General features: G+C 44.5%; 2 protein-coding genes, 2 non-coding genes and 1 pseudogene across 8 annotated transcripts; 2 read left to right on the forward strand and 3 right to left on the reverse strand.

Annotated features, from left to right (window-relative positions):
- The first annotated feature begins 13,370 nt into the window (after window positions 1-13,370).
- Window positions 13,371-174,053, forward strand: MPP6 (membrane palmitoylated protein 6). 5 transcript variants are annotated; one of them, XM_038760398.1, is made up of 13 exons: window positions 13,371-13,474; window positions 32,719-32,785; window positions 153,266-153,418; window positions 154,211-154,363; window positions 157,087-157,314; window positions 158,975-159,016; window positions 161,496-161,627; window positions 163,500-163,599; window positions 164,092-164,160; window positions 165,445-165,606; window positions 168,120-168,322; window positions 168,894-169,022; window positions 172,731-174,053. In XM_038760398.1, the coding sequence occupies exons 2-13, from the start codon at window positions 32,726-32,728 to the stop codon at window positions 172,905-172,907; spliced, it is 1,608 nt and encodes a 535-aa protein (XP_038616326.1). In that variant the 5' UTR covers window positions 13,371-13,474; window positions 32,719-32,725; the 3' UTR covers window positions 172,908-174,053. The 5 variants fall into 5 exon arrangements, with proteins under 5 accessions (XP_038616326.1, XP_038616302.1, XP_038616309.1 ...); XM_038760374.1 differs by lacking the exons at window positions 13,371-13,474; window positions 32,719-32,785 and adding exons at window positions 93,083-93,128; window positions 142,321-142,445; XM_038760381.1 differs by lacking the exons at window positions 13,371-13,474; window positions 32,719-32,785 and adding exons at window positions 93,083-93,128; window positions 142,321-142,427.
- Window positions 15,900-16,037, reverse strand: LOC119923876. The gene has a single exon (XR_005448994.1). It is a non-coding gene; the product is annotated as a small nucleolar RNA SNORA7 (small nucleolar RNA).
- Window positions 19,414-19,532, forward strand: LOC119924670 (annotated as a pseudogene).
- An 8,323-nt stretch (window positions 174,054-182,376) lies between the features above and the next one.
- On the reverse strand, window positions 182,377-217,509 carry GSDME (gasdermin E). Its single transcript, XM_038760421.1, is given in 10 exon segments — window positions 182,377-182,716; window positions 185,032-185,105; window positions 187,988-188,195; window positions 190,542-190,669; window positions 191,930-192,118; window positions 200,118-200,238; window positions 201,925-202,037; window positions 202,040-202,095; window positions 215,521-215,713; window positions 217,275-217,509. Coding segments are annotated over 10 exon segments (1,548 nt in total). The 5' UTR covers window positions 217,486-217,509; the 3' UTR covers window positions 182,377-182,461.
- A 16,551-nt stretch (window positions 217,510-234,060) lies between these two features.
- On the reverse strand, window positions 234,061-234,198 carry LOC119924494. Its single transcript, XR_005449205.1, has one exon. It is a non-coding gene; the product is annotated as a small nucleolar RNA SNORA7 (small nucleolar RNA).
- Between the last annotated feature and the right edge of the window lie 19,566 nt (window positions 234,199-253,764).

The following is a 253,764-nucleotide window of genomic DNA, read 5'->3' on the forward strand; positions in this document are numbered from 1 at the left end:
CTCAGTTACCTCATCTGTAAAATGGGGATTAATAATAATAATAATAATAGTAATAATAATAATGGTATTTGTTAAATGCTTACTATGTGCCAAGCACTGTTCTAAGCGCTGGGGGAAATACAAGGTTATCAGGTGGGACAGGGACTGTGTCAAACCTGATTACCTTGTATCAACCTCAGCACCTAGAATAGTGTTTGGCACAAAGTAAGCGCTTAACAAATACCATAATAATTATTATTATATATGTATATACATGTATAAGTAACTATAAACTATAAGCATGCTGTGGGCAGGGAGTGTGTCTCATATTGTTATTTTGTACCCTCCCAAGTGTTTAGTACAATGCTCTATATACCGTAAATACTCAATAAATACGATTGACTGAAAAAATACAAATCTCAGAGTTTTCTCCAACACAATGATCCTCAACAGGGTCGACTTCAGGCAGTGAATGAATGAAGCGTTTGGTTCAAGCGTCCACCATCAGGGGACCGTGGCAGAGGGGCAGAAAGCTCCCATAGATCAGAATTGGCGCCTTTGTGAACAGGGACCTGAGAGGGAGAACGCGATAATTCTGGAGCAGGGAGGGGAGAGTCACATATCCATCTTGGAGAAACACTCTATACGTTAGGGAGCTCCAACAGACTTCCAAAAGACATCATTCCTTCTATTTACACAGTAGTCAGTCAGTCGTATTTATTGAGCGCTTACTGTGTGCGTAGCACTGTACTAAGCCCTTGGGAGAGTACAATAGAAGAATATAACAGAAATATTCCCTGCCCACAACGAGCTTACAGTCTAGAGGGAGTTTATACTCTGGAGTCCATCTTCCATTCTAGACTTTTACCTGTGTGGGCAGGGAACGTGTCTACCAACTTTGGTGCATTGTATTCTCCCAAGCGCTTAGTACAGTGCTCTGCATGCACACAGTAAGCATTCAAAGTCTGTCTGTGTTTGGAAAAGTCTTTTTTTGTTTGGAAAAAGTCTTTCTATGTTTGGAAAGATATGTCTCTCTCTTCAAATCTACTCCTGCAGGAAAGAGCCTCAGGTGCCTCCTACTTTGACTGTGAGCCCCATGTGAGACAGGGACTGTGTCCAATCTAATTAACTTGTGTTTACCCCGATGTTTACAACACTGCTGGACACATAGCAGGCCCTTAACAAATACCATTAAAAAAACATTAAAAAGGCCACTGATTAATTGATTATAATGGGAGCAGAACACTTACATGCACATGTCACTCAATGGCATTTTGAAGAGTGCTGTTATCCTTCGACGGCATTACCAGCCTCCCCGTCTCACAAGCCTCAACCTTGGTGTCATCTTTGATTCTGCTCTCTCATTCACCCCACACATCCAATCCGTCACCAAAATCTGCCGCTCTCACCTCCACAACATCACAAAGATCCACCCTTTCCTCTCCATCCAAACCACTTCCTTGTTAGTACAATCACTCATCTTATCCCGACTGGATTACTGCATCTGCATCCTTGCTGATCTCCCAACCTCCTGTCTCACCCCCACTTCAGTCTATACTTCACTCTGCTGCCTGGATTATCTTTCTACAGAAACCCTGTGGACATGTCACCCCCCTCCTCAAAAATTTCCAGTAGTTTCCTATCAACCTTTGTATGAAGCAAAAACTCCTCACTATTGGTTTCAAAGCTCTCCATCACCTTGCTCCCTCCTACTTCACCTCCCTTCTCTTCTTCTACAGCTCAGCCCTCACACTCCACTCGTCTGCCACTAACCTCCTCACTGTGCCTCATTCTACCCTGTTTCGCCGTCAATCCCTGGCCCATGACCTACCTCTGGCCTGGAATGCCCTCCCTCCTCATATCCCCCAAACTAGCTCTCTTCCCCCCTTCAAAAGCCCTCCTGAAAGCTCACCTCCTCCAGGAGGCCTTCCCAGACTGAGCCCCCATTTTCCTCCCCTTCCCACTGCCCCGATTCCCTCCTTCTGTCTACCCCCTCCCAGCCCCATAGCACTTGTGTATAGATGTACGTATTTATTATTCTATTTATTTTATTAATGGTATGTATATATATAATTCTATTTATCTATTTTGATGCCTACCTGTTTTGTTTTGTTGTCTGTCTCCCCCTTCTATACTGTGAGCCCGTTGTTGGGTAGGGATTGTCTCTATCTGTTGCTGAATTGTACTTTCCAAGCACTTAGTACAGTGCTGTGCTCACAGTTAAGTGCTCAATAAATATGATTTAATGAATGAAACAGGAGGCAGTGAAATTTTCCTGCCTCAAGGCAGTCCAGTGCCTGAATCCAGACCTGCCCCTTAAGAAGTCAGTCAGTAGAATTTATCGAGCACTTACTGTGTGCAGAGCACTGTACTAAGTGCTTGGGAGAGTACAATAAAGCAGCCACATTCCCTGCCCACAAAGAGCTTACAGTTTAGAGGGGGCACAAGTTAGTTATTTCACCCCAATACTTTTTCTTAACAAGCTTCAGGTGGCACATAAGTGAAGAAGGGCTTCCTTCTTTCCCCTCACAAATATATAATCAATGGTGCAGCCTTTGCTCTGTTTTTTAAACCGCTTCCCTCTTGCACAATGAAACCGTGAAGAATTGTATTGCACGGTGCTGAATTTTGTGACTTAGATGTTTAAATGACCAAGATGCTGTTGCATTGAAACATATTGCGAAAATTAGCTGGCCATGTTAGGCTGTAACACATACCAGCAAATGAGCTCAGTGGTACACTTTAAAGTAGACTTTATTTTTCAGAGATGGAAGAGAAGAAACCTGAAGAAATTTAACTGTGGGAGCTGATGAAAACAAAAGAGGACTCATCTTAACGGAGAGAGGTAGTGGGGTGGGAGAGAGCACTCAATACAAGATGTTGAATTCACTGTACTTCTATAGACCTGAAATACTCTCTTGCTCACAGAGCTCTGAGTGCTTTTTATCCACTCTACTGAACAGCAAATTTTTGAATTATTTACTAGAACAGAATTAGGCATTTTAAGGGCCTCTGATCAGGAAGTCAGATCTCTGTTTTGTGGTTATTAGGCTTATAAATTGGCTCAACATATTTTTAGCCCCTAAAATGGCAATTGGCAGAAGTGTAAAAAAAAAAAAAACAGGGTGCTTTGAAACCAAGTCTAACTGAAGAGTCTGGAGTGAAGAGAAAGGCCAGAAACAATCCAGACCTTATAAACACAAAAGGTATTTAAATTCTTCTTGCAATCTTCACTTCTCAAAAGTAAAAGGATATTTGTGCCTGTTTTTTCAGCTCTCTGGTATTCTGGATAAAATTTTCTTGTTTCATAGCTGAACATAGTTCAGTGAGGACAAAATTGGTTTGGTAAATTACTGTCTCTCCTACCTTCCCACCCATAATCCCTACCTTCTTAATCTTCCCATCCTTTTGAAATTCAGTATTAACCTCCCAAATACCAGGCTTCCTGGATTTCTATTAGGTTTTTTTTTGAAAATATCTTCCTGCCTGTGCTTAACAATAATCACATACTCCTAACCCTTTTATATTCAAATGCATACATATTTGGCTGTCAAAGGGAGCTGGTCCATAGATGGTTACCACACAGTCAGGAGGCAGGGTAGCCCAGTGGGAAGGACACACAAGACTGGGTGTAAAGTGACCCCAGTTCAAGTTCCTGTTCTGTCAGTACCCTGCTCTGTGACCCTAGGCAAGTCACTTAACCTATCTGAGCCTGTTTCTTCATCTGTAAAACTGGGATAAAATAAGATTGAGAAGCAGTATGGTGTAATGGATAGAGCATAGGCCTGGAAATCAGAAGGTCATAGGTTCTAATCCTACTTATCTGGTATGTGGCCTCGGGCAAGTCACTTCACTTCTCTGTGCCTCGGTTACCTCATCTGTAAAATGGGGATTAAGACTGTGAGCCCCATATGGGGCAGGGACTATGTCCAACCCTATTTGCGTGTATCCACCCCAGTGTTTAGTACAGGCTGCGGTGCATAGTAAGTACTTAACAAATATCACAATTATTATCATGATCATTATATGTTTTGGACTTCCGTGGGGTAAGGGTTGTGTCCTATCTCTTAACTTTGTTGCTTGTTCCTACTGTACAGAGCTTAGTACAGTGTATGGCACATAGTAAGCGCTTAGCAAATACCATCATTATTATTATTATGTACTACTTCGAGAAGCAGCGTGGCTCAGTGGAAAGAACACGGCTTGGGAGTCAGAGGTTGTGGGTTCTAATCCTGACTCCACTACTTATCAGCTGTGTGACAAGTCACAACTTCTCTGGGCCTTAGTTACCTCATCTGTAAAATGGGGATTAAGACTATGAGCCCCACGTGGGACAACCTGATTAGCTTGTATCTCCCTCAGTGCTTAGAACAGTGCTTGGCACATAGTAAGCACTTAACAAATACCAAAATTATTATTATTATTACTAAATGCTTAATTAACCCCATAACTATTATTATTATAAAATAAAATGAATTGTAGCTTTAAGAGTTATTATTAAAAGTGTATTTAGAGTACCCTTACCTCAGACAGTTTTGAAGTCCCGTATAGTATCAGGAATATTGTTTATTGGCAATAATGAAGATAGCACAAAATGTACAATTTCACTTGTAGATTGGTGTTTGCTGTTCTGGGAGTCTCAACCATATAATTTTTAGAGGGCATGTGTTAAATTTCTCAGAACTAATTTGCTCATTACAATTGCACTAGTTTCATCTTTAGACTAATTTTCACCTATTTGAAATGTTCCTCAGAGAGTGGAATTTCCTATTGGCCTATGTATTTTTCTAAAAAGTACTAAATTGCACTATTGCCTGAGGCGGGATTTTGAGTAGGCTCCATGTAAGGGGATGGAAGTAGTAGACTGAGCCTCTTCAGAGCTGCAAAACCTTTAATGCAGAAAGAAGAGTGGAATTTCTCCTCCTCATTTCTGTTTTTATCTAAGTACTGTGATAAGTGCTGTAGAGTAGATGTAAAAGCTTGATTGATTAGTTTCTGTAACTACTCTTATTGAACGGGGGCTTCGTGACCATTTTGAAATTTCTCCTTTGTCCAGAAGAATGAGAGTAAATGTAAAAGACCCGTATAGAATTTATAACTACTGCATAGAGAGATTTTCTTGAATACAGAAAAGAAGCCAGATTCCCTCAAAGGTGTTAATTCCACCTCAAATCTTGTACGTGAATGTCTTGGCCATTTCTGCTCACGAAACCATTTCTGAGGGAATTTTTCTGGGGAAAATAATGAGTCAGAAGCAGTACAGGACAAACCAATGGTAAGAAATAATAATGACTGTGGCATTTGTCAAGTGCTTACAGTGTGCCAAGCACTGTACTAAGTGCTGGAGGGGGAATGCGAGCAAATCAGGTTGGACACATTCCCTGTCCCAAATCGGGTTCACAGTCTTAATCCTCATTTTACAGATGATGTAAGTGAGGCACAGAGAAGTAAAGTGACTTGCCCGAGGTCACACAGCAGACAAGCGATGGAGTCTGGATTAGAACCCATGACCGTCTGACTCTCGGACCTGAGCTCAGTGCCTTGCTGCCAAGGCTAACGTGTTTGAAACTTTAGATAATAGTATTTATTGAGTACTCACGGGGTTCAGTATACTACGCAAAGTCGTATGTTGTTGACAGGCAGCATTTTGTGCTTTCTGTCTCCAAACCCTCTCTTTATCACACTTTTCCCCAGAGAATCAATCGATCAATCAATCATATTTATTGAGCAGTTACTAGGTGCAGAGCACTGTACTAAGCACTTGGAAGAGTACAATATAACAGAGTTGGTAGACATGTTCCCTGTGCACAACAAACTTACAGTTTGGAGGGAGAAATCAACCGTGTCCAGAGCTAGACAAAATCTTAAGGATTTTCATCTGGGTCACCTACTCATGGTACTCAACATCAAATGGCCAGACAGGATCGCTAACACTAAGGTACTGGAATGCAGTCAGCTCATCAGCATGAAACTGTATTCTGGGCAAAACGGCTTCATTGTGTGGGATAAGTGAGAAGAGAGGGTGACAGGAGGAAAGGCAAATCTGTTGCCACATGGTAAACTGTAATGGGGCTACCTGGTAGGAGAGAACAAATCCTGTAATGGCACAGTCTCACAATGATTCCCAAATCTACCTCACCTGCCTCTCTCCAGCTAAACCATCTCACATTTCCTCTTGTCTGTAGGACAGCTCCTTATGGATGTGCCACAAGTGCTTCCAACTTGGCATATCTAAAATTAAGCAACTTATCTTCCGTCCTGCACCTGCTCCTCCTCCTAACTTACCCATCTCTGTCGACAGCACCATAATAATAACAATAATGATATTTATTAAGTGCTTACTATGTGCAAAGCACTGTTCTAAGCACTGGGGAGGATACAAGGTGATCAGGTTGTCCCACGTGGGGCTACCAGTCTTAATCCGCATTTCACAGATGTGGTAACTGAGGCACAGAGAAGTGAAATGACTTGCCCAAAGTCACACAGCTGACAAGCATCCTCCTTTCCCCGAAGCCTTGGAGTCAATTTTGACTCCTTGCTATCTTTTAGCTCTCACATTCCTGGTTTCTAATCCCTACTGGGTCTTTCCCTACATCATTTTCCAGACAAAACCCTTCCATGTGACCCAAACTGCCAAGACCCAGGTTCAAGCCAGTGTCATCTCGTGTCAAGGCTACTGAATCAGTCTCCATCCAGGTCTCTAAGCCTTCGGTCGATCCTTCTTGCTGCTGCTTCCTAATTGTGAGCCCCATGTGAGACAGGGACTGTGTCCTACCTGATTGGCTTGTATAATAATAATAATAAAAATAATGGCATTTGTTAAGCACTTACTATGTGCAAAAACTGTTCTAAGAGCTGGGGAGGATACAAGGTGATCAGGTTGTCCCATGTGGGTCTTATAGTCTTAATCCCCATTTTACAAATGAGGTAACTGAGGCACAGAGAAGTTAAGTGACTTCCCCAAAGTCACACAGCTGACAATTGGTGGAGTCAGGATTTGAACCCATGACCTCTGACTCCCAAGCCTGTGCTCTTTCTATTGAGCCACGCTGCTTCTGTATCTCCGGAGCGTAGTACAGTGTCGGTATATAGTAAGAACTTAACAAACACCTTTAAAAAAAATGGGGACTGAGGATGGTCTTGTATCTCTCCCAGTAGTTTGCGCGGTCCTTAATAAATACCATTATTATTATTATTTATTAATATTCAAACCCAGTTTAATCAGACTGCCGTGACCAAGTCCAGTCAGAAAGTTTATATTTGCATCGGTTAGGAGGCAGGGAGTTGATGTCATGGCCTGCTCAACCAGACTTGCTGCAATGAGATTATATTCAGGAAACTTGCAATTAGGAACCAGACTACCACGCTTAAGGAATTTGGGTCCTTGGTGCCTCAGGCTTTTGAGATCCAGGGCAAAGCCTGTCATTATATGGGAAGCAATGTTAAGAAACACAGGAAATTTCCCTGTACTAAGTGCAGAGTAAGGGTCATGGCTCCTTGGTCACCTTGTTTATCATCATCAATCGTATTTATTGAGCGCTTACTATGTGCAGAGCACATTGTTTACACATATTTTGCTTCCAGAGTGATTGACAGCTCTTGCTCAGTCCAGGCTGCTTCAAGCAACTGTCCCTAAATGATTAAACCAGGCATCAAGATACATCTCGAGCTTTTCCTAGGTGAGACAAGTACCTACAAAACTAATCTACCTGTGTTAATCCTTTTTGCACAGGAGTGTTGATTTCCGGGGCTGAATATCAATGCGGACCCTAGGACTAATATCACATTAACAGGACACCTTTGAACTGAAGGATAATCTGAACTTCATTCCTTCAAAAATATACACTATTCCTATCCAAATATACACCATTCCTGAACAAATAGACACGTATGTGGTATAACTGATCCACCTGTAACAATCTTGGCAGTGGACTCTAATCTTGTTTTCCTAAATTTGCAATTTCCCTACCAAGAAAACCCCTGCTCATTGTTAATTGTAGGCAGGTCTTCTGAGGGGGGTTATCTACTCAATCTTGACCTGCTGCTAGAAACCTAGCTTCCTGTCACTTCAGGAGAAGAATCAGGAAGAGTTTTTGAAAGAAAAGGAATCACCTTCATTTTAGCAAAGGTTTAATACCTTTCCAGATAACAACTATCAGTTTTTAAAGGATTAAGGATATGTGTGTTTACCCAAGTATCACTTTACAGATTAATGGAGAGGAGGGAAATACCATTATCCCCATTTTACAGATAAGGAAAGCACCAAAAGGTTTATAGCTGAAGTTGTAAATCTGACCCTGAATGGAGCTAGGAACTAGAAGACTGTGGACTGGAAATTCTGAGGGCGATTTTATCTCCAGATCTGCTTTTAAACAGCCGGGTATGAGTTCTTGGGGACCTGACAAGTCACTGCTTCTCCACTGCAAAAACACTCTGGGAGGTCCAATTTTGAGGCAGGGAGGAGAGAACAGAACTAAGGAGGTGGGAGAATACATATCCGGGATGCTTTCTGCATCCGTTTCCTGCCTTGAATATGCCACTTTCCAACTCAAAAATTCAGGGGCAGTGGGGAGGGGAAGGCCCACTCAGTCCCTGAGAGGAAGGAGAAACAAGATGCTGTTTGCAGAGGCATCTTTTTCTCCCTTTCATGCTAACTTCTCCCTTGCTGGGCTAACAACGCCCCTGAAAACACATAATCAGGGCCAAGCCAGAGACAATAAAAAAACTCTAGGCACAGCTCCAGGCGCCTGATCTAAATTCTTAATTCCTTAAAGCACCTCACGGGGCTTCAGTAAATATAGGAGCCAAGTAAAACATTGGTGCTATAAAGCTGTAGTGTAGTCTAATGGTTAGAACTTGGGCCTGGAAGTCCTGGGTTCTAGTCCCAGCTCTGCTGCTTGTCTGCTATGTGGCCTTAGGTAAGTCACGATGTTTCTCTGTGCCTCAGTTACCTCCTCTGGAAAGTGGGGATTAAGACTGCGAGCCCCGCGTGGGATGTGGACTGTATCTAATAACAATAATGATAGCATTTATTAAGCACTTACTGTGTGCAAAGCAATCAATCAATCAATCGTATTTATTGAGCGCTTACTGTGTGCGGAGCACTGTACTAAGCGCTTGGGAAGTACAAGTCGGCAATACATAGAGACAGTCCCTACCCACCAGTGGGCTCACAGTCTAGAAAGCACTGTTCTAAGCGCTGGGGAGGTTACAAGGTGATCAGGTTGTCCCACGGGGGGCTCACAGTCTTCATCCCCATTTTACAGATGAGGGAGCTGAGGCCCAGAGAAGTGAAGTGACTTGCCCAAAGTCACACAGCTGGCAATTGGCAGAGCTGGGATTTGAACCTATGACCTCGGACTCCAAAGCCCATGCTCTTTCCACTGAGCCACGCTGCTTCTCTATCTAATCAGATTAACTCAAATCTACCCCAGTGCTTAGTACAGTGCCTGGCACATAGTATACACCTAACATATGCCATTGTTTAAAAAACAAAACAAATCACCCCCAAATCGCTATTCAGGTCTTGGTACTTCCATAACTTTGGCAGAGGGTTATTATAGTAGATTTTAAGAAGAGCGTCTTTCTGTGTTCTAACTGCCTCACCCAGCTGGGGTTGAGCAAGTCACTCGGGCTCCCCAGTTTAAAGCATCTTCATCCATAGAAAGACAAAGATAAAACATTCCCGCCTCAGAGGGACACCAGCAGGACAAAAGCACTTGGCACATATTAATAGTAGCAACTCTGAAATTCCCAGCTCAGGATCGTAACTAGAGAGTTTCCAGTACTCTACCAGTCTCCGCTATGGGAGGGAAAGTCAAGCAGATGCATACTATTCCATTCTTAGCTTGGGCAGTGGCTAGCGAGTGGAAGGCAATCTGCTATAAATCAAAACACACCTGCGCTGGGCAGCAGCAACATAGAGAGTCGAGGGTGGAGACTAAGGTTTACAGAGCAGAAGAAGGCAATGGTAAACCACTTCTGTATTTTTAACAAGAAAATTCTGTGGACACATTTCCAGAAAGAATACAGATGGAGGAGGAGCATTCGGGGAGAGATTTGTCCATGGAGTCGCTATGGGTCGGACACGACTCGACAGCATAAGACGAGACAAGACTCTGAAATTAAACAATGAACTGAGTAGCTATTCAAAGTAGGTGCATTTCAGATTCCAGTCATTACTCCTGCTTTATCTTGAAATTCTAGCAGGCTCTATGACCCAGCACCAGGGACATGGAAGCATCGGTTCAGCTGAAATAGCAAATACAGCTTGTCATTCATACATTCTGGGTGTATTCCATTTTATTTCCCCATAAAAGCATCATTCTGAACAGGAGTCACTGGAAATGGGAGATTTATAAGGATTAATCAATCAGTGGTATTTCAATCCCCCTTCTAGACTGCGAGCCCACTGTTGGTCTCTATATGTTACCAACCTGTAATTCCCAAGCGCTTAGTACAGTGCTCTGCACACAGTAAGCGCTCAATAAATATGATTGAATGAATGAATGAATCAATGTATTTAATGAGTTTTTGCTGTAAGCAGAATACTATCCTATGCATTGGTAGAAACGTTCCCTGCCTACAAGGAGCTCACAATCTAGAGGGTCTTGAAACTTTGCTGAAACAAACATATTTTCTCTGGTGGACTGCCATACCTTTCTGGCAACCTTTAGAGAATTTGTAATTACTTAAATAAGAACTAATAACTGGATTGCACATGAATTTACCGCTACTCGAATGCTTTAAATTAGATTTGCTGGAAATTTGCTTTTCTTTACCAAAAATAACAGAGTTTAAACATTGATCTGAAATTGGAGAGAGTTGCCCATTAAACGAAGTACCTCAAATTTTCCACTTGGACTCTGAGGCAGAACTATTAGTAAGATTGCACCTTGATGAAAATGTAGCCAAACGTGTCTTTACCTCTTCAATTACATTGAAACCGTTGAACGTGATACTACCCTACAAGGGTGTCCAATTAGTTGGTACAATCCTACTGCTAGAAGATCACATTTTAAAGGATGGTTTTTCCTCCAGGAGATCCAAAGGCAGACGAGACCTAAGAAGGTAGGTGAGGGAAGTGAGTCGCCTGGGGTCCCTCAGCTGACAAATGGTGGAGCCGAAATTAGAACACAGGTCATCTAACTCCCGGGCTTGTGCTCTTTCACTAGGCCACACTGCTTCCCTAAGGGATGAGAAGGTGGTTATCCAGCATGGCTCGGTGTAAAGAGCCCGGGCTTTGGAGTCAGAGGTCATGGGTTCAAATCCCAGCTCCGCCAACTGTCAGCTGTGTGACTTCGGGCACTTAACTTCTCCATGCCTTAGTTACCTCATCTGTAAAATGGGGATTAAAACTGTGAGCCTCCCGTGGGACAACCTCATCACCTTGTAACCTCCCCAGTGCTTAGAACAGTGCTCTGCACATAGTAAGCGCTTAACAAATGCCATTATTATTATTATTATTATTATTATTATTATTATTATTATTATCCTGATGAGGAATATAGATTTTGATATCAGTGCATCTCCTGGGAAAAGGACCAGCAAAAACAGATGTACTGGTAAATATGTTGCTCTCATTTTAAAGGCTGTATTAGGCGCAAATGAAGTAAAATCTCCCTGTATTCTCTGAAGTAATATTATCTTTGAATTAAGAGGAATTTGAGGGCAGAAAGAACATTAGAGAGGGGTGTTTGTGTCTGTAGGTGAGCTCATCAAGTAGAATGATGACCTCTAGTCAATCAGCCCAGTTTGGCAGTTGGAGTTGAGATGGCTATGACATGTGGTCAAATGAGTGGGGAAGAAGACATGGGAAAGCCATGGATTTTTAAGGTGAAGAAAATAGCTTTGCTTAAAGCACTATTGATAATGGAATGGACTACTTCTTGAGTGGGTCCTTTTTTCCACCCTTCATTGTTTTATGTTATTTTGTAAGCAATTACTACTGTCCATGACTCTTCTTAGTGCTAGTGGCAGATATAGGTTTATCAAGTTGGACACAGTCCCTATTCCACATAGGGCTCATAATCTAAGATGGAGGTAGGAGGATTTAATCTCCATTTTGCCAATGAGGTAATTGAGGCATTGAGACATTAAGTGACTTACCCAAGGTCACACAGCAAACAATCTCAGTTCTGCCAATTGCTTGCTGTGTGACCATGGCCAAGTTACTTAACTTCTCTGTGTCTCAGTTTCTTCAACTGTAAAATGGGGATTAAATAACTGTTCTCCCTCCTTCTTAGACTGTGAGCCCCATGTGGGACAGGGCCTGCATCTAACTTAATTAACCTGTACCTACCTCAGCACTTAAAACAGTGTTTGACACAGAATAAGTGCTTAATGAATACCATAAAAAAAAAAGGTGATGGGGCTGGATTTAGAACCAGGTCTTCTTCCTTCTCCTTTCAGAGGCAAGTGATGGTAGGAGAAGCAGCATGGTGCAGTGGATAGAGCCTGGGTGATGATGGCATTTATTAAGCGCTTACTCTGTGCAAAGCACTGTTCTAAGTGCTGGGGAGGTTACACGGTGATCAGGTTGTCCCACGTGGGGCTCACAGTCTTCATCCCTATTTTACAGATGAGGGAACTGAGGCACAGGGAAGTTAAGTGACTTGCCCAAAGTCACACAGCTGACAAGTGGCGGAGCCAGGATTTGAACCCATGACCTCTGACTCCAAAGCCCGGGCTTTTTCCACTGAGCCACGTTGCTTCCCCAGTGTGGGTTCTAACCCCAGCTCTGCCACGTGTCTGCTGTGTGACCTTGGATATGTCACTTCACTTCCCTGGGCCTCAGTGACCTCATCATCATCATCAATCGTATTTATTGAGTGCTTACTATGTGCAGAGCACTGTACTAAGTGCTTGGAAAGTACAAATTGGCAACATATAAAATGTAAAATGGGGATTGAGACTGTGAGCCCCACATGGGACAGCAACTGTGTCCAACCCGATTTGCTTATATCCACCCCAGAACTTGGTACAGTGCTTAGCACATAGTAAGCACTAACCAATATTATTATTATTAAATGAAGAGAGGACTGCTTGCCTGCCAAATGCCACTGGAGTGATTTCCTGGCTCTGGGACCAAATTTCGAGGTTTAGCCAAATTTCGTTGGCCAAGACGCCCATACCCAAGCACATGATGTAGCATGATGACATCACAAACTCTTACCGCCATCACAGTGTGCTCACAACTGCCTCTCAACCAAAGATCCGTGGCAACTTGGCCCCTGTATCCTTGATTTATGCCCCACTAACGGGTCTCCATCATCTCCATCATGCCAATTTGTACTTCCCAAGCGCTTAGTACAGTGCTCTGCACATAGTAAGCGCTCAATAAATACGATTGATTGATTGATTGATTGATCCTGCCACCATTTTGGGAAGGGCAATTTTGCCTCCATCTTTGAGAAAAACTGCATCATCTTTGAAAGGTCTTGTACAGCTGTCCCCACTGCTCTGCTCCCTGAGGTGAAGGCTCTCCTCACCATCTGTAAGGCAAGAATCAGTCATATTTATTGAGTGCTTACCATGTACAGAGCCCTGTACTAAGCCCTTGAGCGAGTATAATATAATAGAGTCGGTAGACATGTTTCCGGCCCATGGCAAGCTTACGGTCTCGAGAAAATTACATCAAACGTACCCCTGCCCCTCAACTCTCTGTGCTTGGCAGTTGGTAACTGCTTCGTAATTAAGAATACCAGAATTACATGGGATGCCATTTATTTTATCTTTTTTAAAATCAAAATGTTTTTATTCCATTCCCGTTTTGTTTGGTTTAATTAAAAGGCAGTAGACATAAAAATTCCATGAATGTCTCATAATTCGGTTAAATATCATTCAGTTTCTCACTATTACGATGATGCATTTTCTTATGGCAGAATAGCCACGCAACTATGGTAACTGTACAGTTCTTGAACAAGCTTTGAAAATATCTTTGGAAATGAATGGCTTAATTTTAGTGTGCTCTTGAAGTTACAATGGTCAGAAAAGGAATGACAAGAGGCATTGTTATAACAAATGCTAACAAAAAATTCAGGATTGGCATTTGAGAATAGAGCTGTAGTCCGGGCAGTTGTCAACTTTAAGATGTTTTGACTCGCGATAAATGGCACTTACAGGATTTCTAAATGTATCCCCCTGTTTCAGCTTTACAACACATTAGTAATCTCTCAAGCACTTAGTAGTTGTCTGAACACAGTAAGAGCTCAATAAAAAGAAGCAGTGTGGACAAGTGGATAGGGCCTGAGACTCCGAAAGACCTGGATTTTAGCCATGACTTTGCCACTTGACTGCTGTGTGACCTTGGACAAGTCACTTCCCTTCTCTGTGTCTCAGTTCCCTCATCTGTAAAATGGGGATTAAGACTATGAGCCCCATGTGGGACATGGACTATGTCCAACCTGATTAGCTTGTATCTACCCCGGTGCTTAGTACAGTGCCTGGCATATAGTAAGCGCTTAAGAAATACCATAAAAAATAAAATAAAAACAATTGATTGATGAGTTTTAAATGACAGAGGCTCCTTAATGTTGGTCATTACAGGGGTGAGGGTGTTGAAGGGGTGAACAAGAGTGACGGGGAAATGATTTTAATAGCAACAGGGAGTGGGGAGGAAGTGGAAAGAGGGCAGGGGTGAGTGGAATGGAAGAAGCTGGGTTGTTAAGAGGAATTAATCAATCAATGGTATTGAGTGTTTACTTTGTGCAGAGCTCTGTACTAAGCACTTGGGAGAGTATAAAACCACAGAGTTAGCAGTCTCAACTTCCCATGATAAGCTTTCATTCTGGAGGAAGTTTACATTCTAGAGGCTTGTATCTACCCCAGCGTTTAGTACAGTGCCTGGCACTAGTAAGCTCATTGTGGATAGGGAATGTGTCTGTTATATTGTTATATCATACTCTCCTGAGTGCTTAATTCAGTGCTTTGCACATAGTAGCATGGCTTAATGGAAAGAGAACAAGCTTGGGAGACAGAGGACATGGGTTCTAACCCAGGCTCTGCCACTTGTCTGCTGTGTGACCTTGGGCAAGCCACTTAACTTCCCTGGACCTCAGTTACCTCATCTGGAAAATGGAGATTAAGACCGTGAGCCCCAAATTTGACAACCTGATTACTTTCTATCTACCCAGGCACTTAGAACTGTACTTGGCACATAGTAAGCGCTTAACAAATGCCATAATTATGAATATTACTAATTATTGTAGTAAGTGCTCAGTAATATGATTGACTGACTCACCGGCTTAATAAATGCTATAAAAAAAACAGAATTATCATCAATCGTATTTATTGAGCGCTTACTGTGTGCAGAGCACTGTACTAAGCGCTTAGTAAGCGCATGTCCCCTGTCCCTAAGGAGCTTGCAGTCTAGAATCACCAGGGAGAGGTGGGGGAAGGTGTCAGGAGTGGAAAGCAGATATTGCAGTCTAGAATCACCAAGGGAGGTGGTGAAGGTGGTAGTACTGAGCTGGAATTGTGCAGTGGGGAGGAGATGGGGGAATTCCCACAAACACACACACCAGGGGAAGTGATGCTGGCATCACTTCCACTGCATCATGGAATGGTGCCTTTTGGGACAATCTTATGATGTCTTTCGAAGAACTCAATCAAGTCCTTCGTCTTGTCTTATCCTGTCAAGTTGTCACCGACCCATAGCAACTCCATTGACACATTTCTCCCAGAAAGCCCCACCTCCATCTGCAATCGTTCTGATAGTGGGGTTTTTTTGGTAAAAATACAAAAGTGGTTGACCACTACCTTCTTCTGTCCAGTAAGCAATCGTTCTGTTAGTGTATCCATAGAGTTTTCTTGGTAAAAATACAAAAGTGGTTGACCACTACCTTCTTCTGTCCAGTACACTTGAGTCTCCACCCTCAACTCTCTCCCATATTGCTGCTGCTCAGCACAGGGGAGTTTTGACTTGTAACAGATTGCCTTCCACTTGCTAGCCACTGGCCAAGCTAGGAAGGGAATAGATATGCCTCTGCTTGACTCTCCCTCCCATAGCCGAGACTGGTAGAGTACTGGAAACGCTCCAGGTGCCATCCTGAGAGGGGAAGCAAGTCCCTACCCCAGTTCTAAACAGCCAGAGACACTGAGCCTAACTTTAGGATACCAATTATCAAAGGTGCTGAAAAGGGTTCTGCTTGTATTTCACAACTTCTATCCAATTGGGCATTAAATAACACTTTCTCAACATCTCAATTGTAATACAATTGAGGTTACTACACCTGGAAAAATAAATTGTTATTCATCATCATCATCATCAATCGCATTTATTGAGCGCTTACTATGTGCAGAGCACTGTACTAAGTGCTTGGGAAGTACAAATTGGCAACATATAGAGACAGTCCCTACCCAACAGTGGGCTCACAGTATAAAAGGGGGAGGGTAATTCTCAAGCACTGTGTGTCAGTTACCAAGATAATTGGGTTGGACACAATCCCTGTCCCACATAGGACTCAAGGTCTTAATCCCCATTTTACAGATGAAGTAACTGAGGCACAGAGATGTTAAGTGACTTGCCCAAGGTCACAGAGCAAAGTGGTAGAACTGATATCAGAGCCCAGGTCCTTCTGATGCCATACTCTTTCCATTAGGCCACACTGCTTCTAGACCTTGAGCATTGAAAACAATATCTTTGACAAGGAGTCTAAAATTTTCAGATAAAAATGCGGTTTGGAAACTTACAAGATTTCTCTGTTCTATAAATATAAAAGAACAATTGTCTGCAGAGCAGCTTTCTCTTTAGATTCTACTACCTAAAAGTCAAGGAGCTACCAAATGCTTTCTTTCACTGGCATCAAGAATGATACATTTCACATCTCTAGGGAATGCTAAAGAATAAATGGGGCTAATTTGTGTTACTCAAATTGATGAAAAGCAATCCCGGAGAAGAGCCTTAGGAGCAAACGATGAGAGAAAATTCACTAATTTGTGGCGAAGCATCTCCTCATCATCTGGCAACAATCAATCAATCTTATTTATTGAGCACTTACTGTATGTAGAGCACTGTATTAAGCCCTGGGGAAAGTACAACATAATGGAGTTGGCAGCCACAGGCATTAATATAAATAAATAAATGTATTTATGCTTATGGTGCTTATGGGTGCTTATGGAAGGGCCAAAGTGGGTTATTTTTATGGGATACTTGAGACCTGCAGTTCAGTTAACAGTCTTTCTAGTTATAACCTGTTTTTCCATTGTACTTTCCAAGAGTTTAAGGCATAGAAGCCTAGGTAAATCATGGCTTCCAGTATGTTGTTTTAAAACTTCAGAGCTGCTCAGGAAATGCATTTAATACATTTTTAACTTCCTAAGTGATTGGTATGATGTTTAGTCATCAACGGCGCATGACTCCACACTTTTACTACTGGTTCTTCCCCTGACTGGCAGGATGATTCCACAGACTCGTGTAGCCTTCTGGGTTTCAGTCAGCTGGTCTGCGAAATTAAGCAATTAAATATCGCCTGGTCTCAGAGAAGTGCAGTGAAGGTAGACGAAGGGTTGGAAAAGGTTTAATGGTATGCAAATGCCAAGAGTTGTTATACTATAAATAGTCAAGAAATGAAAACATTCTCATCTCTTTAATCGGTAGTTTCTAATATTGTGACAGTGTGGACTTTAGATTTACCTACCGCCTTTTGCCACACGACAGAAGTACTTTACAGCACATTAATTAATTCGTACAACCTCCCTGTGGGAAGGAGGTAGTTTTACAAATGGAGAAACAGAGTTAAGTGATGTGCCACGGGGAAGTCAATGAGTCTGTGGCAGAAATCAGACTGAGACCTAATTCCAGCTTTCTCCTCCTCACTACTTACCCCATCCTCTCCTGCTACAACTCAGCTTGCATGCTCCACTCCTCTCAGTTGAGAAGCAATGTGAACTAGCAGAAAGAGCTCAGGTCTGGGTGTCAGAAGACCTATGTTTTAATCCCAACTCTGCCAATTGTTTGCTGTGTGACCTTGGACAAGTCACTTAACTTCTCTGTACCTCAGTTACTTCATCTGTAAATGGGGACTGAAAATAGGGGGACACGGACTATGTCCAACCTGACTAACTTGTATCCACCCCAGTGCTTAGTAAAATAACAATAACAATAATAATAATAATGGTACTTGTTAAGCATTTATTAACATGCCAAGCACTGCTCTAAGCACTGGGTAGGAAGCCAGTGATGTCTGGCCCAAAGTAAGCCCTGACAAAAAGCATTAAAAAATTTTGCTATCTTACTCATTTTACCCATTTTCAGCTCTTTCTTGCTCTCCGCCAACCTTTGGCTCCCACCTACTTAGAATCCCCTCCCCACTCTCATTCATTCATTCATTCAATCATATTTATTGAGCGCTTACAGTGTGCAGAGCACTGTACAAAGCGCTTGGGAAGTCTCCTGTCCATCTGACCACTACTCTTCCCTGATCTTTTAGACTGTGAGCCCACTGTTGGGTAGGGACTTTCTCTATATGTTGCCAACTTGTACTTCCCAAGCGCTTAGTACAGTGCTCTGCACACAGTAAGCACTCAATAAATATGATTGATTGATTGATTGATTGATCTTCAAAGCCTCCTCCAGAAAATCTTGCTTAAGCAATCTCTTACCTCCCCAACATGTTCCCACATCACCTGTATAACCTCTCCTCAACCTCACCCTCTTAAGCTTTTACGTACTCAATCAATCAAATTTATTGAGCACTTACTGTGTGCGGAGCACCATACTAAGTACTTGGGACCTTTTAGACTGTGAGCCCACTGTTGGGTAGGGACCGTCTCTATATGTTGCCAACTTGTACTTCCCAAGCGCTTAGTACAGTGCTCTGCACACAGTAAGCGCTCAATAAATACGATTGATTGATTGATTGATTGGGAGAGTACAGTATAACAGAGTTGGCAGATGCGTAGTTGAGAAGCAGTGTGGCTTAGTGGAAAGATCACGGGCTTGGATGCCTGAGGATGTGGGTTCTAATCCCAGTTCTGCCACTTGTCTGCTGTGAGACCATGGCCAAGCACTTCATTTCTCTATGCCTCAGTTACCTCATCTGTAAAATGGGGATTAAGACTGTGAGCCCCATGTGGGACAACCTGATTACCTTGTATCTACCCCAGTGCTAAGAACAGTGCTTGGCACATAGTAAGCGCTTAACAAATACCATAATCACAGTAACCCTGTCCGCAATAAGGCTAGCATTCACTCTCCGTTTGCCCTCCCATAGCACTGATGCACATTATCTTTAAACTCAGTAGCTTTCCCCTAATTGTAATTTATTTTAGACTCTGTCTTCCTGGCTAGATTATAAGATTCTCGAGGGTAGGGATTGAATCTACTATCTCTAGTGTTAAATGGGGTGAGGAGAGTGCTTTAAAGCAGTGGTTGGAGGAGAGATTGGGAAGAGGCCCGATTGAGGGTTTTAGAGCCGATGGTCAGGAGTTTTTGTGTTGTATGAAAGGAGAGGAGGTTAGCACTTCCCTTGAGAAGGATGGAAGAGGTCCTAGTGGCCTTTACAACACATATATATGTGTATATGTATATATGTTTGTACATATTTTTTTACTCTATTTATTTATTTATTTATTTAATTTATTTGTACATATCTATTCTATTTATTTTATTTTGTTAGTATGTTTGGTCTCTGTCTCCCCCTTTTAGACTGTGAGCCCACTGTTGGGTAGGGACTGTCTCTATATGTTGCCAATTTGTACTTCCCAAGCGCTTAGTACAGTGCTCTGCACATAGTAAGCGCTCAATAAATACGATGATGATGATGATGATATATTTTAAAGCGTTGCCACCTACTTCGTGGCATCTAACCAAGTTTTTTTATTGTTGTTGTTTTTTTAAAGAAGCAGCGTGGCTCTGTGGAAAGAGCACGGGCTTGGGAGCCAGAGGTCATGTGTTCAAATCCCGGCTCCACCAATTGTCAGCTGTGTGACTTTGGGCAAGTCACTTAACTTCTCTGTGCCTCAGTTACCTCATCTGTAAAATGGTGATTGAGACTGTGAGCCCCACGTGGGACAACCTGATCACCTTGTATCCTCCCCAGTGCTTAGAACAGTGCTTTGCACATAGTAAGCGCTTAACAAATGCTATTATTATTATTATTATTTTTACTTGATATGGAGAGGAATGGGTGACCACTGGAAGTGTCTAAGCTGTGGATAAATGTGTGCAGAATCATGTTTTTTAGAAAAAATAATTCACTAGAGAGAGGAGAGGATGGTTCAGTAGTCCAGTCAGTTTATGGCAAGTGCCTCGATCTGGGTGGTGGCTGGCTGGTTGGAGAGGAAAAGGTGAAGGCCGGAAATGTCGTGGAAGAAAAACCCACAGGATTTAGCCTCAGTCTGAACATAAGAGTTGAGAAGTCAATGATCATGCCATGATTGTAGTTTTCAGAGACAAGGAGGGTAGTGGAACTGTGACCTGTGATGGGAAAATTTGGTGGAGGAGTGGATTTGCGAGGGAAGATGAGGATTTCAGTTTTAGACCTACTAGAATTTAGGTCCTATCGCCTTGCCTCTACTACCACTATGTCATGAGCACCGCCTCCTAAAACAACACTGAACCCTATCTATTCTAAATTATCTAACGCAACCCCTTTGAACTGTCCTCTTCAGACATTGTTCCTGTGGCTGTTTGTTGAAAATCTATAGATTTGCCACATCTCTGTTAGAAGGCAAAAATCCCATCCAGGCACAAAAAAAGGTCAAACTAATGATGTAGTGAGACAAAACAATTATTTCCTGGCTCATGTCTGACTTCCCCCTGTTAATGCATTCCATCTTCATGTTTGCTTTAAAAATGCAGCTGTGAGTCATTCACCTTTTGTTCATTATGACCTTCTGGATCTTTTCCTACTGTAACCATTCCTAACCTCTATTCCCCATTCTACATCTGTGTGTTTATTTTGGCTCCTGAGTCTGTATGAGAAAGTTGGGTTGTTTTTCCTTTTTTCTTTAAATCATGCGACTATGTGTTCTATTCTTCTGATAGGAATACATACCCTTCTTTCCCACAGCCATACATTTTAAGGTCTTTGTGGACAGGAATCATGTCTACTAACTCTACTGCATTGTAATAATAATAATAATAATAATGGCATTTATTAAGTGCTTACTATGTGCAAAGCACTGTTCTATGCGCTGGGGAGGCTACAAGGTAATCAGGTTGTCCCATGTGGGGCTCACAATCTTAATCCCCATTTTACAGATGAGGTAACTGAGGCACAGAGAAGTTAAGTGACTTGCCCAAAGTCACACAGCTGACAAGTGGAGCAGCATGGCTTAGTGGAAAGAGCACAGGCTTTGGAGTCAGAGATCATGGGTTCAAATCCTGACTCTGCCAATTGTCAACCGCTGTGTGACTTTGGGCAAGTCACTTAGCTTCTCTGTGCCTCAGTTCCCTCATCTGTAAAATGGGGATTAAGACTGTGAGCCCCCTGTGGGACAGCTTGATCACCTTGTAACCTCCCCAGTGCTTAGAACAGTGCCCTGCACATAGTAAGCACTTAATAAATGCCATCATCATTAAGTGGTGGAGCCGGGATTTGAACTGTGATTGTAGCTTCCCAGGCACTTAGTACAATCCTCTACTTGCAGAAAACACTCAGTAAATGCCATTGATTGATCAGCTGATGGATTTTAGTGTTAGCTTGGAAACGGTCCCTATCCTACTTGGGCTCACAGTCTCAATCCCCATTTTACAGTTGAGGTTACTGAGCCACAAAGGAGTTGTGACTTGCCCAAAGTCACACAGCAGACAAGTGACGGAGTTGGGATTATTCAATCAATTCATTCAATCAATCGTACTTATTGAGCGCTTACTGTGTTCAGAGCACTGTGCTAAGCATTTGGGAGACTACAGTGTAAGAATAAACAGGCACATTCCCTGCTCACAATGAGCTTAAAGTCTAAAGGGAGATTAGAAGCCAGGTCCTTCTGACTCTCGGGCCCGTGCGCTTTCCATTAGGCCATGCTGCTTCTCTCGCTGTACTAGCAAGCTTTTTCCAATTTGTTCAGTTGTCCTGAGCTGGGCGGTATTCTAAAAACAGTTAGGGTGATGGTGCGTGTCTGAGGAGGTAGTGTGGGAAGTGGCTCACACACATCAGTCTAAGCACCCTCTCCCCCAGGATATTCGGCCATTTGGGGGGACTTTGTAAAGTGAATTGCACTTTTTGTGCTTTCCAATGTCAAGGGACTGTAGTCCTCTTATCTACTCTTAACCCTGCCTTCTAGTGATGTCACCACCCCCCAGAGGTACTAAGCGCTTACTATGTGCCAGGCACTGTACTAAGTGCTGGGGTGGAAACAAGTAAATCAGGCTGGACACAGTCCTTGACCCACAATGGGACTCACAGTCTTAACCTCTATTTTACAGATAAGGTAACTGAGGCACAGAGAAGTGAAGCGACTTGCCCAAAGTCACAGAGCACACAAGCTGGGATTAGAATCTGTGACCTTCTGACTCCCAAGCCTGTGCTCTTGACACTACGCCATGTTTAAAGATGAGCAGAGTGGTGATCTGTGGATACGAAGGGGGAGAGAATTCCGGGCCAGAGGAGGACAGGAGAAAGGAGTTGACAATATGAGATACAAGGCTAAGGTACAGTGAGTGGGTTGGTATTAAAAAAGCAAAGTATGCCGGTGAATTGTAGTGAGAAGTGATTGAGGCTAATTATCAAGAGCCCTGATTGAGTGCCTTAAATCCAATGGAAAGAATTTCTGTTTGATGAGAGATGGATGGACAACCACTAATGGGGGTGGGGGGTGGGGAGAGGATTTTAGAGGTGGCGAGATGTACCCTGAACAATTTTTTAGAAAATGATCCATGCAACAGAGTGAAGTATGGACTGAAATAGGGAGAGATTGGAGGTAGGGAGATGAGGGAGGAGGGTTGATGTGATAGACGAAGTGTGATATTAGTGCTTGGATTTGCTAATTTGGTAGCAGTTTGGTAGCAGTTCGGATGGAGAAGAAGGGCCTGATTCTAGAGATACTGTGAAGTAGAATCAACAGGATTTCATGACAGATTGAATGTGTGAATTAAATGAGAGATGATTTGAGGATGATGCCATGGTTATGGGCTTGTGAGATAGGGAAGGTGGTGGTGCAGTCTACAGTGATGGGAAAGTCTTGAAGGGAGAAAGCGTTTTGATCAGAGGATGAGGGATTCTGTTTTGGACTTCTCTCATTCAACTCACATATTTAATCTGTCACCAATCCTGTCAGTTCAACCTTCCCAAAATTGCAGAAATCCACTCTCTCCTCTCCATCTGAACTGCTATCACATCAGTCCAAGCACTTATCCAATCCCACCATGATTGCTGCATCAGCCTCCTTGCTGACCTCTCTGCATCCTGTCTCTCCCTACTCCCGTCCATACTTCACTCTACTGCCCAGATCATTTTTTGAAAAAACGGTTCAGTCCATGTTTCCCCACTCCTCAAGAACATCCAGTGGTTGCTCAACCTCCTCAGCACCAAACCGAAATTCCTTAACATAGGCTTTAAAACCCTCAATCACCCTGCCCCTCCTACCTTATCTCCCTATTACAACCCAGTCCTCAGATTTCGTTCCTCTAGTGCCAACCTACTCATTTTACCTCAAACTGGTCTATCTTTCTACCAACCTCTCGCCTACATCCTGCCTCATGCCTGAAAACACTCCCCCTTCATATCTGACAGACGATCACTTTCCCCACCTTCAAAGCCTTATTGAAGTCACATCTCCTCCAAGAGGCCTCATTTCCTCAAATCCCTCATTTCCTCTTCTCTTGCTCCCCTCTTTCACCCTTGTACTTTGATTTGCAACCTTTATCCCCCCACCCTTTAGTCCCATAGCACTTTTGTACTTATCTGTAATTTATTTATTGATATTCATGTCTGTATCCCCCTCTAGACCATAAGCTCGCTGTGGGCAGGGAACGTGTTTACTGACTCTATTATACTTAGTGCTTAGTATAGTGCGTGGCACTCAGTAAACTGGGAGCTGAGATCTCACCTCCTCCAAGAGGCCTTCCCAGACTTAGCCCCCTTTTTCCTCTCCTCCTCCCCATCCCCCCAGCCCTACCTCCTTACCCTCCCCACAGCACTTGTATATATATTTGTACAGATTTATTACTCTATTTATTTTACTTGTACATATTTACTATTTTATTTATTTAGTTAATGATGTGCATTTAGCTTTAATTCTATTTGTTCTGATGACTTGACACCTGTCCACATGTTTTGTTTTGTTGTCTGTTTCCCCCTTCTAGACTGTGAGCCTGTTGTTGGGTAGCGACCGTCTCTACATGTTGCCAGCTTGTACTTCCCAAGCGCTTAGTACAGTGCTCTGCACAAAGTAAGTGCTCAATAAATACATTTGAATGAATGAATGAATGAGTAAACAAAATGGCTTGATTGATTGATTTTGCACATGTTAAGTTGGAAGTGTTGGTAGGCTATTCAAGTAGCGATGCTCTGAAGGCAGGAAGAAAGGCAAAACTGCAGAGAAGGAGAGTCATTCATTCATTCATTCATTCAATCGTATTTATTGAGCACTTACCATGTGCAGAGCACTGTACTAAGCGCTTGGGAAGTACAAGTTGGCAACATATAGAGACGGTCCCTACCCAACAGTAAGCTCACAGTCTAGAAGGGGGAGACAGAGAACAAAACAAAACATGTTAACAAAATAAAATAAATAGAATAAATATGTACAAATAAATAAATAAATAGAGTAATAAATATGTACAAACATATATACATATATAAAGGTGCTGTGGGGAGGGGAAGGAGGTAAGGCGGGGGGGTGGGGAGGGGGAGGAGGGGGAGAGGAAGGAGGGGGTTCAGTGTGGGAAGGCCTCCTGGAGGAGGTGAGCTCTCAGTAGGGCTTCGAAGGGAGGAAGAGAGCCAGCCTGGCGGATGTGCAGAGGGAGGGCATTCCAGGCCAGGGGGATGATGTGGGCTGGGGGTCGACAGCGGGACAGGCGAGAGTGAGGCACGGTGAGGAGATTGGGCCTGGAGAAGTAGATTTGGGAGTCAGCCTCCTGAAGATGGTATTTGGAGCCATGAGAGGGAATGAGTTCTCTTCGGACTTTCCTGCCACCAACCTGTCAGTCTGCTCTAGACTCTAGACTGTAAGCCCCTGTGGGTCAGGGATTGTGTCCTACCTGATTATCATGTATCTACCCCACAACGTAGTACAGTGCTTGGTACATAGTAAGCGCTTAACAAATGCCACAACTATTACAATTATTATTGTTATTATTATAATGCTCACCCCCTCCAGCCCAGGAGACTCTGGAGAATAAAATTCCAAGAGCTCAAATAATCCAAAAAGGCATTTTTTTATATAAAGGAAATAAAATATCATATAAAATAGGTATTAACCTCTTCTAGGATGGGCATACAGTTAAAAAAAACTTTGGTGTAAGGAGAAAAAGGAAACTGATTAAGGATTAGCAATAAAAACGGTATTGGAGCTCCTTCCAGAAATGTGATATTGCTCTCTCTACTCAGAACAAGTGTTTAAAAACTTAATGAACAAGGACAATCATAGAGATTAGACAGCACAGAAAATGGGCAGTAGATTATTTCTTTTCTGGGTCACCATTTGAGTCCTGGCAAAGTGATTTGGAGACTAGAGCTTTCTATATACCCCCAGGTAGACCAAAAACAGGGAAGGGGGGAAATAATGAGGAAAGTAATTGACAATAGACTCTGAGAAAATAATTGAATGAGCACAAAAATGGGAATTATGTTTCTTCCCTATAAGTGGCCCCTCTTTGTCTGTATTGTAGGGGGATCAGTTGTTCAGTTTTACAATATGCAGTGCAGTTTTCAACTGATCCATTCCTGCCCAATACTGTTATGACACTGGACATTATGTCTGCTTTTTAACTATTTCAGCCCTGATGCTCCCTCCCTGTGGCTCCAGTGAGTTCTGTGGATCCAGTGGCTAAGTTCATATGGGCCTGGGAGAGGTACGCATAAACTGTGGATCAAATGCAGGGTTTGTCAGAGGTCAACATCTCCTGAAGAGAAATTGGTGCACTTCCTCAGATTAGCACGTGACATCACGTCATGTTGCGTGCCCAGTATACTGTGGCCGATGTCACAGGGGTCTCCTTATCCCATATCTTCAAGGGGCATCAGTCGCCAACCTATTGGGCTGTGGCAAATTTCCTGCATTTGCCTCATGGAAAGCTACTGGTAGCAACAATAGCTAATATTTATAATCAACTTCCTGTTAACAATCCCCTCCCTTGGGGCACATTTCCTCACACCAGTGATACGGTGGGGGGTCAGTGCTATCAAATTTCCCTTTCATAAAGGGTGTAGAAGTGCACTTCCTCCTCAGCGGGGATGGAGGAGTGGGAGCAAATGCTTCTAGCTAAGCCACGGAGACGAAAGAGCGATGAAAGGAGGGATGGTCAGTTCAGCCATTCACAGTCTTCTTCTCCATCTCCATACCCACTACTGCTGTGCCAACAGCAGAGGAGGGCAGCCCGTTTGTCACCAGGGCACAGGGTGAGGCGGGAGGAGAATGGGAAGTGGCCAGGCAATACGACATACAGACTCGTGCACTGACAAACTCCCAGGGCCATCCCACCCCAATATCTGAGACAGCCTTAGACCCTACGGGTGCCAACTCTATGGGGCTAATAGTGAAATCTGGGGCCTCCTCAGGTTTCCAGCTGAGGGGCAAAGCTATTGTTTGTGCCCACGCCACATTTTCAATCAATCGTATTTGTTGAGCGCTTACTGTGTGCAGAGCACTGAACTAAGCACTTGGGAGGGTACAGTATAATAGAGTTGGTAGACACATTCCCTGCCCACAGTCTTGGGCTGGAATCCCAGGCCTACCAAACTCTGTTGGATTGTACTCTCCCAAGTGCTTAGTACAGTGCTCTGCGCACAGTATAGTCTCAGTAAAATATCATCGATGTTGATGATGAGAATAAGAGCCAAGAGCTTCTGAGTGGGTTTGAAAATGACAAGAGTTTCTGATCAATCAATCAATTGAATTTACTTAGACTGCGAGCCCTAGAAGCAGTGTGGCTTAGTGGAAAGAGCACGGATTTGGGAGTCAGGGGTCGTGGGTTCTAATCCCGTCTCTGCCACTTGTTAGCTCTGTGACTTTGGGCAAGTCACTTCACTTCTCCGGGCCTCAGTTATCTCATCTGTAAAATGGGGATTAAAACTGTAAGACTCATGTGGTACAACTTGATTACCTTGTATCTCCCTCTGCGCTTAGAACAGTGCTTGGCACACAGTAAGCGCTTAACAAATGCCATCATCATCATTATAATTATTATATATATATCCCAGCACTTAGTGCTTGACACATAGTAAGTGCTTGACATAGTGAGTGGTTAACAAATAAGACAATTATTATTATTGAGCGGTAAACTACGGGTAGAGCATTGTATTAAGCAACTGGGACAGGACAATATAACAGATTTGGTCAACATGTTCACTGCCCCCAGTGAGCTTACAGGCTAGAGGGGAGGATGGTATGTTAGTTTGGATGGACAGGAGAGAGCAGATTTTAGTGATATGAAGGTAGAGCCAACAGGATTTGATGCCTACGTGGGTTGAATAAGAGAGATGAGTTTGGGATATTGTCAAGGTTAGCTTGTGAAACAGGAAGAATGCTAGTATTGACTGCAGTGATGGGAAGGACAGAGTTTGGGGGGGAAAGAAGGGCAGTTCCATTGTTACCATTTACAGGCCTTAATATTAAATGGCCAAGCAAGATTACCAACAGTGAAGTTCTGGAAAATAGTCTCCCAAGCAGAAACTAAGGTTAACATAATCCAGCTACACTGGCTGGGACAGCACGGCACAAGCGCTGTATGGAAAGCTGAAATCAGGAAACCGAAATCAAGGAGAGAAGAGGAAACATTTTAAGGACACAGTAAAACAAAGCTTCAGATAATGCCACGTTCCACATAAAAACTGGGAACCGAGGCTGAAGAGGAATCAGAATGGTGTACAGCTATCAGGAAAGGAATGGCTCTTTCAAGCAAACAGTTCATGAGGAACAAGAGACAAGGAGGCAAAAAAGAAAACACCTGCAGGTGCTGTGGGGATTAGACATAACACCACCAGGGACAGCCTTTTTTGTGCACATTGTGGTTGGGACTGTAGATAATAATAATTATTATTATTATGGTATTTGTTAAATACTTACTATGTGCCAGGCACTGTTCTAAGCTTTGGGGTAGATACAAGATAATCGGGTTGGACACAGTTTCTAGGGCTCACACTCTTAATTTCCATTTTACAGAAGAGGGAACTGAAGCACAGAGAAGCTAAGTGACTTGCCCAAGGTCACACAGCAGACAAGTGGCAGAGCCAGGATTAGAACCCATGACCTTCTGATTCCCAGGCCCGTGCTCTATCCACTAGTCCCCATGTCTCCCCACTTCTAAACTATGAGCCTGTTGGGTACGGATTGTCTCTATTTGTTGCCTAATTGTACTTTCCAAGTGCTTAGTACAATGCTCTGCACAACGTAAGCGCTCAGTAAATGCGATTGAATGAATGAATGAATGAATGAATGAATGCTGCTTCTTCAGCAGGCCTTTTCAACCACACATGCACATGAACCTTACCATCGGTGGATCCCCTTTATCCCCTACTCCTTTACACCCTCTCAGTTCCCCTTCCTCTCACAGATTGTCAATGGTTTCCCGGGCTTTTGTTTTTTAATGATATCTGTGAAGCACTTACTATGTTCCAGCCACTATACTAAGAGCTGGAGTAGATACAAAATAATCAGGTTGGACGCAGTCCATGCCCCGCATGGGGCTCACAGTCTTAATCCCCTTTTTATAGATGAGGTAACTGAGGCACAGAGGAATTAAGTGACTTGACCAAGGTCACACTGAGGACAATTGGCAGGATTAGGAGTCCCCTCACTCCTAGGCCCATGCTCTTTTTACAAGACCAGGCTGCAGGGTTCCACCCCTTGCATGCTTCCCATCTCCTCTCATCTTCATTTAATTTCAACTTCAGGAAAAATAGCAATAATCCTGCATTTTAAAGCATTTCTCACTGAATTTTATAGATATCAACTGCAAAAAATTGGATTATCCTCATTTTACAAAGGGGACCCAAACAAGTTAAATGTTTCCCGCTCAGGCACAAGGCAGAAACAAACCCAGGATTTTGCACAATCAGATACCATCTCTCCTGTCCATTAGACTACCCTGTCCCTGGCTGAGAACCTTTTTCTCTTAATCTGTCCATAAGGCATTTTGGGTTGAGCCCTATTCAGTCGGTCCTTGCTTTTCCAATCCAGGGGGGCCGTGTGACAGAAGCAGTGTGGCCTAGTGGATGGAGCATGGGCCTGGAACTCAGAAGGATCTGGGTTCTAATTCCAACTCCACCACTTGTCTGCTGTGTGATGTTGGGCATGTTGCTTCACTTCTCTGTATCTCAGTTACCTCATCTGAAAAATAGGGATTAAGACTGTGGGACAAGGATTGGGTCTGACCTGATTAATCGTATCTACCCCAGCACTTAGTACAGTGCCTGGCACATACTAGGTGCTTAACAAATACCACCAAAAAGAAAAGAAAAGAAAGAGAGGCCGAGAAAGGGGCTCTCGGCATCCTCCTCTGTTTCAACTGAGCTTTCACTGGGAGTTTTACGTAGCTTCACTGGATAACTCCTTTCAGGCTGAAGCTTAACAGGGTATCAGTGGGAAAATCCTTCAAGATGCTCACTCAGATAGTTCTCTAAGCAATAAACCCACATAAAGAAGTCCTTCCGGCTCCCTGCTTGTTCAGGTTCCTTGCTCTTTGTTATTCTCATTAGATTAAAAAAATGGAGGGGTAGAAAAATGATCATTTGGCCATTGGGGGGGATAAAAAAGACTCCAACACTGATTAAAAAACACACCGTTGGAACATTAGGGACGCCCTTTTAAGAGGAATTCATTCAATAGTATTTATTAATAATAATAATAACAATAATGGCATTTGTTAGGTGCTTACTATGTGCAAGGCACTGCTCTAAGCACTGGGGGGGGGGGGGGGGGATACGAGGTGATCAGGTTGTCCCATTTGGGGCTCACAGTCTTAATCCCCATTTTACAGATGAGGTAACTGAGGCTCAGAGAAGTTAAGTGACTTGCCCAAAGTCACACAGCTGACAAGTGGCGGAGCCGGAATTTGAACCCACAGCTTCTGAATCCCAAGCCCGGGCTCTTTCCACTGAGCCACACTGCTTCTCGAACACCTTTCGAACATTTACTGAACACTTACTGTGTGCAGAGCACTGTACTAAGTGCTTGGGAGAGTACAACAATAAACAGACACATTCTGACCACAGTGAGCTTAATCTAGAGATGGAGACAGGCATTAATATAACTGGGAATCAGGTGTGCCCTCCCCTTCCCTGCCAAACCCCCGATGCTTAATTTCTCCAGGGGAGCAGTACAAATTTCAGAATAAGATTCTCTGGTTTCTAATACATTCTTGGATCTTACACAAACAAAGCCTAAGACCCTCCTCCTCCACTGGCCGTTGTACACACGATATGTTTGGACTGGGATGTCTGCATTCCAAAGCTATCGGCTGCCCACGAAGCACGTCTTATTACAGTATTTGGAAACAAATCCGCTTCCCTGCTGCAGTCCCTACTTTATTTCTCTTCTCTTGTTCTTCCTGACAAAGAGCATTGGTATGAAAACAGGATATTAGTTACTTAAGCATACTTTTGCTTCATCGGTACAGCAAAGAATTCTGGCTGAGTTAAAGCAAAAAAGACTAAGTTGTATTGATAAAGAGGTACAGAGGATGCAGTTGTGTGTACAAATGAACCTACTGCTCTTTAGGTTGCAGCAATATTTTCGAGTCACTAGCACTTCCTGGGACTGCCAGAGCAACAATCCTTTAGTGAATCTGCAGAGGCCAGGACCTTGGAAAATGTTGAAAAAATTGGCAATAAAACAAAACCGTTAACACACACTAGTCCAGTGGGCCTGCATCTTAGCTCACATGCAGACTTTCATATACTGCAGGGGTCATTTTCTTTTGGTGAAAAATGTTTTGAAAGGTTTTTCACCAGCACTGTTTCGTGGTTCCTAGCAGGTGAAGAAATTCAATGGATATTGTGATGGGCGGACAAGAGTAGAATTTTAATAACTACCCTGATATTGTAATATCTAAACGGGCTACAAGAAAGCAGAGAGGCTCATTTTAGAAGTCTGATTTACTGGTTGAGAATCACGCCCAAAATGGGGTCAAAGGGAGGTTAGGACGACACCTCCCTCTCTCCCTTCCCCAGGCTGTTTGTCTGCTAGAGGAATGTGATGCAAAACCTCTTGAACTATGGGCTGGAGACCTGCATTCAGAATTCTTCACTTAATGTTAGAAGTGCTGCTGATTATTAAAGATGTTAACCTTTAGCAAGAGGCAGCCAAAACAGTACTTTCATAAAATAGAACACATAGGGGAAAGGGCGAAGAAAACCTGGTTTTGCAAAGCTTTGGGGGCTTTATGAGACTTGTAGGCCGAGATAAGTGATATAACCAGAGTAAATTGGCCTGGCTTGATTAAGAACATTTGTTCGTAGCCTGCCGAGGTTGTAGAGTTCGGTAAAATGGCATAGGCTTCAAATAGCATTTTTTTTAAAAAAAAAACAATCTCAAGTGGCAGGATTGAGCAAAAACAGGCTGAAAAAGCACTTCGATGGCTTTCAAAGAATGAGCTCAAAATGAACCCTCTAGTGACTGCTCTATACTGAATGACAATCAGGTACTTCAGAGACAACTACCTCTGTACATATATATAATGTATATATATGTATATATATTGCTACAGCCAAACCCAATGTGCTTGAATTAAAAAAACAAAGAAGAAAAGGGCCTATAAAAAAAGGGCTCCAATTACAAGCTTTGGGGAAAAAAAGCACCATTAAGTCAACACAGGTGATATTTTGTGATCCAGTCTGCTAAACATGATTCTCACTGAAATGGTAAGAGATGGAGATGGATGGAATTCAGAGGTGGGCAGGGAGAGTGATTAGTGAAAGCTGGACTCCGTCATCACCTTCAGAAAGCAAATGTCAGGGCATTTGTCTCTGCTTTGTGTTTATACAACTTGGCTCTGGGCATATTGATTACTTTGTGGATGCACCAAGTGATTCAGTAAACTCAAAATCTAAGCAGCACAAAAATCACCTTCTGGGTGAAATACTCCAGACTGCAAAAACCAATTGGTTTGAGAGAAGCTAAATCAGAATCAAATAATTATCTCATGATAGTGAAGGTGTCTCCCCAGCTGGCTTACCTCACTCAACTAATAAATCTTACAGCTGGCAAGGCTGAAGAAATCTTTAGGTTGTTTGTATAGCACAGTGCAGCAGACTGCAGCCTGTTGTGGAAATTCAGCATGGTATATTTCCAAGCACTGAGAAACGAAGGGTATGGACCATGTGTCCTCAGTGGATCCATTGAGCTGAAGTGCAATAATCTCTCCTCCAATTTGAACCCTATTCAAGGAGTGGGAAATATTTCAACCTGCTATTCAAGTTTCCCCAGACAAACACTGAACTGTTCCTCTCTCAGAATATTTGAGACCTTAAAAACTCCAAGACTAAAATTGGTGCTTCCCTATTCTGGATTCTGCTCAGATGTAGTGAGTTGTGAAGTGTCAAGACTTCTTTGCCTGTCAATAGAAAAGAAAAACCAATTTGCCTGGGTAATAAAGAGCCACTGACATAACTCTCTTTTTTCTTAATTTGTCAGGCACTTGATGACCCAATGTGATGAAAATGAAGCATGCATCACCATTTTGAGGAGGAAGGAATCTATGGTCGTAGAGCTCCTTTTTATTTTCCTTTTGCTTGAAAATGTCCAATTTTTTGTTTTGACCTTCAAAAAATAGTTCTAAGGGAAGGTACATGCATTGGAAGTCTCCAAACCAAATAGTTGCATATCAATCATATTTATTGAGAGCTTACTGTGTGCAGAGCACTGTACTAAGCACTTGGGAGAGAACAGTATAGCAGACAGATTCCCTGCACATAACAAGCTTACAGTGTAGAGGGGAAGACAGACATCAATATAAATAATTAAAATTACAGATATGTACATAAGTGTTCTGTGGCTGGGAGGGGGAATGAATAAAGGGAGCAAGTCAAGGTGGCTCAGGAGAGAGTGGGAGAAGAGGAAAGGAGTCTGTCAGTCAAACATTTATTGAGCTCTTACTGTGCGCAGAGCACTGTACTAAGCGCTCAAGAGAGAACAATATAACAGACACACTCCCTGTCCACAATAGGCTTAGTCAGGGAAGGCTATAACCTTGTCTTAAAGGAAAAATCTTTTGGGGGTGAGGTTTCTATCTTGCATCAGCCACTGTGATGTAGGGTTCGCAGTTCTAAATTCGAAGGTAAAAACCATGACAAATTATCTAACACAAATCTAAAAAATGCTTGGCAGTAAATTACTGAGGTAATGTAGACCCATATATATATATATATATATATATATATATATATATATATAATTAGGCCTCAGATGGATAATTTGTGTGTGTTGACTGCTGGTTTAAGATTAAATCCAGTCCCTCATTAGTTGGTTTGGGCTAAGTCACTTAAACCTCTATATGGCATTGTAGTTTCATTTACTGGAACCAGCGCTTACTAGCACTTAGAACAGTTCTCGGCACATAGTAAGTGCTTTACAAATGCCATAATTATTATTTACTAGATAAAAATAGTCACAAAACCTGAAGAAAGCTAGTGAGAAGCAGCAAGCGCACTGGGTTGTGATCCCAGGGAGCTGGTTCTAGCCTAACTCGCTTAGGGAATTCACCTCAGGAAATACGAAATCGAATTATTCCCAGCTGCATATTTCTGAGGACTTTTCAATTTTAGCCCATCATGTTAAAAAGGGAAAACCTGAACCCCTTCATCAGTCTCCTCACACAACTCTCTGTGAGCTGGAGAAAGGAAGGCCTTTGAGCCTACTCCAGACCCCCTGACATCCACACATCACTTTGGCTTGACAGAGGGCAATGGGGAACTTCTCCAGTTCTACATCCTTTGTGTCTCAGACCTGCTGCCATCCGGGTAGCCTCAGGGCAGTTCCCAGAAGGCTGACAAGCATGAAGAGAGGAAGAGGCAAGAGCTGCCAGTACAAACTGAACCTAAGTTTTTAATTCTGTATCATCAGGGAAGGCACACAAGGAGGCTCACACCATAGACCTGCTCCCTTGAATCTGCATACGTCCCACCTGCCACTACCTGCTGAAATATGACAAATAACATTGCTTATCAGTCCCGCTCTGTTTAGGTTGAAAATGAGAAAGGGCTCAAAATATCTATTAAGCAATATGGGGTGGGCTTTCAGATTCTTCCTTTTCTTTTTTTGCCTCCCTCTTTGGGGTGGACATAGCAACCGTGATATTGGACAGCTCACCCCTCTGTAACTCAGTTTCCTTCCTGCTAAAATGGGTGCAGCCCACTGTCTCTCTGCCTCCTACCACAATTAGGTGGGATAAATGCCGGAATTTAATGGAAGTGCGGTAAGTTTCTCTCCGAGTGCCTTTTTCCTTGGCAGTTTGATTGTTCTAAGAGCTTTCCCACCCAATTGTCTGACTCTGCTTTTTCTTAGGAGAATGCAGCTTGAAGTGAAGTGGCTTAGAGCCGAGGCCAAAGATAGCCTCACCTGATTTTCCTTTTCTGTTGAGTAAACTGACATTTAACACTTTAAAAATGTCAGTGGTGAAGCATCTTGCTGCTCTCATTGTCGACTGCCTCTTACCTTCTGAATTAGTATGCCTCGAAGTAGCGCACTCCTGTCAGTCACTTTTAGTGCCATGAGAGCATAAACTATATTGTCCTAGTGAGAATCAGGCAGCATCACAGATGACTGAAAGGCCCTTTTTTCTCAGTAATCATGATGATGAGTAAACAGATATCAAGTTCTATTGAGCTGAGTATCAAAATTTATTGGCCAAAAAGTTCACTCTAAGGCAAAGCCAAGGTCAATATTTGAAACTGATGGAAAATCAGCCCAGGCAAAAAGCCCAAACAAGAAATTAAGATGCTAACCCACCTATATTTTACTCTTTTCCCAGTGGCTTTTTCAAGTCTCTGAATGCCTCTCCATTTAAATATGTTTTAATTGTATAATTTTTGTTCCACTGGAAGTAATATTCTGAAGACAATTCAAAGACCTATGACTAGAGCTTGAGAATAAAATTGCTTAGCCCCTGTAAGGGTTTGTTATATGTAAGCCAATCTGATTTCATTGATTTGCATGAAAAATGTAGTTGATATCTCTCTACTGAACTTTTATAAAGCCAATAATAAAAACTTTATAACTCAGAAGCAGAACTTTAATTGAGGCAAAAATTCTATAATGACATTTTAGCACAATACCTTGAGCCCTTTGTATTTGGGTCTTAAGTACCATATATCATTTTTTAAAATGAGCTGAACCACTCTTCATTACACGATAGTTGGGAAAATCTTGGGTCGAATTGTTTCTCATGTAGGTAAATGTTTCTTTGTTTACTTAGGCAGTACAGGTCCCATCTGAATAATCCATTTTAAAAATGTATTTCAAGCAAATCACCTTGCTGCAGGAAAACAAATCATTCATATTCAATTTGCTTCCAAAAAACACAAACTGAGTCTCCTTTCTATGCCAATGGGCTTTATCCATTCCAAGCAGATCCTTGTAAAATACTTTGTTTCATTACTCTTAGATGGCTTATGACCAGAGTCTGGGAACCGTAGATTGGCTCAATGTCATTGTCAAACCCACCTGTCTGTGTAAAGTTCAGCCCTGTTGCTTATTTGTAAAAAAATTTGCTCTTCCCTAAAAAAATTTGACAATGCCCTCTAATTACCCAGTTGTTGTGATCTTGTCAGACACTGATATCATTGTGGGTACTTCAGTGACAACCCAACAAGTCTAGCTGGGCCCATTTCCTAAAATGAGTACACTTACACAAAGGAGTTCAAAACTGGAGGAAACGAGCATCAGGCATTTAATTGGACCATTTGTCGCTAGCCATTTTTCGACACACCATCTTTTATAGCTGTCACATTTCATGTGGTTGATTTTTCTCTTCTGTAATATTTTCCTAAATTGGCATTTATTTACACATGAAATGGTTTAGATTAAACATTGTTTATGTTGGCTAAAGAAAACGGTCAAGAAGAAAATCTAAATTACAGTGATGGAAAAAATAACTTTGTCAACTTTCTGGAATCCTAAACAGACCCAATATCTAAGTTAACTATTGGAAATTAATAACTGAGTGAATTTGTAAATTTGTTCCAGCGATGATGAAGCTTTTATTTGCCCAGAAGCAGATATTGAGAAATTCTCCCAGGAGAATTTTCAATTTAATGAAGTATAAGAGCAAATCAACCACTAATTAACTGCAAGTGTTAGTAACTTCCTCAAAGCAGGCTGGGTAATTCCCATGATGCCAGACCATTGGGTGGAGCTTCCAGAAGTGTGACATTTTCAGGGATTAGGCTTCCTTAGTCATTATTTATTGAGTGTTCACTGTGGGCAGAAAATATTAGATGGTTGGGAGCATTCTACAAAAATAGGAGACCTGGTCTCTTGCTCTTGATATATTTCCAATCCATTAATGGTATTTATTGAGCACTTACTTTGTGGAGAGCACTGTACTAAGGGCTTGGGAGAATACAATTCTGCAGAGTTGGTAAACATGTTTCCTGTCCACAAGGCATTTACAGACTAGAGGGAGAATTAGACTTCAAAATACATTGCAAACTTTTGAGAAGCAGCATGGTGTAGTGGATAGAGCAATGGTGTTGGAGTCAAAAGGTCATGGGTTCTAATCCTGGCTCCACAATTTGTCTGCTGTGTGACCTTGGGCAAGTCATTTCACTTCTCTGGGCCTCAGCTACCTCATCTGTCAAATGGGGATTGAGACCGTGACTAACCCTAATTGCCAGTATCCACCCCAGCACTTAGTACAGTACCTGGCACACAGTAAGTGCTTAATAAATACCACAATTATTATTATTAATACAGCCCCCAGGTTCCACCTGGGCATTCTTAAAGGCACAAGAAGGAAAGGGTTCCCCTTTTATCCTTTAAAACTGTTTAAATACATTTTGTAAAGTAGTCTGTTAAACGTTTTTCAACAAAGGTAAGTAAAATGCAGTTAGGCATTTGCCACTGTGGTAACAAAGTGAAGAGCATATTAGTAAAAATAAAACTAGAACAGGAATTAAAGACACTTCCTTTGCAGTTTGAAGGCAAGCACTTTATCCATTAGTTCAAAAGACGGGAATTTCAAGGTACTTTTGCCACCAGAGGTAACCTTATTATTTTACTAAGATGTGAGATTTAAGTGTTAAAAATTAAATTGAAGGAAGATGGTCTTCCCAGTTCAGATGGGAAGGTGTGATTTCTGCTCGCTGAGCATTTGACATCAACTTTGGATGTCTTGTTAGAGGGTGCAGGCCAGAGATGGAGGTACAGTGAGTAGGTTGGCAGGAAATCAGGGAGGTAAGGAAGGAGAGGGCAAGGTAATTGAGTGCTTCAGAGCTGAGCGTAAGGGGTTTGTGTTTGTTAAGGAGGTAGATGGACAACCACTGGAGGTTGTTGAGGAGTGGGTAAATATGGACTGAATGTTTTTATAGAAAAATGATCCAGTATGCACTGGAGTAGGGTGAAACAGGAGGCAGGGAGTTTAGCAAGGAGGCTGAGGCAGCAATCAAGATAGGATAGGATAAACTGACCCCTAGCTCACATCCTGCCTATGGCCTGGAACACCCTCCCTCCTCAAATTCTCCAGAAAATTACTCTGCCCAACTTCAAGGCCCAACTCACTCACGAGACCTTCGCAGACTAAGCCCCACTTTTCCTCATCTCCCACTCCTTCTGCATCACCCCGACTTGCTCTCTTTGTTCTCCACCCTTCTCCCCACCTCACAGCACTTACGAAAATATCTGTAATTATTTATATTGATGTCTGTCTCCCCCGCCTCGCAGACTGTGAGCTCCTTGTGGTCAGGGATCATCACTCTTTATTGCTGTATTGTACTTTCCCAAGTGCTCAGTACAGTGCTCTGCAGACAATAAACACTTAAATACAATTGAATGAATGAATGAAATGCTTGGATTAACATGGTAGCAGTTTAAATGGAAAGGAAAGTAATTTTATGAAGGTTGAACTGACAGGAATTGGATTTGACCACACTGAATATGTGGGTCAAATGTGAGAGGTGAGTTGAGGATAACCTCAAGGTTTTTTTGTTTGTTTTGGGGGGTTTTTTGGCGGTATTTAAGAGTTTATTATTTTCCAGGCACTGTACTAAGTCCTGGGATAGATACAAGGTAATTGAGTTGAACACAGTCCATGTTCTACTTATGGTTCACAGTCTTAATCCCCTTTTTACAAATAAGGTAACTGAGGCACAGAGAAGTTAAGTGATTTGCCCAAGGTCACATGGCAGACAGGTGGTGGAGCCGTTATCAGCTTGTGACAGGGAGGATGGTGATGATGTCTACAGTGACAGGAAAGTCATGGTGAGGTCAGGGTTTGAGTGGGAAGATAAGGAGTTCTGTTTCGGATAGTTAAGTAAAATCTCCTCTTCCCCAGGAGGTTTTCCTGGATTAACTTCTAATCTCTCCACCTTTATTTTCCCAATTTCAGTTTCTAGGCCATTTAAGCACTTAAATACTCACAATCCCCTCTGGCCCTTAAGTGCAAATCTTATACTCTATGACTTTTTCCTATCTGTAATTTAATTATCTTTCTCCTCCACTAGATGATAAAAACTCCTTGAGCACAGGGATCATGTATATTAACTCCATTGTACTCTTTCAAGTGCTTAGTACATTTTTTTTGCACACACTAAATGCTCTGTAAATACTATTGATTGATTGCTGACCTTCATTCAGAAGATATAGCCTTTGGATACTTATCACATAATCAGCAAACTTTCCCCAACAAAATCCCTGCCCATAGTATTAAAATGCAAAAGGTAAAAATAAGCAGAGGAACAATAATGAATACAAATAAATTCTTGTTTAAATGAACTTCGGGGTTACAACTCTGTTACATTGTATTCACCCAAATCTCCTGTACAGTGCTCTGCATGCAGTAAATGGTCAATAAATATGACTGATTGATAGCTTGCTACTCTGAAATTTAATACTGAAACTTCCTTAGCTCATCTTTGATCCCCTGTGGCCAAACACCCTTGGTAGGATGTTTAGAAAAATGAGGTGCCAGTTAAATCAGAGTGGAAATTGGGCTTTTCCTTTAAGTGGTATTTTTTAAGTGTTTACTAAGTGTCAAAACACTCTTCTAAGTGCTGGGGAAGGAAGAACAATGAGCCCTTACACATAGGGCTGTCTAAGCAGGAAGGAGTACAGGTATCTCCATTTTACAGTTGAGGAAACTGAGGCCCAGAGAAGTTAAATGACTGGTCCAAGGTCACACAGCAGACAAGTGATGGAGCCAGATTTAGAGCCCAGATCCTCTGACTCTCAGGCCTGAGTTCTCTCCACTAAGCCATGCTGCTTCTTTTAAGTGAGAGAGGAGACTGTGACTGAGCCATCACTGGATGAAAAAACATCTCAGGTGTGTGTAGTCTTTGGCACTGGAGGGGATGATTAGAGACTCAAAGTTCTGCCATTAATCTCTTCCCAGGCTTTCCCATTGATTCTGTGCAGTGGCCAGGCTCACATTCGAAGCACACTGCCACTGCTGATGACTTACTGGACATCCCTGTAGCCCCAACACTCACAACTTTTTTTTATGGAAATTGTTCAGTGCTTATCATTTGCTGGCACTGTACTTAACGCCAATCAGGTTGGTCACCGTCCCTGTCCTACTCAATCTCCATTTTGCAGATGAGGTAACTGAAGCACAGAGAAGTGAAGTGACTTGCCCAAGGTCACACAGGAGACAAGTAATGGACCTGGAATTAGAACCCAGGTCATTCTACTCCCAGAACCTTGCTCTATTCCCTAAGCCACACAGCTTCTCTTGCCCTATAGTGTCCACACAATCAACAGCCCTGATTGGACTACCAACAACATCCATATGGGGATTCAGCATGTTTTTCATTCATTCATTCATTCAATCATATTTATTGAGCGCTTATTGTGTGCAGAGCACTGTACTAAGCGCTTGCACTGTACAAGCACTTACCTTAAGCTCACTGTGGGCAGGGAACATGTCTGTTATATTGTTGCACTGTACTCTCTCAAGTGCTTAGTACAGTGCTCTGCACACAGGAAACACAATATATATGTTGACTGACTGACATTTAGCCATTTTTAAAATGGTGTTTGTTAAGCGCTTACTAAGTGTCAAGAGCTGGGGTAGATATAAATTAAATAGTCCAGGTACTGTCTTTGTACCTCATGGTCTAATTAAGAGGAAGAACAACATGACCTAGTAGATAAAGCATGGGCCTGGAGTCAGAAGGACCTGGGTTCTAATCCTGGCTTTGCCACTTGAATCCCCATTTTGCAGTTGAGGAAACCAAGGCCCAGAGAAGTTAAGCGATTTGCACAAGGTCACCCAGCGGGCAAGTAGCAGAGGCAGGATTAGAAACCAGTCTTCTGGCTCCCAAGACCGTGCTGTATCCTCTAGACCAGTTCTGGTCTAATCACTCCTAGAACTGCATCAAGCATAGAGCTCCTTGTTCTAATAAAGCAATGATGGGTTGGAGGGCAAGGAGAAGGAAAGCTAAATCTGAAGCACAATTCTGTGGCTCCTCTCAAAGTCCTTGTGGCAAAGATGGTGATTTCCATTCTGCAAATGGAGAAGCTTCATAAAGGAGGAACGTGACTTGAAAAGATCCACAAAGGCAAGCAGGGAGAGAGCAGGGACTTGAAATATCCAGGCCTCTCACCTCTGAGGTCACTGTTCTACCCAGCGGATTGCATCCCCTCTTATGGATTAGTTTCTTAATCACAGGAAGATTTGAAATTGTGAGTGGAGTATGTCTAATTGCCCATCAAGATGGACCTTACAATAGATGGAATGGAACTGTTTTGGAATTCTGCTGGTAGTCAAAATCCTCTTCAGTCATTATGGCAGACCCTTTTTCTTGGGTGCGGTTTTGAATTCTAAATGGAAAACAACATGGCTTAGTGGATAGAACACAGGTCTGGGAGGTTTAAGGACCTGGGTTCTAATCTCAGCTCTGCCACTTGCTTGCCGTGTGACCTTGGGCAAGTCACTTAAGTTCTCTGTATCTTAGTTGCCTCACCTATAAAATGGGGATTAATACTGTGAGCCCCACGTGGGACATGAAGTGTGTCCAACTTGCCTGGCACTTATTAAGCACTTAACAAATACCATTAAAAATATATATATATATGTTTCTGAGCTCCTCGGCGTGGAATGATACCACTGATGGATATCTATAGTCCAGTTCCAAGAAATCTTTTGTCTCTTTCCACTTTAAGTGAAAATAACATTCCTTTCTTTGCTAAGAATTAATCTCTGCTCCTGAGAAGATTCTGGGAAAGTTGGCATCAGTGGGGAAAGGAAAAGGAAAGCAGTTCCGATTTCTTCGTTGTTTTCCACCATCCGTACTCCAAGGCACATTGTTCTGATTTCTCATCATCATCATCATCATCAATCGTATTTATTGAGCGCTTACTATGTGCAGAGCACTGTACTAAGCGCTTGGGAAGTACAAATTGGCAACATATAGAGACAGTCCCTACCCAACAGTGGGCTCACAGTCTATAAGGCTAATGTTTATCAGCGGGGCCACATCACAAATCCACCTCTTCCTTGCTGTAAGTGTTTCCAACACGGCTCCTGTTCATTTCATTCCAGCGAATACTAGCCCTTTGCCTACTCCCCTTCCTACTCTCTCTTGGCCGAAGCAAAAAGAGGAAAAAAAGGAGGTGTGTTTGTGAGACATACTAGATCTCTGAACTCTTCTAGTTCCAGGAGAACAAAATCAATCAATCCATTAATCACATTTATTAAGTGTTTACTGTGTGCAGAGAACTCTACTAAGCACTTGGGAGAGTACAATTGATTGATAGACATGTTCCCTTCCCACAATGAGATTAGTCAGTAAATTGTATTTATTGAGTGCTTACTATGTGCAGAGCACTTCCTAAGTGCTTTAAAGAGAAGCAGCGTGGCTCAGTGGAAAGAGCACGGGCTTTGGAGTCAGAGGTCATGCGTTCAAATCCCAGCTCCGCCAATTGTCAGCTGTGTGACTTTGGGCAGGTCACTTCACTTCTCTGTGCCTCAATTACCTCACCTGTAAAATGGGGATGAAGACTGTGAGCCTCCCGTGGGACAACATGATCACCTTGTAACATCCCAACACTTAGAACAGTGCTTGGCGCATAATAAGCGCTTAACAAATACCAACATTATTATATGGTGTTTAACGGCAATCAGTCAGTGATATTGAGTGCTTGTGTATACAGCTACTATTCTAAACACTTGGAAGAGTACAATACGACTAAGTTGGCAGGCATGTTCGCTGCCCACATGGAGTTTGCAGTTGTAGAAGAAAAACTTTACAGACTCTGCGTTGTGTTCAGAAAAAGGTATGTCAGAGACAAGTTTTATTAACTATTAGCGCTTCATCAGGGACTAGTAGGGAGAGGCACTGAGCAGCAGAGCTTTCCCCTGTTAGGCAAGGCCAGCCCCACTTCAAGCAATACAGAGATTCTTTATATACCATTAGTACAGCATTCATAATATTCAGAACAGTACAATGGGAGAAATACTTTAGGATAGAAAGCAGCGAGTCCCTGGGGCGTTTTCTGTTTAGTCCAGGACCTCCTTTGATAAGGTGGTAAGTAGGGCCAGGGGCTTGATCATCATCATCATCAATCGCATTTATTGAGCGCTTACTGTGTGCAGAGCACTGTACTAAGTGCTTGGGAAGTACAAGTTGGCAACATATAGAGACAGTCCCTACCCAACAGTGGGCTCACAGTCTAAAAGACATTCAAAGTTCAAAGGCTTGGTTTTACCATGTTGTAGTGTGTTTGTTGGAGATGGAGCTGGGCTACTCAGTTTGAGGCCAGATTTTAGCAATATTGGGAAGGTAGAACCTACAGGATTTGGTGACACTGAATATGTGGATTGAACGAGAGAGATGATGTCACAGTTACAGGCTTGTGAATCAGGGTGGATGGTGGTGCTGTCTATAGTGGGAAAGTCAGGGGAAGACAAGGTTTTTAGGACAGGGTTTTACAGATTGAGAAAATGGGCACAAAGAAGTTAAATGATGATTATTTGGCTGGACTATGTCATTATTTGTCCCTACTAGTTAGGAAGGGGGTTTAGTCTGTGGGAGGGGTTTAGGAGACCTCAAGCCCTGATCCATGTCCATAACCATGGGATGTGAAAGGGGAGCCCTCTATCATTGTTCCGCTCCCATAGCCCAAACTAAAAAAACAAACCCAACTCAAATGAGAGGTAAGAGAGAGCAGAGATTTTGTGATTTGGCAGTGGGGTTCCTGCTTGGTCTCTGATATCCCACCACAACTCCATGTAGAGATTAGAAATGTCCCCAATTCAAAGTTTTGTTTGTTTTATAATAATAATAATAATAATGGTATTTGTTAAGCACTTACTATGTGCCAAGCACTGTTCTAAGAGCTGGGATAGATACAAGATTATCAGGTTGCCCCACATGGGGCTCACAGTCTTAATCCCCATTTTACAGATGAGATAACTGAGTCACAGAGAAGTTAAGTGACTGGTCCAAAGTCACACAACTGACAAGTGGCAGAGCTGGGATTAGAACCCATGACCTCTGACTTCGAAGCCCATGCTCCTTCCACTAAGCCATGCTGCTTCTCTAAAATCATTAAATTATCTTAAATGGTATTTGTTAAATGCTTACTATGTGCTAGGCACAGTACTAGACATTGGGGTCTTATCTCATTTTATGCTGTTGAGTCATCTCCAACCCACAGTGATGCCATGGACACATTTTTCCCAGAACACCACACCTCCATCTGCAATCGTTCTGGTAGTGGATCCATAAAGTTGGATGGAAGCTAATCAGGTTGGACACAGTCACTGTCCCACACGGGGCTCACAGCCTAAATCCCCATTTTACAGATGAGGTAACAGAGGATCAGAGGAGTTAAGTGACTTGCCCAAGGTCACACTGCAAAATTCAAAGTTTGGGAATCATACCCTTTGTCTCCCCCACAGCTATTAGAAGGGTCCAGACAGCCAGACAAGGATTTCACTGGTGGGGGCAGGGGAGGGTGCCCAGAAGCCATGGTCCCTTGCCTTGATCCTTAGTGAATGAGTTATTTGCAAATGCTGTGAATATCTCCTCTGAACAAGTTCACTGATATCCCAGCAACGTGATTTCTGTTCCCTTTCCTGTTTTCATAAATCTGGGCCAAGAAATGTGCTCAAAATTTCAAGATTTTATGACTTTCCTTCACATTGTGTGAAAGAAGACTAGCGAAAGGAAAGAAGGGGTCATTTTTCTTCATATGAAGGAATTTTTCCCTCATTTCATATTTAAATTTTAATCACTAAATGCTTTAGAAGCCATAATCAGAGTTGACTACAGGGCTAAAATTAAAGAACAAAAAATGCCACTGAGTTGCCAATGACATCTGTTACTGAAAATCTGAAATGTAAATTTGAAAGTGAAGCAGAAGTGATTTACAAGCCCTTCGATCTCAGGGAGAGCAGAGTGTGAATTAGAAAACATGTCACCGGGGTTTTGACAGTAGAATACTGGAAGTTTGCCTCAGTGTTAATGCCCAATCAGTACGGCAGCACGGTATCCAAAAGTATCAAGGTGTTATTTTTAAAATAAAAGCAAAAAAAATCTAGGCCTTGAATGTTTAGTTATAAGATACTGTTTAGCATTTTTGGGAAAGACAAAAATATTCCCCTTATTATTAGTAGGATACTATCTCTTGGATCATAAAATTTTTCAGGTCACTTTAAAAGGACGTTAGAGCCAATTTTCCCCAATTTTTATTCCAGATTTGCATATAGTTTGCAGCTGATTTTACAAGCTGCACATTTTCTCTAATCTCAGTGCACTTTACCAAAGTCATGGACATTATTTAGCTGATGTCAGTCAACCAAGCAGTCAATGGTATTTTTTTGATAGTATTTGTTAAGCGCTTACTATGTGCCAGGCACTGTACTAAGCAGTAACGTAGATAGCTAATCAGGTTAGACATAGTCCATGTCCCCCATGGAGCTCACAGTACTAATCCCCATTTTACAGAGGAGGTATCTGAGGCACAGAGAAGTGAAGCGACTTGCCCAAGGTCACACAGCAGACAAGTGGCAGAGCTGGGACTAGAATCCAGGTTCTTTTGACACCTAGGCCAGTGCTCTATCCATTAGGCCACCTCTCACTGTGTGCAGAGCACTCTACTAAGCACTAGCGTGGGAGAGTACAGTACAATTGAGTTAGTAGGCATAATCCATGCCCTCAAGAAGCTACAGAGTAGAGGGGGAGATGACATTAAAATAAATTACAAATAGGAACTTGGGGTTGGGATAAGTAAGGGGTAAAAACCCAAGTACATAGGTGATGCAGAAGGGAGGGTGAATTGGTTTGCCAGGGGAAGACTTCTTGGAGGAGATATAATTTTAGTAGGGCTTTGAAAAGGGGGAGAGCGGGGGTCTATCCGATATAAAGGGGGAAGGGAGTCCCAGACCAGATGGAGGACATTGGCAAGAAGTTGGTGGAGAGGTAGAGGAGACTGAGGTACAGTGAGTAGGTTGGTGCTAGAGGAGCAAAGTTTACAAGCTGAATTGTAGATAAGTGAGGTAAGGTAGAAGGGGGAAAACTGATTGAGTGTCCTAAAGCCGATGGCAAGGAGCTTCTGTTTGATGCAGAGATAGATGGGGAACCATTGGAGGTTTTTGAGGAGAGGGGAGACATGGACTGAATGTTTTTCTAGGAAAAAGATCCATGCAACAGAGGGAAGTATGGACTGGAGTGGTGAGAGAGAGGAGGCAGGGGTATCAGTGAGGAGGCCGATGAGTAATCTAAGTGGGATATGATAAGTTCTTAAACCAGAGTGTTTACAGTTTGGTTGGAGAGGAAGATATTATGAAGGTAGAACTGTCAGGATTTGATGATAGACTGAGGTTGAATGAGAGATAAATTGAGGATAATGCCAAGATTATGGGTTATTGAGACAGGGAGGTTAGTGGTGTTGTCTAGGTTAGGGGGAAAGTTGTGGGTCGGACAAGATTTGGGTGGGAAGACAAGGAGATCTGTTTTGGATGTCAGGGAATACCAGTTTCACTAGTTCTGGGTCATATATAATATTCAGTTTTGTTCAAATTCTTTCCCACCAGAGATCCACTTTTTTCTCAGCCCCCCTTAATTTCATTTAGGCCCAGGGCTTCTGTGCTAACTGGCAGAAATGTTTTATTCTAATCTGTTAGCTCACAGAGCCCTGTTAGGGCAGGTATTCCCAGCCATAATTACTCGGGTAAATTAGGATGCTGAGATGGGAGGCGAACCACCTAGGAGTTGTTTGCTTTCCAAGAGAAGATGAAACAATCCCAGAATAGAAACTATGTATCAAAAGGAGAGGAGGGTGCTGTGAAACTGCATATAACTTATTATCATCATTATTCAGCAGTACTTTGAGTAAAACAGCACTCGAGACAGCTGTTTATGGCTTTGTCACTTTAAATGCAAGTCTTAAATAGGAAAACATTTAATGCCCTGGATTTATTATTTACAGTGAGAAATGAAAATCAAAAATGACCCAACTCCACATAAAATTTTCATGCAAGGCAAAGCGGGTTCTACCCCATCAATGATTTCCTCTCCAGGTGGAAGCCTTTGCCCAGCAGCTGTATCTTTCCATAACTTCCTCCCATGACCATTCATCCGGCTCTTAACTTTGACTTTTCATTAGAAGAATCACAGCTCAGAAATTAAATTAGAACCTCCAAGCCCCAAATGAAATTTAAATTTCTTAAAAGACGCGAAAGTCTAGAAGCTGGGCTAAGTTTGCAAAATGCCTTGTAAAATCACACTGCACGGTGGTGAGATGGGGAGTGTTTGGCTCTTGGCATCTAGAACTGAAGAAGAGAACCTGAAAAAAAAGAAATCCAGGTTTTATGTGACACGGCTAGGAAAATCAGAAGCGAAAAGCATTTTATTACAAGACTCCAATTCCTCCCCAGGTTTATACCTGGGGAGGAATTGGAGTCTTGTAATAAAATATGTAATAATGTAATAATAATAAGAGTAACCCTGATTCTCTCCCTCTTCAATGGAGTGGTACTCTCCTCGAAGGGTCAACTGAGAGAAATGTGGCCCACAAGTATGGTAATTTTTAACCATACTTTTTAAATGCTTACTACATTCTAGGCCTGTGTTCCTGTCCTATATAGGGCTCGCAGTCTTAATTCCGATTTTACAGATGAGGTAACTGAGGCTCAGAGAAGCTAAGTGACCTGCCCAAGGTCACACAGCGGTCAAGTGGCCAAGTCAGAATTAGAACCCCGGTCCTCACTCCCAGGCCCATGCTCTTTCCACTAGGCCTTGCTGCTTCTCCAATTATTATTATTACAATAATTCATTCATTCATTCAATCGTATTTTTTGAGCACTTACCGTGTGTAGAGCACTGTACTAAGCGCTTGGGAAGTACAAGTTGGCAACATATAGAGACGGTCCCTACCCAACAACGGGCTCAAAATCTAGAAATAATTATTCCATTCCCTTTCCTAAGGAGAACAGGGAATGTTTTGAAAGCCATTTCCAAACAGGGTATTATGCCCCTTTTATAGATGAAAAAACTGAGGTATAAAATGTTGGAACCGTGTTCCATTGACTGGAGATAAAGCCAGATCATGTGCCGCAGGTCAAAGTTCTGCCTGGCTCTTGATGTTCCACTATTTTTTATAGGTTATTGAAAATGAAAACCATATCTTCAACCTATTTAGTTCTGATTTCATAATTAAGCACAGTACAGAGAAACGTGACTTTTTCCTTTGTCAGTTTAGCCTGTTAGAGCGTTTGAGCTTCTCAAGTCCAGTCATGAAGTGTCTTAAAATGCCTTATGTCTGAATTATTTTCTCACCAACTTTTTCCTTCTTTGTAACTTGGTTTCTCATGCACCTGTCTAGGGAGTAGTGGTCTGTAAAGGTTTTTTTTTTTTTTCAAATAATGTTTGCTGTAAAGATATCTCACAGCAGACACTTGTCTTCTCTGACACATCTAGTAGATTCTGGATTTAGTGCTAATGAATGTCAAGTCCTTATGTGAACTTTAAATTTGTTCGAGTGAGAGGTGAGGTTGAATTACACAAGCAGTGACCTCCGCATTACAGATGGAGACAGTCCCAAAGGTTAATATTGAACTATCTTGAATTGATGAAGCCTCTTTTGCCATCGCAGCTTGAACTCAGCTTGTCAGACTCAGTCCTGTGTCTCGGTTTCTTCTGCGGTTACCCACTCAAACGTGGGCTACATTTTTAAAAGGACAAAAATCATGACTAAGTTATTTGGTAAAATAATTAGCCGCTTGATGTGTTATTATTAAATAGAACAAAAACAAATGCAATCAACATTGTTCTATTTATCATTTTCTTGCTGAGAGCATTAGCAGGTAAGGTCAACTGTTCAAGATTTAGGGGGAGAAAGCTGCAGGAGAGAAATTTAGAAAGATGAGAGGGAAACAGTGTGGCTTAGTGGAAAGAGCACAGGCCTGGAGTCCGAGGACCTTGGTTCTATCAGTCAATCAGTTAATCAATCAGTGATAATTGTTAAGTACTTACTATGTGCAGAGCACTCTACTAAGCACTTGGGAGAGTACAGTACAGAATTAGCAGACACGTTCCCTGCCCATAAATGAATTTACAGTCTAATCCTAGCTCTGCCACTTGTCTGCTCTGTGACCTCAGGCCAGTCACTTAACTTCGCTGTGCCTCAATTTCCTCATCCGTAAAATGGGAATTCAATACCTGTTCTCCTTCTTACTTAGACTGGGATCCCCAGTGGGACCTGATTGTCTTGTATCTACCCCAGCGCTTAGTACAGTGCTTGGCACATAGTAAGTGCTTAAACGTTATTATTAGTAGTATTATTATTACTCCCATTTAGAAAGTGAGCCTCACGTGGGTCAGGGACTGCATCCAACGTGATTATCTTGCATCTACCCTAGTGCTTACTACAGTGCACGGCATAGTAAACACTTAATGAGAGACAGCATGGCCTAGTGGATAGAATACGAGTCTGGGGGTCAGAAGGACCTGGGTTCTAATCCTGGCTCCTCCGCTCGTCTGTAGTGTGACCTCGGGCAAGTCACTTCACTCCTCTGTGCCTCAGTTATCTTATTTGTAAAATAGGGCTTAAGTCTGTGAGCCCCATGTGGGACAGGGACTGTGTCCGACCTGATTAGCTTGTACCTACCCCAGTGCTTAGAACAGTGCTTGACACATAGTAAGTGCTTAATGAATACCATTATTATTATTATGATTATTATTATTGCTACCACAGTTATTATTACTATTGTGAGAGGGGCAGAAAAGAGAGACACATGCTCACACATTACCTTCTTCGGTAACCTATTGGTAGCAGTTTATTTGAATGAAAATTACACATATGTACATAAGTGTTATGGGGACAGAAAGGGGTGAATAGCAAGTGCTTAAAGACTACAGATCCAGGTGCCTAGGTGACATAGAAGGGAGAGGAGATAGGGGAGGTGAAGGGAAGGCCTCTTGGAGGAGGTGTGATTTCAGCATGGTTTTGAGGGTTGGGAGAGTGGTGTTCTGTAGGATTTGAACCAGGAGAGAGTTTCAGGCCAGAGGGAGGTTATGGGCAAAGGGGTGATGGCAAGACAGATGAGATCGAGATACAGTGAGTAGGTTGGCATTAGAAGGGCAAAGTATGTGTGCTGGCTTGTAGTAGGAAATCAGCGAGGTAATCGGTCAATCAATTGTATTTATTGAGGGCTTACTATGTGCAGAACACTGTGCTAAGCTCTTGGGAGCGCACAATACAACGCAGCCACATTCCCTGCCTGCGACGAGTTTACAGTCTGGAGGGGGAGTAGAGAGAAAGTGCGTTGCCTGGGTAGGGCGGGGAGGTGGGTGAGGAGTGGGGAAAGCTGAGAGATGATGGGGAAAGACATCAAGGAGGCATTTGGTCCATGGTGAGAAGCAGCGTGGCTCAGTGGAAAGAGCCCGGGCTTTGGAGTCAGAGATCGTGGGTTCAAATCCCGGCTCCTCCAATTGTCAGCTGTGTGACTTTGGGCAAGTCACTTAACTTCTCTGTGTCTCAGTTACCTCATCTGTAAAATGGAGATTGACTGTGAGCCCCCCATGGGACAACCTGATCACCTTGTAACCTTCCCAGCGCTTAGAACAGTGCTTTGCACATAGTAAGCGCTTAATAAATGCAATCATTATTATTACTATTATCAGGCTGGGAAACAGGTAGTGCTAAGAGGAAACCCCATGGGTTAAGGCTAGGGGAGCTGGTTCCGATTAAAGAGTAGATGCCACAACCGGAGGAGGCTGAAATGAGGTCTCAGTCGGGGCTGGGAGTTGGTACCTGGTAGTTGAGAGATTCACACTGGAGAGGCTGGGGGAGGCCCTGCAGAAGGACTCTATCTGCACTGGGGCTCAGACCCCTTCCGTCAGGGGTCTCTGCCCTGTCCTTCCGTGCGTCTGCTGACCAGAGCCTGGTGTATGACCTGTTTGAAAACTTTAATAAAGCCAATGATAAGAAGTTTCTGTTTGATACAGGGGTACATGGGCAACCACTTACTATACACACCCTTATTCTCTGTCTGTCATTTCCCATCTTGTCTTATGCTATCGAGGCATCTCCGACTCATTGCGACGCCATAGACATTCTCCCAGAACACCCCACCTCCATCTGCAATCGTGCTGGTAGTGTACCCATTGAGTTTTCTTTGGAAAAATATGGAAGTGGTTGACTACTGCCTCCTTCCGCGTGGTCGACTTGAGTCTCCTCTCTCGACTCTCTCCTGTGCCGCTGCTGCCCAGCACCGGTGAGCTTTGACTTGTAGCAGATTGCCTGCCGCTCACTAGCCACTAACCAAGCTAGGAATGGAATGGATATGCCTCTGCTTGACTCTCCCTCCCATAATCAAGACCGGTAGGATACTGGAAGCTTTCCGGGTGCGACCTTGAGAGGGGGTCAATTCCCATATCTGTAATTTATTTTAATATTTGTCTCCCCCTCTACTGTAAGCTCCTTGTGGGAAGGATCATAGCTCCTAACTCCATCACATTGTACTCTCCCAAGCATTTAGTACAGTACTATGCTATTTGATTGATTGATAGGTTAGGGTCACCTTTTTCCTATGATTTTTCTTTATTTAAAACTTTGTTCTTGCCATGTATCCTCACCTGAATAGTGAAACTGGAGTAAGGTGGGAGTGGGACTCACTGGAAAGAAAGTGCCTGTTTGTATCTTTTTTTTAATGGTATTTGTTAAGAGCTGACTATAATAATAATAATGATGATGATGGCATTTATTAAGTGCTTACAATGTGCAAAGCACTGTTCTAAGCGCTGGGGAGGTTACAAGGTGATCAGGTTGGCCCACGGAGGGGCTCACAGTCTTAATCCCCATTTTACAGATGAGGTAACTGAGGCACAGAGAAGTTAAGTGACTTGCCCAAAGTCACACAGCTGACAACTGGCAGAGCGGGGATTTGAACCCATGACCTCTGCCTCCAAAGCCCATGCTCTTTCTACTGAGCCATGCTGCCACTATGTGCCAGGCACTGTACTAAGTGCTGGGGTAGATTCATTCATTCAATCATATTTATTGAGTGCTCACTGTGTGCAGAGCACTGTACTAAGCGCTTGGGAAGTACAAATTGGCAACATATAGAGACGGTCCCTACCCAACAATGGGCTCACAGTCTAGAAGGGGGAGACAGACAACAAAAAAAAAACATATTAAGAAAATAAAATAAATAGAATAGTAAATATGTACCAGTAAAATAAATAGAGTAATAAATCTATACAAACATATATACAGGTGCTATGGGGAGAGGAAGGAGGTAGAGCAGGGGGGATGGGGAGGGGGAGAGGAATGGGGGAGCTCAGTCAGGGAAGGTCTCCTGGAGGAGGTGAGCTCTCAGTAGGGCTTTGAAGGGAGGAAGAGAGCGGATGTGCAGAGGAAGGGCATTCCAGGCCAGGGGGAGGACGTGGGCCGGGGGTCAATGGCGGGACAGGTGAGAACGAGGCACAGTGAGGAGGTTAGCGGCAGAGGAGCGGAGGGTGCGGGCTGGGCTGGAGAAGGAGAGAAGGGAGGTGAGGTAGGAGGGGGCGAGATGATGGACCGCCTTGAAGCCGAGAGTGAGTTTTTGCCTGATGCGTAGGTTGATTGTTAGCCACTGGAGATTTCTGAGGAGGGGAGTAACATGCCCAGAGCGTTTCTGCTCAAAGACGATCAGGGCAGCAGCGGAAGTATGAAGTAGGGTAGTTATAACCTAATCAGGCTGGACACCGTCTATGATCCATTGGGGGCTCACAGTCTTATCATTTTACTGATGTGGTAACTGAGTCTAGGGAAGTGAAATGAATTACCCAAGGTCGCAAAGTAGACAAGTGGCAGAGCTGGGATTAGAACCCAGGTCCTTCTTACTCCCAGTCCTGTGCTCCTTCCACTAGGCCATGCTGTTTCTCCAGTACCTGAAAATATTCTCAACCCTCTCTGAAGAGCTCACTGTAGAGGTAGGACCCTACAGGGGAGATATGAATGGAGCTGAGTGTGTGCTCCGGTGGAAGAATTTCTTCAGTTATGTTTCTGTCCTAAAGTAGGATTGGGGTGACCCCTCTGACTTTTGCTTTGTGTCTTTTTGTGATACAAACTCTCTCCCACTTGGAATCGGGCTGAATTCATCAACCCATTCAAGGCAAAACAACAGGCCAACAGTGAATCTTAATACCACGACACCCACAAACTCAGCTATCTTCTACCCACCCTTCACTTCTCGAGCTCTTGAGTAGGTTTCTCTGTACTCTGGTTGATTTTATGACATATAGCCTGAAAACCAGAAAAGTTTCTTTGTTCTTATTTGTTTACTGACTTTCTGATTTCGGTTGTTAGGAATGAGGAAAACACTGCTAAGGAAAGAATGTTATTGCTCTCTGTCACCAAATTCTAGAAAGATTGAATGGGGTTAGAGAACTGGGATTCATCATTCTCCTACTTTCAGGTGTAGAGAGGTCAACCGTTTTGTGGGGAGGGGCAAGAAGGTTCCACAGAGAGAATACAAGATCTTCAGATGCTTGACAGAGTCTCAAAGAAGACAATAAAATAGACCTGCCAGATTTGAGCCAAAAGGTTTATCCATTTGAGAGGGGAATGGTACAAGCAGGGACTGAAGATATTTGGAAGTGGAGAAAGAAGTTTCAGACACTGAGGAATATTGAAAACAAGGAGCTGTGGGATATTATTCAGAGAAAAGGAAGTTGGGAACAGAGTTGATGGTTGGTGAAGACTTAGGGATAGAGCCAGAGACAACTAAGGGGTTTGGTTGCAGACAAATCTATTAAGTGTAGTTGCAAAGGTAATTTGTAAGAGAAGGAAATTTAACAAGACCTTTTTATGATCCAGCAGCATCAGTGTAAGTTCTTTATCATAGGAAATTTAGTTTTGTGTGCAAGTGAAGAAATCTGCATCTAAAATGAGAATGGCTAGATGACCTCATTCTTCTCTGGATGGTATTGGTTAGGAGCAATAGTTTAATATTTTACTGAATAGGTCTGGAGGCTTCTGACTTAAAATTTTAAAATCTGAATTTAAAAATCCTTCTCGAGGCAATCATTATTCAACTCTGCACTTCTGTGCTTTAGAAGAGGAAGGAACTGGGAAGGGCCTCCACGGATTTTAAAATTGGTTTTTTTTTTTTGAGTGTATGATCCTTTTGTATGCTCTGAACATGTCATTATTTAAACAGTGGGAAAGCACGGACAACAGCTCAAAATGTATGCCAAGTCTCACAGATTTCAACTTCATTTTTAATCAGTTTCAAAGGGCATCCTGTTTGGGCAGTGAAGGCAGTTGCAGTACATCCCTGTCAGTCGGAGATTTCAGATCTCATTCCAGATCACTGCACCTTGGGAGCTAGCATCAAAAAGCCAGGGGTGGAATGAGGTGGATGGAATTGCAATAAATCCCTGCAAAGTCACTTAGCCTTCTAGGCTTTATTATCTTCGCAAACTATCACACCCCTGCAACTTAGTTGACTACCAGCAGGCGAGACTTACTAGCTGGGAAAAAAAAGTCATCATTCTCTTTCTCTTGTGTCACTTCAAGCATGCCAGTGATTAGATTTTAAAAATGAAAAGAATCATAGATTATGAGATGATTTTAATCTCATTAAGGTGACAAGAGGTCATTTTTCTAAAAACGAGGCCTCTGCTTTGGAAAGGAAGTCACTGCCTGCAAATCTTTACTCCATTTTCAAGACAGTTCATTAATGTTCACCTCCCTCATCACACCTTCCTTAGCCTGTCTTCCCCAGGATTTGCAAATCCTTAAGTGTGGTTTTTTTTTTAAAATGGCATTTGTTAAGGGCTCACTATGTGCCGAACACTGTTCTAAACACTGAGTTGGATACCATTGACTCAGGTTGGACACAGTCCCTGTCCACCATGGGGTCAAGGTCTAAAGAGGAGGGAGAAAAGGAGAACTGAGGCACAGAGAAGTTAAATGACTTGCCCAGGGTCACACAACAAGCAAATGGTAGATCTGGAATTAGAACCCAGGTCCTCTGACTCCCAGTCACTAGGCCATGCTGTTTCTCCACCTGTTTATTCTACTGCATCTATTTCATCAATTGTCTGTATCTTCTATTGCTTGCACTTAGCTATCGTAAGTCAACTCGGTCTGCTCTGCTTCTCCTAACAGATTGTAAGCTTCTTCAAGATGTTTTAGGTTTCTTCTGTATCTCCTCACTCCCAAACACAACATACAATCACACACAATAAATACCATTTATCATAAGGAACTTCATATAATTAATTTCAATCCATCAGTGGTATTTACAGAGCACTGTACTAAGCTGGGGAGAATATAATGCAAAAAGAGTATGTACAGAGGATCTCTGATCAAAAGAAGTTTATAGACTAGAGGGAGAGACAGACTATTAAAATAAATTACTGATGGAGACTTACTGTGGGGCTGGGGGAGGGGTGAATATCAAAGCGCTTAAGGTGACAAACCCAAATGCATAGGTGATTTGACACCTTTTCCAATTGAATTGTTGTTATAGGCTTCCCAGTGTCTTCTCTGTTCACACTTCTCAGTCCTACCTTCATGATCTATGTTCTTTAACTTTAGATTCGAGCAATCACAAAAGAAAAAAAACTAACAGATACTAAACTCTATGGTTCTAATCCTTGCTCTGCCACTTCACTTGTCTGCTGTGTGACCTTGGGCAAGACACTTAACTTCTCTGGGTCTCAGTTAACGCATCCGTAAAGTGGGGATTTAGAGTATCAGCTCCCTGTGGTTCATTCATTCATTCAATTGTACTTATTGAGCACTTACTATGTGAAGAGCATGAGAAGCAGTGTGGCTCAGTGGAAAGAGCCCGGGCTTTGGAGTCGGAGGACATGGGTTCAAATCCCTCCTCTCCTCCCACTCCCCATTACCCCTACTCCCTCCCTCCCTGCATTATAAATGCTACTGATGCCTGTTTACTTGTTTTGATGTCTGTCTCCCCCCTTCTAAACTGTGAGCCCATTGGGCGGGGATTATCTTTATTTGTTGCTGAATTGTACTTTCCAAGAGCTTAGCACAGTGCTCTGCACACACAAAGTGCTCAGTAAATACAATTGAATTGAATTGAATCTACCTCCATGCTTAGAACCGTGCCTGGCACAGAGTAAGAGCTTAACAAATGCCATGAAAAAGTCTAACTTTCCACCAGGACAGTATAAAGGCTCTCTTACTGAACCTATAATGTAGTTAACTCTTAATTATTCATTAAGGGGCAGAACATCAGGAATTAAAGTGGGGAGAGATGGGAGGTTGGGAGATCAGAAAGGATGCTGATGCAGTTATCCAGTTGGGATATAATGAGTGATTGTACACAAATATATATAGGTGCTATGGGGTGCGGAGAGGGGGGAAGAGAAAGGGGAGAGAGCCATGATGATGTGGAAGGGAGTGGGAGAATTAAACAACAAGGGCTGTTTTAGTGTATTTTTAAGAACAGGAAAGTTCCAGAGACCCAAAAAGTGTTGTTGAAGCCTGTACAACAGGAGAAAAACACAAGCAGCGTGGCCTAGTTGACAAAGCACAGGCTTGAGAGTCAGAAAGACCTGGGTTCTAATCCTGCCTCTGCCACTGGTCTGCTGTGAAACCTTGGGCAAATCACTTACCTTTTCCATGTCTCAGCTCATCTGTGAAATGGGGATTAAGAATGTGAGCCCCACTTGGGAAATGGGTGCTTTAATGAAGTGCCTGACACATAGTAAGCCCTTAACAAACACCGTTAAAAAATGCATGAGAGAGTCTCACTTATACATAATTATTTGTTTAATAAAACACAGTGACTGGATTAATTACCAGTGAAAATACACAACACGGTTTGAGAAGTAAAATGGAAAACATAATGCAATTGGGTCAGTGAAAAAAAGATCCCTATTTAGAGATGGAACAGCGAAAGCTAATTAACTTAAAATTGACTGTAAATGTTCCTTATGAATGGAAATATTTTATGCAGTAGTTCAGCTTGTTCCTGTGAGCAAGCGAGCTAAATGTGAAAGAGAATTCTCAAAAGAGTGCAGTATTCCAAAACGCAGCAGAGGATGGAGTGTTCTCATTTAATAGCTTTAATATCTCACCCCCTGAAAAGAATAACTAGAATCACTATAACCTGGTAACTAGAGCTGAAGCATCTTTACTGCTGTTTACCAAAGGTAATGACAGATGGAAGAAATGTTCAAACCATGTTATTCCACTCCTCAAGAAACTCCAGTGGTGGCCCATCCACGCCGCATCAAGCAAAAACTCCTCGCTGTTGGCTTTAAAGCATTTAATCACCTTGCCCCCTCTTACCTCACGTCACTACTTTCCCACTACATCCCAGCCCACACACTTCATTCCTCTGCTGCTAACCTTCTCACTGTACTTCGATCTCATCTATCTCAATATGGACCTCTTGCCCACATCCTACCTCTGCCCTGGAATGCCCTCCCTCCTCATACCAGACAGATAATTGCTCTCCCCCACGTCAAAACCTTATTGAAGACTCATCTCCTCCAAGAAGCCTTCCCTGACTGAACCCTCCTCTCCTCTTCTCCCACTCCCTTCTGTGCCACTCTTACTTGTTCCTTCATTCATCTTCCCTCCCATCCCCACAGCACATATGTATATATCTGGGTTTACCTGTAATATTTATTTATAATAATAATAATAATGATGGTATTTGTTAAGCGCTTACTATGTGCAAAGCACTGTCCTAAGCGCTGGGGAGGTTACAAGGTGATCAGGTTGTCCCATGGGGTGGATCACAGTTTCAATCCCCATTTTACAGATGAGATAACTGAGGCACAGAGAAGACCTTGGCTTCACAGACTCCGTCCTCTCCTGGTTCTCCTCTTATCTCTCCGGTCGTTCTTTCTCAGTCTCTTTTGCAGGCTCCTCCTCCCCCTCCCATCCTGTTATGGTGGGGGTTCCCCAAGGTTCAGTGCTTGGTCCCCTTCTGTTCTCAATATACACTCACTCCCTTGGTGACCTCATTCGCTCCCACGGCTTCAACTATCATCTCTACGCTGATGACACCCAGATCTACATCTCTGCCCCTGCTCTCTCCCCCTCCCTCCAGGCTCGCATCTCCTCCTGCCTTCAGGACATCTCCATCTGGATGTCCGCCCGCCACCTAAAGCTCAACATGTCGAAGACTGAGCTCCTTGTCTTCCCTCCCAAACCTTGTCCTCTCCCTGACTTTCCCATCTCTGTTGACGGCACTACCATCCTTCCCGTCTCACAAGCCCGCAACCTTGGTGTCATCCTCGACTCTGCTCTCTCATTCACCCCTCACATCCAAGCCGTCACCAAAACCTGCCGGTCTCAGCTCCGCAACATTGCCAAGATCCGCCCTTTCCTCTCCATCCAAACTGCTACCCTGCTCATTCAAGCTCTCATCCTATCCCGTCTGGACTACTGCACTAGCCTTCTCTCTGATCTCCCATCCTCGTGTCTCTCTCCACTTCAATCCATACTTCATGCTGCTGCCCGGATTATCTTTGTCCAGAAACGCTCTGGACATATTACTCCCCTCCTCAAAAACCTCCAGTGGCTACCGATCAATCTGCGCATCAGGCAGAAACTCCTCACCCTGGGCTTCAAGGCTGTCCATCACCTCGCCCCCTCCTACCTCACCTCCCTTCTCTCCTTCTACTGCCCAGCCCGCACCCTCTGCTCCTCCACCACTAATCTCCTCACTGTACCTCGCTCTCGCCTGTCCCGCCGTCGACCCCCGGCCCACGTCCTCCCCCGGGCCTGGAATGTCCTCCCTCTGCCCATCCGCCAAGCTAGCTCTCTTCCTCCCTTCAAGGCCCTGCTGAGAGCTCACCTCCTCCAGGAGGCCTTCCCAGACTGAACCCCTTCTTTCCTCTCCCCCTCGTCCCCCTCTCCATCCCCCCGTCTTACCTCCTTCCCTTCCCCACAGCACCTGTATATATGGTTGTACATATTTATTACTCTATTTATTTATTTATTTATTTATTTTACTTGTACATTTCTATCCTACTTATTTTATTTTGTTGGTATGTTTGGTTCTGTTCTCTGTCTCCCCCTTTTAGACTGTGAGCCCACTGTTGGGTAGGGACTGTCTCTATGTGATGCCAATTTGTACTTCCCAAGCGCTTAGTACAGTGCTCTGCACATAGTAAGCGCTCAATAAATACGATTGATTGATTGATTGATTAAGTGACTTGCCCAAAGTCACACAGCTGACAGTTGGTGGAGCCGGGATTTGAACCCATGATGTGTGACTCCAAAGCCCGTGCTATTTCCACTGAGCCACACTGCTTCTCAATATTTATCTATTTATTTATTTATTTCTAGACTGTGAGCCCGCTGTTGGGTAGGGACCGTCTCTATATGTTGCCAACTTGTGCTTCCCAAGCACTTAGTACAGTGCTCTGCACACAGTAAGCGTTCAATTCATTCATTCATTCATTCAATCGTATTTATTGAGCCCTTACTGTGTGCACAGCACTGTACTAAGCATTTGGGAAGTACAAGTCGGCAACATATAGAGACAGTCACTACCCAACAACGGGCTCACAATCTAGAAGGGGGAGACAGACAACAAAACATATAGAAAAGTGTCAAAATCATCAGAACAAATAGAATTAAATGATCTGTGTCCAACCTGATGAGCTTGTATCTATCCCAGTATTTAGTACAGTACCCGGCACATAGTAAGTACTTAACAAAAACCATAAAAAAAAAAAGAAGGGTAGGGGTGGATGGGATTCAGAAAGAACACCCTGGGTGAGAGTAAATGTCCTCAGTATCTAAATGCTTAGCAGTTCAATAAATACGATTGATTGAATAAATGAATGAATTTATTTATATTAATGTCTGTCTCCCCCTCTAGACTGTGAGCTTGTTGTGGACTAGAATGTGCCTGTCTGTTTTTCTGGCTCAGCAGAAAGAGCATGGGCTTTGGAGTCTGAGGTCATGGTTCAAATCCTGGCTCCATCACTTGTCAGCTGTGTGACTTTGGGTAAGTCACTTAACTTCTCTGGGTCTCAGTTCCCTCATCTGTAAAATGGGGATTAAGACTGTGAGCACCCCGGGGGACAACCTGATCACCTTGTAACCTGCCGAGCGCTTAGAACAGTGCTTTGCACATAGTAAGTGCTTAATAAATGCTATCATTATTATTACTGTACTCTCCCAAGAGCTTAGTACAGTGCTGTTCATACAGTAAATGCTCAACAAATACAACTGAATAAATGAATGAATGAAGATGTTTCATATAGGATGCATGTAAAAAATGTCATTTAGTAACCTAACGGTCCTGAAGGATTTTGAATCTGTTAGCAGATCTTTTAGCTTGAGAGCTCCCTGAGTGACAGGGATCATGTCTAATCCCTACCTCCATATTCTCTCAGCATTTAGTAGAGTATCTTGCACACAATAAGCACTTAATAAACGCTGCTACTATTACAGATCAAATAGTGATAACATAAAACTGTGGCAAAACCTTCTGAAAAATATAGTGATCAAAGATGACAGGAACCCTGAACACTTTGCAATTGAAAAGACAAGGCAGTTGTCAAATTATAAGGACAGATCAATCCATCAAGCAGTGGTATTGATTGAGTGATTACTTGGCGCAGAGCACTGTACTAAGTACTGTTGTACACTACAACATGGGTAGGCATGATCCCTGCCCGCGAGGAGCTTACAGTCTAGAGGGGGAGACAGACATTAAAACAAATAAATTGATTATGGATATTCATAAAATGCCGAGGGTGGGATAAATATCAAGTGCTTTGAGGGTACAGACCTAAGTATGTAGGTGATAAAGAAGGGAGAGGGAGTTGGGGAAAAGAGGGCTTAATTGGGGAAGTCTTCTTGAAGGAGAAGTGATTTTAATAAGGCTTTGACAGTGGAGAGATAATGATTTATCATATATGTAGGGGAAGAGCGTTCCACGCCGAAGAGAAACTTGGGCAAGGAGTTGGCTGCGAAATAGACAAGATTGCAGAACAGTGAGTAAAATGCTGTTAGTGGAGCGAAATGTGCCGATTGGATTGTGGTAGGAAATTGGAGAGGGGAGGTAGGAGGGGGCAAGCTGATTGAGTGCTTTAAAGCTCATAGTAAGGGATTTCTGTTTGATGAGAAGGTGGATGGCAACCACTGGAGGTTTTAGGAGTGAGGGGATGTGGACTGAACTTTTTTAGAAAAATATGAGAACAATTGGAAACAAAATAAATTGGACTACATACCCCCAATACTAAATGGAATCTTTATTAAACATGGATACCCGAGAACATACCCTATCACAAAAAGTTCAAAATTGTGTGACTGCTCAGATGTAATATTCAGGTGATACATCAGAGATACTAAAACCTAACTGGAATATTAATGCACCAACTCAATGTAAAGATAAGATTGAAATTGTTCAAAGTATTTTTGCTTAGGGGAATAGTGTAACAATTTTGAGATTAGAAAATGTGGTTGGTGCTTGTGGTATTTAAAAGAGTATATTGCCACAGGAGGTTAGTGGAAGTGCTGAAGATGGATATCAAGAGTTATTTGAAGGCATGGGGAGTTATACCTCAGCTATTAAATTAAATTTAAAGGATACTGTATTCCTTTAACATGTTAACTTTAAGCAGAATAAAGGAAAAGTCAAGTAATCCCACAGAAATTAGACAGAAGAACTGCAAATATTTAAAAGGTATATGTTTCCATTAGTAGAAGAGATTGGTTGGTCAAATTTTATGGGGAAAAAGTCTTCTTCTCTAGAAGTATCTTCAGGCTTCCAGCAAATGCACCCCATTCTCCTATAACATGAAATGTGCATTCTCACAGAACTCTGCATTAAGAGAAATGTGTATTGTAGTCTATGTCCGACACTGCATACATGTACACAACTGTGTAGCAGAAGCAGCGGGGCCTAGTGGATAGAGTCTGTCCTGGGAGTCAGAAGGATTTAGGCTCTAATCCCAAATCTAGCATTTGTCAACTGTGTGACCTTGAGCAAGTCACTTAACTTCTCTGTGCCTCAGTTACCTCATCTGTAAAACCTTGAGGTCCATGTGGGACATGGATTGTGTCCAGCCTGATTAGCTTGTATATATCCCAATGCTTAGTAAGTGCTTGGCACATAATAAGTGCTTAACAAATACCATAAAAATAAAGCAAAACAAAAAAACCCCTGTTTCTTCTTAGGAGCCCAAACCCAGTGCAGATAGGAAGCCTTGGGGATATGTTGCAGACCACAGGACTTACAGAGGCACCGTGCGAAAATCTGATCTGTGACCATCACAGGCTAGTGCTCTCTGGAAATTTACAAGTTTTGCCATCTCTCCCCACCTCTAGACTGTAAGCCCGTTGTGGGCAGGGATTGTCTCTCTTTCTTGCTGTATTGTACTTCTCAAGTGCTTCGTACAGTGCTCTGCACACAGTAAGCGCTCAATAAATACGATTGAATGAATGAATGAATCAAAGGGGTAGACTGTAAGCTAATCATTCAGTCATTCAATCATATTTATTGAGCACTACTGTGTGCAGAACACTGTACTAAGCACTTGGGAAGTACAAATCGGCAACATATAGAGACGGTTCCTACCCAACAATGGGCTCACAGTCTAGAAGACGGGCTATTATGGGCGGGGAATGTGTCTTCCAATTCTATTGTACTCTCCCAAGCACTTAGTACAGTGCTCTTCACATAGTAAGTGCTTAATAAATACCATTAATTGATGGGCTGTTATAGCCCAGAAGATGTTGCAACCTGAAAGCAATTTAGGAGGCCTTCAATTCAGGATGGGCGGGCTGCAAACCATTCTTAACATAACTTTCAGGATAACACCTGTGAGATCCTGAGACATTCTCTTTAGGCAGCCCCAAATCAAGCAGACTAAAGTCCGGAAGCAGATGCCAGTCAGATTGAAGCATTTTATTTTAGGAAGTGAATGTGCCCATCACCGCTAACCCATCTGTCCGTATCACAGTATCTTGGGAGGAAAAACTGGGATGAAAATGTGCACATTCACCAGTTTCCATTTCCCTTGTCTGTCTGTGGCTTGTAGGAATCATTCGGTGTAATGACCAAAATAAATAATGCCCTTTACACATTCACACTTAATGAAAACTGCAGAATAGAATTACATTCCAAAGGCAGGTGGCAGAGCAGGCTCCCTGGAACCAAAAAAAAAAAAAATGAACTGGGGGTATGTTGAATCACGCAAAACTGGCTTCAAGGCTGTCCATAACCTCACCCCCTCCTACCTCACCTCCCTTCTCTCCTTCTCCAGCCCAGCCCGCACCCTCCACTCCTCTGCAACCGCTAACCTCCTCACTGGGCCTCGTTCTCTCCTGTCCCGCCGTCGACCCCCGGCCCACGTCCTTCCCCTGGCCTGGAATGCCCTCCCTCCACACATCCACCAAACTAGCTCTCTTCCTCCCTTCAAAGCCCTACTGAGAGCTCACCTCCTCCAGGAGGCCTTCCCAGACTGAGCCCCCTTTTTCCACTCCTCCTCCCCATCCCCCCCGCCCTACCTCCTTCCCCTCCCCACAGCACTTGTGTATATTTGTACAGATTTACTACTCTATTTATTTTACTTGTACATATTTACTATTCTATTTATTGTGTTAATGATGCACATATAGCTATAATTCTATTTATTCTGACTGTTTTGACACCTGTCTACATGTTTTGTTTTGTTGTCTGTCTCCCCCTTCTAGACTGTGAGCCCGTTGTTGGGTAGGGACCGTCTCTATATGTTGCCAACTTGTACTTCCCAAGCGCTTAGTACAGTGCTCTGCACTGTATGATTGAATGAATGAATGAATGAATGCAGTTGGGTCCACACCAAAGAGTGACTTGAGGTAAATCTCTGCTCCCAGCTCGGCCTAGTGGCTAGAACAAGGGCCTAGGAGCCAGGAGCACCTGGGTTCTAATTCCGGTTTGGACACTTGTCTATTGTGTGACCTTGATCAAATCTCTTCATATATCTGTGCTTCAGTTACCTCATCTGTCAAATGGGCTTTAAGTCTGTTAGTCCCATTGGAGACACGGACTGTGTCCAACCTGATTACCTTGTATCTATCCCAGCACTTAGAAAAGTCCCTGGAAAGTGTGTAACAAATACCATTAAAAAACAAAAAATGATTGAGGGACCATGGTGGAAACGGTCCGCAACCACCCACCTCATTTTATGTGAATCCACCCCTTGGGAGCATGGATTTAGAATCTGCCTCCTTGAGGTTTGTTAGCCACTTCCATTCAATCATTTAATCGTATTTATTGAGCGCATACTGTGTGCAAAGCACTGTACTAAGCATTTGGGTGAGTACAGTACGACAACAGACACAGTCCTGCCCACAGTGAGCTCAGTCTAGAGGGAGCCACACCTATGAACACAATTACTCCTCGAGTTTTAACCCCAGTGTGTTCCAGACCATCTGAGGGCTGTCTGCTCTAATTGTTTCTGTTTACAAGTGGTCCCTGATGTCCCCAAGTTTAACGGTACTCTCATTCCTAATTAAACATATGAAATTTACAGGCATTTAATACTTAGCTGGAAATTGAAAATCTGATTCATTGAGAGCCTGTCATTAAAAGAAAAATATCAAGCAGTATGGAGTCAGGGGACTGGGTTCTAAACCCAGTTCTACCACTTGTTTGCTGTGGGACCTTGGACAAATCACTTAATTTCTTAATTATTTAATCATTAGAGAAGCAGTATGGATTAATGGAAAGAGCACAGGCTTGGGAGTCAGAGGATGTGCGTTCTAAGCCCAGCTCCGCCACTTGTCTGCTGTGTGACCTTGGGTAAATCACTTATCTTCTCTGTGCCTCAGTTACCTCAACTGTAAAATGGGGATTCAGATTGAGAGCCCCAGGTGGGACAACCCGATTACCTTGTACCTACTCCAGTGCTTAGAACAGTGCTTGGCACATAATAAGCGCTTAACAAATGCCATATTTTTTCCCTCTGTGCCTCAGTTACCTCATCTATAAAATGGGGATAAAGTCTGTGAGCCCCACGTGGGACAACCCGATTACCTTGTACCTACCCCAATGCTTAGAACAGTGCTTGGCACATAACAAGTGCTTAACAAATACCATCATCATCATCATTTAACTTCTCGGTGCCTCAGTTTCCTCAGATGTAAAATGATTAAATCCTATTCCCTCTTAATCACGCTGTGAGCCCCATGTGGTGCAGGATCTATGTTAAATCTGATTATCTTATATCTACCCCAGCATTTAGGACAGTATTTGGTCCAGAGTTAGTGTCTAACAAGTATTATTATTATAATTATTATTATTCAGCAGCACCTGTTTCCTCTCGATTCTCCTTCGTGTAGGATGGCAAATGAACAAACTGTCATCTACACATTTGGATCTGAGATCTTTGGCCATTTGATTTTCACCCCCCCTTAAGCCCCAGAGCGAGAAGCAGCGTGGCTCAGTGGAAAGAGCACGGGCTTTGGAGTCAGAGCTCATGGGTTCAAATCCCAGCTCCGCCAATTGTCAGCTCTGTGACTTTGGGCAAGTCACTTAACTTCTCTGTGCCTCAGTTCCGTCATCTGTAAAGTGGGGATGAAGACTGTGAGCCCCCCGTGGGACAACCTGATCACCTTGTAACCTCCCCAGTGCTTAGAACAGTGCTTTGCACATAGTAATTGCTTAATAAATGCCATTGTTATTATTATTATTATATCCGTAATGCATCTTCCCGAAATAAACTTGTGTTTCCAGCTCATCATACCCTTAATGCACATCAGCTTCTCCAGGCACCATCCCACTTCCAGTCTCTTCCCTTCTCTAGTCTCCTCCCCTCTCTAGTTTCTTCACCTCTTTTGTCTCTTCCTTTCTCCTGTCCCTTCTTCCTCTCACTAGTTTCTTCCGCTCCCTAATGCCTTCTTCTCTCTAGTCTCTTCCCCTCTCCAGCCCATATTTCTCTCACCTCCCTGGATCATTTTCATAAAACTTTATGCAGCGTGTGACTTTCCACTCTTCAGAAACCTTCATTGGTTGTCCACTCCTCTCCAACCGAAGCAGAAGCTCCTGAACATTTGCTTTAAGGCATTCAGTCAGCTCCTCCCTCTACTTTTCATTGCTTTTCTCCCACTGCACTCCAGCTGGCAGGCTTCATTCCTCTCCTGCCAACCTACTTACTCACTATTTATTGCCTTTTCTGTCTCATCTTTGACTTCTTGCTCACAGCCTCCCATCTGTCTGGAACTCCCTCTCGCTTCATATCTAGCAGACCGATGCCCCTCTCATCTTCAAGGCCCTTCTGAAGTCACATCTCCAGGAGGTTTTCCCTCGGTCAATCCATAGTATTTATTGATCACTTACTGGCTGCAGAGCACTGTATTAAAGTGCTTGGGAAAGCACAATGCAATCGAATTGGTAGGTACAATTCCCGCCCAGAAGGAGGGGGCAAGGTGGCACAGTGGGGAAAGCATGGGCCTGGAAGTTGAAAAACAACTGGTTGAAGATCTGACTGAGCTCACCTCCTCCAGGAGTCCTTCCCAGACTGAGCCCCTTCCTTCCTCTCCCCCTCGTCCCCCTCTCCATTCCCCCATCTTACCTCCCTCCCTTCCCCACAGCACCTGTATATATGTATATATGTTTGTACATATTTTTTTACTCTATTTATTTATTTAATTCATTTGTACATATCTATTCTATTTATTTTATTTTGTTAGTATGTTTGGTTTTGTTCTCTGTCTCCCCCTTTTAGACTGTGAGCCCACTGTTGGGTAGGGACTGTCTCTATATGTTGCCAATTTGTACTTCCCAAGCACTTAGTACAGTGCTCTGCACATAGTAAGCGCTCAATAAATACGATTGATGATGATGATGAGCCCCCCTTTTCCTCTGCTGCTCCTCCTCTCCCCATCACCCCTACTCCCTCCCTCGGCTCTATCCCCTTCCCTGCCCCACAGCACTTGCGTATATTTGTACATAGTTATCGCTCTATTTATTTTATTAATGATGTGCATATATCTATAATTCCATTTATCTATTGTTGATGCTATTAATGCTTGTCTAGTTGTTTTGTTTTGCTGTCTGTCGCCCCCTTTCATTCATTCATTCATTCAATCGTATTTATTGAGCGCTTAGTGTGTGCAGAGCATTGTACTAAGTGCTGTGGGACTGAGGGAAGGGTGAATAAAGGGTGCAATAAAGTGTCCTCCATTAGCACTTCCTTGTCACCTAGTCAGGTAGACACTAACACACATAGATACACACTCCATTGTATATACATACATGTACATGTACATGCCTTTACACTCTATTGCTTCCCCCATGCCTGCAATTTATTTTAGTGTTTGTCTCTTCTCTTCCCACCGCACCCTAGACTATTCATTCATTCAGTCGTATTTATTGAGCGCTTACTGTGTGCAGAGCACTGGACTAAGCGCTTAACCTTTTGAGTGCAGGGATCCTGTCTATTAACTCCATTGTACTCTCCCAAGGGCTTAGTATTGTGCTCTGAGAGAGCAAGTGCTCAATCTATTTACAGATTGATTGGCTGAGAAGAGTTTGGCCTAGTGGATAGTGCTTAGTACACTCAAGCGCTTAGTACAGTGCTCTGCACACAGTAAGCGCTCAGTAAAAACGATTGATGATGATGGAGCATAGGCCTGGAAGTAAGAAGGATCTGGGTTCTAACTCTGGCTTCCCCAATTGTGCGCTGTGTGACCTTGGGCAAGTCACTTAACTTCTCTGTGCTTCAGTTACCTCATCTGTAAAATGGGGATTAAGACTGTCCAGCCTTGTATCAACCACAGTGCTTAATATAGTTCCAGGCACATAGTAAACGCTTAACAAATACCATAAAAAAAGAGCTGATCAGCAGAAAAAGAGGTAAAATGCTCCTCCTATAGCTGGTGAAAGGAAATCTTCTACAACTGGATCAAGCAGTAGCAAAGGCATTCTTAATAATACTACTACGAATAGTAAGAATAGTAATAACTGTGGCATTTGCTAAGCACTCACTATGTGCCAGGCACTGTATTAAGTGCTGGGGTGGCTGCAAGCAAATTGGGTTGAACAAAGTCCTTGTCCCATGTGGGGTTCACAGTCTCAATCCCCATTTTGCAGAGGAGGTAACTGAGGCCCAGAGAAGTGAGGTAATATGCCCAAGGTCACACAGGAGATGTGTGGCAGAGGCGGAATTAGAACCCATGACCTTCAGACTCCTAGGCCTGTTCTCTATCCACTATGCTATGCTGCTTTGCCTCCTGACGCCTACTGGAAGTTGGAAAATTTGGAAGAGAGGGAGGGAGCAATGAGTCCTCACAAGTCTCCTTTAGACGGAGCTATTTTGGAGGCCAAAGACTACTTGCTGTTTTGGGAATCGGCAGCGACAGCAGCATTTGAAGAGATTTTCTCCCTGACATTTAGCAATGCTGTTCTGTAGTGCCGAGCAGGGGAAGTGATTTAAGAGAGCCTTAGCAAATGATAAACCTAAATGTAGGGCGTTAAAAATGGTAGAGGGCAAGTAGACCGAGAATATGAGGTTTCTGTCAGATTGCACTATTAGTTTATTTAGTATATTATACTGTTTCCAGCAAAATTCACTAGCTAGCTATTTCAGAAAATGCTTGCAACTCCTCACCCCACTCACAGCACATTTAGACAGTATCATAGTGTTCACATTCTAGAGAGGTTCTCTCCTGACCCCCTAAGGCTATCATCTTGCGCTCTGATGCATGAGATTTGATTATTTTATTATTGTAGTTTACAAAGCCGCAAATGTTCCTAGCAGCTGCAAAATAACTCAACCCATTCTTACCAAATCTGGCCATAGCATTTGCCACAGTGAATTGTAGCAGCGAACTCCACAGGTTGATCTTTTTTCCCCCCAGGAAGCAGTACATATTTCTCATTTTTGTTCTGAGTGTTTGTCATTTGCACCTTGAAAGTGTCTTCCTTTGCGTTCTTATCAAGTGGGAAAATGTAGGTCTGTATTGTTCAATCCAAGCCTTCTCTTTTCCAGAACAGTTAGACCTGGTTCAGCAATTAGAGTTCTACATCGATGATTCCTGCCGTTTCATAGCTTTCATTTCAGAGTCTACATACCTTCCAGTTATTATAGTATTATTATTCCATCCTGCAACCCTGTAAGGCAGGTAACTGTAATCTAGTTGTGGGCAGGGCAGTGTGTCTGTTTATTGTTATATTGTATTCCCCTAAGCACTTAATACAGTGTTCTGCACACAATAAGCACTCAGGAATACAATGAAAGGAATGAATGAAGTAGAATTTCCTTAGCACTAGGAAAGAACTTGAAGTGTAGTTGTCTTGGTGAGACTGCCAGTTTCCTTTAACTTGCCAAACCCTCAGACTTTAAATTAACCTCAAAAGAGTCCTGTTTGCTTCTTTATGACCCAACACAATCCTCTTACTCCCCTGTTCAACTGATCAAATTCCATCCTATATCGCAGATACACAGGAGCAGAATACAAAATGTATGCAAAATCCCACTGCCCCAAATCCAGGATCACACATGCTTTAATCCAACAGTGCATTGATTTTAGAATACATTGATCTAGCTATTTCGATTTTTCTTTCAGAGGATCCTGCTGAATGATCAATCAATGGTATTTATTGAGCACTTACCCTGTGCAGAGTGCTGTGTTCTTCAAGTTTAAGACTAAGGGTTAAGGTAACGAAATTCTCTGAAAAGTTTCTAAGAATGGAGAAGCAGGGTTGCCTAGTGTTGGAACACAGGCCTAGGAGTCAGAAGGACCTGGTTCTAATCCCAGCTCTTCCACTGGTCTGCTGTGTGACCTTGGGCAAGTCACTTCACTTCTCTGTGCCTCAGTTATTTTTTTTTAATGGTATGTGTAAAGTGTTTACTATATGCCAGGTACTGTTCTAAGCGCTGGGGTAGATCCCAGGTAATCAGGTTGGACACAGTCCCTGTTCCATATAATAATAATAATATTTTGGTATTTGTTAAGCATTTACTAAGTGTAAAGCACTGTTCTTAAGCGCTGGGGAGGATACAAGGTGATCAGGTTGTCCCATGTGGGGCTCACAATCTTAATCTCCATTTTGCAGATGAGGTAACTGAGGCACAGAGAAGTGAAGTGACTTGCCCAAAGTCACACATCTGACAAGTGGCAGAGCCGGGATTTGAACCCATGACCTCTGACTCCCAAGCCCATACTCTTTCCACTGAGCTATGCTGCTTCTCTAGGGCATATTCATTCATTCATTCATTCATTCAATCGTATTTATTGAGCGCTTACTGTGTGCACAGCACTGTACTAAGCGCTTGGGAAGTACAAGTTGAGAACATATAGAGACGGTCCCTACCCAACAGTGGGCTCACAGTCTAGAAGGGGGAGACAGAGAACAAAACAAAACATATTGACAAAATAAAATAGAATAAATATGTGCAAATAAAATAAATAAATAAATCATCCCCCTGGCCTGGAATGCCCTCCCTCCGCACATCCACCAAGCTAGCTCTCTGCCTCCCTTCAAGGCCCTACTGAGAGCTCATCTCCTCCAGGAGGCCTTCCAGACTCAGCCCCTTCCTTCCTCTCCCCCTCCTCCCCCTCTCCATCCCCCCCCGCCTTACTTACCTCCTTCCCTTCCCCACAGCACCTGTATATATGTTTGTATGGATTTATTACTCTATTTATTCATTTCACTTGTACATATCTATTCTATTTATTTTATTTTCTTAATATGTTTTGTCTTGTTCTCTGTCTCCTCCTTCTAGACTGCGAGCCCACTGTTGGGTAGAGACCGTCTCTATATGTTGCCAACTTGGACTTCCCAAGCACTTAGTGCAGTGCTCTGCACACAGTAAGTGCTCAATAAATATGATTGATTGATTAATAGAGTAATAAATACATACAAACATATATACATATATACAGGTGCTGTGGGGAAGAGAAGGAGGTAAGACGGGGGGATGGAGAGGGGGACGATGGAGAGGAAGGAGGGGGCTCAGTCTGGGAAGGCCTCCTGGAGGAGGTGAGCTCTCAGTAGGGCCTTGAAGGGAGGAAGAGAGCTAGCTTGGCGGATGTGCGGAGGGAGGGCATTCCAGGCCAGGGGGAGGACGTGGGCCGGGGGTCGACGACGGGACAGGTGAGAACGAGGCCTAACGGTGAAGAGATTAGAGGCAGAAGAGTGGAGGGTGCGGGCTGGGCTGGAGAAGGAGAGAAGGGAGGTGAGGTAGGAGGGGGCGAGGTGATGGACAGCCTTGAAGCCGAGGGTGAGGAGTTTCTGCCTGATGCCTGATTGGTAGCCACTGGAGATTTTTGAGAAGGGGAGTAACATGTCCAGAGCTTTTCAGGACAAAGACAATCAGGGCAGCGGCGTGAAGTTTGTATTGAAGAGGGGAGAGACAGGAGGATGGGAGATCGGAGAGGAGGCTGATACAGTAATCCAGACAGGATAGGATGAGAGCTTGAGCGAGCAGGGTAGTGGTTTGGATGGAGAGGAAAGGGCGGATCTTGGCAACGTTGCGGAGGTGAGACCGGCAGGTTTTGGTGACGGCTTGGATGTGAGTGACGGCTTGGATGTGAAGCTTGGACGGCTTAGATGGCTTGGCATAGGGCTCACAGTCATAATGATGTAACTGTAACCTTGTAAACACCCCAGCACTTAGTACAGTGACTGGCACATGGAAAGTGCCTAACAAATACCACAGAAAAAAAAATTGGATGAGAATCGATTTCCCATAGGATCCCACCTTCATCCAGGGTCTGTGCATAAGGGGAGTTTCCAGCCCAGTCATATTTCTACCCGTCCCTAGGATCAGACCGCTCAGACAAGACAGCTTCAGGGGTCACTGACATTTGGTATGTAGGTGATGCCAGAAGAGGATGGCAGTTTTGGTTGAACTGGTTGACTTCGGGCTGATTGTAATGGTAGTGGCAGTACCGGTGTCTCAGTCCAGAATGGGCCAATTTATCCAGGGTCCCCCCTTCTAGACTGTGATCCCGCTGTTGGGTAGGGACCGTCTCTCTATGTTGCCAACTTGTACTTCTCAAGTGCTTAGAACAGTGCTCTGCACACAGTAAGCGCTCAATAAATATGATTGAATGAATGAATGAATATTGCCTTCTGCCAATGCCACATCCTGGAGAAAGTTAAAGGGATTCTGGTACTTCCTAGGATGCTGTGCTGGACTGGTATGGCCCCCACTGTTTCCATCTGCATTTCCTCACCTCTTTCTGTTCCTTTTTTCTCCCTTTCATTCTCTCCCTCTTTCTTTCTCCTCTCTGTCCTCTCTCTCTCACTTCCAAATCAATCAATCAATGCTAATAATGATAATATTAATGATTGTGGTATTTTTAAGCACTCACTGTGTGCCAGGCATTGTACTAATCGCTGGGGTGGATACAAGCAAATCGGGTTGGACACAGTCCCTGTCCCACATGGGATTTGCAGTTCCAATCCCCATTTTGCAGATGAAGTAACTGAGACACAGTGGCTTGCCCCAGGTCACACAGCAGACAAGTGGCGGAGCCAGGTTTAGAAACCGTGTCCTCTGACTCCCAATCCCTTGTTCTTTCTACTTAGCCGTGCTGCTTCTCTATCCATGAATGCTTACTGCTTGCAGGGCACTGTACTAAGCACTTGGGAGAGCACGATATTCTCACCTCCAGGGAGGCCCCACCCTTCTTCATACTAAACTGACTAGAAATATAGTCCTCTTACCTGACCTACTCATATGAGAGTTGGGACTGGAAGGGGGAAACCATATGAAGAGTGAAATTGCGAATCAGCAACTTGGGCTGAAACCGTGAGATGGGACTTAAAGCTTGTTATTTTTGCTCTACATTTGTCTTTCCCCTTAGTTTACAAACTTGTTGAGGGCATAAGTAATGTCAGATTCATTACTTGCATTTTTCCCAAGTGCCTATTGCACACCATAGAGACTCAGTCATAATTAATGACATCTCATTTTGTATTTGGATAATTTTTCTCCCTAACCTTCTACTCTTGGTTTTTCTTAAAGGATTCTCTCTACTGAATGCTTACTGCTTGCAGAGCACTGTACTAAGCGCTTGGGAGAGCACGATATTCTCACCTCCAGGGAGGTCCCACCCTTCTTCATACTAAACTAAACTGACTAGTCCTCTTACCTGACCTACTCATATGAGAGTTGGGACTGGAAGGGGGAAAACACATGAAGAGTGAAATTGCGAATCAGCAACTTGGGCTGAAACCGTGAGATGGGACTTAAAGCTTGTTATTTTTGCTCTACATTTGTCTTTCCCCTTAGCTTACAAACTTGTTGAGGGCATAAGTAATGTCAGATTCATTACTTGCATTTTTCTCAAGTGCCTATTGCACACCGTAGAGACTCAGTCATAATTAATGACATCTCCTTTTGTATTTGGATAATTTTTCTCCCTAACCTTCTACTCTTGGTTTTTCTTAAAGGATTCTCTCTACTGAATGCTTACTGCTTGCAGAGCACTGTACTAAGCGCTTGGGAGAGCACGATATTCTCACCTCCAGGGAGGCCCCACCCTTCTTCATACTAAACTGACCAGAAATATATTCCTCTTACCTGACCTACTCATATGAGAGTTGGGACTGGAAGGGGGAAACCATATGAAGAGTGAAATTGCGAATCAGCAACTTGGGCTGAAACCGTGAGATGGGACTTAAAGCTTGTTATTTTTGCTCTACATTTGTCTTTCCCCTTAGCTTACAAACTTGTTGAGGGCATAAGTAATGTCAGATTCATTACTTGCATTTTTCCCAAGTGCCTATTGCACACCATAGAGACTCAGTCATAATTAATGACATCTCATTTTGTATTTGGATAATTTTTCTCCCTAACCTTCTACTCATGGTTTTTCTTAAAGGATTCTCTCAGTTTCAGGCTCCTATGTTTTTTTTTAAATTGAATTGAACCCACTTTTTTTCTGACCACTTAATAAGCTTTTGATGAAAATACTGCTTTGTAAGTCTGTCAGCTATGACCCATTATGAATCTTTTTTTGGGTCCTCAGATCCCAAAACTAGAAAGGGGCTTTTTATTAGGAAATAAACAAGACTCCTACGTCTGGATTTCATGTTTGGTTTCCAAATGACATCATATTTAGTTGGAGAGGGTGATTATGCATAGAGAATGTGTTCCTTTATCCCTGATTACAGTTCAATCTATATGTAATCATTCATAGTCAGTTGAATCCCAAAGGCCTTTTCTTGTGTAAATCTATAATTCGTATAAAGGGAGACAATGGCAAAAATAAATCTTTAAAATTACCTCCATTTCTTTAAACTTTTATTATCAAAAGATATTAAGATGTAAGGATATCAAAAGCATCAAGCCCATAATCATATGTAAATTATAATGATCTAAACAGTCATGTTTGCTGACATGAAGCCCATGATTGAAAATGTTTCACAGAGTAACAGACTATGTACCGTAATGCATTCTACATTATTACCAGTATTTATTTCTGCATTTATCTGTGGAAAGCATTTATCTGTGCTGACAAAGTACCATACAGAGCCAGTTTAAGAGTCTCAATCCCATTCCTCTAGGAGTTTAACCATCATATTTATTACTTAATACCGTGTTAATGATGCTTTTAATTATATTTTTTTGCAGTTATTCCCCTAGAAATGCAATATGCTGCTATAAAATACAGAAAGGCCTGCAATCTGATTAAAGGCATTGTTCTAGATGGATGATAACTGCTTCATACATTATGGGTCACGCTGATCGTGGTAAGGAGTCTGAGGAGTTCTCTCATAACTCTGGGTTTGTGTTCTTGAACTCTAAGAAAAACTCACACTGTGGTACAGACACACACACAACCATTTTGACTGATGCCGTGTTGTGGTCTACCCAGACAAGCACGAGTTGTCAGACAAACATGTTCCCTAATTCCTCAACAGCGTTCTATCTGAAATGTTCAATGAGAAACAAACACTGTGAAATAACTCACTGTATTTAATTTGTACTGGGAAAGCACAAATTCCCCCCCCCCCCCCCCCCCCCCCCCGCTAGGCTGTAAGCTCCTTGTGGACAGGGAACATGTCTGCTGGCACTATTTTGTGTTTTACTCTCCCAAGCACTCAGTACAGTGCTATGCGAACAGTAAGCACCCATTAAATGGCATTCATTGATTGATTGATTGATTTCTTCCAGTCTCCATTAAAGAGGGCTGGAGCGGGAAGTAAGCTAGACTGTAAGCTCGTTGTGGGCAGGGAATGCATCTATTTTATTGTATTCTCCCGAGTGCTTAGTACAGTGCTCTGCAAATGGTAAACGCTCAATAAATATGGTTGACTGATGGATGGAAGTTTGGGGCTGGGGAGTGAAGCTCCTCAACTTCTGGCTCTCAAATGCAGCAAATTGTCCCAAATTTTCAATCTTTCTTACAGTGTCAGGAGTGTCCCAGACTGAGCTCCTTCCTTCCTCTCCCCCTCGTCCCCCTCTCCATCCCCCCCATCTTACCTCCTTCCCTTCCCCACAGCACCTGTATATATGTATATATGTTTGTACATATTTATTACTCTATTTATTTATTTATTTATTTATTTTACTTGTACATATCTATCCTATTTATTTTATTTTGTTAGTATGTTTGGTTTTGTTCTCTGTCTCCCCCTTTTAGACTGTGAGCCCACTGTTGGGTAGGGACTGTCTCTATATGTTGCCAATTTGTACTTCCCAAGCTCTTAGTACAGTGCTCTGCACATAGTAAGTGCTCAATAAATACGATTGATGATGATGATGATGATGAGTGTGGGAAGGTGGGTGGGGGGAGGATCCTACCCACAAGTTCCAGGGTGGTGTCAAGGAAGACCTAGAATAAATTTAGGCTGGTGTCTGGCCCCTGCAGTCTGCATCAGTATCATCATTATCAACAATTAATGCTGGTGGGCGTTTAATCAATCGGGTGATTGAAATGGAAGATTGCGCTGATCTACTGTCATTCAGTAAAGTGGTTGAGACGGGTTTGAGGCTGTAACCACACATCTTATTAACATTGAGTTTGCATTAAATCGTGGAGAATTTCACTGTTGGCTTAGAGCTAAGTGAATCAAAACTCCTTCTTCACCTCAGTCCCCCAAATTTGATTTAATTTTCATTCATATAATTCTAAACCAGTAGTTTAATTCCAAGGGAAGACTGGAAAATGTACACATAAATATTTCTGGCTTTGGGAGGAATCATGTGGTTGGGGCCTCTCTGGGGTCAGGAATAAATATTTGAGGGAATAACAAGAGCAGCTTGTTCTGTCGTGTAGAGGGAAGTGTTAGAGCAACATTTTTTTTGCTACAGTGTAAAGCATAAGGTAGACACTCAAATACTACTGACTAATTTGCTTTATTGTGATGCTTTATAACTGGCACAAAGTTAGCTATTATTATTATTATTTTGTTAAAGCAATTTCCTTGTGTGTCAAGCACTGTTCTAAGGGATGGGGTAGATACAAGTTAATCATATCAGACACAGTATTAGTCCCATATCGTCTAAATAGGAGGGAGAAAAGGTATTTCTTTCCCATTTTACAGTTGAGGAAACTGAGGCACAAAGTAGTTAAGTGACTTGCCCATGGCCACACAGCCAGCAAGTGACGGATATAGGATTAGAACCTAGATCCTCTCATTCCCGGGCCCAGGCTATTTCCCCTGGATCATGCTGCTTAAAAAATTAACAGTTGGTTGAATTCTCCTCTGCTGTAGACCAGCTTTGCTGTTCACAGAGAAATCAATGCAGAGAGCGACTGGCATTTTCCTTGTACAATACAAACAATGGCGTAAGCTGCCCTGGGTGATTTGTACTTCCCAAGCGCTTAGTACAGTGCTCTGCACACAGTAAGCGCTCAATAAATATGATTGATTGATTGCTGCTTTTGATTCTGTAGCTATTGGAGAAGCAGTGTGGCCTAGTGGAAATAATATAATCCTGGGAGTCAGAGGACCTGGATTCTAATCCCCACTTCCTTGGGCAAGTCACTTCACTTCTCTGAGCCTCAATTACCTCATCTGTAAAATGGGGATTAAGACTACGAGCCCCAAATGGGGCATGGGCTATCAATCTGATTAGCTTGTATCTGTCCCAGCACTTAGTACAGTGCCTGCCATATAGTAAGTGCTTAACAAATACCATTAAAAACGGTAAGTGGCGAAGCTGGATTTAGAATCTAGGTTGCTTGACTCCCAGACACAGGCTCTTTCCACTAGGCCATGCTGCTTCTGTAGTAGACACGATCCCAGCCCTCAGGGAGCTTCCCATCTAGTGGGAGACTTCTCTAGTAGCCTTGGGGTGTGAAACCCCTTCCTGGACTCCTCCGGGCCTTTCCAAAGCTGACAGAACACAATAACACCATGTGGTGGGGGGGAAGGAATGAAAGGAGGAAGGGAGGCGAGGGAGAGATGGGGAAAGGAAGGAAGGAAGGAGGGAGGAAAGAAGGGAGGGAGGGAGGAAGGAAGGAACTCCCTGAGGAAGGCCTGACCAGCCTGGATTGGACTCTCTGAGGTGACTAGGGCCTATAGTGAATCCACTGGATTGTCCTGGTCTTGATCCACAGTAGCTGGGTTGGTCCCAGAAACTCCCTAAAATGTTGCGACCTGAGACCTAATTTCAGGTGCTTTGTAATGGGCTACACAGTGGTTAGCAGGAAGACCTCTCCCCGGTTGGTGGCCTGAAGGAAGCAGCACCAACCAAGGGTCCTGCGCTGAGCTCCAGATAGAACATCAGAAAATTATTCATTTAATCATATTTATTGAGCACTTACTGTGTGCAAAACGCTATACTGAGCGCTTGGGAGAGTACAATACAACAGACACATCCCCTGCCCACAATGCGCTTACAGTCTAGAGAGGATCGTACAGGCTAGACCCTGGCCTTTTAGAAACTCAGATTTTAGGGAGAAAAGAGGCCTAATACATACTTTTTTTCCCCTGAAAATTTCAAAACAGCTCACTGTAACAGGCCTAATGGAAAGAGACCGGACCTGGGTTTTAATCCCAAATCAGCCTGCTGTGTGAACTTGGGCAAGCCACTTAGCCTCCCACTGTTACAGGGAGGCCCAACTTTGTGGAACTCCCACCCCATCACTAGGGCCTCTGGGTCGGGGGGTGGGTAAGGGGGGACGGATGTGGCGATACGGCCAGTGGGATGGCCAAACAAAGACAAAGTGAATCACTTGCCTAAAGGATTGCTCCAGAAAAACAGGAAATTTGTAGCAGATGGTGAAAAAGAGAATCCCAAGATAGCCTCAGATGGCTAGAAGAAAACTTGAAACAGAGGACCAGTGAGACTAACCAGTCCAGCTCTCTGCCGGTCCCCATCCCTCATGGGGCTCACAGTCTTAATCCCCATTTCACAGATGAGGTAACTGAGGCCCAGAGAAGTTAAGTGATTGCCCACGGTCACACAGAAGGTAAGTGGTGGAGCTCTTTCCACGAAGCCAAGATGCTTCTCGTACCTTTGGTGTGGTGGTTGATGTGTCTCAGGAAAAATGATTTTCAGATATGGAAAAATTGCGGGCTCTCCTTCCTCTGACACCTCCCTCAAACTGTTCCCCCGGAACTCCTTCATCCCACCAAAACTGGCAGACTACAGCTCTCCCCATCCTCAAAGTCCTCTTAAAACCTAACCACCTCCCACAGACCTTCCTTGTTGCCTCAACACAACAGCGATCTCTAGCACTTGAAAAGCAGCAGGGCTTACGGGAAGCCAAATGGCCTGAAAGCACGGGCCTGAGATTCAGAGAACCTGGGTTCTAATCCTGGCTTCTCCTGTTGCTTCCGGGGCGACCTTGGGTAAATCACTTAACTGCTCTGTGCTTCAGTTTCCTCATTTGTAAAATGGAGATTCAATACCTGTTCTCCCTCCTACTTAGACTGTGAGCTGTATATGGGACAGGGACTGCGTCCAGTCTGATACACCTGTATCTCCCCCAGCACTTAGAACAGTGCTGGACACATAGCACTTAACGAATACCATAATTATTATTATTACTTGTGATTTACATCCTTCCTTAACACTTGTGTATAGATGTATATTCAACTGTACAGTCAATTATTAATTGTGATATCTCTATTTATAAATATTTAATGCCCACCTCCCCATTAGAGTGCAGCTACCTGTGAGTAGGGAATGTGCCTTGTGTTTCTACTATACTTTCTCAACTAATCAGTATGGTGTATTGCAGCCAGTGGGTGCTCAATAAATAACATCATTACATTATTAGAATGGTGATGGTCTGAGACAAATATTGCAGATCAATTTTACTGTTTTTGAGCCTGCAATGCCTTGAAGAGTTTAAGAGAGGTAGAGTAGCTGAGGGATAGATTAAAATGGAAGTATGAATTATGTGGTATTGACAGGGGAACCATTAATGCCGACAGGCCTGAAGGGAAGCATTGAGAAGGTACATGTTTGATCAAAGACGTTTGTCCCTAAGGATGAGAAGCTGGGTTGGCAAAAGTCACATAGTAGCGGCAGGCTTCATCGAAGAGCAGACTTGGGGATTAAAAGCATTTCTCCCCAGCTTAATAATAATAATGGTATTTGTTAAGTGCTTACTATGTGCAAAGCACTGTTCTAAGCGCTGGGGAGGTTACAAGTTGATTAGGCTGTCCCACGGGGGCTCGTAGTTTTAATCCCCATTTTACAGATGAAGTAACTGAGGCACAGAGAAGTTAAGTATCCAAGTTCAGTTGTCTTGAGAAGCAGCATGGTGTAGTGGGTGGAGCCCGGCCCTGGGAGTCAGAAAGTCATGGGTTCTAATGCCAGCTCTGCCACTTGTCTGCTATATTGTGGGGCAAGTCACTTCACTTTCTCTCCGCCTCAGCTATCTCATCTGTAAAATGGGGACGGAGACTGTGAGTCCCATGTGGGACAGGAACTGTGTCCAACCTGATGACCTTGTATCTACCCCAGAGCTTAGAATAGTGCCTGGCATGTAGTAAGCATTAACTTAGAGAAGCAGCGTGGCTTCCTGGAAAGAGCCTGGACTTTGGAGTCAGAGGTCATGGGTTCAAATCCCGGCTCCACCACTTGTCAGCTGTATGACTTTGGGCAAGTCACTTAACTTCTCTGTGCCTGTTACTTCATCTGTAAAATGGGGATTACGACTGTGAGCCCCACATGGGACAACCTGACCACCTTGTAACCTCCCCAGCGCTTAGAACAGTGCTTTGCACATAGTAAGCGCTTAATAAATGCCATTATTATTATTATTATTATTAAGTGACTTGCCCAAAGTCACACAGCTGACAGTTGGTGGAGCCAGGATTTGAACCCATGACCTCTGACTCCAAAGCCCGGGCTCTTTCCACTGAGCCATGCTAGCTTGTTACTTCTCCCTAAAGATGGGAAATATACAACCACAGAAGTGGGTATATATATATATATATATATATGCATGGGTGCTAACCTCTCTCCATCTTGACAAGTCCAGAAAAATGGTTGAAACTTAGTGAAAAGAACACAGGCCTGGAAGCAAGAGGACCTGGGTTCTAATTCAGACTCTGCCTCTTGCTTGCTGTGTGACGTAGGGCTAGTCACTTGAATTCTCTGTGCTTCGGTGTCTTCATCTCCCAGGTGTTTACTACAGTGCTCTGCACACAGTAAATGTTCAATAAATATGATTGCTTGATTCATCTGTGAAAAGAAGATTTAATACCTATCCTCCTGCCCCCTTAGATTGTGAGCTCCAAAGGGGACAAGTACTGAATCTGCCCTGATTATCTTGTATCTACACTCACGCTTGATCCATAGTAAATTCTCAACAAATATCATCATTATTATTATATTTAGGGAAGCAGCTTGATCTAGTGGAAAGAGCACGGGCCTGAGAGTTAGAGGACCTGGGTTCTAATACCAGTTTGGTCAATTGTCTGCTGTGTGACCTTGGGCAATCCACTTTACTTCTCTGTGCCTCAGTTGCCCCATCTGTAAAATGGGGATTAAATCCAACTCCCTCCTACCAAGACTGAGCATCAGTTTGACATGGATTGTGTCCAACCTGATCTTGTATCAACCCCAGTGCTTGACACATAGTAAGTACTTAACAAGCTTTATTATTGTTATTATTGTTATCATTAGCCAAGCTTGCATGAGGCAAAACCAATTCTTATTCTTCCCCAAATCCAGAACTCATGTGCTTAGAATTTGTACAACAATTTCCATCTTCCTTTGCAGGCCACTGTGGGTAGGGAATGTGTCATATTGTTACATGGTACTCCTCCAAGCACTTAGTACACTGTTCTGCACATTGTAAGTGCTCAATAAATATGATTGACTGAATGACTGAATCGTTAGACTGTGAGCCCACTGTTGGATAGGGACTGTCTCTATATGATACCAATTTGTACTTCCCAAGCGCTTAGTACAGTGCTCTGCACATAGTAAGCGCTCAATAAATACGATTGATGATGATGATGAATCAGGCAATCCAATATACTCTTTGCCATTTTGGAAGTAGGTTAAAGTTGTTGGTTTCAGGCTGGGCAGACTGGATTTCAGGCCATATGATGACAGCTTCCCTCGTGATTGCTCTTTGGCCGGGGGATCCGGCTGACTGCTGCTCCCTGACCATGTGGGCAGCTCTGCGCTGGTGTCAGTCTGCCTGGCTTTGGATGGTAAGGTTATCTCAGTCGGGGGAAGAAAGAAGGTTTCGGCTCAAAATGATGTCGATTAATCAGATGGATCGATGTGGATTGCACAGTGCTCTTCCCACAAGAGTTGGTTCAGCACTGAAGGTTAGATTGTCTTCCTGTAAATTCGAGCCCAACAAGAATTTTCCTTTCAGAAACTACGTCTTGGCCTGTCCAGACCCGACCTTAGTGCCTGCCCACTTCCCACCTTAGGTTCATTCATTCATTCAATCGTATTTATTGAGCGCTTACTGTGTGCAGAGCACTGTACTAAGCCCTTGGGAAGTACAAGTTGGAAGCATATAGAGACGGTCCCTACCCAACAACGAGCTCACGGTCTAGAGGGGGAGACAGACATTAATACAAATAGATAAAACATTGAATTACAGATAGATACATAGGTGCTGTGGGGAGTCATTCATTCCATCGTATTTATTGAGCGCTTACTGTGTGCAGGGCACTGTACTAAGCGCTTGGGTAGTACAAGTTCTTCTCATCCCCGCTTTCCAGGCGAGGAACTGAGGCAGGGAGAAGTGAAGTGACTTGTCCGAGGTCACAGGGCAGAGCGTCCCCCCCAGCCACCCGCCCCTCACGGAACTCCACAGGGCCCCTAGTTCCCCAGAAGGGCAGTTTTCCCATTTTGGGAATGGAAGCAAAAGAGATTTTGAAGCATAATTAATACCTTGCTCTTGGGGCCTAAGTTTCTGGGTGTATGGTGGGGAGGCAGGAATGTGTGTGTGTGTATATATGTGTATAATCAATAAATACAATTCGTGGCTCAGTGGAAACAGCACGGGCTTTGGAGTCAGAGGTCATGGGTTCAAATCCCGGCTCCACCACTTGTCAGCTGTGTGACTTTAGGCAAATCACTTAACTTCTCTGTGCCTCAGTTACCTCATCTGTAAAATGGGGATTAAGACTGTGAGCCCCCCGGGGGACAACCTGATCACCTTCCTCCCCAGTGCTTAGAACAGTGTTTAGCACATAATAAGCACTTAATAAATGCCATCATTATTATTGTTATCATTATTATTATGTGTGTGTGTGCGGGCGCACTGTGCCCTCTGAACTTTGATAATATTGCTTATATTATTGTTTTCCATGAAGATTCATTCATTCATTCAATCGTATTTATTGAGCACTTACTGTGTGCAGAGCACTGTACTAAGCACCTGGGAAGTACAAGTTGGCAACATATAGAGACGGTCCCTACCCAACAACAGTCTAGAAGGGGGAGACAGACAACAAAACAAAACATACAGACAGGTGTCAAAATTGTCAGAACAAATAGAATTAAAGCTATATGTACATCATTAACAAAATAAATAGAATAGTAAATATGTACAAGTAAAATAAATAGAGTAATAAATCTGTACAAATGTATACAAGTGCTGTGGGGAAGGGAAGGAGGTGGGGGGGGGGATGGGGAGGAGGAGAGGAAAAAGGGGGCTCAGTCTGGGAAGGCCTCCTGGAGGAGGTGAGCTCTCAGTAGGGCTTTGAAGGGAGGCAGAGGGCCAGCTTGGCGGATGTGGGGAGGGAGGGCATTCCAGGCCAGGGGAAGGACGTGGGCCGGGGGTCGACGGCGGGACAGGAGAGAACGAGGCCCAGTGAGGAGGTTAGCAGTGGCAGAGGAGCAGAGGGTGCGGGCTGGGCTGGAGAAGGAGAGAAGGGAGGTGAGGTAGGAGGGGGCGAGGGGATGGAAAGCCTTGAAGCCCAGGGTGAGGAGTTTCTGCCCGATGCGTAGGTTGATTGGTAGCCACTGGAGAATTTTGAGGAGGGGAGTAACATGCCCAGAGCGTTTCTGGACAAAGACAATCCAGGCAGCAGCGTGAAGTATGAATTGAAGAGGGGAGAGACAGGAGGATGGGAGATCGGAGAGGAGGCTGATGCAGTTATCCAGTCGGGATAGGATAAGAGATTGAACCAGCAGGGTAGGGGTTTGGATGGAGAGGAAAGGGCGGATCTTGGCAATGTTGCGGAGGTGAGACCGGTGGGTTTTGGTGATGGATTGGATGTGTGGGGTGAATGAGAGAGCAGAGTCGAAGATGACACCAAGGTTGCGGGCTTGTGAGACGGGAAGGATGGTTGTGCCGTCTACAGTGACGGGAAAGTCAGGGAGAGGGCAGGGTTTGGGAGGGAAGATAAGGAGTTCGGTCTTGGACATATTGAGTTTTAGATGGCAGGCAGACATCCAGATGGAGATGTCCTGAAGAGGGAGGGAGAGAGAGCAGGGGCAGAGATGTAGATTTGGTTGTCATCAGCGTAGAGGTGATAGTTGAAGCCGTGGGAGCGAATGAGTTCACCAAGGGAGTGAGTGTAGATAGAGAACTGAAGGGGACCAAGAACTGACCCTTGAGGAATACCTACAGTGAGGGGATGGGAGGAGGAGGAGGAGGAGGAGCCCGCAAAGGAGACTGAGAATGAATGGCCGGAGAGATGAGGAGAACCAGGAGAGGATGGAGTCTGTGAAGTCAAAGTTGGATAGCGTGTTGAGGAGAAGGGGTGATCCGCAGTGTCAAAGGCAGTTGAGCGGTCGAGGAGGATTAGGACAGAGTAGGAGCCATTGGATTTGGCAAGAAGGAGGTCACTGGTGACCTTTGAGAGGGCAGTTTCGGTGGAGTGTAGGGGACGGAAGCCAGATTGGAGGGGGTCAAGGAGGGAGTTGGCTTTGAGGAATTCGAGGCAGCAGGTGTAGATGACTTGTTCTAGGAGTTTGGAAAGGAAGGGTTGAAGGGAGGTAGAGCGATAACTAGAAGGGGAGGTGGGGTCAAGAGAGGGTTTTTTTAGGATGGGGGAGACGTGGACATGTTTGAAGGCAGAGGGGAAGGAACCAGTGGAGAGTGAGTGGTTGAAGATGGAAGTTAGGGAGGGGAGAGGGGAAGGGGTGAGATATTTCATAAAATGAGAGGGAATGGGGTCTGAAGCACAGGTGGATGGAGTAGCACATGAGAGGAGGGAGGAGATCTCATCTGAAGATACTACTGGGAAAGATGGGAGAGTAGGCGAGATGGTTGAAAGCCGGGGGGATGGAGAAGGGGGAGGGGTGACTTTGGGGAGCTCAGACCTGATGGAGTTAATTTTACTAATGAAGTAGGAGGCCAGATCATTGCGGGTGAGGGATGGAGGAGGGGAAGGAACAGGGGGCCGGAGAAGGATGTTAAATGTACCGAAGAGCTGACAGGGGTGATGGGCATGGGTGTCAATAAGAGAGGAGAAATAGTTTTGCCTGGCAGACGAGAGGGCAGAGTTAAGTCAGGAAAGGATAAACTTGAAGTGAACGAGGTTGGCTTGGTGTTTAGACTTTCATCAGCAGCGTTCAGCAGCTTGAGCATAAGAACGAAGGAGGCAGGCAGTGGGAGTGATCCAAGGCTGCGGGTTAGTGGTACGAGAGTGGTGAAGAGAAAGAGGAGTGAGCAAGTTGAGCTGAGTGAAGAGGGTGGAGCTGAGAGCAGTAATCTGGTCATGTGTGGCTGAAAAGAGTACCGAAATACCTAAGTACACCCAGAGTACGAGATGGAAGGTTGCCACCTGGCCTGTCAGTGATCAGATTGATGGGCAATTTAATGATCCAGGTGATGGATGTGCTAAAACTGGGTCACAATTGGGTCCCAGGGAAGTAACCGACAGCTTGTGCTACCTGCTCTGGGTAAAAACCAAGGTGGCGAAATCCATCGACCAACCAGTCAGTTTTATTTGTTGAGCATTTCCGCTGTACAGAACGCTGTAGAGCTAATCAAATGTTAGGATCAGGGTGGAGGATAGTTTGGATGGAGAATTTGCTTGAGAGGCAGCGTGGCTTAGTGGAAAGAGCCCGGGCTTGGGAGTCAGAGGTCATGGGTTCAAATCCCGCTCTGCCACTTGCCAGCTGTGTGACTTTGGGCAAGTCACTTAACTTCTCTGCACCTCAGTGACCTCATCTGTAAAATGGGGATGAAGATTGTGAGCCCCAAATGGGACAACCTGATTACCTTGTATCTAACCCAGTGCTTAGAACAGTGCCTGGCACATAGTAAGGGCTGAACAAATACCAACATTATTATTCACGTCTCTGCTACAATCCAGCCCGCATGCTTTGCTCCTCTAGTGCTAACCTTCTTACTGTGCCCTCGATCTCACCTGTCTCACCGCCGATCCTTGGCCTACATCGTGCCTCTGGTCTGGAATTTATTTATTTATTTTATTTGTACATATCTATTCTATTTATTTTATTTTGTTAGTATTTTTTTGGTTTTGTTCTCTGTCTCCCCCTTTTAGACTGTGAGCCCACTATTGGGTAGGGACTGTCTCTATATGTTGCCAATTTGTACTTCCCAAGCGCTTAGTACAGTGCTCTGCACATAGTAAGGGCTCAATAAATATGATTGATGATGATGATGGAATGCCCTCCCTCCTCAAATTAGACAATTACTCTCTCCCCCTTCAAAGCCTTTTTGAAGTCACATCTCCTCCAAGAGGCTTTCCTAGACTAAGCCTCACTTTTCCTCAATCTCCCACTCCGTTCTGGGTCCCACTGACTTGCTCCCTTTTCTTTCCCCCCTCCCAGCCCCACAGCACTTCTGTACACATCTGTAATTTTATTTATTTGTATTGATGTCTGCCTCCCCCCGTCTAGACTGTCAGGTCATGTGATCAGGGAATGTGACTGTTAATTGTTGTATTGTACTCTTCCAAGCACTTAGTACAGTGCTCTGCACGCAGTAAGCACTCTGCTCAATAAATACAATTGAATGAATGAAAGAACGGCAACAGAGGGTAGAGATATGTACATACATACACTGGACGGGTTGAGGGGATCAGTACTCACATGCTTAGCAGCCAGTTCAGTTATCTCACTGAAATTCCATTTTCCTGTTTTTTGCACATTCCAAATAGAATCAAAACTGTGCGTGTGGTTTTTGGACTTCTTTTCCCAACAAGAGGGCTTTATGTTATTGCACAGGTCATTTCAACTGAAAAAGCGAATCTGTGCTCCCTGTCAGAGATTTACCTTCTACTTACTTGGACACGCGCTGCTCATTTGTATTCTGAAGCTCAGGGAAAGGGGATGGACTGTTGGAATTGGAAGCGTTGGGGAGGTTTAGGGAAGAAAAGATATTTACTGGTAGCTAATTGCTTGGCGACTGCTAAGCAGTCCTAAAAGCAAGCTGGAATCAAGTAGAAATCTGCTCTGGCACCCACAAAAAGTCCCAGAATGGGTGTTTGTGATGTAGGGGGGGAGGGGGGTTGTGAGGGATTCCCCAGCCCTTGCTGTCTGTAGCCTCTTTGGTAGCCAGTAGCTACTGCCCCACTTCTTCCATTTTAATAACGATGACATTTGTTAAGCGCTTACTATGTGCAAAGCACTGTTCTGAGTGCTGGGGTGGATCCAAGGTGATCAGGTTGGCCCACGTGGGGCTCACAGTCTCAATCCCCGTTTTACAGATGAGGTAACTGAGGCACAGAGAAGTTAAGTGACTCGCCCGTAGTCACACAGCTGCGCTTCTACAGTGCTCTGCACACAGTACGCGCTCAATAAATACGATTGATTGATTGATTGATTGACAAGCGGCTGAGCCGGGACTCTGCCCCAAGGCCCCGGGCTGTTTGCCCAAACTCTTCCCTGGCTACAGTAGCTCCTTGTCCATCCCCCTGCCCTTCAGAAGCCACCCACCCCTGAGACTCATTTAGGGGTGGGAGGGTGGCAATGGAGCCTGCCAACCTTACTGTTTGAATTTCTTCTTTATTATTTCCTGCACTCCCTGGGAGTATTATTCATCAGAACCGGCTCTGAAGGGCATAAAGCGCCAGCACAATGAAAAAAGCCGTTTCCCATTCTCACTCAGGCTTTTGTGAATAATACTTCGTAATTACATGTTGAGTGGGTAAACCGAGACTCAGGGTCCCTAGTTAATTGCCGCCAAGTGGGTTTTCAGGGATATAGTTCGCCCATTGTCATTGTGTTGGAGGCTGGTGTTTTGTTCCCGTTGTATACAGGCCCTTGGTGGGTAGAAACTGTGCCTCCAAAAAAGTTCCATTTTGGTGCTTGAGGAGCAGTTTGGCCTAGTGGAAGGAGCAAGAAAGTCAGAGGGCTGGGTTCTAATCCTGGTCCCACCCCTTGTCTGCTGTGTGATCCAGGGCAAGTCATTTCACTTCTCAGTGCCTCATTTACCTCACCTGATCACCCCATGTGGGGCATCCTCATCACCTTGTATCCCCTCAGCGCTTAGAACAGTGCTTCGCACATAGTAAGCGCTTAACAAATGCCATTATTATTCTTATTAATTGTGATGGTATTGAAGCCTGTCGTTTTGTGTTGTTATCTGTCTCCCCTTTGTAGCCTGGGAGCCCGTTGTTGGGGAGGGACCGCCTCTATCTTAGAGAAGCAGCGTGGCTCAGTGGAAAAGAGCACGGGCTTTGGAGTCAGAGGTCACGGGTTCAAATCCTGGCTCCGCCACTTGTCAGCTGTGTGACTCTGGGCAAGTCACTTCACTTCTCTGGGCCTCAGTTCCCTCATCTGTAAAATGGGATGAAGACTGTGAGCCCCATGGGGGACAACCTGATCACCTTGTAACCTCCCCAGCGCTTAGAACAGTGCTTTGCACATAGTAAGTGCTTAATAAATGCCATTATTGTTATTATTATTATTATCTGGTGCCGGCTTGGACCCACGTCCTCCCCCTGGCCTGGAATGCCCTCCCTCCGCACATCCTCCCCCTCGTCCCCCTCTCCATCCCCCCCATCTTACCTCCTTCCCTTCCCCGTAGCACCTGTATATATGTATATATGTTTGTACATATTTATTACTCTATTTATTTATTTATTTTACTTGTACACATCTATTCTATTTATTTTATTTTGTTAGTATGTTTGGTTTTGTTCTCTGTCTCCCCCTTCTAGACTGTGAGCCCACTGTTGGGTAGGGACCGTCTCTATGTGTTGCCAACTTGTACTTCCCAAGCGCTTAGTACAGTGCTCTGCACACAGTAAGCGCTCAATAAATACGATTGATTGATTGATTGATCCACCAAACTAGCTCTCTTCCTCCCTTCAAAGCCCCACTGAGAGCTCACCTCCTCCAGGAGGCCTTCCCACACTCAGCCCCCTTTTTTCTCTCCTCCTCCCCATCCCCCCCAGCCCTACCTCCTTCCCCTCCCCACAGCACCTGTATATATGTATAAATGTTTGTACAGATTTATTACTCTATTTATTTTACTTGTACATATTTATTCTATTTCTTTTATTTTGTTAATATGTTTCGTTTTGTTGTCTGCCTCCCCCTTCTAGACTGTGAGCCCGTTGTTGGGTAGGAACCGTCTCTATATGTTGCCACCTTGGACTTTCCAAGTGCTTAGTACAGTGCTCTGCACACAGTAAGCACTCAATAAATACAATTGAATGAATGAATGAATTTATTACTCTATTTATTTTACTTGTACACATTTATTCTATTTATTTTATTTTGTTGATATGTTTTGTTTTGTTGTCTGTCTCCCCCTTCTAGACTGTGAGCCCGCTGTTGGGTAGGGACCGTCTCTATATGTTGCCAACTTGTACTTCCCAAGCACTTAGTACAGTGCTCTGCACACAGTGAGCACTCGATAAATACGATTGAATGACTGAATGAATTTATTACTCTATTTATTTATTTTACTTGTACATATTTATTGTTTATTTTATTTTGTTAATATATTTTGTTTTGTTGTCTGTCTCCCCCTTCTAGGCTGTGAGCCCGCTGTTGGGTAGGGACCATCTCTATATGTTGCCAACTTGGACTTCCCAAGCGCTTAGTCCAGTGCTCTGCACACTGTAAGCGCTCAATAAATATGACTGAATGAATGAATGCCCAAGCACTTAGTCCAGCGCCCAGGAGGTGCTCCATAAATAGACTGCGAGCCCACTGTTTCTAGACTGTTAGCCCACTGTTGAGTAGGGACCGTCTCTATATGTTGCCTACTTGGACTTCCCAAGCGGTTAGTCCAGTGCTCCGCACACAGTAAGCGCTCAATAAATACGACTGAATGAATGAATGCCCAAGCGCTTAGCCCAGCGCTCAGGAGGCACTCCATAAATAGACTGTGAGCCCACTGTTGGGTAGGGAGCGTCTCTATATGTTGCCGACTTGGACTTCCCAAGCGGTTAGTCCAGTGCTCCGCACACAGTAAGCGCTCAATAAATACGACTGAATGAATGAATGCCCAAGCGCTTAGTCCAGCACTCAGGAGGCGCTCTATAGACTGTGAGCCCACTGTTTCTAGATTGTGAGCCCACTGTTGGGTAGGGACCGTCTCTATATGTTACCAGCTTGTACTTTCCAAGCTCTTAGTCCAGGGCTCTGCACACAGTAAGCGCTCAATAAATGCGACTGAATGAATGAATGCCCAAGTGCTCAGGAGGCGCTCCATAAATAGACTGTGAGCCCACTGTTGGGTAGGGACCGTGTCTATATGTTGCCAACTTGGAATTCCCAAGCGCTTAGTCCAGTGCTCTGCATACAGTAAGCGCTCAATAAATATGACTGAATGAATGAATGCCCAAGTGCTCAGGGGGCGCTCCATAAATAGACTGTGAGCCCGCTGTTGGGTAGGGACGTCTCTCTATGTTACCAACTTGGACTTTCCAAGCGCTTAGTACAGTGCTCCGCACACAGTAAGCGCTCAATAAATATGACTGAATGAATGAATGCCCAAGGGCTCAGGAGGCGCTCCATAAATAGACTGTGGGCCCGCTCTTGGGTAGGGACCGTCTCTCTATGTTGCCAACTTGGAGTTCCCAAGCGCCTAGTACAGTGCTCTCTGCACACAGTAAGTGCTCAATAAATACGACTGAATGAATGAACGCCCAAGTGCTCAGGAGGCGCTCCATAAATAGACTGTGAGCCCGCTGCTGGGTAGGGACCGTCTCTGTATGTTGCCAACTTGGACTTCCCAAGCGCTTAGTCCAGTGCTCCGCACACAGTAAGCGCTCAATAAATACGACTGAATGAATGAATGAATGCCCAAGTGCTCAGGGGGCGCTCCATAAATAGACTGTGAGCCCGCTGTTGGGTAGGGACGTCTCTCTATGTTGCCAACTTGGACTTCCCAAGTGCTTAGTCCAGTGCTCTGCACACAGTAAGTGCTCAATAAATACGACTGAATGAATGAATGCCCAAGCGCTCAGGAGGTGCTCCATAAATAGACTGTGGGCCCGCTCTTGGGTAGGGACCGTCTCTATATGTTGCCAACTTGGACTTCCCAAGCGCTTAGTGCAGTGCTCTGCACACAGTAAGCGCTCAATAAATATGACTGAATGAATGAATGCCCAAGCGCTCAGGAGGCGCTCCATAAATAGACTGTGAGCCCACTGTTGGGTAGGGACCGTCTCTATATGTTGCCAACTTGGACTTCCCAAGCGCTTAGTCCAGTGCTCTGCACACAGTAAGTGCTCAATAAATATGACTGAATGAATGAATGCCCAAGTGCTCAGGGGGCGCTCCATAAATAGACTGTGAGCCCACTGTTGGGTAGGGACCGTTTCTATATGTTGCCAACTTGGACTTCCCAAGCGCTTAGTACAGTGCTCCGCACACAGTAAGCGCTCAATAAATACGACTGAATGAATGAATGAATGCCCAAGTGCTCAGGGGGAGCTCCATAAATAGACTGTGAGCCCGCTGTGGGTAGGGACGTCTCTCTATGTTACCAACTTGGACTTTCCAAGCGCTTAGTACAGTGCTCTGCACACAGTAAGCGCTCAATAAACATGATTGAATGAATGAATGTCCAAGCGCTTAGTCCAGCACTCAGGAGGAGCTCTATAAATAGACTGTGAGCCCACTGTTGGGTAGGGACCGTCTCTGTATGTTACCAACTTGGACTTCCCAAGCGCTTAGTCCAGTGCTCTGCACACAGTAAGTGCTCAATAAATACGACTGAATGAATGAACGCCCAAGCGCTTAGTCCAGCGCTCAGGAGGCGCTCTATAAATAGACTGTGAGCCCACTGTTGGGTAGTGACCATCTCTATATGTTGCCAATTTGGAGTTCCCAAGCGCTTAGTACAGTGCTCTGCACACAGTAAGTGCTCAATAAAAACGACTGAATGAATGAATGCCCAAGTGCTCAGGAGGCGCTCCATAAATAGACTATGGGCCCGCTGTTGGGTAGGGACCGTCTCTATATGTTGCCAACTTGGACTTCCCAAGCGCTTAGTCCAGTGCTCTGCATACAGTAAGCGCTCAATAAATACGACTGAATGAATGAATGCCCAAGCGCTCAGGAGGAGCTCCATAAATAGACTGTGGGCCCGCTCTTGGGTAGGGACCGTCTCTATATGTTGCCAACTTGGACTTCCCAAGCGCTTAGTCCAGTGCTCTGCACACAGTAAGCGCTCAATAAACACGATTGAAAGAATGAATGTCCAAGCGCTTAGTCCAGCACTCAGGAGGCGCTCTATAAATAGACTGTGAGCCCACTGTTGGGTAGGGACCGTCTCTGTATGTTACCAACTTGGACTTCCCAAGCGCTTAGTCTAGTGCTCTGCACACAGTAAGTGCTCAATAAATACGATTGAATGAATGAAAGCCCAAGCGCTTAGTCCAGCGCTCAGGAGGCGCTCCATAAATAGACCGTGAGCCCGCTGTTGGGTAGTGACCGTCTCTATATGTTGCCAATTTGGAGTTCCCAAGCGCTTAGTCCAGTGCTCCGCACACAGTAAGCGCTCAATAAATATGACTGAATGAATGAATGCCCAAGTGCTCAGGAGGCGCTCCATAAATAGACTGTGAGCCCGCTGTTGGGTAGGGACCATGTCTATATGTTGCCAACTTGGACTTCCGAAGCGCTTAGTACAGTGCTCTGCATACAGTAAGCGCTCAATAAACATGATTGAATGAATGAATGTCCAAGCGCTTAGTCCAGCACTCAGGAGGCGCTCTATAAATAGACTGTGAGCCCACTGTTGGGTAGGGACCGTGTCTGTATGTTGCCAACTTGGACTTCCCAAGCGCTTAGTCTAGTGCTCTGCACACAGTAAGTGCTCAATAAATACGATTGAATGAATGAAAGCCCAAGCGCTTAGTCCAGCGCTCAGGAGGCGCTCCATAAATAGACCGTGAGCCCGCTGTTGGGTAGTGACCGTCTCTATATGTTGCCAATTTGGAGTTCCCAAGCGCTTAGTCCAGTGCTCCGCACACAGTAAGCGCTCAATAAATATGACTGAATGAATGAATGAATGCCCAAGCGCTCAGGGGGCGCTCCATAAATAGACTGTGAGCCCGCTGTTGGGTAGGGACTGTCTCTATATGTTGCCAATTTGGCGTTCCCAAGCGCTTAGTACAGTGCTCTGCACACAGTAGGCGCTCAATAAATACGACCGAATGAATGAATGCCCAAGCGCTCAGGAGGCGCTCCATAAATAGACTGTGAGCCCGCTGTTGGGTAGGGACTGTCTCTATATGTTGCCAATTTGGACTTCCCAAGCGCTTAGTACAGTGCTCTGCACACAGTAAGCGCTCAATAAATAGGACTGGATGGATGAATGAGTAGGATGGACTGAATGGGAGGGAGCCACGCGGCGGCGGAGCGCGCGTGCGCGCGGGGGCTCGTCCTCGCCACCGAGCGGGCGCGCGCGCTTCCCGTCCGGCGCATGCGCGGGAGGCTGAGCGCGCGCGCGCGCGCCCGGGAGGGTCTGCCCGGCCGCGCGCGCGCGCGCGCGCGGCGCCTGAGGCGGGAGGCGGGAGGAGCGTGTGTGTGTGTGTGTGGGTCGGAGGAGGAGGAGGAGGAGGAGGGAGGATCGGGACGCAATTCCCATTCCCATTCCCAAGTCCCGGACTTTGTAGATGGGGCTGCTCGGCGGCGGCTGAGGCGGCGGCTGAGGAGGGGCCGAGCCGGGAGCGGCGGCGGGCGGTGAGTCGCGGCGCGTGTCCCCCGGCCTCCTCCTCCTCCTCCTCCGGCCTCCTCCTTCATTCGGTCGTATATCTATTGAGCGCTTGCTGCGTGCGGAGCACTGGACTGAGCGCCCCGCTGCTGCCCGTCCCGTCCCCCGCCGGTGGGCGGCTAACGGGCCGGACGGGCCGGGGGGAGCGGGCCGGGCCGGGCGGGGGGGTCCTGCCGCCGGGGGCCGCCCCCGTTCTCCAGCTTCCTCGCTCCCCGCCCGGGGGGCCGGACACGCACGCACACACACACACACACACACACACACACACACACACACCCGCATCCCCCCCCCACACCCCGCAGCCCCCACCTACACACCCCACTTAGCCCACCACACCACGCATCCCCACACCCCCCCCGCACTCCCACCTCATGCACCCCCGCATACACACACCACGCGCCCCCACACACACCACGCACCCCTCCACACCCCGCGGCCCCACATACACACACCACGCACCCCCACATACACACTCCCTCAACCCGCACATACACCCCCCCCTCACCCCGCACATACACACCCCCCTCACCCCCCACATACACACCCCCCTCACCCCGCACACACACACCCCCTCACCCCGCACACACCCCCCTCACCCCGCACACACACACCCCCCTCACCCCGCGCACACACACCCCCCCCTCACCCCGCGCACACACCCCCCCCCTCACCCCGCACACACACCCCCCCCTCACCCACACACACCCCCCCCTCACCCCCCCCCACACACACCCCTCACCCCCCCACACACACCCCATCACCCCCCCACACACACCCCCTCACCGCCACATACACCCCCCTCACCCCCACATACACAGCATCATCATCAATCGTATTTATTGAGCGCTTACTATGTGCAGAGCACTGTACTAAGCGCTTGGGAAGTACAAATTGGCAACATCCCCGCACCCTCCACATACACACATCACGCACGCCGCACATACACCCCCCACACACCCCCGCATACACACACCACGCACCCCCACATACACACCCCCACAGCCCCCGCACCCCCACATACACACACCACGCACATACACACCCCACATACACACACCATGCACCCCCGCATAAAAACACACACATACACACACACACACACACACGCCCGCCGGCTGGAGGAAAACTGGGAATGTGGCGCCGAATGGGGAGGGGCTGCCGCCCCCCCGCCCCCCTTTAATCCCTCTCCCCCAATCATCCCGGTGTCGGATAGGGGCCGCCTCGATCTGGTGCCGCCCGTTCCTCTCCCGAGCGCTTAGTCCAGCGCCCCGCACACAGTAAGCGCTCCCCAAATCATCATCATCATCAATCGTATTTATTGAGCGCTTACTATGTGCAGAGCACTGTACTAAGCGCTTGGGAAGTACAAATTGGCAACATGTAGAGACAGTCCCTACCCAACAGTGGGCTCACAGTCTAAAAATCGGCCGGAATGGCTGCCTCGCCCGCCCCCCTTTCCCCTCCGAGTCCGGCCGGGTCCTGTCCTCTCCCTCCTCCTCCTCCCGCCAGTTTCAGCCGCATTGAAGAGCGCCGGCGGGCTTTCATTCATTCACTCACGCACTCATTCATTCATTCATTCATTCAGTCGTACTTTTTGAGCGCCTACTGCGTGCGGAGCACTGGACTGAGCGCTTGGGAAGGCCAGTTCAGCAGTAGAGACAATCCGGGCCCACACCCAGTCGAGAAGGGGGAGACAAGACGATTAAAACGAGTAGACAGCTGTCAGCACCATCAGAAGAAGTAGCCTGGCTCAGCGGAAAGAGCTGGGGCGTCACAGGTCCTGGGTTCGAATCCCGCCTCCCCCACGTGTCTGCTGTGTGACCCTGGGCAAGTCGCTTCACTTCTCTCATCTGTAAAATGGGGATTAAGACAGCGAGCCCCACATGGGACAACCTTATCTCCTTGTATTCCCCCCCAGCGCTTAGGACAGTGCTTTGCACATAGGAAGCGCTTAACATACCAACATTAAGAAGAATTAGAGCTCTATATATACATCATTAATAAAACAGAGTCGTAAATTTGGACGAATGTACAGAAGTGGTGTAGGGGGCGGGGGCGACGCTTAGAACAGTGCTTTGCACATTGGAAGCGCTTAACAAATACCGACATTGAGAAGTAGAATTAGAGCTATATATATATATATATATATATACACATCATTAATAAAACAGTCGTAAATTTGGACGAATGTACAGAAGTGGTGTAGGGAGCGGGGGCGACGCTTAGAGCAGTGCTTTGCACATTGTAAGCGCTTAACAAATACCGACATTGAGAAGTAGAATTAGAGCTATATATATATATATATATATATCATTAATAAAACAGTCGTAAATTTGGACGAATGTACAGAAGTGGTGTAGGGAGCGGGGGCGACGCTTAGAACAGTGCTTTGCACATTGGAAGCGCTTAACAAATACCAACATTGAGAAGTAGAATTAGATATATATATAATTAATAAAACAGTCGTAAATTTGGACGAATGTACAGAAGTGGTGTAGGGAGCGGGCGCGACGCTTAGAACAGTGCTTTGCACATTGGAAGCGCTTAGCAAATACCAACATTGAGAAGTAGAATTAGAGCTATATATATATACATCATTAATAAAACGGAGTCGTAAATTTGGACGAATATACAGAAGTGGTGTAGGGAGCGGGGGCGATGCCCTCCAGCTGTCCCCTTTCCCGAGGAGGTGGGGGTCGCCGCAGGCTGGGAGGGACCCCCCCAATGGAGGTTGCAACGTGTCTCGTCCAGTTGGTGGGTGGGCGGGTGGATGGGGGAGCCGCCCCTTTCCTCTCCTCCATGCGGGGGCCGGCCCTGGGGGGCTCGCCCGCCCCCCCACTCTGCTCGCCCGCCCTCGTGGCCGGAGCGAGGGCGGGCTACCCCGGCCGCCGGATGGCTAGTTGAATGGCTGGCACGCTGCAGTAGTAGCGCTAAAGCATGAATGAAGAGTGGGCGGGGAGGGGGCGGGTCTCCGTGATGGACACCTCCGCCCTCAGTCGCCCAGCGAGGCCCCTAGTCGCCCTTCCTCCCCGGGCGAGAAAATAATAATAATCAATCATCATCATCATCATCAATCGTATTTATTGAGCGCTTACTATGTGCAGAGCACTGTACTAAGCGCTTGGGAAGTACAAATTGGCAACACATAGAGACAGTCCCTACAGTCCCTATAATACAGTTATAGTTAACTATAATACAGTTATAGTAATAGTCCCTATTACAGTCCCTATAATAAATAATATTATATATATATAATATATATAATATTATATATTATATATATATAATCAGTCAATCGTATTTTTATTGAGCGCTTACTGTGTGCAGAGCACTGGACTAAGCGCTTGGGAAGTACAAATTGGCAACACATAGAGACAGTCCCTACAGTCCCTATAATACAGTTATATTATAGTTAACTATAATACAGTTATAGTAATAGTCCCTATTACAGTCCCTATAATAAATAATATTATATATACAATATATATAATATTATATATTATATATATATAATCAGTCAATCGTATTTTTATTGAGCGCTTACTGTGTGCAGAGCACTGGACTAAGCGCTTGGGAAGTCCAAGTTGGCAACATATAGAGACAGTCCCTACCCAACAGTGGGCCCACAGTCTAGAAGGGGGAGACAGAGTACGAAACCAAACACATTAACAAAATAAAATAAATAGAATAGATATGTACAAGTAAAATAAATAAATAGAGTAATAAATATATACAAACATATATACATATATACGGGTGCTGTGGGGAAGGGAAGGAGGTAAGACGGGGGGATGGAGAGGGGGTTATTGGAGTTATTGAGTGCTTAGTGTGTGCAGAGCACTGTACTAAGCGCTTGGGCGAGTACGATATTACGAAATGACAGACACATTCCCTGCCCACGACGAGCTTTCAGTCTAGACAAATGGTAACTAAAAGTCAAAGTGATCATTAACAAAAATGAAAACTACAACTGCAATAATACCAATTGTATCTGTGCGTGGCTCAGTGGAAAGAGCCCGGGCTTGGAAGTCAGAGGTCATGGGTTCAGATCCCGGCTCTGCCACTTGTCAGCCGGATTCAATCGTATTTATTGAGCGCTTACTGTGTGCAGAGCACTGGACTAAGCGCTTGGGAAGTACAAGTCGGCAACATATAGAGACGGTCCCTACCCAACAGCGGGCTCACAGTCTAGAAGGGGGAGGCAGCCAACAAAACATATTAACAAAATAAAATAAATAGAATAAATATGTACAAGTAAAATAAATTGAGTAATAAATATGTACCATTCATTCATTCAGTCGTATTTATTGAGCGCTTACTGTGTGCAGAGCACTGGACTAAGCGCTTGGGAAGTACAAGGCAACATATACAGTCCCTACCCAACAGCGGGCTCACAGTCTAGAAGGGGGAGGCAGCCAACAAAACAAAACGTAGTAACAAAATAAAATAAATAGAATAAATATGTACAAGTAAAATAGAATAATAAATATGTACCATTCATTCATTCAATCGTATTTATTGAGCATGTACTGTGTGCAGAGCACTGGACTAAGTGTTTAGGATGTACAATTCGGCAACGTATAGAGACGGCCCCTACCCAGCAACGGTTACCTCATGTGTAAAATGGGGATTAAGACTGTGAGCCCCTTGAGGGACAGCCTGACCATCTTGTAGGGAAGTAGCGTGGCTCAGCGGAAAGAGCCCGGGCTTTGAAGGCAGAGGTCATCGGTTCAAATCCCGGCTCTGCCACTTGTCAGCTGTGTGACTTTGGGCAAGTCACTTCACTTCTCAGGGCCTCAATTACCTCCTCTGTAAAGTGGGGATTAAGACTGTGAGCCTCACGTGGGACAACCTGATCACCTTGTAAATTCCCCAGCACTTAGAACAGTGCTTTGCACATAGTAAGCGCTTAATTAATGCCATTATTATTGTATCCTCAGCGCTTAGAACAGTGCTTTGCACATAGTAAGCGCTTAACAAATGCCATTATTATTGTTCATTCAGTCGTATTGAGCGCTTGCTGTGTGCAGAGCACTGGACTAAGCGTTTGGAAAGTACAGTACAGCAGTAGAGACAATCCCTGCCCACAAAGGGCTTACCATGTGCCAGGCACTGTACTAAGCGCTGGGGGGGACACAAACAAATCAAGTTGGACACGGACCCGGTCCCAAGTGGGGCTCACGGTCTCAATCCCCATTTTACAGATGAGGGAACTGAGGCCTAGAGAAGGGAAGTGACACCTGTCCAGGGTCATACGGCAGACAAGAAGTGGAGGCGGGATTAGAACCCAGGACCTTCTGACTCCCAGGCTCGTGAGAAAAGACCCCGAAGGGGCTTTCTAGCTAGAGGGAGGTGGGTCGCAGCTCCTTGTGGCCAGGGATTCCCTGGACCAACTCTATTGTAGCGGCCCTCTCCCAGGCATTCAGTAAAGTGCTTGGCACATACTAAGCGCTTAACAAATACCATCATTATTATTATTATTATAGGGCTCTGCACCCAGTAAGCTCTCAGTATTCATTTATTCATTCAGCCGTATTGAGCGCTTACTGGGTGCAGAGCACTGTACTATAAACAGAGAAGCATCGTGGCTCAGTGGAAAGAGCACGGGCTTTGGAGTCAGAGGTCATGGGTTCGAATCCCAGCTCCGCCAATTGTCAGCTGTGTGACTTTGGGCAAGTCATTTCACTTCTCCGTGCCTCAGTTACCTCATCTGTAAAATGGGGATTAAAACTGTGAGCCCCCCGTGGGGCAACCTGATCACCTTGTAACCTCCCCAGCGCTTAGAACAGTGGTTTGCACATAGTAAGCACTTAATAAATGCCATTATTATTATTATTATTATAAACGCTTGGGAGGGTACAATGCAGCAGTAGAGACAGTCCCTGCCCACAACGAGCTCACAGTCTAAAGGGGGCGAGACAGAGATCCGTACAAATAAATAAAATGACAGATCTATGCATAAGTGCTCTGGAGCGGGAAGTGGGGGAAGAGCAAAGGGAGCGATCAGGGTGATGCGGAAGGGGATGGGAGATGGCGAAAAGTGGGGCTCAGTCTGGGAAGGCCTCTTGGAGGAGGTGGAGAGTCATTGTCTGGCAGATTTGAGGAGGGACAGGCCAGAGAGGAGTCAACTGTGTGGGCTGGGATGGAGAAGCGGTATCAGCAGATACCCCTGATGGATTGATTTGTAATTGGGAAGGGGGTCGTCCATTCAGTCGTATTTATTAAGCACTTAATGCGGGCAGAGCACAGTACTAAGCGCTTGACCGTTGGGTTGTGTGGGGGGGGCGGCGTTTTGCACAGCCAGTTGGGAATGTCGACTGTGAATCCCACCGGCTCTCCGGATCGCAGCCCGGCGTTAATCCTTTTCAAGTTCCCTTGGTTTGGAGGAGCCGCGGGAAGTTGGGCAGGTCACCTCTAAATAGGCAGTGGGCTGAAGGAGGCTTGGAAGAATCCGTACGTATGGATCGGTCTGCTTACTTTCTCATTTGTAAATGACCCAGGGAAAATTGAAACTCGAATGCTCTGGGTGGTGGACATTTAGCCAGTCACATTTTTTTTTATTGGTTTAAGTGTATAATATGTTTGTGGCACGCAAGGAAGGCATTTCGGATGTTCATCGAAAATGATGGCATGTTGCACTTCTTTGGTGAGATCACCTAGGGTACCGCATCGAGACTGCTGCAGTACCTAGGTACAACAGACCAGATGTAAGATCGGGAGTTCATTTTTCGTATTTTCCCTGCAATCCGGGTCGTAAACTGGATCCATAACCTTCACTGATTGACGATGTGTAAGATCTGTCCAAAAAACCTGCCTCCACTCTCCGGAAAACTAACAAAGAACTTTTTGGTGATGTACTCGGTTGCCAGTGATTTGGACTGTACGCTCGGTATTTGCAGCATCTTCCAGCTTCCCCCAAATACTTGCCGTTTGTGATATGGGTAGTCACTGATTAAGATCCATATTATCAGCAGATATATGCAGCTGTACCTTGGAATTATTATTTTGCCATGCATATGTACCTATTACATAAGCGCTTAGTACAGTGCTTTGTGGACAGTAAGCGCTCAATAAACACGATTGAATGATAGAATTACCAAGCTTTCAGAAAAGCTCCTGAATCCGGTGAACATCAGATGCCTTTTCTAGATGTTGTTCGGTTTCATTTGGGCTGTCGATTGATAGAATTAATTTCGATTATGAACGGGGAGGCTTTTGCATTTGAAAAAATGTTTTTATTAATAACAATTTGGCTTTCCAGTATGAACTCCTAAGATGAAAACATTAAAAGGAAAAAAAAATTGTGCTGTTTCTTTCCAAGCTATTTTTTTTTTTTGCATAAGTGTTTTGTAGCTGGATTAGAAAAGAAAAATGAGATGTAAACTTTAATGCCTAGTGGCTGCTATTTAAAAAATACTGAGTTCTTTAAAAGAAAATTGCTATTTACATTTGTATTGTGCCTTTGATATATCACTAGCTTAGTCATGCATTCTTAGAGGGTAGCTCTGATGTTTTATTTTAAGCCTCAGATTTGAAATTCAGAACTGTATTTTCAGAAAAGCTGCAAGTATTAACTTCTGCAAATCATTACTTGAATTAGTCTTTAAGACAGGACTAAAATAGTCACTTTAATGTTAGAAAATACAAGCTCCATTGTGCTTATTAGTAAGAAAAAGGAATACTTATTTTGGTGTAATGCTGAGGCTTACTATTTTCTAGTACAAATCTTTAAAATGCAAGCTTGCCATTGTCACCAAAGTTTTCTCCCCAGAGGGATAATGCAAGTGAATTTGTGTTGATCTCCATTTTAAATTTTCTTCCAAAAATAGGACTCATTCCAGAAGGAATAACTGCCTGTAGTTTCCTTTGAAGCCAAATGAATTACTATTTTGTCGCCCATAGAATAAAATTCTTTGAATTGTATTCTGCCAAGTGGCTGCTTCCTCGAGGTCCACTCTTTCATTTGTCAGCATCTCTAAGGATCAAGAGAAGCAGGGACAAGAGATTTTTTCGAGGGTTTGCGGGATATGGAAATTTCAGTCTCTTTTTTCTTGCATGTTGGCTTTGCCTGGTGTCAAGTGAGCGTATAATTTATGTGTTTCTGATTTTCTTCAGTTGTATTCTCAAAAAAAGGTTCCACTCTGCCTTTTGAATGGTTGTGACCGCTAGGGAGGGATATCACCACATGGATTGACCATAGAGCTTTAATGTTCAAATCCAGTAACTGCTAATCACTCCTGGGCAGTTTGCCAAACTGCTGGCACTGCGCTGATGAGAGATAAAGACAGTGGTGCATTTTGATCAAGGTGGCTGGTTATTTTTCATTATATTAAAAAAAGCCCTAAAAACAGTTTGTATCAATAAATGTGTCATACTTACTGGACCGTAAGACACCAAGGCTTTTAAGTGAAAAATATAAGAAAAAGTAAGTACCGAGTTTCATTTATCTTCCGTCTTCCGGGCTACTCTGTAAAGTAGAAAGCCGATTATCTGAGCTATTAGGGATTAAAACTAGTTAAGGTAATCAGGAGTTTGGATAAACAAGCAGAGCTGGGGTGGCGGGGAGGGACATGAGGGTTGGTTGTCATGGACAAGCATTTGCTGAAGTTAATTTTAGTTAAAGCTTTTTGAAGTGTAGCCATTTGGTTGACATTCATAAATCTGGTCATTCAGATTTTTCCTCTGCTTTTTACTAAATTTAAAAGTTTGAAGCTTGGTATGTATTATAATCTGAGAAAAGGGGTGGGGGAGGAGAAAATGGAACTATGTGGAAGCAGGAGGAGGAAGACTGAGGAAGTTGCAAGGAGTGATTACTGGGAACAAAAAGACGATGGGGATAAAAGGATAAGGAATCATTTTTCAAATAGGAAGGGATTAGGGATGAGGATCGGGATCGGGAAACCATAGACACATGTCTACTTAGAGGCAGACTGGTAGGGACTTGGTCCTATGCAGGTGCATTTTCCATCTACCTTACTGGAAATCGAACAAAAAGTGGTGTGAGTACATCAGCACAGAAAAGTCAATCAAAACAGTTAATAGTTTTTGGATGAAGAAAGAAAGTTGAAGAAGGTCCGGGTATGAGATGAAGGGCAGAAGACGGGCTAGTGATGAAGTAGGATGACAGTGGAAGCGCTTGTACTTCCCAAGCGCTTAGTACAGTGCTCTGCACACAGTAAGTGCTCAATAAATACGATTGATTGATCGATTGATTGGAAGTAGGGAGCATTTCAAGTTATGCTTTGTGTACTGCAGGTTTGGTACCCCTGTGAAGCCCTGCACTGTCCAGATCCAGAAGGAGGTTTGCTGTCTGAACTCTAGTGCTGTGGTCATCCTCTCCCCAATTCTCTCAAGCTTCCTGTCCCCCATCTCACACCCCCATCCCCCAGCCTGAAATGGCCGTAAAAGGTGCTGTGGCTAGGTGTGTAGCGTATCAGCTGGGCCTGTGCAAGGCTCCTTCTTCAAGCACCCAGCTTCTGTTGTTCCAAGTCAAAGGCTCTGTTCCCCATACTGACCCACAGCAATCAGAAAGGGGAAGAAACGAGGAAGAAGTGGGGAGAGAGTGAAACGCTAGTGCGGCTGAATGTGGTGTGAGGGACACTGAGTTCCTTGTGGGCAGGGAACGTGTCTGTCAATTGTGTTGTATCATACTCTGCCCCAAGTGCTAAATCTAGTGCCCTGCACACAGTGAGTGCCCAATAAATACCATTCATTGAATTACTGAGTAAGCTACAATCCAGTTTCCATCCTGAGACCGTGCTTGCCAAGATCACATTGATTTCCTTCTAGACAAATCTAACAGACTTCTTCATCCTAATTCTTCTCAACCTTTTGGCCACCTGCAATACTGGACCCTTCTCCTGAAGAGACCAACTTTGTTTTTTGTGACATTAATCTTCTCTTTACCTTTCTGACCGATCCATCTCAATCTTCCAGTGAATAGTAGTGAGGCCTAGGGAAAAGGGCATGAGCCTAGGAGCCAGGAAACCTAGTTCTAGGTCTACTACTTGCCTGCTGAGGGTCTCTGGGCAAGTCACTTTACTTCTGTGCCTCATTTTCCTCATCTCTAAAATGGGGAATAAATATCTGCTTTTCCTCACCATCAGATTGTGAGCCCTGTGTGGATCCAGGATTGTGTCTAATCTAAATCTGTCTTCTCCAGTTCAGCGTAGTGCTTGGTGCCTAGTAAAATGGGGATTCGATCGATCAATCATATTAATTGAGCGTTTACTATGTGCAGAGCACTATTTTAAATGCTTGGGAGAGTTCAGTGTAACAGAGGTGGTCATTCCTGTTCTCCCTTCTCATTCATTCATTCATTCATTCATTCAATCGAATTTATTCATTCATTCAATCATATTTCTTTAGTGCTTACTGTGTGCAGAGCACTGTACTAAGCGCTTAGGAAGTACAAGTTGTTCTCCTTAGACTGTGAGCTTCATGGGGGACAGGCAGTCTGTCCAACCTAATTATCTTCTACCTATTGCAACACTTAGTACAGTGCGTATACATAGTAAGTTCTTAACAAATGCCTTTATTATTGTTAGCTTAACAAATTCCATGATTTTTGCTAATAATAATCTTTCCCAAGCACCTCCTCTACCTCCTACACACTAACTGGGTGTCTCTCAAGGCTTTGTATTAGTGTCTTGCTCTAATAATAATAATAGTAGTGGTATTTAAGCACTTAGTATGTACTAGGCACTGGGGTAGATACAAAATGCCCTTGAGAAAAGGTATGCCTGAGGGCTTTGTATTGAGTCACTTTCTCTTATAATAATAATTGTAGTATTTAAGCACTTACTATGTACTAGGCACTGGGATACATACAAAATACTCTTGAGAAACACCTCTGCTCCTACGACTTCAACTACCACATCCATGCCACTGATTCCCATATCTACTTTGCTAGCCCTGGCCCTTCCACTCTGCAGTCTTGCTCTTACTCCTGCTTTCAGAATATCTCTATATGGTTAGCCACTCTTAATTTGTCTAAAATTTAACTCCTGTTCTTCACTCCTAAACCTCTTCATCCAACTTTCTCATCATAATTGACAGCACCACCATTCTTCCCATCTCTCAAGCCCGTAAACTTGGTATTGTCCTCAAGTCCTCCCTCTCATTTAACTTCCACCTTCAGACTGTTCTCAACATTTGGTTTTTAACATTTCCAGCATCTGTCCATTTCTACCTATTCAAACAGCCTCCTTGCTGGTCCAAGTGCTCATCATGACCTAGTTTGATTACATCATCAATCTCCTCTCTGATCTCCATGCCCCCAGTCTCTTCCATCACAAATCCAGTCTTCTGTCCAGATTATCTTTCTTAAATGGGAGTTCTCAGTGCATGGCTCCCCACTCCTTAAAAACCTCCATTGATTGTCTTTTCTCTTCATCACGCAGGAACTCCTGACCACTGACTAGGGCGGGCCGCTCTCTCCCAATCAAGCAGTGGTGTTTGAGTGCTTACTGTGTGTACAGCACTGTACACTGAGTGCTTGGGAAGAGAGTTAATAGACATGATCCCTGCCTGTAAGGATGTGTAGACAGAATAAAGTGCATATGGTGGAAATGGGAGAGTTTAAGGATATGTATATAAATGCTAGGGTGATTGCAGATTCAAGTACATAGGTGATGCAGAAGGGAGTGCCATTAGGGGAAATGAAGTTTCATTTGGGGAAGGCCTCTTTGGAAAGATGTGATTTTGAAGGAGGGATTTGAAGGAGGTCATTTGGATATCAAGGGGGGAGGAGTTCCAGGCCAGAAGAGGGGCATGGGAAAGGGGTTGGTAGAAAATAGACAAGAACGAATTAAAGTGGGTGTGTTGGCTTTAGAGGAATAGAATGTGTGTGGAATGGGTTGTAGTAGAATATCTGCAAGGTAAGAGAGTGAAGAGAGCTGATTGTTTAAAGCTGATACGAACGTTTCGGGGTGATGCCGAGGCAGATAGGCAGCCATTAGAGGTTCTTGGGGTTTGGGGAGCCAAGGACTGAACTGAAAAGTGATCCAGGCAGTGAAATACGGGACTGGATAGGGAGAGGTAGGAGGCAGGGAGGACAGGAAGGAGGCTGATGGAGTAGCCAAGGCAGATTATAAGTGCTTAGGTCAGCACTACGGCAGTTTGGAAAGGAAGGGCAAATTCTAGAGGTGCTGTGAAACGACAGGATATGGGGACAAGGATATGTGGGTTGAATGAGAGATGAGTTGGAAGATAATGCCAAGGTATGAGCTTGTGAGACAGGGAGGTTGGTGGTGTTGTCCATAGTAGAAGCAGCGTGGCTCAGTGGAAAGAGCCTGGGCTTTGGAGTCAGAGGTCATGGGTTCAAATCCCTGCTCCGCCAACTGTCAGCTGTGTGACTTCGGGTAAGTCACTTCACTTCTCTGGGCCTCAGTTCCCTCATCTGTAAAATGGGGGTGAAGACTGTGAGCCCCCTGTGGGACAACCTGATCGCCTTGTAACCTCCCCAGCGCTTAGAACAGTGCTTTGCACATAGTAAGTGCTTAATAAATGCCATCATTATTATTATTCCTCACTGTACCTCGTTCTTGCCTCTCCCGCCGTCAACCCCCGGCCCACATCATCCCCCGGGCCTGGAATGCCCTCCCTCTGCCCCTCTGCCAAGCTAGCTCTCTTCCTCCCTTCAAGGCCCTGCTGAGAGCTCACCTCCTCCAGGAGGCCTTCCCAGACTGAGCCCCTTCCTTCCTCTCCCCCTCGTCCCCCTCTCCATCCCCCCATCTTACCTCCTTCCCTTCCCCACAGCACCTGTATATATGTATATATGGTTGTACATATTTATTACTCTATTTATTTATTTATTTATTTATCTTACTTGTACATTTCTATCCTATTTATTTTATTTTGTTGGTATGTTTGGTTCTGTTCTCTGTCTCCCCCTTTTAGACTGTGAGCCCACTGTTGGGTAGGGACTGTCTCTGTGTGTTGCCAATTTGTACTTCCCAAGCGCTTAGTACAGTGCTCTGCACATAGTAAGCGCTCAATAAATACGATTGATTGATTGATTGATAGTAATGGGGAAGACAGGCTTTAGGTGGCAAGATGAGGAGTTCCCCACTACTTATCCACTCTCTTCTCCCACTATACCCCCAGCTGGATACTTTGTTCGTCTCAAGCTGTTCCTTTCATTGAGCCCTGTTCTTGTCTCTCTGCCACTGACTTCTTGTTCAAAACCTTCCTGCTTCCTGGAACGGAACTCGCGGCCTGGCCCCCCCCACCACACCTCCCAAACAGATCACTGCTCTCCCCACTTAATTTCTAACCTTTCCACTTTACTCTCCCCCTGTTACCACTTGGGGCCTTCCCTAGTACCTAGGCCTTTGGTACTCACCTCCCCCAGCATTTTATCCATTTATCTTTACAGTTGATTACTTGCTATTTATTTTAGTGGCTGCCTCCTGCTCCTTTGTAGCATCCTGTGGGCACCAATTTTATCTACTACTTGCACTCTTCGAAGTAATTAATTCGGCGCTTTGGTCATTGTATGCACTCAGTAAATACTTTGGTTGGGCCTCAGTGCTTAAGCCAGGAGTTTAAGAAGCAGCAGGGCCTAGTGACAAGATCTCGGGCTTGGGAATCAGAGGATGTGGGTTCTAATCATGGCCCCGCCACTTGTCTGCTGTGTGACCTTGGGCAAGTCACGTCACTTCTCTGGGCCTCAGTTCCCTCATCTGTAAAATGGAGATGAAGACTGAGCCCTACATGGGACAACCTGATTACCTTGTATCCACCCCAGCACTTAGTGCATTGCTTGGCACTTAGTACATTGCTTGGCACTTAGCGCTTAGAGAAACAGCAAGGCCCCGCCACGTGTCTGCTGTTTGACCCTGGGCAAGTCACTTCCCTTCTCTGGGCCTCAGTTACCTCATCTGTAAAATGGGGGTTAAGAGTGTGAGCCCTATGTGGAACAGGGACTGTGTCCAACCTGACTAACTTGTATCTACCCCAGTACTTAGAATAGTGCTTGGCACATAGTAAGCGCTTAGCAAGTACCATAATTATTATTATTAAGAGCTGAACAGAAGGTAATTTGATGATAAAGCCAACCCTATTGAGCATTTATTGTGCACAGAACCCTGCACTAGCTGCTTGGGGAATATCAGTCAGTCATATTTATTGAGCACTTGCTGTGTGCAGAGCACTGTACTAAGTGCATGGAAGAGTACAATAGAACAATAAAGACACATTCCGTGCCCACACGAGCTTACAGTCTAGAAGGGGGGACCATCATTAATATAAAAGGAAGCAACAAAGATGCGATGCCAACTTAGTGATTGTGGTGTTAGTGGCAGCAGAAGGAAGAGGAATAGAAGGAAGCCACTCTGAAGGATTTGATTAGGAAAATGACAGCCTAGTGGAGAGAGGTTAAAGAAAGTTAGTGACCTGAGGAGAAAAAGAAAGATTTGCTGAGCTTGTCCATTGTCCTTGGGAGGCCTGTGAGAAGCATGAGGCTTCTGGGGTTGGGCGTTCTAAGGTGGACCTTAGCAAGGGGATAATGAACCTTTCTGACACCATTACCAGGTGACCTGTAAATGATGGGTTTCCGGAAAAGAAGATCCAAGTCTTTTAATTTATCTATAATTCATTTTAATGTCTGTTTCCCCTGTAGATTATAAATTCCTTGTGGGCAGGGATCCTGTCTATCAAATTTATTGTATTATACTTTCCCAAGCACTTAATAAAGTGCTCTGAAACACAGTAAGCATTCAGTAGCCCCCCCCTCTAGACTGTAAGTTGGTTGTGGGCAGGGAATGTGTCTGTTTATTGTTGTATTGTACTCTTCCAAGCGCTTAGCAGACAGTAAGCACTCAAATATGATTGAATGAATGAATGAATTTGATGTGCTAGGAAACCCAGATGGCCCTGTCTGTATAATTATCTGAAAAGACCAATTGAAGCCCAAGAACTGTAAATTACAGTCATTAAGTTAGTGTAGTCATCAGCAGCCCTTTAAAGAAGTGTAGTAACTTGTCCAATGTCACGTGCTATGATGGAGTTGTATGGAGAAAGTCAGTCTCCTGACTTAATACGTTAGCCATTACTCTAGCGGTTCTTAAAATGCAACTACTTTCAGCAATAATGATAATAATAAAAATTGTTATGTTATTTGTTAAGCTTTTTCTATGTGCCAGGCACTGTTTTAAGAGCTGGGGTAGATAGAAAGTAATCGGATTGGACACAGTCCCTGTCCCACATAGGGCTCACAGTCTTAATCCCCATTTTACAGATGAAGGCACTGAGGCACAGAGAAATTAGGTGACTTGCCTAAGGTCACACAGCAGATGAGTGGCAGAACCAGGATTAGACCCCATGACCTTCTGACTTCAGGCCCGTGCCCCATCCACTAGGCCATAAATTAGGCAACTATAAGCTGACACACATTTTCTGTGTTGATTCTTGGTTTTTAAAAAATGCATTCCTTATTTAAACAGGCCAACCGCCCCGGGGGACAACTGAACATGTGTTGCAATGTTTCTGCAAATGAAATCCAGGCCACCCTAGTCCAGACTCACTTCAGAGCTGGCGTGAACCCAGGCCAGGCTTGGAAATTACGAACTGAGCCTCTACTCGGGTTAGAACTGGAGTGGTCTGGGTGAGATGAATGAATTAATCGATGGTAGTCCTAAAATGTCCTGGTCATGCAAAATTCTAGCAGAGTTAGAAGAGGGTTGAAACCAACTGGACTAATCCCTGGCTTCTAGGCTGGATCGCAACTAAAGTAGCTTTGATAGATCATTAGCGCATTCAAGGGAAGAGGGAATGAAAGAAAAAGAAAGGAATACAGGGCCTTTCGAATATGAATAAAATATTTTCTTTCATGCCTTCTGGAGTAAAACTTGGGGAAGTCAGAGGTGTATATATAGGCAAGTAAGAAAAGCAACGCGGCCTAGTTAATAAAGCATGGGCCTGGGAGCTAGACAACCCGGGTTCTATTCCTGGTTCACCACTTGGCTTCTGTAGGACCTTGGGATAGCCCTTAACTTCTCTGTACCTCAGTTTCCTCAACTGCAAAAACGGGGATTCAATGTCTGTTCTCCCTCCTTCTTAGAATCCCTTGTGACTCTCATGTGGGACATGTACTACATTAACTTGTATTCTACCCCAGCACTTAGAACAGTGCTTGAAACGTACCCCAAAAAACTATGGTTTTTTTTTCAATTTCACCAAGATTCTGCTCTCCTAGTGTTAAATATAGGGAAGCAGCATGGTCTAGTGGAAAGAGCAGGGTCCTGAGAGTAAGAGGATCTGGGTTCTTTTCCCAGGTCTGCCATTTATTTGCTGTGTAGTCATGGGTAAGTCGCTTATAAATAATAATAATAATAATGGCATTTATTAAGTGCTTACTATGTGCAAAGCACTGTCCTAAGCGCTGGGGAGGTTACAAGGTGATCAGGTTGTCCCACAGGGGGGCTCACAGTCTTCATCCCCATTTTACAGATGAGCTAACTGAGGCACAGAGAAGTTAAGTGACTTGCCCAAAGTCACACAGCTGACAATTGGCAGAGCCAGGATTTGAACCCATGATCTCTGACTCCAAAGCTCTTTCCCACTGAGCCACGCTGCTTCTCAACACGCTTCTCAAGAACGCTTATCTCCTCTGTGCCTCAATTCCTTCATCTGCACCATGGGGATTCAATATCCGTTCTCCCACCTACTTAGATTGTGAGCCCCATGTGAGATCTGATTATCTTGTAATTACCTCAGTACTTAGTACATTGCTTGGCATGTACATAACGTTTAATGAATATCATTATTATATTATTAATAATAATGGAGAAGCAGCATGGCTTAGTGGAAAGAGCCCGGGCTTTGGAGTCAGAGGTCATGGGTTCAAATCCCAGCTCCACCACTTGTCAGCTGTGTGACTTTGGGCAAGTCACGTCACTTCTCTGGGCCTCAGTTACCTCATCTGTAAAATGGGGATGAAGACCGTGAGCCCCCCGTGGGACAGCTTGATCACCTTGTAACCTCCCTAGTGCTTAGAACAGTGCTTTGCACGTAGTAAGCGCTTAATAAATGCTATCATTATTATTAGTAGTAGTAATATAGGTTTTCAGTTGAAAGTAGTCTAAAAAAGGTTGCTAGCTAAAATTGGTCTAACTTGAATTTAATGTTAACAATTAATTGTGAGGTTTTCATGCAGCTGGGTCATGCTCTTATAGTTCATTAAATTTTCCCTTGTATTCCTGGGGAAAATTTAAAAATTTTCATTTATAAGGTTTTCCAGTTCTATTCTATGTCTTCAAACAAGTAGCCAATGGCTGGTTGGATGTCAGAGTCCATACTTTTTTTGCAGGTGGCCAGTTTTGAAGCATTCCTCTGCATCTAGTGTGTCTTTCATCTCAATTACGTGATTCAGGTCACGACCCATCATTTAACTTATGTACAGCCCTGTAAAATTTAAGGGCAATTTTGGCAGCTATAAACCTCAGCAGTTTAGTATAATTTAAGATATTGGCAACTTGAAAAGTGGCAGCCTTCTCACTTGGACATTTTGTTATTCAAAATGTGAGCATTTTATTTTTGGTATGAGAGTGCAAAAACTCACATTTTCAAAATTTCTCTAGTATTTCTGTTGCCGCTGAAAGAGCTGAATCCCCCAGAATTAAGTGGGATTACTTTTGTGTGGGTCTACCAACTCTGTATGGTACTCTACCAAACGTTTAGCACAGTGCTCTCTGCAAACAGCGGAAAGGGCATGGGCCTGAGAGTCAGATGACCTGGGGGTCTAATCCCAGCTCTGCCTCTTTGCCAGTCATTTTATTTTTCAGTGCCTCAGTTACCTCAACCATAATATGGGGATTAAGTTTGGATTGTGTCCAACTGGATTATCTTGTATCAACTGTAGTGCTTAGTGCTGTAATTGGCACATAGTAAGTGCTTAACAAATTCCATTTTTTTAAAAAGTGGTCGATAAATACATTGATAATAATGCTATAATTTTTCGGGGGATAATGGGGTGAGACCGATTAGGATCGTGATGAGTAGGAAAGATAATATGTCTAATTTATAACTTGATAGAAAATCATCTGACTGCATGTGGAATGTGTGCATTTAATAAGTTCTGTAAAATATGTCCCTGGTAATTGTTAATTTAAGGACAGGAGCTTATTTCATTGTTACAATTCATAGTCTGTCTTTTGTATTCAAACAGCCCAATTTGAAGTTTTATAATTGTGGGCAGGTTTGGTTGAATCAGCCAGTCAATCAGTTGTATTTACTGAGCGCTTATCATGTACTTAAGGAAAGCATGATGCAGAGAGGTGCTTGGCCACAAGCAGTTTAGGGACCTAGTCAGGGAGAGAGGCATTAAACTAAATTACAGATGGAGATGAACATGGATGGATGAACATTGGAGGTTTTTGAGGAGAAGGGAGATGTGGATCTGTGCAGCGGAGGGGAGTATGGACTGGAGTGGGGAGTGACAGGAAGCAAGCAGGTCAGCGAGGAAAAAAGAAAGAAATGCATGTGGTGGTATTGCTTGGCCCAAGGAACTCTGGCAAATGTCAGATTTGAGGTTACTTGTCTCCTATTCAACCTCTCCCTTTATTCTGTCCACTCCCCAGTCCAGAACATCTTTTTAACCCATGATTCCACTCAACTCTCTCCCCTTCTCAAGAACCTGTCATTTAATGTCAACTATGACTCTGATGTTATGGCCTGTTGGGGTAGGTTCAGCTCTTATGGCCATTTAGACTTCGTAAATCCTCAAATTGGAATGAAGCTTGATGTGAGTGTTGCTGATTCTGTCTGTCAATCTCCAAAAGGATACTGCGGAAGAAAAGCTTCACGGACTCTGCATTGTGTTTAAAAAAGGAGATGGCATAGACAAGTTTATTACTACTAGTGCTTCTTGTAGCACTAGTAGGGATTGGTGTTCAGGGGCAGAGTTTCCTGTGCTAGTTAAGGCTAGCTCAGCTTCAAGAAAAACAGAGTTTCTTTATAGACAATTGGTACCGCATTCATAATGATCAGAAGAATACAATACAAAAAAAATCCTTCAGGATAGGAAGCAGTAAGTCCCTCAGGAATTTCCATCCAGCCCCAGAACCTGCTTTGTTCTAGGTGATCTGATACTACTGATAAGCAGGGCCGAGGACTTGATCAGTGCAAGGGAGTAGTTCATCCATTCATTCATTCAGTTGTATTTATTGAGCGCTTACTGTGTGCAGAGCACTGTACTAAGTGCTTGGGAAGTACAAGTTGGCAACATATAGAGACGGTCCCTACCAAACAATGGGCTCACAGTCTAGAAGGGGGAGACAGACAACAAGACAAAATATATTAACAAAATAAAATAAATAGAATAGTTAATATGTACAAGTAAAATAAATAGAGTAATAAATCTGTACAAACATATACAGGTGGTGTGGGGAGGGGAAGGAGGTAGGGCAGGGGGGATGGGGAGGGGGAGAGGAATGGGGAGCTCAGTCTGGGAAGGTCTCCTGGAGGAGGTGAGCTCTCAGTAGGGCTTTGAAGGGAGGAAGAGAGCTAGCTTAGCGGTTGTGCAGAGGGAGGGCATTCCAGGCCATGGGGAGGACGTGGGCCAGGAGTTGACGGCGGGACAGGCGAGAACGAGGCCCAGTGAGGAGGTTAGCGGTGGAGGGTGCGGTCTGGGCTGTAGAAGGAAAGAAGGGAGGTGATGGAGAGCCTTGAAGCCGAGAGTGAGGAGTTTTTGCCTGATGCGTAGGTTGACTGGTAGTCACTGGAAATTTTTGAGGAGGGGAGTAACATGCCCAGAGCGTTTCTGCATAAAAATGATCTAGGCAGCAGCGTGAAGTATAGATTGAAGTAGGGAGAGACAGGAGGATGGGAAATCAGAGAGGAGGCTGATGCAGTAATCCAGTCGGGATAGGATGAGAGATTGAACCAGCAGGGTAGCGGTTTGGATGGAGAGGAAAGGGCGCATCTTGGCAATGTTGCGGAGGTGAGAGCGGCAGTTTTTGGTGACGGATTGGATGTTAGAGGTGAACGAGAGAGCAGAGTCGAGGATGACACCAAGGTTGCGGGCTTGTGAGGCGGGAAGGATGGTAGTGCCGTCAACAGTGATGGGAAAGTCAGGGAGAGGGCAGGGTTTGGGAGGGAAGATATGTCTTGGACATATTGAGTTTTAGATGGCGGGCAGACATCCAGATGGAGATGTCCTGAAGGCAGGAGGAGACACGAGCATGAAGGGAGGGAGATAGAGCAGGGGCAGAGATGTGGATTTGGGTGTCATCAGCGTAGAGATGATAGTTGAAGCCATGGGAGCGAATGAGTTCACCCAGGGAGTGAGTATAGATAAAGAACAGAAGGGGACCAAGAATTGACCCTTGAGGTACCCCTACAGTAAGGGGATGGGAGGGGGAGGAGGAGCCCGCAAAGGAGACTGAGACTGAACGGCCGGAGAGATAAGAGGAGAACCAGGAGAGGACAGAGTGTGTGAAGCCAAGGTTGGATAGCGTGTTGAAGAGAAGGGGGTGGTCCACAGTATCGACGGCAGCTGAGAGGTCGAGGAGGTTTAGGATAGAGTAGGAGCCGTTGGATTTGGCAAGCGGGAGGTCATTGGTGACCTTTGTGAGGGCAGTTTCAGTGGAATGTAGGGGATGGAAGCCAGATTGGAAGGGGTTGAGGAGAGAGTTGGCGTTGAGGAATTTGAGGCAGTGGGAGTAGACGACTCGCTCAAGGAGTTTGGAAAGGAATGGTAGGGGGGAGATAGGGCGATAACTAGAAGGGGAGGTGGGGTCACGAGAGGGTTTTTTTAGGATGGGGGAGACGTAGGCATGTTTGAAGGCAGAGGGGAAGGATCCAGTGGAGAGTGAGCGGTTGAAGATGGAAGTTAAGGAGGGGAGGAGGGACGGGGCAAGAGATTTCATAAGGTGAGAGGGAATGGGGTCAGAAGCACAGGTGGCCGGAGTAACACTTGAGAGGAGGGAGGAGATCCCATCTGAGGATACTGCTGGGAAGGATGGGAGAGTAGCGGAGAGGGTTGCGAGGCGGGGGGTTGGAGAAAGGGGAGGAGTGACTTTGGGGAGCTCAGACCTGATGGAGTTAATTTTATTAATGAAGTAGTTGCGTATTATCTAGGATTTGTTGTGATGTGCTTGGTACAAATCGAGCTTGCCCACTCGATTTGAGTCAATCATGTAACCAAGTTGGGTTTGTTTACAGTCAATCAAATGACCAAGTTTTTGGAGCCAATCAAATAACCAAGCTTGGCTTGAGTCAATCAAGTAACCAGATTATTTTGGCCAATTAAATAACAAAGCACACCCAGAGCGATCAAGCTGGCCTAGGGCTGAATCTGCTCGGAGGGGTTGGTCAGAGAAAGAAGGGGGCAGGTGCAAGACCTTGACCATTGGGCTTCCACAATACACTAGCTTTGAACACACGCAGCCCTCTTATAACAGCGCTCCTTATCTTCCCTCCCAAACCCTGTCCTCTCCCAAACTTTCCCGTCACTGTAGATGGCACAACCATCCTTCCAATCTCACAAGCCCGCACATTCAGCTCCCCTGGTCCTAACCCTCTCACTGTGTCTGTCTGGATGCCAACCTCTGGCCCACGTCCCACCACTGGCCTGGAACATCCTCCCTTCTCAAATCTGCCAACCAATCGCTCTTCCTCCCTTCAAAGCCCTACTGAAGGCACACCTCCTCCAGGAGGCCTTTCCAGATTAAGCTCCATTTTTCTCAGCTCCCTTCCTCATCACCTCATCTCTCCCTTTGCTCTCCCCTCCTGCCCCACAGCACTTATGTATATATGCATATATCTGTAATTCTATTTATATTGATGCCTGTTTAGTTGTTTTGATGTCTATCCCCCCTCTGCCCCCAGACTGTAAACCCATTGTGGGCAGGGTTTGTCTCTTTTCATGCTGTGTTGTACTTTCCAAGCACTTAGTACAGTCCTCTGCTTAAAAATGTGACTTTTGGATATTCGCTATTCGCCCCAACCCCACAGCACTTATAACCATATTTTTAAATTATACCATAAGTGAATAATTACTTGTGAATGTTAATGTCTGTCTCTCTCTCTAGGCTGTAAGCTTGTTATGGGCAGGGAATATGTCTGTTAATTCTGTTGCGTTGTACTCTCCCAAGCACTTAGTACAGTGTTTCACAGAAGTGCTCAATAATTACCTTTGGTTAATTAATAGTGTGCGGGAGATAGCTTTAGGTTTATTACTGTTGGTGAAAATCTAGGTTGGGAGTAGGTGTTTTCCCGATGCAGGCTGGTACACAGAATCACCTCACCGATTCTGAAAGCATTCATAACTATTTGCATATTTTCATTGACTATAAGTCTCCAGAGTAGTCATCAGCATATAGTAGTTTTTTGATGACTATCTCAAAGACTTGATGATGCTTTCAGTTTTTTTAGTTGGAAGAGTTTCTTGGGGGACCTGTGCTTGTGATGTGGGTTTATACACAAAGTCAACACCAGAGGAAGTGATTGGAAGCAGTGATATAAAAAAAATTAATAACAGAGAAGCAGCATGGCTTAGTGGAAAGAGCATGGACCGGAGTTGGAGGATGTGGATTCTAATTCAGGCTCCACCACTTGTCTGTTGTGTGACCTTGGGTAAGTCACTTCACTGTCTGACTCAGCTACCTCATTTGTAAAATGGGGATTAAGAGTATGAGTCCCACTGGGACATGGACTGTGTCCAACCTGATTGTCTTGTATCTACCCCACATACTAAGTGCTTAACAAATACCATTTAGAAAAACCTAGATGGTGAATACCCCATGCTTTCTCCTTCCCATCTCTTAGAAGAGATCAGTGCAAGGTTTCAAGTCAAGCTCCCCATTTTCTGAAAGCTACATTTGGGTCTTTAATAAAAAATTTTATACAGCTTAATAGTTGGCTAAAAAACATGACCTCTTTGGGTTATAGTTTGAGAAATAATTTCCATTCAAATGCTTCTCTTAATTTCTCTATCCACTGTTGTTGAAAGTGCATTTTATTCTACACATCAGTCAACAAATAGGGAAAAGGATTGTTTTACTGGTGCTGCTTAGCATTTTTATGGCTTTCTTCCGGGTTTAGAAATGGGAAGCCTTACTTACAGTGAAGCCAAAAGCAGACTTGAACGTGAGCAATTTTTTTTTTTAAAACCCATTAAATCTTGCTGGCTGTTGAAACAGCCTCTACTCTTTATCTGATGCCCTCTCTCTGCAGTCCCACTTTTTAAAAATGGTATGAATTAAGTGGTTACTATGAGCCTGGCATTGTACTAAGCACTGGGGTATATGCAAGCTCATCAGGTTGGACAGTCCATGTCCTACATGGGGCTCACAGTCTTAATCCCCATTTTCCAGGTGAAGTAACTGAGGCATAGAGAAGTTACTTTCCCAAGGCTACCCAGCAGACAAGTGGGTCTTCCTCCTGCCTTCAAGACTTCTCTACCTGAATGTCGCATCAACACCTCAAACATGTCCAAAACAGAACTCATCTCCTCCCACCCAAACCTTGCCCTCCCCATGACTTAGCCACCACTGCAGAGCACCACTATCCTCCCTCTTTCACAAGCATTATCCTTGATTCATTGCTCTCACTCAACCCACATGTTCATCCCGTCTGTCTCCAGATTTTGTTGATTCAACCTTCACCACATCACTAAAATCTTCCCTTTCCTCTCCATACAAACTGATACTGCTCTGATCTAAGAATTTGTATCCTGTTTTACTAATGCATCAGCTTCCTTGCTAAACTCCCCATCTCTTGTGTCTCCTCATTCCAGTTCATACTTTACTTTGCAGCCCAGATTATTTTTCCTAAAAACTGTTCAGTTCATTCATTCATTCAGTTGTATTTATTGAGTGCTTATTTTGTGCAGAGCATGGCACTAAGTGCTTGGGAGGTACAATATCTCCCCACTCCTCAAGAACCTCCATTTTTTAAAATGGTGTTTAAATGCTTACAGGCACTGTACTAAGAGCTGGAGTAGATACAAGTTAATCAGGTTGGACAGAGTCCCTGTCCCACATGGGGATCACAGTCTTAATCCCCATTTTACAGATGAGGTAACTGAGGTACAGAGAAGTGATTTGCCCAAGGTCACACAGCAGATAAGTGGCAGAGATAGGATTAGAACCCAGGTCCTTTTGACTCCCCCTCATCCCCCTCTCCATCCCCCCCCCCCCATCTTACCTCCTTCCCTTCCCCGCAGCACCTGTATATATGTTTGTACATATTTGTTACTCTATTTATTTTACTTGTACATATCTATTCTATTTATTTTATTTTGTTAGTATGTTTGATTTTGTTCTCTGTCTTCCCCTCTTAGACTGTGAGCCCACTGTTGGGTAGGGACTGTCTCTATATGTTGCCAACTTGTACTTCCCAAGCGCTTAGTACAGTGCTCTGCACACAGTAAGCGCTCAATAAATACGATTGATGATGATGATGACTTCCGGGCCCATGCTGTAGCCACTCTCCAGGCCCGTTCCCCATTGGTTTCCCATCCATGTCCACATCAAACAGGAATTAAATACCACCGGTGGCTTTAAAGCCACCTTTTCCCCTCCTCCCATACCTCACTGATTTCCTGCTACATCCGAGGCTGCGCACTTCGCTCCTCTAACATCAGTGTGGTCACCATTGGATTTTGTCCACCTCGTTGTCAAACCCTTTTCCCATGTCTGACCTGGAATTCCTTCCCCCTTTGTTTACCACAGACCACCACTCTCCCCACCTCCAAAGCCCTATTAAGATCACATCCCCAAGAAGCATCCCCTGATTGTGTCCTCTTTTCCCCTATTCCCTCTCCCTTCGGCATCATCTATGCACTTAGATTTGTAGTCTTTAAGCGCTTGACATTCACCCTACCTTCAGCCTCAAAGCACTTATATGTATTTCTGTAATTTATTTATATTAATGTCTGTCTCCCCCTCTAGACTGTAAGCTCCTTATGGGCATTTACCAACTGTGTTATATTGTACTCTCTCTCAAGCAGTAGGTACAGTGCTCTGCGTACAGTAAGCACTTAGTGAATAATATTGATTGAGAAAAGCTTTAGGTGGTTTTCCGTCCCGTGATGTTTGAGTGAGGGCTGTCAATCGGTGGTATTTATTGAGCACTTACTGTTAACAGCAGGGCCTAAAGAGAAAGAGCAAGGGCCTATAGAATCAGGGCCTGGGTTCTAATGCCCCAGTTTTGCCACTCTTCCGCTGTATAACCTTGGGTAAGTCATGCTTCTCAAAAAACTCCAATAGTTGCCCATCCACCTCTGCTTCAAACAAAAACTCCCCACCTTTGGCTGTGAAGCAGTCCACCTCCTTGCACCCTCCTGCCTCACCTCACTTCTCTCCTTCTACAACCCAACCTGTATATTTCACTCCTTTAGTTCTAACCTTCTCACCATGCCGCAATCTCTCCTGTCCAGCACCTGACCCCTAGTCCATCATCATCATCATCATCAATCGTATTTATTGAGCGCTTACTATGTGCAGAGCACTGTACTAAGCGCTTGGGAAGTACAAATTGGCAACATATAGAGACAGTCCCTACCCAACAGTGGGCTCACAGTCTAAAAGGGGGAGACAGAGAACAAAACCAAACATACTAACAAAATAAAATAAATAGGATAGATATGTATAAGTAAAATAAATAAATAAATAGAGTAATAAATATGTACAAACATATATACATATATACAGGTGCTGTGGGGAAGGGAAGGAGGTAAGATGGGGGGATGGAGGGGGGACAAGGGGGAAAGGAAGGAAGGGGCTCAGTCTGGGAAGGCCTCCTGGAGGAGGTGAGCTCTCAGTAGGGCCTTGAAGGGAGGAAGAGAGCTAGCTTGGCGGATGGGCAGAGGGAGGGCATTCCAGGCCCGGGGGAGGACGTGGGCCAGGGGTTGATGGCGGGACAGGCGAGAGCGAGGTATGGTGAGGAGATTAGCGGCGGAGGAGTGGAGGGTGCGGTCTGGGCTGTAGAAGGAGAGAAGGGAGGTGAGGTAGGAGGGGGCGAGGGGATGGACAGCCTTGAAGCCCAGGGTGAGGAGTTTCTGCCTGGTGCGCAGATTGATTGGTAGCCACTGGAGATTTTTGAGGAGGGGAGTAATATGCCCAGAGCGTTTCTGGACAAAGATAATCCGGGCAGCAGCATGAAGTATGGATTGAAGTGGAGAGAGACACAAGGATGGGAGATCAGAGAGAAGGCTGGTGCAGTAGTCCAGACGGGATAGGATGAGAGCTTGAACGAGCAGGGTAGCGATATGGATGGAGAGGAAAGGGCGGATCTTGGCAATGTTGCGGAGCTGAGACCGGCAGGTTTTGGTGACGGCTTGGATGTGAGGGGTGAATGAGAGAGCGGAGTCGAGGATGACACCAAGGTTGCGGGCTTGTGAGATGGGAAGGATGGTAGTGCCGTCAACAGAGATGGGAAAGTCAGGGAGAGGACAAGGTTTGGGAGGGAGGACAAGGAGCTCAGTCTTCGACATGTTGAGCTTTAGGTGGCGGGAAGACATCCAGAAGGAGATGTCCTGAAGGCAGGAGGAGATGCGAGCCTGGAGAGAGGGGGAGAGAGCAGGGGCAGGGATGTAGATCTGGGTGTCATCAGCGTAGAGATGATAGTTGAAGCCGTGATAGTCCACATCCTGTCTCCGGCCTGGAATGTCCTCCCGCCTCAAATCCAACAGACAGTTACTCTCCCCACCTTCAAAGCCTTATTGAAGGCATATCTCTCCAAGAGATTTGATCTTTGCAACCTTAAAATTGGCCCTGCTTGGATTCTGGTTTTTTAATCCCCTCACCCAATTATATAAATTAACCAAGATCTCAAGTAGGCAAACCTGTACAACATAGAAGGGGAAGTAAGGTGGAACGAAGTCTGGTAGGTATTGCCATCAGCAAGACTGCCTGGGGTAAAACTCAGGGAGTGTTAATCCCTCAAAATGCATCTCAGGGCAGGATGGGGTCCCCCACCCACTTCTCTTCCCCCCACCCCTCCCCGACTCCTTCGTTATGTTTTCTGTTATTTGTACTTTAGTCTGTTTTGACAGCTACAACAGCTTTATAAAGATAATAGTGTTAGTCCTCTAATAATATTTGCTAGCATTTATGTAGTGTTCTTATGTTCTAAAACACTTCCATATGACTTTCTCTAAGCCAGTTTGTGAAGTCTTTTGGGGCTTGTGCTAGTCAGGAGAGCTTGGTTCTAATCTCAGTTCTGTCATTGAGCTGCTGTGTAAACTTGGGTAAGTCACTTAATCTCTCAGTGCTTCAGTAACATAAAATACCTGCTCTTATTACTCTTTTGATTGAGAGCCACGTGATAGAGAGGCTTCGGTTTGGCACATAAGCACTTCATAAATGGCATTAATAAGAATTTTATTATTCATTACTATTAGATATTGGAAAATGTGGTTGGTATTTGATTAGGTCAGTTGATGGTGCATAGCCCGTTAGTTATTCCACTTTTTCTCCCTGTCAGTCTCCTCCTCTTCTCCATACAAGTCTCGTCTCTTTCCCTGTCCCTATAGTGGTTCTCACGGACTGCTCAAATCTTCTGGTCCTTTCTTTGAGTCCAATATACCCTCCTGGCTTTGAAAGCCCTGCAACTGAGAACCAGGGTGCTAGCTAAATCATCCCCTTTGGCAGTCAGTCCCTCGGTTGCCACATGGCAGTCTTTTAAATGCAGATGGTGATAAGTACAATAAAAAGAGACATTTTCAAGGAGCACAAGTGATTCGTTGTGATAGTTGACAGCATACTGAGACAGAATGAGTTTAAGCAACCAGTGCTAAATTGAACTGACCAGATAATAAACTCCCTAATAAACTCAGAACAAAGAACCTTTTTCATTCATTATTTTGATAGTATTTATTGAGTGCCTACTGTGTTCCAAGCACTGTACAAAGTGCTGAGGGAGAGTACAATACAACAATGGACAGACACATTCCATGCCCACAAAGAGTATACCATCTCAAAACAGTATTTTTTTATTTTATCGGGTTAATCCCATCAAGATGGGACTGAGATGAGAAAAGGCCCTTTTTTGGACATTCTGATTGTGGAGAGGACTGCAGGGCACAAAGCATGGCTCAGTGGAAAGAGCCCGGGCTTTGGAGTCAGAGATCGTGGGTTCAAATCCCGACTCCGCCAATTGTCAGCTGTGTGACTTTGGGCAAGTCACTTCACTTTTCTGTGCCCCAGTTACCTCATCTGGAAAATGGGGATTAAGACTGTGAGCCCCCTGTGGGACAACATGATCCCCTTGTAACCTCCCCAGTGCTTAGAACAGTGCTTTGCACATAGTAAGTGCTTAATAAATGCCATTATTATTATCATTATTATTATTATTATCATTATCTCCCAAATTGCCCCATCCTCAAAATAAAGGCAGCCACCACTGTTGTGTAGTGCCTTCTCCCCTGGTTCCTCTTCACTGGTGGATCAGAAAGGGGTGAGGCAGATAGGTAGCTTCTCACAGAGGATGCGTGGTGGAATGGATAGAGCAGGGGCCTGGAAATCAGAAGGTCGTGGGTTCTAATCCCAACTCTGCCACGTCTCCTATGTGACCTTGGGCAAGTCACTTAAATTCTCTGTGCCTCAGTTACCTCACCTGTAAAATGGGGTTTGAGAGTGTGACCCCCATGTGGGACAGGGACTGTATCCGACTTGATTTGCTTGTATCCACTCCAGCGCTTAGTACAGTGCCTGGTACATAGTAAGCACTTAACAAATACCACAATTATTATTATTATTATTAGGGTGAGTGGAACTGCTGGTATCCAGACCCCGGTAATGGCCCAGTGAGGACCAGAAAAACAATGGTGGAGGACAGCACTGCAAGAGCACCTTCAATGCCATATTTGTTGAGCATCTACTCTGTGCAGAGCACCTTACTGAGAGCTTGGGAGAGTACAGTGTGACAAGTCGGTAGAGACGTTTCCCACCCACAATGAGCTTATAGTCTCGAGATCTTTTTCTTCCTCTCATTTTCTTCCCTCTTCCTTTCTTCCTCTTCTTTTTCTCCCACGTTCTCCCAAAGTCTGGCCTCCAGATTCAGAATGCGAAGTCGGGCCGTTCCTCACCACGAAGAATATGTCTCATGTGCCTTTCTTGTTGAGGTTTGGAGCATGTGCACTGGTAGCTTGAGCTTGTAAAGGTAGAACCAGCTCAACCTTGAATAGTATAGTGGCATTCTTTTACTCTGTCTCTTTCCTCCCATGCTCTGATAAGAGTGTTGAATGGACCCTGGCTTCTAGATAAGCTGTATCATGTTTGCTGCATGAAAATGAGGGGTTTGGGGAATCAGCTGGGTGAGTGGCGCTTGGTGATACAGACCAGCCCAGACCACTGGTGCAGTAGCGTCCGACCTGGCCCAGGGCCTGAGGAAGGGCCCCTCTGTCTCTTGGCTCCCCAGGGGTTTAAAATAGATCCTGCCACTCATTGCTAGGGCGAATCAGGCCCTCTGCAGAGCTGGTTCTTGCTGACATATCCCAGGCTCATGATTAAAGATTCAGAGTCTGCCCTAAAACCCCGGGCTGCTCTAGGAGTTAGTTGGTGATGCAGTAACGTGTTCACGATAGGGATGCCAATCTCCTAAAGTGTGTTTGGGAGTGTCTTACTAAGTGACTAAGCCCCCCTTTTCCTCTGCTCCCCATCCCTTTCCCACAGCACTTGTGTATATATGTACATATTTATAATTATAATTCTGTTTATTTTTATTAATGATGTGTACTGATCTATAATTCTATTTATTTATAATGGGGCTACTGATGCCTGTTTACTTGTTTTGATATCTGCCCCCCTTCTAGACTGTGAGCCCGTTTGGGGCAGGGATTGTCTCTATTTGTTACTGATTTGTACTTCCCAAGAGCTTAGTACAGTGCTCTGCACACAGCAAGCACTCGTAAATACTATTGAGTGAATGAATGCCTGTCTGGACACCCCTATCTGATCGTCCTCTGCCCAGCTGAAGGTGTTGATTTATGATCCAATCAGTCAGTCGATGATGTTTATTATTGAATGCTTACAGTGTGCAGACCACTGTCCTAAGCACATGGGAGAGTACAAAACAGCAGACGTGCTCCCTGCCCACAACAAGCAGAGAAGCAGCGAGGCCTAGTGGAGAGAGCACTGGCCTGGGAATCAGAAAGACCTAGGTTCTAATCCTGACTCTGCCACTTGCCTGTGACTGTAGGCAAGTCACTTCACTTCTGTGCCTCAGTTACCTCATCTGCAAAATGGGGATTAAGACTGTGAGCTTTATGTAGGATGGGGACTGTCCAACCTGATTAACTTGTATCTACCCCAGTGTTAAGTACAGTGCCTGCCGCAAATAGCACTTAACAAACACCTTTTTTTATTTTAAAGATAGTTTAGAGGACTACTAATGAGCCCTGTCCTCTGGTTCCTGTACATGGTTGAAAATCTGTTAATCATAACCCACGGGCAGGGGATTGGGTGCGGGGAAGATAAAAGGTCTGTTTAGGTGGGAATTCATCCATTCCTTGGCTTCTAGAAGCAACAGAATATGTTATGTTGACCCCCCTCCCCAGCAGAATTTATTTAGTGTCCCTGTTGGGCAGAGCACTAAAGGAGGTGCTACAAGGCTTAAAAGATACGGTTCCTTTCCTTTGAAGATCTTGCCCAATAAAGAAGACACACAGATACAGTGCCAAATACTCAATATGAAAAAACAGCTACCAATGATTAAAAAAAACCACAACCCACAAATGTACTATTTTACTAGTTGTACATTATTTGTAGGTTTACTGTAGTTCTGGTGGTGTTAGATTGGGTAAATACTGTTGATTGATTAATGGCCAGGAAGGTGGGGGGTTACTTAAGACAATATACCATGGGCCCGATGAAAGACCTGGGTTCTAGTCCTGACTCTACCACTTGTTTGCTGTGTGATCTTGGGCAAGTCACTTCTTTGTGCCTCAATTACTTCATCTATAAAAAGGGGATTAGGACTGAGTGCCCCATGTGGGACATGGACTGTGTCCAATCTGATTAGCTTGTATTTACCCCAGCGCTTAGAACAGTGCCTGGCACATGGTAAGTGCTTAACAAATACCATAGAAAGCTGTGGGGGGTGAGAGCAAGCAATCAGTGGTATTTATTGAGTGCTTACTGTGTGCAGAGCACTGTACTAAGCACTTGGGAGACTACAGTATAACAGGGTTGGCAGACACATTTCATGCCCTGCATAGGAGCTGGTATTTAAGGGTGAGCAGCTGGTAGGTGGGAGAGATTGGAGGGAGGGTGAGCAGACTAATGAAACAGGGCCATTAGATGACAAATTAAAAAGAAATACCCAAACTGGCAGAGTGTATTTTCAGCAGATGAGTATTATTCACGTACATCCTTGACATTTTTCATTAAGCATTCTGAGAAATATTGAATCTGGTACTTTTTCAGTGAAGGCATTTGAGGTAAGAGTGACGCCATTTTATTCTGAAACAGGAATACACATCTACTTATATTAGTCTAGATGTGAATTTTTCAAGTTACCCTTTGGAATTAGTTATTAGTAATTAGCATTAGTAGGGTATACCACTGTGAAATATATTGGAGTGTAAAGTGATTATACCTGGAGTATTTTTTCTGTTCTCCCATGCTTTGAAAACTTCAAAAATTGTATTTAATCAGAATGGGACAAGATTAGTAAAAAGCAGCAAAAAAGCAGTAAAAAGCAGTAAAAAAAGCAGTAAAAAGCAGCATATGCAAACTTAACTCATTCTGAGATTTTTCCCGTAATTGGCCTTGCCCATGTTGTTTGAAGATTTGGTATAAATGTAGGAGCATTATATTGATTACTAAATGTTCAGGTAGTGTCGAGGAATTGTTTTATTACAGTGACACCTACAATAGCCACTGTCCCCATGTGCACTTGGTGTTCAGTTGAAGGGAAAGATAAGTATGCTATAACAAGCTTTAAAGTTCTGACGTAGCTTAAAAATACAAGTCACCGGAGCCATCTCACAGAAATTAAGACGGAAAGTTCTTAATCTTGTAATGTTCAAGTATGAAATAGCTGTGTTTTTTGCAATGGAACAAGGCTTTATAAAACTTTTTAAAAATTAATAAGTATGGTCATTGTTAAGCTCATACTCTGTGACAGGCACTGTACTAAGTGCTGGGGTAGATACAAGATAATCAGGTTGGACACAGTCCCCGTCCCACATGGGGTTCTCAGTCTTAATCCCTATTTTATGAATGATAACTGAGGCCCATAGAAGTTATGTTATTTACCCAAGGTCACATTGGAGTGATTAGAGCCCAGGTCCTCTGACAGCGAGACCCAAATTTGTAGGCTGTCAAAAATGTTCTGCCCAGTTAGTTGTCTGGGGATGGGGGGGTGAGAAGGGCTGGCACAAGCTCTCTCTCTCCCTCTCTCCCTCCCTTATTGTTTTCTTTCTCCCTGCTTCCCCCAGTATTCTCTCTCCAATCATATTTCACTCTCCACTCTTGTGTGCGTATGTGAGAAAAAGATTTCACTTGTATTTAGTCCCCCTCCCCATACATTCTCTACTGTATTACTACTTTCTGTTTCCCTAGTCCTGATCTATTATAATGCCTGTCTCCTCCTGTAGGCTGTCTGTTCCTCGTGGGCAGGGAACGTGCCTACCAACTTTTGTATTTCAGTTTCCTAAGCACGTAGCACAATGCTGTGCACAGATAAAGAGCTCAATAAATAACCCCCGATAGATTGATTTTCAGCGTTCTAGTCTGAGCTCCCCATAGGTGGTAATGGTGTGTCTGTTGCTGGGTGGTACTGGGGGACTTGAGACACCAACTGATATATGTGGCCTGTTTCCTGCTCAGGGTGGTGGAGGGGATGATTGAAGCCTCAAATACCTTTTCACTAGTAGGAGGTAATGGTGTGTCCGTTGCTGGGTGGTACTGGGGGACTTGAGACACCAACTGATATATGTGGCCTGTTTCCTGCTCAGGGTGGTGGAGGGGATGATTGAAGCCTCAAATACCTTTTCACTAGTAGGAAATCCTAGTCACCTAGGGTAGGCCTCCAAGATGTCTCCATCTGTGAATTTGATCCTGGTTGTTCCCACAGCAGTGAAAAACCAGTGGGGCAGGAGGTGATGGGTTGGGGGTATGGTAGCAAAGGGGTTCTCATCAGGACCCTTCTTGTACTCATGGATTTTAAAGGCATTCCAAGGGAGGGATTGCCAGCATTAAGAAAACCATCAAGATTTTTGTCAAAGAGGAGCTTCTAACTATGGAAGGTTTATTCACCTGGCAGATAGGACAGTTGAATGATTGACTGTATTCTGCTGGATTTGTTCCTTTTCTTCAATTTACATTTTCCCTTTTTTAACATTGCTCTCAGGTTCCACAAAAGTAGGAAAGGGGATTTTACTGTAGCAAGATTGAAAATGAAACATTAGACAGTCCATTAATATGACTTTACCAGAAAGTCAGGTACAGTTTCATTTACAAGAACTGGTATTTTAGTGATTATGTGCAGTATATATCAGGCTGGTAACTAGTTCAACTTTAGAAGAGTAAAAGTGTCAAGGTAATACAATGGTGCCTTAATAAGAGCCACTGATAAATGTCAGTCTTGGAGTGTTTGGAAAAGCTTTCCTGTCTCCAATTATCCTTAAAACACCCAGACCATTATTTAGGCTTAGACTCCATTTAAAGGCAGTTCATTTATTTGCTAGTGTTCTCTAGTGTAACATACAGAATACTCAGAGTTGATTTGCTGTGACAGTCTTCTTTAAACTGTGTCTGTTGGAAGAGGCTTCTCTGGCATGAAGGCTGCTCGCTTAAGATAATCTTTCCAAATCCAAAATCAGCAAAAAAAAAAATTAAAACGTTCATCAGAATGAGCTGCTCTTTATATTGAGAGAATGGAGAGAATAGAAAATTCGAAAATGTCTTTTATTCACCCAGCTGCAAAGTACACTGGCCATCACCTCCTGGTCCAAGATGTTTGGGGCATCGCACGGGCCATAAATGGATTTTGCACCTAAAAGTTTTGCTAGTTCTTGCAGTGGGCTGCACTTGTGTTTGTCTGTTTGCTTGTTGTAACTCCGTACCTGTGGGAAGATGACTGGCTGGGGATGAGAGCTTGCATGAGGATTACAGTCCATCTTTTGGCACAGCTTCTCAGTCTCCAAGTCATTGCAACTGGACCTGGCTTAGCCTGACACTTAGGATTGGGAACTTATTTTAGATAATAATAATTATCTAAAACATGAATATTTACTGAGAACCTAGATTCGGGTCTCGGCTCTACTCTTTCTGGCGCTTTAAAATAAGACAACAATGATGACAACGATGACAATTATTATTATGGTGCTTGTTAAGTGCTCACTATATGCCAAGCACTGTTCTAAACGCTGGTGTAGATACAAGGAAATCAGGTAGGGCACAGTAAGTCCCACATAATAATAATAATAATGGCATTTATTGCTTACTATGTGCAAAGCACAGTTCTAAGCACTGGGGAGGTTACAAGATGATCAGGTTGTCCCACGGAGGGCTCAGTCTTAATCCCTATTTTACAGATGAAGTAACTGAGGCACAGAGAAGTTAAGTGACTTGCCCAAAGTCACCCAGCTGACAATTGGCAGAGCTGGGATTTGAACCCATGACCTCTGACTCCAAAGCCCGTGCTCTTTCCATTGAGCCACTCACAGTCATAACCTCCGTTTTACAGATGAGGTAACTGAGGCCCAGAGAAGTGAAGTGACTTGCCCAAGGTCCCACAGTAGGCGTGGCAGAGCTAGGATTAGAGCCCATGACCTTCTGACTCCCGGGCCTGTGCTCTATCCACTAAGCCACCTTATCAGCCATCTCCACATTCAGAAGGGTAGCATTTATGTCTGCTCTCCAGACCTGAGGGAGCGGGCCGTGAGTTTGGGTGAGTTCTGGTGAGTAAGTCCCGGGTGGGGCCGAAGCTGTGGTGAGGCCGGAGTTGAGGTGCTGGGAAATCAATCAATCGTATTTATTGAGCGCTTACTGTGTGCAGAGCACTGTACTAAGCGCTTAGGAAAGGAGGAAAACAGACTGCGGAGGAGAGAAATAGCAGTGCAGGCAACTGAAGCCCACCCAGTCGGTCAGCTGCAGAAGAGGACTTAGCTAGAACAGACACTAAAGAGAGGGCAGCCATTCAACCAAGACATCTGGAAATAATGTCTCCCCCTTTAGACTGAGAGTTCCTTGAGGGCAGGGATTGTGATTGTGTTCTCCCTCTATTGTCGAATTGTACCTTCCAAGTACAGTGCTCTGCACACAGTAAGCACTCAATAAATACAGTTGAATGAATAATTCAGTGTTCTGTATACACGAAACAAATAATTGTGTGTCCTAGCAGAAAAACCCCAGGGACTGGCAGTCAGGACACCAGGGTTCTGATCCCGTCAGGCTTGATTATTTCTCCAAGGAAGTGGGCCGCTGCTCCAGGCCTTTTAACGGCGGTGCCTGCACGGGGCCCGTGGAGGGGTGTGACGACCCCTCGGAATGCCTGCTCGCCTTTCCCGTTAAAAGATTCTGGGGGGATCCGCAGCTCTCAGGTACATATAACATGGATTGATCTAATTTGAGCTACGTGGCTGTGGTCAGCCCAGGCTGTCCTATGATGCTGCCACAAGTGATATTTCAATCTGCAGCTCTCAGGTACATATAACATGGATTGATCAAATTTGAGCTACGTGGCTGTGATCAGCCCAGGCTGCCCTATGACGTTGCCACAGGTGATAATTCAATCCGCAGCTTTCAGGTACATATAACATGGATTGATCAAATTTGAGCTACGTGGCTGTGATCAGCCCAGGCTGTCCTATGACGTTGCCACAAGTGATATTTCAATCCGCAGCTCTCAGGTACATATAACATGGATTGATCAGATTTGAGCTACGTGGCTGTGGTCAGCCCAGGCTGCCCTGTGACGTTGCCACAAGTGATATTTCAATCCGCAGCTCTCAGGTACATATAACATGGATTGATCAAATTTGAGCTACGTGGCTGTGGTCAGCCCAGGCTGCCCTGTGACGTCGCCACAAGTGATATTTCAATCCGCAGCTCTCAGGTACATATAACGTGGATTGATCAAATTTGAGCTACGTGGCTGTGATCAGCCCAGGCTGCCCTATGACGTCGCCACAAGTGATATTTCGATCCGCAGCTCTCAGGTACATATAACATGGATTGATCAAATTTGAGCTACGTGGCTGTGGTCAGCCCAGGCTGTCCTATGACGTTGCCACAAGTGATATTTCTACAGGAGGGTTGAGTCCTGGTCCCTTAGGCAGAATAGCAGCAAAACGACGCCACATTCAGTAGGGAAAATCCAGGAAGTGGAGCTGAAGCTTTTTTTGCATTGCAAATTAAAGGACAGGATGGAGTGAGTTGCAAGCAAGGCTCTGATTTAATCAGAGCAGGCTATTCAAGACATCTTACCTTTTGCTTTGCATGCCAATGGATGTGTGCATATGTATGTAGAAATTAGAATGCAGCCATGTACACACAAACACACACAATTGTTCCTCTGAGAGCCTGGTTAAGACCCTAATGGCTCTTGTTGGGCTCCTGGGCCAACTGGAGACCCTTCTTGCCCTCCCCAGAGCCAGTGTGCTCCTGGCTCAGAATATGCCCCCCACTCCAGCTCAATTTCTTCTTCTTCTTCTTCTTCTTCTTATTATTATTATCATTATTATCATTATTATTATTATTATTATGTGCCATCAAGTATACTTTCTCCAGAATGTCCTGCCCTCTGCCTCAATCCTAACCTTCCCAACGGTTCTTATGTTATCATTGTTATGGTCTCTATCCATCTAGCTGCTGGTCTGCCTCTTCCACGTTTTCTCTGGACTTTTCCTAGCAATCAATCAATCAATCAATCAATCGTATTTATTGAGCACTTACTATGTGCAGAGCACTGTACTAAGCGCTTGGGAAGTACAAATTGGCAACACATAGAGACAGTCCCTACCCAGCAGTGGGCTCACAGTCTAAAAGACTAGCATTAGTGTCTTCTCCAGAGAATTAGTCCTGCTGATTATGTGTCCAGAATATGCTAATCTAAATGGAGTCATTTGGCCTCCCAAGACCACTTTGGCTTAATTTGCTCTAAAATCCATTTGTTTATTTTTTGGGCAGGCGATAATATTCACAAAAGCCTTCTCCAACACCACATTTCAAAAGAATCGATGTTCTTTCTATCCTGTTTTTTCATTGCCCTGCTTTCGGATCCTTACATTGACACTGGAAACACCATAGAATTGACAACTTGTATTTTTATGGCGATTGTTGCATCAGCGCATTTCATGACCTTTTTCCAGGCTCTTCATAGCAAGTCTTCCAGCACAGTACCGTCCCTCTAACTTTGAGGTTCAAAGTAGGTAACATACTCCCTTAACATGTGTAGTTGAGAAGAGTGATGTGCCTTTTTCAGAAAGAGCTTCATACCCAAGCATAGTCAATTATGCAGTCTACTCTTTCAGATTAGTTGATCTGTAAATATTTCCTTGTCTGTCTTTCCCATTAGTATAAGCTCCGTGTGGTCAGAGAACAGGTTTTCTGTAAACTTGTGCTTTCCCAAGTACTTAGAGTACAGTGCTTTTGCCCGCAGTGGGCGTTCAATAAACACTGCTACTCCTCCAGAACTTTGCCACATTGATTTGTTTGCTACATGGAGTACCAGTTGTCATTTTTCAATCTTATACATGACCCCAGAGCAATTTCTCTCCTGGTTGGCACCTTCTAGGTGAATCTGACTGCAGCTATTGTCTCCCAACAGCTACTGCATAGTTTAAACAATCTGTCAGTGGTATTTACTGAGTGCTTACTGTGCGCAGAGCACTGTACTAAGCGCTTGGAGAGTACAGTATAACAGAGCTAGTAGACGTTCCCCTCACAGCGAGTGTTTGGCCCTAGCTTTTGTGTGTTCTCGTCTCTCCTGTTGAATGCAACCAATTCCTTTTGACTAACAACTACTTATATATCCTGCTCACCACGCATGTGATGAGCATCATCTTACAAATACCGTCATTATTATTATTATTATCTGATCGTATCTACCTCAGCACAATGCTTGGCTCACGGTAGACTCAAATGTTATCATTAGGAAAAGGCATTTGCCACCGGTGTCTGTGAGGAAAACCATCTGAGTGCTTGTGTGTGTGTGTGTGTGTGTGTTCATCCGTCTCTCTGCCTTGTCTGCCTCATTTTTCTGCCTCTTTCCCACCTTCTTGCCCCTAATCCCCTAATTTAAGGAGTGAAGTGTGCGGGCTGGGTTGTAGGATATCACGAGGTGAAGTAAGAGGGGAAGAGCTGGTTGAGTGCCTTGAAACAGATGGTTGGAAATTTCTCGTTGATGTTTTGTTTTGTTGTCTGTCTCCCCCTTCTAGACTGTGAGCCCGCTGTTGGGTAGGGACCGTCTCTATGTGTTGCCAACTTGGGCTTCCCAAGTGCTTAGTACAGTGCTCTGCACGCAGTAAGCGCTCAATAAATATGATTGAATGAACCATCTTAATGCCCAGGACTGGAGTGCTTTCTGGAATTTTTGTTGGTTATTTTGTCTTGACATTTAATGTGGAGCATGGATTGCGAGTGGCTGTGTTGGAACTGATTCAAATTCAGGTGTAGCTAGGTTGGATATTACCGTGGCCTTTTTGTCTTGATCTTTTTACCAAGCTCCCTTTTTAGCATGCTGTTTAACAGGATTTATCGACCTTATTCTACAGTGTAACTATGCCCCTGGGCAATGGGCACATCTTTGCTTTCAGTAAAATAAAGCCCAACATATTTTTTAAAATGGCACGTGCTAAGCACTTTGTGTCAAACACTGTTCTGAGCACTGAGCAGATACAAGTTTATTCATTCAATCGTATTTATTGAGTGCTTACTGTGTGCAGAGCACTGTACTAAGCGGTTGGAAAGTACAAGTCGGCAACATATAGAGATGGTCCCTACCCAACAATGGGCTCACAGTCTAGAAGGGGGAGACAGGCAACAAAACAAAATATATTAACAAAATAAAATAAATAGAATAGTGAATATGTACAAGTAAAATAAATAGAGGAATAAATCTGTACAAGCATATATACAGGTGCTGTGGGGAGGAGAAGGAGGTAGGGCGGGGGGGATGGGGAGGGGGAGAGGAAGGAGGGGGCTCAGTCTGGGAAGGCCGCCTGGAGGAGGTGAGCTCTCAGTAGGGCTTTGAAGGGAGGAAGAGAACTAGATTGGCAGATGTGTGGAGGGAAGGCATTCCAGGCCATGGGGAGGACGTGGACCGGGGGTTGATGGCGGGACAGGCGAGAGCGAGGCCCAGTGAGGAGGTTAGCGGCAGAGGAGCGGAGGGTGCGGGCTGGGCTGGAGAAGGACAGAAGGGAGGTGAGGTAGGAGGGGGCGAGGGGATGGACAGCCTTGAAGCCGAGATTGAGGAGTTTTTGCCTGATGCATAGGTTGACTGGTAGCCACTGGAGATTTTTGAGGAGGGGAGTAACATGCCCAGAGCGTTTCTGCACAAAGGTGGTCCGGGCAGCAGCGTTGAACAGTCTTTGTTCTACGTGGGGTCACAGTCCAAGTAGGAGGGAGAACAGGAGAACTGATGCACAGAGAAGTAGAGAAGCAGCATGGCTCAGCGGAAAGAGCACGGGCTTTGGAGTCAGAGGTCGTGGGTTCAAATCCCATCTCTCAATTGTCAGCTGTGTGACTTTGGGCAAGTCACTTAACTTCTCTGTGCTTCAGTTACCTCATCTGGAAAATGGGGATTAAGACTGTGAGCCCCATGTGGGACAACCTGATCACCTTGGAACCTCCCCAGCACTTAGAACAGTGCTTTGCACATAGTAAGTGCTTACTAAATGCCATTATTATTATTATTATTATTATTATTATTATTATTATTATTATTATTATTATTATGTTGCTCAAGGTCACACAGCAAGCATTTGGCAGAGCCGAATTAGAACCGAAGTCCTCTGACTCCCAGGGCCATGCTCTTTCCACTAATCCATGCTGCTTCTCAACATAAAGTGTGTCAACGCAGCCATTAACATTACGGTGGCCCGTCGTAGAATGTGCTTCACTTTTAAAGAGGTCATCTAGAGTAGTGTAGTTTCTTTAAATCTGTCTAGAATAACCAGCGAGCCTAGCCAATTTAAAGTTTCCAACTTCGGTCATCCATTAAAGGGAAAGAGAAAGCTTATTGGATGAGTCAGATGCAAAGTGAATGAATGAATCAGTGTGTTTAGCATCATCAGAAATGTCATGAATTCCTATGAACAGGATTGACGAGCCACTCTTTGTCTCATCTATAAAAAAAAATTGATTAAATAGTTTTCATGTTATAGCTCTTCGTACTATAAAGTGGTTGTGTCACCATGGAAGCTTCCTTTCACATCAGCTGTGAAGTACCTTTTTCCTTTTCAGCATACCCATGTTAACTTCTCAGTGAGTGTTAAATGCCTCATCTTACTCCACATTGTGAAAGGTATTTTGGGCAAAGAAAGCCCTGTAAAATGTGCTTGTTTTGTTGCTACACAGGCCCTAATTAGTTACTATTTTAGAAACGGAATGGAGGAATGAAGGCATAGGTTCATTGCTTGCTTAAATGAGGCCAGTTGGCTTTTGGGGAAGCACAGGGTGGGTGAGTCTCTGTGCCTGAAAAGAGTTGGTGCAAGTCAGTGTTTTCATTAGCACCCTCTGCAAAGATGGGGGGAAGCAGGGAATAATCAAATGGGAGCAGCACCACCAGTTCAATTTTGTCTAAATATGACCCTTCTGAGTACTTTCGTTTTTTAATGAGGAGAAAAGTGATGGCACAGACATTTGTAAACAACCGGGGAATCAGAAGGACCTGTGTTCTAAGTCCGGTTGCACCACTTGTCTGCCTTGTGACCCTGGGCAAGTCACATCACTTCTTTCTGCCTCAGTTTCCTCAACTGTAAAATGGGGATAGAGACTGGGAGCCCACTGTGTATCTATCCCAGCGTTTAGTACGGTGTCTGGCACATAGTAAGCGCTTAAACACCATGGTTATTACCTGCAACTTCTGCCCAACTTGTACTTCCCAAGCACTTAGTACAGTGCTCTGCACACAGTAAGCGCTCAATAAATACGATTGAATGAATGAATGAATGAATGCTTTTCAGACGGTATCAATTTGATAGCAGGTACAGAGGAAAGGGACCTTAACACTAGGCACTTCAGGTCCGTTTCAGCTTCCTAGCTCCTTGTTGGCAGAGAATGGGCCTACCAACTCTGTTATATCATACTCTTTCAAGCGCTTAGTTCAGTGCTTGCATAAAATAAGCACTCAGTAAATTCCATTGATTAATATCTGTGTGGAAGGCTGTAGAAAAATGATGTAAAAAAACACTTAGATGCCCACAACTGCCCTTTCCCCACTGTAGCACTTTGTTTATATTCTCTTACGTAATGATAATTGTGATAAATAGAATTTACTATTCTGTTCTATTCTCTTTATTTTCTTAATGATGTACATCTAGCTTTATTTCTATTTATTCTGATGACTTGACACCTGTCCACATGTTTTGTTTTGTTGGCTGTCTCCCCCTTCTAGACTGTGAGCCCATTATTGGGTAGAGACTGTCTCTAGATGTTGCCAACTTGTACTTCCCAAGCGCTTAGCACAGTGCTCTGCACACAGTAAGCGCTCAATAAATACAATTGAATGAATGAAAGTGGTATTTATTAAGCACTTACCATGTGCCAGGCACTGTACTAAGTGCTGGGGTGCACATAGCCAAATCAGATTGGACATAATCCGTGTCCCATAATGAGCTCAGAGTCTTAATCCCCATTTGACGGCTGAGCTCACTGAGGCACAGAGAAGCGAAGTGACTTACCCAAGATCACAGACAAGTGGCAGAGCCAGGATTGGAACCCAAGTCCTTCTGACTCTCATGTCCGTGCTCTATCCATTGGGCCATGGTGCTCATGTATAATTTATTGTAAAGTCTGTCCTCTCACTGCACCCCACTTGCCCCCACAACGTACACACACAGTTTGTAAACTTTTTGAGGGCTAGGGACTTTGCATTCAAATCATATTATAGAGAAGCAGCGTGGCTCAGTGGAAAGAGCCCGGGCTTTGGAGTCAGAGGTCATGGGTTCGAATCCTGGCTCCGCCACATGTCTGCTGAGTGACCTTAGGCAAGTCACTTAACTTCTCTGAGCCTCAGTTACCTCATCTGCAAAGTGGGGACTAAGACTGTGAGCCCCACGTGGGACAACCTGATCACCTTGTATCCCCCCCTCAGTGCTTAGAACAGTGCTTTGCACATAGTAAGCGCTTAACAAATGCCAACATTATTATTATTATTATTATTATTGTACTCCCCCAAACACCTAGTATAGTGCTTTGCACACAGTAAGCATTCACTCAGTCCTGTTGATTGATGGAGGGAGGCAGTGCCCCAGAAATGATTCCTCTTCAATAGGAGTTGTGATACAACTTTTCTGAGTTGATTCCTGGGCTACATTTTCTTGTATAGAATAAATGAAAGTAATTACCAATTACCAAGACCGTAGGAGACCTAGTGGAGAAGAAATCTAGAAGGCAGTAGATTGGTACTTAGCAATCTTGGCACTCAGAGGATGCTTAAAAAGTACCGTTGAAGAAAAACAATATTCCCCTCCTTAATAGAAGCTAACATTCCCATCCCCATTTTCTCTCTTCAAGTTGGCTTAAATTAGCACAGTTCCACTTTGAACATTAAGAAGCACCACCAGAGCATCCTGAAATGCTGATTTTCTGGTGGGACTAGGAGATCGTAGGGTCTGCCTGGGGCTGGGAACTGAGGATTTTGTCTTTCCATTGAAAAATTGTTGAAATTGATGAAATAGAAATTTCCACCGGGTTCGGGTTCTAATCCCAGCAGTTACCTGCTGTATGACTTTGGGCAGTTGAACTTCTCTGGGCCTCAGTTACTGCATCTGTAAGTGGGGATTAAGACTGAGCCCCGTGTGAAACATGGACTGTGTCCATCCTGATTAGTTTGTATGTACCCCAGCATTTTGTACAGTGCCTGGCACAGGGTAAATGCTTAACAAATAGCATTAGGAAAAAAAAGGCACACAGATCATGGGTAGGTAGAAAGGGCACAGGCTTGGAAGCCAGAGGACTTGGGTTGTAATTCTAGTGCTGTGGTTTGCCTCCTGGGTAACCTTGGGCAAGTCGCTTCTGTGCCTTAATTTTCTCAACTACAAAATGAGGATTCAATACCTGTTGTCCTTCCTTTGTGCCACATATGGGGCAGGGACTGTGTCCGACTGAATTATTTTGTATCTACCCCAGAGGTTTGTATAATAATAATAATTATGATAGTTGTTAAGCGCTTACTATGTGCCAAGCACTATTCTAAGCACTGGGGTAGATTCAAGGTAAGCAGGTTGTCCCATGTGAGGCTCACAGTCTTAATCCCCATTTACAGATGAGGTAACTGAGGCACAGAGAAGCCAAGTGACTTGCCCAAACTCACACAGCTAACAAGGGTGGCGGAGCCGGGATTAGAACCCACGACCTCTGACTCTCAAGCCCATGCTCTTTCCACTAAGCCATGCTGTATAGACCTTGGCACATGGTAGATGCTTAAATACAATTATTTTTATTAGGCAATCTTAGCTCATTAATACATTAATAGAAAGGATTGTCAAATGAAGAGGAACCAACCAATTAAAATTAGTTGAAGTAAAAACAGCACTTAACTAAAACAATGGCCTTTAATTTGTCAAATTAACCTTGAATTGCTCTCCTTCCAGAATCAGTTATAATTCAGTTTCTGTGGAACTGATCCTTGAATAGAAGAATTAAGGAAGAACTCTTTTTTTTAAGGGAAGCGGCAGTGGGAAAAATCAGAATAGCAATTCAGTTGAGTATCTACCTCCTTGTTCTTTATTTACATCTTGAAGCTTCTGTAATTAGACATGTGAAAGCGTTGAGGTCTATGAACATTTTGCCTTCCTCAGACTGTTTGAAGCCCTTTCAAAGAAGCATGGTTGTGCTTCTTCATATAGGTTATATTCAAGAATGTTGCAGCTTTTCTTGTCTTCTTTAATTTCCAGGTTGATCCTATGTTGTGAACAAAGATAGATTGAATGGATGAGAATCAATCAATCAATCATATTTATTGAACACTGTACTAAGCGCTTGGGAAGTACAAGTTGGAAGATGGGAAGGGGAAAGAAATGGATGTTATTGTTCTGAGCAATCAGTCTTATAGCGTCGCCTTATGTAAAATTCAGTCATATGAATGAGCATCGACTGTCAGCTCCTTTAGTTTCACTCCTGATTATCCCCAAATTTCAGCTTTAGGTGTTAGACAGCTGATGTGACTAAGTGTTAAACCAAGGATTGAGAAATTGAAAGTTTTAATCTTTGCCTTGCAGGTTATGTAACACATTCAGTGGTTCAGTTTTCTTATTAGGGAAATTCCAGCTCTTTTTATTTAATGGCATTTGTTAAGCGCTTACTAGACTGTGAGCTCGCTGTGGGGTAGGAATGTCCCTGTTTATTATTATATTGTATGCTCCCACGTGCTTTGTACAGTGTTTTGCACACTGTAAGCATGCAGTAAATGTGACTGAATGAATGAATACGTGCCAGGCATTGTACTAAGTGCTGGGGTTGAGACAAACTTAATAGGGTTGGACACAGTCCATGTCCCACATGTGGCTCATGGTCTTAATCCCACTTTACAGATGAGGTAACTGTCGCAGAATTTAAGAGACTTGCCCAAAGTCACACAGCAGACAAAAGGGTGGAGTCAGAATTAGAACTCTGGTCCTTCAGACTCCCAAGCCTGTGCTCTATGCACTAAGCTGTGCTGCTTCTCATACAGCTCCTCGTGGGCAGGGATCATGTCTACCAACTCGATTGTATTGGACTTTCCCAAGCGCTCAGTACAGACTGCACCCAGTCTGCGCTCGATAAAAAGCATTCAGTCCAACCCTAGAAAAAGATAGGAATTTAACCGGTGATATTTAAAAAAAAAAAATCAATCCCTTGGTGTTAGGCAGTTCCTTCCCAGTGAAGGATTTAGCCAAGTTTTCCTTGTATTTAGCCTGCTAAATTATCTCTTCATTTGGCAGTGGAGAATAAATCAGGTATTGTGTCAAAAGAAATAAAACAGCTCATATCACCAGCCAGAAGGGAAAGAGGAGAGCTGCCCTGCTCTTTCTCGCACCCCTATCGCAGCCCTCAGCTTATCCTCAGAGAAGCAGTGTAGCCTGTTAGATAGAACACGGGCTTGGGAGTCAGAAGGTCATGGGTTCTAATCCCGGCTCCATCATTTGCCAGCTACGTGACCTTGGGCGAGTCTCTTCACTTCTCTATTCCTCAGTTACCTCATCTGTAAAATGGAGATCAAGACTGGGACAGGGACTGTGTCCAACTTGATTTGCTTGTATCCACTCCAGCATTTAGTACAGTGCCTGGCACATAATAAGCGCTTAAGAAATAACATTATAATTATCATCATTGTCTCCTCCCTGTCCTGGAGAGCCAAATTGGCCTGAACCTTTGGGACCGAGTTGAGCCATGAACAAAGCCAAATCTGGATCGGTTCAAAGGGTCCTCCAGTGCCTCTGCAGACCTCCCCTCTACCTTTCCCTCTCCCTTCTCCCCCCATTTTTGGCCCACGATGGGGGAGGCTGTAGCGTGAGTGGGAAATGGTTCCTTGGAAGCAGAAGTGTGGTACAGCTGAATGGAAAGTGTCTCGGGCCTCACTTGCAGGGGATTCTTCTATATATCAGTTGGGATTGGGAGCATGGGCTGGGTTTCCAGGCCGCTTCTATTGTACAGCAGTGACTGCAGAAGAGAAGTCTGGATCACTTCCATTCCAGTCTGCTCGTACTCCCCATCTCGGAACTGACCCTGGACCAGTCCTGATCCCTGTGGGCTGGGGTTGGGCTTGATTTTTCCGACTCACGCACGCATGCCTGGCAGCTATTTTGGTTTGTCCACGCCCGTCCCAAGGAGCTTTGTTGAGGAATAACTGCTAACATCAGAACAAAGTTTATTTCTAACAGCCAGTTGCCCCCCAGTGCAAGTTACCCACTTGGGGTTTCAGGTTCAAATTTCCCACAGTATTTAAAAAAAGATATATAAGTTGCATGGCCAGTTCAACGTCTTACCATCCGCAGCTGAGGGGTTTTAATCTCAGGATTTCATGGCCTACAGCCTTAGGCCCTTTCTCAATGAGTTTGTGATTCTGTCTCCTTTTAGGGGTTGCAGTCAAAGCCACTGTTTCCCCCCCAAACCCAATGCCACTTGAGCTTCTGTCAGAGGAGCACAGCAGAGGCTTCTGTGATGTCTGCCAGAATCCATTACTACCTTACACTCTTTATGTTCACCCCTATCTAGGTTTGGGTAAAAATTAGAAAGAACCAGAGAAAAGGCCAGTGAGTAAATGGGGGGAAATGAGGGGTTGGGCAAGAGAAAGATAATAGTTGCGGGGGATTTAAAAGTGAGACGCGAGTGTTTGGGGAGGAGAAGTGCAGAGAACACACCATTTCTAGTGCCCACATCGTGACTTGAAAATACAGTCCCAACACAACTTCTAGATTGTGAGCTCACTGTGGGCAGAGAATATGTCTGATGTTATATTGTACTCTCCCAGAAAGCGCTCAATAAATATGATTAATGATAATAATAACTTGTATCACACCATTGTTCATGGTATCACAGTTTCTTTCATATGTAGCGTGGGGAAAAGGGTGATTCCTGAAAATGCAGGTGATACCCGGAGGCTTTCCTCACCCCCCAGAAACTCACCTGCTCACCTCTCTCGTAGGGCAGCAGGGTCATCAGGAGAGCAAGAGATTGCTCCCAAGCTGCTGGGCTCTCTATGCACATAGTATGTTTGACTGTGCAGAGTAAGATTGAATTCTTATTGTGCCAGATTCTGTAAATTGATCGTGTTAGACGGAGGACTGCTTTTAACTACGAGCTAGTAGTTATAGTAGTAGTAGTAATAGTATATAGTAGTAGTAGTTATAAGTATTAAGCACTTATGTGCAGAGCAGTGCCTTAAGTGCTGGGAGAGTATTCAAGTGGGAATTAGACAGGGAGTCGGAGAGGAGGACTGGAGACACACATCAGAAGCGATGAAGCAGTAGAGCAGCCAGTGAGACAAGGACCGATACACAGCGGCTAGAAGAGCAGAACTTCAGACGTCTGGTGATTCAGAGCCCACAGTGCATCTGAAGCCACAGCATCAACTACTGCTGGAGGTCGTAGGAGGCTTCCTGCTGCAGAAGATGTTCTCTTTCCTTCCGGGGTGGTGGGAAGCAGGAGAGGATCGTCATCATCATCAATCGTATTTATTGAGCGCTTACTATGTGCAGAGCACTGTACTAAGCGCTTGGGAAGTACAAATTGGCAACATATAGAGACAGTCCCTACCCAACAGTGAGCTCACAGTCTAAAAGGGGGAGACAGAGAACAGAACCAAACATACTAACAGAATAAAATAAATAGGATAGATATGTACAAGTAAAATAAATAAATAAATAGAGTAATAAATATGTATATGCATATATACAGGTGAGAGGATGGGATAATAGTAATAATAATGGAATTTAAGTGCTTACTATGAGCCAAGCACTGTTCTAAGCGATGGGGTAGATACAGGACCATCATATTGGACACAGTCCCTGTCCCAAATGGGACTCAGTGTCTAAGGAAGGGACTCGGTGGTGCGGAAGGGAGCTGGGCCTGATCCCTCACTGGCTGGTGCTTAAAGCTTTTGGGGAAATCGGGCAGGCAGAGAGGCCCTGGGCCACCAAGGAAAGGGGCTGAGGGTAACGCTCGCCAGTGAGCCTGCCAGTATCAGAGGTTTCACTCGGCTGGAGGTGAAGTGTCTGAAGTTTTTATACTCGGCTGGATGGGCGCGGAGCATGCTGGGGACAGGCGGAGCGCTCCTTGACCACAGCAGGAGGATCGAGGGCTCGCTCAGCAGTGGTGCAAGAGAAACTAGAAAAAAAAATATGGTATTAAGTGCTTATTATGTGCCACAGACTGTACTAAGCTCTGCAGCAGATACAAGGTAACCGGTTGGACACAGTCCACATAGGGCTTACCCTCTTAATCCCCGTTTTACAGATGAGGTAACTGAGGCCCAGAGAAGAGAAGTGACTTGCCCAAGGTCACACAGCAGACAGGTGGCGGAGCCAGGATTAGCACCCAGGTCGTCTGACCCCCAGGCAGGTGCACTTGCCATTAGGCCTTGCTTCTTCTCACTAATTCATCGGTTTCAACCTATGGCACACAATGTAGCTGTCACATCTCTCCTCATGCTTTCAAGAAGAATTCATTTTGTAGACATAAGTTGGGATAAACAGTCTATAAAATGTTGCAGAAGGCATCTTGTATTAAAAATCATAAACCCACAGATAAATACTAAACCACACTGTTATCTGTAGTTCCGTGCTCAACTGTGTAAACGTTTTCTGTCATTTTAATTGCCTGGAAAGGTATTTTATACAATGAAATTTTCTGCAAAGGCTATGGCACAGAAAATAGGTGTTAAAGCGCTTCTTATGTAATGAATTCTATTATGGAAACTTTTAAAGCAACTCTGCAGTGTATTTATGTGTAGAAAGTAAGAGTGTTTTTATGGCATTTCCATCCATAATATTATAATCAAAGGAACCAGTGTGGTTGTTTTCCTTCCTGCTCGTTAGAACAGTATTGCAGAAGAGGAATAATTTAAAGTACTCATGATTTTAAGTACATTTTGTGTGCTCAGATTAGGACATTTAAAAAACTGTAAGGTTTTTGCATCGATTGATACACGTTTCCTTTACACCTGATATAATTTTTATGGTGTTCTCTTGTGTCAGGCCAAAATGCTGGGTATTTATCATAAAATATTTGGTTTCAAAGATAACGAGGTTGAGTCTTTCAGCACCTCTCTTCTCTGTCTGCCTCCTCTCTTTCCCCTCAAGTTGAACAAATGCTTGTTCTTATCTTTCCAGTTTTCCTATTTGTGCTTTTAAATCCGTGACCAAGTTGAGAATTCCATAGGAGCAGATGGCAATTTGGTTATTGAAATTTTGAGACTTGCTTACAAAACCATGGTTTTTCATTCATTCATGTGGTGGCCTAACAAAATCCAAATGATCTCTTCCTTCCCAAATTGTCTTTTTTATGTTTTTTTTTCTAGTTTGTTATTGTTCTTTCATCTTTTTGTTTCCCCCCCGCTTAGCAGCAGCAATGCAGCAAGTGTTGGACAACCTCCCTGAGCTGCCCTCATCGACGGGAGCAGAAGAAATAGATCTTATTTTCCTCAAGGGAATTATGGAGAATCCCATTGTAAGATCCCTTGCTAAGGTATTTTGGTTTGTTTATGGAGGGGGGACCTGCAATCTCTGGAAAATGTTTTTTGGTGCTGTATTTGTTGGAATAGTGCTGTTTTAGATTGGTTTAATTGGCAAAACTGATCCACATTACAAAATTTAACTTTAGAAAACATTGTTCGCCTATGCTTCTTATAAGTCTTGTATTACAGAAAGATCGTGCTTCATACTTGAAGAAAATGGTACTGATGGTGAAATTTGAGTGCGTATGTGTCTGAGAAGGCCAATGTGGCACCCACACAGTTCTGGCCACATTGTGCACACTCAAAGTCTGCTCTTTGTTGGACTCTCATGTTCGATGCTTGCAGTGTCTGGAAACTGTTTTAGTTTCACCCTTCTTGTGTTGTCTGCTCAGAAAGAACCGATTGTTCCTTTCTTGATTGCAGTTTGCTGCGGTGGTCTGTCCATGGCCTGTGACCCAGTTTTCAACTAGGATGCAGGGTGTCTGAGAGTTTTGGTTTTTTTTTTACTGAATCCTTAAAACATTTCCTTCTCCCTTGCTTTCTTTATATGTCTTTCTTGCTTTCCCAATACTTATTCTAGTGCTGTGCATATGAGCACTTTTATGCATGCCACTGATTGACAATCAACAAATGGTGTGTTCTTCCACTGCTTAGGGAACTATTCATCTCAATTATTCCATTTTACAAAATATGCTTCCCTTCAGTGAGTATTTTGTAAGGCCTAATAGCCTACCGGAAAATCAATTCCGTGACTATTGCTTTAGATTAAGAATTATTCAAAGAATAATTTATGTAATGAATGCTCTTCTCCCAGACTTTCTTAAGAAAATGGAATTTCTAGAATAATAATAATTGTGGGGTTTCTTAAACACTACATCCTGAGCATTGTATGAAGTTCTGGAGGTAGATACGAGGTAATCAGGTTGGATACAGTCCCTGTACCATCTGGGGCTTAAAATATAAGTAGGAGGGAGAACAGGTATTTAACCCTCATTTTGTAGTTAAGGGAAGTGAGGTGCAGAGAGGTTAGGTGGGAGTTGCCCAAGGTCAATAACAGGCAGGAGGCTGGGATTAGAACCCAGGTCCACTGATTTCCAGGCCCGTGCTCTTTCCACGAGGCCACATTGCTTCTCAAAATGCGGAAGCCTTCCCCTAACCTCCATTGCATCCTGTCTCAGTGTCAGTTGTATCGATCGAATGCTTTAGTTATATTAATGTCTGTGTCCCATCTACACTGGGAGCTCGTTCTGAGTGGGGAATGTGTTTATTGTTGTATTTTATTTTCCCAAGTGTTTAGTGCAGTACTTTGTACATAGTAAGCTCTCAATAAATACAATTGAATGAATGAATGAATTTGTGAGAGTGCAGTAGATTAGTAAACATATACCTGTTCTCAGGAAGCTTAGCAGGAGAAACACAGTCAAAAAATAAATCACAGATAGAAGGAAGAAGTGAAGTATAAAAATATATACATAAGTGCAATGGGAGGTTGTGAGTTCATCCTTAAGTGGTGTGGAAGTGCTGGAAAGGTGAGGTTAGAATCAGATAGGCAAGGCATCCTGGAGGAGATGAGATTCCCGAAAGACTTTGAATATGGGGGACAGCAGTGGTCTGAAAGATACAAAGGGGAGAGAGTGTTTCAAGCAAGAGGGAGGGTATGAGCCAGAAGACGGAGACAGGAGAGAGAAAAATGAGGAACAGTATATAGGTTAGCTTGAGAGGAACAAATGGTGAAAGCTGGGATGTAGTAGGAGAAGAAAAGGGATAATTAGGAAGAAGAGAGCTGATGGGGTGTCTTAAGTCAGTGGTCAGGAATTTCTGCTTCATGTGGAGGGAGTGGATAGCCACTTGAGGTTTTTGAGAAGTAGGGAGATGTGCGCAGAATGACATTTAGCTGGAAGGATGGGATGAATTATGGAAATGTTGTGAAGGAAAAACTGACAGGATTTGTCTCCAGGCTGAATATGTAGACTGAAAGAGAAGAAAGTGTCCAGGATAATGTCAAGGTTGTGGGTTTGAGAAATGGAGGAAATTGTTGTTGTCAGTTGTGCTGGGGAAGTTAGGTGGAGGGAAGATGAGTTCAGTTTTGGACATGTTAAGCATGAGGTGGTGGTGGTGGAACATCCTGGTAGAGATGTCCTGGAATCAGGAAGAAATGTGAGATTGTCAAAGGAGAGTGGTTGGGGCAGGGAAATAGATTCAGGAGTCACCTGCAGAGAGGTGGTAGTTTAAGCTTTGGGCATGGATGAGTGCCCCAAAGGAGTGAGTGTACATTGAAATGAGAAAGGGAGCCAGAACAGAGTTTTGAGGGAGACCCACAGTTATGGAGTAGTAGGTAGAGGATGAGCCAGTGAAAGTGTCTGAGAAGGGTTGACCAAAGAGGTTAGGAGAGGAGTGTGTTCAGACAAAGGGAGTATGACGTAGTGTCGAAGGCAGTGGAGATATTGAGGAGGATTGGGACGCAGTAAAGTCTGTTGGATTTGGCAAGAATGATGTCATTGGTGACTCTGGGGAGAGTGGGCTCAGTAGACTGAAATAAAAAGTGTAGGAGGGCATTAGAGGGATGGAGGTGGAGGCAGCGGCTGTGTCCAGTCCCTTTGAGGAGGTTATCCAGGCCTAGAGGAGGTGATAGATAGATGGATAGTGCAGTGTCTCACCCGTTAACTGTTGCTTTGGTGTCCACAGGGCCAGGTTGGGCTTGCTCACTCTCTCCAACTTCTGGGCAGCGTATTCATCTTGGACTTGCTCTCCTTCATTCCTCTAGTCCAGCCATATGCTCTGAACCCCCAGACCTGTTCTCCCACAGACATTTCAAGGCCTCGAAGACCGCGTGGCCTGTTTTCCATTTTACCTTTTGCTTCAGGCCTGTTCTCCATTTTGCCTCTCCACCATGATCCGACAATCCCTTGGCTGGTCTGGGGCTACATTTGACTGCTGCCCCATGGTGGGACAGAAGGGCCGGTATGGAAGTTGAATATGTGCATGCATGTGCCCAAGCAAGATGCGAAGGTATCCAGCAAGAGTCCAGAGTAGTAGAGAGTATGATTATATATCACTGTCAGTCACAGACCTGGTTAAAAGGAAGCAAGTAAGACTCATTGACAGGCTACTTGAATGCTTGTGGCAAAAACTGCCCAAAACACCACAAGAGGTGGTTTGAACCAGAAAAAATGGCCAGAAGACAACAAAGAATGCTAGCGATAAAAGCCAGAAGGACCGATATATTTTATATATATAGCAAGCCACAAATACATTGACTTGTTCATTAGATGCTCTTGCAGGTGCGTATTTCAAAGAAAGTTAAAGGCAACATCTTCAGTAAATTCAAAATAAGAACCAAAAACCTGTTTGCTGAGCAGAACAATTGCAAGGAATTATTTCTTTACAAAGCAAAGGGCAAAATAATCAGAACTAGGGATAAACTAGGGTTTTATGTGAAGAAGAATGCAGTGACACTGGTAGAGAGTTGTGACATTAATCAGTTAATCAAGGATATTTATTGAGCACTTACTGTATGCAGAGCACGCTTGGGAGAGTACAGAATAATAGTCGGTAGACATGTTCCCTGCCCACAACAAGCTTACAGTCTGGAGGACGAGCTTCATTTTTCTAGAAGTAATAGTATTTGTTGTGAATGTAATGCACAATACATTACATTCCCTTATACATTACATTACATTATATTCCCTTGGAATATACTGGAAAATCACAAGATATGATCCCTGCCAACAGGGAGTGCATTGGATATTGCAGCAGAATGAACGTGGTACAATTGGATAGGCCCAAGGTAAAGGCCAGAAGTACTAGCAGGTTGGATGCCAAGGTGGTCTTTATCTAAGCATCCTGTTGCCACTATTGGAGTCAGACTATTGGGCTGGCTTGGCTCAACACTGACATTCTCTCTCCACTTCCCCTCCACCCCCCTCAACTATTATAAAGGGTTCAGTAAGAAACTGGAAAGATAAGCTTCGAAAGAGACTGTTGGATACTGTGCAGCTACAGGTCAGAAATAATGTCGGGAAAGAGGGTAACCTAAAATGCTTCATTGGCAAAAGGGCAGCAGATCAATGAATCGTATTTATTGAGCACTTACTGTGTGCAGAACACAGTACTAAGCACTTTGGAGAGTCCAGTACAGCATGCCTATGTATCCCCTATCCTAAAAAAAACCCCTCCCATGACCCCTCAGCACCCTCCAATTACTTCCCCATCTCCTTCCTATCATTCCTCACCATACTCCTTGAGTGAGTTATCTGTACTTCAGTGAGTTATCTATACTTTCTATCCTCCAGCTTTCTTCTTAACTCCCTGCAATCTGGCTTCTGCCCCCTTTCCCCCACTGAAACAACCTTCTTTAAGGTCACCATTGACCTCCTCCTTGCCAAGTCCAATGGCCTCTACTCCACCCCAATCCTCTTCAACCTTTTGTTTCCTTCAACACTGTAGATCACCCCTTTTTCCTGGGAACATTATCTCACCTTGGCTTCACCAACACTGTCCTCTTCTGGTTCTCCTTTCAGCTACCTGATCCTTCTCAGTCTCTTTCACAGGCTCCTCCTTTACCTCCCACCATCTCACTGCGATAGACACTCAAGGCTTCGTTCTGGTTCCCCTTCTATTCTCCATCTGCACCCATTCCCTTGCAGAACTCCTTTACTCACACAGCTTCATCCACCATCCCTACAATGAAGATTTCCAAGCCTCCCTCTCCAGCCCTGACCTCTCCTTAAGTCACACATTTCCTCCTGCCTTCAGGTCTTCAGGACTTCTCTCTACTTGGATATACCACTGGCAGCTCAAACTAAACATGTCCAAAGTAGTCCCACCCAAACCCTGTCTTTTCTATCACTACAGACAACACCACTTTCCTCCCTGTCTCACAAACCTGAAATCTTGGTATCATCTTGACTCATCTCTCTCATTCACCCCACACATTCAGTCTGTCACCAACTCCTGTCGGCTCTACCTTCACAACATCTCTAGAATCCACTCTTCTCCATCAAAACTGCTACCATGGTGATCCAAGCACTTATCATTTTTTGCCTTAACTACTGCATCAGCCTCCCCTTTAACCTCCCTGCATCCTGTCTTTCCATTTCCAGTACATACTTCACTCTGCTGCCCAGATAGTTTTTCTGAAAGAACATTCAGTCCCTATCTCCCCACTCCTCAAAAACCTCCAATCCACCTCTGCATCAAGCAGAAGCCCCTTACCATTAGCTTTAAGGCACTCAATCAGCTCTCTCCTATCTAACCTTGCTGATCTCTACTACAACCCACACACTCCTCTCCTCTAACACCAACGTACTCTATGTACTTTGATCTAATCTGTCTTGCCACTGACCCTTTGCCTACTTTTTACCTCAAACCTGGAACTCCCTCCCTGTTCATATCTGATAGTCCATCTTTACAAAACCTCCTAGAATCCCATCCCTCCAGGTGACCTTGATTTTTTTTTTTACCCACCCTACCGCTGCTCAAATGTACGTTTGGCTGTGTACCCCTTAAGCACTTCGATACTCACCCCAGCCCCAGAGTACTTAGCCCCTATCTGTAATCTGTTTACTTTTTGTCTCCCCCGTTAGACTGTTTGCTCTGTTGGTTCATTCATTTATTCAATCCTATTTATTGAGCACTTACTATGTGCAGAGCATTGTACTAAGTGTTTGGGAAGTACAAATTGGCCACATACAGAGACGGTCCCTACCCAACAACGGGCTCACAGTCTAGAAGGGAGAGACAGACAACAAAACAAAACATGTGGACAGGTATCACATCATCAGAATAAATATAAATAAAGCTATATGCACATCATTAACATAATAAATAGAATAGTAAATATGTACAAGTAAAATAAATAGAGTGATAAATCTGTAGAAACATATATACAGGTGCTGTGGGGAGGGGAAGAAGGTAGGGCTGGGGGGATGAGGAGGAGGAGAGGAAAAAGGGGGCTCAGTCTGGGAAGGCCTCCTGGAGGAGGTGAACTCTCAGTAGGGCTTTGAAGGGAGGAAGAGAGCTAGCTTAGCTTGGATGTGTGGAGGGAGGGCATTCCAGGCCAGGGGGAGGACTTGGGCTGGGGGTTGACGGCGGGACAGGCGAGAACAAGATACAGTGAGGAGGTGAGCGACAGAGGAGCGGAGTGTGACGGCTGGGCTGTAGAAGGAGAGAAGGGAGATGAGGTAGGAGGGGTCGAGGTGATGGAGAGCCTTGAAGCCGAGAGTGAGGAGTTTTTGCTTGATTGCGTAGGTTGACTGGTAGCCACTGGAGATTTTTGAGGAGGGGAGAAACATGACCAGAGTGTTTCTGCACAAAGATGATCCAGGCAGCAGCGTGAAGTATAGACTGAAGCGGGGAGAGACAGGAGGATGGGAGATTAGGGAAGAGGCCGATGCAGTAATCCAGTCGGGATAGGATGAGAGATTGAACCAGTAAGGTGGCGGTTTGGATGGAGAGGAAAGGGTGGATCTTGGCGATGTTGCGGAGGTGAGACCAGCAGGTTTTGGTGACGGATTGGATGTAAGGGGTGAATGAGAGAGCAGATTCGAGGATGACACCAGGGTTGCAGGCTTGTGAGACGGGAAGGATGGTAGTGCCGTCTACAGTGACAGGAAAGTCAGGGAGAGGGCAGGGTTTGGGAGGGAAGATAAGGAGTTCAGTCTTGGACATACTGAGTTTTAGATGGCGGGCAGACATCCAGATGGAGATGTCCTGAAGGCAGGAGGGGACACGAGCCTGAAGGGAGGGAGAGAGAGCAGGGGCAGAGATGTAGATTTGGGTGTCATCAGCGTAGAGATGATAGTTGAAGCCATGGGAGCAAATGAGTTCATCAAGGGAGTGAGTGTAGATAGAGAACAGAAGGGGACCGAGAACTGACCCTTGAGAAACCCCTACAGTGAGGGGATGGGAGGGGGAAGAGGAGCCCGCAAAGGAGACTGAGACTGAACGGCTGAAGAGATAAGAGGAGAACCAGGAGAGGACGGAGTCTGTGAAGCCAAGGTTGGATAGTACTGTTGTATAGTAGTTTCCCAAGTGCTTAATACAGTGCTCTGCACACAGTAAGAACTCAAATACCGTTGAGTGATATATTGACAGACATAGCCCCTGCCCACCAGGAGCTTATAGTCTAGAGGTGTTCACAGTCCAGAGCAGATTGAACAATGAACCTGATTGCTTGCTTCTGCTGAGACTAATATACTTCTAGAGTACAAGAAACCAAAAAGACTAATGACTTAAGCGAATGTGGAAAAATTCAGATGATATAGCCCAGTAGCAGATTAATTATGTCTTGATGGAGTTGAAAATATCTTTTCCAGAAATTTGGCTATATGTCAGAGTATCATATGCACTTGCTCTGATCACCAGATGTTCCAATCAAAAGGAAAATTAGTTACTGCCCAAGAATGCTGAATTAAAGAGCTGAGAAGTCAAGAAGTGCCAATTTGGCAAATAAGTGTTTTGGGAGAATTGTGCACACTGAAGATTGAATATGGTTCCAGCAGGGGAATGGACAATGATTAATTGTCTTTTTTATGCAAGTAATCTCATCGGCAAAATAAGGAATGAGTGAAAATATCACCAAGTTAGATATTAGGATCTGGGAGGGATGCTGAATGATGGTGAAAAAAAGTACATATGAAAGCTGAAAGGAGTAAAAGAGAGAGGTTGCTCAGAAAGATGATCTTTAAAATGATTTCTAAAGATGATCAGAAAGGTGTGCAGCCCCAGAAGTGAAGAAAAGTTGAGAAAACCGAGAGATGATAAAGCTGATCCACTGAAAGACAAAAAAGAGGCAGGATGACAACTTTTTGTGAATGGACAAATCAAATGCACCTGGATCTGCAAACGATTGAGAAAATCTAGGTTAAGAGCATTAAAATATAACCATATGTAATTTAGAATGGTGATTTAAGATCTTGATTATACTGCATTATTTTTATGTTATAGTTATGCATTTGAAATTAGCAAAAGTTTATGATGAGCTTTATTCCCTAAGTAGAAATGAATGAGAAAGTTAAGTATTTTGGGGAGAAGCTGTGTATGCTGTTTATAGTGAAATGCTGAATGTGCCCAGGCACTGGCCCAACAGTTTAGCATATACATTGAGCAGAAGCACATTTGGTCTGCAAGGGAAAGAACAAAAACAATAATATTGATGGGAAGATGAAAGGGAAATTTGGAGATTTTCAAAACTACAGTAATTTGTCTTCCAAATGCGCAAAGCTTTCACTGGACTTTCCTAAATCACATAAAAAGATATCCAAATTACATGCCAGCAAAAAAAAAAAGTCAGATTCTATCCAAGATATTAAGCTGTTTTTTTTTCCCTGCTGTAATTATTCTGGACTGAATCAACAGGAGATGACATGCAAAAGTTGGAAAGTGATCCTTCAGATCTTTTGTGCACAGATCATATCTTTTTAGTGTGCAGTCATTTCTGCTATAATATGGTTATTGTGCTTTTGAAAAGCCAAGTGTCATGGGGGCAATTGCATTTAACACGTTCTGCAAGAGTCAGATTGTAGTAAAGTCTTTGTTACTGCTTTTTAATTTGTGGGTGCATTTATGGGTGTATTGAAAAGTAAGAACCACATAATTATGTGTTGCATTATGAAGTTATTCTTAATTTTTCCTATATTAGTTGATGTTATCTCATCCAGCATGGGATCCTAGGTATTTTGTGCTCATTACTTGTGTTCACTGTGGGCAGAGAATGTGTCTACCAACTCTTTTATATTATACTCTCCCAAGCTCTTAGTACAGTGCTCCGCACACAGTAAGCTCACTCTGTCAGTGTCATTGATTGAAATGTTTCTTGGTAATTCTGTTATGTGGTGGAGCCATATCACAATTAGTTTATTACCACTTGCTGATTGTTCTGAAGCAGATATTTTCTTGGTTAATATCCTTAATATCTTAATATCTTCCAGACAGAAAGCTCCTTGTGGGCAGAGAATGTGTCTACCAACTCTGTTTTATTGTCCTCTCCCAAATAGTATGTGATCAGTAAATACCATTGATTGATTGGAACTATTTGGTCTACATCTAGAGAAAAATAGTTAGGGTGAAAATGGCTCCCAATTGCATGCTTTCATTTATTATTATTGATAATGCCAAGCACTGTACTAAGTGCTGGGATAGATGTGAGATAATCAGGTCCCACATGGGCCCACAATTTAAGCGGGAGAACAGGTATTGAATCTCCATTGGGCAGATGAGGGAACTAAGGCAAAGAGAAGTTAAAGTGACTTGCCCAAGGTCACCCAGCAGACAAGTGGCAAAGACCCGAGCTCTTTCCACTGGGCAAAGCTGATATTGATGAGAGGATCATTTTTGGTTTTCTGTGTATATTTGCTTTGTAATATTTTCCTTAAAATCATGTCAGGTGAATTATAGGGCCCAGGATTTTCCTAGGCAGTTTTGTTTGGGGGAAGAGGAGAATGGTATTGTGCTACCATTTCCAAGTGAGCTGCAAAAAGGGGAGAGAGTGGATAGGAGAGGGGAAGGAGAAATTGGTTGCTGCCATGCCATACTGAATCAGTCTATCCATCTAGCTCAGTATTGTATTCAAAAATAAATCAATAATATTTATTGAGCACCCACTATGTGCAGAGCGCTGCCCTTAGCTTTTGAGAGTGCAATAGAATTGGTGTACGTGACCTCTGCCCTCAAAGAACTTACAGTCTAGCACCAAAAGTAGAATCAATGAACGTTTAGTGGAATGGTGTGATGATTCCCCCTTCTTAGCATCCATCCCCGTTGATAGAGATATACCATTTAATATCCACAACAATTTCTTTTTAATAACCTATTGCCCGTGAACCTATTAAATGCTTCCTCAGTCTTTAACAGCCTCAACTTCTCTCTCTCTCTCTCTCTCTCTCTCTCTCTCTCTCTCCCTCTCTCTCTCTCTCTCTCGCTCGCTCTCTCTCCCTCTCTCTCTCCCTCCTCTTCTCCTTCTAAATATTGGTATTTTATATTTATATAACCTCTTGTAATAATGAATCCCATTTATTTTCCACCTGCTGGATGAATTATTAGTAATAATAGTAATAATAACTACTATATGTGTGAGGTACGTATCTGCTGAGCACTATGCTAGGTGCTGGGGTAGATACAGTATGATCAGATCAGACACAATCCGTGCCAGGGGGAGGGAAAACAGGTATATTTCATCCCCTTTTTACAGAGGAAACTGAGGTATGGAGAAGATAAGTGATGGTCTCAGGAGTCAGGATCGGAGTTCTTCTAATCCTGGCTCTACCAGTGCTTGCTGCTTGACCTTGGACAAGTCATTTAATTTTCTGCGTAATTTTCCTCAACTGTAAAATGGGAATGAAATACCTGTTCTTCTCATTTGGACTGTGAACTTGGATCCCTGTTGGACAGGGACTGTGTCCGATCTGCTTATATTTTGCTTAGCCCAGTCCTTACTACAGTGGTTGGCACTTAATTATTATTATTATTATTATTGTAGATATTTTTTGAAAAGAGCTTCCCTCTATTGGTAACTATTCCACAGTTTAACCATATATTATGTAGCTTGGGCTGTGAAATTTTATGCCCTTTTTTTGTGTTTGCGGTGTTTTGTTTTTTTTAATCTGCCCAGGAATATGAGCTGAATCCTTTTCCTTTATAAATTATTCTTGCAAAGTCTGAATCAATTTTTTTATAGCAGGATTAAGTTTAATCTCTGAATCAAACATCAAAGATAATAATGGCTTTTACAATTCTTTATGAAAGATTCAGCCAAGAAGGAAAATTAATCATGGATCTAAATGAATAAAATGGTGTTGCTACTGCTTGCATTACGAATATACATCTGTTTTAGGCTCATGAGAGACTGGAAGATTCTAAATTGGAAGCAGTCAGTGACAACAACCTGGAGCTAGTGAATGAAATTCTAGAAGATATCAGTCCTTTGGCAGATGTGGATGAAAGTGTCGCAGAATTGGTCGGAATTCTCAAAGAGCCTCATTTTCAGGTATCCTTTTTCCACCAGAGTAGTGTCCTTCCATTTTTTTAAAAAAAAATTCAAGTGTTTGTTGAAACCTCAGATAATGTATTCCAAATGAATTGGCTTTTTTAGTGTCGAAGTTTTTATGCCAACTGATGTAAATGAACCACCCTTGAGGATTTTACTTTTGTCTGTGCTCAAAATAATCACCTTTGAGTTGCGGTTAATTCCCAAAGGGAACTTTTACAAAATTAAGAGTAGGTAAAAATAAGAATTACTCTGGGAAAATATTTAGCCCACACACCTTGAGGTTCACTCAGACTGAGTTACTAAGAACTTCACGGGGTCCATGTTCAGTTGCCACATTAAAAAAGGAAACCTTAATAATGCAATTACTTTCAAAAGCACCATGCCACTAAGACTCTAGGTGAGAACTTTGTTCTCCTAAAGTATGTGGGCGTTATGTTTTTGCAGAACCCCTGCACTGAGGAAAAGGAATGTAATACTGTGTGTACCTTGGCTATCAGTTGCGTATGCCCAGATGGCCTCTCTGACATTGCATCATGTTCTGTCTAGACAGATACACATTGAAAGAACGTTCCCAAGTTCTCCAACAAAGTTATATCTAAAAGGTGGAGTGAAAAGATGCTTTGGAGAAAAACAGATGGTCAATTTGATGATGTGGTGGTCTTGTCAACAAGTAATATTAAATTGTCCGGTGGTGTGCTAGACTAATAAACTTTCAGTTGTGAAATGTGAATCCTTTGATTCTTTACAAAGAAACATTAATGGCAGCAATGTTTTTTTCACTCTTGACAGTCCCTCCTAGAGGCCCATGACATTGTGGCATCAAAATGTTATGATTCCCCTCCTTCCAGCCCAGAAATGAATAATTCTTCAGTGAACAACCAGATAGTTCCAGTGGATGCCATTCGCATTCTTGGTATTCACAAAAGAGCGGGAGAGCCATTGGTGAGTAGGTTAATAGAATTTAGTTATATTTATCTTAACTCTGAACTGACAAGAAAATATTTGAGATGCGTTGGGGATCGAATGGTTGGACCCTCCCTATCTTTCTGTTATGTTGGTGTGAAAATAAATTCTTTGCCAAACCTCAGACTCCTTTCCCAAGTTTCCTTTTCCTATGGGAAGTGGGAGGCGTAGTTCAGCCGAAATAGACGCTAATAGAAATGTGCCGAGAGTGGCAGAAATTCGAGAGAGAGATGGGTGGTCTGCTCTGCCCTTGCCATGGTCCACAGCAGGATAAATCTATGCATAGTACTTAAGAGATTTCTGGATGTTTGAAATCAGCATCACGACAGGTCTCTGAAGCTCCTGGTTTCTTACCCCTGTTCCACCTGAAGTTATGTGTCTTGGGGACTGCAGGATGAATTGGCCACTTAGGTGGTTCAGCTGTTACCCCGTATTAAAAGTGTCTGTGTAACTTCTGAGTTTCTCAGATTCCTCTCTGTATAACAGGGATAATAGTACCTGTCTCGGCCCTTCCAACGCTGCTTTAAGACTAAAATGAGATTTGATGTCAAAGTGTTGTTATTATTAGTAACACTAATAATAATAATAATTGTATTGTAAAGCACTTACTGTTTTCCAAGCACTGTACTAAGGGCTAGATACAATATAACAGATCAGTCACAGTCCCGGTCCCGTGTGAAGCTCACAGTCTACAGGCAGGGGTGGAGGGAGGAGACAGGTATTTAATTATTTTACAGTTGGGGAGAATGAGGCACGAGAAGCCAAGTGACTTGCCCAAAGGCACACAGCAGGCAAGTGGTGGAGTTGGAAGGTCTTTCCACTAGGCCATGCTGCTTCCCCAATTATTCAAATTATTATTCAATCGATGGTGGCATCCCAGCCCGGATTTACAAATATAAATTGCATACATATGTGTCTGCTGGTTGCACTTATATCTTTTTGTTGTGGAAAGATTTTTGGCTTTTGTGTTATTTGGGTAAATCCTGTCCCACTTACCCCCATTAAGCTGGAAACATTTTAGGGGAGAAACCAAATCTTGTTTTGTATTTTGTTTTCCTCAAACAGCATAGTCCCTTGCTTTGCAGCAAGTGGATATTCAGTAAAAATGATTTAAAAGATGCCCCAACTCCCTGGCTCCTTGCCTCCTTCTCTTCCCAGAGTCCTCCCGTCCCAGCGGTTCCTGTGCCCGTAATTCTGTCGCGTTGTGTGTAGGCTTACTATTGCCAGCACCTGCTAAGAATTTTCCCCAAGTCGGTATTTTTTGTTGTTTTCTTTTCCAGTAAGCTCAGCTTCCTTAGCCATCATTTGTTCCCAGATAGAAGATACCAAAATTAATCAAGAAAGTGTTTCTCTCCTCCCACCCTGTGTCTTAGGTATAGCCCCCAAGGTGTGGGGAAACAGTCAGGGCTCTGCTCTAATCTGGGTTTAGGGGAGGATAAATCTGCTCAGAAGGATTTTCTGCAGGGGCTAGAGTAGGTTGCTGCTGCTTCATATTTTTGTCTACCGTAAGATGTTGCTTCTTTATAGAAAAGTCCTGTGTGGTTTTGAATCAGCCTTGTAGAGCCAAGCCCAAAATGGCTTCATGAGTTGATGACCTTAGAAGCAGCGTGGACTAGTGGAAAGAACACAGTCCTAGGAAATCAGAGGACCTGGGTTCTAATCCTGACTCTGCCACTTGTCTGATGTGGGACCCTCGGACAAATCACTTAACTTAGGGTCCTCATCTACAAAACGGGGTTTCAATTCCAGTTATCTCTCTTACTTGCCCCGTGAGACCCACTTGGGACCCGATTATCGTCTATCTACATTGACACATTGTAAGCGCTTACAAATACGACAATTACCATTCTCGCCATCATCATTATTATTATCGGTGTCTCCCAGACTAGTTCCTATTTACCAAGAGAAAGAAAGGGCCTGAAATGGAGCTTTAAAATATATTCAGGTTGGAAAGCCCTTCTCTTTGAATGATCTTTCTCTCCTGCTGAGCTGAACTCCTTCCTTGGTGACAGTGGCACAATTGCAAGCTTTTGTCAGAAGTGGGGGACTGGTTCTGGACACTCCCCATTCTGCAGTAGAGAGGAGAGTAGACCAAAAGTAGGATGGAGAACAGCAGATGAAAGGGACTGAAGTTACTTTATAATATCAGATCTACTGCTGGCAAGGTTTAAACAATTTGCCATCGTAAATTAGACGTGAAATTTCCAGTGCCTTTTGGGCTTGGGTTAAGCTTAAAAATTTAGCGTAATGCAAGGACTAATTCTCCAGTCATAATAATAATGATAACAGTGGTACTTGTTAAGAGCTTACTATGTGCCAAGCACTGTTCTAAGTGCTGGGGTAGATATAAATTAATCAGGTTGGACACAGACTCTGTCCCCCATGGGGCTCACACTGTTAATCCCCATTTTACAGATGAGATAACTGAGGCCCAGAGAAGTTAAGTGAGTTGCCCAAGGTCACACAGCAGATATGTGGTGGAGCTGGGATTAGAATTGAGGCCCAGGCCCGTGCTCTATTTAGGAGTCTGAGGTCTTGGGCCTCTTCATAGAACAAGACAAAGATGAGCTAAGTCTATTCCAGTGCTCTGTCTTGTTGATGAAGATACATCTGAACATTATCATCAATTAAGTTTAAATGGCATGACTGCCACGGTAAATATTATCTAATGCACCAATGATGTAATTCCATGTTTCCTTTAGGGTGTTACGTTTAGGGTTGAAAATAACGATCTGGTAATTGCCCGAATTCTTCATGGAGGAATGATAGATCGACAAGGTCTTCTTCATGTGGGAGATATCATTAAGGAAGTCAATGGCCATGAAGTTGGAAACAATCCAAAGGAATTACAGGAACTACTGAAAAGTATCAGTGGCAGCGTCACACTGAAAATTCTCCCAAGCTATAGAGATACCATTATCCCTCAGCAGGTGAGTAATTTCACTCATTAAATCATTTGGTAGACCGTCGGTGGCTATACTTAAGTAAAATGAGTAATAAAGTGAAACTTTGAGGGAATTTCCCCGGGGTGGGTTTTTTTTTTTTAAATGGTTAAGGAGCAAAAATTTTGTAAGATATTTTTGAGGTACTTTAACGAAGCTAGAAAGACATTGCTCTAATGAGCTTCTGCCCCTTTTTTGTCAATCCTCTCCCCCTTCCCCCAGTTCCTGCCACACTCCCAATCGCCCCATGCCCTCACCATAAACTTTATGTCATCACTTCATGGATTTTTTTCTGAAACACGCCCTTTCTTTCCCAATGGAAAGGAAACCCATTCAGCGGATCCCATTCATCCACGCCCAGAGCTGCCAATCCTACATAAGCTCCTTGGAGATAAGCCTAATCCCATAGCTACTTTACCAGCTATTGGCAGCAGGCTATTTTGAGAACCAGAAAACTCAGGATTCAGGCCAGGCCCAACAAGCCTGGGACCAGGAAAGTATTTTAGATTTTGATGTAAAAACATTCACTTCCCCATCTGAGGAACTGGAAGGTCCCTTCACTTTCCAGTGAGCCCCTGTCGTAAAGGGATGGGCAACCTTGAATCCTCTCCCTTTTCCTAGCTCTCTGAAATTCAAACTCAGCCCAGCGCCCCAGGCTAGTGACTTCAGGGTGGCCATCTCTATCGGAGAGAAACCTGAAGGTAGGCACAGGATGGGGAAAAGCGTTTTCTTTCTCACTGATAATCTTCAGACCTTTCCAAATATTTGTCCCAGTCATCTAATGAAGGAAAGGGAGGGAGAGTAGTAATCATCATCAATCGTATTTATTGAGCGCTTACTGTGTGCAGAGCACTGTACTAAGCGCTTGGGAAGTACAAGTTGGCAACAATGATTCTTTGCAGACCATGCATCTGTAATGTTTCCATATTTCTCTCAAAGGAAAGCACACCAGATTGATAGCCTGCTCCCTAATTACTTTTCTGGAAAAAAAATTCTACATCTTGAGCAGTTGCCCCTGTGACTGTGTCATGTAACAAAGATGCCTAAATAACTTTGAGAAGTGCATTTAGAAAGTCACCCAGATACCCAGATAGGTTTTGTAACTTTGAAGCAAAATTTTTTTTTTTTTACCTAAACAATGCCCTAAATGGGAAAGCACAGCAGTACCAATACCTGTCAAAAAGTATCCCTCAGTCTCACTGCCCTAGTCTCCTTTTTAAAGGTCAGAGCCTTGGGATGCATGTTTAATTTACCTTAGAATAAGTGCCAGTTGTTTGATCTCTTTCTACTCTGCCGGAAAGGAAGACACCACAGGCCCAGATTAATGTCTTTGGGTGGTGGGTGCCATTCGACTCGGGGCACGTGTCTGTCCATCGAATGCTGCTTTCTTGGGAGGGAAGGATTCCTAGAGAAGAGCTGGAATTCTGCAGCCCCAGCCCTCTTTCCCCCTGTCCACTCTTCTGCTCCTTTCCACACTCCTCTGGCCCCTTGCTACCACCGTGGGCCATCTTTAGGCCCCGTGACCCCCCGCTTGCAGTTGAGCAGACAGTTGATTGGTGGATTGAGCAGTAGCATGGGCCAGGAGTTGTGCTTTGTTCTAATTGGTAATCCTGGTCTCTTTATATAATCGGAAAATATATATTTTTAGAGTTGCATCAGTATGGAGACGCCTCCAGCACAAGTTTATCAGGTACGATGTTCACCCAGGCCCTCCCGCCGGTACTTCGTTTCCGTGTTCCTACCCCCAAGTGTAATAGATTAAAAGAGTACCGAACTGCGACATTTAACCGACTCATTAATTTTTAAAAATGTAAACACTTTGAAGATTTTTATACCAGGAAAATATATGTGAGGTGACTGCTATTTTTAGTGGTTTTTCAATTTACCGCATTAATATTTTAAATTTAATAGCACAATCCATTTTGTGCTGGCCAATTTAGCATTGTTTTTGATTTCTTTTTTAGCATAAGCTTTAGAGGGATTTTTATGAGTTACCAAATTAATTGTAATATGAAAATATTCATGTTTTTGAGAATTTTCAACTCATATTTTTTCAGGGTTAGACATAGGGAGTGATAATTACCTTTTGTAACTGATTCTAACACTGATATCGATTATGTCCTGTCTTATTAAAATTAATCAAAACTAAATAATGCCAATAGAACTGGGATGAAGTAAGCAAAAAGGGTTTTGGCAGGCCTTCAAGAAAGAAGCCAGTTGAATTTGTATGTAGTTTACACATACCATTATTAAGACTTTTTCGGACTAAATTTCACCCCAATTATCTGGATCTCAGGAAGTAAGGGAGCTTTCCATCTAAACAGGGCTTTGGCTTTTCGTCTTTGAGACTAAAATGAGTTTTTTTTAGCCAGGAATTATCCAGATGCCAACCAATTGTTGGGTTAGCACAGGTCAAGTGAAGTGGAGGACTGAGCAATCATGTGATCCATTTACTCTGTGTAGAAAACCCAACCAATACAATCTACTTTGTGGTATGAATTATCCTGTAAAACAATCTACTTTGTGGTATGAATTATCCTGTGGGGTACCTACTCAGTGCAGTTTAACTAGAAAACAGTGAATGTCGGTAGTATTTTGACCTGGACTCTTTTGGCCATCAAAACCAATTCAGGGAAAAAAATAAATTGAAATGAAAGTGTGGATATAAAAACTTGAATTAGGTAAAAATGTTGGTTTTAGTAATTACTTCCAAGATTGATAGAGGCTATTTGAAAAGTAGAAATAATTTTGAAGAACAAATTATGTCTCAGACCAATACTCATTGAGTCTTATTTTCTTTGAACCCAGCGATATAATTTAAACGAGCTTCTAATGTTCTGATGAACTTCATTACTGTTTCTCTTAAATGTGGTTTGGGATTACATTTTCAGATTTTCAGTGTGAAAATAATCAATGGTTGAATCATTCAACCAAGAAATTCAGTACTCCCTTTAGATTTCATAATTGCAAAGAACTTTTTCCACAAATGACCTGAATCAGTGGTGCTTTTCCTGTCGTCCTTACGTAGGCAAACTGACATTGTCTTGGTAGGACATTGCCCAATGATTTAGACCAGTAAAAATCTGTGGGTAGAAAAATTACAATTATTGTTTGTAATGGTATTTAAGCGCTACTATGTGCCAGGCACTGTATTAATTACCAAAAAATTATTTTTCTGAAGAAGGGAATCAGACATCTCTCAAAACCTTCAATGTCCCCTTATTTCCCTTGTATATTAGTAGAAGATTCAGAGAAGCAGCATGACATAAGAGAGCACAGGCTTGGGAGTCACCATTTCTTTGCTATGTGACTTTGGGCAAGTCACTTCCCTTCTCTGTGCCTCAGTTATCTCATCTGTAAAATGGGGATTGAGACTGTAAGCCCCATGTGGGACAGGAACGTGTCCAACTGATTTGCCTGTCTCAACCTCAGTGCTTAGTACAGTCCCCTGGCATGTAGTAAGCACTTAACAAATACCACAATTATTATTGTTATTATTCAGAGATGTGTCCAACTGATTTGCTTGCCTCAGCCTCAGTGCTTAGTACAGTCCCCTGGCATGTAGTAAGCACTTAAATACCACAGTTATTATTATTGTTATTATTTTAGTCAGTGTCAGTCAATCGTATTTATTGAGTGTAAAGTAATGTCTAGCAGGGGAGGGGGAGGAGAGAGGCACAGGCCTTGTAAATCATAAGGTCAGCTCTGTCCATCTCCAGAGGCCCTGTGTTTAAAATCACTTTCAAGTTTATGTATTGGTGTGCAGAATTAGTCAGCATAGAAAAATAAAATTTTGAGCGCTGGTTGGCAATCACGCAAGAAGAAGGAAGAAAATGAGGAAGGATTGTAGATAGAGGGGACGCCAAGGCACTTCTTATGGCTTACTTGGTTTCAGAAGCTATTCCTTTGACAGAACGGTGGGGTTGCAGCTTCCTTTCAGGCTCTGTGGTACTCCATCAGCCAAAGTGCTCTTTAAATCTTCTCCAAACAACTGCATTTTACTTGCTGATGGCAAAGTGGTAACCATTAGCAAAGCTTTATGTGCGCATATCCAGCTAAATTACTAACCACCCTGTTAATACCTACTAAATAATTGGACTAAAATTTTCGGAGTACAGTGGCACTGATTTGTACAACTGTAGTGTGTTCCACTTTGCCGTGTCTTTTAGGTATTTGTGAAGTGTCATTTCGATTATAATCCGTACAATGATAACCTGATACCCTGCAAAGAGGCAGGATTGACCTTTTCTAAAGGGGAAATTCTTCAGATTGTAAACCGGGAAGACTCCAATTGGTGGCAGGTATGTGCAACTCTCAAAATTTCATTAGAATTTATTAATTCTGGTATTTTTCATTTTGTATCTAGTCCCATAAGGTGTTTAGGAGAGAACTTTTATTCATTCTACTTCCTTCCATCGTGCCAGTGATGCGCGGGGCAAATGATTAGGAACAAGGTTCTAGAAGCAGCTGCTCACAGCAAACCAAAGATCTGGCGGGTATCCTGAGATGGCTGGGAGGCTCTCATGCCTCAGGGCCCACCATTCCTTGCACTAAGAGCTGACATGATAATATTTATTTTCTCCTGGTATTTGTTAAGTATTTGTTGAGCGAGTACAACCAGGCACTGTACTAAGCGCTGGGGTCAATGCAAGCTAATCGGGTTGGGCATAGTCCCCCATCCCACGTAGGGGTCACAGTTTTAATTCCCATTTTACACATGAAGTGTACACATGAAGGCGCAAAGAAGTTAAATGACTTGCCCTAGGTCACATAGACAAATAGAGGAGCTGGGTTAGAACCCAGGTCCTTCTGATTCCCAGCCCCATGCTCTGACCACTGTGTCACACTGCTTCACTTGCCGTTCGACTCTCTCAGTGTAACATGTCGTGTCTTCTTCGTGTTCGGCATCTTTCCATGAGGCAATTCTGCCTAAATATCTGCCAGGCAGGGCCAGGGAGAAGTGGACCAGCAGGACAACTGCCTTGGCACCCAAACACCCCCAAATTGCTTCCTTTATCCTCAACCTGGTCTCGCACCCACTCGGCAGTTCTCATGTAGAGTGGAAGGAACTCTAACCCAGCCTTAGGGCTTCCTTGGGATTTCCTGTCCAACCAGTAGTGATGTGGCAGTTCTCTATAAGATCTCTGAAGGAACTGCTTGTTTGGACACAAGCCCTTTAAATGCTGCTTCCTCTGCAGACTCTGAAGTACCCCCAGCCTACTTTGGGGGGAAATGGAGAGGGAGATGATTTCAAGGGACTGGTAGAAAGAGCGCATCAGCGGGAGACAGGAGTCCTGAGCTCTAGTCCCAGCTCTGCTATGGGCTTGCTGGGTGGGTGACCTGGGGCAAGTCAATTTCTCTGTGACTCAGTTTCCTCATCTGTAAAATAGGACTTATTATCCCTCTCTGTTAAACTGAGAGCCCCATGCAGGACAGGGACAGGATCTGATTTTCTTGTACCTCCCCACTAGTGTTCTGCCCATAGTATTTGCTCAACAAATAACCTTACAACCCATTTAGAAACCTCCTTCTTTGAATGTCTGCTACCTGTTGGATCTCCTGTGCCGTGGAAACGGAGCTCTGTGGCCCCTATCTCAGGGCTCTGATGCCATTCTAGGGCTATGGCAGTAGCGGTCCCTCCCTCACGCCTCCTCTCCTTCCCAGGAAGGATCCTGCAGGAGGAAAATGTGGGGGAAGCAATGGGGCAAACCCTCAAGGTAGGTCTGAGGAAGCCAAGATCCAAAATGCCACCCAGCGGGTTTTAAGATGGGTGGGTAATGAGAAGGGGAGTTGATGAAAGGTCGTAGGCAACAATTTTGGTTAGGTTGTAGCACGATGACACATAAGAGAAGGCCAGGTTAGGAATCGGGATTCAGAGGAAAGCCTTAGCGGTTTAATTTTGAGGGATGGCATGAACCTTTTTTCATATCTTTCTGTGACTGACCAAATTCTTCACTGAAAACGTGGAGGTGTTTTATCGAGGTCCGACTGAAAGTTGAGAGACCTTTTCATACATCACTCCAAGCAGTGATTGGGTGCTTTAACTGGTGGCGACGTGGAAATCCCCTTTCTAAAGCACTTGTGTTTTTGACAGGCTGCTATTTGTCCTGATTACTGGCAAAGAGCTTCGAGCTTCTGTCGCTGAGTTTTAAAATTCTTCAATTTGATTGCAGGCTAGCCATGTGAAAGAGGGAGGAAGCGCTGGTCTCATTCCAAGCCAGTTCCTGGAAGAGAAGAGAAAGGCATTTGTCAGAAGAGACTGGGACAATTCAGGTGAAGTGTTCCATCAGTAAGGTGCAAGTAATACCTTGGGATCATCATGCTTTGCTTTTTCACCCGGACACACACACAAAAAATCCAAGAACCCCGAGTTCTTCTACATAGTCAACATTTTCAGCCTGTTTTTGTGTTTCCTGTTACAAGATCCCTTTCCCCACGTGCTGGTGAATTGCTAAAACAAAGGCGAAAATTGGCCAGTGCCTACTATCCGTCTAAATCTGCTTAAATCTGATTATCCGATTTTTCTTTTTAACATGGCAGTCTTTATTGTGAGGTGTACGCATTTAAAACATTAGAGAAGGATCCAATCAATCGTATTTATTGAGCGCTTACTGTGTGCAGAGCACTGTACTAAGCGCTTGGGAAGTACAAGTTGGCAACATATAGAGACAGTCCCTGCCCAACAGTGGGCTCACAGTCTAGATCCAGTAAGCCACATCAGTGATAATGGTCTAATTGTTGAACTATGTTCCTGGTCTTCTTCAGGACCCTTCTGTGGGACTATAAGCAGCAAAAAAAAGAAAAAGATGATGTACCTCACAACCCGAAATGCAGGTATTTTATGTTCTAATATGTTAGCCGTCTAAGTGAAATTTTTGTCAGTATTTATTGATCTTCTATAGTGTGCAGATAATAATAATAATAATAATGGTATTTGTTAAGCGCTATGTGCGAAGCACTGTTCTAAGCGCTGGGGGGGATACAAGGTGATCAGGTCCCACGTGGGGCTTACAGTCTTAATCCCCATTTTACAGATGAGGGAACTGAGGCACAGAGAAGTGAAGTGGCTTGCCCAAGGTCACACAGCTGACAAGTGACGGAGCTGGGATTCGAACCCACTACCTCCCACTCCCAAGCCCGGGCTCTTTCCACTGAGCCACGCTGCTTCTTACTGAAGCAGATCACTGAATTAGGTGCTTAGTAGGGTGTTTCTTGAAATAAAAGGCAGGGTCCCCCCTACCCTGGAAGAGTTTCAAATCTAACTCGTGCACAATCCAATATTAGCCTGGTACTATTAGCTGAGTGATTCTGAAGTAATCATTCCCAAGCACTTAGTACAGTGCTTTGCCAACAGTAAGTGCTCAATAAATACGATTGAATGAATCTGCTTGCAGATTTTTTTTAATTTATTGTTCACATGTAGCAATAAGCAACAGAGTAATAATTTGAAATTAACTATGTCTAGAAAAGCAACATGTCCTAGAAGAAAGAGCCTGGGAGTCAGGAGCAAGCTGCATTGTAAGTCCAGCTCCAGCACTTGGGCAAGTCACTTCCCTGTGCCTCAGTTTCCTCATCTGTAAAATGAGGATTAAGTAACTGTTTTCCCTTCCCCTTAGACAACAAGACTCATAGGACAGAGATTGTGTCCAATCTGCTTATGTTGTATCTACTCCCGTCACTTAGTACAGTGCTTGGTACATAATAATCAATCAATCGTATTTATTGAGTGCTTACTGTGTGCAGAGCACTGTACTAAGCGCTTGGGAAGTACAAGTAAACACAACAAATAATAACAAATAATAAACACTTAACAAATACAAGTTATTCTTGTTGCATCAAGAAGTCAAGGAAAATCTTTAGAGAAAAATAATTAAAGGAAGAGACACACTTGAAAAGTTTTTGTGACTTATTTCAGTTTCCTGTAAAGAATTCTATTTCCAGGCTGTTCACATTATTGTTTTAAAACTCTAAGCAATAAGAAGGAATGTCACTGAAGTTAATATCTGTTTAATGACACTGGACAAGAAAGCAACCAACTCCAACAGTTATTTCTGTAGTGTACTGTAAATGGATAAAAATTGAACCGATTTTGACGTTTTTTCCGTTTTCTTTTTCTAGAATTTGACCGCCATGAAATCCAGATATATGAGGAGGTGGCCAAAATGCCTCCCTTTCAGCGAAAGACATTAGTTTTGATAGGGGCCCAGGGTGTGGGTCGAAGAAGCTTGAAAAACAGATTCATAGTATTGAATCCCACTAGGTTTGGAACTACAGTGCCATGTAAGTTGTTAGCGCTTCCGCCGGTGTGGGTGTTCAAGAATGAAAACAGAGAATTTTAAAAATAAAAAAAATGAAATCGTAGTGACGCGACCCATGTTTAAACAGCTACGGCCTCGCTGCTTCTGTGTCCCCAGTCCCAGCTGATCTGACCTAGCATAGTGTGAGGGAAAAGTTAGAGAATTTAGAAGATGGAAGGGTTTCAGTGGTTATGGACAAATGTCCACGGTGAGTTATTTTAAGGAAACATTAGGAGTGCCAGAAAGTGTAACTTTTGCTCTGAGAGTAGACACTGGGAGAATAACCATCACACTATTCCTGTCTTTTGATGATGATGATGATGATGATGATGGTATTTGCTAAGCCCTTACTATGTGTCAAGCCCTTGTATTTGAATTGTACTTTCCAAGGGCTTAGTACAGTGCTCTGCTCACAGTAAGCACTCAATAAATACGATTGAATGAATCATCAATCATCATCAATCGTATTTATTGAGCGCTTACTGTGTGCAGAGCACTGTACTAAGCGCTTGGGAAGTACAACTTGGCAACATATAGAGACAGTCCCTACCCAACAGTGGGCTCACAGTCTAAAAGATATCACAGTCTGAAAGAATGAATGAAGCACTGTTAAGCGCTGAGGTAGATACAAGCTAATTAGGTTGGACACAGTCCCTGTCCCACATGGGGCTCACAATCTTAGTCCCCATTTTACAGAGGAGGTAACTGAGGAACAGAGAAGTGCAGTGACTCGCTCAAGGTCACACGGCAGAGCCGGAATTAGAACCCAGGTCCTCTTGACCCCCAAACCCGGGCTCTGTCCATTAGGCCACGCAGTTTGCATACGTGGTTGAGTGGACCATTGGTCTGACCTGAATGCCATTCCTCCTTTTGTGTGCTTTTCAACTCATTGCCTGGTAGGTAACTTAAAGTCTGCCCCATTGCTAAATCCATTAATATAAAGGCCCAGCATGTTTAGACAAATGCAGCCGAAGCGTAGGTTTCTGAATGTCTGTTACGATGATGAGTCTCCTGTCAAGAATGATGGAGGAGCTTCAATCCTAAGAACCCGTATGAAGGGATTTCTTCTAGCGACAGTGGCTTTTGCAGCGTTACTTGCTCCTTCTCGTCCCTGCCTGTCATAGTCCCGCTGGAACGCGTAATGAGCGAGTAGACAGGCAGAGGTGCGGCACGTTGACAAGGGCATGTAAAGTCGTTAACGGCTGAAGTGAGTATCAGCTTGGGCCTAATGGGAAGAACACAGGCCCGTGAGTCAGGTGGACCTGGGTTCTAATCCGGCTCTACCAATTACTTGTGTGACCTTGGGCCAGTCACTTCTCTGTGCCTCAGTTTCCTCAACTGTAAAATGGAGATACCTGTTCTCCCCCCCTACTTTAGACTGTGAGCCGCATGTGGGACAGAGACTGTGTCCATCCTAATTAACTTGCATCTATCGCAGAGCTTAGGACAGTGTTTGACACGTATGCGTTTAACAAATACCGTTAAAAAAAAAAAACGCGCACAGCAAGTGCTGATCCTGAGTGATGGGGCCACAGAGCCACAGGCTACTGCAACCCTCATCATCCTCGTTAGCCAGCTATTTTGCAGGATTCTTGGAACGAATGCTGCAGCCGATTCCTCGATCGGAAGATGTCACCGCAAAAAGTAGGCAATCCTCAGCAAGCGTTCCCACACGCGCATTATATTAAGCGGTGGAATAATGTGTGTTACAATGATTGTGGGCTCCGGAATGTCTATGTGGGCAAGAATGAAATTTCAACCAAAAAAACCTGCATTTCTAAAATTAATTTCGGAGAGACAGATCAGAGCACGTATTTGAGGGCTGGGAATCACCTCGGGTGTTAGCCCATATTCTTTGGTAATAATTACAGAAGCCGTGGGAAGCACACTTTCAAAAATGAAAGCCCAGCACAGCCTCTGAAAGAAATAAGACAACATTTGTAGTGCTTTATAGAGCCATGAGGGGTAAAATATAAGACCGTCTCTGCTATGCTGTCTGGGAACAAGGCCAGAAAGTTACATGTAGGGGTCCGGCTCGATGTAATTATAGGATTACTAAAGGAGATGGTTAAATTTTTTTTAACCTTCCTGAAGATTTGGTCTCATTTTGGGGGTTTGACTGCTCTGAAATTGTTAACCCTTAAAAGTTTCTGAGATTGACTGCATTTCTTCATTTCAACCCATCTGACCATTTTTAAAATGTCAACTATGGGAGTTCTCACTCTCTCACACTCGGTCTTGCTTCCCTCCTGTTCTAGAACAAATGCGTTTGGCAATCACTCGGACTCTCTTAAGGTGACAAGAATATATTCTCCAAATTGGTACATAGACCAAAATGCTAGGCTTCTGGCAATATTTAAAAGGGCATCAATAACATTAGAATCTAAAATACATTTTAGTCGGAAAATGATAGGGTTAGCCTGGGAGATTTTGTTTTCCAATCCACATTTAGAATCTTTATACTTGTTTGTTTTTTGTGAAAACCATTCCATTTAGTTACTTCACGGAAACCAAGGGAAGATGAGAAAGATGGCCAGGCATATAAATTTGTGTCCCGAGCTGAAATGGAGACAGATGTAAAAGCCGGCAGGTACCTAGAACATGGGGAGTATGAAGGAAACCTGTATGGCACTAAGATAGACTCCATTCTTGAAGTGGTTCAGACGGGAAGAACCTGCATTCTTGATGTAAACCCACAGGTAAATGCTATCCATAAACATTTTTCAGAGTTTAAAAGTTCATTTCAAAATTACTGAAGCTTTGGGATGCCCTGGGTAATTTTATTAGTGGTTTGTTCCCTTGCCTGGCAGGTACCACTTTGCAATATAAAGATTTATTTCAGTGCTTTGGTTAACTGCTAAATTGCTTTCTTTTCAATTGATGGAGCCCTGGGAGGGATGCAGATAGTGAGATTAAAGGAATGGTTAATCTTTCCCTTGCCTAGTTTTAGGGTTTCCAGATGTAAATAGTGACACCAATACATTATAGGGATTTTCATCCTATCTCTGACCTAGAGACCAGTGGGTTGTTGTGAAGAGGGCAGATAATTTCAAAGGATGAGGGGGATAGTCACTAGTCTAGACAGGAAAACTCAAGAAGGGTATTTTTCAGGTTAGGCGAGGGAAAGTCCCGGGGGGTTCTAATTCTTACAGAAGAAAACGTTCAGGCGGTGTTACGTTTTCAGGCACTTGTCCGATTCATTTCATTTTTTGCCGATTTAAGTTTCTGGGACTGTATTATGTGGTTCAGTCTAGCCCTTTTTGATTCCAGGCTCTAAAAGTATTGAGAACATCAGAGTTTATGCCATACGTGGTATTTATTGCTGCTCCGGAATTGGAGACATTGCGTGCCATGCACAAGGCAGTGGTTGATGCTGGAATAACCACCAAGCTTCTAACGGTGAGCAATTCTTTTTGAAAGGTGCGGCCTGATTTTCATCTTGGGTCTAAGGAATATTTTTCTTTTGGATGGCATCTTCCTAAAGTCCATCTAAGCATTAATAGGTAATATTTTAGGACTGCATGCTTTAGATTGATCATGGAAAGCAAGCACCTGCAGTAGAAACAACTGAAACATCCCAGGCTGTGTAAATGTGCACATCCTTTGTATTTTTGAGCGTGGCATTGTTTTATCCATATAAAGTCCCTTCTACATTACACATGCAGGTCATCCCTTACTCCGTCGCATTTGATTTTTGCAGCCCCTAGCACTGGTTTCGGTTGTGCTGCCTGTTTCATGGTCTCTCTGAGCCTGTACCTTCCTGTTATTGAGAATATTTTCATTGAAGTCATTATAGTAGTGGTAAAAATATTCAACTATCCTCTCTACATGAATGATTCCCAAATTATCTCTTCAGCCCTGACCTTCAGTCCTTCTCTTCAGCCTCACATTTCCTCCTACCTTCAGGACATCTCTCTCTGGGTGTTCCACCAGCACCTTATACTAAATATGTCCAAAACAGAACTCCTCATCTTCCCACTGAAACCTTCCCCCCAACCCTCCCCATCTTTCTCATCACCGTAGACAACACCACCATCCTCCCTCTCGAAGAATCCCGTAACCATGGCATTATCCTTGACTCGTCTATTTCATTCAACCCGTCACCAAATCTTGTCAGTTCTACCTTCATGCTATCACCAAAATCCACCGTTTTCTCTCCAGCCAAATTGCTACTATGCCGATCCAAGCACCTTGACTATTGCATCAGCCTCTTCCCCGAGAAACCTGCCTCTTGTCTCTCCCTACTCTAGGGCATATTTCATTCTGCTGCCTGGATCACTTGTCTAAAAAAATGCTTCCGTCCTTGGCTTCCCACTCCTTCAAGCCCTCCAGTGGTTGCCCATTCACCCCCATATCAAACAGAAACTCCTGACCCTTGGCTCTAAAGCAGTCAATGAGCTTTTCCCCGTCTTCCTTACTTTTCTGATTTCCTACTTCAGACCAGCCTTCCCACTTTGCTTCTCCAACAACAGCTTACTCAGGGCACCTCGTTCTCATCTATCTCAAGGCCAATCCTTTCGTCCACCTCCTTCCTCTGGCCTGGAACTCCTCCCGCCTCAATATATGACAGACTTTCACTCTTCCCACCTTCAAAGCCATATTAAACTCACTTCTCCTCCAAGAGGCCTTCCCCTACTAAGCCCTCATTTTCCCTATTCCCTTTCCCTTCTGAATCGCCTGTGCACTTGGACCTGTCCACTTTAAGCACTTGATAGTCATCCCACCCACAGTACTTACGTATATCTCTTGTCATTTATTTATATTAATGTTTATCTTCCCCTCTAGACTGTAAACTCCTTATGGGAAGGGAATGTGCCTACCAATCTGGTTTTTTTTAATGGCATTTGTTAAGCACTTACTATGGGTCAAACCCTGTTCTAAGCACTGGGGTAGATACAAGTTAATCAGTCCAGACAAGAGTCCTTGGCTCCCATGGGGCTCACAGTCAGGTAGGAAGAGAGAACAGGTATTGAACCCCCATTTTGCAGCTGTGGAAATTGAGGCATAAAGATGTTAGTAACTTGCCCGAGGTCACCCAGCAGTCAAGGTGAGGAACCCAAACCCTCTAGCTCCCAGATCCCTGCTCTACCCACTAGGTCATGTTGCTTCCCAGTTGCTTAATACAGTGCTCTGCATACAGTAAGCTATCAGTAGATACCACTGGTTGATGGGACATCCTCTGGTTACAATGCATATAGTACTGGGCTCTTGGGGAGTTCCAAACAAACAAACGATACACTCCCCACCCAACAGTCCAAAACATTGACTAGAGCAGTTAGTTACAACCTTTATTAAGCATTTACAATAGCTACGTAGTAGGACAGATACAAGGATATCAGGTCAAACACAGTTGCTGTTCCACACGTGGCTTATAATCTATCTTTACATTTCCATGCCTTAGTTTTGTAATCTGTAAAATTAGAGTGTGATTTGCCCAAGATGACAAACACAGCAGGCCAGTAGCAGAACAGAGGGCTCCTGCCTCCCCTTTTTAACAAAGACCAACATCCCAATGAGGCACATTACAAAAATGTGCAGCTTCTACCCTCTCTACTTTGGCATCTGAGTCACCTAGAGTATTGTGTACATTTTCGCAGTGGGCATTAGGTGTAGAAGTGCCCACTGAGAAATAGCTTGGCCCAGTGGATAGAGAACAACAGGCTTGGGAGTCAGAAAGACCTGGGTTCTAATTCTGGCTCCACCTCTTGCCTGCTGGGTGACCTTGAGCAAGTCACTAAACTTCTCTGATCCTCAGTTCCCCCATCTGTAAAATGGGGATTAAGACTGTGAGCCCCATGTAGGATATGGACTGTATCCAATCTGATTCGTTTGTATCTACCCCAGCGCTTAGTACAGTGCCTGGCACATAGTAAGCACTTAACAAATACCATTTAAAAAGTTCAGTTTTTGGTATGTGTCCTTTGAGCTATGTGGTGAAATTTCAGTTTTCACTTGGAATCTTCACAATGGATTCACTTATTTAGACTAAAATCTCCATATTTCGTGTCTTAAACTTCTCCAGGATAATTAGCGAGCAGACAATGTGCAGCATGACCTCAGATGATACGATATAGCAGGGCACAGCTGGGGAGATGTAAGCTGACAGTTTTGTATGCGGCAGTCATGACTGGAGTGACTCTTAGAACAGAAATTTTACAAAGGTTCTGTTAGCAGTGGGCAGGATCTAAAACCCCACCGGTCGCTTAGCAAATCCAACAGCCCTGTAAGGGTTTGCCTTTATTCAGGCATTTTCACCTGCTCACATCCTAAAGAGCATCTTGTTCCCATCTAAATGGTGGTGCTTGTCTTCCCTTTGATATGGGTGTGTGCGACTGTGCGCACACACACACAGACTTGCATAACCTGGAATCCACATGTGTAGAGTTCATATTTGGTCAGTGGTGGATGAAATGGCAACCAAAACAATTGGATGAGGAGCAATCCATGTTGAACTTGCATCGAGAAGGTAGGAAGCCTCTCCCTGTATATGGGAGATTGTGTATAAGTAGATTGTGGGTATTCATCTCTAGGGTCAAATTGGTTATCGCAGCAGATGTACTTAAAAATCAAATCATGGGTGCAGATCCAGACCAGTCTGGGGCCAGCTGGCTTCTGCCCCACTAAATCATCAACTTCAGAAACCTCTTACGAAGCATCACTTCCTTAGATGCGTTTAGCTAGTACGAGTCATGTGCCCCAGCAGCAGTAATAAGCCTGGTTGATTCATCTTTTTAAAGAAAAATGCCCACAGAATCCCAGTTTTGCAGCACACCCACTCGGCTCGGTTTTCCCCCCAAATAAAGTGAGTCAAAGTGGTTTTCTTTTCCAGACATGGAGGAGCCCACCCTCTTAGAGGGGTTCTAGAAAAACATGCATCTGGTCTCCGTGATCTCAAGTTCTACTCTTTTGCAGAGTTTCAGGGCCATGAATCTAAAACCTGAACAGCTAATGTAAAATTGAGTTTACATTTAGTGAAACATTAAACCTGTTTTCATTGCATGTCCTGCCTTAGGGTAAGGGTTGGTTTTAATGAACACTGAATTCTATTCATCAAATACCTTGTGCGATACATCTTAAGGCCCACTTTCTTTCTGCGCTTTTGGACAGGACACTGATTTGAAGAAAACAGTTGACGAAAGTGCACGGATCCAAAGAGCATACAACCACTATTTTGATTTGATCATCATCAATGACAATCTAGACAAGGCCTTTGAGAAGCTACAGACTGCCATCGAGAAACTGAGACTGGAACCACAGTGGGTCCCAATCAGTTGGGTTTACTGAAAGATAACCAAGATATGGTCCGTAATCCACAAAACTTGTTCATAGCTGCGAGGAAAAAAAAACAAAAAAAACTTTCTATTGGGAAGAATTGGGCAGAGATGGAAAATACCTGCTGCACCCAGGCATTTTCACTCTGTTGAGTCCAATAATAGTACACGTCTGAATTTTTATATAAAATGTGGAAGGGAAAGTGTACTTAAATATGTAATTTATTTTAATTTTTCTAACTTTTTACAGATAACCTTTCTATTCATGTCACATAAGGAAATGCGTTGAAGCATTTTCTGTGTTTTGATTTAATAACTTTGTCTCTTTTCATCAAAGAAATTCTTAAATCCTTCACTTGAGAAGTTACATTGGCGTCTTACATTTTCACTGTGATAATGGATACTTGAAAAAATTTTGTACAACTGTCATTCGGTTCAGTGTTCAACTATTGAATTATCAGTAATTTTTATCAGAAGAAACACTAATTCCCGACTCGTCACCTTAATTTAATTTCTTACGGGGGCAGAATTCTCATATTTGATGTCAAGGCCAGCATGCCACCTTTGTATCACATCACCGACTTACTGTTTGCTGAATTTGGGGAGGGCGATCTCCGTGATTTTTATATGGCTGTTGATTCTAATTTACACAGATATACACTGTAGGCCTCCCACTCCCAAAAATTTATTTATTTTTTGAGGAAAGCTACAAAAAAGTGCTAAGCAATACCTTGCCCTCTTAAGAGGTGGTTTTATTGGGAACCAACCTTTTTTGTTTCTTACAGTGAGGTTCTTTTGCTGCTGGGGTTGCCACGGGGGATGGAGAATGTCTTAGAATGTCAGGTCTCTCCGAGAAACGAGACTCAGAGCAGGGTTATTCATTTTCATGTGTAAAAAATTGATCTTAAAGAAACATTTCTTTATAAAGCTTTTTACTACGATACGCTCACCCTATGTATTTTGCATCCATGTCTTCAGTTCCTGTGAAAAATTAAAGGTGGCTCATCTTTTCCATTTGGGAATATTTGTGAATGATCAAAGTGTGGTAAGAAATGTGAAATGTTGGGATAGTTGTGCTATTCGTTGTGCTGAGATCCATAATGGCTTGTGAAATTTAAAAGTTGTAAATTGCTATATATAAATAGATGCTATTTATACATTTCTGTTATATAACAATTTTTTTATGTTCAGTGACTGGAGAAAAAAAAGAATTGTAGGCTCACTGACATGGTACATATTCCTGGATTCAAATTGGTCCGTGGCCCCTTGGGGCCTTTTTGTTAGTGTAAATTCTGCTGACAATACTGTCAATTCTTCTATAATGCATGTTTTCATTACGTGTATTGACTGGAGCACTAATGGGGGATAATTCTTCTCACCACACACATCTTCTGGCTGCAGAATAATACGGGATCAAAAGAAGCAGTTTCGCGGTTGCATTAAATGTTGGTCGAGCTGTGGGCCCTTGGAGGGCAAGGAACCCAACTCTCAAGTTCCAGAAAAATTATGACTATCAGGATAATGTGGATTGTTAGGGAATGACCAGAGATGTGTTTTATGTTTTGCCAACTTGTCACATAAAAGCATCGATATCAGCTACTTGGGTAGTTTTCATGTCTTGGTAATATTTGTGTGGTGATTTGATAGGCACCAGGCTTCCCAATTGTTTGTCCACGCCAAAGTATGACCTACAAAATGCCAATACACTGGGTGTCCAATTGTACTTTTTGTGAAGAGAAATTATGGAGTTGGATGGCCTGTGCTCCTTTGAGCTTTAAAGAGGCACATGCCCACAATCAAACTCTGTTTGGAGAGTTTTAAATAATAACTTTGTGGTCTAAAAGGAAAGTTATTGCTTATGAAAATGAAAACCAAATCATGATGTATTTTTAAAATTCCACTATTTAGAAAATATAATTCAGAAATACAACTGAGAGCCCCAGTCTTTAAACACCATCAGAAACTTGACAAAGTGGACTTGTACCAATATTTCTTCCCTTCACTCAGCAACGTGGATAGGAGGAGCTGCACAGCAGTTGCTCTGTCACCTTTTACATTACCGTGCTTCGTTTCCTTTAGGGTAGCAGGGTGGACTCAGTCATTTCTACGTGGCATCCAGATGCTTTGCACATAGTAAGCGCTTAATAAATGCCATCATTATTATACCCCTCTCTCTAGGAACTTACCGTTTTCACGAGCTTTGAGGCCGCTTACGCCTCATTGGGCTCCCTCGAAACAGTGGCCGCATCAGAAGGTTTGTATCCACAAAAATATTTCCGTATTCTTGGTAGAAGTAAATTGTGTACATGATTGTTGAAAGTATGGGCCACTCAGTCGTATGATGTGCTAGAAAACAGTCTATGGATTTTTTTTGTTTTGTTACACATGACTGAATACCTACTGTGTCTACCGAGTAGACTTGTTAGTTTTTCCTTAACACATAGGAGCGATGGTTCATTTTCGTTTATTCCAGATGCCCCAGTGCTATAAACTGGGACGCAAAACCCTGAATTGCCATCCTGGTGTGAAGGTCAATTTGAAGTTGGACCTTTCACCCTGGCAGAATAACGGACCCCCGCAATCTTTAAGTCCATTTAAAAGTAGATGGCACAGAGGAGCAGTACGATATCTCAGCAGTCTGCGTCTTCCTGCTGAACAAAAATCATGAGTATGAACTTGAAACAGACTTCATAGAGGTGAGCAGAATTACCAGGCTCCTCCGTCTCATCGATGAACAGATAGAACTGAGAGCTGTAAGCAAGTTTAGCAGAAGACGGAGCAATTTGCGGTGGCATTGAGAGATCTAGAGGAGGAAGAATTGTTTGTGGCGATCACAAGTCTGAACACCTGATAATGGGGCTGGAGTTTGGGCAATGATTTTGCTGCGTGCTGCTGCTGAAATTGGAAAGAAAAACAATGCTTTTGTTGATTGAATTTGCCATCTATTCTCTGGAAAAGAAATAAGGAATGAATCATTTTTTAACGACGACTTCATTAACTAGTAAGTTCATGGTTTTAAATACTCTGGGACGAATGCATAGAAAGTATTTGGAAAGTTTTTTCATCCCCATTCTGTAAAATAGAAGTGTTTTTTCAAACTGTGGAGAAAATAAGTTTTGACCATAACTAGTGTGGTGTTCACGTGTGCCGCAACTGAGTCTAAGAGCTGCTTTATTTTAGGCACCGATGTTAATACTGCTGTTTTGCATACCAAAATGGTGAAAAACCAGTAATAATAATAATAATAATGGCATTTGTTAAGTGCTTACTATGTGCCAAGCACTGTTCTATGTGCTGGGGGAGATACAAGTTTATCAGCTTGTCCCATGTGGGGCTCACAGCCTTAATCCCCATTTTACAGATGAGATAACTGAAGCACAGAGAAGTTGTGACTTGTCCAAAGTCACACAGCTGACAAGTGGCAGAGCTGGGATTAGAACCCATGACCTCTGACTCCCAAACCCATGCTCTTTCCACTAAGCCACGCTGCTTCAGTACAAAAGCTAGTTCATTCATTCATTGTCATATTTATCATCATCAATCGTATTTATTGAGCGCTTACTATGTGCAGAGCACTGTACTAAGCGCTTGGGAAGTAGAAGTTGGAAACATATAGAGATGTTTCCTACCCAACAACGGGCTCATGGTCTAGAAGGGGGAGACAGACAATGAAACAAAACGTGGACAGGTATCAAGTCCTCAGAATAAATAGAAATAAAGCTAGATGCACATCATTAACAAAATTAATAAAATAATAAATATGTACAAGTAAAATAAATAATAATAAATAAATAACGACCTCATGGAGAGTGATCCCATTCATGTCCTCATATAATAATAATAATAATGATGGCATTTATTAAGCACTTACTATGTGCAAAGCACTGTTCTAAGTACTGGGGAGGTTACAAGGTGATCAGGTTGTCCCAGTCTTAATCCCCATTTTACATACAGATGAGGGAACTGAGGCACAGAGAAGTTAAGTGACTTGCCCAAAGTCACACAGCTGACAATTGGGGGAGCTGGGATTTGAACCCATGATCTCTGACTCCAAAGTCCGGGCTCTTTCCACTGAGCCATGCTGCTTCTCATATGACCCCATGAACTCTCTGTGACCCCATTTTTGTCCTCGGATGACCCCGCTTTCAATTCTGAATTTGAGAAAATTTTCAAAAAGCAGTTTAATGTCTCACCTCTAATGATCCAATGAACTCTGTGACCTCACTTGTTTCCTCAGATCAATCAATCAATCGTATTTATTGAGCGCTTACTGTGTGCAGAGCACTGTACTAAGCGCTTGGGAAGTACAAGTTGGCAACATATAGAGACAGTCCCTACCCAACAGTGGGCTCACAGTCTAAAAGGGGGAGACAGAACAAAACCAAACATACTAATAAAATAAATAGAATAGATATGTACAAGTAAAATAAATAAATAGCGTAGTAAATACCTACCAATCTATCAATCGTATTTATTGCGTGCTTACTGTGTGCAGAGCACTGTACTAAGCGCTAATCTGAGTACTAAGTACTCAGATGACCCCATGAACCCTCCGTGACTAAGCGCTAAGTACTAAGTACTCTGTGTACTAAGCACTAATATAATAATAATAATGGCATTTATTAAGCGCTAATCTGAGTACTAAGTACTCAGATGAACCCATGAACCCTCCGTGACCCCATTTGTGTCCTCGAATGACCCCCACTTTCACTTATGAAATTGAGAAAAATTTCAGAAACCCATTTAATGTCCCATTTGACCTCAAATGACCTGATGAACTCCGACCCATTTGTGTCCTCAGATGACCTCATTAACTCTCCATGACCCCGTTTTCATCCTTGAATGACCCCACTTTCACTTATTAAATTGGGAAAAATTTTCAGCAAGCAGCTCAATGTCCAAATTCACCTCAAATGATGCCATGAACCCTCTGTGACTCCACTTGTGTCCTCAGATGACCCCCTGCATTCACTTATGAAATCGGAAAAGGTTGTTTTGAGAAAGGTTGGGGTGAATGTTCAATTTACTAGTAATACCAATGAAGCAGAATTTGACACTTAGGGTAGTAAACATCATTTGGACCCAGTCTTTAAATACCATTCAACAGCTTGGTAACTCCACAAATGGCAACTTCGGTTGATGGATCACGGATTTATATGTAATCTTACTTTGTCACTTTCCCCATGAAAACTCATGACTTTGAAGACTGTCTGTTAACAGAATGAGAAGCCGTGAATAGAATTTTTACAGAAACTTTTACAGTTTTTTTTAATGGCATTTTTACAGTTACACCCCAAAAGTCAGTAGATACCAATGTCACTATAGCACTTTAAATAAAAAGTACATTAATGAATTTTTGTCAGAAAAACACTCGCCTAAGCAAATCAGATCCCCAAAGACATTGCATTGTTGAGGGGGAAGCCAAGTATATGTAGAATGAGTAAAAAAATAATTGTCCACTTTCCCTTATTCTCATTTGATTTCAACATCTCAAAATAGCCATCTTCAATTTTCTGGAGTCATTTTTATCATCAAAGGTATAGTAGAGGTAACTGTAAAGGTATCTGGATATTTTCCATCTTTAGAAACCCCCTGCATACAGTAAGCACGTAATAAATGCTATTGTTACTACGACTAACACACACCATGTCTAAGTATGTTTTTCACAAAATTGAATGGGTTCACATGCAAAGCCAGATGACCGGTGTAATTCCCACAGAGTTATGTGGTATTCTTAGATCCTGTTGATAGGCACAGAGACTTTCTACTCAGCTTTTTTTTTTTAAAAAAAAAAAGGAATTTGTAGCTATTCATTCCATAATCCCTAGACTTCCTTGTGATTCTTTGGTGAAAGGGACTTTATAAGTTTACAGTGTTCTGCTATTGTCTCAACCTTCTTGGACAAATTGGCTGCGTGGAATAGCAAACACTAAAACAGGCTTTTCATGAATTTTAAAGTTTGTTTGCTTTTTATAGTGTTTCCAAATTTTTGTATTCATTGTTGTGTTTCATATATCAGACATTCCTAGAACAATTTTTTTTCCACAGAAGGGGGAAAAAAAGCCAAGATCAATTTTGTGAAGAGAGTACTGGGAACAATTTCTTCCAACCTGTAATGTAATAATTTGACCATTTACTCATTGTAACTAGAGGGTTGGTGTGAAGTAGTCTCAGTTTACAGGTGGAGTTTCAGATTAATTTATCAGAAACTAGCACAATTTTTAGGAATTCTTGATTCCCAATCCTGTGCAGAATAGAAGGTCCATTGGCTGTATATTCCTTTTCGTTACCTAGTTGTATGGTTCAATCAAGAGAATGTAGTGAATGCCTAGTGTGTGCAAAGCACTGCTGTGCCAGACGACCTGGAGAATGATGTCAAGCAAAAGACACATTCCCTGCCTAGAAGGAGTTTACAATCTAATGGGGAATTGACAATATTACTGCAGATTTGGGGTTAGAAGAAAACTACTCTAGGAGCAAACTTGTTTCAAGTAAGCTGCTTTTTTATGGTATTTAAGCACTCTGCCAGGCACTGTGCTAAGCACTAGGGTAGATCCAAGATACTCAAGTTGGTTACAGTTCATGCCCCACAATGCGCTCACAGTCTTAACCCTCATTTTTACAGATGGGGCCCGTAGAAGTTGTGACTTACCCAAGGTCACACAGCAGACAAGTGGTGGAGTAGGGATTAGAACCCAGGTCCTCCCGACTCCCGTGCCCGTGGTCTATCCACAAGCTACGCTGCATCTAAAGGAAAACCCTAGGCTGGGATGTGGTGGAGTGTCATCACTCCAACTCTATTTCAACCTTGGACTACAACTAATTTCCAGTGAACAGGGATGTATACATAATAATAATAATAATGGTATTTATTGAGTGCTTACTATGGGTCAACACTGTTCTAAGCGATGGAGTAGATACAAGTTAACCAGGTTGTCCCACATGCGACTCACAGTCTTAATCCCCATTTTCCAGATGAGGTAACTGAGGCCCAGAGAAGTCAAGTAACTCGCCCAAAATCCTACAGCTGGTGAGTGGCAGAGCTGGGATTAGAACCCACAACCTCTGACTCCCAAGCCAGAGCTCGTCTTCGCAGTAGGAGCTAGGGGAAAGCAAGATTGCCCAGTCCCCTACCCCCAGAGCACTACCACACAGAGGAATAAGACAAAACTAAAACAGATGGAGCCAGAGAGAACTCATGCTCTTAAAATGCTACTGCGGAGAGAGCTATAATTCCGTCCCCACCTACACTGCTTTCTCCCAAACCCTTTCACTTCAGCTCCAGAGCTGCAGCAATTCAGAAGTTAGTTCAGTGTCAGGGACACAGTAAGTGCTTAATAAACACCATCTAAACTAGAAAAATGTATTTAGGAACTATATTTTTTTCCTTACAAGCACACCTTAGAGCCTCCAAGCAAGGGTGAGTGTCCACATCCTCAGTTTTCTCTCCGTACGGGAGAGAGAAACAGGAAACTTCCAGTCATCCACTGGCCGCCTTTTTTGTGCAGATGGCAGAGCAGAAGTTGCAGAGATTAATCAGAACAGGTTTAGGCCTGTAGCCAACTGTAACATATCGATACTTGGAATACAGGATGCACTTCTCAACTTCGCTGCATGTAAATCTTCCTCCCCAAATCCCGGCTTTAATTGGATTTGACTTTCAGATGAATGAGCTCTGTGGCACTCTGGTGAGAAAGGAGTGTCAAGGTGTGGGCTGAAATAGACAATAAGTTGTTGGAACTGACCGCTTTTTTTGATGCTTTTTGGGCCTAACAGTGCATGCTTTCTGTAATCTTTGACAATATTGAACAATTTAAGAGTAGAAAGCTGTCAAATTTCCAAGAGAAGAATTTGAGAGGAAAGGGAATAGTTGAGTTAACAACCAAATTATTGCTATTTCCTAAGACATTGTAATAATAATTTCTGTGTAAGGGAGGCATTAATTTTGTCTGTCCAAATAAGTTGGGCTGCACTGCAGTTCGGAGAATAACATGGAAAACTTAATCATAAAATTTCCCATTTGCCTAATCTTTCACACATTTCATGTATAATCCAGAATACCGAGTGTTGGAATGAAAAATACCTGTGAGTACCTACTAAATCCCGATGAAATATTTTTGTACATAAAAAGAAATAAAGATTTAACATGGGGAAAAAAAAGTGGTTAGCATTTATTGGTGAAAGGCGGTTGGCCTAGTACTGTTTCTTGTATCATCCACTCAACGAAGCTACAGACCTTTCCAGCAGAGCCTGTTTCAGTCATTTGTGTGATGCATATTGGAACATTGCTTCCTTTGACCAAGAACTAAATGCGTTCAACCAGGTCTTCCTTTTATTACATATAAAAATTAAATTTCGTAGCCTGGATCAATCTATGCGAAATGCCAGAAATGAAAGCGGGAGGCTAAAGTGTCAGCCTCTGTCTTTAAAAAGGAACAGGCAGCATATCTGGAAAAAAAAAAGGCTTTTTCAAATACGAAGTTCAGGGTTTTTTTTATGGTAAGCACTTACTTTGTGCTGGATGTTGTACTAAGCACAGAGGTTGATACAAGATAATCGGGTGGACACAATCTAATCTGTGTCCCTTATTGGGTTCACGGTCTTAATTCCCATTTTACAGAGGTGATAACTGAGGGTTGATTGGTGCAGAAAATGTCTGAGATGGGTTTGTCCTTGCACAAAGCAGGGCAAATGTTAGTAGTGGGCTGAGTTGTGAAAGGATAAAGAGGCTTGGTGTTAGTGGTAGAGGGTGTGAGTAAAGTTGAATCTCTGCTGCCCCAGGTGCTGAGCGGATCAATTTGGTTGGTTTCCGCTCAAATAAAAACTTCTCTACCCGCCTGAAGCGAGAGAGGGAAGAGGGAGCAATGCTAAGGAATATATGACCCTCCATTTTAGGCTCAAGGAGAGACAAGGAAGGGGTTTACACTGAACTAATTGAGATGGTCGCAGTTACTCTCCTAGAGGCCACGTTATTCTGGTCAACATGAGAGACAGAGCAGGGGAGAGAGAGAAGGAGAGAGTATGACATCCTGAGTCTCCCAACAAACTGCCAATAAAAAGGGCAGAGCAGCCACTTCAAAGCTCCCTTTGAACATCCTCAGAGCATTGGAATGCACACAGAGTCCCTGAAAGAGTCTTAAAAGACAAGCTAAGTTCAGTTTGAAGTCCATTGCCATATTTAATACAGGCTCACAAAGTGAGCCAGTCGTATACTACTTTTGAACCCCATTAACAGTTCAATCCTCAATTACTCTCCTATAAGCAGTCACATCCAGGGGAGTGCATTATCTCTGAAAAGTAATTGCCCTCACACCCCATTTATAATGACTGGAAGTGCACTTTTAGCATGAGTGCCATTTTCTTTATAGTGATGGGAGGAAGGACAAAGGTAACAGAAAAAAAGGCTGGACTTATTCTGGAAAGAAAATCCCCCCCGCACTCCAGATAAGAAGCTTAGAGCGACCATGTTGCTCTACAGAGCCCAAATGGTAATTTCTTTCACCCTAAAGAACTCCATATAAACACAAGCGGTTCAAGAGATGTCAAAATCTCCAACAAACCCATAAATCAAACCTGTTTACTGGGCTGATTCTGGCGATGTCAGTCCAGAGCACAAAGTCCACTCAGCACGATATAAAGAATCAGAGGGAGAAATTTCGGTTCTTTCATGATGGTGGCTTTCACCGATGACTTGGTTCTTTCCAGGTTAATGTTTGATAAGGCAAACAACCTCTGTGCAATCTCAAATCTTTCTAAGTCCGCAAGAGGGGCGAGGATGGGGTCTTGGAGGGTAGAAGAGCCATCAGCAGCTGTGATCCTGGGCTGAAAAGAAACACAAGCTACATTAAACCTCTCATCGTTGTGCTGCAGGCTGACAACGTTCGTTTTCAGCAGTTTTAGAGAAGAAAACTGTACCTTGAAAAAGCAACCTAAACTAGCTTGTCAGATTTTTACAGTAAACAAAGCCAATAAATCCAGCTAGCCGGCCTAATGGAAGATGAAAGATGTTCTTTCTGAGTCCACCTGGGGCTTCTTCTATTGACTGTTCCTGAACACCTGTTAGATTACCTCCTTTATCAAACAGTAATAACATGTGTCTAATTCAGGAATGAGCAAATACTCTCAGATGCCACTGCAAGACACAGATGGCCAACAGCACAAGAACTGAGGGACTTAGTCCGCTCTTCACCGCTGACATATGACGTGACCGTCACAAAGCCCTCCAGATTTCTTAAAAGCCTCAGTCTGCATCAGGCCCTCTTGAAAAAACCAGTCTGGCCTGGAGTAACTTAACTGTGGTGGGTGAAGTGATCAGGGTCCTCAAAGCCTGAGGATGGTGAGGGGTCTCTTCCAAACCTCACTCTTAGGCCAACCTGCTAAGAAAATCCCAACTGGGCGCTGCCCGACTTACACGAATGGAGATTCCCTTCACTCGACCACATCCGACACCCAGGCCCGCATTCCTGACAGTGAGGCAGGCCACCGACACTGATGTTGAGAAGCAGCGTGGCTCAGTGGAAAGATTTAGAGTTTGTGGGTTCAAATCCTGGCTCCACCAGTTCAATCAATCAATCGTATTTATTGAGCGCTTACTGGGTGCAGAGCACTGTACTAAGCGCTTGGGAAGTACAAGTTGGCAACATATAGAGACAGTCCCTACCCAACAGTGGGCTCACAGTCTAAAAGGGGGAGATGGAGAACAAAACCAAACATACTAACAAAATAAAATAGAATAGATATGTACAAGTAAAATAGAGTAATAAATATGTACAAACATACATACATATATACAGGTGCTGTGGGGAAGGGAAGGAGGTAAGATGGGGGGGATGGAGAGGGGGACGAGGGGGAGAGGAAGGAAGGGGCCCAGTCTGGGAAGGCCTCCTGGAGGAGATGAACTCTCAGTAGGGCCTTGAAGGGAGGAAGAGAGTTAGCTTGGCAGTTGTCAGCTGTGTGACTTTGGGCAAGTCACTAAACTTCTCTGGGCCTCAATTACCTCATCTGTAAAATGAGGATTAAGACTGTGAGCCCCCTGTGGGATAACCTAATCACCTTGTAACCTCCCCAGCGCTTAGAACAGTGCTTTGCACATAGTAAGCGCTTAATAAATGCCATCATCATTATTATGTTCATTCAATTCATTCATCCAATCGTATTTATTGAGTACTTACCCCATTTTTAATGACTGGAAGTGCACTTTTAGCATGAGCTTACCCCATTTTTAATGACTGGAAGTGCACTTTTAGCATGAGTGCCATTTTCTTTATAGTGATGAAAGGAAGGACAAAGGTAATATAAAAAAAGGCTGGACTTATTCTGGAAAGAAAATTCCCCCTGCACTCCAGATAAGAAGCTTAGAGCGAACATGTTGGTCTACAGAGCCCAAATGATCATTTCTACGCGCTTCCCAGAATGCTTAAGTGCCATTTTAGGGCACTAGACGCATCAAAAGTGGGGTGCCTTTCTGGGAACCTGGGAGCAGGTAATTCTTGATAGGGATGTGTCTAACTGCATTCTTTTTTTGCCTCATATGTTGAACCTGGTGGCCCTTGTTCTTCCTACTGCCACAGTGTGAAGGAAGGGCCGAGTGGGCCCTGTGCCCCCCGCCCCAGAGGATCATCCAAGCCGCTGTGCCCTTCCCTGGCACCCTTGCCCGGCTGCACCTCGCCCACCCGGCTTGGGCTCTGGAGGTGAGGTTTGTGGTGCCGGTAAGCCCCATCGCTCCCGAACGGCCCAGCTGTTCGATGGTGAGCTCCTTTCTACCAAGCTCAACAACCCTTGCCTCTCCAGAGCCAAGGCCCCCCTTCCTCCCAGGGCCGTGGCCCACACTGATGGGCTTTTATTAATGAGACAATTTGTTCTTCATCAAGAAAAACGTGTCTTTTTCCTCCAGGGGCTGAGAGCCATCAACTCCACCTTGGGTCTCATTTGATGACATTTCCCGAGGGCAATCAGGCTAATGATGTGCTTGGAAAAATGGCAGGATATTGATTTTGGCTCCCCTGAATTCCCTGCTGATCTCTGGGCAGATCCGAGGCCTCCGGCGGGGCACCACACTGGAGTGCCCCTCCCGTCCCGGGCCGACCCCAAGCTGCTGCCGCCCATCCTGTTGGGTCCCGGGGCAGCCCTCTGCTTACCAGGCGGCAGAGTGCGGGCACCATCTGCAGCTCACAGCAGATCTCCAGCAGCTCCAGGGATGAATCGGGCATTTCTGCGGAAAAGAGGGGGGTCAGAGTCACTTCCAAACTGTACACCCGCCCCCGTGGTCCTGCCGCTCTTGAGTCACGGAGACAGGGTTTCTCGAGAGGTTCACAAGGGACCGCCCGCTCACCGATGGCCACTCTTTCTCCTCTGGGCTCACTTTCCCTCTGGGAGCAGCCCCTAAAGGGTGGCCAGTGCTGTCTGGAAAAAGGGGCTGAGTGTGGGGCGGAGGGGAAACTCCCAGAAACGTCCTGCCCTGAAGGGTCTCTCTCCCACTAGAGCGACCTTCAGACAAGAGGTTTGGGCCTGCAACACCGGGTGGATGTCAGGGCGGGAAATCGCTTCCCGGTGAGAGGAGTGGGCTTGGCCAGCCCAGAGCCCCAGCCCTCTCTTCTGCGAGCCGGCCCCTGGCTGCAGGGCTCTAAGGGCCCACAAGCAGCCGAGAACAGACCCAGCCATAGAAAACCCACCCAAAAACACAGAGCCAGCTGGTGTGGGGGCTCCTGGGCTCAGAGCCGCAGTCCCGTGGGCTCGTTACAGGGCTGTGTGGGTCGGGGAAATGAGGAGAGTAGAGCAGTTATGGTCGTCAAGGTGAGGGGAGGGTTTTTGTGAGGGCAGGAAACCTCACAAGAGAAACATCTGATTGGAGAAGGCACCAGACGCGCTTGGCCTGTTCCCCCCGTGACCCTTCCACCGTCCACTTCTTCTCAATCCTCAACTCCAAAGACCTCCTACTCCACTCCAACTTGGACCCTTGCTCAATTTCATCATCTCTCATCATTGCAATCTCTATCCTCATCAGCTCTGAAATCCCTCTATCCAACCACCACCTCCCCTCTCTCTGGAACACCCCCCCTGCCCTGCAAATCTGTCCTGTTCCCCACGCAGAGACCTCCAATCTTTTGACCCCTTCCAATGTTCACTAATAATAATAATAATAATAATAATAATAATAATGGTATTTGTTAAGCGCTTACTATGTGCAAAGCACTGTTCTAAGTGCTTTGTTCCCTTTTTCTTGGTTTTACGAAAAGTGAAAGTAAGTGGAAGAGCCCTTCTGCCCTGAACCGATCTCCTTTAGATATTTTTCTTTGGAAATTAGAAGGCAGAAATGTGTTTTCTTTTTAATGTGGTACAGGCAAACTACAGCTGCAGGGAAGAGGAGGGAGGTGATCATTCCTTCATTCGGTCATATTTATTGAGCGCTTACTGTGTGCAGAGCACTGGGAAGCAGCGTGGCTCCGCAGAAAGAGCCCGGGCTTTGGAGTCAGAGGTCATGGGTTCATATATACGTATATATTTTTTTCTCTACCTGTTTTGTTGTCCGACTCCCCCTTCTAGACTGTGAGCCCGCTTTTGGGTAGGGACCATCTCTATATGTTGCCAGCTTGTACTTCCCTAGCGCTTAGTACAGTGCTCTGCACACAGTAAGCGCTCAATAAATACGATTGAATGAATGAAAAAGTGCTGGGGAGGTTACAAGGTGATCAGGTTGTCCCACAAGGGGCTCACAGTTTTCATCCCCATTTTACAGATGAGGTAACTGAGGCACAGAGAAGTTAAGTGACTTGCCCAAAGTCACACAGCTGACGGTTGGCAGAGCTGGGATTTGAACCCATGACCTCTGACTCCAAAGCCTGTGCTCTTTCCACTGAGCCACGCTGACCATAACTCCTCTACTCTCCCCATCATTCACTCCAATGGATGAAAGACCCTTCAGGGCAGGGAACGTGTCTAATTCCCAGCTCCGCCAAATCTCTGCTGTGTGACCTTGGCCAACTCACTTTACTTCTCTGGGCCTCAGTTACCTCATCTGCAAAATGAGGATTCAGAATGTGAGCCTCATGTGGGAGCCCACTGTTGGGTAGGGACTGTCTCTATATGTTGCCAACTTGTACTTCCCAAGCGCTTAGTACAGTGCTCTGCACACAGTAAGCGCTCAATAAATACGATTGATGATGATGACAGAGTCTGTGTCCGACCTGATTAACTTGTATCTACCTCAGTGGTTAAAACAGTGCTTGGCACATAGTAAGTGCTTAACAAGTACCATAATTATTATTATTGTACTCTCCCAAGCACTTAGTACAGTGCTCTGCACGTATTAAGTGCTCAATAAATACGATTGATCAGATCCCATTTGGTCTCCATCCCCAAACTACTTTCTCTTGACACACAAATTGACACCTTCAAAACTGCCCTCACCACAGAACTCAACTCCCCTGACTATCTATCCCTCCATCACACCACTGACCCATAGCTCCGGATCACCTCCACGGTATGTCTCCTCCGCTCTTGTGCTCGAGCTGCGGAACACTGCTGGCGGAAATCCAGACACCAGGCTGACCTTATCCATCGGAATTCATCCTTGCTTGCTTTAATTCTGCCCTCTCCTCCGCCCAGGAGCAATACTTCTCCAACCTTATCGACTCCCGTCCCCATTGGCACGCCAGCCATTTCGGGTGTTTAACTCCCTCCTTAAACTTCCTGTTCCCCATCTCTGTCCCCTAGTGACCTGCCACATGCTTTTTTGATATGATTGAAACCATCAGGTGTGAGCTCCCTAAAATCTCCCCTGCTCCTCTCCAGTCCCTCCCTCCTCCTATGCCCTCTTAGGCTCTCCCAATTTTCCCATCAGTGTGTCAAGGGATCTCTCCCCTCAAAATCTACCTCCTTCCACCTGCGCCTCTGACCCCATTCCTTCACATCTTATCAAAACACTCGCCCCCTCCCTTCCTCTTCTTCCCTCCCTGACTGTTCGCTTTCCAATGGCTTCTTCCCCACTGCTTTCAATTATGCTCTCCTAAAAGAAAAAAACAAAACCGAAGCCCTCCCTTCTCCTCCAGCCTCTTCCAGCTCCTCCATCAGTGGGAGCCTGCAGCCGGGCCGTACCTGCCAGGGTGCTGACGAAGAAGTGGGCCGTCTTGAGGAGTTCCTTGTTCCCGGGTGTCGGTTCTTTCGGAAGTTGCGGCTGAGCCCCCGGCTGCACGGCGTAGCCCACTAGCTGCAGGAAAGTAACCAGATGCTGCCGCTGCTGCATGGATTGCGGCTCCTGGTCCTCTCCCAGCTGGAAGGAGCCTCTTGTGTAAGTGTCTTCCAGCTGTACGGGCCACACAGAGAAAGACGGGCAGACACTTTATCCCCTGAGCACTGCACGTCTGGAGACAAAGCCCAATGACTCAGTAACTGCCCTTCTTTTTCCCACCAAAAATGCCACCCCAGTGGGGTCGGTCATTCAAGCCCCGCCTGCCTGCCTCCCTGCCAGTTCTCTCAGATACTTAGGGATTTCAGCTTCCCGAGGAGGGGAGGGAAGGGGTGAGGAAAGAAGGGGAAGTTAGGAGAAGTCTGTGAGGCGGGGAGAGGGGGCTTCAGGAACTTTCCAGCTGAGGTCAGGAAACCCAGCCTGCCCGATGACAGGCCAGAGAGCGACTCCGCCAGCATCTCACAGGCTGAAGGCGGTTCACTGGAGCTAAACTCAATTTATTTTTGCCCTCTGAAACCAGCCCTCACAGCTAGAGCCCTCAAGTCCGGACCTTAGCCTGGTCTGGGGCGCCCCGGCCCCTCAAGGGTCAGCGCGGAGGATTCCTTCTGCTTTTTTTCTCTTCTCTTCTTCCTTTCCCTTCCATATTATTTTGTTAGTATGTTTGGTTTTGTTCTCTGTCTCCCCCTTTTAATCAATCAATCAATCAATCGTATTTATTGAGCGCTTACTATGTGCACAGCACTGTACTAAGCGCTTGGGAAGTACAAATTGGCATCACATAGAGACAGTCCCTACCCAACAGTGGGCTCACAGTCTAAAAGGGGGAGACAGAGAACAGAACCAAACATACCAACAAAATAAAATAAGTAGGATAGAAATGTACAAGTAAAATAAATAAATAAATAAATAGAGTAATAAATATGTACAAATATATATACATATATACAGGTGCTGTGGGGAAGGGAAGGAGGTAAGACGGGGGGATGGAGAGGGGGACGAGGGGGAGAGGAAAGAAGGGGCTCAATCTGGGAAGGCCTCCTGGAGGAGGTGAGCTCTCAGCAGGGCCTTGAAGGGAGGAAGAGAGCTAGCTTGGCGGATGGGCAGAGGGAGGGCATTCCAGGCCCGGGGGATGACGTGGGCCAGGGGTCGATGGCGGGACAGGTGAGAGCGAGGTACAGTGAGCCCACTGTTGGGTAGGGACTGTCTCTATATGTTGCCAATTTGTACTTCTCAAGCGCTTAGTACAGTGCTCTGCACATAGTAAGCGCTCAATAAATATGATTGATGATGATGATGATGATGATGATCAGCTGGCAGGCCCGGTGGCTACAGCGATGGATGCCACACAGCTACAGACACACAGGCACACCCCCGCTGCAGTCCACGTGGAAGCCCTGCTCCCGCCCTGGCATTGCTCATGGCTCAGTGGAAAGAGCACAGGCTTGGGAGTCAGAGATCATGGGTTCAAATCCTAGCTCTGCCACTTAATAATAATAATAATAATAATGGCATTTATTAAGTGCTTACTATGTACAGAGCACTGTTCTAAGCGCTGGGGTGGTTATAAGGTGATCAGGTTGTCCCGCGTGGGGCTCACAGTTATCATCCCCATTTTACAGATGAGGTAACGGAGGCCCAGAGAAGTTAAGTGACTTGCCCAAGGTCACACAGCAGACACGTGGTGCAGCCAGGATTCAAACCCATGACCTCTGACTCCAAAGCCCAGGCTCTTTCCACTGAGCCATGCTGCTTCTCTAAAGCAGCTTCACTTGTACCTGATCACCTTGTAGCCTCCCCAGCGCTCAGAACAGTGCTTTCCACAATGTAAGCACTTAATAAATGCCATTGTTATTATTATTATTATTATTATTATTACCTGGGAAACCGGGCTCCTTGGCACAATCTGATTTCGGGGAGAGCAGAGGACTGGAAAAAGCTCTTATCAAGTTGAGCACAATCTGAGCGCTTGGCACCAGTTTACAGTGGGGCCTTGGGGAATAGAAATGCCTCCCTTCACCCGAGAAGATGCTGCTTGGCGGGGCTGGGCGGGAGGGGGGACCCAGGGCAGAGAACTCTACAGAATGGATCTGGGAATCCGCCTGGCTGGGAAAACTTGGTTAGGACATTGAGCCGGCACACAAACGTACACTGTTCCTCTAAACCTCAAATGGCTGTGGCTGTCTGGGCTGGCCCTCTCCACTCTCTCTTGGGAGATCTCATCTTCCCCCTCCCGCCCCACCCGGGTCCCCGGCTGACCAAGTCTCTGTGGGGAGCTTGGAAAGCTAAGGAAGAAGGTGACGACAACAAAAAAATGAGCAGAACTGTTTGGAAAAAGGCTTCTCGGCAAGGAAAAGCGGAAGCGGGATGGCTCCCCGGAGGCTTTCAGAGTCTTGGCAGCCCAGAAAGGGTGATCGTAGCTGGGAGCGAAAGATTTGTGAAAAGGAAGAAAGTTCTTTCTCCTACCGCTTTTTCGAGGGCAGCAAGTAATTCTTCGTCTTTCAGTGCTTCTTGGAGGATGTGACCCAGAGCTTTCCGGTGCTGCTCCGGGAGGTCCTTGAAGGCATGGAAACTCCTCTCCAACACAGCTGCCTCTGCCAATGGAAAACAGGTAGCCCCTCAGAGCGGCAGAATGGCCTCGTACAGAGTAGCACTGGCGCTTGCTCCAGGGGCTTGACCTCCGACCCCGTGGCCTCCAATCCCTCGCCCACTTCCCGCCTTTGTCCTGGAGCACCCTCCCTCCTCAAATTTGCCCGACAGTTACTCTCCCCAACTTCAAAGTCTTATTGGAGGCGTATCTCCTCCAAAAGGTCTTCCCTAAGCCCCCCTTTCCTCTTCTCCCACTCCCTTCTGCGTCACTCTGACTTGCTCCCTTTATTCATCCCCCCCTTCCAACTCCACAGCAATTATGTACATATCTACATATCTTATATCTTTTGTACATATCCCCCAGACTGTGAGCTCGTTATGGGCAAGGACTGTGTCTGTTGTTGTATTGTACTTTCCCAACGACTTATTACAGTGCTTTGCACACAGTAGGTGTTCAATACGATTTAATGAATGAATGAATATCTGTAAATTATTTATTTAGATTAATTGGCTGCTTCCCCCCTCTAGACTGTAAGCTCACTGTGGGCAGGAGATGTGCCTGTTTATTGTTATATTGTGCTCTCCCAAGCGCTTTGTACAGTGTTTCTTCCTCGAGGGGGATGCTAGGCTTGTAAAAGTCTACTCAAGACAGCGATTTCCCCATAACAGCCTGGGGACACGGGAGGGGAAGAGTCCCCCCTACCCCTTTGCTCTGCTCCTCTAATGCTAACCTTGATCTCCTCTATCTTGCTGCCAACCCCTCGCCCAAGTCCTGCCTCTGGCTTGGAACGCCCTCCCTCCTCAAATCCGACAGATAATTATTCTGCCCCGCCCCCGGCCTTCAAATCCTTTTTGAAGACCCATCTCCTCCAAGAAGTCTTCCCGGACTAGGCCCCCCTTTCCTCTTCTCCCACTCTGCGTCACCCTCACTTGCTTCCTTTGTTCTCCCCACCCTCCCAGCCCCACTGTACTTAGGTACAGATCTGTACTTCCCAAGCGCTTAGTACAGAGCTCTGCACACAGTAAGCGCTCAATAAATACGATTGATGATGATGATGATAATCTGTAATTAACTTATTTATATTAATGTCCGTCTCCCCACCTCTAGACTGTAAGTTCATTGTGGGCAGAAAATGTGTCTGTTTATTGTTGTACTGTACTCTCCCAAGTGCTTAGTACAGTCCTCCTCACAGAGTAAGCACTCAATAAATATGACTGACTGAATGAATCCCCAGCTTTATTAGCTATGAGCCAAAGAGGAATACCTTCTTTGAAGGCACTCAGTGGGCCCTCCATGACCGTGAGCTTCCCGGCATCCAAGAGCTCTAAGCCGTCCAGAGCATCGGGCGCACAGGGCAAGGTCGGCTCTCTAGAGACCTGGAATCTCGTGTAAAACCAGCTGCTTTCCCTCATCCTCTCGAAGCCCCCCTCTTTCTCTTGGAGCAGGCAAAACTCTGCAGTTGGGGAAGCAGAGGAACAGAGGCAATCAGACACGAGCTGCTTCAGGCAACCTGCAACATATCTCATCTTGATTTCTTCCGCCTCGGCGGGGGGAAGAAGAGAAGGCAGGGGAAGACTTTTCCGCTGGACATGAACCTGTGTGGCTTATTTTCATTGAAGAGCTGGGGAGAGCAGTTTAAGATGTCAGAAACCCTCATGTGCACCCCCACCTACTCATATACAGATCTGATGCTCCTGCGGAGAGCTGAGACTTCTGCATCTAATAGCTTTTTAATGGATCTAACAATCAACCTCACAACAGCACATATCTAATACATCCAGTTTCTCTGATAATGCAAGCGTTACGTTCTTGCAGATAGTCACGTAAAGGAAAACATACCTTGTGATACTTCATTCATTCATTCAGTTGTATTTATTGAGCACTTACTCTGTGCAGAGCACTGTATTAAGCACTTGGAAAGTACAATTTGGCAACATATAATAAAAATAATAATAATAATAATGGTATTTGTTAAGCGCTTACTATGAGCAAAGCACTGATCTAAGTGCTGGGGAGGTTCCAAGGTGATTCGTTCATTCATTCAATTGCATTTATTGAGCACTTACTGTGTGCAGAGCACTGTACTAAGCTCTTGGGAAGTACAAGTTGTCAACATATAGAGACGGTCTCTACCCAACAATGGGCTCCCAGTCTAGAAGGGGGAGACCGACAGCAAAACAAAACATATCAAGTGATCAGGTTGTCCCACGGGGGGCTCACAGTTTTAATCCCCATTTTACTGTTGAGGTAACTGAGGCACAGAGAAGTGAAGTGACTTGCCCAAAGTCACACAGCTGACAGTTGGTGGGGCTGGGATTTGAACCCATGACCTCTGACTCCAAAGCCTGGGCTCTTTCCACTGAGCCATGCTGCTTCAGTCTCTACCCGACAATGGGCTCACAGTCTAGAAGGGGGAGACAGACAGCAAAACGAAACAAGTAGACAGGTGTCAATACCATCAAAATAAATAGAATTATAGATATATACACATCATTAACAAAATAGAGTCATAAATATGTACAAATATACACAAGTGCTGTGGGTGGGGGAAGGGGGTAGGGCAGAGGGAGGGAGTGGGGGTGATGGGGGGAGGAGGAGCAGAGGATAAGGGAGGGCTCAGTCTGGGAAGATTTATTCATTTAATCACATTTATTGAGCGCTCGCTGTGTGCAGAGCACTGTACTAAGCACTAGGGAAAGTACAATACAACAATAAGCAAAGACATTCCCTGCCCACTCTGAGCCATACCTGCCAAGAACCATGTCACCAGCCCACAAACACAAACATTTCTGCAGCACGCTGCACCCAAATAAGCTTGCCTTGTCAGATAAACATCCCCGTGGCTCAGTGGAAAGAGCCCGGGCTTTGGAGTCAGAGGTCATGGGTTCGAATCCCAGCTCCACCACAAGTCTGCTGTGTGACCTTGGGCAAGTCACTTAACTTCTCTGAGCCTCAGGTCCCTCATCTGTAAAAATGGGGATTAAGACTGTGAGCCCCACATGGGACAACATGATCACGTTGTATCCCCCCAGCGCTTAGAACAGTGCACATAGTAAGCACTTAACAAATGCCATTATTATTATTATTATCCCCTAATTCTCAACTTTCTAACCAAATCGTGTACTGAAAACACGCTGTTTGGCAGAACTGAGTGGACTATATGTAATAGATCCGTGACTCATTTGTATGTGGTCATAAGTCATTCGGTGCTATCGCTCAGCATTGAGATGAGGATTCAAATTGCAGTCGGGATCAAAGTCAGCACACGAGGATGCAGACAGAGAGAGACAAAGTGTGTGTACGTGAGAGAGTGTGTACGTGAGAGCATGGGAGAGAGTGTGGGAGAGTGCGGGAGTGTGAGAGAGTATGTGAGGGACTTTGTGTGCATAATAATAATAATAATTATAATAATGATGGCATTTGTTAAGAGCTTACTATGTGCAAAGCACTGTTCTAAGCGCTGGGGAGGTTACAAGGTGATCAGGTTGTCCCACGGGGGGCTCACAGTCTTAATCCTCATTTGACAGATGAGGTAACTGAGGCCCAGAGAAGTGAAGTGACTTGCCCAAAGTCACCCAGCTGACAATTGGCAGAGCCGGGATTCGAACCCATGACCTCTGACTCCAAAGCCCGGGCTCTTTCCACTGAGCCACGCTGCATGGGACTGCGTGTGAGATCGTTTGCATGCAAACAAGATTATGTGTGTGTGCACGCATGCAACATTGTGTGTTTGCGTGCATGCAACGTCATCATCATCAATCGTATTTATTGAGCGCTTACTATGTGCAGAGCACTGTACTAAGCGCTTAGCACTGTACTACATATGCTCAGGCAATCTTCAGCCTCCGGCACCAAGGGCCAGCCCTCCTACGGCGGGTTATGGAGGCAAAGACTGCAGTGTGGCAGGGTGGCTTTGAGATACTCATGGTCCAGACCCCCATCGTGGGCTCACTCACGGTGTCCACTACAGTCACCCCTGGCATGCTGAATACCAATGCCCCCCTGCCGGAAAACATGCCCAGTGCTGGTTGCCAAAGGCACGACCTCCCCCGCCCCACCTTAAATGAGGAGTGGCCAGAGTAACCAGTCCTAAACGGGCAGGCCCATCCTTGAAAAATCCCCAGATCACTGAATAATAATAATAATAATAACGATGATGGTATTTGTTAAGCGCTTACTATGTGCCACACGCTGTTCTAAGCGCTGGGGTCGATACAAGGTAATCAGGTTGTCCCACGTAGGGCTCAAAGTCTTAATCCCCATTTTACAGATCAATCAATCAATCGTATTTATTGAGCGCTTACTTGTGTGCAGAGCACTGGACTAAGCGCTTGGGAAGTACAAGTTGTCAACATCTAGAGACGGTCCCTACCCAACAGTGGGCTCACAGTCTAGAAGGGGGAGACAGAGAACAGAACAAAACATATTCACAAAATAAAATAAATAGAAATAATATGTACAAGTCAAATAAATAGATATGATGAGGTAACTGAGCCACAGAGCAGTTTAGGGACTTGCCCACAGTCATCGTGGCTCAGTGGAAAGAGCACGGGCTTTGGAGCCAGAGGTCATGGGTTCGAATCCCAGCTCCACCGCATCTGCTGTGTGACCTTGGACAAGTCACTTAACTTCTCTGAGCCTCAGTTACCTCATCTGTAAAATGGGGATTAAGACTGTGAGCCCCACGTGGGACAACTTGATCACCTTGTATCTCCCCTCAGCGCTTAGAACAGTGCTCTGCACATAGTAAGCGCTTAACAAATGCCATTATTATTATTATTGTTATATAGCTGATAAGTGGCGGAGCCGGGATTAGAACCCACGCCCTCGGACTCCCAAGCCCGGGCTCTTTCCACTAAGCCATGCTGCTTCTCCATCAAAATTCTGCATCAAAATTCTACCTAACCCAAATACTCAAGACACAACCACCGGCCTCCACTTCCTTCTTGTCTAAGATGCAGAGTGGTTAGTAGATGTCCGGGGGGTGGCAGGGGGAGGTCATCTGCTCTTCTGGTCTTTCCAGGGACTGCGGAAACTAGACTGACTTTGTAGGGAGGTTGGCTTGGCACAGAAAGAATTCCATTTTCCCCCCACATCAAGCAAAAAGCAGCGTGGCTCAGTGGGAAAGAGCCCGGGCTTTGGAGTCAGAGGTCATGGGTTCAAATCCCGGCTCCGCCGATTAGCTGTGTGACTTTGGGCAAGTCACTTCACTTCTCTGGGCCTCAGTTCCCTCATCTGTAAAATGGGGATGAAGACTGTGAGCACCCCTGTAGGACAACCTGATCATCTTTATATTTATTATAAATATATATATATTATATATATAAATATATATATTATAAATATATCATATTTATTTTATTTTGTTAGTATGTTTGGTTTTGTTCTCTGTCTCCCCCTTTTAGACTGTGAGCCCACTGTTGGGTAGGGACTGTCTCTATATGTTGCCAATTTGTACTTCCCAAGCGCTTAGTACAGTGCTCTGCACATAGTAAGCGCTCAATAAATACGATTGATGATGATGATGATGATCTTGTAACCTCTCCAGCGCTTAGAACAGTGCTTTGCACATAGTAAGCGCTTAATAAATGCCATTTTTATTAAAAACTCCTGACCATCTGCTGTAAGCCACTAATCAGCTCTCTCTCCTACTCATCTCCTCTCTTCTCCCACCTCATCCCAGCTCACATTCTGTTCCTCTCAAGCCAAGCTACTCACTATGCCTCATTCTCTCCTCTCTTGCCACCAACTTCTTGCTTAGCCTTTCCTTCCTTCCTCCCTCCCTGCCTGACACTCCCCTCTCCTTAATTTCCCCAATCCACAGCTTTCCTCCTCTCCAAAGCCCTTCTGAAATCACCTCTCTCCCAGGAGGCCTTCCCTGATTGATCTCTAATCTTCCCAAGAAGCAGCGTGGCTCAGTGGAAAGAGCCCGGGCTTTGGAGTCAGAGATCATGGGTTCAAATGCCGACTCTGCCACCTGTCAGCTGTGTGACTTTGGGCAAGTCACTTCACTTCTCTGGGCCTCAGTTACCTCATCTGGAAAATGGGGATTAAAACTGTGAGCCCACCGTGGGACAACCTGATCACCTTGTAACCTCCCTAGCACTTAGAACAGTGCTTTGCACATAGTAAGCGCTTAACAAATACCATCATTATTATTATTCATTCATTCGTTCAGTCATATTTATTGAGCGCTTACTGTGTGCAGAGCACTGTACTAAGCGCTTGGGAAGTACAAGTTGGCAACATATAGAGATGGCCCCTACCCAACAACGGGCTCACAGTCTAGAAGGGGTAGACAGACAACAAAACAAAACATATTAACAAAATAAAATAAATTATTATTATTACATCCCCCACAACTCCCACTTCAGCACTTCCTTGTCATTACACTATTACTACCACATCTCTCCCAGGAGGCCTTCCCTGATTGATTTCTAATCTTCCCAAGAAGCAGCGTGGCTCAGTGGAAAGAGCCCGGGCTTTGGAGTCAGAGATCATGGGTTCAAATCCCGACTCCGCCAACTGTCAGCTGTGTGACTTTGGGCAAGTCACTTCACTTCTCTGGGCCTCAGTTAGGAGGCCTTCCCAGACTGAGCCCCCCTCTTCCTCTTCCCCTTCTCCCCCTCCGCATCCCCCGCGCCTTACCTCCTTCCCCTCCCCACAGCACCTGTATATATGTACATATGTTTGTACAGATTTACTACTCTATTTTATTTGTACATATTTATTCTATTTATTTTATTTTGTTAATATGTTTTGTTTTGTTGCCTGTCTCCCCCTTCTAGACTGTGAGCCCGCTGTTGGGTAGGGACCGTCTCTATATGTTGCCAACCTGGACTTCCCAAGCGCTTAGGACAGTGCTCTGCACACAGTAAGCGCTCAATAAATATGATTGAATGAATACATATCTTACATAGGTCTATTCTTCTTGCCTGTAATATTATTTCATTGTCCGTCTCTCCAGCTAGCTTGTAGTAAGATCCCTGAGGTCAGGAATGGGATTGACAAATACTTTTGTAATAATAATAATAATAATAATAATGGTATTTGTTAAGCACTTACTATGTGCAAAGCACTGTTCTAAGCGCTGGAGAGGTTACAAAGTCATCAGGTTGTCCCACGGGGGGCTCAAAGTCTTCATCGCCATTTTATAGATGAGGTCACTGAGGCACAGAGAACTTGCCTCTGACAGTTGGCAGAGCTGGGATTTGAACCCATGACCTCTGACTCCAAAGCCTGGGCCCTTTCCACTGAGCTACGCTGCTTCTCATGTACTTTTATGTACTCTCTTTACCCTTGGAGGATGTAAAATATAAGATCTCATTTAATTAGCCTCACCTATCCCTTCTTCATCCCTCCTGCCCCCACAGGCTTTGGGTTACAGTAACACTAGGGTAAATAATCTCAGTGGATCAATTCATTCATTCATTCAATCGTATTTATTGAGCGCTTACTGAGTGCAGAGCACTGTACAAGCACTTGGGAAGTACAAGTTGGCAACATTCCCAAGCACTTAGTACACAATGCTCTTTGCACAGTAAGCACTCAAATACTATCGACTGATCAAACAGAACTCATTTGAACAAGAATTCCTCTTGGTTTGACTATGTTCAGGATGCCAGTTTCTCCCACGTGAATTTAAATGCTCCCACTGAGTAAATTAGAAGCTCTGAAAAGCTTCGCAACTCTTTCAGGCTCCTAAAACAGCAAGTCATAATTGGTTCTCATTCATTCATTCATTCAATTGTATTTATTGAGCGCTTACTGTGTGCAGAGTACTGTACTAAGCGCTTGGGAAGTACAAGTTGGGTTCTCATTCATTCATTCACTCAATCGTATTTATTGAGCACTTACTATGCACAGAGCACTGTATTAATCAATCAATCGTATTTATTGAGTGCTTACTGTGTGCAGAGCACTGTATTAAGCGCTTGGGAAGTAGAAGTCGGCAACATACAGAGACGGTCCCTACCCAACAATGGGCTCACAGTCTAGAAGGGGGAGATAGACAACAAAACATGTAGACGGGTGTCAAAATTGTCGGAACAAATAGAAATAGAACTCAGAGAATCTGTGTCGGTATACAGCTTTGCTTGGGGCATGGAAATTCTGAAAGGAATCGATCCATGAATGGTATTTATTGAATATTTACTGTATGCAGAGCACTGTAACTAAGAGCTTGGGAGCGTACAACAGAGTTGGTAGACACATTCCCTACCCACAGGCAGGTAACATCGGTCACGTTTCCAGTTTAGTATTAAAGCCTTTTTTCTGGTCAGTGGGAGGGCCCTACTAGTTGGGGATGGGTGAGGAAGGGGAGAGGAGGAAAGCAAAGATAAAGTTGGAGCCCCTCCCTCCTCCTTGCTCACTTAAGCAGAACTCTGTTTGTACATATTCACTACTCTATTTATTTTACTTATACATATTTACTATTCTATTTATTTTATTCTGCTAATATGTTTTGTTTTGTTGTCTGTCTCCCCCGTCTAGACTGTGAGCCCGCTGTTGGGTAGGGACCGTCTCTATCTGTTGCCAACTTGTACTTCCCAAGCGCTTAGTACAGTGCTCTGCACACAGTAAGCGCTCAATAAATACGATTGAATGAATGAATGAATGAATTATAGTCTGGAGGGGGAGAAGAACAATTGTGTTTAAGAACTCCCAATCTAATGGTGAGGAGAGGGCAAACCAAGCATAAAAAGAAAGAACCACCCGTATGATAAAGGCGTAATGACGGGAAAAGTTCCATCAGAACCAACTCGGAAAACATCCAGGTCTGGGAGATGGGGAACAACCACGGAGCTGATGAAGTGGCAAACATGCCTGGAACTTGGGGGAGCCGGGGGGCTCATCAGGAAGGATGTGAGGACCCTCACCTGCCATTAGCTCGCCAACTTGTACTTCCCAAGCGCTTAGTACAGTGCTCTGCACACAGTAAGCACTCAATAAATACGATTGATTGATTGATTGATTAGCTTCTCCAGCCCCGATCTCAGGAGGCAAGGTATTTACTGTTGTAAGGGCCCCGAAAATACATCAAGCAGTTGGCTTACCTGAGTTCCTTTCCCCCCTGTACCCCAAGTGGGAGCTCAGTGGGTAAAAGCAGCATGACCTAGTGGAAAGACACAGGAGAGCTGGGTTCTAATCCTGGATCTGCCTTTTGTCTGCCGTCTGAACTTAGGCAAATCACTTCTCTGTGTCCGTTTCCTCGTTTGCAAAAAGGAGAGTTGCCTCCTAGGACTGTGAGCCCCGTGTGGGAAGGGACTGTATCTGCTCTGCATATACGGTATCTATCCCAGTGCTTAGTACATAGGAAGGATTTAACAAATGCCGCAATTATCATTATTATTGGAAGGGTGTACCACGCTTGGTTGGGCTCCAGATTGAGCTGGCTGCAACCTAGAACCAGGCAACATCTTCAAAGCCAATCCCTCAGGCAGGGGACTTACCAAACTGGCCATCCAGCTTCACGTACAGTTCGATAACACTATAGGCAATAGCTGTGAGGGCAGGGATCTCCAGGACGACACTGGAATCTCTCATCAAGTTCACACCTTCATTCACTGAAACCTGAAGGGCACATGCATGGAGGAAATTAGCCTACTTTGGCTTCAAGATTTATCGGGCTTATTTCCGCCCAACAGGCTGACCTACTGGCCCCACACATGAAATTTCCAAAGATGGAGAAACTATGAGCAAGGATAATAATAATAATGACGGTGGTATTTATTAAGGGTTTACTCTGTGCCGGGCACTGTACTAAGCGCTGGGGTGGATACGGGCACATCGGGTCCCTGTCCCCAGTGAGGCTCACATTCTCAATCCCCATTTTACAGACGAGGTAACTGAGGCACGGAGAAGTGAAATTACTTGCCGGGCCTACGCTTTATCCACTGCACCATTGGGATTGAAACTTGTCCAAGCTTGATTTTTTAATTTTTTTTCCTTCTTTCTTTCATCTGAGGAGTTCTTTAGAGAATAGAAGTGTTGTAGAGGCTGGTGGGTTAACTGCTCGTGTGATCTTTGCTGCCTGGAAAGACTTCGGTTAATGAGGCCAATGCATATATTGGATTTGAACTTGAGGAGTGCCCATTGCCACACATGTGTCTAAGGGTGATTTGTGCATGAACCTAGGAACTCTTCCACTGAATGTTTATTTAGACTACCCATTGTGCAGAAGGTTTAGGGGAAGGTGGGGTTAGGCTACAGAAAGAGAGAAAATCTTTTAGGTTGGAGAAGGCAAATTGTCTTAGAGAAGCACCGTGGCTCAGTGGAAAGAGCATGGGCTTTGGAGTCAGAGGTCATAGGTTCAAATCCCGGCTCTGCCACCTGTCAGCTGTGTGACTTTGGGCAAGCCACTTAACTTCTCTGTGTCTCCGTTACCTCATCTGTAAAATGGGATTTGAGATTGTGAGCCCCCGGTGGGACATCCTGATCACCTTGTATCCTCCCCACCGCTTAGAGCAGTGCTTTGTACATAGTAAGACAGTTACCTCATCTGTAAAATGGGGATTAAGACTGTGAGCCTCCTGTGGGCCATCCTGATCACATAGTAAGTGCTTAATGAATGCCATCATTATTATTATTATTACGCCTTGCCTGGGATTCCCTAGAAACACCAATTTCCTTCACCAGGGTTTGTAGAAGCCCTTATAAAGCCCTTAAGAAAAATCCAGATTACTTCCAGAGAGTCCATTTGAGAGCACGCTGCACAGCTACATAGCCTTAGGCTACATAGCCTAAGCTCACCTGCTGTCTCAAGAGGATGGACGAGACGCTCATTTCTCCACCCCCGTCTCCTGGACAGGTGAGCTGCGGCAAGCCCATCCACCCCACACTTGCAGGGTAGCAGAGGTCCACTGTGTGAGCCACTATTGGGTAGGGACTGTCTCTATATGTTGCCAACTTGTACTTCCCAAGCGCTTAGTACAGTGCTCTGCACACAGTAAGCGCTCAATAAATACGATTGATGATGATGATGATGAAGGGACTCAATCGGATCTTGCTGGCTCTCGGGACCAACTGGGAAGTAGCAGGCCATGGGTCTCCCGTTGTTTTAGCCGTGACCTGGGGCTCATCTGGAAAAATACCTGCTTGTACATGAAGTTTACCCTCCGTGGAGTACCGGAGGAAGGCCCTCCAGGTTTCTGGCTGAATCCTGCCTCGGGAACAGCCAGCATCCTGCCCCCGATCCCGTCCCCGGGGCGGGGAAGACGTTAGCTCTTCCCTGGCCTCTGTAGGTGAGGAGGCACTTACCCTCAGGGTTTTGCTTTGGACCCCCACTGCTCCGCCAAGCTTCTCCTCCATCTGGATGTGCTCAGACATCAGACAACTCTGCATCATCACGATCTTCTTGATCAAGATACAAGGACCTCATTTTTCCCTGTCAGCACTTGTTGTAGCAGAGAGTTCTTCAAATTGATCGTTCTGAAAGAGGAAAATGAGTGTCGATTGGCCTAAGCTCTCCCCCAGACTGCCTGCCACGTGACTCTTTTCCCAACAGGAGAAGCCCGTCTGGGAGAGGATCCTGCTGTCCCAAGCAATCCACTGCATAACGAGAAGACACGAAACAATCCATCTGGTGATGCTAAAAACCATCCTCCCTGAGGTCACCCAAAAACTCGAGACCTCTGATGCTTTTCTGTCTTTCCACCACGCAGGCACATGCTCAAAGAACTGGAAAGGGGAGGGGAGTCTTCCCAAATTGCGTTGGTTCCATAGCAGAATTGCGGTTTTCGAAGGAAAATCGGCTGGTCCTGGGCCCCACCACCCATCTGCCTCCACCATCCAGCCCTGGGTTTCTGGTGGAGGAACTGAACTCCCCCATCATCACTGAGCCCAGAGAGGAGAAGATCCAAGGAAGACGTTTCATGGAGGAGGAAGTCCGTCTGCGCGTCATTTGCTCTGAGGACAAAACAAGGGGAAATGGGCTTGTATTCCAGAGGAGGGACTTCGGTTTGAAGAGAGAAAACTTCTGATAGTGAAGTTTACTGGGGTCTGAAGCAAGTACCCGTGGCACTGGGTGGAGCCTCTTTCCCTGAAGTGCTTTTTAGAGAAGGATTTTCAACTCTGAGATGCCTTCAAAATTCATTCATTTATTCATCCATTTAATCATATTCATTGAGCGCTTACTGTGTGCAGAGCACTGTACTAAGCGCTTGGGAAGTACAAATTGGCAACTTATAGAGACAGTCCCTACCCTTCATCTAGAAGCACTGGAAAAAACTGGAACTCCCTTCTCAGCCTGAATTTCAACAGAGAGAACAGAAGAGCAGACCTATGGCTGAGTAAATGTGGAAGAATCCTGCCCCTCTCATCAGGGACAGGCCCAAGCCACAGGGACTGGTGTGCTCCCCTCTGGGAATGTTTGGGTCGCAGGGAAGCTGTTGAGAATCAGTCCTCCTAACAGGGATTCATCGCAACAGAGGGAGGGAGAGTGGCCAAGTTGGTCACAGGCGGAGGGGGCAGGGAAGGTGACAGATCCTCAGACAGAAACAGTGTTAGGAGGGGCAGAGACAGGGGCAGGATAATCGATCAATCAACTGATCGTATTTATTGAGCGCTTTCTGTGTCCAGAGCACTGTACAAGAGCTTGGGAGGGTATAATATAACAATATAACAGAGTTAGTACACATGTTCCCTGCCCACAGTGAGCTTGCGGGGGGCGGGAGGGGACACAGGTATTAATATAAATTAAGGATATGTACAGAAGTGCTGTGGGGCTGAGGGAGGGGTAATTAAAGGGAGCAAATCCAAGTGCAAGGCGATGCAGGAAGGAGTGGGAGAAGAGGACAAGAAAGCTCAGTCAGGGGAGGCTTATTGGAGGAAACGTGCCTTTAATAAGCCTTTGAAAGAGGGGAGAGTAACCCCAGCTCACCACTTGTCTGCTGTGTGACCTTGGGCGAGTCACTCAACTTCTCTGAGCCTCAGTTCCCTGATCTGTAAAATGGGGATGAAGATTGGGAGCCTTACCAGGGAAAGGGACTGTGTCCAACACGATTACCTTGTGCCTACCCCAGTGCTTAGAACAGTGCGTGGCACATAGTAAGAGCTTAACAAATACCACTATCATATGAAGAGAGAGGGCAGTCCAGGCCAGGGACAGGATGAGGGCAAGAGGTGAGTGGTGAGTTAAAAGGGATCGAGGGACAGTGAGTAGGTTGGTATTAGAGAAGCGAAAATGTGAGGGCTGTGTTCAGTGCTTAGAACAGTGCTTTGCATATAGTAAGCGCTTAATAAATGCTATCATTATTATTATTATTAACAGTGAGGTGAGGTAGGAGGGGACAAGGTGATTGAGCACTTTAAAGCCTCTGGTAAGGAGTTTCTGTTTGATAAGGAGGTGGATGGACAGCCACTGGAGGTTCTTAGAGAATGGGGAAACATGAACTGAACTCACCCCTCACATCCAAGCTGTCACCAAAACCTGCCAGTCTCAGCTCCGCAACATTGCCAAGATCCGCCCTTTCCTCTCCATCCAAACTGCTACCCTGCTCGTTTAAGCTCTCATCCTATCCCATCTGGACTACTGCATCAGCCTTCTCTCTGATCTCCCATCCTCGTGTCTCTCCCCACTTCAATCCAGACTTCATGCTGCTGCCCGGATTGTCTTTGGCCAGAAACGCTCTGGGCATGTTACTCCCCTCCTCAAAAATCTCCAGTGGCTACCAATTAATCTGTGCATCAGGCAGAAACTCCTCACCCTCGGCTTCAAGGCTGTCCATCACCTCGCCCTCTCCTACCTCACCTCCCTTCTCTCCTTCTCCAGCCCAGCCCGCACCCTCCGCTCCTCTGCTGCTAATCTCCTCACCATGCTTCGTTCTCGCCTGTCCCACCGTCGACCCCCGGCCCACATCATCCCGCTGTCCTGGAATGCCCTTCCTCTCCCCATCCACCAAGTTAGCTCTCTTCCTCCCTTCAAGGCCCTAATGAGAGCTCACCTCCTCCAGGAGGCCTTCCCAGACTGAGTCCCCTCCTTCCTCTCCCCCTCCTCCCCCTCTCCATCCCCCTGTCTTACCTCCTTCCCTTCCCCACGGCACCTGTATATATGTTTGTACATATTTATTACTCTATTTATTTTACTTGTACATATCTATTCTATTTTATTTTTTTAATATGTTTGGTTTTGTTCTCTGTTTCCCCCTTCTAGACTTGAGCCCACTGTTGGGTAGGGACTGTCTCTATACGTTGCCAACTTGTACTTCCCAAGCGCTTAGTACAGTGCTCTGCACACAGTAAGCGCTCAATAAATCCGATTGATTGACTGATTGATTTTTGGAGAAAAATTATCCGGGCGACAGAGTGGCATTTCTACTGTTCCAAAAGGCTGGGCAAAAAACTCCAGGCTGAAAAGTGGGAAGGATGGCAGAGGGAACTGAAGGACAGGGCACCTAGTAGTGGCGGGCATCTGAGAAAATATAACCAAAATGGATGAATTTCAGCAAAATATCAGGCACCCCTAACTGAAGATGTGATGAAGGCAAGAGGTTTCATTACAGGCACATGATAGCTGAAGAGAGGTGTGGCCAAGGCCTCCTAGGATTGAACTGCCAGGAACTGGATCTGGCCTAGTCAAAGCTCTCCCTCCCAAGTCCACCCATCTCCCGGTCAAGGCTGCAGGAAGGGAAGGATGACACTGCCTTCTGGTGCCTACCATGGCTCTGGAGGAAGGCGGGATGGGTCTGTTTGAAAGCCTGGAAAAGGGATCGTCACGATCCGGTCCCAAATCGGAATAGAGAAGCAGTGTGGCTCAGTGGAAAGAGCACAGATCTTGGGAGTCAGAGGTCATGGGATCTAATCCTGGCTCCGCCACCTGTCAGCTGTGTGACTTTGGGCAAGTCACTTTAACTTCTCTGTGCCTCAGCTCCCTCATCTGTAAAATGGGGATTAAGACTGTGAACCCCACGTGGGACAACCTGATTACCCTGTATACCCCCACTCCCAGCACTTAGAACAGTGCTTGGCGCATAGTAAGCGCTTAACAAATACCATCATCATCATTATTATTATTAAATCATCAGGACCAAGTCCCAGACCTTCCCCAATAAGGATCGTTTTCTCTTTCCTGTCACGGCCACACAAACAGGCATTTGATTCCAATGGGTGGAGATTAGGAAGCCAGAGCGGGTATGTCTCCTCAGCTGAAAAATGTAAGCGTTATCAACTTCGTCCCAAGGGCCCTGCTGGTGTCATTAACGCACAATTCAATCTTCCAGTTGGTTGGTTAAATTTCGCTGCCTTGGATGGAAGTTATTTTGCTGCACTCATTTCCATTTCACAGCCAAAAGCTAAAATTAAATTCCAGTATAAGAAGACAGGCCCTAAGAGTCACAGAAACAAGGCCTAGCTTCAGGAGTTACCCTACAAGTGGGGAATCGTTTTGGTTTTATCTACTTTAAAAGATGGGAAAAAAAACCAAAGAAACCCTTCAGGCTGTTTCTGGCCATTATTAAAAAAAATTCCTAAAATGCTTTCATGAAAGCTCAGGATAAACCTTCCATAAATCTGCTGTTCAAGAATTCCCCATTCTCCTGTGATCTCACACATTCATCAAGAAACCCCAATAAAATCAAGTAAAGGAATGCACCCCTCAGCAAAAAAGCACCTTTGCCTTAAAACGCTTTACTGAGATGTTTGCGATCCGATTCTTTTTGAAGCAGACATACCTACTTGGGTATCCTGCCGACATCTCAGATTAAATATGTCCAAAACTATTGTCCTTATCTCCCCACCCAAATCCTGTCCTCCCCTTGTCGTTCCCATCCCTGTAGACAACACCACATTCTCCCTGTCTCACATGCCCGTAAGCAGGGCTTTATCCTCAACTCATCTCTCTCATTCCACCCACATATTTAATGTCACCAAATCTTGTTGGTTCGACCTTCACAACATTACTAAAATCCATCCTTCCCTCTCCATCCAAACTGCTACCTTGCTGATCCAAATCCTTATCCTATCCTGCCTTAACTACTGCCTCTTCGCTGACCTCCCAGCCTCCTGTCTCTCCCCGTTCCAATCCATACTTCACCCTGCTGCACGGATCATTTATCAGAGAAGCAGCGTGGCTCAGTGGAAAGAGCACGGACTTGGAAATCAGAGGTCATGGGCTCTAATCCCGGCTCCGCCATATGTTTGTTGTGTGACTTTAGGCAAGTCACTTTACTTCTCTGAACCTCAGTTCCCTCATCTGGAAAATGGGGATTAAGACTGTGACCCCCCCGCGGTACAACCTTGATTACCTTTTATCCCCCCCCAAGTGCTTTGAACAGTGTTTGGCACATAGTAAGTGCTTAACAAATACTATTATTATCTTCTCCAAGAGGCCTTCCCTCTCTTCCCCGGCTTGTTCTCCCTTTTGCATCATCTATGCACTTGGATCTGTGACCTCTGGACATTTGATATTCCCCCCACCCCCAACCCCACAGCACTTATGTGCACAGTTTTAAATTATATATTATAAATTACTTGTTCATTCTTATGAATGTCTGTCTCCCCATCTAGACGATAACCTTTTTATGGGCAAGGATTGTGTTGCCTAATTCTGTTGTATTGTACTCTCCCAAGCAGTTAATACAGTGCTCTGCACCTACTAAGTGCTCAATAAATACCCTTGATAGATTGACTGATTGATGGCATGTTCTCTTGGCTCTCCATACTGGCATCTGATAATGAAGAAAACCATTGCATAATAAATAACCTGAGGGGATAAACCCACTGAAATCACTCATAATGGAGAACGTGCCACCTCTTTCAGGGAGGTTAAGGTCAGCTTTCTCTTTCCTTTCGTTCATTTAATCGTATTTATTGAGCACTTACTGTGTGCAGAGCACCGTACTAAGTGCTTGGGAAGTACAAGCTGGCAACATATAGAGACGGTCCCTACCCAACAACGGGCTCACAGTCTAGAAAGGTTGTAATTCTATGATCTGAGATTACAGAGAAAAATGTCTTTTAAAATAGGCAAGCTGGGCGACAACTCACCCAGAATAGAAAAATCTAATGAGGCCACAAGAATGTAGAAGACTGTAACCCTGGGGAGGGGAGGGGATGGGGGCTCGGGGGTGGTGGTGGCACTTCTGGGAGCTTCCCGGCCATTATCCAGGGCTGAGGATGGGCAGAAGGCCAGCTCCCTGCTGCTGTGGATATTGGGACAGGGGTAGACCAGGCTAGTGATTCCACCTTTTGGAAACTTTGGGCTGGATAAATCCATGGAATCAGTGCTTTAGTACAGTGTCAGTACTTAGTACGATATCTGACACATAGCAAGCACTTAACAAATATTATTATTATTTTATTTTATCTTATCTTTTATTTGATCTTTGAAAACGTATGGCATATGGTTTTTTTCTACAGCACTTTGGTGCAAGTGACCCATTTCATCTTTGCGCCTTGTAGCTATGCTGTAGGGTGAGGCAAGTGTTAGTAACCTTATTTTACAGATGAGTAAACTGAGGCCAATAGAGGTTACATGACTTGCCCAAGGTCACATAGCAGGCCAGTGGTAGAGCCAGGACTGGAACCCGGGTCTCCTGACTCCCAGAGCTGTGCTAGATTACTTGGCTCATTTCTTTGTGTAGCTCTTTTTGTGGGGGTGGAGAGGATGGGATGGGAACACACATGAGGTTGCTATTGCTCTGGAAATCTAACTTGAATTCTACTCACGGTTTACCCTATCTACTCAGTCGAGCTCTCTGTAAGAAGCAACATGGGAAAGCTCTTTCCTGGGCCACTATCACCCAAATCCAATCCAGACTGAATTTTTTTTTAAATGCTTCTCTGGTTATTTGTTCATTCAATCATATTTACTGAGCACTTACTGTTTGCAAAGCACCATACTAAGCACTAGGGAGCATACAATACAACAACAAACAGACACATTCCTGCACACAACGAGCTCACATTCTAGAGAGGGATAGCCAGAAGACCAGGCCAATGGGGAAATCTTCCTTGCCCCATGAATTTTTCCAAGCTCCATAAGACATCAAGGAAAGCAGCTGTGATCCTCTTAAATGGACAGGAATTTTTTGGGTCAGATGAGGATGAGAGTTAGGGTGAAATTTCTCTTCTCCAAGACTTCCAGTCTCGGAACAGCGGCAGAGATACCGCTCACCTGGTAGTACAATGGTTAGCCCTGTCTCTGACCACCCAGTGACAACAGGCTCCAGAATGGGGACTTTCCAACTGTGATCGTCATGGGATTCAATGAAGCGTGGAGCATAACCTGAAGGAAAAGAAAACCTGGCTATGTTTTATCTGCAGAGGTAAATGATCAGCCACCTTATCTGAATGATCTTCACCAACAGCTTTTAGGATGAGGCTGGACAGAAAGGACAAAGGTTCAACCCTTTAGAAAAGGAGCTTCACATCAAGGGCAGGGAAGCTAATGGATAACATCTCCAAGCTTAGTATAGAAGTGCTGTCCTTTGGGTCCAAGGTGACCACCGATTGCCAGACTCCATTCATGAGTCTCTAGACTGTGAGCTCGTTGTGGGCAGGAATGTGTCTGTCCGTTGTTATACGGTACTCCAAGCGCTTAGTACAGTACTTTGCACACTGTAAGCATGCAATAAATATGATTGAATTAATAAGGGTGAGGGTCTAAGAGAGGTTCTCTTGTAGGCTTTGTTCATGAATGGCGGGTCATTTTACTGCCAAGAGACAATCCAGAAGTGCCTATTCTTAATCCAGGCAAGGCCAGTTTAAAACACTTGACAAAGACAAGCTTCCATCACCCTGTCTCATTCATTCAATCATTTTTTTTTTAGTGCTTTCTGTGTGCAGAGCACTGTACTAATCTGTGCCCTCATGACTTTTGGTGATTATCCTTCCTCGATCATTATTTGACCAACTTTACATCCTCACTTAGCCCTTGAGCCCTAACCCAGGGCAGTGAGCCAACTGCAAGGCTCAGATGAGACAGAAAACTCCCCCAACTTCCCAGGGAGAAGACTCTGTGTGTGATGGGGGAGCACGGCAGGCGAAGAGGAAAGGAAGGCCCTGAGGGAAGGCAGCAATGAGCAGGTGGTTGGCCTTGGCTCTGTCAACAGCCTCTGATGGATGTTGAGACCCTGCCTCAGAGGTATCTGTTAGGGAAACTACAGTGTGGTGGACACTGGGGATTCTCTAGGAAGTCGTGACTCTCCGGCGTTATCCACTGACGAAGCAGTTCCCTCCTTTAGGCTGAAATACGTGGCTTCAGATTACATTCCTTCTACTTCACCAACACTTTGAAAGACAGTAATGCACAAAAGCTAGTTGAGGGTACAACTCATAGATAAAGGATCATCTAACCCAGGCAAGCTTTCAGGTGTGGGGCAGTCCTCAAGAAGGAGGATAGTGTTTTGCTTCCCATCCCGTGGGCTCTATCCCTCAGTGGCTGCCTTAAGACATTTTCCTCAGAAGCACCTCCACCTCCTGGGGAAGGTGGAAGGCCGCGGGCACGGGGGGTGGGGGACACGTTTTCCCAGTCACATTTTCCCAATTTTCACGTTTTCCTAGTCTGGCCTTCCCAGACTGAGCCTCTTCCTTCCTCTCCCCCTCGTCCCCCTCCCCATCCCCCCCCATCTTGCCTCCTTCCCTTCCCCACAGCACCTGTATATATGGATGTATGTTTGTACGGATTTATCACTCTATTTATTTATTTATTTTACTTGTGCATATCTATGCTATTTATTTTATTTTGTTAGTATGTTTGGTTTTGTCTGTCTGTCTCCCCCTTTTGGACTGTGAGCCCAATGTTGGGTAGGGACTGTCTCTAGATGTTGCCAATTTGTACTTCCCAAGCGCTTAGTACAGTGCTCCGCACATAGTAAGCGCTCAATAAATACGATTGATGATGATGATGATGATGATGATGATATCTATGCTATTTATTTTATTTTGTTAGTATGTTTGGTTTTGTTCTCTGTCTCCCCCTTTTAGACTGTGAGCCCACTGTTGGGTAGGGACTGTCTCTGTATGTTGCCAATTTGTACTTCCCAAACGCTTAGTACAGTGCTCTGCACATAGTAAGCGCTCAATAAATACGATTGATGATGATGATGGGGTGCCTCACAGGCCAAGGCAGCTGGAGTTTGGCAAAAACACAGTGAGTCTGCTATTTTAGAACGCTAAAATGCCCACTGCCAAAACACCCAAAGTGACCACGGTAGCTATCCCGCTCCCTGAGATCAGATAGTAAACTGCCTTTGGAACACATCATGCTGTGGCTCCCACACCATCGCCGTATTTCAGCCTGAAGTAAAGCAGCATTTTGAGGAAGGAAGGCTCAGATGAACAGGAAATCCCAGGAGAAACAGCATGGCATAGTGGATAGAGCATGGGCCTGGATGCCAGAGGACCTGGGTTCTAATCCCAGCCTGGCCACTTGTCTGTTGTGTGACCTGGGGCAAGTCCCTTAACTTCTCTGGGCCTCAGTTCCCTCATCTGTAAAATGGGGATTTAGACTGTGAGCCCCATGTGGAACATGGACTGTGTCCAACTTGATTGGTTTGTATCTACCCAGAAATTAGTACAGTGCCTAGCACACAGTAAGCACTTAAATGCTTATGGTAACAAATATCACCGAAAAAAGCCCCTAAAAAATAGGTTAGAAAGACCGGCACATTAGAAAACCCACACTCTATAATGAACCGAGACAGCCCCAAATACGCAACCTAAGTCAGACTTTGATAGTTTTCATTTCAATGTGAATTCCATGTATTAAATACAGAGCCCATCGGTCAGAGCTCCTCACAGTTTAAATGGAGCTTAGTTTCCTTTTATTCCCCCACATACATGGCTTGTGAGCTACTTGGGTTTTTCTTTCTGGCATTTTTAAATCAAGTCACGCAGCCGGGTTCCTGTTTAAAAGCACAAGAACATCATCAGTCTAATGGTTCACCCAGGCCAATGTTCTGCTCCAACAGCGGTAGCAGGATGCCTGGATGACTAGTGTGCAGGGGTGGTTGCCCACCTGGATGCCAACTTGAACAGTTAGGTATATGCAACCTAACACATACTAATCTAATCCCACTTGTCTGCCGTGTGACCTTGGGCAAGTCCCTTCACTTCTCTGGGCCTCAGTTACCTCATCTGTAAAATGGGGATTAAGACAGTGAGCCCCATGTGGGACATGCGTGAGCTGTCTGATTAGCTTGTATCAACCCCAGTGCTTAGTACAGTGCCTGGTGCATAGAAAATACTTAACAAATACTATTAAAAAAAAAACCTCCCCTCTATGAGAAACCAAGAAGAGGTGATGACACATTCCTCTGCCAACCCCATCCCAGAACAGAGCAGGATTTCTTTTCCTCCTCCTGATTTTTGAGACCTAGGGATCCTGTCCACTCCCATCCTTCGTCACCTTCCCCAGCAGAAGAAACTTCAATCCTTCTACTCCATCCTCAGAGAGATCCTAAGGGTTCGATCCTCTCTCGAGCTACATCACTCATCAGACCCTCCAAATGGACACTAAGCACTCCTCAGACTCTTTGGTTCAAAAGCAATTAAAATTATTGGAATGTTCTCCACCTCTCAGTATCCCCGCAACGTAAGACACTTTGAACCCAGACTATGGGACTTGGAGTTCAAACTCTAGACTGTAAACTCACTGTGGGCAGGGAATATGTCCAGTGACTCCGTTGTATTGTACTTTCCTGAGTGCTTAGTACAGTGTTCTGCACACAATAAGTGCTCAATAAATATGATTGATTAATAGCTCAATAATGGCTCCCAAAATTCTAGGTTCAGCTGGCTGCTGTAGGGATACTTATTGGCTGAAAAGGGCTAGGAAAAGAAATTAAAAGCCACCAGAAGGCCAAGTGTTGGACACCACAACTGTGGCTGCCTCATCTGGAAAGAACACCTCACCCCTACTTACATTACATTCCAGGTTCTTTTCAACTTTCCATGCAATGGCAGTGAGAGAAAGCATTTCTTGGAACGATAATCTTCCTTAGATAGTATATTTCTTAGCTGGAAAAGCTAAGCTGATGAAAGACAGGGATATTATGGGTAGAGCGATTACAGTGCCAAAAAGCAATCCTTGCTTAGAACTGCCAAAGGATTTTTAACCACCCACATCTTCCTAATATATAGCATTCACCTATTTAAAATTCTCCATGCCAGGACTCAGAGGGCCTATTTTGGAGGCGGACTAGGCACGTCACTGGGAAGTACTGCTCATATTCTTAGTTTTGAGGATTGAAATGACTTGCATTAGAAATGACTCCTTAGCTACATTTCCCGAAATAAAAATGCCTGGAAAAAGAAACCCTGGGAACATACAGTACTTAATTACCAGTATCAAGGCCAACCGGGTATCAAACGATCACCTTACTACCCTTCCTGTTCACGTCCCCTCTCCTGGGAGTCTATGAGCCAAGGGATGAGCAGACAATGTGAGAAAGAATTTACCGCCCATATAAAATGGCCTGGATGTTGGTTTTCAATAACCCCCACCGTGAAGATGGCAGATCATTCCCTCATTTGCAGACAAGCCCACACTGGCCATGCAAGTGAGCAGGAGGAAGTGACAGGCTGGGTAATACTTGTGCTCTGTGATTTTACAGACAACTCTTTAGCTGCATCCTCTTCCAAGGATGCTCCTCCCCAGGTAACAATAATAATAATAATAATAATGACGGCATTTGTTAAGTGCTTACTATGTGCCGGGCACTGTTCTAAGCCCCAGGGTGGATACAAGCAAATCGGGTTGGACACAGCCCCTACCCCATGTGGGGCTCACAGTCTCAATCCATATTTTACATATGAGGTTACTGAGGCACGGAGTGAAGTGACTTGCCCAAGGTCACACAGCAGACAAGTGGTAGAGATGGGACTAGAACCCATGACCTTCTGACTCTGAGGCCCTTGTTCTATCCACTATGCCATGCTGCAGATCACTCTCCCATTTCCTCTAAAGCCAATTCTTTTGCAGACCTGTGACATATTTTCTCTGGGCCTCTTTGTGTGTTTCCAAACACGCTCTTTATTGGTATCTGTCCATACACTGCACTCAGTGAGTGCATTGATTCTGCTAAAGGTTCCTTATGGAATTCAACTAAAATCCACATTCCATGTCAATCCTGTTTGGCCATTAAAGCTTTTAACAACGATAAAAGCAGTAGGAGGTATATGATAGGTAAAGCACTTACTGAAAACAAGAAGATGGGAGATGATAAACATTTCCCTCTAGTTTCACAAACTAAACACAGGCCTCTCCTGGGAAGCCCCTCAAACACTTCATTCCTCCATCAGAAAAACCCATATGCCTAGAGTCCCACTGGCTAAATTCTGGGTTTTGTTACTTTAGGAATTAATTCTTCCAGATGCTTGAAAGGCATTTGTTTTCATCAAGCCCTCAGCATGAAAAAACAAGAAACTTTCAAGACAGGTCATCTGGATAGGCTGATTAGAAGACAAACAAACAAACAAAAAAACACATCTGAAGATGTCTTAAAACGATTCCTAAACTGTAGCAGTTAGGTAAACAAAAACCCAGAGGAATCCAGGATTTATTTTGGGTTTTTTTTTTTCCCCAACGGCATTTGTAAAGCGCCTACTAAGTGCCAGGTACTGTACTACACACTGGGGTAGATACCAGATACTTAGGTTGGACACGGTACCTGCCCCACATAGGGCTCATAGTCTTAATCCCCATTTTATTGAGCGCAAAGGTAAGTAATCTGCCCAAGGTCACACAGCAGGTAAATGGCAGAGCTGAGACTAGAACCCAGGTCCTCTGACTTGCAAGCCCATGCTTGTTCCACGTTGCTTTTCTGTGTTCCTCAGAAAGTTTAAAAATCAGCAATCATAAGGTCCAGTGAAAAGTCTTCCAAGCCCTGCACCAGTGGCGCTTGGCGCTCAGAGGTCGGTGGAATGCCTGGGGCTGCCCTTTCCTCTCCATCCAAACTGCTGTCTTCTTGTTTTGATCTCTCATCCTATCCGGACTGGATTACTGCATCAGCATCCTTTCTGATCTCCCATCCTCCTGTCTCTCCCCACTTCAGGCTATACTTCAAACTGCTGCCCAGATCATCTTTGTGCAGGAAACGCTCTGGGCATGTTACTCCCCTCCTCGAAAATCTCCAGTGGTTGCCTATCAACCTTCGCATGAGGCAAAAATTCTTCACTATTGGCTTCAAAGTCGTCCATCACCTTGCCCCCTCCTCCCCCCCCCGCTCTATCCCCTTCCCCACCCCCCAGCACTTGTGTTTATTTGTACATATTTATTATTCTATTTATTTTATTAATGATGTGTATATATCTATAATTCTATTTATCTGTTTTAATGCTATTGATGCCTGTCTACTTGTTTTGTTTTATTGTCTGTCTCCCCCTTCTAGACTGTGAGCCCACTGTTGGGTAGGGACTGTCTCTATATGTTGCCAACTTGTACTTCCCAAGCACTTAGTACAGTGCTCTGCACACAGTAAGTGCTCAATAAATACAACTGATTGATTGATTGATTGTGAGCCTGTTGTTTGGTAGGGATTGTCTCTGTCTGTTACCGAATTGTACTTTAATAATAATAATAATGATGGCATTTATTAAGCGCTTACTATGTGCAAAGCACTGTTGTAAGCGCTGGGGAGGTTACAAGGTGATCAGATTGTCCCACGGCGGGCTCACAGTCTTCATCCCTATTTTACAGATGAGGGAACTGAGGCACAGAGAAGTGAAGTGACTTGCCCAAAGTCACACAGCTGACAATTGGTGGAGTCGGGATTTGAACCCCTGACTTCTGACTCCAAAGCCCATGCTCTTTTCCACTGAGCCACTCTGCTTCTTTCCAAGCGCTTAGTATAGTCTCCTGCACACAGGTGCTCAATAAATACGATTGAATGAATGACTGAATGAGGGATTTCTTACCTTCCCAAGGCATTCTTGATCAGCTGCTGCAAATCCACCTCTTGCTTCTTCAGGGCGCCAAACGAAAGCTTGCTCTTCACACGGCCTTTACCTCCGGCCCGGAGGGTCACTGTCCCGAGGGAGCTTTCAACGTTGCCGCTCACCTTGTCGTCAAAGGTGCCCTCGTATTTCACAAAGTCTGACTCCACCACCACTGGAAAAAACAGTCACAGGGATGCCTCTATTCCAGCCCTGGACCCGCGCACGCTATAATTACAGGCTAGAAAATTAGTCAAAGCAATGCCTTATTCAAGCCTGAACATAGGCACACCCAAGAGCAGAGGGAGAGGAGACCCAGTACGACCTGCTTCTCGCCACAACTAGCCCGTGGCATGGGTTGAATCGGGCCAGAAAAAAACCTGCGTCAAACCGAAGTGGGCCTGACCTCGTGTCCGGAAATCTGCGTAGTTTGGGTGTTTACCCTTGTCTGAGGAATCATCAGAGAGGAAGCAGTGTCAATCAATCAATCAATCATGTCCCACAGCTACAGGGGAATGGGGAGGAAGGGCAGAAAGCTATGGGAACTCAAGAGGCTGCCCAGGTCCTCTTGAGCACAATTGAGCTTGCCTTGGGGCCCATCCGGTAGCCTTGGGGCTCCTGGGCATAATCCTAAACTTGAGTCCCTCATCTCGCACTGAGAACAGTCAAAAAATCATGGAAAGAGCACAGCAATGGGCATCAAGGGAGCCAGCTTCTAGTCCGAGCTTCGCCACTTGCTGGCTGTGTGACTTTGGGCCAATTGTAACTTCTCTCTGCTTCAGTCTGTCATCAGCAAAATGGAGATAAGATACCTACTCTCCCTCTCTATTAGTATATGAGCCTCATGTGGGATAAAGACTGTCTCAATCTGATTGTCTTGGATCTACCTTAGTGCTCAGTATAGAAATTGGGACACTCTATGTGCTTAATAAATACCACCATGATCAAGGTTGAGACCTTAGGTCTGAGCTTCCTTTGCCTCTCTATATGACTCTTTTTTCTCCATCTCCCACACACCAAATAACTGAGGCTTGGTCTGTGTAAACTTGTTGTGGGCAGGGAATGTATCTACCGACTCTTATTGTTATATTGTACTCTCCCACGTTCTTAGTACAGTGCTCTGCACACAGTAAACTTGCAATAAATTTACTGTGAGCCCCCCAGGAGACAAGCTGATTGCTTTATAACCTCCCCAGCACTTAGAACAATGCTTTGCACATACTAAGTGCTTAATAAATGCCATTATTATTATTAATAAATATAACTGACTGACCAGCTCCATCATTACACTTTTTAAAAATTCAATAGGAAGTATAATAAGAAATGATAGTGGGAAACTATCAAGCAATGCCTAAGAGATGAAAAACAGCTAAAATAATCTGGAAACCCAACAAACCCATTCTAGAGGGGAGAAGATCCCAAGGGAGACTAAATATGGATCCTAAGCAATCAGAGTAATGATGCAGGAAAGGAAATGGAAAAAAATGAACAGATAGGAAGATGAAGGAAAGAGAGGTGGACGTAACCCAAGAATGGTCAAGTTGCAGAAGGGTGAGATCAAGAAGAAAGATAGAATTTAAAACCTCGTGCTATCCAATTTAAAAACAAACTCTTATCTTAGAAGAAAATGCACGGCTTCAGAATTGAGCACGCCTCTAGGAAAGGAATTTTTGGAAAGGAATTGTACTTTTCAAGCACAAGCAACAAGGAATGAAGAAACAATTGACCATTTTTACCTGGCTTCAGAGAATGGTTCCCTTCTAGGACATCATTCAGGGTGATGGCCAAAAACTGGTACCTGGGTTTCTGCCAAAACCACTGTTTCTTCTTTTTTGACACCAAGCTCAGCAGCTGCAACTTGTCAGAGTCGTTCAAATTTGACACCGAAATCAGATCACCACCGGAGTCAATCTCCCTCAGAAAGCTCCTCGTGGCTTTCGCAAACATCCTGGGAGACCACAGCGTCTCTACCCTTCGTTCCTTTTCTGGAGGCAAAAGGGAGATAGGAATTTTCTAGTTTCCATCGTCAGAGATGCTTCACCCCCCAAACCTCTGTTCACACCAAGGAAGCGCCTCCTCCCACCTTCTGAATTTCAGGATACAGAAATTGCAATTGCTCCACCGATTCTTTTTGTCACGGGATTGAGTCTGAGCCTAGAATTCTGTGGATGGTTCTAAAGAGTTCAAGCCTTAGAACCAACGGAAAATAAGCGTTTATTTCTTTCAATAATAACACTCATCAAGGCTGCGCTGAGCAAACCGAAACATCTGGTCAGGCTAATAATACGCATTAATGGAAAAACTGGTGATGTTTGGATCGCGGGAGCTGAAAAGAATCCTTTAAAACCACATAAACAAGCTTTCCTCGTGGACCGTGACCAAACCACATTCTGGGTCAATAAACATGCTCAAGTCAGACCTTCAGTTTTGCCTGTTTTCATTCGTTTCTGATCCCAGGAGAAAGTGAGCTTCTTGCAATACTATTATTTTCTCACCATTTATTGTGCCTTCACACACAGATGAAAGGATATTATCCCTGTCCAGGGGAATTTTAGAATGATGAAAGAAAGGCAGTTTAAAAATAAGTTTATATGGATTGCCTTACCCAACATGAAAAAAATGGACTGCAGCCTCTCCATAGCGGGTGTCGATAAAGGGAACACGTTTACTTTTAGGTACTTTTCTTTTTGTGGGCTTAGATTCCATTGACTGTACTTGCCCAAACTGTACTTGCCCAGGGCATGTTATGGCTAGCAACAGCTGTTCTCTTCCTAGATTCTTGATCAAGTCCCTCAGCACCACATGAGTTCTTTATTCAGCAATACTAGTGACTTCAGTTGCTTTTAATATCGGCCAATCCTAAAGATCATGTTAACTAAATTAAAAATTAAGAGCAATTCATTCACTCATTCATTCAATTGTATTTATTGAGCACTTACTGTGTGCAGAGCACTGTACTAAGTGCTTGGGAAGCACAAGTCGGCAACGTATAGAGACGGTCTCTACTCAACAACGGGCTCACAGCCTAGAAGGGGGAGACAGACAACAACACAATGAGAAGCAGCGTGGCTCAGTGGAAAGAGCACGGGCTCTGGAGTTAGAGGTCATGGGTTCAAATCCCACTCCACCAATTTATTCAATCATATTTATTGAGCGCTTACCGTGTGCAGAGCACTGTACTAAGTGCTTGGGAAGTACAAGTTGGCAACGTATAGAGACGGTCCCTACCCAACAGTGGGCTGTGTGACTTTGGGCAAGTCACTTCATCATCATCATCAATCGTATTTATTGAGAGCTTACTGTGTGCAGAGCACTGTACTAAGCGCTTGGGAAGTACAAGTTGGCAACATATAGAGACGGTCCCCACCCAACAGTGGGCTCACAGTCTAAAAGACTTCACTTCTCTGGGCCTCAGTTCCCTCATCTGTAAAATGGGGATTAAGACTGTGGGCCCCCCGTGGGACAACCTGATCACCTTGTAACCTCCCCAGTGCTTAGAACAGTGCTTTGCACATAGTAAGTGCTTAATAAATGTCATTATTATTATTATGTAGACAGGTGTCAAAACCATCAGAATAAATAGAATTATAGCTATATGCACATCATTAATAGAGTAGTAAATATGTACAAGTAAAATAGAGTAATAAATATGTACAAATATATACAAGTGCTGTAGGGCAGGGGAGCGATGGAATGCCGACAATGAGAATTGGGTCAAGCCAATTTAGAATTGGGTCTGACAGTGACAAAGGTCTCTTGGTGGGATAGTTGGGATGGCTGCCTTCCTGGGTATCCAAGTACAAAGTCGGGAACACGTCTTCCTAACCCTTTCTACTAATCTACCGTGGACAAAGAAGTGTGACTTCGTGGAAGAAGCACAGGCTTGGAAGTCAGAGGACACAGGTTCCAATCCTGACTCTGCTACTTGTCTGCTGTGTGACCCTGGGCAAGCCACCTAACTCCTCTGTGCCTCAGTTACCTCATCTGTAAAATGGGGATTAAGACAGTGAACCCCATATGGGACAACCTGATTACCTCGTATCTACCCCAGCGCTTAGAACAGTGCTTGGCACATAGGAAGTGCTTAACAAATACCATAGTTATTATTACCTTATTATTATTAGAGAAGCAGCATGGCTCAGTGGAAAGAGCCTGGGCTTTGGAGTCAGAGGTCATGGGTTCAAATTCCGCTATGCCACTTGTCAGCTGTGTGACTTTGGGCAATTCACAACTTCTTTATGCCTCAGTGACCTCATCTGTAAAATGGGGATTAAGACTGTGAGCCCCACGTGGGACAACCTGATCACCTTGTAACCTTCCCAGTGCTTAGAACAGCTTAGTAAGCACTTAATAACTGCCATTGTTATTATTATTATTATTATTATTACCTCTCACCTAGGAGTTTGTCCAAGCTGCTCTTGAACCCAGCGATATTTTATCTGCCTCTACAACTTCTTGAGCTAATTCCATATGCTTACCACCCCGTGTGAAAACATTTTTCCTTTTCTTGTGAACTTCCCTCCTTTACCCGTTAATGAATCAGTCAATCAATGGTATTTGATATGGAAGCATATCAAATATATGGGAAGCAGCATGGCTCAGTGGAAAGAGCACAGGCTTGGGAATCGGAGGTCATGGGTTCTAATCCCGGCTCCGCCACTTGTTGGCTGTGTGACTTTGGTCAAGTCACTTAACTTCTCTATGCCTCAGTTACTTCATCTGTAAAATGGGGATTAAGATTGTGAGCCCCATGGGGGACAACCTGATCACCTTGTATACCCCCAGTGCTTAGAACAGTGCTTTACACATAGTAAGTGCTTAACAAATACCATCACTATTATTATTATTATTTATTGAGTGTTTACTGTGTGTAGAGCACTGTACTCAGTACTTGGGAGAATACAATAGAATTAGAGGACACATCTCCTGACCCTAACAAGCTTACCAGTCCTGGTTTTGTGGAATTTGGTGAACAATTGGAGATTCTCCCCATTCACACCCTTTCTGTGACTTTTTAATCAGCATAATTATTAGGCATTTTGTGTGCACAGAGTACTAGAAGTTCATCTGGTGGTGCCTTCTTGTATACATTGTGCCAAGAAGTGGAAAGCCAAGTCAATAAAGCCAGTATATCGCAATCTGGTATTCAGCTTCAGTACCAGACAATCAGTCAACGGCATTTATTGAGCACTTACTGTACTAACTGCTTGGGACAATACAACAGAGTTGGTATAAACGCTACCTGTGCATGAGGAATTTACAATGTAGAGGTTGAAATGCTTTCTATCCTTCTCTTGGTTTTTGAGAGCTGGGCTGTCCACAGATTTCACATCCAGCTCCACAGCATCACTTTTGAGCCAAACTCCAAAAGGCAAGACCAGATCTCTAGCAATGAGGTCTTAGAACAAGGTCAGACAATTAGCAGTGAAGCTACATTCACCTCAACATCGTGTTCAACATTTGCTCTGGGTGGAGCGTGCATGCCAAATGAATGACAGTAATGAAGGCTCCTGTGAGGGAAATTAAAATGTGGGAACTGTTAGTAGAAAGGGCAGAAGTTACAACCTGAAGGATGCAGTGACAAGCTTCAGAGCAGCATTACAGTTGAATGGTCGGAGACAGCTGCAGCAGAAAGCCCACGCTGGGGCAGTTTAAACACGGTAAACACTCAATAAATAATAATAATAATAATAATGGTAGTTGTTAAGCGCTTACTACGTGCCAGGCACCGTACTATGTGCTGGGGTAGATATAAGATGATCAGGTTGCCCCACATGGGGCCAACAGTCTTAATCCTCATTTTCCAGATGGGGTAACCATGGCAAAGAGACATTAAATGACTTCTCCAAAGGTCCCGCAGCAGACAAATATCAGAAAGAGGATTAGAACTCAGATCCTTCTAACCTCCACGCCTGTGCTCTAGCCACTAGATCTGAATGGGTCTTCTTTGAGAACAGAATCTGTGAGAGGTTCTTGAGACTTTGAAGCAAATGGTCTCAGGTGCTGCAAACACATCAGCACAACAGCAGACTGTGTGTGTGTGTGTGTGTGTGTGTGTGTGAGTGCAGTATAGTAAGAACAATCAGTCATTCTATGACCTTTCCAGACACACCTGAGGGGAAACGAGTCAGTGCTGCCATCTTCAAATGCACTTGGCACTTCAAATTCATTGTTCAGTAACCCAAACTGTACCCTAGGCGGAAATGAGTTAATGCATCTCTTTCAGTGCTTCGTGCCAAGCAATAATTTTTAAGCACTGGGAAGACAGGGGTTTTTCATTCTGTGGTATGTTATATATCAATTGATAGGGTGTGGGTGGAAAGGTACAGCTTCTCCTGCTGTTGCTGGCAGTGCTCAAGACAGATGGGGGAATATGCTCCTTTTCTTCTTGCCCCGTCTCTTCCAGCTTCATTCATTCGTTCATTCATTCGTATCTAGACTGTGAGCCTGCTGTTGGGTAGGGACCATCTCTATATGTTGCCAACTTGTACTTCCCAAGTGCTTAGTATAGTGCTCTGCACACAGTAAGCGCTCAAATATGATGAATGAATTTATTGAGCACTTACTGTGTGTAGACTACTGTACTAAGCGCTTGGGAAGTACAAGTTGGCAACATATAGAGACCGTCCCTACCCAACAACGGGCTCACAGTCTAGAAGATGGGCTCACAGTCTAGAAGCTTCCTTTCCTGATGATGAACTGACCAGGGCTGTGCATGTTGTGACTGTGCCGTTGTGTTTGTTTTCTTCCTTAGGCTAAGGCCCTGGACGTAGGGTGGCTGTTAGTCCAGTTTTCAGCTGCCCTCACGTGCCACGTGCAATGTCATTTGTGTCTCCTTGCCAGGCTTTAGGGAGGGCTGTCAGTGGCTGCAGTACCAGTAGGGAGTTTCAACTAGGGAAGCCAACAAGCCAATGGGGAAATGGGGGCAACCAGCCCCATGGGGCAGCTACACATCTTCAAGAAAGCAGGCAGCTGTGGTTAGCCAAAAGGATCATCCTCTCATCCTATATCCCATCTGAACTACTGCATCAGCCTTCTCTCTGATCTCCCATCCTCATGTCTCTCCCCACTTCAATCCAGACTTCATGCTGCTGCCCAGATTATCTTTGTCCAGAAACGCTCTGGGCATGTTACTCCCCTCCTCAAAAATCTCCAGTGGCTACCAATCAATTTGCGCATCTGGCAGAAACTCCTCACCCTGGGCTTCAAGGCTATCCATCCCCTCACCCCCTCCTACATCACCTCCCTTCTCTCCTTCTCCAGCCCAGCCCGCATCCTCCGCTCCTCTGCCGCTAATCTCCTCACCGTACCTCGTTCTCGCCTGTCCCGCCATCGACCCCCAGCCCAAGTCCTCCCCCTGGCCTGGAATGGCCTCCCTCTGCCCATCCACCAAGCTAGCTCTCTTCCTCCCTTCAAGGCCCTACTGAGAGCTCACCTCCTCCAGGAGGCCTTCCCTGACTGAGCCCCCTCCTTCCTCTCCATCGTCCCCCTCTCCATCCCCCCGTCTTACCTCCTTCTCTTCCCCACAGCACCTGTATATATGTATATGTGTTTGTACATATTTATTACTCTATTTATTTATTTATTTTACTTGTACATAGCTATTCTATTTATTTTATTTTGTTAATACATTTGGTTTTGTTCTCTGTCTCCCCCTTCTAGATTGTGAGCCCACTGTTGGCTAGGGACTGTCTCTATATGTTGCCAACTTGTACTTCCCAAGTGCTTAGTACAGTGCTCTGCATACAGTAAGCGCTCAGTAAATGCAATTGATTGATTGATTGATAAACTTTTGAACCCAGAAAGGGTCCCAAGGTGGAGCCAAGATGGCGGCTGCAGAAGGTGAAGGGAGGAGGACGATGCCTCAGTCCTAGCTACTTTTCTGGTCCTCAGTGGGCCCTTGGTGTGAGAGATTCAGAATGCCCCTTCCCTGCTTGTGGGACAGCAGTCCACCTTCAGAGCCACACTGCTTTCAAGGCAGCGTCTGCGGCAGTGGAGCCGGGTTGTTTCCACAGCAGGAGAAGCGACAGCCACCGAGCCGCAATTCCCTTCCCTTCCCCTCTCCTAGCCCGAGCCTCATCCCCGAGTTCCCCTTTAAGGCACTCAAAATGAAAAGTTGGCACCCTGAGGAGAGAGTTAAGGAATACTGCCCTGTCACAGGAGCTGGGAAAACTAAGCACACCTCTGCGCTATGGTGCCTTTCACTCTTATGGGTCACGTCAGCATCTTATTCTTTATCTTCAGGATGGAAAAAATTAAGGGTTTTTTTTTGGAATAACTACAGCTCCATCTCTGCATAAATGTTTTTAATCTATCACGAGAGGGTGGGAAACAGAGAGGGTTCAGAGGCTGAAACCATTTTATAGTATTGTAATTGGGAAGACAAATCTGAGGTATCGCCCAATTGCTCTTCTCTTTCCTGAATAAAAGGGAACCCCGGTGTAGGATATAAATAAAAGGATTAACAATTACAAAAACAGATTAGACTGAGGAAAGAAATGGAGAGCGGCAGCAGAACTGAGAGCGAGGAGGAGAGGGAGGTACAGTAGAATAAACTTGATTGGGCATGAAAACTATTAGAGAAGCAGCGTGACCTAAGTGGGAAGAGACAGGCCTGAGAGTCAAAGGACCTGGGTTGTAATCCCAGGTCCACCATGTCCGCTGGGTGACCTTGGGCAAGTCACTTAACTTCTCCGTGCCTCAGTTCCCTCATCTGCAAAATGGAGATTAAGACTGTGAGTCCCATGTGGGACATGGACTGTGTCCAACCTGATTAGCTTGTATCTACCCCGGTGCTTAATACAGTGCTTGACACATATTAAAAAAAAAATGTAAAAAACCCCATCAATCTCCATCTGTACCCTGGGGATTCAAAAATAGGGGGAGGAGGAACTATCTCTATACTGTAAACTCATTGTGGGCAGGGAATATGTCTACCAACTGTGATATAATGTACTCTCCCAAGTGCTTAGTACAGTGCTCTGCACACAGTAAGCGCTCAATAAATACAATTGATTACCTCAAGTAAACGTCAAGCAGCTCCCAAATGGAACAGTGTGATAGAGTGGAGAGCCTAGGGACTTTATCTCTAGATTGTAAACTTGTTATGGGCAGGGACTGCATTTGCTAATTCTATTGTATTGTACTCTCCCTAGCACTTAGTACAGTGCTGAGACCACTGTTGCATAGGGACTGTCTCTATATGTTGCCAACTTGTACTTCCCAAGCGCTTAGTACAGTGCTCTGCACACAGTAAGTGCTCAATAAATACGATTGATTGATTGCTCTGCCCGTAGTAAGCACTCAGTAGATCACCATCAATCGTATTTATTGAGCGCTTACTGTGTGCAGAGCACTGTACTAAGCGCTTGGGAAGTACAAGTTGGCAACATATAGAGACAGTCCCTACTCAACAGCGGGCTCACAGTCTAGAAGGGGGAGACAGAGAACAAAACATATTAACAAAATAAAATAAATAGATATGTACAAGTAAAATAAATAAATAAATAAATAAACAAGTACACTATTGACCGAATCTCCTGACCCCATTGGCTCTCCCAGACACGATTTGAGTTTTCTTTGTAAAATGGGCAGAGTAGTGCTGACCTGTCTCAACACTCCCTGTGAGAAACAACCACTAAAAATGGGCAACGCTAAACAAGGCAATGAGAGCGAAGCCGTCTCTAGACTTTTCCATTAGGTCGAAAAAGCTACAAACAGGATCAACCGCGGAAAAACATTTTCAAGGTCCAGAAAGTCAACAGATTAAAGCCAGCAATAAGGCCAGCTGGGGTGGAGGGGGGAAAGAAAGAGAGTCGGGCTTGGGGGTGGGGGGCACACAGAGCTGGGGTGGGTGCAGAGCCAGGCTGTGGGGGGATACAGAGTTGGGAGACACACAGAGATGGGACGGGGAGGGTAAAGAACCTGGCTGAGTTGGGTGGCATACAGAGCCACACTGGGGGGGCCACATGGGGCCTGGCTTGTGGTTTTGGGTGGGTGGGGGGCGGGAACACAGAGCCTGGCCAGAGCGGGGGCAGTTGGGCTGAAGTGGACACCCCCTGGGCCTGGCCGGGGGCTGGAGGGCGGTCAGCCGGGCTGGAGGGGACACACACAGAGCTCCCCCTCTCCCCCTTGTCCCCCTCTCCATCCCCCCATCTTACCTCCTTCCCTTCCCCACAGCACCTGTATATATGTATATATGGTTGTACATATTTATTACTCTATTTATTTATTTATTTATTTATTTTACTTGTCCATTTCTATCCTATTTATTTTATTTTGTTGGTATGTTTGGTTCTGTTCTCTGTCTCCCCCTTTCAGACTGTGAGCCCACTGTTGGGTAGGGACTGTCTCTATGTGTTGCCAATTTGTACTTCCCAAGCGCTTAGTACAGTGCTCTGCACATAGTAAGCGCTCAATAAATACGACTGATTGATTGATTGATTGAGGGGACACACACAGAGCTGGAGGGGACACACGCAGTCCGTACATATCTATTCTATTTATTTTATTTTGTTAGTCTGTTTGGTTTTGTTCTCTGTCTCCCCCTTTTAGACTGTGAGCCCACTGTTGGGTAGGGACTGTCTCTAGATGTTGCCAATTTGTACTTCCCAAGCGCTTAGTACAGTGCTCTGCACATAGTAAGCGCTCAATAAATACGAATGATGATGATGATGACGCACACAGAGCTGGAGGGGACACACACAGAGTTGGGCCCCGGGCGGGAGTGAAGAGGGGAGAGCTGGGAGGGGGCAGAATCGGGCTGAGGGGGCAGAGGTCGGGGAGCAGAGGCGGGCTGAGGGGGGGACAGGCTGTGAGGGCAGAAGCAGGCTGAGGGGGGCAGAGAGACTGGGGGTCGAGGGGGTGTCACTCATCACCTGGGGTTGGGTACTACTCTATTTATTTTGTTAAGGATGTGCATATAGCTGTAATTCCATTTATTCTGACGGTTTTGATGCCTGTCTACATGTTCTGTTCCGTTGTCTGTCTCCCCCTTCTAGACTGTGAGCCCGTTGTTGGGTAGGGGCCGTCTCTCTATAATAATAATAATAATAATAATAATAATAATAATAATAATAATAATAAATCAATCAATCAATCGTATTTATTGAGCGCTTACTATGTGCAGAGCACTGTACTAGGCTCTTGGGAAGTACAAATTGGCAACATATAGAGACAGTCCCTACCCAACAGTGGGCTCACAGTCTAAAAGAGTGGGCTCACAGTCTAAAAGTCTAAAATTATAATAATAATAATGGTATTTGTTAAGCGCTTACTATGTGCAAAGCACTGTTCTAAGCTGCTGGGGAGGTTACAAGTCGATTAGGCTGTCCCACGGGGGCTCACAGTTTTAATCCCCATTTTACAGATCAGGGAACTGAGGCACAGAGAATAATAATAATAATAATAATAATAATAATAATAATGGCATTTGTTAAGCACTTACTATGTGCCAGGCACTGTTCTAAGCGCTGGGGGAATACAAGGTAATCAGGTTGTCCCACGCGGGGCCCACAGTCTTCATCCCCATTTTACAGATGAGGTAACTGAGGCTCAGAGAAGTGGAGTGACTAGCCCCAGGTCACCCAGCTGACGCGTGGCGGAGCCGGGATTACAATAATAATAATAATGATGGAATTTGTTAAGCGCTTACTATGTGCAAAGCACTGTTCTAAGCGCTGGGGGGATACAGGGTGATTACGTTGTCCCACGTGGGGCTCACAGTCTTCATCCCCATTTTACAGATGATGTAACTGAGGCTCAGAGAAGTGGAGTGACTTGTCCAAGGTCACCCAGCTGACACATGGCGGAGCCGGGATTACAAAAATAATAATAATAATGATGGAATTCGTTAAGCGCTTACTATGTGAAAAGCACCGTTCTAAGCGCTGGGGGGATGCAAGGTGATCAGGTTGTCCCACGTGGGGCTCACAGTCTTGATCCCCATTTTACAGAGGAGGGAACAGAGGCCCAGAGAAGTGAAGTGACTTGCCCAAAGTCACACAGCTGACAGTTGGCAGAGCCGGGATTTGAACCCATGACCTCTGACTCCAAAGCCCGGGCTCTTTCCACTGAGCCACTCTCTATATGTTGCTGACTTGTACTTCCCAAGCGCTTAGTACAGTGCTCTGCACACAGTAAGCACTCAATAAATACGATTGATTGATTGATTGTACTTCCCAAGTGCTTAGTACAGTGCTCGGCACACAGCGCTCAATAAATACGATAGAATGAATGAATCGGCATGGAGAGGGAGAGAGAGAGAGACTGGGAACGGAAAGCCTGAATTCTTAGACAAAATTTATTTCGCGAGGCGAATGGAATTATTTGATTATTTAGATGCAGCAAATTGAACTGCCCTTGCAGGAGGAGTATGATTATTTGGTGATATTAGAGCTTTCCTAACGGGAGGAATATACTTGTATAATAATGATGATGGTATTTGTTAAGCGCTTACTATATACAAAGCACTGTTCTAAGCGCTGGGGGGATACAAGGTGATCTGGTTGTTCCACTTGGGGCTCACAATCTTAGTCATCATCATCATCAATTGTATTTATTGAGCGCTTACTATGTGCAGAGCACTGCACTAAGCGCTTGGGAAGTACAAATTGGCAACATATAGAGATAGTCCCTACCCAACAGTGGGCTCACAGTCTAAAAGGGGGAGACAGAGAACAAAACCAAACATACTAACAAAGTAAAATAAATAGAATAGATATGTACAAATTAATTAAATAAATAAATAGAGTAAAACAAATGTACAAACATATATACATATATATAGGTGCTGTGGGGAAGGGAGGGAGGTAAGATGGGGGGATGGAGAGGGGGACGAGGGGGAGATGAAGGAAGGGGCAGGAAGGAAGGAAGGAAGTCCTCATTTTACAGTTGAGGTAACTGAGGCACAGAGAAGTTAAATGACTTGTCCAAAGTCACACAGCCGACAAGCGGAGCTGGGATTAGAACCCATGACTTTGACTCCCAAGCCTTTTTCCACTGAGCCACGCTGCTTCTGTAATGTATGTTAATCGCACGTGGCAGAACACCCAGGTTCCACCCAAGTGGAATTCATTTATGGTTTGTTGGCACGTGGCGAGGTGGCTAGTTCTCACCCATGTGCACTTCCCATTCGGGAGGAATCCACTTATTCGTTACACATCCATGGTGAAGCTCCTGGCTTCCAGCTCCCCGCACGTTGAGCGGGATGGGACAATTCCCCCATCCATCCCATGGCTCCTCAGTTGGGGCAGGCAGAGCGGGCTTCTCCCGCTCTGGACAGAGGTGGCCTGCAGCAAGTTTTGATCCTCTGCCCAGAAGGTTAGAGGCTATAGGGATTTATCACCTGTGCTCCTAGGCCATTCCAGCTTCCGGCCTCAGTTTATCCAATCTCTGCCCTCCCCTCCTTCTCCATACCTAATTTGGTTGGCACGGGGGCAAGGGACACCTTCCGTATTCCCGGCTTGGGCTGTCAATCTGGTAGTTTTGGTTGTGGGGGCCGTATCCCACCTGCTCTTCCAAATTCCGCCTGCTGGTTCAGGCAGTCATGAGATAGCATTTGACCTTGAGATGGTCATTCATTCAATTTTATTTATTGAGCGCTTACTGTCTGCAGAGCACTGTACTAAGCGCTTGGGAAGTACAACTCGGCACTTTGAGACTGCAGAAAGGGAGACAGAGAGAGAGAGATCAAGGCTGTAGATGTAGGTTGGGGATCATCCTTATGGAGGTGGAAGTGAATGAGTTCCCCAAGGGAGTGGGTGTAGATGGAGAATAGAAGGCGACCCCGAACTGACCCTTGAGGGACTCCCATGGTTAGCGGGTGGAAGGAGCCCACAAAACATTTATTCTATTTAATTTATTTTGTTAATATGTTTTGTTTTGTTGTCTGTCTCCCTCTTCTAGATTGTGAGCCCACTGATGGGTAGGGACCGTCTCTATATGTTGCCAACTTGTACTTCCCAAGTGCTTAGTACAGTGCTCTGCACACAGTAAGCGGTCAATAAATACGATTGAATGAATGAATATAGAGATGGTCCCTACCCAACAACGGGCTCACTGTCTAGAAGGGGGAGACAGACAACAAAACATGTGGACAGGTGTCAAGTCATCAGAATAAACAGAAGTAAAGCTAGATGCACATCATTAACAAGTTAAATGGAAGCAGCATGGCTCAGTGGAGAAGAGCCCAGGCTTTGGAGTCAGAGGTCATGGGTTCAAATCCCAGCTCCGCCACTTTTCAGCTGTGTGACGTTGGGCAAGTCACTTCACTTCTCTGGGCCACAGTTCCCTCATCTGGAAAATGGGGATGAAGACTGTGAGCCCTCCGTGGGACAACCTGATCACCTTGTAACCTCCCCAGTGCTTAGAACAGTGCTTTGCGCATAGTAAGCGCTTAATAAATGCCATTATTATTAAATTAAGTAGAATAGTAAATATGTACAATATAGAGTAATAAATCTGTACAAACATATATGCAGGTGCTGTGGGGAGGGGAAGGAGGTTGGGTGGGGGGGATGGGGAGGAGGAGAGGAAAAAGGGGGCTCAGTCTGGGAAGGCCTCCTGGAGGAGATGAGCTTTCTTTAGGGCTTTGAAGGGAGGAAGAGAGCTAGCTAGGCGGATGTTGGGAGGGAGGGCATTCCAGGCCAGGGGGAGGACGTGGGCCGGGGGTCGATGGCAGGACAGGAGAGAACGAGGTACCCCAGAGTCATCTTGGGATGGGAGGCAGAGGTGGACTGAGGGGGACAGAGACAGTGGGGCAGAGGTGGGCTGAGGGGGTCACAGGCAGTGGGGGCTGAGGGGGACTGAGGAGGAAGGAGGTGGGCTGAGAGAAGGATTGGAAGCTCTAGTCCCAGGCCAAGGAGACAGTGGAGTGTGGCAGGGGCGGAGGCGATGACGAGAAGCTGGCCTGCAGCCCGTTTCTCGTGCCACGTCCCCCTGCATCCCTGCCCTCACTCACAGCTGGGATGGGCATGGGGCCTCGGCGGCGGGCAGGGCCAGGCCCATGCTTTATCAGGGCCGCCAGCTGCCAAGAGGGTGGGCACCTTTGCTTACTTATTCATTCATTCATTCAAGCACTTAGTACAGTACTCTGCACATAGTAAGCGCTCAATAAATACGATTGATGATGATTCATTCAATCATATTTACTGAGCTCTTACTGTGTGCAGAGCACTGGACTAAGCGCTTGGGAAGTACAAGTCGGCAACGTATAGAGACAGTCCCTACCCAACAGCAGGCTCACAGTCTCGAAGGGGGGAGACAGACAACAGAACAAAACAAGTAGACAGACGTCAGTACCATCAGAATTAATAGAATTAGAGCTACATGCACATCATTAATAAAAGAGAGTAATAAATACGTACAAAGTATGCTTCCGTCCCCCAACCAGCACCACTGGGGCCCTGGGTGGAAGGGCCAGGCGACCATGATGGGGTCTGGCCCCTGGGCTAAGGAGAAATTGGGGGATGGCGGCAGGAGGGCCCCTCGATCAATCAATCGTATTTATCATCATCATCGTCAATCGTATTTATTGAGCGCTTACTGTGTGCAGAGCACTGTACTAAGCGCTTGGGAAGTACAAGTTGGCAACATATCCCTCCCTCGGGAGGGAGAGAGAAGGGGAGCCCCAGCCGGGACACCCACTGCCTCACACCCTCCAAAAGCCCTGCATCCCTAACCGGTTTGGCATTTTGGAAAGAAAAAATCCACCTAAACTGTGAGCTCTCCACGGCCTGCCTGGACAAGCAGAGATGGCCTAATGGTTAGAGCCGGGACTTGGGAGTTACAAGGATCTGGGTTCTAATCCCCACTCTGCTGCTTGTCCGCTGGGTGAGCTTGGCCAAATCAATTCACTGTTTTTTAAGAAAATTACGGTATTTGTAAGCGCTTACAATGCAGAGAAAGAGTCTTTTAGACTGTGAGCCCACTGTTGGGTAGGGACTGCCTCTGTATGTTGCCAACTTGTACTTCCCAAGTGCTTAGCACAGTGCTCTGCACACAGAAAGCGCTCAATAAATACGATTGATGATAATGAGAAGGAGCGTGGTTTAGTGGCAGGAGCGCAGGCTTTGGAGTCAGAGAACATTTGTTAAGCGCTTACTATGTGGAGAAGGAGCGTGGCTTACTGGAAAGAGCCTGGGCTTGGAGTCAGAAGTTGTGGGTTCTAATCCCCACCCCGCCACTTGTCTGCTGTGTGACCTTGGGCAAGCCACTTCACTTCTCTGTGCCTCAGTTACCTCATCTGTAAAATGGGGATTAAAAGTGTAAGCCCCACGTGGGACAACCTGATTACCCTGTATCCACCCCAGCGCTTAGAACAGTGCATGGCACATAGTAAGCGCTTAAAAAAGAACAATGTGTGGCACATAGCAAGTACTTAACAAATATCATCATTATTGTTATTATTATGTGCTGAACACTGTTCACTTCTTTGGGCCTCAGTTACCACATCTGTAAAATGGGGATTAAAAGTGTAAACCCCATGTGGGAAAACATGATTACCCTGTATCCATCCCAGCGCTTAGAACAGTGCATGGCACATAGTAAGCGCTTAACAAAGAACAATGCGTGGCACGTAGCAAGTGCTTAACAAATATCATTATTATTATTATTATTATGTGCTGAACACTGTTCACTTCTCTGGACCTCAGTTACCACATCTGTAAAATGGGGACTGAGACCGTGAGCCCCACATGGGTTAAGAGACTGTGTCCAACCTGATTTGCTTGTACCTACCCCAGTGCTTAGTACAAGCGCTTAGTATCAAGCGCTTAGTACAGTGCTCTGCACATAGTAAGCGCTCAATAAATACGATTGATTGATTATGTGCTGAACACTGTTCACTTCTCTGGGCCTCAGTTACCTCATCTGTAAAATGGGGATTAAAAGTGTAAGCCCCACGTGGGACAACCTGATTACCCTGTATCCATCCCAGCGCTTAGAACAGTGCATGGCACATAGTAAGCGCTTAACAAAGAACAATGCGTGGCACATAGCAAGTGCTTAACAAATATCATTATTATTATTATTATTATGTGCTGAACACTGTTCACTTCTCTGGACCTCAGTTACCGCATCTGTAAAATGGGGACTGAGACTGTGAGCCCCACATGGGTTAAGAGACTGTGTCCAACCTGATTTGCTTGTACCTACCCCAGTGCTTAGTACAGTGCCAGGCACATAATAAGCACTTAAAGACCACAATTATTACTATTGTCACAGACTGTGAGCCCCATGCAGGTTAGGGACTGTGTCCAACCTAATTCACTTGTATCTACCCCAGCGCTTATAATAACAGTAATGATAATAATGGCATTTTATTAAGCGCTTACTATGTGCGAAGCACTGTTCTAAGCGCTGTGGAGAGTACAAGGTAATCAGGTTGTCCCACATGGGGCTCACAGTCTTAACCCCCATTTTACAGATAAGGGAACTGAGGCACAGAGAAGTGAAGTGACTTGCCCAAAGTCAAACAACTGACAATTGGCAGAGCCGGCATTTGAACCCACGACCTCTGACTCCAAAGCTGTTGTTTGACACAGAGTAAGCACTTAATAATCATAATAGTGATAATAACGGTATTTACTAAGCATTTACTATGTTCCAAGCATTGTTCTAAGCGGTGGGATAGATTCAAGCCAATCAGGTCGTCCTACAAGGGGCTCCTAGTTTTAAATCCCCATTTTACAGATGCGGTAACTGAGGCACAGAGAAGTGAAGTGGTTTGCCCAAGCAGACCATTGGCAGAGCAGGATTAGAACCCATTACCTTCTGGTTCCCAGGACCATGCCCTATCCACTACACCATACTGCTTCCCACTTAAATACCATAAAAAAATGGCACTTAGTATGGCATTCTGCACACAATAAGCACTCAACAAATACTACTGATTGATTCTGTGACAAGCTGGATATTTTCTGGGGGGGCGGGGTATTAACTCTTTCAGACATTTCCAGTGCCATTTTCTCTTCCAGTGCCCCTGACTTCGTATGAATAGATTCCAAAAATTTTACCTGGCTTCCCTCAGGAGGTTCGGCTTCGGGATAACAACCGCAGAATTCCATTGGGAGACATTCATCCGGGATCATGATTTCAAGAACTTTGCTCCGGGGGGGTGGGTTTAGTGTTGTGGACACAGAGATCATGTGGATCAGGGTACCCAGCCAGTCCTTGATGATGGATTCCCATCCCACCCCCTCATCTCCCCAGCAACTCACCGCATACGTGTCACTCCCAGCAGCACTTCAGCATTTCCAGCCAGAAAATAGCTCTCCCACGCTTTATCCTGAGTCTTCCAGTGGGTACATTTTTGACCACTCCGGCTCTGTCAGCGTGGCACAGTGGACAGAACACAGATCTGGAAACCAGAGGACCTGGGTTCTAATCCCAGCTCTGCCACTCATCTGCTGGGTGACCTTTTCTTGGTAAAAATATGGAAGTGGTTGACCACTGCCTTCTTCTACTCAGCAAGTTTGAGCCTCGATTCTCTCCCTCGCTGCTGCTCCGCACAAGTGAGTTTTGACTTGTAGCAGATTGCCTTCCACTCATCAGCTGCTGCCCAAGCTAGGAGTGGAATGGGTGTAACTCTGCTTGACTCTCCCTCCCATAGACGAGACTGGTAGGGTACTGGAAAGTCTCCAGGTGCGATCCTGAGAGGGGAGTGCCCTTGTTATCTCATCTGTAAAATGGAGATTAAGACTGTGAGCCCCACGTGGGACAGGGACTGCGTCCGCCCTGATAATGGCAGAAAGCAAGACTCCTACTTTACTCACCAATCTCCCAGGCCCAGCCCCCACATACCAACCTACTGACTGTGACCTCAACTCGTCTATCCCCCCGCCGACCCCTCGCCTACATCCTTCCTCTGCCTGAGAAGCAGCGTGGCCCAGTGGGTAGAACCTGGAAGTGGGAAATCCACAGGACCTGGATTCCAATCACCCCCCTGCCCCTTGTCTGCTGGGTGCCCATGGGCCAATTACTTCGCTTCTCTGGGCCTCAGTTACCTCGTTTGTAAAAACGGGGATTAAGACTGTGAGCCCCACGTAGGACAACGTGATCACTCTATCTACTCCAGCACTTTGCACACTGTAAGCGCTTAAATACCGTTATTATTATTATGCTAGCCCAGCAAGGACTCAGTTCAGTCACAGGGCAGCAGCAAAAAAACCTCACAATTATTCTCCCCCACCAGAACAGCGGGCCTGGGGAAGGGTCCGGATTCTGGAGACCCTGGGCTGGGTACAAGAAGTCCCTTGGGCTTTCCAAGCACAAACTGAGCCCAGCTAAGTTCAGTTGATGCTGGGCTCTAGGAAGCAGCCCTGGAAAAAAAGGAATCAACAAATCAGTGGTATTTATTGAGCGCTAACTATGTGCAGCCCCTCTCAGGATGGCTCCTGGAGAGTTTCCAGTACCCTACCTGTTTCAGCTGCAGGAGGGAGAGTCAAGAAGCGGCATACCCATTCTATTCCTAGCTTGGCCGGTGGCTAACGAGTGGAAGGCAATCTGCTACAAGTCAAAACTCACCTGAGCTGGGCCCCAGCGGCACGGCAGAAAGTTGAGGGCGGAGACTCAAGTTGACTGCGTGGAAGAAGATAATGGTCAACCACTTTTTTTAACCTAGAAAACTCTATGGATGCACTTCCAGAACAATTGCAGATGGAAGTGGGGCATTCCGGGAGAGATGTGGCCATGGAGTTGCTAGGGTTTGGAAACAACTCGACAGCACAGGACAAGAACTATGAGCAGACCACTGTACTAAGCACTTGGGAAGGTACAGTACAACAGAATGAGCAGACACATATGAAAGTGGGCAATGGAACAGGTCTGAAAATGATTTTTTTTTTTTTGAGAAAATGCGTCAGGGGCAAGTGTTAGCTTTTGATCTTTTCTGGTCACCTAGGCTGCCAACAGGGATTCTTAAATGTTGGGGTTCTGTGGGGGAAAGATATTTATTTACCTTATGCTGACTTGGCCAAAAGAATAAAATAGAAACCTAATTTATACTGACTATGCTCCAACCCAAGAGTCTGATTTTAAAAAATTGGTTTAAAATAACTAGTTAAATTCAACCAGTGAAATTTTAATAAAAAATGCAATAATGTTCCATCCTCTCAGACTTTGCTTGGGGGTAGATACAGTGGGGGCCATGACAAATGCAACAGCCCTACTTAATATTTAATAGAGTACTTACCGAGTATTTTCAGTTTCAGTACAGAACACACGGAAGACAATGATACTGTTTTCAAAGCTGGTCATGGGTTTATGGACATTCACATTTTATTCTTGAGGGGAGAGGGTTTTTTAAAAAATTATTATTATTTTTTAATACATCTGGCCTTTATAAGAGAAAAAAATCCTTGCCCTGGCTCACCTAGTGTGTTTGGTTTCCTGTCATTAAGAATGGAGCTAAGGAGGCATGGAAGGTGATATTAGAGGAAACAATTTGCACCCTTTATTCACCCCTCTCTCAGTCCCACAGCACGTATATGCACATCCGTGATTTATCTATATTAATGTCAGTCTCTCCTTCTTGACGGTAAGCTCTCTGTGGGCTGGGAACAGGTCTACCAACTCATATTGCACTTTCCCAAGAGCCTAGTACAGTGCTCTGCCAACAGTCTGGTCTTATCTGATGCCATCAAGACGTCTCCGACCCATAGCGACGTCAAGGATGTATCTCTCCCAGAACGGCCCACCTCCATCTGCGATCACTCTGGTAGTGGATCCACAATCACAGAGTTTTCTTGGTCAAAATATCACAGTGGTTTACCACTGCTTCCTTCTGCCTGCACACAGATGCTCAATAAATACGATTGATTGACAAAACCTGCTTTTCTGGTAGTCGTTTAGTGGTAGAGAGTAGCAACTTCACTCATAAAAATGCTGTCAGGGATAGAACTGTGCCTCAGTTACCTCATCTGTAAAATGGGGATTAAGACTATGAGCCCCACATGGGACAACCTAATTACCTTGTATGTACCCCAGTGCTTAGAAAGGTGCTTGGCACATAATAAGCACTTAACACATACCATCATCTTCATTTATTGAGCTCTTACTGTGTGCAAATCACTGTATTAAGCACTTGGGAGACTCCACTACAACAACAGACATATTCCCTGCCCACAGCAAGCTCACAGTCTAAGGAGATTGTCTTGGAACACAAACATTGTAAGCTCCTTGATGGCAGGGATGATAAGTCTATCAATTCTGTTGTGTTGTGCTGTCCTAAGCACTTGATACAGTGCTCTACATACAGTAACTGCTCAATAAAATACATTTATTGAAACCAAGAGGGTTGTAAAAATTAGCCACCTCAGAGATCAATCAATTATATTGATTGGAAAGATCACCGCTATGCATGAAAAGACCGTAATGGTAAAAACCCACAGAGCGAAACAGTCATATTGGTGTGAAACAGACACTGTAAAGATGAAATAAATCTGGCCGAAGGTCTGTTTCTCCAAGAGTCCTATTTATTAACCGGGGAAACAGTTCTCAGGACCACCACAAGCATGGCTGGATAAAATAATAATAATAATAATGGCATTTTATTAAGCGCTTACTATGTGCAAAGCACTGTTCTAAGCACTGGGGAGGTTACAAGGTGATCAGGTTGTCCCACGTGGGGCTCACAGTCTTCATCCCCATTTTACAGATGAGGTAACTGAGGCACAGAGAAGTGAAGTGACTTGCCCAAAGTCACACAGCTGACAAGTGGGGGTGCTGAGATTTGAACCCATGACCTCTGACTCCCAAGCCCAGGCTCTTTCCACAGAGCCACGCTGCTTCTCGCAGCGTTGGATAAAACTGCCATGAAGCCAAATAAACCCTGCCTTTTGAAGTAACACCCTCCCCGTGGATAGCTAAGGTACCTTGCAGGATGGCATATAATCTCGGCCGGTTCATCAAGTTATAAAAATCAAAATAAATCAGAAGTATCATAGTCACAATTCTCAGTGGAAACGGTTAAAGGGAATGATGGGTTTTAGAAGGGGCACAAAGAATGAAGGTTTCAAAAATATTAAATGGTGAGAATTTCCTTGAGTCTTTTTGTAACCAATGTTATCATAATTACGGTATTTGTTGATTGTTTCCTACGTGCCAGGTATAGTACTGAGGGCTGGGGCTCACAGTCCTCCTGTGAGTCCTCCTCACAGTCCCTCCTCAAAGTAGGAGGGAGAAGAGGTATCAACTCCCCATTTGAAAGCTGAAGAAACAGAGGCACTGAGAAGTTAAGGGACTTGACCAAGATCATGCAGCAGACAAGTGGTGGAGCTCTGCACACAGTAAGCGCTCAATAAATACGATTGATTGATTAGAATCCAGGTCCTCTGATTCCCAAGCCTGTGTACTGTTTCCACAAGGTCATGAAACAAAGATTTCATCAGATGTCCAAGTTGAAAACGAGCTTCAGGCAAAAGAACTCTTTCCTCCCCTCTCATTGTGATTATTAGGGCATTAATTACCCCCTTCCCCTACTTTCTTCCTCCCTTCCTGTGGCTATTTCCTAGCAAGCACTGGGTAGTGAGTGCCACCTAGAAAACAACATCCCTGCAAACAAGAAGTTGGCATTTTTAGACTCCAATGATGCAACCAGGACAGGGATGATAATAATAATTAACAACAGTTGTGGTCATTGTTATCATCATCATCAATTGTATTTATTGAGCGCTTACTATGTGCAGAGCACTGTACTAAGCACCTAGGGAAGTACAAATTGGCAACATATAGAGACAGTCCCTACCCAACAGTGGGCTCACAGTCTAAAAGAGTGGGCTCACAGTCTAAAAGACTGTTAAGTGTTTACTATGTGCCAACCATTATATTAAGTACTGGGGTAGCTACAGTAATAATAATAATTATTATTATTGTATTTGTTAAGTGCTTAATATGGGCCAAGCCCTGCTCTAAGCGCCGGGGTTAATACAAGGTAATCAGGTTGTCCCACGTGGGGCTCACAGTCTCAATCCCCATTTTAGAGATGAGGGAACTGAGGCACGGAGAAGTTCAGCTTCTTGCTCAAGGTCACACAGCAGGCAAGTGGCGGAGGCGGGATTAGAACCCGTGACCTCTAAGCCACGCTGCTCCTCTATTCAGTACACTGTACCAGCTCAGTGAACAGATTAATCCTTCAAAGGCATTTGTCGGAGGGAGGGAAAGTGTCACCTACAGAGTACATTTCTGAACTGAACTGAAACTGTAACTCTATTTAGGAAAGGCTTATTGCCAAGACCTTGGAAGAGAGATGTTCTCGGGGTCTGCCCACAATCCTGGCAACTGGACCAGCTTTGGGGAACAATGCAGTCTCAGGATGAGTCATAATATTATTAATAATAGTATAACAATAATATAATGATATTGTGATATTTGTTAAGCACTCTGTGCCAGCCACTGCACTAAGCGCTGGGGTGGATACAAGCAAATTGGGTTGGGCCCAGTCCCTGTCCCACATGGGGCTCACAGTCTCAATTGCCATTTTACAGATGAGAGAACTGAGGCACAGAGAAGTAGCATGAGCGGCTTGGCCCGGTGGATAGAGCATGGGCCTGGATGTCAGAAAGACCTGGGTTCTAATCCTGACTCTGCCACTTGTCAATCAATCAATCATATTTATTGAGCACTTATGTGCAGAACACTGTTCTAAGCACTTGGGAGAGTACACCACAACGATATAATAAATGCATATTCCCTTGCCCACATCATTTGCTATCATCATCATCAATCGTATTTATTGAGTGCTTACTATGTGCAGAGCACTGTACTAAGCGCTTGGGAAGTACAAATTGGCAACATATAGAGACAGTCCCTACCCAACAGTGGGCTCACAGTCTAAAAGGGGGAGACAGAGAACAAAACCAAACATACTAACAAAATAAAATAAATAGAATAGATATGTACAAGTAAAATAAATAAATATTTGCTATGTGACCTTGGGCAAGTCACTTAACTTCTCCATTCATTCAATCATATTTATTGAGTGCTTACAAGTACTTGGTTAAATTACTTAAAATAAACAGTGCTTTAAGTTATTTGCATTTTTAGTGTAATTTTCTACCTAAACATTTAAAGCATCTTCAATTCTAGACTTTTACTCAATGTTTAGGTAACTGAAATGAATTAAGAATTCTTTGTTACATATCCCTTTGACACAGCATTTCAGGATGTCATACAAATTATTTTTTAGGAGAAAGCAAGGGCAGTTCAGGACCAGTAGGCTATGTTTATCTAGCCTCCTATCAATCAGTTGTATTTATTGAACACTTACTGTGTGCAGAACACTGTACTCAGTGCTTGGGAGAGCACTTTACAACAGAGTTGGTAGATTCTTTGCCCACAGCAAGCTTACAGTCTTATTCATCCTCTGTTGTGCAGAAAATACATGCTCAGAGAAAACTGTGGACCAATTCCCACATTCTCCCCCGTCCTCACCTACCATCTCTCAGTAGTAACAAAGCAAGCCTAGGACCAGGATCTACAGTGCTGTGCACATAGTAAGCGCTCTATAAATATGATTGAATGAATGAATGCAGAGCACTGTACTAAAAGTTACCTCATCTATAAAATGGGGATTAAGACCATGAGCCCCATATGGGACAGGGACTGTGTCCATCCTGATTTGCTTGTATCCACCCCAGCACTTAGTACAGTGCCTGGCCCAAAGTAAGTGCTTAACAAATACCACCATTACCAGATTACACAAGTGGCAGAGCCGGGATTACAACCCAGTCCCGTGTTTCATCCACTAGGACATGTCACTTCCACATCTACATCCGCCTAGAGTCAGGGTTACAATCCGCTTAGCCTAGGAAGCAAGCTAAATAATAATAATAAGGAGATATTCATTAGGGTCATACCCTGTGCCAAGCACTGGGGTAAATGCTGAGGTACGTACAGGACGTCATCCCCCGGGCCTGGAATGCCCTCCCTCTGCCCATCCGCCAAGCTAGCTCTCTTCCTCCCTTCAAGGCCCTGCTGAGAGCTCACCTCCTCCAGGAGGCCTTCCCAGACTGAGCCCCTTCCTTCCTCTCCCCCTCATTCCCCTCTCCATCCCCCCATCTTACCTCCTTCCCTTCCCCACAGCACCTGTATATATGTATATATGTTTGTACATATTTATTACTCCATTTATTTATTTTACTTGTACATATCTATTCTATTTATTTTATTTTGTTAGTATGTTTGGTTTTGTTCTCTGTTTCCCCCTTTTAGACTGTGAGCCCACTGTTGGGTAGGGACTGTCTCTATATGTTGCCAATTTGTACTTCCCAAGCACTTAGTACAGTGCTCTGCACATAGTAAGCGCTCAATAAATACGATTGATGATGATGATGACAATCAGATCAGACATACCCCCTGTCCCACGTGGGCCTCCCATTATAAGAGGGAGAAGGGTGGATATATTATCCCCATTTTACAGATGAGGAAACAGGTACAGAAGAGGAGTCGTAGCATTTATTGAGCTCGCCCTTGGTGCGTTGCAGTGACTTGCCCAGAGTCACACACAGCAGATTAGGGGAAGAGCTGAGATTAGAACCTGGGTCTTCTGACTCCAAGCTCCGGGCTCTTTTCACTAGGTCTCTTTTCGTGGGCGAAGAAAGGCTTTCTGATTTCCAGAATGGGAGGATTTTTCGAAAGCTGCCGATCTGCTCCGATATCCACAAAGGATTATTCCTTCCCAATCAGCAGTCTCCCCCTTCCAACCTCTCCCTTCCCCTTTAAGACACAAACACAAAGGGTGCACAGGAAGCGCGGAAGGGACGTTCTGTTCATCCACCTTCTATAACTTCCAATCAGTTGGTGTTGCTCAAGTTTTCCAACCAGGACATGTTCACGGGACAACACGTCCAGGTTAAAGTGGGAAGGATGTCCATGGACCATATTTCTCTTCTGTTCAGAATATTAATAATCATGGGATAAAAGGATAGCTGCAAAGTACCTCCTTCATTCCTTTATTTGTGTACCCAACAAGCAGTGTCAAGTTTCCTATAATTCCGTTTTATGTGTGTTACCCCCTCTTCAGTAAACTCTGAGCTCCCCTGGACTGTAACCTTGTTGCGGACAGGGAGTGTGTCTACCAACTCCATTGTATTGTACTTTCCCAAATGCTTGGTATAGTGCTCTGCCCATAATAAGCGCTCAATGAATGCCACTGATTGATTGGAAGGGGCTAAAGAAAAACATCCTGAAAAAAATATTTCCTCTGTCCCTCCCACACTTTAAAGCCTTCGTTTGGAGAGGATGTTCCTTCTGAAACAGTCAGCACAAAATCCTGCAAACAAACCCCGACCTTTCTAGTGGACATAAATTACCGTAAAATCTGCAGAGGGGATATTTATCGAGGATCACTGAACCCGGATGAGGGAAAAATTACTTGGCCTCCAGAATGCTTACAAGTAGCAGTGTTGGGAAGGGAGTTTTCCCTACTTTATGTCCTTCGTGATAATTGGACATGAAGGGGAAAACCTGGACTGCATTGCTTGGGTGGCCTCAAGACCCACTTGTGTGCAATACTGTGAACCATTTGCTTTAGCTCTATTCATGTTTTATTAAGGCCATCTGGCTATTGCTGAAAGACATTAGGCTCTTCAGTGAGTTCATTTTTTGTTTATCAATAAATCATCAGGGTGCATTACTTAGAGGAAAGGGATCCAAAATTTGTTGGGTGGAAGCAATAGTGCTCTTCTTTCCACACCCCAAGTTAGTAAAGTGGTATTTATTAAGTGCTTACTTTGTGGAAGGCATTGTATTGAGTGCTGGGAGAAAAGAAAACATTTGGGTAAATGTTAGACCTGGGTCCCTGACCCTCAAGGGGCTCATAATCTCGAAATGAAAGGGAAGTGGGGGGATTAGAACCCAGGTCCTCTCATTCCCAGGCCTATGCTCTTCCCACTAGGCCATGCTGCTTCCTGACTAAAAAGAAGTGGCAGGGGGGTGAGGGGTTGGACAGAGACAGATTCATTCATTCAATCTTATTTATTGAGCACTTACTCTGTGCAGAGCACTGTACTAATCATTCGGGAGCGTGCAATACAACAATAAACAGACACAGTCTCTGCCCACAACGAGCTTACAGTCTAGAGAGGGGAGAGAGACATTAATATATTAAAAAATGACAGATATGTACATATGTCCTGAGGGGCTGGGAGGGGGGAAGAACAGAGGGAGCAAATTTATGTTGCCAATTTGTACTTCCCAAGCGCTTTGTACAGTGCTCTGCACATAGTAAGCGCTCAATAAATACGATTGATGATCAGGGTGACGCAGTGGGAGAAGAGGAAAGGCAACAAGAGGCAGAGTCACATAGGAAGAGAGACACACACGTGGCTCAGAGGAAAGAGCACAGGCTTTGGAGTCAGAGGTCAGGGGTTCAAATCCCTGCTCCACCAATTGTCAGCTGTGTGACTTTGGGCAAGTCACTTCACTTCTCTGGGCCTCAGTGACCTCATCTGTAAAATGGGGATTAAGACTGTGAGCCCCCCATGGGACAACCAGTCCCTTCTAGACTGTGAGCCCACTGTTGGGTAGGGACCGTCTCTATATGTTGCCAACTTGTACTTCCCAAGCGCTTAGTACAGTGCTCTACACACAGTAAGCACTCAATAAATATGATTGAATGAATGAATGAACCTGATCACCTTGTAACCACCCCAGTGCTTAGAAGAGTGCTTTGCACATAGTAAGCGTTTAATAAATGCCATAAAAAAACTCCTTCCTTGACATAATCTTTCCCTTCCTCCCCCGGTTAATGCTTTCCCTTTCATTCAATTGTGTTTACTGAGTGCTTACTGTGTGCAGAGCACTGTACCAAGCGCTTGGGAAAGTACAATGCAATAATTCATTCAATAGTATTTATTGAGCGCTTACTGTCTGCAGAGCACTGTACTAAGCGCTTGGGAAGTACAAGCTGGCAACATATAGAGACGGTCCCTACCCAACAATGGGCTCACAGTCTGAAAGGGGGAGATAGGCAATAAAACAAAACATGTGGACAGGTGTCAAGTCATCAGAACAAATAGAAATAAAGCTAGATGCACATCATTAACAAAATAAATAGAATAGTAAATATGTACAAATAAAATAAATGCTGGGGTGGGTAAGATAATGAGGTTGGACACCATCCCTGTCCCACACGGGGCTCACCATCTCAATCCCCATCTCAGACAACGGTCACCGAGGCACAGAGAAGTGAAGTGACTGCCCCAAGGTCATTCATTCATTCAATTGTATTTATTGAGCGCTTACTGTGTGCAGAGCACTGTACTAAGCGCTTGGAAAGTACAGTGACATTCCCTGCCCACAACGGGCTCAAGGTCTAGAGACAGACGAGCCCTCCTTCCCTCCCTTCTCCTTGGTTTCTCGCTTCATCTGCATTCATTTGGGAGGGAGTCACATTCCTGGCCCAAGCCTGACTCGGTCCCCAACCGAACTCTGCGATCCCGCTCGCTCTCCCCCAGCCAAATCAATCAATCAATCAATTGTATTTATTGAGCGCTTACTGTGTGCAGAGCACTGTACTAAGCGCTTGGGAAGTACAAGTTGGCAACATATAGAGACAGTCCCTACCTAACAGTGGGCTCACAGTCTAAAAATGCCCACCATTAGCGTGGCTCAGTGGAAAGAGCCCGGGCTTTGGAGTCAGCGGTCATGGGTTCAAATCCCAGCTCTGCCACTTGTCAGCTGTGTGACTTCAGGCAAGTCACTTAACTTCTCTGTGCCTCAGTTGCCTCATCTGTAAAATGGGGATTGACTGTGAGCCCCACGTGGGACAACCTGACCAGCTTGTAACTTCCCCAGTGCTTAGAATAGTGCTTTGCACATAGTAAGCGCTTAATAAATGCTATTATTATTATTATTATCCCAGGGGTTCAGGGGATCTGCGGCTCCAGCCAGGCAACACTGTCAACCCGCAAAGCCGAGCAGGGGTTAAACACCCCCTGGAAGTGAAACGAATCGCTCTATCCCTATGGCTTTCTGCAGCTGGATCACAAACTGGGAGGAAACCAACATTCTAGCCCAGCTCCGATGAAGCGTCTTTCAATGGAAATTAAATAATCATTTTTCCTTTCTCTTTCCGCTCCCTTTGGGTGCCTGAAAATCCAGGCATATTTGGCCTTATTTTGCCATTTAAATCAAGCCAGTGACAGCTCTGTATGAGGGATTCACCACCCCCAAGAGAATTATGACCTAAATCACTAAAGCCCACTTCAAAAAAAAGTTAAATTCAGAGAGCAACAAATAAAAGGCCATTAGTATTCATCTTCCTAGTTTCATTGCAGAGCATAATCTACATATCTGTAGCCTAAAGATGCGAACCTCAGTTAGGTAATGCATTTTTAATTGCACTTAGGTTCAATTTCCCTGCCCACCATCAGTCCTCATTCTCCTCAGGGGAGTCGATCAATTTTGGTTAGAGTCTGTGGGTCTGGTGGAATTAGGTTTTCAGGGAGCAGGCACAACTGCAATCTAGTGCAGGAGCCTCTGTCAATTGGCATCACTTCTTCCTCCCGCTGATCTGAGAAATTATAATTATAACTGTGGTATTTTGCACTTACTATATGCCGGACACTGTTCAAAGCACTGGGGTAGATATAAGCTAATCAGGTAGGACACCAACCCTGTCCCACATAGGGCTCGAAGTCTTAATCCCCATTTTACCCATGAGGGAGCGGAGGCACAGAGATGCTAACTGAGTTGCCCAAGGTCACACAGCAGACAAGCAGAGGAGCTGGGATTAGAACCAGGCTTGGGCTCTAGCCACTAGACCACAAAGCAGAGTGGCGCGCAGAGATTTTGGGATCACGATTGAAGAGTGATATTCTGTTTCTAGCAACTGTGCCGTTCATTAAGTGTTTCCTATGTGCTACACACTGTTAGACTGTGAGCCCACTGTTGGGTAGGGACTGTCTCTATATGTTTCCAACTTGTACTTCCCAAGCGCTTAGTACAGCGCTCTGCACACAGTAAGCGCTCAATAAATACGATTGATGATGATGATGATGTAAATTCTGGGGTAGAGTCAAGACAATCAGGATGTGACACAGTCCCCGTCCCACATCACAGTCCAAGAGGGAGAGAGAACCTGTATTGAATCTCCATTTTACAAATGAGGAAACAGACATAAGTGACTTGCCCAAGGTCACACTGCAAGCAAGTGGCAGAGATGGACTAGAACCCAGGTTTTCTGATTCCCAGGTCCACATTCTTTTCATTAGGCAACACTGCTTCTCATTTAACGAGTGCTTCCACATAAATTTAATCTCTGATTCAAGATATTGGAATAATTAGTAGAAAAGAAGCACGGCCAAGTCAAAAGAGCACAGGCTACAGAGTCAGAGGACATGGGTTCTAATCCCAGCTCCACCATTTGTCTGCTGTGTGACCCTGGATAGTCACTTCACTTGTCTGTGCCTTTGTTATCTCATCTGTAGAAGAAGCCATGAGAAGCAGCGTGGCTCAGTGGAAAGAGCCCGGGCTTTGGAGTCAGAGGTCAGGGGTTCAAATCCCAGCTCTGCCAATTGTGTGATTTTGGGCAAGTCACTTAACTTCTCTGGGCCTCCTTTACCTCATCTGGAAAATGGGGATTAAGACTGTGAGCCCCCAGGGGACAACTTGATCACCTTGTAACCTACTCAGCGCTTAGAACAGTGCTTTGCACATAGTAAGCGCTTAATTACTGCCATCATCATTATTATTATTATCTGTAAAATACGAATGAAGATTATGGAATGTGATGAACCTGATTGTATCTACGCCAGTGCTTAGAGCCGTGTCCGTCACATAACAAATATCATAATAAAAGACCGGACTAAAGTTCTAGTACGTAGATATATGATCCCATTGCCTCTTTTGACTATATCCTAGTTTACTTTAAGTCACCACTGTCCAAGATCAAGAAGCTCACTGTGGGCACAGAATGTGTCTACCAACTATGTGGCATTGTACTTTCCCAAGTGCTTAGTTCAGTGCTCTGGACATAGTAAGCGCTCAATAAATGATTAATTGAAGTAGCAGCTTCTGATGGTGAGATTTCCCTCCGGTGTGGATGAGGCTGTACAGACCAACGGACAATTTTCAATCAATGACATTTATTGAGCACTTACTGCATGCAGAGCACTGTAGTAAGGCTGCTGACAGTCTCTCCGCATTTCATAGGTAAAGACCCTCCCCAGCCGTGCTGTGATATTTGTTTGCATTATTCAGCACCATTCAAATTCTGCCTTTCATGCTCTCTTATCTTTGTCCTCAAATAGAAGAGAAGCAGCACAGGCTAGTGGGTAGAGTACCAGCCTGGGAATCAGAAGGACCAGTGATCTAATCCCAGCTCCGTCACGTATTTGCTGTGTGACCTTGGGTAAGTCACTTCAATCAATCAATCAATCAATCATATTTATTGAGCGCTTACTGTGTGCGGAGCACTGTACTAAGCACTTGGGAAGTACAAGTTGGCAACATATAGAGACAGTCCCTACCCAACAGTGGGCTCACAGTCTTAAAGGTGGAGACAGAGAACAAAACCAAACATACTAACAAAATAAAATAAATAGAATAGATATGTACAAGTAAAATAGAGTGATAAATATGTACAAACATATATACATATATACTTCACTTTTCTGTGCCTCAGTTTCCTCAACTATAAAATGAGGGAAAAGACTGTAAGCTGCACGTGGGACATGGGCTATGTCTAATATGAATAACTTGTATCTACCCCAGTATTTAATACAGTGCCTGGCCCTTAAATACCATTAAAACAAATACCCACCCCACCAACCCCAAGTCCCACCATGGTCTCCTAGCAGCCTTGAGGTGTTCTGGGTTGGGCTCCTCTATAGCTGAAAAATATTTTGTCTTGGTTCCCTGAGTTTAAGGGTGGCCTCACTTAAGCTCTCCATACAGCCGTGATGAGTACCACTTCACCGCTAACAGACTGAATCCCAAGACCTCGTTACCTCATTCTGCCCCTTCTAGACTGTAAGCCCGTTGGTGAGTAGGGAACTGGTACTTCCCAAGCGCTTAGTACAGTGCTCTGCACACAGTAAGCGCTCAATAAATACGATTTAATGAATGAATGAGCTTCCACCAGGCCTCCCGGCCCCTCCTCCAACTCAGATCAGACACAATCCCTGTCCCACAAGCAGTTTGTGGTCTAAGAGAGAGGGAGACCAGGAATGTTAACCTCATTTTTTTAATGGTATTGGTTAAGCGCTTACTTTGTGCCAAGCACTGTTCTAAGCACTGGGGTAGATACAAGGTAAGCAAGTCCCTGTCCCACAAGCAGTTTGCGGTCTAAGAGAGAGAGAGACCAGAAATGTTAACCTCATTTTTTTAATGGTATTGGTTAAGCGCTTACTGTGTGCCAAGCACTGTTCTAAGCACTCGGGTAGATAAAAGGTAATCAGGTCCCTGTCCCAGAAGCAGTTTGCGGTCTAAGAGAGAGGGAGACCAGGAATGTTAACCTCATTTTTTAAATGGTATTGGTTAAGCGCTTACTGTGTGCCAAGCACTGTTCTAGGCACTGGGGTAGACACAGGGTAATCAGGTCCCTGTTCCACAAGCAGTTTGTGGTCTAAGAGAGAAGGAGACCAGGAATGTCAACCTCATTCTTTTAATGGTATTGGTTAAGCGCTTACTGTGTGCCAAGCACTGTTCTAAGCACTGGGGTAGATACAAGGTAATCAGGTCCCTGTCCCACATGGGGCTCAGTCTTCATTCCTATTTTATAGATGAGGTAACTGGGGCATGGAGAAGTGAAGTGGCTTGCCCAAGGCCCCACAGAAGACAAACTGGGACTAGAACCCATGTCCTTCTGACTCCCAGCCCCGGGCTCTATCCACTAGGCTATGCTGCTTTGACAGTTGAAACAAGCAAGAAGTTAGGTGACCTATCCAAGGTCACAGTAGGCCAGTAGCTGGGCAGGGGGTGGTGGGGTGTGGGGGGAGAGCGTAAGTCCTGACTCCTGAGACCCAGGACAATGCTCTTTCCACTAGGTAATAATAATAATAAAAACTGTGGTATTTGTTAAGCACTTACCGTGTGCCAAGCACTGTACTAGGAGAAGCAGCGTGGCTCAGTGGAAAGATCCCGGGCTTTGGAGGCAGAGGTCATGGGTTCAAATCCCAGCTCCGCCAATTGTCATCTGTGTGACTGTGGGCAAGTCACTTATCTTCTCCGTGCCTCAGTTACATCACCTGTAAAATGGGGGTGAAGACTGTGAGCCCCCCGTGGGGCAACCTGATCACCTTGTAACCTCCCCAGTGCTTAGAACAGTGCTTTGCACATAGTAAGCGCTTAATAAATGCCATCATTATTATTATTACTAGGGTAGATATAAGCAAATTGGGTTGGACACATTCCCTGCCCCACATGGGGCTCACAGTCTTCATCCACACAGTACAAATGAGGTAACGGAGGCAAAGAGATTGTGAAGTGATTACCCAAGTTCACACAGCTGACAAGTGGCAGGGCCGGGATTAGAACCCAGGTCCTTCTGACTTTCAGGCCTGTGCTTTATCCTCTACAACACGGACAGGACCATTCAGAATTGGAGCCAGCACAGATACCTAATCGGGAATGAAACTGGCTTCAGGCTAGTCTGCCCATTGAGCAGAACTCTATCCCCTCCATAATAATAATTACAATAATTGTGGTATTTCTTATGGGCTTACTAAGGGCCAGGTATTGTACTTAGCGCCGGGGTGGATATAAGCAAATCAGGTTGGCCGCAGTCCCTGTCCCACATGGGAAGCACTGTCCCAATCCCCATTTTACAGATGAGGGAACTGAGGCACAGAGAAGTGAAGTGACTTGCCCAAGACCACACAGCAGACAAGTAGCTGAGCTGGGATAAGAACCCATGTCCTTCTGACTCCCGGGCTCGGGCTCTAGCCACACCATGCTGCTTCCCCCAGATCATCATCATCATCATCAATCGTATTTATTGAACACTTACTGTGTGCAGAGCACTGTACTAAGCGCTTGTGGAAGGACAAGTTGGCAACATATAGAGACAGTCCCTACCCACCAGTGGGCTCACAGTCTAAAAGGGGGAGACAGAGAACAAAACCAAACATACTAATAAAATAAAATAGAATAGACATGTACAAGTAAAATAAATACAGTAACAAATATGTACAAACATACATACATATATACAGGTGCTGTGGGGAAGGGAAGAAGGTAAGATGGGGGGGATGGAGAGGGGGACGAGGGGGAGAGGAAGGAAGGGGCTCAGTCTGGGAAGGCCTCCTGGAGTAGGTGAGCTCTCAGTAGGGCCTTGAAGGGAGGAAGAGAGCTAGCTTGGCAGATGGGCAGAGGGAGGGCATTCCAGGCCCGGGGGAGGACGTGGGCCGGGGGTCGATGGCGGGACAGGCGAGAACCCATCCATCACATCAATCAGAGCACTGTACTAGTCACTTGGGAAAGTACAACACAACAGACTTTGCAGACACGGTCCCTGTGCACACTGAGCTTACACAAACTTGCTGCTAATACATCATACTTTCTGGGGAGAACGCAGACTTTTTCTCTTTTCTGCCACATTCTTAACATTTGGGAGCTGCTCTTGAACTTTCTAAATTGGGTTCCATTAAGTTTTAATCAGTTTTCTACGATAATGAACTGGTTTTGCCCTTTCATGTTTTTCCATTAACTTTTTAAGTTAAATACCGTTGTCATTAGATTTGGGAATATAATTACAGCTCAGTAAAGGGGGCATTTTCTGCTGAAGCAACGGGGCCAAAGATCTGTAAGAATTCAAGTGGAATTTCAAGTTGAGAATGGTCAGAGTTCGGATAGCTCTTCGCGGTTCATTTCTTGTTGCCATCAATTGACCTCTGGCTGGTCTTATATGAGGCCAGTAACTCATCTCTGGCTCCCCCGAGACTCCATCCGATAGCAAAACCAAGAAATTAGAAATTTTCTTCAGCAAATGTGAAATGATACCCATAACAGCAGACGGTGTTAAGGTACCTGAGACTGCTTAGATTAGAAGACTCTAATCCGCATCTTTGGAAACAAATGGTGTAATTCTAAATAGAGACAGGGCAGTGGTCTGGATCCACACCTTTTTGTTTTTTGGGGTTGGTATTTAAGCACTTAGTACGTGTCACATATTGTTCTTAGTGCTGGGGTAGATACAAGATAATTAGGTTGGGCACAATCTCTGTCCCGCATGAGGCTCACAGTCAAAGTAGGAGGGAGAACAGGAGACCTGAGACAGAAAATCAATCATATTTTTTGAGCGCTTACTGTGTGCAGAGCACTGTACTAAGCGTTTGGGAAGTACAAGTTGGCAACATATAGAGACAGTCCCTACCCAACAGTGTGCTCACAGTCTAAAAGAAAAGAAAAGTTAAGTGACTTGCCCCAGGTCGCACAGCAAGTAAGTGGTGGAGCCAGGATTAAAATCCAGGTTTTTAATGGTATTTCTTAAGTGCTTACTAGATACTACACTGCACTAATTCCTCTGATTCCCAGGCCTGTGATCTTTCTACGAGGCCATGCTGTTTCTCATGCTGGTTCAGGGGAAGAAGAGAGTAGAAAGTTTTAAGGGTATTTTGGTCTGCTCAGAACAATTCTCTTTTAAATACACTAAAACAAGTATTCTGGTCCCCTACTGTGTTCCCAGCCTTCCGGTTGAACCTATTATTAAAAACACTCATCAGACTAACACAGTTCTCTTTCCACCCCAACACCATTAGATCACTGGGGCAGCTCTGATTGGGTGGTTGTTATTAATAAGGACTAAGATCTTCCTGGCAGAGTCAACAATTTAGACCAATCTTCAAAAGGAGCGTTGTGCTACTTGAAAACGACTGATTTGGAATGATGAAAATCAAGTACTGTGGGAGTTTGGGCTAGGTTGTGGTTTTTTTTTTTTCCCAAGAAGATATGCCCAAGAGGAATTTGGATATGTGATTGAGGCGATTCTAAAAGTCAAACAACTGAGTAAATTGAATTTGCAGATTGCTATGCCCAGTCTTGAGGAGTCTATGACCAATCCACCCATCCCACTGAACACCACCGGGCAAGAACAACAACTAAGAAGCGGCATGGCCTAGTGGATACAACACCGGCCTGGGAGTAAGAGGGAACTGGGTTCTAATTCCAGCTCCGCCACTTGTCTACTGTGGGACCTTGGGCCAGTCACTTAACTTCTCAGTTCCCTCATCTGTAAAATGGGCATTAAGAATGTGAGCCCCACATGGGACATGGACTGTGTCCAACCTGATTAGCTTGTATCTACCCCAGTGCTTAGTTCAATGCCTGGCACATAGTAAAAGCTCAACAAATTCCAAAAAAAAAATTTGGCAGCAACCTCTGGGAGACAGTTATAACCTCCCCCTAAGTTTGAGCCATTTCACCTTCTGAGTAATGGCAGTGATCCTTTATAGTGTCTGCTTCTAAGCATTGTACTTCCCAAGTGCTTAGTATAGTGCTCTGCACACAGTAAGTGCTCAATAAATACGACTGAATGAATGAATGAATTCTGGAAGGACGAGTTGCAATTTGAGAGATACTGCTTGCTACCCATGCTAAAACCAAGGAAAATCACTTCACTCTTAAATCTAAAACAAAACCTGTAACTTGACCTAGCAGGGCTAGGGCTTGTCTTCCTGTAACTATAATAATATAATAATAATGATGGCATTTGTTAAGCGCTTACTATGTGGAAAGCACTGTTCTAAGCGCTGGGGAGGATACAAGGTCATCAAGTTCTCCCTCCTGTGGCTCACAGTCGATTTTACAGATGAGGTAACTGAGGCACAGAGAAGTTAAGTGACTTGCCCAAAGTCACAAACTAGGCACCACAGGCCGCAAACAGACTGATTGCCAACTCTGGTCGCTCCAGTGGAATCTCTCAAGCTGCGGGAAGAAACTCCCATTAAACTCTCTCACTTATCAGACAAATCCTCCCAATCACAAAATCCGTGGAGCATAAATGTCATAAAACAGGACACAGAAGGACCTTTTCCTGTGTGATTTATTCACATCTAAATTATCTACATATGAAAAGCAAAGTTATCAACTGCATTCATAAGATCTTGTGGCTGTTTTTAAATCAACAGTAATTTGTAACTTCCAAAATACAAAAGGATCACACGGAAGACCAAAACATATCGGAAAACATGGTATTCTCCAAAAGGGCTGGAAAGAATGTGAAATTAAAATCACCAAAACAATGCAAAAGAAGTTTCTGATTCCTCCACAGGTTGCTTTTAAATGACTTGCACTACTTTGTCATTATTCATTGATCTGTACGCAATGCACTCTGTGGCAGAGAAAAAAAGAAGAGGTCTCACGAATGGAAATCAGAGTGGCAGAAAACAGCTAGCATCCAGCAGAAAAAAACCCAACCCTGCAGGTGTTAACATAAAAATTAAAGATTCTTTAAATAAATTCTGTTAATTACAAGGGGAAATAGTGCCCTGAGGGGGATAAGAACAATTTATTTTATTGCTCTCACTCAGACTTAGAATATTTTAGAACAGCTGGAAGGCATGCTACAACGCGCTAGCAGTTGGACTATAGCAAGATTCAATAGTCAGTGTAACAATTTTTTTCCCCTTCAGATTGAAATCTCTAACATTAGCATGAGACCACCCATCTTAAGCCTAATAATTATTGGTGAAGCCCAGGCCTAAATATTATGTAAACAGTTCAGTGCAATTGAGGAAACTCTGAAGGGGGGAAAAAAAACCCTTGAATGATGCACTTTTAAATATTTCTTTCAGGTTTTTTTTTTTTTTTTTTGCATAACATTACCCCATCTTCACCGTATGTTTTTTTACTCGAACTGGGCCCTGCTGGGAATTGCCCCTGGAAATTCATTTGCTTGCTGAAATAACTTTTGGCATTGTGTTTGAAGTTATTATTGGAGACGCAGAGTGGCTCAGTGGAAAGAGCCTGGGCTTTGGAGTCAGAGGGCATGGGTTCGAATTCCAGCTCCGCCACATGTCTGCTGTGTGACCCTGGGCAAGTCACTTAACTTCTCTGAGCCTCAGTTACCTCATCTGTAAAATGGGGATGAAGACTGAGAGCCCCACGTGGGACAACCTGATCACCGTGTATTCCCCTCCCCGCCCCAGCGCTTGGAACAGTGCTTCGCACACAGTAAGCACTCAACAAATGCCATTATTATTATTATTATTATACACCACTGTACTTTAATAAGAATCATAATACTAATACCACCAACTTGCTTTTTGTATAGCTTATTTTTTCAAA

This window comes from Tachyglossus aculeatus, chromosome 2 (genome assembly GCF_015852505.1).
Source record: "Tachyglossus aculeatus isolate mTacAcu1 chromosome 2, mTacAcu1.pri, whole genome shotgun sequence".
NCBI lineage: Eukaryota > Metazoa > Chordata > Mammalia > Monotremata > Tachyglossidae > Tachyglossus > Tachyglossus aculeatus.

Bases quoted from the DNA above. Each gene is read 5' to 3' on its own strand.
- MPP6 (XM_038760374.1), top strand. From the start codon at position 142,329: ATGCAGCAAGTGTTGGACAACCTCCCTGAGCTGCCCTCATCGACGGGA. The intron at 153,419-154,210 runs GTATCCTTTTTC...CACTCTTGACAG, and splicing joins TCAAAGAGCCTCATTTTCAG to TCCCTCCTAGAGGCCCATGA. The intron at 168,323-168,893 runs GTAAATGCTATC...TTTTGATTCCAG, and splicing joins TTCTTGATGTAAACCCACAG to GCTCTAAAAGTATTGAGAAC.